The 288,358-nt window shown below is 38.9% G+C and overlaps 18 protein-coding genes across 28 annotated transcripts; 9 read left to right on the forward strand and 9 right to left on the reverse strand.

The window, feature by feature from the left end:
* Positions 1-1,533: 1,533 nt before the first annotated feature.
* On the reverse strand, positions 1,534-23,311 carry LOC139949627 (uncharacterized). Its single transcript, XM_071948066.1, has 11 exons — positions 23,163-23,311; positions 22,088-22,188; positions 20,404-20,577; positions 18,884-19,056; positions 17,557-17,629; positions 16,787-16,925; positions 15,777-15,933; positions 15,197-15,327; positions 10,875-11,059; positions 9,808-9,924; positions 1,534-9,271 (listed from the first exon to the last, which is right to left on the reverse strand). Exons 1-11 carry the CDS (start codon positions 23,188-23,190, stop codon positions 8,645-8,647), a joined length of 1,905 nt encoding a protein of 634 aa, XP_071804167.1. The 5' UTR covers positions 23,191-23,311; the 3' UTR covers positions 1,534-8,644.
* A 339-nt stretch (positions 23,312-23,650) lies between these two features.
* Positions 23,651-29,434, reverse strand: LOC139949744 (uncharacterized). Its single transcript, XM_071948271.1, has 4 exons — positions 29,204-29,434; positions 27,879-28,032; positions 26,529-26,671; positions 23,651-25,647 (listed from the first exon to the last, which is right to left on the reverse strand). Exons 1-4 carry the CDS (start codon positions 29,262-29,264, stop codon positions 25,472-25,474), a joined length of 534 nt encoding a protein of 177 aa, XP_071804372.1. The 5' UTR covers positions 29,265-29,434; the 3' UTR covers positions 23,651-25,471.
* A 1,401-nt stretch (positions 29,435-30,835) lies between these two features.
* On the forward strand, positions 30,836-35,785 carry LOC139949679 (uncharacterized). Its single transcript, XM_071948150.1, has 4 exons — positions 30,836-30,989; positions 32,323-32,494; positions 32,946-33,058; positions 33,997-35,785. Exons 1-4 carry the CDS (start codon positions 30,929-30,931, stop codon positions 34,113-34,115), a joined length of 465 nt encoding a protein of 154 aa, XP_071804251.1. The 5' UTR covers positions 30,836-30,928; the 3' UTR covers positions 34,116-35,785.
* Positions 35,786-36,446: 661 nt separating this feature from the next.
* On the forward strand, positions 36,447-50,263 carry LOC139949677 (cysteine-rich motor neuron 1 protein-like). 2 transcript variants are annotated; one of them, XM_071948145.1, is made up of 11 exons: positions 36,447-37,388; positions 37,681-37,711; positions 42,614-42,814; positions 43,920-44,114; positions 45,003-45,197; positions 46,842-47,036; positions 47,765-47,959; positions 48,805-48,996; positions 49,134-49,358; positions 49,631-49,813; positions 50,061-50,263. In XM_071948145.1, the coding sequence occupies exons 1-11, from the start codon at positions 37,323-37,325 to the stop codon at positions 50,063-50,065; spliced, it is 1,683 nt and encodes a 560-aa protein (XP_071804246.1). In that variant the 5' UTR covers positions 36,447-37,322; the 3' UTR covers positions 50,066-50,263. The 2 variants fall into 2 exon arrangements, with proteins under 2 accessions (XP_071804246.1, XP_071804248.1); XM_071948147.1 differs by lacking the exons at positions 45,003-45,197; positions 46,842-47,036.
* On the reverse strand, positions 42,923-97,596 carry LOC139949680 (putative peptidyl-tRNA hydrolase PTRHD1). 3 transcript variants are annotated; one of them, XR_011787564.1, is made up of 5 exons: positions 97,462-97,596; positions 94,961-95,062; positions 90,879-91,066; positions 59,251-59,288; positions 42,923-42,946 (listed from the first exon to the last, which is right to left on the reverse strand). XR_011787564.1 is itself a non-coding variant. In XM_071948152.1 (4 exons), the coding sequence occupies exons 1-3, from the start codon at positions 97,558-97,560 to the stop codon at positions 90,896-90,898; spliced, it is 372 nt and encodes a 123-aa protein (XP_071804253.1). In that variant the 5' UTR covers positions 97,561-97,596; the 3' UTR covers positions 58,783-59,288; positions 90,879-90,895. The 3 variants fall into 3 exon arrangements, 2 of the variants coding, with proteins under 2 accessions (XP_071804253.1, XP_071804252.1); XM_071948152.1 differs by lacking the exon at positions 42,923-42,946 and having other exon boundaries at positions 58,783-59,288; XM_071948151.1 differs by lacking the exons at positions 42,923-42,946; positions 59,251-59,288 and adding an exon at positions 86,901-87,028.
* On the forward strand, positions 53,680-67,083 carry LOC139949678 (carbohydrate sulfotransferase 8-like). Of its 2 annotated transcripts, none has more exons than XM_071948148.1 (5): positions 53,680-53,766; positions 56,052-56,196; positions 57,480-57,556; positions 59,562-59,768; positions 61,929-67,083. In XM_071948148.1, exons 2-5 carry the CDS (start codon positions 56,085-56,087, stop codon positions 62,601-62,603), a joined length of 1,071 nt encoding a protein of 356 aa, XP_071804249.1. In that variant the 5' UTR covers positions 53,680-53,766; positions 56,052-56,084; the 3' UTR covers positions 62,604-67,083. The 2 variants fall into 2 exon arrangements, with proteins under 2 accessions (XP_071804249.1, XP_071804250.1); XM_071948149.1 differs by lacking the exon at positions 53,680-53,766 and adding an exon at positions 53,850-54,086.
* LOC139949676 (uncharacterized) lies at positions 67,237-90,895 on the forward strand. Its single transcript, XM_071948144.1, has 3 exons — positions 67,237-67,815; positions 84,695-87,072; positions 89,518-90,895. The coding sequence occupies exons 1-3, from the start codon at positions 67,731-67,733 to the stop codon at positions 89,854-89,856; spliced, it is 2,802 nt and encodes a 933-aa protein (XP_071804245.1). The 5' UTR covers positions 67,237-67,730; the 3' UTR covers positions 89,857-90,895.
* A 21-nt stretch (positions 97,597-97,617) lies between the features above and the next one.
* LOC139949682 (centromere protein O-like) lies at positions 97,618-103,599 on the forward strand. The gene is made up of 7 exons (XM_071948155.1): positions 97,618-97,692; positions 98,050-98,121; positions 98,760-98,929; positions 99,849-99,987; positions 100,631-100,893; positions 101,152-101,317; positions 101,797-103,599. The coding sequence occupies exons 2-7, from the start codon at positions 98,085-98,087 to the stop codon at positions 101,895-101,897; spliced, it is 876 nt and encodes a 291-aa protein (XP_071804256.1). The 5' UTR covers positions 97,618-97,692; positions 98,050-98,084; the 3' UTR covers positions 101,898-103,599.
* A 134-nt stretch (positions 103,600-103,733) lies between these two features.
* On the reverse strand, positions 103,734-121,334 carry LOC139949681 (double-strand-break repair protein rad21 homolog). The gene is made up of 11 exons (XM_071948153.1): positions 121,157-121,334; positions 118,065-118,246; positions 117,420-117,649; positions 116,856-116,962; positions 115,736-115,960; positions 114,290-114,421; positions 112,598-112,714; positions 112,029-112,258; positions 111,014-111,125; positions 109,864-110,123; positions 103,734-109,148 (listed from the first exon to the last, which is right to left on the reverse strand). The coding sequence occupies exons 2-11, from the start codon at positions 118,206-118,208 to the stop codon at positions 108,873-108,875; spliced, it is 1,833 nt and encodes a 610-aa protein (XP_071804254.1). The 5' UTR covers positions 118,209-118,246; positions 121,157-121,334; the 3' UTR covers positions 103,734-108,872.
* Positions 121,335-143,209: 21,875 nt separating this feature from the next.
* On the forward strand, positions 143,210-152,759 carry LOC139949631 (U5 small nuclear ribonucleoprotein 40 kDa protein-like). Its single transcript, XM_071948071.1, has 9 exons — positions 143,210-143,398; positions 144,018-144,147; positions 144,797-144,887; positions 145,517-145,682; positions 146,610-146,732; positions 147,855-147,975; positions 148,599-148,681; positions 148,877-149,042; positions 150,357-152,759. Exons 1-9 carry the CDS (start codon positions 143,285-143,287, stop codon positions 150,404-150,406), a joined length of 1,044 nt encoding a protein of 347 aa, XP_071804172.1. The 5' UTR covers positions 143,210-143,284; the 3' UTR covers positions 150,407-152,759.
* Positions 152,760-152,887: 128 nt separating this feature from the next.
* LOC139949630 (uncharacterized) lies at positions 152,888-166,822 on the reverse strand. The gene is made up of 6 exons (XM_071948070.1): positions 166,564-166,822; positions 161,788-162,020; positions 161,260-161,383; positions 160,834-161,025; positions 158,794-158,961; positions 152,888-157,931 (listed from the first exon to the last, which is right to left on the reverse strand). The coding sequence occupies exons 2-6, from the start codon at positions 161,932-161,934 to the stop codon at positions 156,115-156,117; spliced, it is 2,448 nt and encodes an 815-aa protein (XP_071804171.1). The 5' UTR covers positions 161,935-162,020; positions 166,564-166,822; the 3' UTR covers positions 152,888-156,114.
* A 1,543-nt stretch (positions 166,823-168,365) lies between these two features.
* On the reverse strand, positions 168,366-176,379 carry LOC139949840 (uncharacterized). The gene is made up of 6 exons (XM_071948383.1): positions 176,211-176,379; positions 174,735-174,898; positions 172,250-172,376; positions 171,466-171,660; positions 171,132-171,293; positions 168,366-170,703 (listed from the first exon to the last, which is right to left on the reverse strand). Exons 2-6 carry the CDS (start codon positions 174,882-174,884, stop codon positions 169,919-169,921), a joined length of 1,419 nt encoding a protein of 472 aa, XP_071804484.1. The 5' UTR covers positions 174,885-174,898; positions 176,211-176,379; the 3' UTR covers positions 168,366-169,918.
* Positions 176,380-177,737: 1,358 nt separating this feature from the next.
* On the forward strand, positions 177,738-184,118 carry LOC139949791 (uncharacterized). The gene is made up of 2 exons (XM_071948333.1): positions 177,738-177,800; positions 179,368-184,118. Exon 2 carries the CDS (start codon positions 179,399-179,401, stop codon positions 180,254-180,256), a length of 858 nt encoding a protein of 285 aa, XP_071804434.1. The 5' UTR covers positions 177,738-177,800; positions 179,368-179,398; the 3' UTR covers positions 180,257-184,118.
* A 305-nt stretch (positions 184,119-184,423) lies between these two features.
* On the reverse strand, positions 184,424-192,075 carry LOC139949790 (26S proteasome non-ATPase regulatory subunit 14). Its single transcript, XM_071948332.1, has 7 exons — positions 191,910-192,075; positions 188,589-188,720; positions 187,987-188,106; positions 187,728-187,798; positions 187,023-187,356; positions 186,267-186,392; positions 184,424-185,551 (listed from the first exon to the last, which is right to left on the reverse strand). The coding sequence occupies exons 2-7, from the start codon at positions 188,709-188,711 to the stop codon at positions 185,390-185,392; spliced, it is 936 nt and encodes a 311-aa protein (XP_071804433.1). The 5' UTR covers positions 188,712-188,720; positions 191,910-192,075; the 3' UTR covers positions 184,424-185,389.
* A 628-nt stretch (positions 192,076-192,703) lies between these two features.
* On the forward strand, positions 192,704-199,413 carry LOC139949736 (exonuclease 3'-5' domain-containing protein 2-like). Its single transcript, XM_071948254.1, has 5 exons — positions 192,704-192,752; positions 193,684-193,918; positions 194,577-194,743; positions 195,358-196,116; positions 196,453-199,413. Exons 2-5 carry the CDS (start codon positions 193,715-193,717, stop codon positions 197,003-197,005), a joined length of 1,683 nt encoding a protein of 560 aa, XP_071804355.1. The 5' UTR covers positions 192,704-192,752; positions 193,684-193,714; the 3' UTR covers positions 197,006-199,413.
* Positions 199,414-199,529: 116 nt separating this feature from the next.
* Positions 199,530-219,028, reverse strand: LOC139949734 (replication factor C subunit 1-like). Of its 2 annotated transcripts, none has more exons than XM_071948249.1 (21): positions 218,989-219,028; positions 217,676-217,889; positions 216,986-217,021; positions 215,874-216,115; positions 215,290-215,389; positions 214,277-214,449; positions 213,099-213,485; positions 212,398-212,577; positions 211,374-211,463; positions 210,566-210,863; positions 209,722-209,819; positions 208,742-208,963; positions 207,456-207,593; positions 207,081-207,176; positions 205,917-206,015; positions 204,416-204,570; positions 203,029-203,146; positions 202,242-202,387; positions 201,477-201,690; positions 200,727-200,924; positions 199,530-200,418 (listed from the first exon to the last, which is right to left on the reverse strand). In XM_071948249.1, exons 1-21 carry the CDS (start codon positions 218,989-218,991, stop codon positions 200,299-200,301), a joined length of 3,327 nt encoding a protein of 1,108 aa, XP_071804350.1. In that variant the 5' UTR covers positions 218,992-219,028; the 3' UTR covers positions 199,530-200,298. The 2 variants fall into 2 exon arrangements, with proteins under 2 accessions (XP_071804350.1, XP_071804349.1); XM_071948248.1 differs by having other exon boundaries at positions 210,563-210,863.
* On the forward strand, positions 214,456-280,567 carry LOC139949732 (PAS domain-containing serine/threonine-protein kinase-like). Of its 6 annotated transcripts, none has more exons than XM_071948244.1 (23): positions 219,729-219,739; positions 221,430-221,688; positions 242,927-243,048; positions 244,453-244,598; positions 246,541-246,746; positions 252,645-252,815; positions 253,460-253,600; positions 254,493-254,627; positions 255,364-255,505; positions 256,159-256,319; positions 256,878-257,070; positions 257,374-257,566; positions 258,378-258,539; positions 259,047-260,056; positions 260,419-260,597; positions 262,075-262,242; positions 262,800-262,925; positions 264,240-264,374; positions 265,123-265,322; positions 265,745-265,878; positions 266,785-266,925; positions 268,445-268,595; positions 273,130-273,267. In XM_071948244.1, the coding sequence occupies exons 2-22, from the start codon at positions 221,503-221,505 to the stop codon at positions 268,573-268,575; spliced, it is 4,182 nt and encodes a 1,393-aa protein (XP_071804345.1). In that variant the 5' UTR covers positions 219,729-219,739; positions 221,430-221,502; the 3' UTR covers positions 268,576-268,595; positions 273,130-273,267. The 6 variants fall into 6 exon arrangements, with proteins under 6 accessions (XP_071804344.1, XP_071804345.1, XP_071804346.1 ...); XM_071948245.1 differs by having other exon boundaries at positions 268,445-268,586; positions 273,130-273,227; XM_071948243.1 differs by lacking the exons at positions 219,729-219,739; positions 268,445-268,595 and adding an exon at positions 214,456-214,494 and having other exon boundaries at positions 273,130-276,653.
* Positions 276,791-286,552, reverse strand: LOC139949737 (programmed cell death protein 2-like). The gene is made up of 6 exons (XM_071948255.1): positions 286,442-286,552; positions 285,341-285,504; positions 284,082-284,744; positions 283,205-283,315; positions 282,054-282,202; positions 276,791-279,461 (listed from the first exon to the last, which is right to left on the reverse strand). Exons 1-6 carry the CDS (start codon positions 286,550-286,552, stop codon positions 279,304-279,306), a joined length of 1,356 nt encoding a protein of 451 aa, XP_071804356.1. The 3' UTR covers positions 276,791-279,303.
* Between the last annotated feature and the right edge of the window lie 1,806 nt (positions 286,553-288,358).

The raw sequence follows: 288,358 nt of genomic DNA on the forward strand, positions 1-288,358 counted from the left end.
ATACCAACATGTAGTAATAAAATTTAATACTTTCTGATGGAAATCAAGTTTTCTTCTATAGAATCCTTCATTATATTTTCCCTGCATTTGTTGTTGTTGTTGTAGTTGTTGTTGTTGTTGTTGTTGTTGTTGTTGTTGTTGTTGTTGTTAATGTTGTTGTTGTTGTTGTGGTGGTAGACTTGTGGACAAGACGTTAATGGTCTGTCGCGGTGAGATATATGTGGTCGAGTCGTGGTGGCGGCGTAATGATTCAGGTTTCTGCGTTCGAATACTGCTCTCTTGAGATCACTGCTGTCGTGCGAAGCTGCTGGCTGCGACTACTACTCCCCAATTAACTGGGACTGTAGTCGTGAGAAAAGTCATCTCGCATGGGCCTGCGTCTCATGAAAATATCGCATGTGTCGCGAGATTCGCAGAGAGAATCTGAATCTTGGAAAGTGTCGGAATTAGGGAGAGCCTCGAGTCGGAACGCTATCCTTGCGACAGATATTTAAAGACTTGTCATAATAGTCGTGGTGGCATTTTGTGTTGACATTGGCGTTTAAGGGTTGGCAGGGCACTGGCTGCTTGTGGTACTATTGTTGTTGTGGATGGTGGTGCTAAGCTACCTTTGGTGCTGCTGCAGTTGCTGCTGCTGCTTCTGCTGTTGTTGCTTGCGGTAGTGGTGGTCCTGTTGTTGTTCTGGTGGTGGTGCTAAGCTAGCTTTGGTGCTTCTGCAGTTGCTGCTGCTGTTGTTGCTAGTGATGATGGTGGTACTCGTTTTTTTCTATGTGTTGAACTGCTGCTGCTGCTGTTGCTTGTGGCAGTGCTGATGCAGTTGCTGGCACCATGGTGCTAGTGCTACTGCTTGCATGCTGGCACTGATCCTGGTCAGATACTTTTGACGGGCTTCTGATGTACTCTTAATAAAGCATTTTGGTAATTTATTTGTGGTGACAAAAGGGGGTGGGGGATAGAAAGAGGAGGGAAGGGCTCTGAGGTGGGGGATTGGATCCCCCATCCTGCTTTCCGCATTCCATTGTGAACTATGGGTTGGAGGAAACAAAATCATGCCAATGAACATGAATGGCGGAGATTTGCACAGTCTGTGATGTAGTCACAAAAACAAGTCACTGTATGCACATAACATGATTTGGGTAAATACCCTCCCATAGACCTTTATCACGCTGTCACCATATTGGTCATGTTCCCTGTTTCCAGTAACAGCAATGAATGCTGACATTCATTGCGCAAACACGACACGAGACTATTAGCTTGTCCAGCCTCAGTTTGGTTACAATAAGTTGGAATGTAGTAAAATCAAGATGGCCACACCATGATAAAGGTCTATATATGTAGAGGTCAAAAGGTGGTTGATCATTAAGCCTATTGTTCATTTGCAAATCCTGTGCCCAGCGTGTACAAATCTGTGCATTTCCATTGTCTCATCTTTGAGTACATCTAAGATGGTGGCTGGATGACGTCAAATGCCGTCAAAACAATAATCCCAAATTGACTTGTCAACAGAAGCAACATTCTGACTTGCACTCTTCCTTTATTAATAATAAAATTATTTAATGCATACTTTTAAAAATTTAACGTCATACGTTAAACACACACTGCAGAGCTACCATTACCTGCAGCCATAAAATTGCCATTGTATATAATGAACAGAACATGAATACAGGGTGAGTCAAAATAAAGTCGACCGAGATTTTTGATTTACAAACAAACCAATAACTGACAATCAAAACCCCAGTGAAGCACACTATTAAACAAGCATTCTTTCCTGCTTATCTGAAGAAGACTGAAACAAATTGATCATTTCTGAGAGAAGATGCCTGTTTTAGTGAAAGCACCCAAGTTTGTCATGTTTGTAGCTGTCCATTGATTGTCCATGCTCGACCCCTTTGACTGCATCTAGCTACCGGGCAATCTCGGTGGTCTAGTTGGTATGACACTGCTCTAGAATTGCAAAGTTCCTGGGTTCGAATCCCACCCAAGTAATATGCCTGTGATTTTGTTCACAGAACTCCGGTAAGTACTGAGTATACAGTGCTAACAGACAAGGGTAAAGACCAAAAATACCCTATTGACTACGTAATGGGTACCTTTATTAAAATAGGCATAACTCCTCTAAGCAATGATCAATTTCTTTCATTCTTTTTTTTTCCCCCACTAAGCAGGAGAGAGTTGTTTGTTAAACAGCTACCTGAGGGGAATGATTTTAACGGAAATGGTATTTTAACTTGTTTATAATGCACTTGTTCATCATTTTAATGTTATTTTGATATGTGTACACTTCTGAAGTTTTCGTAATTATCGATTGAAAAATCAGGCCCCAACATAAAGGTTTTGAAAAACTAAAAACAGTTCTGCCCTTGAAGGCGTGCGTCACAGGACAATGCCGCTGAGGGTTTGCTTTTGTGGAAGTTTGCTTTGTTATACCTTCACGCTGCAACAAAGCGGCTTTACAAATTGGAGCTCCCAAATCTCTCAGAAAAACGCTGGATAAGGGTATCCGAAATGATTGTTTTTTTTACACAATTAAAATCTATTTATAAACATATGGCTCCATTTCCTTATTCATTGAAAACCTTTCAAATGAAATTCAGCAACGTTCACGACTTGACATTTTCGTTCAAGCAGGTCTTTAAATAATGCTTTTTTACTGAACTTTCGAGTGTCATTTGTTTGTTTTGAAAACATCACCCATCCCGATCAACTTCTCTTTGACTCACCCTGTTTGAATAAGTTACACACGCTTCATCCTTTACAGTAAATAAATATTTGATCAGCCCTGACCTTGTCTGATCTTTCAATACTGATTGATGCATCAGTTTTCTCTCCACTCAAATATGAAAATAATACATTGCATTGTCTGGTTCCATTCATGTTGCTATGAATAAACAGATGATAAAAGTTATCATAGTGGCTGATTTTTAAAGGCACTGGGCAAGTTTGGTAACTACTCGAAATATAGAAAAAATCATGGAAACTTACTTGGTAATAAGCAATGGAGAGCTGTTGGTAGTATAAAATATTGTGAGATTCGACTCCCTCTGAAGTGACATTATACATAGTTTTTGAGAAACAGATAATTTCTCACTTGGCCTATATATTTGAAAATGAGAAAGACTTCAGGAGTGCAGCCTTTCTCATGCATCTAAAATCACACAAATGTTTGCAACAAGGGCGTTTGTCTTTCATTACTTTCTTGCAACCTCGACACCTAGTTGAGTCCAGAGTTTCTCTGGTTTATTATTTTATGCACATACGTGTGGATAAACCAAGTGAGAATACTGGTCTTTGACATTCCAAACGTACGTATATATCCAGTGCCTTCAAGTACATGTAGATAGTGCAAGGTGTTTTAAACTTTTAACAGCTCTCTGTTGATCATTACCAAGTAAGTGTTTATGCTTAACCACAGTACAAGTTTAACCACAGTACATGTACATGCCTGATACTTCACAGAGGCAATGAAGGTTAATTGCCTCAATGCCCCCTAGTCATTGCCTTGGTGCCCTTGAATTACTCCAGTATGAATTTGCAATGTCCTCATACATGTAGGTGACCATGGCCTTTCCCGAGCAGAAAATGTTCTAGAGGGCCCTTGCGCTTTCAAAAACGAAGCATACATACCTGATTATACTTTGAGTCCAAAAGTGTCCAGTGCCTTTTAAGACACTGGACACTTTTGGTAATTGTCAATGACCAGTCTTCTCACTTGATGTATCTCAACATATGCATAAAATAACAAACCTGTGAAAATATGAGCTCAATCGGTCGTCGAAGTTGCGAGATAATAATGAAAGAAAAAAACACCCTTGTAACACGAAGTTGTGTGCTTTCAGATGCTTGACTTCGAGACCTCAAATTCTAAATCTGAGATCTCGAAATCAAATTCGAGGAAAATTACTTCTTTCTCGAAAACTACATTACTTCAGAGGGAGCCGTTTCTCACAATGTTTTATACTATCAACAGCTCCCCATTACTCGTTACCAAGTAAGGTTTTATGATAATAATTATTTTGAGTAATTACCAATAGTGTCCACTGCCTTTAAACACATTGACTGACAATATTGAAGCTACATTATATTAGACACTCACAATGGCCCCCTATTCCACTCATGTTAAGAACAGCCTGTCTATAATCCCAGATGCTTCTATTGAAACTGAGTGTTTCCTGGCTCCATGTTTTTACTGAAGTATCTAGGGACTTAGTGGGTAAAATGCAGTCAATATCAGGGCCCAATTTCACTCAGAAAACATTGTTAAAATATTTCAACTCTCAATTAAAAGATGAAGTTCCAGTCCTGTATACCTGTACATTTACTATTTGTTTTATCGATTGTGACTTTATGAAACTATTTTTTGATAATGCTAAAACAAAATTTTCACAAAGTTGTACTTTTTATCCTAAAATGTTTGATCTAAAATTCTGAGTGGTTCATTAAAAACGAAGCCGTGTCATTTGTAGTGAGTTGCCTCCCCTGCCTATGTGTAGTCTCAGGCCAGCAGACAATTAACGAAACGCTAGGATTAATTCTTTTTCAAGTTAAAACTTGTCCTAACTTAGGATGGGTTCAATGCATCCTAACATCATGGATTTGGAACTTAACTGTCCTAAGTTTTAAGATTAATCCCAAGTTAGGAAAAGTTTGGTGAAATTGACGGCTGATTACACACTTAATCTAGCTAAAGTGGATTAATGATTTGTTTCACCCCCAGTCCCCTCCAAATAGAAAAACAAACTATATCAGTATTAAGTCAACACCTTGTCACCTTCCATTTCATATACAACAATCAATTCACATAAAAAGCTAAACTGTCTCTAAAAAATATCACTCATTAAGATTATCAAATATAATTCAATTTTCAATTAAAAATGAAGGTTTTTACTACTGTACACTAATAAGATTATTGACTTTCTACATAAATAAGAATGTTTGAAGAAGTTTTATGAATCAATTTCTCTTACACAAAAATTTACAAATCACTGACCAAAAATGAACATCAACAAGCTCTCACTTCTAATAAATCTTTATATGAGATTGCAAAATGATGATAACCTCTTCCAATGAAAATTTACACTCAATAAAGCATATAGACACAATGGGAGACTTTTGAACACTAGGTGACAGCAGACTTACTAGGTAAATTTCCATCGCTTAAGTAGTTAAGCACGCACACATTACCAAGAACAATGGATTTTACCTGGTAAGTCTGCTGACACCAAGCGTCCCAAAAGTCTCCCATTGGTGGGCAAAATGCCATACATGTATAAGCCATTATTAGATGGTGGACACAATTCTATGACACTATTTGGTCTCGGGTAAATTTGTCTGTATAAACCCAAATTACAGAGTGCAAACCAATATTGCCATTATTTGTCAAAAAAGGGTTTAATAGAATTATGAAGACACACAATGCATTAAACCGCCATCAGTCCCATACCAAATGGTTCAATATTCCTGCAATATTTGCCAACCAGTGGTGTCAGTGTGCACATGGGATGTGCAATTTACAGGCAGGGCCCAATTTCATGGCTCTGCTGACCATTTTAAGGAAAAGTCTGGGCTTACGGAAGCAGGGAATTCTGCGCTTATGTCAAGTGGCATTTCACAGGTAAGCAGGGAATTTTGCTTGTGCTCGTACATATTCCTGGTTACTAGTCTTTCTTCACTTACACAGCTAGCGCAGACATTTGGCACTTGCTCAGTAAGCTGAGAATAGTGAACATAAGCGCAGAATTCAGTGGTAAGCAGAGCGATGAAATTGGGCCTAGATCTCATGAGAAGAGTCTCTTTGCATGCAATATGACCTGGGCCAAAATCTCATTATGCTCTTAAGCACTCACACACACAATTTGCTAAGCAAAAACAATCTTGCTTACCACAATTTTCTGCTCAACAGCTTAACAGGTTAAGTCATTGCTAAACCATTTCTAAGAGATCCCTGCACAACAATGGAAGAGTCCTATACTACAAGCCATACAACAATGAATACAAAGTAAAAAAAGACACCATTTCCAAAGTGGGATGGTGTACACAGAACTTGTAGGGTGAATACAATGTATTAGGTGTGCTCTATGAAATTGAGCCCAGTTCACAGATGGCCACCATGCATAATCCCTGTAGTTGAATGGTTTCAAACGGTTGATCAGCTCACTGGAAGATGGCACCAATAGTAGCAAGGGTTAACATAAGATGTGACCCAATCTGTCCAGGGGGAGGTACGGGTGTGTAGGTAGCCTGGACATCTGACATCTTCTAGGCTTGCACATGTAGAGCACGCTGACTGCCAGTACTTCATTGCTCCTCGTTGATGTAACTTCATGATCTTGATGTTGATGCTGGCCTGGAATTCCAAAGAGGCCATGGCCTTGGTGTCCCTTCTGAATTTCCCCATACATGTAGACCATAAGATTTTCCAATGAAAAAAAGGAAAATGGCCTTGCCCTCTCAAAGATGAAATTCCAGGCTTGCAATGGACGATGAGGTTTACACTCTTCAACATACATGTAAACCTGAGTAATAATGTCCCATGTGTGTGTCTGTCAGACCACTCATACATGTAGCTTTAAAACCCCTACAATTTAAAGGTAGGGTCATCATTTGGTTTTGGTCAACATAATGTTGATTTACCAGCACAATAAGCCATTTGCGTACTAGATTTGTATACTGTCTGGTAGGCTACATGTACAATGACCTGCTTAAAGTTCACACTTTAATTGAAATTGGTGAACACTGCACACAATTCTGAATGGATAGACATCATACATGGTGTAGGCCTGTAGCACAATGGTACAATTACCAGGGTTTGCTCATACATATGGAGGTTGCTATGCAAAAGCTTGCCCTGAACCATTTGACATACGTTTAGCAACCCAGGTCTTAAATTTAACGAAGGCCACCGTTGCCCTTGTCTCGACCTTGGTGCCCCTTCAAAAGTTTCCCAAAGACTTTTAAGATTTTTCAATGGAAGTGCCCTTTTAAAACAAAAAATGGCCTTGCCCTCTAAAGATTAAATTCCAGACCTGGCCAACTGTCTCTACAGTCTGTGGAATTCAAATATTAGCGGTACGTTGTGACTACACAGGTCATTGTACCAGACATTATTCAAATCCAACTGGCAAATGGCTTATTATCAAGAAAGATACAATGAAAGTCACCTGTGAAAGTTTCAGTTGAATACTGTGTCTTCGTATTGAAGAGGAAAACAACCCAGACAAATTTGAATTAAGAACGTCGTATAACTCTGGCTGTATTGAGGGCAGTATTCAAATTGAAACAAAAGAAATTTCCAAAAGTCACCTGCAGGCAATCTTTGAAAGTTCAATTTTTTTGAGATACTTTTATTGTGTTTCAACAGAGGCACTTCAGAAAAAAAAATCAGCAGTTCTAATGCTTTCTCATAATAACAAGTAGGCTTTCTGATAAAACATTTCACATGTCCTTTCATACCAAAGTATGACCCTATCTTTACACTATTGAACAATAATATTTGTTTTAGTATAAACTGAATTTTTTTCGTATATTTCACAAAATTACATATTTGTAATAAATAGTATACGCACATACATGTACCATGCATGTTAATAACATGACATCACTTCAAAAACAAGATAAAAACTAGAGTAATGTAGAGTATACAGACTGCATAATCAACAATTAAAAACAGTTTAAAATATATTCACAATTATAACTTCAATGCCCCAGTTCTAAAATGCTGTGTTTTAGTTGGTAGAGATGCCTTGTGCAAAGTCGTTATACCTCCATACCATTTGGTTTTGTGTCTACAATGTTCATACAGGGTAGTTTTCACCCAGATACAACAAAACTGCAGAACTTGCGTTGTATAAATTGTCGAGACGGTGCAGTACGGTTGTAACTAAATTCTGCAAAGAAGTCGTACCTTGCCTGCACTCAACTGACTTTGTGTGTAAATCCGGGTAACATGTATATTAAGGGGATTTGAGGCATTGCATTGGGAAGTATTAATGTACATGTATATTTGGTTTGCGACAACACCATGTGTATTTACTTGCTGAGTACATGCAGATTATGTTCTTTGGAGAACTTGTCTTGCTGTATATTCCATTGCCGCGGAGTTTATTTTCTTGGAAGTCGGGAGACTACTGCATTGGTGCAATTTCTGAAAATCGCACTTCACGAAAAGGTTATTTTAGGAGATACGACCAGGGCTCAATTTCATAAAGCTGTTGGGGCACCAGTCAATAAAATGTAACCTTCATGTAATTTTTTGATTGTAACAGTTTCTAGCTACCAATCTCTATGGTCTATTTGGTAAGACACTGCTCTAAAATTGGAAGGTCGTATGTTCGATCCCACCTGAAGTGTGATTTCCTTCACAGAGCTTGGGATAAGTACTTAATATTCTTTATCCTCGATGCAAATTTTGATCTATTAACCTGTTTATGTTAAGCAATACTTTTTTGTGCTTAGCAAATATTTTTGTGCTTACAGGCTTTAGGAAATTGGGTCCTTGTTGCAGTGACATTGATCCAATGTTCTTCTTTGTGTTTAAGTACATTTTTGCAATAATAAACAGACCGGTCCTACATAGCCCTAACTGCTGTCAGTAGAATGTCATAAGGCAATGGTATTCTTTCTGTATTGATTTATTAACAGTTTACCTTCATAAAGATTCCTGACTCTCTATTAGATCAGCATTGCTCATCTCCGCGTCGTTTCCAAACTGTCCTCCCCGATCCAATGGTACACTATCTAGCTGAATGAATGCATCCCGACCAGTAGAAGTCAGTGGTACTAGACTAGTCTCGTGAGTTCCGTCACTGGTTGTGTTCTCCTCTCGGCATTTGATGTCAGTATTCGGAGACGCGGATGTAGGAACTGATGAAGTGCTTTTCAAGCGGTTTATCCCGATACCAGAGTCAATTGATTCCACATCCTTCAAATCCTGGTCTCCGTCGTTGCTTTTTGCGATACTACAACTACTATTAGGGGTCTCTGGAGCGGACTCATTCCCAGGGGTGCTGTTGGTCTGGCGTTGAATACTGTGAGCTTGTGCACTTTCAATGTCTATACGTGGCAGAGCGTTTGTTGATTTCGTTACGATATGATTAAGTTTTTTATCGCTTTGTGATACACTTAGTTCTGTCACGGAGGATATGATTTGATCCAAGGCACTGGATGTGGTATGAGTTTCTTGATGAGTTTGATTTGATAAGGAATAAGAGCTTTCTCCTGATGGGATGTCGCTCGGGATGCTGGAATTAATCTTTACCATCTCGTCATACTCATTCTGCGAAAAACAAAACAAAAATACAGTCATAATATTTCATTATAAAAACTGCAAACCTCAGGCCTGGGACTTCGTGAAGGAAACACTCAGAATCCCATGTACAATTTGTGAGACTAGCATCCTGCTAAGCAATATTTTCTGCTAAAAGGGGCAAGGTACTTTTTGTGGGACAGAAAACACAATGTCCGGCTACAACGTGTTCGAGAAGCAGGCATGCAAGGGCGCCTTTGGCAGCCGTCCACATCATTCCAATACAACCACGCAGCACAGCCAGCGATCCAAAGTGCTTGATTTTTCCCGGGTGAGGAAAACCGGATGGTCTGGAAAACCCTCGAGGCACAGCAGAGAATCAACGCACAACTCAACTCATATATGGCCCTAGCCGGGTATCGAACCAGAGTCACCTTGGTGAGAGGCAAGCGCTTTACGCACAAGCCACCCATGAGTACCACATCGCTTCAAGAAAAGGGCACCATGCCAGTGGTCCAGTGTAAAATCCAAGTGCTGAAATGCCATTATTTGGTTTAAATACATACCTTTTTGACAGTAAGTTGAGAGATGGAAGATGGGACTTCCCCAATGGTAGATGGAGCTTGAAGACCAAGGGTATCAAACTGACTGAATATCGGCGCTGTGTGTCGAATTGGTTTACTCTGAAATGCAAATATGTGGTGCAATATAAATAGCAACATTAAAGGGTCTGTATACCTTTGGTAATGACTATAAAACTTAACGGCAATCAAAACTTACATGGTAAGAGGTATGCAGCAGCTTTGGCTATTATAGATGGGTTGCAATACGCACCATTGACCGCCATCTTTGATGTAAAACAATGGAAAAGTGCACACGTGTAGGCGCTACGCATGACTCTCAGCCAATGATAACCTTTCACGCGTGCACAATTCATCAAAGATGTCGTGTGTTGCAATCCATCTATTGACCCCTTTCACGTACGTCACACGCAGCGCCTGTGCCTCGCTCATCATTTGACGGATCTAGGCCCAATTTTATGAAGCTGTTTTAGCAGAAAATACTGCTTAGCAGATTTCGTTGCTAAGCAAATAAATTAGCTGGGTACCAGTTGCAACATGTCAACTTTAAGAATTTGGGCTGGTAACCATTTTTTTATAAGATTTCTTTCTGTGCTTAGCAAATTTGTATGCTTACAGGCTTTAAGAAAGTGGGCCAAGAGTAAATCACTCAAGAGGGTTAAGGTTTTGTGAGGTGTCATGGCCTAGCGATTAAGAGCACCGGATTCAAGCTCTGATCTTTGATCAGCAGAGTGTGGGTTCGAGTCCGAGTCGTGACACTTGGTGTCCTTAGGCAAGCTCTTAACCATGATTGCTTTGTCAAAGTTTGGGAGGTACATGTAGTGTTTTCTGCTCTACCAGCCAGGCTTCTGATGGGATAACCAAGTCTACATCCATGTGGACTGTAAAAGGGAGTACCTAATCATGTTTCAGCCCTAAAAGTAGGTGGCAACTGCCCCTGGAAAAGCAGATTGTAGCCCACACCTTGAAGTGGCCTTCAGGCCTTGTGTGTCAGGCAACTTGCATAAAAAAAAAAAAATAAATAAATAAAAAAAAAAAAGTGTTAAACTTACCAGCCATGATGATTTGCGATTGTGCTTCCTAATGGCACGTTTCTTCTTGGCAGATGTTGTTGGTAAGAATACATCCTCGCTATCGTTAATCTTCTTCTTAAGGATGACAAACTCTACTCCATCCGATGTCATCATGTCATCTCTGCATCCAGTTGGTGTTGATACAGAGGAGGCTGGAGATTGCCCTATCAATAATACAACAAAGGACTACGTTAGTATATTCATTTTGGTTTTAGCCATTTAGACTGTTCCAGGTGCGCAAGTGCTGCTGCACGCTGCCTACAGCTCTTGCTTGGAAGGGTTAGATTGCCCTATCAATAATACAACAAAGGACTACGTTAGTATATTCATTTTGGTTTTAGCCATTTAGACTGTTCCAGGTGCACAAGTGCTGCTGCACGCTGCCTACAGCTCTTGCTTGGAAGGGTTAGATTGCCCTATCAATAATACAACAAAGGACTACGTTAGTATATTCATTTTGGTTTTGGCCATGTAGACTGTTCCAGGTGTGCAAGTGCTGCTGCACGCTGCCTACAGCTCTTGCTTGGAAGGGTTAGATTGCCCTATCAATAATACAACAAAGGACTACGTTAGTATATTCATTTTGGTTTTGGCCATGTAGACTGTTCCAGGTGTGCAAGTGCTGCTGCACGCTGCCTACAGCTCTTGCTTGGAAGGGTTAGATTGCCCTATCAATAATACAACAAAGGACTACGTTAGTATAATCATTTTGGTTTTGGCCATGTAGACTGTTCCAGGTGCACAAGTGCTGCTGCACGCTGCCTACAGTTCTTGCTTGGAAGGGTTAGATTGCCCTATCAATAATACAACAAAGGACTACGTTAGTATATTCATTTTGGTTTTGGCCATGTAGACTGTTCCAGGTGCGCAAGTGCTGCTGCACGCTGCCTACAGTTCTTGCTTGGAAGGGTTAGATTGCCCTATCAATAATACAACAAAGGACTACGTTAGTATAATCATTTTGGTTTTGGCCATGTAGACTGTTCCAGGTGCACAAGTGCTGCTGCACGCTGCCTACAGCTCTTGCTTGGAAGGGTTAGATTGCCCTATCAATAATACAACAAAGGACTACGTTAGTATATTCATTTTGGTTTTGGCCATGTAGACTGTTCCAGGTGTGCAAGTGCTGCTGCACGCTGCCAGCGACAGCATACAGCTCTTGCTTGCCAGGGCTTGATTGCCCTATGAATAACTCAACAAAGGACTACGTTAGTATATTCATTTTGGTTTTGGCCATTTAGACTGTTCCAGGTGCGCAAGTGCTGCTGCACGCTGCCAGCGACAGCATACAGCTCTTGCTTGCCAGGGCTAGATTGCCCTATGAATAACTCAACAAAGGACTACGTTAGTATATTCATTTTGGTTTTGGCCATTTAGACTGTTCCAGGTGCGCAAGTGCTGCTGCACGCTGCCAGCGACAGCATACAGCTCTTGCTTGCCAGGGCTAGATTGCCCTATGAATAACTCAACAAAGGACTACGTTAGTATATTCATTTTGGTTTTGGCCATTTAGACTGTTCCAGGTGTGCAAGTGCTGCTGCACGCTGCCAGCGACAGCATACAGCTCTTGCTTGCCAGGGCTAGATTGCCCTATGAATAACTCAACAAAGGACTACGTTAGTATATTCATTTTGGTTTTACCCATATGGACTGTTCCAGGTGTGCAAGTGCTGCTGCACGCTGCCTACAGCTCTTGCTTGGAAGGGTTAGATTGCCCTATCAATAATACAACAAAGGACTACGTTAGTATATTCATTTTGGTTTTGGCCATGTAGACTGTTCCAGGTGCGCAAGTGCTGCTGCACGCTGCCTACAGCTCTTGCTTGGAAGGGTTAGATTGCCCTATCAATAATACAACAAAGGACTACGTTAGTATATTCATTTTGGTTTTGGCCATTTAGACTGTTCCAGGTGTGCAAGTGCTGCTGCACGCTGCCAGCGACAGCATACAGCTCTTGCTTGCCAGGGCTAGATTGCCCTATGAATAACTCAACAAAGGACTACGTTAGTATATTCATTTTGGTTTTACCCATATGGACTGTTCCAGGTGTGCAAGTGCTGCTGCACGCTGCCTACAGCTCTTGCTTGGAAGGGTTAGATTGCCCTATCAATAATACAACAAAGGACTACGTTAGTATATTCATTTTGGTTTTGGCCATGTAGACTGTTCCAGGTGCGCAAGTGCTGCTGCACGCTGCCTACAGTTCTTGCTTGGAAGGGTTAGATTGCCCTATCAATAATACAACAAAGGACTACGTTAGTATAATCATTTTGGTTTTGGCCATGTAGACTGTTCCAGGTGCACAAGTGCTGCTGCACGCTGCCTACAGCTCTTGCTTGGAAGGGTTAGATTGCCCTATCAATAATACAACAAAGGACTACGTTAGTATATTCATTTTGGTTTTGGCCATGTAGACTGTTCCAGGTGCACAAGTGCTGCTGCACGCTGCCTACAGTTCTTGCTTGGAAGGGTTAGATTGCCCTATCAATAATACAACAAAGGACTACGTTAGTATATTCATTTTGGTTTTGGCCATGTAGACTGTTCCAGGTGCGCAAGTGCTGCTGCACGCTGCCTACAGCTCTTGCTTGGAAGGGTTAGATTGCCCTATCAATAATACAACAAAGGACTACGTTAGTATATTCATTTTGGTTTTGGCCATGTAGACTGTTCCAGGTGCACAAGTGCTGCTGCACGCTGCCTACAGTTCTTGCTTGGAAGGGTTAGATTGCCCTATCAATAATACAACAAAGGACTACGTTAGTATATTCATTTTGGTTTTGGCCATGTAGACTGTTCCAGGTGCCCAAGTGCTGCTGCACGCTGCCAGCGACAGCGTAGAGCTCTTGCTTGCAAGGGCTAGATTGCCCTATGAATAACTCAACAAAGGACTACGTTCGTATTTTGGTTTTACCCATTTATAGACCATTCCAAGTGTCAAGTGCTGCCTGCTGCCTGTGGCTGTGCCGCCATTGCTGGGTCCCAGCAGCGCAATGTTTCGTACACGAGGGCATGGCAACATCGTCATCTTTTTAGCCTTTTATGAGAATAAAGTGTCTTCCTCAATGATTTCCACACTTTCCTTTGCAGGACAATTTAACCAAATTATGAAGAATTTTCTCATGAAATAATTTGAAACTAAATCAGAAGTGAAGACTAAAAAATTTGTCTGAAAACCTAGTTTCTGCGTCTATCGCACTTAACTCACGTACTATCTGCTAAGTATTCAGGGTTAAATTTACTTTTAGTAGTAAACATTTAGGGTTAGTGTTCTTCTACATCCTTACAGTCATGCTGTCCTGTCATGGAAATTGTGTTAATCATTGAGAAAGACACCCTCATCAGTAAAAAAATACAATGATTTTCCCTTGTATTTGTGTGTAAAAAATTGCCAGCAGTAGTGGCGCAGCCAGCGGCAGCATACTGCTCTTGCGTGTGAGGGCAAAAATAGATTGTTGAATAACCACGACTGCTGAATAGAGTTTACTTAATAATTATTGTCGGCCGTAAGTAGTCAGCCAAAAACAAATATTTGTCTCAATTAATAAAACATTTAACTTGGGTTAAAAAAGGGCACGACAGCCAATGGGGAGAAAGGGCACATCACTTTTGGCCGAGAAAAGGGTATTTTTTCGAGGGGCACCAGTTGGAAGGGCATTGACTGCCACAGCCGTCGTGGCCGCCATGTAATTCCAGGCCTGCTTTGTGAAAGACTCAAGCCCATGACCGTTGCAATTTTTGAGCAGTGTCTTCCAACTAGACCACCGAGATTGCCCGGTAGCTAGAGGCATTTCTATAAAAGGTCTCAGACTGTGGTTATTCATAATCTGGAGTGAGGTATCGTTGGAGGTATTTGAGGTACACCTTGGAGGTACATGTGAGGCTGATTTAACCTTGTGATTATGCTCAAGTACCTATAGGAGGTATTATATTGTGAGGCAATCTTACCTGGTGATAAAGCTGATGCACTTTAGGGTAATTCATGATCTGGAGTGAGGTATCTCTGGAGGTATTTGAGGCTGATATTGGCGTATGTACACCTTGGAGGTACATGTGAGGCTGATTTAACCTTGTGATTAGGCTGCAGTACCTATAGGAGGTATTGGACTATGAGGCAATCTTACCTGGTGATAGAGCTGATGCACCTAAGGGTAATTCGTGATCTGGAGTGAGGTATCTCTGGAGGTATTTGAGGCTGATATTGCCGTATGTACACCTTGGAGGTACATGTGAGGCTGATTTAACCTTGTGATTAGGCTGAATTACCTATAGGAGGTATTGGACTGTGAGGAAATCTTACCTGGTGATAGAGCTGATGCACCTAAGGGTAATTCATGATCTGGAGTGAGGTATCGATGGAGGTATTTGATTAGAGTTGAGCAGAGTTGTCTCTCATCTTCATAAGGCTCCCTGGAAGCCTCGTACACAGCCCTGTATTATACCAAAAAGAAAACCAATTACAACATTTCAAGAGTGCTAAATATGCCATTTTCACAGGCTGGTCCAGATTTTTAAAACTGCCTAGATCATATTTTTGTAATTGCCTTGTTAAATTGTAATGTTATAATTTGTTAATTCCTTTTTTACATTTGTATTCAGCGCTTGGAGGCCAGTATGGCGATTTGGCCCTTTATAAATTTCCTTTTTTATTATTATTATTAAGTTTCTAAGCGCCAGCCGTCCACAAGCAGATTGACAAAACATATTGGTTATAAGTAATGATTTAAAAAATAATTTTGTAGAATATTTCTATCTTGTGTTCTATTTTGGTTTATCTTATTTCATTGTCTTTCCTCCTGTTGTTGTGTATGTATTTTTGGCATGTTCTTGCTGTATTTATATCCAAAATCAATCAATCAATCTAGAAGTTAGAAACTTACCATTCTCTCTGCCGAGCTTCCTCAATGGCCCTCTTCTCTTCCTCCTTGCGTTTGAAGCTATGAGCTCGTTGCTGTTTCTGCTGCATGTGATATTTACTGTTTTGCAGCCTGAACTCTACCGTGAGCTGACGACGACGTTCGTGCAGCTCACCAATTTCTGTTCAACAAACGGAGACAGAAAATTTTAGCAACATTTTTAAATCTTACTCTTTTCGCCATCTATAAAGTGTTTAATGCTCGCACTTTATACCATAAAATGTTTGCGCAACCAAGAAAGCACCCATGATATAGTGCACTAACTTGCTGGCTAGTGTATTGTTTCTCCTTGCTATGGCCCAAAAGAAGGAGCGTGGTTTAAAAAATAAAGTTTCTGGAAACTGTTGGTAATTAGTCAAAATACTTGTTAGCACAAAAATTTAGTTGGTAACAAGCAACGGTGAGCTGTTGATAGTATAAAACATTGTGAGAAACAGCTCACTCGGAAGTATGAGAGTTTTTGAAAAAGAAGTAATTTCTCACTAAAATGTTTGAATTGATTAGAGACCTCAGCTGAGGTCTCGAACTCAAGGCATCCGAAAGCACACAACGTAAGCGACAAGGGTGTTTTTTCTTCCATTATTCTCTCGCAACTTCGACGACCAATTGAGTAAAAAATTTCGCAGGTTTGTTATTTTATGCATATGTTGAGACACACCAAGTGAGAAGACTGGTCTTTGACAATTACTAATAGTGCCCAGTGTCCTTAAGCAGCTCTATGATATTTGGCCCAGATCATGGAAGCATAGTGTTAGCCAGAGGGGTGTCTCGGTGTCTTTTGGACACCCTGTTTTCAATTTGGACACCCTGTTTCATCTGTCATTTACATGCAAACTTATTGTAAGTGAACAATTTGGACACCGAGTTTTAAAATTTCCAGCAAATTTGGACACCCTTTTACCAAATTCTGGCTAAAACCTTGGTGAGGCATGGAAGGAACAAAATAAATGAAATTCACATTTGGGGTCACTGACCTTTCTTCAGAGTTTCCCTCTCTGGTCCCGCTTCCCTGTAACGACTCCAAGCTTCGTCCGTCTTGCTCTTAAACGTCATCAGTTTTTGCTTCACTTCATCTTCCTTGGATTTTGACAGCGAAACCTGGCGGAAATATTTCTGAAGGGGAGAAAGAGGGGTTCGATTACAAACTAGAAGGTTGTGGGTTCGAATCCCGACCAAGTAATATGACTGATTTTTTTTTCCACAGAACTTGAGAAAGTACCGAGTATACAGTGCTAACACACATCCGTGAATATGGGTATAAAAACCAAAATGAATGGACTATAAACAGTTGGAGAACTGTTTGTGGGGTGAAACGTTCTTCAGTCCCAATACAAATTTAACATCTATTAAATTGCTGCAATACTCACTTCTAAAACATAGGGTTCGAACCGCCTCTAGCTACCATGTCATCTCGGTGGTATAGTGGGTAAGACATTTGCTGTATTGGCAAAGGTTGTGGGTTTGCATTCCACCCGAGTATGCCTGTGATTTTTTTCACAGAACTCGGGGAAAAGTACTGATATACAATGCTAACACACATCAGTGTATAATGGGTATAAAAAAAATGAATTAACTATAAACGAGTTAGGACAAGCTAGGACGAGTTACAAGTTACTCGTCCTATTTCAAGATAGGATTAATCCTAATGTTTCAGAAAATCGGTTGAAGGTCAGACGCTTATTGGGGATGAAATAAAAAGAACCGATTTAAAATATAAGTAGACGGGAAATTATGTTATGCTTACGTCTCTTTCATCTTTCAGACACTTCTTCCGATCTCTCTGAATCTTAATTTGCTCCTTTTGTTGAAGATATTCTCTGTAAAAATAAAAAAATTATAAATTAATATCGTTTTGAAAGATGTTCAATTTACATCAGAGACAAAGAATTTTATTTAGCACATTGTCAACAGCAGAAGTGTAGTTACATATTACAAATTTGATGTTGGGGTCTAATTGTTTTATTAATACCCAACTACAAACAATCTAGAAGTGTAAAAACATCAAAATTAAATTTAAAATAAATTAAACATAAAAATCAAGATAAAAATAGTGTTCCCCTTAAAGGCACAGAACACCTTATGCAATTGCCAAAGACCAGTATTCTCACTTGGTGTATGCCAACATATTATGCTTTAAAAATAACAAATCTGTGAAAATTTTGACTCAATTGGTCATCAAAGTTGCACGAGAATATGTGTGCAATTTTGTGTGCTTTCAGATGCCTTAAAATTTTGTTTAGTTTTATTTTGACTTAATTGGTAATAAAAGTTTGACTCAATTGGTCATCAAAGTTGCACGAGAATATGTGTGCCATTTTTGGGGGTGTGCTTTCAGATGCCTTAAACTTTAGTTTGAGAGCTGGTTTAGACAGTTAGCAGTACAGTGTATTTCATGAAAAATACGGTTCAATTTTATGGCTTTCCTTATCATAAGCAAATAATCAGCGCTTTACCGAAGCATGTAGTTACATACCGACATCAAGCACATTTTTTTATGACTCAAATATTTTGGCAGAATGATTTGGGGAACCCTGCTTGGCATAAAGTGGTCACACTTCATCACAAATGAAAGGCTGGCTGGACTGATCGGTGAACGGTGGTGTCTCACGAGTGATGAGGTCTTAGAGCAAAAGGCGAAATGGTGCGCTCATGTGATGAGACAGGGAGGCCTACCCAGCGCAGCTATAGATGGTCTGCCTACAGGTACAATTCGAGGCAGCGGCCGCCCTAAGCTGAGCTGGATAGACAACGTCACAAAGTGGAGTAGAAGAGGGGTTGAAGAACTGAAAAGAGCAGCGATTGAAAGACGCCAGGTGATGGCGGCAACGACCGCAATTACAATGTGAGGACAAGGCAGCCACGGGCGCAAGTCTATGCCGAATGATGATGATGAAATATTTGAGTGAGAAATGACCACTTTCTCAAAAACTACATGAACGTGTACATGTACAGTACTTGAGAGGGAGCCAGTTCTCACAATGTTTTATTCTATCAACAGCTCTCCATTACTTGTTACCAAGTAAGTTGTTATGCTAACATTTATTGTGAGTAAGTATCCTTTTTGAACTTACTTGACTTTCTTCTTAGATCGTCTGTAGGTGTCGATTTCCTTGACGATGCGATTCTCTTCGCTGAGTTTAAAGTGTCTTGTTCGAAGTTGGTATTGGAGTTTCTGTATTGCATCATCTACTGCTGCCTCTGTCTTATAAGCAAGACCAGCTTCTAGTTTGGATAGCGAATCACTCTGCAAGGCAAAAGAAAAGATTAATACAGGAGTTTGGCACAGTTAAAGGTACTGGACACTACTGGTAGTTACTCAAAATATTTGTTAGCAGTAAAACGTACTTGGTAACAAGCAATGGAGAGCTGTCGATAGTAAAAGACATTGTGAGAAACGGCTCCCTCTGAAGTAACAAAGGTTGAGAAAGAAGTAATTTCTCACTCAAATATTTGAAATGATTTTGAGACCTCATCTGAGTTCCTGAATTCAAGCATCTGTTAGCACACAGCTTGTGCAACAAGGCTTTTTTTTCTTCCAATATTATGTCCCAACTTCGATGACCAATTGAGTTCAAATTTTCACAGGTTTGTTATTTTGTGCATATGTTGATATACATAAGACTGGTCTTTGACAATTACTAAAGGTGTCCAGTGTCTTTAAATTGTTTAAACGAGAAAGTAAAATTAGCTGTTGCAAACAACTTACATTGTGTACCAACCAAAAGGACCGATGGTATAAGTGCAAAAAATAGTTAATGGCCTGCGATTCGACCCTAGCAGAGTCTTTCTCTTTAGCCTCTGCTAGGGTCAAAACGTCAGGCATTTACTATTTTTGGCAATTTTTTAATTCTACATAGGCCTAAATGTAGAAAAACCCAATAAAAATAACATCTGAAAATTTTATTTCAAGTCACGTTTTTTAGAAATCTGGAGCGAATATATCACCGCAGGAAGAATAAACCCTACTATGAATACACAATCTAAGTAATACATGGTAACACTTAAATGATTCTAAATTTGGAGTCAGAGAAACTTTTATATTTTTTACAGAACCACTTTATTTTGAGGTGGTAAAGTGTTTCTCAAAATGCTTTCTACTACCAAACACTGCTAAAGGCTTCTGTCCAAAGGTTTCCATTGCTGCTAATGATTACCAAACGTCACATACATGTACATGTACCTTTCCTTAAAAAGAGTTTGGCTACTTTTTGTACGACATCACACATAAAGGTCCACATATTTTCATTGACTTACACAGTGTTAAATAATGAATGTAGAAAGCTTCCCTTAAAATATTACTTGCTGAGGTGCGACTAATGTCCAAGCCATGACTATTGATAGCTTTGTCGAGTCGTGACTACCGTTATTCACAAAACTTACTTTACGAAACACAATCAGACATCAGTGACACAATCCTTCCACCATTTCAGTACAAATTTTAATATATTGGCTCGCGGCAAACAATATGCCGCAATGCAGCTCAAAAATAAAAAAAGAAAATCTGGACTATTTGAGGCGCGACTAGTCAAATTGTAAATTTCACTAGTCACCAAGGCGTAGCAGATATGAGGGGAAAAAAACAGAAACTTACTTGTTTGGTGATGGATTCATTAATAAGCTTTAACTGTTCATCTAGAGCTTTCCTCTTAGCAATATTGACTTCCTTCTGCTCTCTGCATTCCTTCTGTTCCTTTAGTAAAGCTTCTCTGAGATCCAACTGCTCTGAAGATGTGTCTGTCTGCGTTTGAGGTCTTCCAAGAGATTTCTAATAATAATCATGAGAAGGAATATAATATAATAATTTTTTTGGGGGGCTAATCATCCTTACTCGCGAAGGACGCGGCTACAACGTGTTCGAGAAGCAGGTATGCAAGGGCGCCTCTGACCCAGAGCACAGCCAAGATTGAAAGTGTTTGATTTTTCCTGAAGGAAAACCTAATAGTCTGGAAAACCCTTGTGGCACAGCAGAGAACCAAAGCACAACTCAACTCACATATATGGCCCCGACCGGGAATCGAACCGGGGTCACCTTGGTGAGAGGCAAGCGCTTTACGCACACGCCAACCATATATCAGTATGAGATTTGAGGCACTGCATGGTGAGGTACCAATAAATATTAGGTTTGCGGTAAGGCCATGTGTATCTACTTGCAGGTACATGTAGATTATGTTCTTTTGAGAACTAGTTGTGCTTTATAAATTATATTCGACTACCTTTTTTTATTTTTTTAAAAATTTTTATGCAAGTTGGCGGACACACAAGGCCTGAAGGCCAATTCAAGGTGTGGGCTACAATTGTCAAGAGGCGGTTGCCACCTACATGTACTCCTAGGGCTCAAACACGGTTACCCGCTTTACAGTCCATACGGATGTAGGCTTGGGTATCATCAGTCCAAAGCCTGGCCAGTAGAGCAGAAAGCACTACCTCCCCGATTTTACGTAGCAAGTGTCACGACCGGAATTCAAACTCACACTCTGCTGATCAAACACCAGAGCTTGAATCCGGTGCTCTTAACTGCTCGGCCATGACACGCTATCGCAGATTAGATAGCAGTCCCATCCAATTTCCTACCTTCTGCCCAGATAGTAGTTTATCTTCTCTATTTTTGGAGGTTTTGATTTGAGGGAAATAAAGAATAGCACATTTGTGACAAGACCCACCAAAAGAAGGCTTAATGGTTTGAGAATATCTAAGGCATACGTTTTAAACTGTTTAGAAAGTTCTTGTATTTAATAAATAACTTGTCCAGTAAAACTATTATCGTAACCTACAATGTACAAGCACTCTTTGGTCTTGTGGTGGATTTTCCCCCTAAACTCAAGCTTGTTACGTAGGTAGTTAAAGGGTGTATAGTAACTTTTGTAGGACAAAAAACACAATGTCCACAGATTTACACTAAACTTACACAGTTTGAAGATAATGATAGTAGAAAGCTTCCCTGAAAATATTCCTTGCTGAGGTGCTGTAGTTTTGGGGAAATGAGTAAAACAATGTCATGAAAATAATTTTCGTCTCATGAGAAGAAAATTATTTTAAGCATTTACAAACTAATTTTCATGACATGGTTTTTCTAATTTCTCAAAAACTACAGCACCTCAGTAAGTAGTATTTGAAGGGAAGCTTTCCACTATCATTATCTTCAAACCCTGTAAGTTTAATGTAAATCTATGGACATTTTGAAAAGGTACCCAAATCCTTTAAGGCTAAATGGTTTATGAAACAATAGGAATATAAACAACTATTTTTTAAAATCCCAAAAGGAGTTGAAAACCAACCAGTTCAGCTTCCCGGGTGCGGATATCCAGCGCAACTTGCTCCAGCTGATCATCAAAGCGACGTCGGTTAGGTGGACGCAACATCACTTTTTTCTTGACATCTACAACAAAACCATATAATTACATGAATTAAATCAATTATGCTGGAAATAAAGTAAGAACGTTTATTACTGTTTTAAAAAAAGACTTGCTTGTACGAAAAAGGCAAGTCGTGATCTTTGCCGAGTCTCCTTTAAAATGCATTCAATCAATAGGGAAATTGAGTTATGAGTATAATACATTGTAATTGTGTAAAAAAAAAATCATCTCCAACACCCTTAAAGCCATTATACATTTTCGGCACAGACAAAAAAACAAAAAAAAGTTCACAGATTTACAAATAACTTACAGGGTTGACAGAAGGTAATGGTGAAAGACTTCTCTTGAAATATTATTATTCCATGAAAAGTTTTACTTTTTGAGAAAACATTAAAACAATTATCGATTCTCGTTGTTCCTAGAATTTGCGTCATGATTTTCAAAAGTGGTAAAAATGGAGCAAATCTGCTGACTAGCTGTCGAAATTGTACGTTTTTAACCATTTCGCCCTCCACACATTGCGTCTGCTTCGTAACCCTCCGGCTACACTGTCGGCAGGAGTGTTACGTTATCGCAACTACTCGTACACATACATACATACGTACAAACAATGTACTTGCTATTAATATTATTATATGACTGAGTGACCTACATTTTTGTACACATGCAATATGCATGACATTATGACATGCATGCAGACATTTCTTCCTTGATATATCAAATTCAAATAAGAAAAAGGTGCCAACTGATTCCTGAACCATAGGCATAGGTGCTGCTTCAGCACACAGTAAAATTATTGTGTTTTGATCGTGTGTTCTGTGGCAGTATGTGCCGACTATAATACTCAGTAATTGTACTGGAAATACGCTGAATGCGCCCGGCCACCATAGCCGCAGCACAGTGACACAACAGTGCATGCACTGCCGCACTTGATTTTTGTGTGGTTTTTTTTTTGACACCCGAAAACTGACAGTTAATATTACAAATAATCACTCACCGTCTTCTATTGGGGTTTCTTGCTCCATTTCTAAGCTTGCCGAAGAAATATTGCCGGTTGATTCTGAAAAGGCCGAAAAGTATGTTATTTACCCCCCGTCCAGCTGAAAAACGGAAAAACGTACCCCAAAACAACCACGTAAAGGTCAGTTTGTCTGCTGCCACCACACGTCAGACTCACGACCAGGTCATCGCTAAATTTAGATTTCACCCAATTTGAAATAAGCCCAACTTCGAATATTTATACCAACAAAGAAAATCAGTGTAACAAATTCATTCAGTATCAAGAAATGGATGATCATAATAATATTTTTTCTCTTTAAAGAGAGTTTAAGTTTAACCATTGACCAACGGCTAGGGCCTTATTTTCAATTGGGCATAAAACGGCGCCTTTGTAGTGACGTGTTGTTAAAGGTAGCAGGATCGTCCATTGTCGCGAAGGGGGTTTACAGAAGGGGTAAATAAAACAATCGAATCGGATGGGTAGAAGTTTGGTTGGTAAGTATAGCATTTTATAACATTTTAGTCTCAACTTTACACAATCCCTTCTTAAAAGTATGCGTTTTTTTTAGCATTGTAGACTGAGGTATAATAACCCCAACATGCTTGCCTTTTATGAAATTAAACCACACACACCTCTTCATGATCGTGGATGGTTCAACCCATTTGCGTCAATTGCTACCTCATCAGTATGACTACCACTCTACGTACTTGTATGACACCAAGGGCCTAGTAATAACAAAAAAACATTACTCAGACAAATAATCAAATCAGCAACTATGCAAACTTTTCGAATTTAGGAGATGAAGTACTAAGCGAGCGAAATATGACGGATGCTACAGCCTTGAAAAACACAAACAGAATTGCCTCCCCCCCCCCCCGACTCACAAGCTAGGCCTACCCAAAGTTGTAAAAATAAATGTTACGTTGAAATGCGTAACAGTGGGATTTTTCATGAAACAAAAATGGCCGAATAATGATTAGGCCTACTCACAACCTAACCAGCCACAAGATGCAACAAATCATTCACAAACAACCCCCTCCCACACAGTTCCACGCCCCCTGTTTTTTCTGTCAAATTAATTAATTAATTAATTAAATGCCCAGACGTCATGCTCTGTCATTATACCTAAAAGCCATGGACTATAAATATCTCTTACACAAGCTCTTATCAAGAGCCCTCTCCCATTCCGTCCAAACCCAACCCTCCCCTATTCACAGGTCTTACAACATAAACAGAAACCTTAAACAGAGTTATAGAAACACACTTTTCATCTGAAAATCAATAAAAAATCGTTGGAAAACAAAACAAATAAACCACAAAGTGCCATTAGATTTCTAAAAGTACAGTTGGCTTTATCTCAAAGTCAATAATATCGATGGAAAACCAAACAATACTGTGGACTACATTGGGTATTAAAATAAGTAAAGAGTTCGTCGTCAGTCAATCACTAATACGTCTTCATCACTGCTTTAATTATAAAGTTGTGGTAAAAATCTTACAAAATGATAAATAGAAAACACCATGTTAAAAAAGTTAGCAAAATATTCTCATCCTTGAAGTTACTGATTTGTAAACTAATCCCGTGATTTAAATTGCGTGAATAAACGATCAACGGTACAAACTTTAACAAAACAGTTATAATCTAAAGCAAGTTAGTTAAGTCTAATCAAATTAACGTTGACAAATTAGTCAATTTATAATAATTACTTTTGGGTGCTTTCCCGAGTTCTGTGACAAAATAAATACACATGGCTTCATAACTATATTACCCAATAATGGGATATTAATCTCTGTCCAAACAAACAAACAAACTGTGACTAACTCTGACAGTACGAATCTACACGGAACAGTCGGTTTGTACCAACCCAAAGTGATTGTTCGACTAGAAAATTACTGTCTTTCCAAATTGAAAGACAACATGAAATGCTGGAAACATGTTTTATTAAAACTTCCTAAACAATTAATGGTAAACTGATATGAAAACATTGTACTCGATTGTTTCAAACACCGTAAAAATTGTTATTAATGTGACCAAACGTAATTTTCTTTTTCTGACAATTTGACAATGTTGGGGGAATAGTTTAAAGGCCCTGTCACACAGGAATAACGACAACGAAAACGAGAAAGATAAAAATGCACGCCCTCGACTGGTTGAATAAACGTGGGCATATTCTGGGTGGAGCAATTTAACCAACAGAATGCGTTTTTGTTGCGTAGTTATCGTTATCGTTTTCGTTATTGCTGCAGTGTGACTTGGCCTTAAGTCAGAGAATAGACTCTACAGAATAGATTCGTGACTATTCTCCTTAAATGGGTTCATTTTGGAACTGTTGGTACTGTCCTGGTTTGGCATGTTTGGGGGTTTTGAAGGCTTCTGGCATGCCTGGTAGGGGTGGGGGTGGTGCTGGTTGGGCTGAAGCGGTGTAGTAACCCGGTGTGGCATTAACGGTCATGATGGGTGCTGGGCGTTCACAAGGGTGTGCTGAGGTGGGAAAGACATTATGAAAAAATGTTAGTCCAACACCTACAAGTTAAAAAAAGAAATTATGCAAGTCGCCAGACACACAAGGCCTGAAGGCCACTTCAAGGTGTAGGCTTCAATCAACTATTGTTTCAGGGGTCGTTGCCAACTCCGATCCTCCTTCGGCTGGAACATGGTTACCCCCTATACAGCATATGCTTGAAGACATTGAACACTATTGGTAATTACTCAAAAATACAGTAAGTGAACAACTTACTTGGGAACGAGCAATGGGGAGCTTTTAATAGTATCATTGTGAGGAATGGCTCCCTCTGAAGTAATAACGTTTTTGAGAAAGAGGTAATTTCTCAAAATATTAAAAGACTTCAGGCCTGAAGTCTTTTATTATGCAATGTGCAATAGGGGTGTTTTTTCTTTTACATGCTCTTGCAACTTTGATGACCAATTGAAGTTTGTTTGTTATTATACTGAGTGAGAAATACTGGTCTATTACAATTACCGAAGATGTCCAGTGCCTTAAAATGGTTTGATAATTTTTTTTTTTGAGGAAGGATTCCCTTTGAAGTGATACGGTTCGGATCATTTTTCACCCCACAACATTTGAGTCTAAGAGGCGATTCATGCTTGAATCGCTTCTCAGATTTCTGAGAAAAATAACAAAAGTTGCAGATGACAGCAGTTAAAGAATAGACTTTTAATTATGAATTACACCAGAGATCGGCTGTGAGCCCACGTACATAATCACCTTTGACCTCGTCTAATTTGACATGGCCTTTAGGGTACTGGAGATTCACAGTTAAATCTGCAGTGAGATTCACAGTGTATACATCTAAAGCCAATACCTGTCCCAGGGGACCAGTCTATGTTCCATTGAGTCTTACCGATAGTCGTAGTGTGGACACGAGTGCTGACTGGGTAGCGAGGGGGCGCCCTTGCACAGCAGACACAACAAGCTATGATCGATGAAATGATGAGTATAAGCAATATAAGGCTTCCACCTATCACACCAATAATGGCTGCAGTACTGTGGAGAAATAAAACCAAATGAAATATAGGTTTAAAACAAGATATTTGGTTTGCGGTAGCACCATGTGTGTGTCTACTTGCCAAGTAGATTTTGTCATCAGTGAACTATTTTGCTATTATGATGTTCTACTACAGCGGAGGATATTTCGGATTTCTTGAGACTTCTCAGTTGTGAAAAGAACTGTCATGTCTAAATGTATACTTCGCGGTAGTAGAATAATTTAGCAAGACAGTTCTCTAAAAAAAATCTACTTGGCAAGTAAACACACACGGTGTAACCGCAAACAAAATTTGATACCTTATGCATGCAATGTCTCAAATCCCATATAATGTACATTTCCTTGTTTTAACATGTACACTTTGTAACACATTAGCTCCAGTGTAATAGGGAAATCTGTCCCAAAGATTCTGTCCCCCATGGTAAAATTAACACGGGCTGAGGATGATTCAATAGAGGGCGCTATCAGAAGAAGTTTGTACACAGCTCCACCGCATGGGGTGACAGAATCTCCTGCCATCACACCGGGCAACAAATACACTGCTTTAACAAACTTTAGACACACACATTCCATTCTATGCAGTGACAACAACATCAAGCTAAAGTCCCCGTAATTGTTTTGTCCAACTTTTAGATATAAGTTTGACACAAACTTTGAACCGCAGTCGTTATCTTCTATAAACTCTATAAACAGAAATTATTATCTTAAAGGGGTCGATCTATTCAATTATATGGAATAGCAAAGTATCCCTTTAGAAGGATGAAGCGGATATAGTATAGTATTCCTGCGATATTCATTATTTGTAGTGTTTTTTTTTTTATTTTATAGAAAAGTATAATATACCTGAGATAAACATACTGCAGGTGTCATATTATAAATCAACACACATGAAACATGCATCTGTCTTTAATAGTAGTCGTATAGAATAATAATATACCTGAGATATCCATGGGTGTAGCCCAGTTCTATAGAATAATACCTGAGATAATTATGTATATAAATTGTAGCAGACTTCACTTCAGATATCAATAATTGTAGAAGTCGTATAGAATAATAATACCAGAGATATCCATACGTGTATAGTAGTCGTAAATAATAGTATAACTTCCGATATCAATTGTAGTATGCAGTCGTATATAATATATAATAAATAGTATCCATGCGATATTAATACTTGTAGTAGTATAGTAGTCATCAATAGTATACCTGAGATAGCCATAACTATAGTATTCGTAGTAGTCACAACAAAATTGGAATTCTTTTCCCGCACTACAGCAGTAAAAATCATCATAGGCGTCAAAGTCCTTCGGGCAGACGAATCCAGAACTATCACCCACAGCAGGGCATGAATCACCATGCACTAAAGATAGAATGGGGAAAACAGTGTATTGGAGGGGTGAGAGTCATTGCAGAAATGTCTGAAACTATTAGGAACCAAATTTATGAGGTATTTTGAAACGATGGTATTCCCACATTTTGGTAAGCCCTGTGGTTTAGATTTCACAGAGTTTTAAGGAACAGTGTCCTCAGCACTAGGAAAGTATATCACTGAGCTAGCTTTCTTTACAAAAAAAAAACAGGTAAAGAAAATAACAGCTGATTTCCTTCACCAGGCTGATTTACAAGTCTGGAGTTTCCTATCCTGGGCCCAATTTCATAGAGCTGCTTAAGCACAAAATTTTGCTTAAGCAAAAAAATCCGTGCCTAGTAAAATCAGATTACCGGCCAAGACTCCACTCAATTGTTATGCTAAGTAAACAACAGCTAGATATCAGTCACAAGCAATGTATATGGCATAAAATGTTGGCCAGTAACATGTGTGAAATAAGCAAGCTATTTTCGTGCTTAAGCAATTTCTTTGCTAAAGCAGCTCTATGAAATTGGCCCCTGAATGCAACCATCTTGTTTAGCTCACGTTCAAAACAACGTAACCCCAAAACGAGGTATGAAGGGGTAAATTTGAATCTGAGAAGCGTTACCGCGTAACGATTCTCAGATTGTATACATTCATGTAGGATTATTCCTCTTCCTGCATGAACATTTCTGCTCCGGATTTTCGGCAATATTATCTCAAAAACGAAACCACCTGTTTGAATGTCATTTTCACAGGTTATAGTTCTATGGTAGGCCTCTATCTCTACAACAAGGATAAAACAAGCAATAGGTTCCAACACTGTAAAAAAAAAAAAAAATTAAATCCGTAAAATTGACGGTGCTTTACCTGGCAGCATAGGGTGCCAGGTAAAGTGCAGTAAATTTCACAGTGGGTGTTTTGCAAACGACCCCTTCAAGGCCCAATTTACCAAATTTCCTTAGTAAAGTTTACGGTGATTTAACAGGCACCCTCTCCCAGGAAAAGAATCGTAAATTTTACGGGATTTTTTTTTTTTTAAGTGAATTACTCAACGTATCCAACCTTGTATTACAAGTTTAGCATTAACTTCAAAGGCAACGAAGGTGTATATAGGCCTACCACATATACATTTGCAAATCACCAATGACATGAGTTGATCAACAAATTTTACAATTACCTGGAGAGAAGCAGATGCCACTAATCACCAGAAGCACCAACACACCAATTGAGAATGCCATTTCAAAATGAAAGCTCGGTTAGATTTGGGTCTCAAAAGTAGAAAACCACAAAACAAACCGTTCAAATCTCACCAACTAAGTTATTATGAACGGAAAGCTACTTCGCACTTGAATTTTACCAAAAGATTGCGTTTCAGAGTATATGGCGTTTCGATGACGCAAAGGTTTCTATACCTCGGACTTTGCTCTTCCTTGTTTACTATTGCATTGAGTTCGAGGTTAGAGATAACATCACCTTTATTTTGGCAGATTTATGTTCGAAAAAACTTTGCTTGTATAGAAACAGAAATGTATAAGTGACAGAATCAAAATGGAAACTGACTAGTTTACTTTATCAGTCTGCCAATACCGTCAGTTATCAGAGAGTCCCAAACCTTGATTTTGCTCTACTGGAAAAAAAAATACTTATATCACGAGCGTTGAGTAATAGGGGCCTTGGTATTAGTAATTCTAACAAATCAACACAGATTTCCGTTCAGAATCCAACCAAAATAAACACTGAAACGAAACTAAAATAATGTATTTAGTTTCAACCACGTATACCAGTGAGCTTTGACCTTTGACAACTTGCTAAGCACACGGAAATCTTGTTTAGAAAAAACAGCTACCAGCCAAGATTCCATACAGTTTACATTGTTGCGACTGGTTGCCCACTTATGTTTTTGCTTAGCAAAGAAATTTGTTAAGCAGTATTTTCTGCCAAACAGATTTATGACATTGGGCCCGATGGTGACTAACAAAGTAGTTTGTGCTTATCTTTTAGTTTCAATTATGTTATCGTATACATTGTGTTGAATTAAAGTGTTTATGTTTCATTTATGAAGAAATTTTGGGTCAGGCGTGAGCATTATAAAACTTGATTTTTTGATCTCGTTTAGGTAGCCTATCTTTTGATACCTTTTGTAGATCAGGTTTTTTTAGCCATGAAATGAATCCCTATTCACAGTGAAAGAAAAGATGTATGTAATGTAATTTACCTGTAAAATTTTCAGCTTCATTATTCGTCAAGTTTATGAGAAAAAAAGTGAACACCACAGAGCGATGTTTTCAGAAGAGTCGCGTTAATCCGTTGTACATGCTTAAATAATTTCTCAAAAACTACAGGGTATCATCAAGTAACATTTTAATGGAAGCTTTCTACCACCATTGTCTTTAAACCAAAGTTGAATGTAAATCTGTGTACGAACAAAAAGTACTTGGATCGGTCGAGTTGGTCTCTGAAAAGCGTTTGTAACAAATTGTTACAAAATGCAAATGGTTAGAAAGATGTTTGAAAAGTAGAATATAATGATCCACACAAACATGCCTCAAAGTTGCACGGTTTTCCATTTACTCTGTTAATTAACACCTTCGGCTATTTCATGGAGGAAAAAACTTGACTCCACACAATGGCGTGCCGTGTTAGTTCACGACCGTGTCCCTGTATCAGTTTTCCCCTTTGGCTGATAATCGTTTAAAGTACATCATGTTGTTTTTCAAGTTAACAATCATGTCTGGTCGAAGTCTGTTATCTGAATTTGTTATGAGCCAATTTGACATGAAATACCGAACAATATCGCTTGTCATCATTTCAAGCTGATAATCATTTAAAATATTGGTTCACATAGCATGGGCCGGTGGAGTTGAAAGTATTTCTTGTTACACAACTGAAGGCCTATATAGAAATGGGATCGACAACTTGTGTTTGCTTATTTCTGGCTCTTGGCAGCGCACACATTTCACCAGGTAAATCATTCCTTCGATACAATACGAATCTCGAATCATTCGCAGCCTGGTATTAGGTTATAGTATATAAAACAACAGGCTCTTGTTTGCTTTATGAATCGGTACATAATGCCAAACAAACAGGGCCCAATTTCATAGAGCTTCTTTAGCAGAAACTATTGCTTAACAATTTTCTGCAAAGTAGAAAGCAGCAGGATACCACAAACAATTTATACATGTGACATGGCAGTTTGGCTCGTAACCTTATTCCAGTAAGCAACATTATATTGTGCTTAAAGGCAGTGGACACTATTGGTAATTACTCAAAATAATTATTAGCATAAAACCTTTCTTGGTAACGAGTAATGGGGAGAGGTTGGTTATAGTATAAAACATTGCGAGAAACAGCTCCCGCTGAAGTGACGTAGTTTTCGAGAAAGAAGTAATTTTCCACGAATTTAATTTCGAGACCTCAAGTTTAGATTTGAGGTCTCGAAATCAAGCATCTGAAAGCACACAACTTCGTGTGACAAGGGTGTTTTTCCTTTCATAGTTATCTCACAACTCAGACGACCAATCGAGCTCAAATTTTCACAGGTTTGTTATTTTATGCATATGTTGAGATACACTAAGTGAGAAGACTGGTCATTGACAATTACCAATAGTGTGCATTGTCTTTAAGTAAGCAACTCTATGAAACTTTGGCCTGTTGTGTGCTACTAATTAATGATTGATTTCTGATACATAAATTAACAGGAGGGTGCACGTTTACAATCAACATAAACACTTCATATAATTGAAAGCGAGGTAGGTTGGCCTCAACAGACACACAGAAATAGTCTGGTACCCGATTACTAAGCAACCGGCCTTTCATCAACTGAAACCATTGTAAACGCTAAGTCCTAAACACATTCTAAACACAATGCAAACGACTGACGTGTCAAAACTAATCGCGTGAAGAAGTATATAGTTTTAACAGTGAAGAGAAATTTTTTTTTACAAATAATCATTTTTCCTATAAATTAGGTCAGACTATTCAGTCCCTCCAGACTCGCTTTGGCTACATTTAATATCAATGAACTCATCTGCTGATAAAGCCTTCTCTATTTCTGGCCTTAAACTCTGGAACAATATTCCTCTGCAGCTAGCTCAGATCACTTGACACGGTTTCGCCATTCAAAAAACTTATTAAGACTCACTTGTTTCCAGTAGTTCTGTAATATCATTATCCTCTTTGTTTCTATATTACAGCGCCATGATATATCCAGATGGAATGGCGCTTTATAAGTCTCATTCTTAATGTTATATTAATACTTAATACTTCAGCGTTGATAATTATATTCTTTATCTGAAGTATATGGAACTATATGGACGTCCTGCCCAGATGTTTGGGATGTGAGAGATGTTCCTGGATTCGACTGCCCTCAGTCCTCCGATGCCTCGGATGATTATTTCTGCTGTGATGCGGGACAAGTTTCACAATATTGCTGTGACTACTACGACTACTACAATTATGGATATCTCAGGTATATTATTCTATACGACTAATCTCAGGTATACTATTCTGTACGACTATATTCTGGGTATCTGAAGTATACTATATTCTATACGACTACAAAATTATGGATACCTCAGGTATACTTTTCTATACGACTACTATACTAATACTACTATTATGGATATCTCAAGGATTATTATTATACGACTAATTATGGATATATCAGGTATACTATTCAATACGACTACTACTACTTTTCTCCCGACTCGCAAAACGGATTAAGCAAAAATTCCATAATATATAATTATTTCATGTATATTATTTTGACCTCACATTCGAGATCAAATTTACATGAAATAATAATTATATGCAAACATGAACACTGTCTACGATTATTTTGTCAGCTCTATACCAATCCTGTATAACACCTTTACGTCCAAAACTGCTATCCTACCTCTGATTTATTCTTTGGTCCCCAGCACTGAAGCAGTTATTGGCATCGTGATAGGCTGCATCTTTCTGGCATTGCTGTTCATCACATTGGTCATAGTTTGTGTCATCTGCAGCTTATGGGTCTGGAATCAAATAGCCGGTAAGATTTAGGACCAAAAGTAGCTTTCTGTTGAAAGTTTTTATGGAAAAGAACCTTTGCCATTTATATTTATTTCATTTCTCGGGCAATAATGCACATTAATAAGGTATAAAACATTTAGGTATATATACACAGCCATGAGCAATTAAAATACAGGAAGGAAATAAACAGCTGGAGTCCGAAGGGTTGCCTAAAAGAAACATAGTCCTGTCTAGAGGCTCTCATCACCAGGTGATCCTAAAGAACATAATATAAAAATGACACAAACAGCAATATTGTTTACAATGCACATTTTGATAATAAATCCACAACATAATATTTCGTTATTAACAATACTAATAATGTGGTCTTATATAGCGCACGCATCTACCAAGGTAAACCTATATTCTCAATGCCCTTGAAGAAAGAATATGTTTATTTGTATACAATATTTTTTAAAGACCAAGTTTAAAACGGTACAGCGGTGCCAAAAATACAAGGGAAAACCCCTTCTCTTTATAGTCTAAGTACCTTTAACAACACAATGGACCAACCGCTTTACGTCCCTTACGAAGGACGAAGCAATAATGGAATCTCCTTGCTTAAGGACACAAGTGTTAAGGCCGGGACTCAAACCCGCACTCTGCTTAGTAGAATTAGGCCTATATATACCAGAGGTTTTGAAGCAAAAATTAAGGGCTGGACAACTTATAAATATAGATTAATTATTTGTTTAAAGTTTTTACGATGTATTTTGTAACTTTTAATGTGTTTTTTATAATGAATCCAACCCGAATATGGTTGCCATATGGATCCTTACCTTACCTTACCTATGTGCTTTGGTAATAAAACAAAACATAACACAAGCTTAAGAAAATAATGATAATCGAAAAATTCCAAGATTAGCAAGTAGTTTGTAATATTCATATTTAATTATTGTACGCACCTGTTTTTCCTAGATCGCAAAACGTCAACGAGGAATCCGACAGCAACGTCTGATGTTCCATCTTATACCACTCCGGGTAGACCGCAACATAGACCAAGAAACTACAGATCACTCCGTAATGATCCCGTGTAAAACAAGAATTACTCTAGCTCGCGTAATAATATAAAGTTGTTTTGGGGGTTTCTTTTTCAGAAGATGGTAAGATCATTGATCGAAACGTCGAGTTGAAATCACCCCAACTCATTGCGAGAAGGTCATTACATGGTGTTACCGCAAACCTTTCCATATCGTATTTCCACCATGCAAAGTTTCAAATCCTACTGCAAGCATTATAAAATGCACTGCAGCCGATTTCACGATCTCGAGTTAGGACGAGTTACTACTCCTAACTTAGAATTAATCTTAAGGTTTACATGTTACAGTGCAAGGCTGTGACTCGTCCTAAGATTAACCCTAAGTTTTTTTGCACAAATGATATTTGCAGATTGTGTCACACCCGTCCTATAAATCACTGACCTGTTTTGATTTATACCCCCCTCTCTGATGTGTGACATGAGCCGACCAGTATGTACAATGTGAAGACAATGGATGTATTAAAATGTATCAGCATGTGGCCCTCACTGCAGGAATAACAACAAAAACAACAACAACAACATTATTTAGAAAACAACAGGGGTACAGGGGTGCTTAATCTCTGGTGGGACTTTCCAGTTTCCCCCTTTGATTACGTCATTGACAATGATGTAATTTACATATGTTTCTGATTATTGAGCCAATTGGTTAACACTTTTAATTTAAAACAACCTTTCTCAAAATATTGGTTGCTTTAACACGTGCAAAACTGCAAAGCATTTATACAATCTATCTTTAACAAGTAACGTTTAAAGGCACCGGACAACAAATTACTCAAACAATCTATTTAGTGAACGGAACTTTCTTGGTAACGAGCAATGGGGGAGTTCTCGATCTAAAACATGGTGTGAAACGACTCCCTCTCAAACGTATAGTTTTCGAGAAAGAGGTATTTTTTCACTGGACACATTTTGAAAAAAAAACTTGCATCTAGGAAAGACTTCAGACCTGAAAACCTTTCTCATGCATCTGAAAGCACACAAATTTGTGCAACAATGGTGTTTTGTCTTTCAAAATTTTCCTCCAACTTCGATGACCAATTGAGCCCTAATTTCGAAGGTTTGTTATTTTATGCATAAGATGGGAAACACCAAGTGAAAATAATGGTCTTCGATAATTAACAAACGTGTCCAGTGCGTTTTCGCAAGATTATGGTTGCGTCAATCATAATAGCCAAAATCTATCTCGTTAAAAAAAAAAACCAAAGGCCCAGCAAAGTATTAATAATGTATACAAAATATTACGATGAACCATCACGTGACCGGATTATTAATATAGATTTTTCAAAAAAATGATCCTGAGTGAAAGGCATTGAACTTCATCTTGGTAACAATCGAGTTGAATAAAATGAAATCAATACAGCTGGCCTTATAAAGTTTACATAAGTCGATACTCAAGCTATAAATAACGGGGACAAATAGCTAAGGTAATTGGTAATCGAATAAGTTCCAATGAAACCTGAGACAATCCGACATTCAAGGCATTTTGCCTGGTTTAACAAAAAAAAAATAATATTGCAGTTATAATGTTTTGCTTAAATGGTATATGCAAGCAACGTGTATCGAACAAAATAATCCATTATATTGTATTACCTAAAGGAACACGTTGCCTTGGATGGGACGAGTTGGTCTATAAAGAAGCGTTTGTAACCGTTTGTTATAAAATGCATATGGTTGGAGAGATAATTTAAAAGTAGAATACAATGATCCACACAAGTTTGCCTCGACATTACGTGGTTTTCCTTTTACTGTGCGAACTAACACGGTCGGCCATTTATGGGAGTCAAAAATTTGACTCCCATAAATGGCCGACCGTGTTAGTTGACGAGGTAAAAAGAAAACCGTGCAATTTCGAGGCATGTTTGTGTGGATCATTGTATTCTACTTTTACAGCATCTTTCTACCCATATGCATATTATAACAAACGTTTTTCAAAGACCAACTCGACTGATCCAAGGCAAAGTGTTCCTTTAATGATGCAAAGCAACATTTGTTTTTGAGTATCATTTCCAAATGAATTAAACAAACAGTTATCCTAATTATTTGTGTTAAATAAATTATTTTAATGACACAGAACATTGATTTCTAATCGACGCTCAATGAATTCTCTCTTGTCGACCATTATTATTTAAATATCAAATATGTATGCAAAACTAATGTGTAAAACATCCGAGTGCTTGTTTTTGATAGTGGGCTGGGTTGGAGGGGTTTCCAAAGGAGGGTTTTGTAGTTGGGGTTCTGCCGTACATCTCTTGCTTCATGTTGTTTTATTTATTTATTTATCTATTTATTTATTTATTTATTTATTTTAAATCTTTAGACATACACAATAGTTACAAGTTGTACAGTGGCTGTCAAGGTTAAAACAAAAGTATAAAAACTGTCATCAAAAGATGTGTAAAGCCAGACCCCTCTAAACGATAAAAATATAATTATACAATATAAAAATGTTTTGCTCAAATGGTACTCCATATCACTAGTTGGTAAACCGCCTTACAGCCCAAAAGTTCCCAACCGTCTTTTCATTAATAGGAACTCGTCTAAAAACTCTCGGGTGAGATTTGACCCAGACTCAAACAACAAAAATAGCAACAAAAACCACAAAAACAACGACATCAGCAACATCAGCATCAACAGCAGCAGCAGAAGCAGCAACGGCATTAAACAGCAACAGCAAAGAAAAACAACATCAACAACAACAACGACAACGACAACAAAAACAGCTGAAACAACAGCAAAAAAAAATTTAAAAAAAATAACAGCCACAGCAACAATAATAACATCAACGATAATGACAACGTTAGCAACAGCGACAGCGACAGCGACAGCAACAGCCACAACAACAGCCACAGCGACAGTCACAGCGACCACGACAGTGCCGGTGACAACGACAACAACACGACAACACGATTATAACAAGGAATGCATCCAACAGCAACGTTGTGTAACCTTTAAAAAACCAATGCCACGGGGTATATTTTTAGAAGCAAACAAAACCACAGCATTGACGTAATTGATTTCAGGATACAAGCCAAAACAAACTTATTAGCGGAATTAACCTACATACTGTCCCAACAACAGAATACTATTTGAAAAGGAAAATGGGAACAAAGAATTCGATATAACACTTTAAATAGAGAGCTATCTATTATTAAGTCATTTGTTCACAGAGTTGTTGGTAAAGGGAGATTGATACCATAATATCAAGATGTGGAAGATTTTGTGTCTATTAGTGATCGCACAGGGCCTGAAACAGTCCAGCCAACAAGCTACGGTAAGATTCAATCAATTATGACAATTAAAGGCACTGTGTGCAGGTTTGGTATTGTCAAATGCATCAAATAACAAACGAATGATGAAATTCATTTTACTGGAAATGGTCTTGAGTTTTGACATTTTAGAACAAGCGTCTCCTTTTTTTCAGAGATGTTAATTATGACAAGTTTATCCTTCAATTATAGGTCAATTTTGTTTTCAAATTTTTCAAACATTCAACATTGTTCAACTTTCAATAATAATTTAACTTATCAATATGTCCTGCAGTATTTTATAACTTTGTTTTTCAGACGGAGTACCCAGCAAAAATCCCTTATGGTGGTAAGTCAACTTTATAGCATTATTTTCAGTGCATTTGATTTCTAGTTTGAAGTTCTGTTTTGTTTTTACTATTTTTGTATAAACTAATTGTAAGTAAATGTGTTTTATATTTTAAGCCACGTCGAAAGTATTTATTGTTTCTCCTGAAGAAAAGAACCGGTTACCGACTGAACGTTTCGATCAGTATGCTATAATGGTCTTCATAGGTTAAGACACAAAAGCCTCTGCTTCACCTTATACCCATTACTGGCATTGTTCAGCCATCGGTAAAGTCTCATGTGACAAACTCAGGAATATTTTTCAGTGATTTCGTGAATTAAGTCTTTTTTTTTTAGCCAATAATTGCAACAGTATAAATCATGTCTTTTTAACGCACGTTTATGCAGTAAGCCGTGTTTGTTTACCCAATACCCACTATAGGTCACGTGACGCACGGAGCGCAATCGGTCTATTAGAGCCTCCCCTATAGTACCCACAGTGCAGCTCAGCCCTACCACCCATCCCCAGGAATTAAAGCCTCCCCTATACCCACAGTGCAGCTCAGCCATACCACCCATCCCCAGGAAATAGAGCCTCCCCTATACCCACAGTGCAGCTCAGCCCTACCACCCATCCCCAGGAAATAGAGCCTCTCCTATACCCACAGTGCAGCTCAGCCCTACCACCCATCCCCAGGAAATAGAGCCTCCCCTATACCCACAGTGCAGCTCAGCCCTACCATCCATCCCCAGGAATTAGAGCCTCCCCTATACCCACAAAATGCAGCACAGCCCTACCACCCATCCCCAGGAATTAGAGCCTCCCCTATACCCACAGTGCAGCTCAGCCCTACCACCCATCCCCAGGAAATAGAGCCTCCCCTATACCCACAGTGCAGCTCAGCCCTACCACCCATCCCCAGGAATTAGAGCCTCCCCTATACCCACAAAATGCAGCACAGCCCTACCACCCATCCCCAGGAATTAGAGCCTCCCCTATACCCACAGTGCAGCTCAGCCCTACCACCCATCCCCAGGAATTAGAGCCTCCCCTATACCCACAGTGCAGAACAGCCCTACCACCCATCCCCAGGAATTAGAGCCTCCTCTATACCCACGGTGCAGCACAGCCCTACCACCCGTCCCCAGGAATTAGAGCCTCCCCTATACCCACAGTGCAGCTCAGCCCTACCACCCATCCCCGGGAATTAGAGCCTCCCCTATACCCACAGTGCAGCTCAGCCCTACCACCCATCCCCAGGAATTAGAGCCTCCCCTATACCCACAGTGCAGCTCAGCCCTACCGCCCATCCCCGGGAATTAGAGCCTCCCCTATACCCACAGTGCAGCACAGCCCTACCACCCGTCCCCAGGAATTAGAGCCTCCCCTATACCCACAGTGCAGCTCAGCCCTACCACCCATCCCCAGGAATTCGAGCCTCCCCTATACCCACAGTGCAGCTCAGCCCTACCACCCATCCCCAGGAATTAGAGCCTCCTCTATACCCACAGTGCAGCTCAGCCCTACCACCAATCCCCAGGAATTAGAGCCTCCCCTATACCCACAGTGCAGCTCAGCCCTACCACCCATCCCCAGGAATTCGAGCCTCCCCTATACCCACAGTGCAGCTCAGCCCTACCACCCATCCCCAGGAATTAGAGCCTCCCCTATACCCCCAGTGCAGCACAGCCCTACCACCCATCCCCAGGAATTAGAGCCTCCCCTATACCCACAGTGCAGCTCAGCCCTACCACCCACCCCAGGAATTAGAGCCTCCCCTATACCCACAGTGCAGCTCAGCCCTACCACCAATCCCCAGGAATTAGAGCCTCCCCTATACCCCCAGTGCAGCTCAGCCCTACCACCCATCCCCGGGAATTAGAGCCTCCCCTATACCCACAGTGCAGCACAGCCCTACCACCCGTCCCCAGGAATTAGAGCCTCCCCTATACCCACAGTGCAGCTCAGCCCTACCACCCATCCCCAGGAATTCGAGCCTCCCCTATACCCACAGTGCAGCTCAGCCCTACCACCCATCCCCAGGAATTAGAGCCTCCCCTATACCCCCAGTGCAGCACAGCCCTACCACCCGTCCCCAGGAATTAGAGCCTCCCCTATACCCACAGTGCAGCTCAGCCCTACCACCCATCCCCGGGAATTAGAGCCTCCCCTATACCCACAGTGCAGCTCAGCCCTACCACCCATCCCCAGGAATTAGAGCCTCCTCTATACCCACAGTGCAGCTCAGCCCTACCACCCATCCCCAGGAATTAGAGCCTCCTCTATACCCACAGTGCAGCTCAGCCCTACCACCCGTCCCCAGGAATTAGAGCCTCCCCTATACCCACAGTGCAGCTCAGCCCTACCACCTACCCCAGGAATTAGAGCCTCCTCTATACCCACAGTGCAGCTCAGCCCTACCACCCGTCCCCAGGAATTAGAGCCTCCCCTATACCCCCAGTGCAGCACAGCCCTACCACCCGTCCCCAGGAATTAGAGCCTCCCCTATACCCACAGTGCAGCTCAGCCCTACCACCTACCCCAGGAATTAGAGCCTCCCCTATACCCACAGTGCAGCTCAGCCCTACCACCCGTCCCCAGGAATTAGAGCCTCCCCTATACCCCCAGTGCAGCACAGCCCTACCACCCGTCCCCAGGAATTAGAGCCTCCCCTATACCCACAGTGCAGCTCAGCCCTACCACCTACCCCAGGAATTAGAGCCTCCTCTATACCCCCAGAGCAGCTCAGCCCTACCACCCATCCCCGGGAATTAGAGCCTCCCCTATACCCACAGTGCAGCTCAGCCCTACCACCTACCCCAGGAATTAGAGCCTCCCCTATACCCACAGTGCAGCTCAGCCCTACCACCCATCCCCAGGAATTAGAGCCTCCTCTATACCCACAGTGCAGCTCAGCCCTACCGCCCATCCCCGGGAATTAGAGCCTCCCCTATACCCACAGTGCAGCTCAGCCCTACCACCTACCCCAGGAATTAGAGCCTCCCCTATACCCACAGTGCAGCTCAGCCCTACCATCCATCCCCAGGAATTAGAGCCTCCCCTATACCCACAGTGCAGCTCAGCCCTACCATCCATCCCCAGGAATTAGAGCCTCCCCTATACCCACAGTGCAGCTCAGCCCTACCATCCATCCCCAGGAATTAGAACCTCCCCTATACCCACAGTGCAGCTCAGCCCTACCACCCATCCCCAGGAATTAGAGCCTCCCCTATACCCACAGTGCAGCTCAGCCCTACCACCAATCCCCAGGAATTAGAGCCTCCCCTATACCCCCAGTGCAGCACAGCCCTACCACCCATCCCCAGGAATTAGAGCCTCCCCTATACCCACAGTGCAGCTCAGCCCTACCACCCACCCCAGGAATTAGAGCCTCCTCTATACCCACAGTGCAGCTCAGCCCTACCACCAATCCCCAGGAATTAGAGCCTCCCCTATACCCACAGTGCAGCTCAGCCCTACCACCCATCCCCAGGAATTAGAGCCTCCTCTATACCCACAGTGCAGCTCAGCCCTACCACCCATCCCCAGGAATTCGAGCCTCCCCTATACCCACAGTGCAGCTCAGCCCTACCACCCATCCCCAGGAATTAGAGCCTCCCCTATACCCACAGTGCAGCTCAGCCCTACCACCCACCCCAGGAATTAGAGCCTCCTCTATACCCACAGTGCAGCTCAGCCCTACCACCCATCCCCAGGAATTAGAGCCTCCCCTATACCCACAGTGCAGCTCAGCCCTACCACCCATCCCCAGGAATTAGATCCTCCCCTATACCCACAGTGCAGGACAGCCCTACCACCCATCCCCAGGAATTCGAGCCTCCCCTATACCCACAGTGCAGCTCAGCCCTACCACCCATCCCCAGGAATTAGAGCCTCCCCTATATCCACAGTGCAGCTCAGCCCTACCCATCCCCCAGTAATAGACCGATTGAACTGCCAATGTTTACATTATGATCATGTGACCTATAGTGGGTATAGAAAAACACAGCTACACAGTAAAGACATGGGAAGACTCGTATACACCATTATTGGCTGTTTTTTCAATTAATCACACTTTTAACTAAAAACGGAGCCCTTTTTATTAAGTTGAATATTGTGACATTTGCTTAAATCACATTTGCTGTTTGATGTTCCCATCCAGTATTCTACTGCAAAAGAGATAATAGTTCTTTTGAGAGTATGGTTAAACCACGTAATTTATTGAGGTTTGAGCGAGCTCACGCGCCGTGGATTTTGCGTTGTGCCCGGCGTGAAGTTGGGCTGTGATAAGGGAGATCGCGAAGTTGTCCGGCCGACTCATAGCTGACAGCTATACCCCTTCCAATCAACTATTTTGAGGGTGAAAATAAAGGGATTTGCAGCTCCATAATGATAGCTGTATTGTAAATATTGGCAGGAAAATCATTACAATGAGGGCAATGTAAAACTACACTTTCCGTGCACAAACACATGACATCGTGTGAACATTCTCTTGGAATTTCCTATTTGGTGGAACAAAACCTAATTGTTGTCCTACTTAAAGCGTCCTAATATTTATAACTATCTAAATCATTGTGAACTTTCATTTGTTTTCATATCTTTCTAGGTTACTATGTATTCAGTAAACTACTAATAATTTGAATATACTTAACAAACTTTGTAAAATGCGGTGTGAAAAAATTTACATGTTTTTTAACAGGACTCGGGAAAGTACTGAGTATACAGTGCTAACACACATTTGTGTATAACCAAAATCAATAAACATTTGGATAGCTCAATTGGTAGAGAAAGTCACAGTTTCAAGTCCCGCTCTGGTTAGTTAATTCTTTGTTCACTATGATCCCATTTTAATTGCATATTGTTTAAGTTTACCCAACCAGTTTCCCTTGTGGATAATCATAATGTGATGTTTTTACTTTGGAGATTTCTTCCCATGCGTTAATAATTTGGAGGAAAGAATCTTACACGATCATGGAGACGAGTGGCAAGAGAACAAGTGTAAAAAATGTGCTTGCCAAAATGGAACCACAACATGTGACGTCACAGTGTGTGGAGGTATACCACATGAGAGCTGCGTAGAAAAATACACTTCGGTAGACCAATGCTGTCCAGAATATGAATGTGGTAAGAAAAGTCTTTAAGGATTTGTGTACTTTTTTAAGACAAATCATAATGTCCACAGATTTACATTAAACTTACTCTGTTTGAAGATAATGATGGTAGAAAACTTACCTTTAAGTATAACTTGCTGGGGTGCTGTAGTTTTGAGAAATGAGAAGGGGGGAAAAAGTAACAAAATAAATTTCGTCTGTAAAAACGGATTAACCAGTTTATGGTTTGTTAAAGACGCTATGTCAGATTTTCGGCCCCAAACATAAGAATTGGTCACGTGATATATTGTTGGGATCGCGACAAAAACTAATTTTGAGCACTTTATTTCACTGCTACTAAGAATTGGCGCACTTTTTCGAGCAATGACTCAAATGAAAGCTTGTAACTTTCTCGACCCCAATCAAAATACCTATTGATATTTACATCAAAATTTTTGGGCCAAATCGGCCAAAAATCTGACATAGCATCTTTAACCATAACTGGTTAATATGTTTCTACATGCTAAACCTGAGATTAAAATGATTTTTTCGTGGCATGTTTTACTCATTTCTTAAAAAACTACAGCACCTCAGCAAGTAATATTTTAAGGGAAGCTTTCTACCATCATTATCTTCAGACTGTTTAAGTTTAATGTAAATCTGTGGACATTGTGTAGAAAGTACCCAGACCCTTTAAAGTATTCAAGGAACTGGGCTTTTGTTTTGGCGGGGGCGGGGGGGGGGGCGGGTAAAAGATGATTTTTGTTTTCATAAAATGGAGTACTTCGAAGTGAAAAGTTTCTCAAAATGCATTATACTATTTATCCCAAAGCTGCTGTACTTCTTACCACGTAGGTTTCTGTTGACAATAGCGAGGTTTAGCTGCACGTTACGTGATCAAACACGTGAACGTCAGAAAATTGTGTTGTTTTTGGCAACGTGAAGTTACCATTTATCACGTCAGGTGCGTACGTGCAGACGTCATACGTGACCATGAAATAGGCCAAAGTGGTAACGTCACCAAGACACAACACAACTATGTGACGTTCACGTGTTTGCTCGCATAACGCGCAGTTAATCTTCTTATTAATTTCCAGAGTCATTACCAAACACTGCGTTTAAAATGTTTTGTTTTTAAGATTCTTTGCCTTGCATTGACGAACAAGGATTGTCACATAATGATGGAGAAGCCTGGGAACCAGACAACTGTCAACAGTGTAACTGTGTTAATGGCAAACTGAGTTGTAACCACACTATTTGTTCAGCTAAACCCCATGAGAGCTGTGTTGAAAAGCCCACTTCGGAAGACCAATGCTGCCCAGTATACCAATGTAGTAAGATGATTTCACTTTTTATTTCATTAAAAAACTGGACACTATTGGTAATTGTCAAAGACCAGTCTCCTCACTTGGTGTATCTCAACATATGCATGAAATAACAAACCTGTGAAAATTTCAGCTCAATTGGTCGTCAAAGTTGCGAGATAACTATGAAAGAAAAAACACCATTGTCACACGACAATTCAAGACCTCAAAATTTAATTCTGAGGTCTCGAAATCAACTTCTTGGAAAATGTCTTCTTTCTCGAAAACTACGTCACTTCAGAGGGAGCCGTTTCTCACATTTTTTTTTGTATATATAACACCCCTTACAAATATTCTGCCTTTTCATTGGTTTAGAGCGCGTCACATGATATGTCTTAGTTTTACTAAGATAGTGCGTCGTTTGCCGTGTGATAGTGCATCGTTTGCCGTGTGATAGTCCGACGACTATCACACGGCGTGAAGTACCCAGACGTCTTTATTCCCACCTCGAACTCAATCAGTTGTGCAGTGTATCTGAAACGCGCGTACAAGAACGTTACGTGTACGAAGATGATAAATAGTCTGTTGGGGTGTTATATAACAAATACTGCCCGCTTTCTCGTGCTATGGTTAAAATATACGACTCCCTCGGTGATCCCGGACCAATCCAGTCCCTCGGCTGCGCCTCGGGAAAATAGAACGCCCAGAGGATCACCTTGGTAGTCGTAGTTTTAACCATAGCACTCGAAGCAGTCAAAAAAATATTTGTATACTATCAACCTCTCCCCATTACTCGTTACCAAGTAAGGTTTTATGCTAATAACTATGTCGAGTAATTACCAATAGTGTCCACTGCTTTTAAAAGGTTACCCAACCAGTTTCTATTGTTGCTAACTATTTGATGTTTTTATTTCGAAGATTCTTTGCCATGCAAAGATGATGCAGGAATCTCACACAAACATGCAGAAGTGTGGAGCACATTGTGCACAATGTGTTATTGTCTGAATGGTATCCAGACGTGTCGCAAGGAAGTTTGTGCAGGTAAACCACACGAGAGCTGCGTCATAAAACAGTCTTCGGGAAGTCCCAAATGCTGTCCCGAGTACGAATGTGGTAAGATGTTGTAACATGTGTATAATTGGTTGTATAGCATTCAACTGAAAGGCAGTTGACACTATTGGTAGTTGCTCAAAATAATGTTTACCTTAAAAACTGTTTTGTTAATGATCAATAGAGAGCTGTTGATGTATAACACATTTTGAGAAACGGCTCACTCTGAAGTAACGTATTTTTTGAGAAAGAAGTAATTTTCCACGAATTTGATTTCGAGACCTCAGGTAGATTTTGAAATCTCGAGATCAAGCACACAACACAAGGGTGTTTTTCTTCCATTGGTATCTCGCAACTTCGACGACCAATTAAGTTCAAATTTTAACAGGTTTGTTATTTTGTGACTATGTTGAGATACACCAAGTGAGGAGACTGATCTGTGACAATTACCCAAGTGTCCAGTGTCTTTAAAGGCGATTTCTCAAAACATTTATTAGCATACTTGGTAACGAGAAAAGGAGAGCTGCTGATAGTATAAAACATTGTGAGCAACGGCTCCTTCTTAAGTAAAACGCAGTTTTTGAGAAAGATTGCAGACATTAAGCCTGTTTCGTGCATCTAAAATGCAACAGGGGTGTTTTTACTTTCGCTTTTTCAACAAAAGATCGTGGCAAGTGAAAGCAATTTACAAACGACATATATTATAAGAACCCCGTATTAAAACCATTAAGGCCTACTCATTGTAAAATTCGAGCAGAATCACAAACCAGACGAGATAAAGTGGGGGGAAGGAATAGTAAATAATAAACACAATTGTAGAATTTTTATTGTATTATATAGAGTGTTCCCGTTTTACATCACGTAAATGGGCTTTGTTATGACATCATTTAAAGGAACATTACAGAATTGGTTTTGCTAATAAAACAGTTGCTGGCAGTGTGAACACTTTATGTCATTCATCATAATACATAAACTGACAAACCTGTGGAAGTTTGGGATCGATCGGCCATCTGGGTCACGAGAGAATAGTGAAAAACCGATTACAAGTTTTGCATTGCATCGATGCCAAAATAAAATAAAAAAATGAATGAAACGCTCACTGAGCGATAAACTCCAAACGCAAAGTTAGATTATTTATTTCTCATCAAATATGACATTTCAGACAGAAATATTTTAAGGAATGTTTTTTACTATCATCATCCTTAGACCGTGTAGTTTTATGTAAATCTGTGATCTTCACGATTTTTGTTTCTTACCAATTCTGTAACGTTCCTTTAAGGGTCTGCATACGTTTGGTTTATAAATGTAGCAGACCTTGAATTTCATTTTTAAAAGGGCAAGACCATTTTCATTTTGCAAAGGGCACTTCCATAGGAAAATCATAAAGTCTATGGGAAACTGTTGTAGGGGCACCAAGGCCAAGACTAGGGGCAACGGAGGTCATGGCCTCCGTAACCTGCACGTAATTCCAGGCCTGATGTAGATACATACGATACAAATAACCCATGGACATTTCATTTTGAAAGGTGGTCGCTTTGTCTGAGATAGAAAAACACACAATCATGGAAGCGTATATTCAAATACTGAGGGATAGTTTGTATATGCAGTACTTCGAGTTTGAACGTTACCCAACGCTGCTCTACTTCTTACCGCGCACGTTTTTATTGACATTAATTTTTACCCAACGTTGCGTTTTCTTTTTTAAAGATTCTCTGCCATGCATTGACCAACAAGGATTGTCACATAACGATGGAGAAGCATGGGAACCAGACAACTGTCAACAGTGTTACTGTGTTAATGGCAAACTGAGTTGTAACCACACTATTTGTTCAGCTAAACCGCACGAGAGCTGTGTGGAAATACCCGCTTCGGAAGACCAATGCTGCCCAGTATACCAATGTAGTAAGATGATTTTATTCCTGTCAAATTAACGAATACGAATTGTACTATGATTAATAATATATAGACTTTGGGACTCTTGGTGGCAGCAGACCTATATTGTGTACCAGGTAAATTTCCATTGTTAACGTAGTTCTGAGCATGCGCACATTACCGAGAACAATGGATTTTACCTGATGCCACAAGTCTGCTGCCACCAAGCGTCCCAAAAGTTTCCCATTGTCAAACCAAGGAGAAAAACTCACTTTTCCTATTAAAAATGAACGACAAACATCTCAAAAACAATAGGGTTGTAGGAACTGAAGATACATTTTGCACTAAGAGTAATTAAACCAAGCCGCCTTATTGCTTATTTCGCTGTATTATAAGCCATTTTACTTGTGCCTGTGGATCTAGAGTCCTGAAGACGATCAGAGCATACTGATCGAAACGTTGTGCCGTTAATCACAACTTTTCAGAACTGAAACACTACTCAAACAGAGATAACTTTTCACATGGTGTTTACCACAATTCCTACAAACCTCTTCAATAGTTCCCACCATGCATAGTTTCAAATCATACTTCTGTATAAGACGTTACAGTATGACCAGTTCAAAGGTTTTAAGAAATACACAATATTTCCTTATTTTTGTTTTGCAAAAATTTTCACAGATTGGCTATTTTATACTTCTTACGGCGCACGTTTTTATTGACATTAATTTTTACCCAACGTTGCGTTCTGTTTTTTAAAGATTCTTTGCCATGCATTGACCAACAAGGATTGTCACATAACGATGGAGAAGCCTGGGAACCAGACAACTGTCAACAGTGTAACTGTGTTAATGGCAAACAGAGATGTAACCACACTATTTGTTCAGCTAAACCGCATGAGAGCTGTGTGGAAATACCCGCTTCGGAAGACCAGTGCTGCCCAGTATACCAATGTAGTAAGATGATTTTATTCCTGTCAAATTACCGAACTTACGAATTGTACTATGATTAATAATATATCCTTAAAAAATACTACACGCAATGGGAGACTTTGAGACGCTTGGTGGCAGCAGACCTACCAGGTAAATTTCCATAGTTTACGTAGTTCTGAGCATGCGCACATTACCGAGAACAATGGATTTCACCTGGTAAGTTTGCTGCTACAAAGCCTCCCCAAAAAACCCAATGACAAACTAGGCAGAAAAACGAATGTTTCCTAGTCATAAATGAACAACAAAAACCCTCAAAAACACAAGGATTGTAGGAACTGAAGATACATGTTGCGCTATGAGTAAGCCAAGTCCGCTTTGCCGCTTATTTCGCTGTATTATAAGCCATTATACTTGTGTCTGTGGATCTAGAGTCCTGAAGACGATCAGAGCATACTGATCGAAACGTTGAGTCGTTAATCACAACTTTTCAGAACTTAAACACTACTCAAAATAAGATAATTTTTCGCATGGTGTTTACCGCAAACCATCTCTAATAGTTCCCACCATGCAAAGTTTCAAATCCTACTTATGTATAAGACATCACAGTATGACCAGTAGCTAATGAGCATTGTAGACAACAACAATCTAAAGTTTTAAGAAATACACAGAATTTCCTCATTTTTGTTTTGCATCTACGAAGGCCTTTTGAGACCAAATTTTCACAGATTGGATATTTTATGCATATTTTGGGTTACACCAAGTGAGAATCTGGTATTTGACTCTTACCAAAATGTGTCAAGTGTGTTTAATGTACTATTAATAATTCAATCTGAACTAATATATAAAACAACTGCTCTCCCTATCTACAGCCTCCATCCCATGCCGTGCTGACGATGGAACTGAACATGAACATGGAAGTACGTGGGACGTTGATGATTGCAAGAGTTGCAAGTGCCAGAATGGTGAAGTGATTTGTATGGTCATTACGTGCCCGAAACCTCTGGGCAAATACCTGGCTGTAGCCGCCCCAGGACACTGCTGCCCACACTATGAACTGGAAGGTGAGTAACACAATGTTCTCAAAATTGATTGTCTCAAATGAATAGATGTTTCATGATTTTAAATTGAATCCTCCCTGGCAACGACTCTTGAAAACAAGACTAAACCTAATGTTGAACTTGTCATTGGTTTTGTCAAGGTTGCATGCAGGATGGGAAACACTATGCCCACAATGAGAAAACAAGTGATGATCCATGTACGTGGTGTCAATGCGTGAATGGCCAACTCTTCTGTAACGTGTGGTTCTGTCCTGACGCTGGTAACCCGCACAAGCTGCACGCTGTGAAACAGTCACATTCACCATGTCGACATCTAATACCACCAGGATCATGCTGCCCGGGCAAGAAGATTGTATGTGAACAACGTAAGTACTTGGACTGGTCTTGATAAAAACAGGCACTGACCTTGCATACACTGTGATTTCATTGGATGAACGTGATGTGACGTAAGCTTGTGAGACAGTCACAATCACGATCACCATGTCATGCTGCCCAGGCAAGAAGATCGTATGTGAACAACAGGTATTTGACTGGCCCTGATAAAAACAGGCACTGGTCCTAAATACACTGAGTAGTAATATTATACGGAGTTATGCGAAAAATTTCAAAAGTTATCTTTGTTATAAAAACCCCACAGCAATCTCAGAGTGTCTACCTAATGCACCAGCCGTACAGACACCATGCAATGACAACATGTGTTGGAATGCCTCGTGTAAGAATCACCCTAGCGCTAAGTGCACCATCAGCCGATGTGGCCAGTGTCACGTCATCTTCACTGACGATGCGGGAGAGGAAGTGGATTGCGGGAACAGCCAAAATGGTGAGTGCAACAGCGCCCTCTGTTGACGGTTACTGGAAACACTGAGCAAATTCGAGTGTGCACCATGGTTAACTAAAAGTTGACTAGAAGTTTTTACTAGGTGAAAGGTGAAGATCGGGACCAAAAAACTCATGATATTTTATCAGGATATGATTAAAAAATTACTTCCACAAATCGCTTTATATGTTCTAGTCTAGTCTAGTGACTCAAACTAATATTTTGTTGTTTCTCCTTTTGATTATTTCAGAGTGATCCGCACAGATAAACAACTTCCGGAGTACACCAAAAAGGCACAATACAGCGATTAAATATTCGGCAATAATGTCAAAAATAAACAGCATATAATATTATAATGGACCCGACTATTTATTTCTTTTTCTTGGGCAAAGTTTGTAGCGGTTATATTTTCCGTAGGTTGTTGTTAGCAACTGAAAAAGTAAATCAGATGAAAGTAGTTAATGCCCTGACGTTTATGGCAAGCCATATGCCCAATAATTCGATAAACACTGTTTATAACCGATTAACACTGTTTATCGCCGATAAACACTGTTTTTCGACCGATAAACACTGTTTTTCGAGATAAACGTTGTTTAACAATTGATAAACACTGTTTATCAACTGATAAACACTGTTTATCGAAAAACTATGTTTGTCGGTCGTAAAACTGTGTTTATCTGCGATAAACAGTGTTTATCGGTGATAAACAGTGTTTATCGAATTATTGGGCATATGGCTTGCCATAGACGTTTCGAACCTTGCAGAAACTTTCTCGAAGGCTAAATCACAACACAACAAACATGAACAGGTATAACTACATAAGCAGTGAAGCGGAACGACTTGAGAGAGAGAGGGCACAAAAAAAAAGCAATGGGTAAACAATGAATAGGCATATGTTACACTTGGGCCTACCTGTTCATGTTTGTGGTGTTGTTATTTTAGCCTTCGAGAAACACTCTACAATAGGGTTGAAACGTCAGGCCATGAACTATTCTTATTTTGCATTTATACCATTAGGTCATTTTCCCTTTGGTTGGTAAATTGTTTACAACAGCTTACTATATTTTCTCAGATTAAAGAAGGAAAACTATCATTTCCTAAAATAGTTTAGCAAACTCGTAATTTGTAAAAGGTTTCTCGGTATTTTTTTCTTCTTCGAAAAAGCAGCCACATTTTAAATTAAAGGAACGTTACAGAATTGGTAAGAAACAAAAATCGTGACGACCACATTCTGAGAAACGTTACTGACAGGAACGTTTCTAAGATTCAAATTGTTGGGGCATACAAATTGATATCTTGGTTAACATAACCACATTACTTCGAAGTGAAATGTGTACTACAGTTTTTCATACAAATATCAAGCGCGTTATGGTGCCACTTGCGGTTGACCCGGAAGTAGAGGTCGACATGGGGTCATGGTAACCTAAGGCTAATCTCCAATGCCCAAGGAGTCCCCAAAAATGTTAAAAATCGTAATTAATTAACCACGTGACCCATATTTGCATATTTAATTGTACAAGGGGACAAAGTTGTTGGAACTTCCTGTTGATGCTGACATCATGAGAACATCAGCATAACTATTGGAAATGTACTACCTATTGAACCACTTGGAGTGTTCAAGGAGTCCAACACGTCAGTCTAGAGTCCAACTCTGATTGTAAATATCAATTCAGGCATCATCTTCAATTTAATTTTATGCAACAAGCAAACTTATAAATTTTCTGATTTTATTTCAAAGGGTAACATAAATGGCTGTTAGCAAACGGTTTCCAACAAAAACTACATGGTGTACGTGCACAATATTCTTACTGGCCTCAAGCATTTACCTCTAGATAATAAATCAAGCATTCAGTTCAAAATGATAAAAGTTTGTTATCGCCACCAGCGAACCATGAATCATACACAGCTACTATTCACAAGAAAATCTATGTGTGGAGGGTAACAGACAGCACACAATGGAACCGGAGTTTAACAATGACAATGACAATACCAAATGTGCAATCTTTGGTATTTATTTTTATCACACAACTAGTGTTCCCTTTTATGTTTTATTATGATGTTGGGTATTTTGTTTATCTGTTTCATTTAAATATATGGTTAAGTTTTATTTTACGCTAACTGTTTTTGTGTTTGTTCTTCTTGTAATTTGGAGTTGTTTTGCCGCTACATAAGATTACACCCACTAAATAGAATTGCTTACATTGCTTTCTTCGTTAGAAAAAAAGGGGGTCCGTACTCGTTAAGGTTTGCATTTGCGATTGCATTTGCTTGTAATAAATTATTTATTGCCTTCTGTGTAGACTAAGCAATTCTCGCGCGTATTTGAACTTGCGGGACCATTATGTTCCAAATCTTATGGAGTTTTACGTGGGACATTTTGTTTCGTCCATCATTTTAGTTTAAAGTCACCTGGAAATATAATTTTTTTTTCTTTCAAACATAAGAGTATATGCTTACGAACAATAAAACAATTTTTTAAGTAATTGTTTGTCACGATTTATATGTTTAAAAAATATATAAAGTTGTTTGGGGGGCTGACTCCGCCTACCCCTTTTGTGACGTCAATCGAGGCAGACTTTGCCTGCAATGCGTATAGTAAACACACGTGCAAAGTACATGTACGTCCAAGTCGTGAGTTTGTACGTTTCAAAAAGTGTTTTTCTGCATTCAGCAGCAATACACCTGGTCGGCATTGCCGGAAAAAAAAACCAATCTTTTTTTGAAACGTACAAACTCACGACTTGGTCCGTACATGTACTTTGCAATTGTGTTTACTCTACGCATTACAGGCAAAGTCTGCCTCGATTGACGTCACGAACAGCGCCCTCTCGGGTCGGGGTCTACTCTTAAATTTGTAAATAACATAAGAACTGATTTTTTAAAACCTTAGTTAACTGTTTATTCACATTCCACAAATCAAAACACATATATTAGTGACAAAAGCTTTATTTTGAAAAAATACCACTTCCAGGTGACTTTAAAGTGGATGGCACTGTTTGTGACGTCAATCGAGGGAGAATTTGCCTGTTATGCGTAGAGTAAACACAATTGCAAAGTACATGTACGGACCAAGTCGTGAGTTTGTACGTTTCAAAAGAGTTTTTTTTTTTTTTTTTTTTTCCGGCAATGCCGACCAGGTGTATTGCTGTTGAATGCAGATAAACACTGTTTATCGAATTATTGGGCATCTGGCGTCGGCGTAAAACTGTGTTTATTAGTCGATAAACATAGTTTTTCGATAAACAAAGTTTATCAGTCGATAAACAGTGTTTATCACTTGATAAACAATGTTTATCAGTCGATAACAGTGTTTATCACTTGATAAACAGTGTTTATCACTTGATAAGCAGTGTTTATCGAATTATTGGGCATCTGGCGTCGGCGTAAAACTGTGTTTATCAGTCGATAAACATAGTTTTTCGATAAGCAGTGTTTATCACTTGATAAACACTGTTTATCACTTGATAAACACTGTTTATCGAATTATTTTATCAGTTGATAAACACAGTTTTTCTCGATAAACAGTGTTTATCAACCGATAAACACTGTTTATCGAATTATTGGGCATCTGGCGTCGGCGTAAAACTGTGTTTATCGACCGATAAACACTGTTTTTCGATAAACGATGTTTATCAGTTGATAAACAGAGTTTATCGAAAAACTCTGTTTATCACCTCGAAAAACTCTGTTTATCGCTCGATAAACATAGTTTTTCGACTGTTTATCATTGATAAACAATGTTTATCTCAAAAACAGTGTTTATCGGTCGAAAAACAGTGTTTATCGGCGATAAACACCGTTTATCGATGATAAACGGTGTTTATCGAATTATTGGGCACATGGCTTGCCATAAACGTGGCCTTGTTCGAAACAGCCTCATATAACGTGGAAGAAAACAAATGTTTCAGTCGGCGTTACCAGTAACGAGTGCAAGGGGCGCTTAGAACCGGACTTTGGTAAGACTTTTTCGTAATTTGTTGTTGGCCCATGAACTGTTGGTTGTAATATTAACTTAGAAACCATCAGAAAACCCACAAGTTTTGAATGTTCTGTGTTATGAGGTTTGGGGTGTCAGTTCACTTCGTACATCCAGTTCGTACCTGGACACTTTGTACCTTTAGCAAGGTACGAAGTGACCTTGGACACTTCGTATAACCATGGAGTAGTCTATTGCTTCATGGTATAGTAGCTTCGAAGGAGAAGGGTAGCTTCGAAGGAGATGGAAAAGATCGAGAAGTACCAGGACCTGGCTAGGGAACTTCGTAAGATTTGGCAGGTAAAGGTAAAAGTAGTCCCCGTGGTGGTTGGAGCACTTGGCACCATTCCCAAAGCACTGGGGAAACATCTAGATGAAATAGGGACAAATGTGAGGGTAGATCTGTTACAGAAGGCAGCGCTTTTGGGAACAGCGAGGATCCTGAGAAAGACTCTTGAGATCTAAGGCTACGGGACGTAGCCCGACTCGAGGAGTTACCGGCACAAAGGAAAATGACATCTTTCTTTTGCATGCTGTGATAAAATGAAATAATAATAATAATAATAATAATAATAATAATAATAATAATAATAATAATAATAATAATAATAATAATAATAATAATAATAATAATAATAATAATAATAATAATAATAATAATAATAATAATAATAATAATAATAATAATAATAATAATAATAATAATAATAATAATAATAATAATAATAATAATAATAATAATAATAATAATAATAATAATAATAATAATAATAACAATAACTGTCGGTCTCATCACTGTCACCGACAGTGATGAGACCGATGTTAAAAGCGGAGCCATTAACAGCTCAATAAGGTGGGCTAATATCCACCCTGCTGGGTGTTCAAGGCGCAGTAAAACCAAAAACAAAACAAAACACAACACAAAGAAAAACAGACACAACAAAATTGCTTTCGTTGGGCAGAAATCGACCAATACTTGTGGATATAAGTTTACCCAACAAAATTTGTCTACTGATTTGACAATATTGAGCAACGTTTTTGCATGTTGTTTTTATCTACTACCATACAAGCCATGTAAGTCTGTCAGCCTTGCTATGCCAGTCTGTCGCTGCTTTGTTATGGTTATCGACTGGGCTGCCACGGGTCAATAGTTCTTCTTTACATCACAGCGAATATATTAAACATACAAAGGGCCTACATAAAAGATCCAATTGCCTTCTTTGTCAGCTCGCGTTTTGCCTGGAAAGCAGGTCGTTACACCTATTTTCTTCCTCCATGGTTACAAGGGCACCTAGGCATTTCTTTTTTCCGAGCCAACATCCACTCAACACAGATTTACAAATACCCACAGGTTTATTTATAATTTCTTCTTAAAGGCAGTGGACACTATTGGTAATTACTCAAAATAATTATTAACATAAACCTTAATTGGTAACAAGTAATGGGGAGAGATTGATGGTATAAAACATTGTGAGAAACAGCTCCCTCTGAAGTAACGTAGTTTTCGAGAAAGAAGTAATTTTCCACAAATTTGATTTCGAGACCTCAAGTTTAGAATTTGAGGTCTCGAAATCAAGCATCTAAACGTACACAACTTCGTGTGACAAGGGTGCTTTTTCTTTCATTAATATCTCGCAACTTCAATGACCGATTGAGCTCAAATTTTCACAAGTTTGTTATTTTATGCACATGTCGAGATACACCAACTGTGAAGACTAGTCTTTGACAATTACCAATAGTGTCCACTGCCTTTAAAGCCATTATACACTTTCGGAACAGAAAAAAAGTTCACAGATTCACAAAAAATCTTACAGGGTTTACAAAAGGTAATGGTAAAATACTTCTCTTGAAATATTATTCCATGAAATGCTTTACTTTTTGAGAAAACATTTATCAATTCTCGACATCGAGAATTACGGATTTATAGTAAACACATGTCATGACACGGCGAAACGTGCGGAAACAAGGGTGGGTTTTCCCGTTATTTTCTCCCGACTCCGATGACCGATTGAGCCTAAATTTTCACAGGTTTGTTATTTTATATATAAGTTGTGATACACGAAGTGTGGGCCTTGGACAATACTGTTTACCGAAAGGGTCCAATGGCTTTAACACAAATTGACACTTGAATTCATGATGAACATATTGGCGAGAGTTACTCCCTACATATAAATCTATTTATATATAATTGTGCACTTTAAATGATTGGGCAATAATCATACGCTGTCCTGAATTTAACGTTGCTTGTTTTCAATTTTTACACAGTGACCAAAACTTCAAAAGATTAATTACTTCAAGATGTTTCTAAGAACGAGAAATCCAAGATGCCAGTTCCACCACATTCTTTTGATTCTCTGCTCCGTACTATTTGTTGTCGTGGTCTACAAATACAAGGAACAGTCAACGCAAGGTAAGTTTGCAATTCTGTAGTTGTGAGTTATCACGGTTGCTTGGACACAAATAAAGGATTGGATCCAGAAAACCAATTATGTAAACGCTTTCCTGGACCACGAGGAAGTGTTATTAGGTAAATAGACCGTTTTTATACAGCGCTGTTCACTCCCGAGGGGTGTCTCAAAGCGCTTCCGACATTATTACCCCTGGTCTCTGGGCCTTAAATCATTCCTTAAACCATCGAACCATCTCTGCCCTCACAGGTACCCATTTACTCCTGGGTGGAGAGAAGAAATTATAGTTAAGTGTCTTGCTCAGGGACACAAGAGTCACGACCGAGATTCGAACCCACACTCTTCTGAACAGAATCATCGGAGCTTGAGTTTGGTGCTCTTATCCACTCGGCCACGACACCCCTTATAATGTTCTTAATAAATCATGGACTGCCTTGAGCTTAATTTTCCTACTACGCCGCTACCATATTATTACCAAAACGAAGATGAATGGTAAAAGTAAAGCATCCTTTATTTTATTCAAAAAGAAGTTAAAATTGTACTTTGAAATAGAAACATTTATTTGAATTAATGGAATCAATTCAGACGTATACAAAATCTTTGTATGGATATTCTTGTGAATAGTTTATTTTGTGCCGAAATTCATGGTTCGTTGAACGTAAGTGGGTGGTTTTGGTGACGACCAACTGATTGTGATTCTTTTGATCAGCGTATCGATGGCCGGAGACAGTATTGTGTACCCCGCTTAACCTTCCACCGATGGTTGCACTTTCGGTATTTTCACTATACATGTACATGTGGCTGAATTTTGTGGCGACAAGAAACCTTGAACCTTTTGAACTGAATGCATAATTTATTATATCAGGGGTCGATTTCACCATGGATCCATGATTTCACAAACCTCTCCCAACTTAGGACTAGTCCTAGGCAATGCTAACAGATAGGACTAGTCTTATAAGCTAAGACCAGTTACTGGTCCTAACTTCAGATAAGCCTAGTCTCATCTCTTTGTGAAATCGGCCCCAGTTCTTCTCAAGTAGGATCAAAACGCGAGGTCAGTAACAATATTTTGCACATGTAGTGATACCATGTAGTTTTGGTTGGGAGCAGTTTGTAAACAGCTATTTCGATTATCTTTTGAAATGAAGTCACAAATGAATAAATTTGTTAAATAAAATAAAATTGGAATTGATGCCTGAGATGATTTATACATTGACGAGATATTTAGGATATTGACGAGAATACCATGAACCGATCATAATTTCCACTTTTACCCTATATTTAGTGACTGCAATAATTTCGAACGAAAACAAAGAAGATCATGAAAGCGTGTACAACCGAAAAGAAGAAGGCACACAATTGGTAAGTGGAATCATATAGGAAGGAAGAGAAGGAGCTCGAACGACCCTAGCCTTGCTCAAGGCAGTCGCATTATTCGCTCCGAAAAGACGCCGCTGTAAACTCACCCGTATACCCTGTGCGTGGTGCGTGCGATCACACCGCATGACCCACCCGTATACACACTGTCACATCGTACGACTTCTGTGCACATAAGTCATCCGCACTCGTACCACTAACCGCATGCGGAGACCGTCAGGCCGACAGCCTTGTCGGGTCTGTAACTTCCGGGTTTAATGTGTTGTATTGAAAAATTTCCACAAGTGGAAAAAAATGGGGGGGGGGGCCTCTGGGATATGCTAGTATGCAGTTCGTGAATATGTATATCTTTCGTCAGACCTATCAGACAACACAGGATGTGAGGCAAATTAATTATTAATTTTGACGTCCAATCACGCACTTCCCTTATCATGACCTTTTGACCCTACATGCTCGCTGAGCGTCCGTGGTGGTGGTGTGTGATGTAAACATGTCTCGTCTTTCGCGGGCATTATGGTAATGAGCTGACCGTGTGAACTCTTCGCTTATTATAGTAATGAGGTCAGTGGCTTCAACACAGACCCTACAAGGCTGCTGGCCTGACGGCCTCCGCATGCGGATAGTGTACGAGGGCATCGTGTCGTGCGATGTTACGCACAATGAATACGGGTGGGTTTTTATACAGCGGCGGTCTTTTTTTCGGAGTGAATAATTCGACTGCCTTGAGCAAGGCTAGAACGACCCGCAAAACCGCAGAGTAACAAAAGAATACTCTGACAACACGCCTGTCTGGTCAGTGGAAAAAGATAGGAGACCTCCAGCTGGACGGCCGATTAACTAGCAGGATTAGATCTCTTTGTACAGAACCGTGGTACCGCCGCTCTGCACCGTTGCCTTCGTGTAAAGTTGAATCATTGGGGACAAGAATTGTGAATATACAAGTTTTCATTTACCGTTTGTGGTGTTTCACTGAAACATCATGGCATATTTTTACATTTTTTTTGTGACTTTCCGATCACTAGCGGTGGTTCAAAATTTGGGTATTAGCACACGAGGGTGGTTGGTATCCAATTGTGTTTTTCGATTTGGTTGGGCACAAGTGTACACAATTTTTATCAGGTCTCAAAAAAGTTGTTTTTTCTGTATTATATCCATACGACATGCGACACCTAAGTTGAGTGAAGAACCAAGTGCGCACGCGCAAACTCAACTACGCCAGGTCGCCCATTGTATGTATAAGGTATGTGGTTGATTACGAGGTGTCGTTAAACGACCGCGGTACCACGGGTTCGACTTTTGAAGTCCCTTCGTTCGAGCTCCTTCTCTTCCTTCCTCCATGGTGGAATATAGTGTGCTATACAATGTATAATGGTGCCTTGTTAGGACTATAGACCTTTCATTTGAAACACGCCACATGGCCAAATTTCATGAAGCTGTTAAACAGAAATACTGCTTGACAAATTTCTTTGCTACGTAAATATTGATTGGCCCGGGGCAGTAGCCACAATATTGAAGCTTAATGTAATTTTGACAGGTAACCTGTGCAATACCATCCTGTGTTGTTTGTATTTCTTGCTTTGTATTTTGATCCGCATAACTTCAATCAACTAATCAAACTACTAAAATACAGCAGCAACATTACTGACTGTGTAAAAAAAGTAAGGGAAGATTCCACTTACATTCTCTGTTACAGTGTATCGTCCGATCCGTTAGCCACCTGAAATTGAAGAGAATTTATTCAAGTTTTTATTTTGGACAAACTTCAGCTGGGATTAATCCAGAAAACTATCACAAGTTTTGAATGGGGAACAAAGTTGTTCTACCCCCATGGCAGTGGTTATAATTGTGTATGTGCATCACACTAATAAACTCCCACATCAACATGGCACTAATGGGTTAACTGTGTACATTAAAGATATTTGTGTCACCTGTTTAAATGTTAATGTGTTGATGTTTGATAATATTTCAACCTCTCTCTCTCTTTTCTTAGACCATGGAGGTAGCGAAATCCACCGAGTATTCGGCAAAGGAGGCCTTTGTGGAAAAACAATCCCAAGTGCAGCTCCAACGTCACAAATACATACAAGAGTCATGTGCGAAACATCCAAAACTAACCATGGGCGGTATTAGCTCCACAACACAAAGACAGTTACTTGTGATCGACAAGCATAAACTCCTCTACTGCTTCATACAAAAGGTGCGTGGAATATTAAAGACACTGGGGTAGATTTCACAAAGGTAGTCCTAACTTAGGACTGGTCCTATAGGCAATGCTAAGAGATAGGACCAGTCCTAAGTTAGGACTAGAGGCCAATTTCATAGAGCTGCTTAAGCAAAAAAATTGCTTAAGCACGAAATTAGCTCGCTTATTTTACACGTGTTACTGGCCAAAATTTCATGCCATATACATTGCTTATGACTAGTATTTAGCTGTTGTTTACTTAACATAACAATTGAGTGGAGTCTTGGCCGTTAATCTGATTTTACTAAGCAATGAATTTTTTGCTTAAGCAATTTTTTGTGCTTAAGCAGCTCTATGAAATTGGGACCAGTAACTCATCCTAACTTAAGACTGGTCCTATCTCTTAGCATTGCCTAGGGCTAGTCCTAAGTTAGGACTGCCTTTGTGAAATCCACCCCTGAACCCTGTTGGTAATTGTCAAAGACCAGTCATCTCACTTGGTGTATCTCAACATATGCATAAAATAACAAACCTGTGAAAATTTGAGCTCGATTGGTCGGCGGAGTTGCGAGATAACTATGAAGGGAAAAAACACCCTTGTCACACTAAGTCGTGTGCTTTCAGATGCTTGATTTCGAGACCTCAAATTCTAAACTTGAAGTCTCGAAATCAATTTCGTGGAAAATTACTTCTTTCTCGAAAACTATGTTACTTCAGAGGGAGTCTTCTCACAATGTTTTATACTATCAACCTCTCCCCAGTGTCCACTGCATTTAAGGGTCTCAGGGTTTTGATACCTTTTTGAAGATCAACGTTTTGGCCATGACATGAATTCTTTTCTGTTTACTCACTGTGTATGCAGATGTATATCAACTTTACCTGTAGAAGTTTCAGCCTCATTAGTCATCAGGTTTTTGAGAAATAAAGTGAAAATCACAGAGCAATGTTTTTTAGGAGAGCCGCGTAAATCCGTTATCTACCGAGACGAAAAACCTTTTGTGAAATTTGTTTTGATCATTATTTCTTATAAACCACAGCACCTCAGCGAGTATCATTTTAAGGGAAGCTACTACCATCATTATCTTTAAAGGCAGTGGACACTATTGGTAATTGTCAAAGACTAGCCTTTACAGTTGGTGTATCTCAACATATGCATAAAATAACAAACCTGTGAAAATTTGAGCTCAATCAGTCATCGAACTTGCGAGATAGTAAATAATGAAAGAAAAAACACCCTTGTCACACGAAGTTGTGTGCGTTTAGACCTCAAGTTCTAAATCTGAGGTCTCGAAATCAAACTCGTGGAAAATTACTCTGTCTCGAAAACTATAGCACTTCAGATGTTTTATACCATCAACCTCTCCCCATTACTCGTCACCAAGAAAGGTTTTATGCTAATAATTATTTTGAATAATTACCAATAGTGTCCACTGCCTTTATACCAAAATTTAATGTAAATCTGTGGACGTTTGTGTTTTGTGTCATACAAAAAATAGCCAAACCCTTTAAGGTGTTTGTTACTGTAACTATAGACCTTTCTATAGTAAAATCACAGCCTGAGTTTTTGCCAACCTAGGTTCGAAAAACTAATGAAAGCCATAAATGTAAAAACAAAAACAGACAATGTAACAATGTCAAACAAACAAAAATTGTTGAAAACAAAGCAACCGATCATGAGAGATACATAAATATTTGAAAGCTTGCATAAAATGTTGAATTTGGTCAGAACATCTGTTAACACGATTGGGATTTTTACTTAACAACCAGCCGTCCATGCCAACCAGCGCGGTTTGTTTATGAAAAATGGAAAGGTTTAATATGAATTGGTTGTACAAAATGGCGACCATTTTTCCCCCCAGTCAAACGCTCTTATAGCACAAAGCGGTAAATCTAAAACCTATAAATTAGATAGCGAAATAATATAGGGGCATTGCTTGGCAACAGAAAGCTCAGTTGGGGAAGCTCTGAAAAGAACCGTTGGTTTCAACTCAGAACGACGTATAAACAATATACCTTTTCGCAAATACCCATTGCGCAAAGGCAACCTTAAATTTTCAGAACTACACCCCAACTAATTTAGAGATAGTCATTACATGGTGTTACCGCAAACCTTTCCATATCGTATTTCCACCATGCAAAGTTTCAAATTCTACTTGTCATTGTGTTTGCTAACAGGCTGGGTGCACCAACTGGAAGAGATTGCTAATGGTGATGGATGGTAATCAGAATCGAACGGAAGATATCACAACAGGAATGGCCCACGCGTACTTTGGCAAAAGCAAAAGGAAACTCAGCTCGTTCAACACACAAGAACAAAAACACCGTCTGGAAACCTATACCAAGTTCATCTTCACACGACATCCATTTGAGCGTGTTCTATCATCGTACGGAAATAAGTTCGCAAACATGGATGTTTACAGAAAGTCTCCGCTCTACCAACAAATTGGCAGGTACATCATGAAGAACTTCAGGAAGAATGCAACGATGAGGGAGCTTCAGACTGGCGAGACTATCACGTGGAGTGAGTGGGCTTCTTACCTCGCCAAAGCTAACCAAGCTTTGTTTGACTTACACTGGAAAGAGTTCTATCAGCTTTGTTCTCCGTGTAAAATAAACTACGACTATATTGGCACGTTAGACACCGTCTATGACGATTCCGAATACATCATGTCGAAGTTGGATGTGCAGACAAAGGTTTCGTATCCGCCCAAAAGTGTAAGTGTTCCGTCGAATAGCTCGGAGAACATTGACCACTACATGAGTCAGTTGAGCAAAGAACAAATTAAAAATCTTTGGGAGGTTTACCAGTTGGACTTTGAGCTCTTTGGGTACCCGAAACCTTCATTCTAATGAATACAGCGTTATAGCATTTTTGACGTATGGTGGACACTATGCGAGTGCACTGTTTGGTTTGGGTACATCATGACAAATTTACCCCAAACCAATCAGTGTCCCAGTACTGTGTCCACTGTACTCAAAATGGCCTATTGACAGCACAAAGTCTTTGTAATATTTTGTTTATTATGTGATATCTTGCGAAGGGTAGTATGACAACAATATTTATTTTGTTATACATGCAACAAGGGACCTCCTATTGTCCCTCTATTGTTTGTACCCAAACTGTTTAGCAACGACTGTCATGGTATTGTGCACACTGTCCAACGGGGACCTTTACCCAATTAGGAATCCTATTGTCCCTCTTTTAGTTGTACCCTAACTTTTGGCAAAGGTTGTCATTGGTATTGTGCATACTTTCCAACTGGGGACATTTACCCAATTAGGAATCCTATTGTCCCTCTTTTAGTTGTACCCTAACTTTTGGCAAAGGTTGTCATTGGTATTGTGCATACGTCCAACTGGGGACCTTAACCCAACTATAGGAACCCTATTGTCCCTCTTTTAGTTGTACCCTAACTTTTGGCAAAGGCTGTCATCGTGTGCACACTGTGCAACGGGGGACCTTTACCCAATTAGGAATCCTATTGTCCCTCTTTTAGTTGTACCCTAACTTTTGGCAAAGGTTGTCATTGGTATTGTGCATACGTCCAACTGGGGACCTTAACCCAACTATAGGAACCCTATTGTCCCTCTTGTATAGTTGTACCCTAACTTTTGGCAAAGGCTGTCATCGTGTGCACACTGTCCAACGGGGGACCTTTACCCAATTAGGAATCCTATTGTCCCTCTTTTAGTTGTACCCTAACTTTTGGCAAAGGTTGTCATTGGTATTGTGCATACGTCCAACTGGGGACCTTAACCCAACTATAGGAACCCTATTGTCCCGCTTTTAGTTGTACCCTAACTTTTGGCAAAGGCTGTCATCGTGTGCACACTGTCCAACGGGGGACCTTTACCCAATTAGGAATCCTATTGTCCCTCTTTTAGTTGTACCCTAACTTTTGGCAAAGGTTGTCATTGGTATTGTGCATACTTTCCAACTGGGGACCTTTACCCAATTAGGAATCCTATTGTCCCTCTTTTAGTTGTACCCTAACTTTTGGCAAAGGCTGTCATTGGTATTGTGCATGCGTCCAACTGGGGACCTTAACCCAACTATAGGAACCCTATTGTCCCTCTTTTAGTTGTACCCTAACTTTTGGCAAAGGTTGTCATTGGTATTGTGCATACGTCCAACTGGGGACCTTAACCCAACTATATGAACCTATTGTCTCTTATTCTTTACATGCGTCCGGTTTGAACATGTACCCCAATCCCGCCGAACCCTACGCATGCACATAGGATTTGTGGGGTCCTGCCTTTGGTGTTCTATACTTCCTTTTCTAATAAATTCCTCGGTGGGGTCCAAGTTGATAAGAAGTTCTCCTTCTAAATCATGTGAACTGGACCCCATACCTACTGATCTTTTAAAAAAGTGTATTGATGTTGCAGCACCTCTTATTACTACTATTGTGAACAAGTCTTTTGAGCAGGGTAGTTTCCCAGACAGTCTTAAGACACCTTACATTCGTCCCCTTATCAAGAAGCCAGGTTTAGATGTTGAGACTTTGTCTAACTACCGACCGGTGTCTAATTTGAAGTTTATTGGCAAGACCATCGAGCGCATTGTTGCATCCAGATTGAATACTGTTGTCTCTGACTCTGGCCTTGCTGATAAATTTCAGACAGCATACAGGAGCAAGCATAGCACTGAATCGGCACTCTTGCGAGTGCTAAATGACATTTTATGTGCTATGGATAACGGCCATGTGACTGCCCTGATTCTGCTTGATTTGAGTGCGGCTTTTGACACTGTGGATCACACTATTTTGCTCAAGAGACTTCGTGATATTATTGGTTTACAAGGTAATGCCCTTTAATGGTGCCAATCCTATTTGCAAAACAGACCACAACATGTTCGCATTGGCAATTCCACATCGGATCCAGTTGTTCATGATTTTTCGGTCCCTCAGGGGTCAGTTCTTGGACCGCTGTGGTTTACAGTTTACACCTACCCAGTTCATAGCATCATCATGAAACACAATCTAAATTATCATGTATATGCTGATGACACTCAGTTATATTTCTCTTTTAAACCATCACAAATTTCTGCTGATGAGAGCATTAATCGTATTGAAACATGTGTTTCTGAAATTCGTGTTTGGATGCAGGACAACTTCCTTAAACTAAATGATCACAAGACAGAATTTCTTATACTCGGTTCACGGCAACAACTTTCTAAAATTACTATTCCCCACATTAACATTGGTGACTCCGAAGTCACCGCTGTTGCAAAAGCTCGCAATCTTGGTGTTATATTCGACTCTTCCATGACACTTAGTTCACATATTTCTAGTATTTCACGCTCTACAACATTTCATATCCGTAATATAGGCAAAGTAAGGAAATATTTGACACAAAATGCAACTGAGCAGATAGTCCACTCTGTTGTAGTTTCTAGACTAGATATGTGCAATTCACTTCTATATGGCCTTCCTTGTACTCAAATTGAACGTCTTCGACGTATTCAAAACTATGCTGCTCGTGTTATTACCTTAACTAAAAAGTCCTGCCATATAACGCCGATTTTAAAAGAATTACACTGGTTACCAGTAAGCAGTAGGATCAAGTATAAACTTTTGCTTTTCGTGTATAAATCGCTCACCAGTAATGCCCCTGCATATATTGATGATCTTCTCAGCTCGTACAATCCTCCTCGAAAACTCAGGTCTTATAATTCTAGCCTCCTTATTGAGCCCATTTCCAAACATTCATGGGGAGATCGATCTTTTTCACATGCTGCCCCTCGTCTATGGAACAAACTGCCTGCACTAATAAAATCATCCGTTTCTTTGACCCAATTTAAAAAACAACTGAAAACACATCTCTTCAAACAGGCATTTGATTCAATGGTTTAATTATTGTTATTTTTGTTACCTTTTTAGGGTGTTTTTTCTTAAATATTGCATTTGTATTATTGTATTCTATACCACATGTTCTAGATTTCTCTCAACTTAGGTTTACATTTTAATTTTTGTTGTTGTTATTGTTTACTAATTAATGCTATTGTTTGTATTTTAGGGGGAAATTCAATGAAAGGTCTAGCTATAGTGAAGTTGGCAGCACCCAGTAACGCCCATTGCGTTACTGTGCCCTACAGAACCAGGATATCAGTGTTATAGAGTGGGTTGCCCAGTCGCCAGGTTCCCTCTTTTGCTAGTGTAAATCCGTAGGACAGTATTTAAGAGAAAGGACCATGGAAGGACCAAAATCATTCGGTGCTAGGTTGCGGGCGTTGCCGGTGTGGCAGGAGATAAAAGGGACTATTCGTTTTCGACGACGGATGGTTCTGCGACGGTTGTTCAGCTAAACGTTGTCGTTTTCAGCACAACGAAGATTCATCCCAAGTACTGTCGTAGAAATTGAGGGACGACCGTCCTCAAAGCCGAAGCATGCGCAGATGACGCCAAATGTCATATTTACCGTCGCAGAACCATCCGTCGTCGAAAACGAAAAGTCCCTACTGTCTCGCCAAGGGCGAACTGTGTACAAACTTCTGAATATGCGCCCTCTGTTGAATTCTCCTCCTCCAACCCATGTAAATTTCCCATAAGGGGAACAGAATTTCCACAGGGGACAGAATTCCCTGGAACACCGGAGCACTGTTCCTTTCACCCGGGCTGTATTCAAGACCTGGAATTCATTCTAACTAATGTTTCTTGGTGACCAATGTTTCTTTGTAATTTTTAAATGCTCTCAATTGCCAACGTGTCAAATGGTTCAATTTCTAAAATGTTCCCCCTTTTTAAAGATGCTATGTCAGATTTTTGGCCCAAACATTAAAAAATTACTTTTAATGGTCAGGAACCATGACAAAAATTTAAAACGTTTCTTATAAAACACATGAGAATTGGTCACGTGATATATGGTCGGGATCCAGACTAAAACTAATTTTGAGCACTTTATTTCACTGCTACTAATAATTGGCGGACTTTTTCGAGCAATGGCTCAAATGAAAGCTTGTAACTTTCTCAGCCCCCATCAAAAAACCTAATGAATTTTAAATCAAAATTTTCGGGTCAAATCGGCCAAAAATCTTACATAGCTAAATAATTAATAGTAACAGGTATTTATATTGCGCTTTTCCACAAAATGATCAAAGCGCTTTTTGATTGCTTGTTTTTATGTTCATACTTAATGCTGTTTTGGATAGTGGTTAGGTTCGCTTTTGGGCAATCCCTAGATTCCTGTTTGCTCTTTGTCTTTTGGTACGTTCCTAATATTTTCGTCGTGTTTTATACATTTCTAGTATTTTGCTGCTGTATGTTTTCGATGATTTTTAAAACCCGAATGAATAAACGAATACATAAATACCACAAGAACTGTCACCATGCACAGCGAGATATTAATGTGACGTCACCTCTGTATTAAATGAAACATGATCGCTACAATAGAGGTAGGTCTAAGTAGGTCACGTGCACCCAAAGCCCTTATATAAATAGAAAGACCGACTGCAGGATACTGTCTTACGTGTTATTATCGAAACAATACAGCGCCCCATCCGGTACGTGTGTTTAAAACGTTATGTTGAACTTTCTATTTTGCGTTAGTTTAACACGTGATGCTGACAATATTATAGTTTGAAACCAAAACCAAAGAAAAAATCTACAATATTTTACGCTGCTATACCGAATGCACGCTAGCAAAAACAGCGCCCCAACTCCGGAGCAAGGTCTAATACGTGTGTTCTGTCAGTGATAGTTTCATGATCACCAATTCCTGTTGAATGTTCCTTTGCATCGGGTTAACACTACGTGCAGATGCAAAGTACGTTGGGCAGAACTGAAACACAGAGTTGTGTTCATCAAGACGCACACGGTGTACCATTATTGTGAATGTATGCCTTTTGTGGTCAATCTTTTTCAAAAGTTTAGCACGTGAAGTTGAAATCACTGCCAGTATATCCAAGCTTGTTTATTACAGTCGGTTCAAGTTCAAGTGCAAGTTCTGAGTTGAGACCGTGAGGAGTAGAAGATCACGATGCCGTGGTGCAACGTCCTAGCTGTGACAATTGTCATCGTCGCGACAACATTTGCATCATCGAAGGTTTTGTCATCAACAGATGGTAAGAAAAAGTATAGAACAGTTCTTTTCCTTTTCAAATTTCAACGCATCAGATGAATAAATATATTTGTGCAAATATTTGTCATTTGTGCAAATATTTGTCATTGTACTGTAATATTTGTATTGTACTGTAATATTTGTCATAATGTATTGTACTGTAAGGGCAATTCTAGTTGGTTCTAGTCGATAAAACCCATGATTGAATTAGTTGTATATTCATCGGGTATACATTTTAAACTGGTGTACCATTTGGAGGGTATATATACCCACATCAACATACCGATATTAACGCATGGAGGGTATACCCAGCCAGAGGTCCATGATATACCAGTTTAATACATGGAGGTTTATCCATTATACCCATAATACCCATACCCAGATTTACACATGGAGGGTAAACCCACATCAGCACACACAGCTGTGTGTTTCAGTCACTGTGTGGGCATTCCTTTGTTTTACACTTAAGGAAAGTCCTATTCATCAACACTGAATATCACTGTGTGAACGTCGAAGTCCACATAGTGTTTCAAGTCCCTTCAATTTGTGGACCTCTACTGTTCTCAGGTCCACACACACACATGTAGCTTTTAATGGAGGGTACGGAGCCCCCCCCCCCCCCACAGTGTCAAGTTGTAGTATTATAGCCTCAGCATTCTTACCATTCTAATCCAAAACCCTCATCGACTCACAGCAACCTTTTGGGTGTTTATATAACCATAGCAATTCCTTCGTGATAACAACTCCATCATTCTCCGGGGGCAAGGTAAAGAAACCTTTTTACTTGTGATCCCACACAAATATTTGACAAAGCTGGGCAATTACAACCACACTGACACAACAAACGCCTGTAGCTTTACAAAACATGTCTGAGTAAAGTGGAAGACAATCCTCGAATTAACCCTTTGCGAGGTTTCAATACAGATTTACGTTTTCCTCGTGTAGACGTGTCCCCCCTTAATTTTGTTCTATTAAAGAAGAAAATTGCTGTGCACTTCCAAAATGAGAAATTCAGGCCCTGTTAATTAGCTGTTGCAAACCGGGGAACGATTTCATCCAGCAAATTGGCATAGCAAAATATTTCAACTTGACAGATTTTGTGCACACAGAATGCTTAATATTGAGTAGCAAATGAGGATTTATAAAAGGCAACCGACACATTTTTGCGTAGCATTTTTGCTCTGCTATACAAGGCAATCGTTCACTGCACACTGCTTACCAACCAAAAGGACATATAGTTTCAATGAAGCAACAACAGCAAAATGTTTTGTGGCCTGACGTTTCGTCTTTCTCTGATTTAACCTTCGAGAAAGACTCTGTGGTGAAAATGTCAAGCTATCAAATACTGTTTTAAATAAAGCAGAGTAGAGTTCCGAAGTACTTCCTGCTTATTTTGTTTGTGGTTAAATCGGTGTCTGTATAAGGGTCATTTATTGTGTGTTTCCTCAAACTGCCTTTATCACTCAGGAATAAAAACAACTCATCTACAACGCCATGACGTCACCACACGCAGATACAGGGTGCGTTCGTTTAGCTCCCCTGGGTCGACCCCGGTGTGTGGCGTGGTTTTTTTCCAGGACAAACGTGTGCAGATAATTACCCACGTTCGTCCTGGAAAAAAAACCCGCCACACACCGGGGTTGACCCAGGGAAGCTAAACGAACGCACCCACAGACTGCCACTGGTTTGCTGCCATTTAAGGCATAACAAATCTAGAGTTTCTCCAACACAATATGCCATGTTCAACCAAACACTTCATATCTTGAACAGCAAATTTATAACAACGTCTAACATAGTCTAATGATATTGGTTTCTTCTAAATAGCCTGTTATACTGAATATTTAGTGTACCTTTTGTTTTACTATTGTATATTTCTAGCTTTAATTTTCCCGTTTGCTTACTTATCATTTATATTTGTTTTTTGTGAAGCGCTTAGAAACTTATTTTTAGTATAAAGCGCTATATAAATGTAATCATTATTATTATCATTATCATTATCATTATCATTATCATTATCATTATCATTATCATTATCATTATCATTATCATTATCATTATCATTATCATTATCATTATCATTATCATTATCATTATCATTATCATTATCATTATCATTATCATTATCATTATCATTATCATTATCATTATCATTATCATTATCATTATCATTATCATTATCATTATCATTATCATTATCATTATCATTATCATTATCATTATCATTATCATTATCATTATCATTATCATTATCATTATCATTATCATTATCATTATCATTATCATTATCATTATCATTATCATTATCATTATCATTATCATTATCATTATCATTATCATTATCATTATCATTATTATTATTATTATTATTATTATTATTATTATTATTATTATTATTATTATTATTATTATTATTATTATTATTATTATTATTATTATTATTATTATTATTGTTCTCAATGACATGAAATAATGACCATGCCTACATGTAGGCCTAATGTCAATACCACTTATAACATGTAAACCTGCTAGTGGGCCTATAAATATAATGGCACAGCATGTCAATGCCACCAACCGTCAAGACACTATATAAAGGAAAGGTATGCATACCATTGGAAACGAAGGAAAACAAACGTCCATGTACATGGTCTAAAGACGGTCATGCGGGAAATCTTCCCTTGAAATACTCTTGCCTAAAATGGTAATAGTTTTTTTTTTTTTTAATAAGCAAAAGAATTTAGTTTTGGTTTCGCGACAACAAAACTCGAAGGTCTAAAGGTGATTTATTATTTGATATATATATATATTATATATATCAAATAATAAACCACAAGGGAAACTGACTGGGTACATTTTTAAAATGATTTTGGGATGAACAAAGACAAATTTACTAGAGCGGGAATTGAACCAACGACCTCCGGTTTAACGTGCCGGCGCTCTACCAACTGAGCTATCTAGCCCTATGTGGTGGTCTCCCTAATTAGTCAATATCTTTGTTCGGGGAAAATGAATGAAAGTACTCTTCAACGCCGGAGGATTTGACTGTGGCTCACTCTATACGATACATTTCTTCAGTCAGCATGGATGTTTATATCACACAATTAAGTTGTTATTCAAGAAATATTTGGAATGCCAAGTTGCCCCCGTGGAATATGAAACGATGTGCCATTCTGGAGTTCAACTTAATTACGTCAAATGCGCTTTGAATATTATGACACGTGAACCGAACGATCCAGGAAAAATACAAATGCGCTAAATATATGCTAACAAACGGTTGCTGGCAGTATAAGCACTTTGTATAATCCATCAACATAAACTAACAAACCTGCCCCCGATTTCACGAAGTGCAAGTTGCGACCGGTTACACGTCGTAAGTTGCGAACTCGTCGCAGCCGCGACGTGTCTTATAGGTCTGCGACGCATCGCAAACCCTACGATGCGTCGCTACTTGCGATGAGTTTCGTGAAATCGGGGGCTGTAGAAGTTTGAGATTGATCGGCCATTTGGGTCCCGAGAATATAGTGAAAACCATTTACATATTTTGCATGGCATCGTTGAAAAAAAAAGGAAAAAATGAATAAAACGCTCACTGGGCGATAAAACTCCAAACGGGAAATTAGTTTTATTTTCAGACATAAATATTTCAAGGGATGTTTTCTATCATCATAGACCGTGTAAAGTTTAATGTAAATCTTATTCACGATTTTGTTTCTTATAAATTCTGTAATGTTCCTTTAAAACGTGAAACCCAGTGCCAATATTTGATTTCTATTTTCGTAGTCTGCTCGTCAACATTGTTAATTTAGCCGTGCACATAATCCCTGCCCATTTGAAAACTAGAGGGTTGGAATGAATATACTCTTAAAAAAACAAAACAATGAATGATGTACCATCCCTTTATGATAATTATGTTCTTGTAAACTAAACAGGATTGGAATGAGTATACTCTTCAAATAAACAATGATGTACCATCCCTTTAAGATATGTTTCTTGAAAATAGAAGATTTTGTTCCAAAAACCAATAATGTACCATCCTTTTATGATATGTTTCTTGAAAATAGAAGATTGAAATTAATGTACTCTTCCAATAACCAATGATGTACCATCCTTTTATGATTATGTTACTTTGATAACTGTAGACGATTTGAATGAATGTACTCTTCCAATAACCAATGATGTACCATCCCTTTATGATTATGTTACTTTGATAACTGTAGACGATTTGAATGAATGTACTCTTCAAATAACCAATGATGTACCATCCTTTTATGATATGTTTCTTGAAAACTAGAGGATTGGAATGAATGTACTCTTCCAAAACCCAATGACGTACCATCCCTTTATGATACGTTTCTTGAAAACTAGAGGATTGGAATGAATGTACTCTTCCAATAACCAATGATGTACCATCCCTTTATGATATGTTTCTTGAAAACTAGAGGATTGGAATGAATGTACTCTTCCAAAAACCAATGATGTACCATCCCTTTATGATGTTTCCTGAACACTAGAGGATTGGAATGAATGTACTCTTCCAATAACCAATGATGTACCATCCCTTTATGATATGTTTCTTGAAAACTATAGAGGATTGGAATTAATGTACTCATCCAATAACCAATGATGTATCATCCCTTCAAGATTTGTGACATGAAAACTAGATAATTGGAATAACTAATCAAGTAGCCAATGATGTACCATTTTTTTTATATGTTTCTTGAAAACTAGAAGAGGTGGACAAATGGCTTAATGGTCATTAGAAAATACAATTAGACAAAATATGCATTACGATAATTACTTTTTGTTATGCAGCAGGAGTAACAAATTAGTCTCTCAATGATAGTATTAGTCAGATTGCCAGCGTTTCCCACTTAGACTTATTACAATTTCTAATCAGACGATCTAATGACCAATGGACCAGAGTATCAAACAGTACGGCTAGTCAGGTTGGCAAACAGTAAACGGGCTTAAACGGTGACGCCATCAATTTCAGAAAGCTTATAAAAAACGTAAGAAGAAAAAAATCGCTTAACACAGAATAGTATTACTTTGCAGAATTCTTTTACCAGCCCAAATTACATAAGATGTCATTGTTGTGGCTGGTGCCCGACTCATTATTTTGCTTTGCAAAGAAATTTGTCAAGCAGTATTTTCTGCTTATGAAATATTTGGCCCTACAGTTTCCGTAATAGCAAGGTCTACTCATAGTTTCGTTACAAAAGGAAGTTTGTTATAATATGAGAGGACAGCAAAACAAACAACCGCAAATCAGAACCGAGATTCAGAGTGTACTCTTTGTAAGCAGAACCCCTTTATAACTGGGCTCTATAACGACGTTATATACTCGTTATAAGAGGAGGGACAGCAAAACAAACAACCACAAGGTAGAAATGAGATTCAGGATTTCAGAATGTACTCTTTATAAGCAGAACCTCTTTATATATAACTGTGCTTTTTATAACGTCGTTATACTCGTTATAACAGGGAAGTTGTTATGCGGACAGCAAAAAACAAAGAAACACAATAGAAAAGATATTCAGGACTTCACAATATATGTACTCCTTATAAGCATGCAGAACCTCCTTCAAAAATATATTTAACTGCTCATTATAACAAAGTTCTTTTTAGGCATCCGTGTACTGTTATATAAACACAAACAAAAACACAAACACAAATAAACAATCAAACAAACAAACAAACACTGAAAAAAAACTCAGACAGACAACATCGTGTAGAGCGACATTTTCGGGATTTCCCCCTATGGTTTCTACTATCTCTTTCCTTGAAACTTTCATTTCAAAAACATTGTTTGGTTCAGTCCATCCCAGTGTAAACAACCCATTTATAGGGCGACAATGTGGGCTTTCCCCTGCGTTGTCTATGAATCTTTCCTTTCCTGTTAAAAACATTTTAGGATGCACCCCATGATGTCAAAACACCCCATAAGTACAGTTCCTATACCTACAAACACACACACACACAAACAAACAAACAAACAAACAAACAAACAAACAAACAAACAAACAAACAAACAAAAAACAAACAAACAGATAATTATCCTTAGTACAAACCATACTGTCTTCAAGGATCAACCACTCAAGCCCTAGGTTTTTTAAGAAAAAAAACTGTAAGCACACAAGTATCAAACAGACAAACACCCAACAACCAAACACCCCAACAAACAAACAATCAGCCAAAACAAACAAACAGGCATGAATTACCATAAATACACACTTCCTAAATAAACCTCAAGAGACAGACATCATTACCAATCATTAAAAACTCATGCTCAGTTTTTTGAAACAAATATTGCCGATCGAAATTGACAATTTCAAGGGTTTAATTGATCATCTAATGACGACGTATAAGTGATCATCTATGAACAACAATTTCGAAGCATGTCAACCACATCTCAGGCTAATGGCTTCCCAGAACAACTTACACGAGTTTAAAAATCCGTTTTATTATTAAAAATCTGCAATTTATATGTTGGATAAGTGGACAATTTGTTTAATGTTTAGGCAGTTTCTAACGCGCACTTAAAAGAATTCCGGCACGTACGTAGCTCACCCGTCCACGACTTATTCGGGGAAATATTAATCAAGTTAAGGCTGAAAGACACGGATGTAAACGACAAGAGAGTTTTTTTTATAAACAATACGATGTTCAAAGTCATTAAAAATGAGTGATGCCATCTATTCGATCATTAATAATGGAAAATGACAAAATTGTTACCACACGGCAGACGGTGAACCTGCAGACAGTAGCTATGCGTAATAAAACATTTACTGGAATTCTCAAGTAATAACTTTGGACAGGGGCTGTGGTGGGTATAAAATATTTACTGGAATTCTCAAGTTGTTTTAGGCTAACATTCCTCCTTGAAATAACCAGGGCCAAGTTGCATAGCGTTGCTTATAGGCATGACAAAAACTAGCTAAGCACAAATCAATAAATAAGTTCATCTAGATTATTGATAATCACGAATTGAAACGTAACTAAGTAAAATTATATGCAAGTAAAAGCCCAACAATCACCTACATTATTTTGGGATTTTGGTTATAGAAGCACAGCACAATTATGATTTGCCCCCAAAAAGGTTACCAGCGCAAACACCATTAGGAGTCATAACAGTGCCTGTTATCTCATGCTTAGTATTGCTTAGCTTATACAATTCCAGCACTATTTACTGTTTACAAAGCTCTTGGAATATGGCCAAGGGCCGGTCGAAATCATCACGGCTCGTCCATTTCTTCACAAAATAGTGACATCCCCACTATCGCCTGAACATCTGACAGCATCACACTTCGAGGCTTGTGAATTATGCCGCAGGACACACACACAATCTCCGGGGGGGAAGGGGGGGGGGGTGCTGGACACACAGATTCTCCAGTCACACATGTATTCTAAGCTTCAATTCGTCGCATTTTTCTCATAGTGGCGAATCGGGAAAAAAGTGCATTCTGAGTAAATCCACTTTGAAGTTTTGACGTATATTCATCCGTTGCTTTCATATCTTTCTACTTTACATTATCACTTGCGAAATGGAAGGTATGTTTCTACGAATGTATTGAAGATATTTGTTTCTTTTATTTAAAATGAAACGATCTAAAACAAGGGAATCAATGTGTGGTGAAGAGGTTCTCAACTACGTGGTTTAATCCCAACGATGCCTGGTTCTTGATAATTTTACCGAGACGAAGTCGAGGTAAATTATAGAACCAGGCCTTGGCGGGTTTAAACCACAAGTTGAAAACCGATTCAACACACTTTGATTCCCATTCATAAATACTTTTTCGGTCAAAAACATCAACACTTTTTGGTCAAAAAGTAAAATAAATGCAAAAATTATAAAAAAATTGTTCAATGATTTCTTTCAACACAACCACCTCACCACCCCTCCAGCTATGAAATGGTAAAGCCCTCCGCCGCCCTCGGGTAAACAACTCCTTATAAGGGAATGCTGTGCGCGTCGCGCGTATAGCGTGATGTGGCACAACTGTTTCAGCCGTTGCTCTCGACCAATAGGAATGAAGAAACTGTCTTATAAGAACAGGTGCAAGGTCCCGTGTCACACCCATGAATTAACACTTTTTACCGGTCATAAACAAAGGTTTATACACACCCACGTGACGCGCTCTCCACCAATAGGAATAGCGAAACTGTCTGAGGTATTTAGGAATAAACAATTATAACATTTTAAACCTATTCGTCAGTATGTAAAAAAAATTGTTCTCGTTTACGCGCTTATTCGCCATGGCTTTTGGTGCCAGATTCCAGCCACACTGTATTCTATAAGCTGCAATGTTGGAGGACAGTATCAAAAGTTCAGATGTACACCAAAACATTATGAAGCACTCTATAGCTCCCGAAACAAAAATAAACAGTGAAAGTTGTCCAATACTCAACTCCACATCCTGAGCGTGCAACTTTTGTTATCTTACACTTTCCTTAACTTGTATTTTTTGTTCCTTATAAACAAAACTTAATGGATGGTTGACATTTTTAGATAGGATTATTCATCGATAGAAGCAAATTACATCCACAATATCTGTCAAATACTTCATGGCAACGAAAATAAACAACTGTGATTTAGGAGTCAGTCTTTAAGTTGTAATATTCAAACGTTGGATTCATAGAGGTCAACAAACTTTTTCACTGAATGAAAAATGCTTTAAAGGCAGTGGACACTATTGGTAATTACTCAAAATAATTATTAGCATAAAACCTTACATGATAACGAGTAATGGGGAGAGGTTGATATTATCAACATTATGAAAACAGATCCCTCTGAAGTAACGTAGTTTTCGAGAAAGAATAATTTTTCACGAATTTGATTTCGAGACCTCAGATTTAGAATTTGAGGTCTCAAAATCAAGCATCTGAACGCACACAACTTCGTGTGAAAAAGGTGTTTTTTCTTCTTTCATTATCATCTCCCAACTTCGACGACCAATTGAGCTCATTTCCACATGTTTGTTATTTTATGCATATGTTGAGATACTTGTCACAAGTGTGAAGACTGGTCTTTGACACTACCGAACGTGTATGGTGCATTTAAAGGAACATGACAAAGTTGGTTTTGGCTAACAAAACAGTTGGTCAGTGTATTATCTTTATATCCACCATAATACATAAACTGACAAACCTGTAAAAGTTTGAGATCGATCGGCCATCTGGGTCCCGAGAAAATCCGATTACACTGATTATTTTTGAATGCATGACATCGATTTAAAAACAAATGAATAAAACGTTCACTAATGCGCGATCAAATCCAAACGGGAAATGGGTTTTATTTATTTCTCATCAAAAATGACATTTCAGACAGAAATATTTCAAGGGATGTTTTCTATTATCATCATCATCATTAGACCGTGTAAGTTTTATGTAAATCTGTGATTTTTTTCTTACCATTTCCGTAACGTTAACGTCTTTATAAATGTCTTGCGTAATGTAACCAGTTTTACTTTGATTGCAAGGTAAATCTATCACGCAAGTCTCGCGTGTTTTATGACAATTTGAGACGTTAAAGTGCGTGACTTTGTTTCTCGCGCCAGCCCGACCATTTATAACCGAAGCAATTTGGAACACCCTCGAGGTTTGCACATTAATTGGAAATTCACGAGAACCGTAATTATCACTTTCATTTAGTTTATAATTGATTCCCAATTGAATAACAAATATTTGGTAAAAGCTCGTGCGGGTCATAAAAGGTAATTTAATGGCAAAGACAAACACCCCCTTTTGTGTGTTAGCCAGCATTGTAACTACTCAAAATAATTATAAGCATAAAAACTTACTTGGTAACGAGCAATGGAGAGCTGTTGATAGTATAAAACATTGTGAGAAACGGCTCCCTCTGAAGTAACGTAGTTTTTGAGTAAGAAGTAATTCCTCACTCAAATATTTGAATTGATTTCGAGACCTCAGCTGAGGTCTCGAAATCAATCATCTGAAAGCACACAACTTGTGCGTCAAGGATGTTTGTTCTTCCATTATTCTCTCGCAACTTGGACGACCAATTGAGTTCAAATGTTCACAGGCTTGTTATTTTATGAATATAGACCTATATTGAGATACAAGTGAGAAGACTGGTCTTTTACATTATTTAAATGCAGTGGACACGTTTGGTAATTGTCAAAGATCAGTATTTTCACTTGGTGTATCCCAATTTAATGCATACCTTTTTTTCTGAGCAAATTTGGGCTCAATTGGTCTTCTACCAAGTTGAAAAAGAAAAACGCAGCTAATATATTCAAAGTGAGGTATTTTCCTATAACCGCAATGCGGTACTTCGAAGTGAAAAGTTTCTCAAAATGCACTGTACTATCCCAAGTTACTGTACTTATCCAAGTAATAGGTTTTTATAGGAATTAACTTTCAGAGTCATTACCAACAGTTACTGTACAGGGCCCAATTTCATAGAGCTGCTTGAGCAAAAAAAATTGCTCATGCAGAAACATCCTTGCTTAGTAAATTCAGAGTAACGGCCAAGACTCAACCCAATTGTTATGCTAAGTAAACAACAGCTAAATACCAGTCAAAAGCAATATATATGGCATGAAATTTTGGCCAGTAACATGTGTAAAAGCAAGCTATTTCTTTCGTGCTTAAGCAAATTTTTTGCTTAAGCAGCTCTATGAAATTAGCCCCAGATCCCAAGTCATACACAAAAAATGTTAAGTTGACGAGTGACAGTCTGGATATTGCTGAAGTGAGATGTTTATTTCCAATGCTGCAGTGCATACTTCTTAATTACGTTTTTATCAAAACGTGACACAGACCCCTTTATAACAAAAAGTGAGAGCGTGCCAGCAACTGATAACGTGCCAGGGACAAAGTGGTACATCACTGACTGTGTTTCATTTTAATAATTCTAACCACAATATGCAAAGGTTTGCGGTAACACTATGTAATCTATACTATTAAAAGCGTAACCTGCGCCATCTTGGATTGAAAATTAGAAGGTCCAGTGGTATGGCATCCTTGAGGAATCCAACACGGTTGTTTGTGTGGAGTTCAATACGTTTGTGTGGTTTCAGACGTCGGGTTGCAAGTCTGCAAAACCCGGATCCAAACTCGCACTTACAAGTCATGTGATTGGAGGAAGTTTGGGCGGCGACCGTGCGTCAACCAATGGTCGATGTTGTTACCAGACTTCCTAGAAATCTTTCTGACAGGCGACTCATTGGACAGTGTTTCGCAGATGGTGCTCCGGATTGGTTCATTCATTGCCCCTTGCACACCCACCCACCATTCGATCCGCCCTTTTTGGTCAGGTTACTTTCGTGTTGTACTAAGCATGGTTCTCCGGATTGGTTCATTCATTGCCGCGCAGGGTCGAAAGGGTCGAAGAGCAGGACAAAACCGAAACCAATCTCACGAATTTGCATTGAATGGATGAAGTACCGTAGATTGATGTTTCGCAGGCGACCATGTGTCAACCACTGGTCGACGTTGTTGTCAGACTTCCTAGAAATCCTTCTGCGGGTGACTCATTTGTTGAAAAGATTAAATGGAGAATATTTGTAAAAAAAACATTCTCTTCCAAACGGCATGAGAATTATCATGATGGACAAGGATTGGATCAAACGGAAGCTTAATAATTTGGAAACGTTGGGTAGGGCCGGCTATAGGTTGGAAGGTGTCTAAGGGAACTTTACAATTAATCACATTTTGGGGTGGGGGGGGGGCCTTACACAAAGAGCCATTCTGGTCAGTGTATTGTGAGCGGTGTGTTGTCTGGTTTGAGACAGGCCACCTGTTGCTTGGTGAAGAAGGTCGCCGTGGGACCACTTTAGGTTGACAGTGGGTGGCGACCTTGGACCTTTTGCCAGTAAACTCAAATGCGTACATAACTACCGTTTTAGAATACGGTCTGTTCATGGAGGTATAATGTTGCAGTTTCAGAGTTTAACCATGGAGGTAGAATTGTGAAACCACTTCTTACTCTATGGTGAAACTATACACGTACGTCAAAGGCTGTTTTGAAGCTGTAAAAAAAGAACTTTGCTTTGCATTTGGTCAAAGTTGTTAAGCAAAAGGACATTAAGTTTTCTTTTGAATAAGTCCATTCACAAAATTGGTTAGAGCAGTGTGTCGGTCAGGTCTCAGAATGTACATTTTGCCAAATCCATGTTGAATTGAAGCCTAATTTAGCCATCGGCCCGTCGGGTTGGTTACTGATGGAGATAATATTAACAAAAGAGACCTCGTGCGGCTGAATGGGGTACATTTTTAGGAGTTTGTCTATTGACCCAAACTGGACGTAACAAACCCTAAACATGACTTGACATGCTTTCTGAAAGTGAAATAAGTTAGAGAAAATTAAGGAGTGGGGACGAGTTTATCGTTTTTATTTAGTTTGTACGATATAGGGTTCCAGAGATATGGGATGTATGGAGGTTTGTTCCTAGAGCAGCGTGAACATGAACGCGGTCAGAAATTGTGTCGTTTGTCGTTCAAATTTCGCGAGATGCAAGAAGCCCAAAGTGACAATAAAACAAAACCAGACCAGCCAAGTCTCACGCATTAGGCGTGAGACTCACGCATTTGGGCTCTGTCTCACGCTCACACGCACATCAACCATTATTGGGGCGATATCGGGGGAAAAAAAGTAACGACATTTTTTGTACAAAATTTGTACAAACAGAGCGCAAATTTGCAGATTGCGCACGCTTTTGCTCATCCAGTAGGTTCAGCTCATATTCGGCAGAGCGCAAAACACTTATTGCGCACAAGTAGGTTCCGACTCTTTTAGCAAATTCGTTGAAATGCGCTCCACTAGCGAAGACACAACAGGCAGAAGAAGTGAGCTATTGATTTTGGACATCATTTTTAGTCTATTTTTTTCAAGTTTGGAAGGAACTAATCTGACACAATCGAACCTCCACATTAACCATCAACATCTCATGTGTACCTCAAGTGAATTTTAATTATTCTGAGGAGGTTTTTGATGCATTTTGAAACACCTTTTGTCCACAATTAAATTTCACATTTTTTTATTTATTTATAAAAAAAAAAAAAATAAAAAAAAATAAAAAGGTTGGGCGGCGATTTAAAAAGGCCTTCTTAAACTGGAATTTTTTTTCCGGGGGAATGGGGGTTGAGCTTTGAAAAATCTCACACATAGCTGGCCTCTGGACTTGGCATCTCTGCCTGCAAAACACTTTTTTGACGTTCACGTTAAGTGCTCCCGTTATACATGCAGCCTATTGACCAGAAAGTTTACAAGACCAATTTAGATGAGAATAAACTAAAAAGAGGCCTACGCTCTTACCGCCCCCGCCCCCCCCCCCCCGAAAAAAAACACAACAAAAAACAGTAGATAAATTAGATTTGTGGCACACAGCATGTTCCAAAAATTCGCTTTATTTATAGGGCTGTAGCAACGCTATGTATCGTGGGACGTAAAATGTCATTTTCGGCGATGTTTTTTAACAAGGAAATGCAAGCATTATGAATGTATATCGAGTGTGTGGAGAAAGTTTAGTGTGGTACAAAAGAAACTTTAGTTATTGCTGGCTAACGGTCAGTTTCACCTATCAACGCTGATTTGAAAAACGTGTAACGTTAGGGAGGCCCAACATATTAGACCCCTATAAGGATCACGGGGGAGCCTTATAGTTTCTAGATGCATAAGGTACGTCGTCTAACCCAAAACGAGGTGGGTACAGCCACTGCAAGTAGTGGTGGACGTGCGAAATAGCTTCATTTTGGGTTTGAATTATGACGCCATGCATAAATATTGAGAGAGGCGTATAACACCCTCACCCATATTTCGAAATATTTGTGTAAAGGATTATTATATCCTAGCGGGGTGCCGCGCGAAGCGCGGCATCCCGCTAGTGACTATTAAAGTCACTGGACACTATCGGTAATTGTCAAAGACCAGTTTTCAAACTTGATGTATCTCAACATATGCATAAAGTAACAAACCTGTGAAAATTTGAGCTCAATCGGTCGTTGAAGTTCAAGGAGATAATAATGAAAGAAAAAACACCCTTGTCACACGGAGTTATGCGCTTTCATTGCTCGATTTCGAGACCTAAAATTCTAAATCTGAGGTCTCGAAATCAAAATCGATGAAGATTCTTCTTTCTCGAAAACTATGTCACTTCGGAGGGAGCCGTTTCTCACAATTTTTTATACTAGCAACCTCTCCCCATAACTCGTTACCAGGTTAGGTTTTGTGCTAATTATAAGTAATAGTTATTTTGAGTGATTACCAATAGTGCCCACTACCTTTAAAGAATTGGGTGGTTCTGAAAAGAACTGTGGGTTCAACTCGACATTTCGATCAGTATGCTCCGATCGTCTTCTTCTGATCATTTTCTCCAGAAGACGATCAGAGCATACTGACCGAAACGTCGAGTTGAAACCAATGGTTCTTTTCAGAACCACCACAACTCATTAGAGATAGTCATTACATGGTGTTACCGCAAACCTTTCCATATCGTATTTCCACTAAGCAAAGTTTCAAATCCTACTTTAATTCTAACCACAAAAATTCCTGTCAGTTTACTCAGAATTATCAGAGGATGTTTACTGGAAAAGCAACAGCGCGACTCTTTCACATCTGTCCCGGTTATCACTGACATGCCCACCAAATGAATTAATAAATCCCATTAAAAAAACAGACACATTTCGAAACCAAAAACCATATCTCATAAATTTAACGAACCTGTCTGAAACCATAAATTCTTTAAGTTCCATATATTCTTTGTTAAGAACCTGAAACCATAATTTGGCAACATCTAATCCATATGGCAACATCTAATCCATATGGACTTAATGTGTATTGGAAACGACAGGAGTGATCGTGTTATGGGTGTGGAAGCGGGGATAGTTTACCAAGTTTTCATTGAGCAATTGCCAAAAATAAAATCATAATAATGATAAATAAAGAATAAATTAAAAAAGCTCATTAATATAAAAATATAAAAATAAATAAATAACAAATTTAAGAATAGCCTGCAGGGTTTACTTGGTCTTTTTGTTATTATTTCATTTGTTCATATTTATATTTGTTTATATTCTTTAATTTATGTATTTGTGTTGATTTTACTTAGTTAATCTTTAATCAATATTATCAGGACTTCCTCTGTGGTAATTGCTCACTGACAAGTGTCTGTACCACATGAAGAAATTCCCCGCAATCTTAATAACCAAAAGTTACCCAAAAACTCAAGAAGAATATTTTATATATTTTTTATTGGATAAGAAAGTACTACAGCTACTGACATAACAAAATGGTTAGTTACTATTACACTTAATATTCAACATGTTGAGTTTCTGTAGTTCTTTCATTCTAAACACACCCCCCCCCCCCACCCCCATTTGCGTCCAAGCGATCTAGGGCATGTAGGGCAACAAGTTTTGTGCGGCCGAGTCAAATGAAAGTAGGTTTGAACCCCAGTTGTGGAACTGTGTCCAGTTACTATTACACCTAATATTCAACATGGTAAATTTCTGTACTTCTTTCATTCTATACCCCCCTACCCCCCCCCCCCCCCCCCCCCCCCCCCCACCCCCCCCCCCCCCCCCCCCCCCCCCCCCCCCGCCCTCCATTTGCATCCAATCGATATAGGGCAACAAGTTTTGTGCGGCTGAGTCAAACGAAACTAGGTTCGAATCCCAGTTGTGAAACTGTGTCCATGCTTTACATGAAATGCTTCTCCTCACCCAGGAGTAAAGCAGTGTGCAAAATTTAATAGGTACCTGCGAGGGGCTATAAGGTTGGTAGGTGTGAATGATTAGCAACACTTCGTTACCGGTGCTGCATATTCCAAAGGAGTTGAGATGGTTTTCAGGTATGATTAAGGACCAATGAACAAGGGTAGTACAACATTGTAAGACGCTTTGAGTAGCATTGAAAAAGCAGATAAAAAAAGCACACAGCACCGTTACCCAGTGATTACCTAGGACTTTACTCCCCCAAAATCCAACACCATAAATACCACCAAAACTGTTGGAATCTGATTGTGGTACACCTCATTTCATGTAAAGCAAATGTGACCTTTGGAATGAGTACGGGCAGAACATAGAGTTATATATAAGAACTAGAGGGCGCACGAGTGATGCTTCGTGCACAAACGCCACCGGACTGCAAGATGACAAGCGCGTCATTCTGCACGCGCGTTGAATATGAAATACACGTTTGAGGTTTTTTTTATTGAACGCTCACGCGATGCTGTTTGTTCAACTTTACAAAATGGACACACAAACACACACTGTGAGATGCCAGTTTTGTCAACTTAGAAAATGGCCACCTGGGCGCATGCCGGGGCGCGTATATAGGCAAGTGCGCTCTCTAGTTCTTATATATAACTCTATGGGGCAGAACAGCTTTCAATGTGACTCAGCTATAGTAGCTCTTAGTTTTATTGCAATCAGTTTACTAGTGCCTCAGTAAACCTCAGTCCAACACCATACAGTAACTCAGCACCCAAACTGTTGGACACTGATTATGGTGGTATGCCTGATTCTTATGTAAAACATAGTCAGTTACTAGTGCAGTACTCGGTCAAACACCTTACGGTACCTCAAAACCCAAACTGTTGGACTCTGATTATGGTGGTATGCTTGATACCATCATTTAATTGTAAAAACAGTTTACTTGTTCAGTAGTCAACACCCAAACTGTTGGACGCTTATAATGGTAGTATGCATGATCCCTTGTAAAGCAAACCACTTTACTAGTGTCGTTCTCGGTCCAACAAAAACATACCGTTGGATTTTGGATGGTTGGATTTGTTTGAGGTTAAAGTTGTTTGACAATAGTTTGAAATTGTTGGCTCTAATTTTGCCAAACCTGTGACAATTTATACCAGAATTGTAGATAAAAGTTTATTTATTTGTTTGTTTGTTCTTCTCCTTTCTTCCAGTTACTTTGACGACAGTTGGGAATGAAACTACTGCGGTTTGCGACCAGAAACATTCTTGTGATAGAATGGGATGTACAGCTGGATCAAAACGCCTCTGCCAATGTGATAATCTGTGTCCATTCTTCGACGACTGTTGCCATGACTACAACAGATCCTGTACACAAGAACCTTTAGACAACTTTAGTGGTTTTGCAAAAAGCAACTTGAGCTGTGTAGGAGAGACTATTGGTGATATATTGTCATGGCAACTCGGATATTGGATGGTAGCATCTTGTCCAGATACATTCGACAATCTTGACGTCGTCACGCAATGCCAGACGCTCATCAGTGACAGCATGGTGTCTAGGATACCAGTTACCGACACAGCAAGTGGTACTCTGTATCGCAACGTGCACTGTGGCATCTGTAACGGCATCAACCTAACAATGCTTACCGCTTGGACGGTACAAATAGTGCAATGCAAGCCACGTATAAACATTTCAAATTTGATTCTAAAAGGCACATCCACAGAAGAAAAGCTCTTAATTTTAGACACATATTGCCAGTCGAAAGTGCATCCACCACGCTTGTCCAACCAGTTCCCTGCTCCGAGACCTTGCTTTCCAAATCTGCAAGCATCATGTAGCACACCAGAGCTCCAGATAGAATTCGGAGCAGGCTGCGCCTCCTACACAGCAGTTGTCCAAAATAGGAATCTGTTTTACAAGAATCCACACTGCTTCAAGTGTAGCTTGGACACTAACAAAGAAGACAGCATCAATTGTTCCCAAGATATTCCATTCTACATCAAGACCTATCAAAGGGGAACACGAATAGGCGGTAACTTGGTTCCTTTATCAATAATCATGGATTTTGGTTCGGAGAACACCATGAAGATTATGACACGGAGAACAATCTTACAAGAGGAGAAAATGACTTGTCCGCCGCGTCAGGTATACAACCCTGATACTGTCTTATGTCAGCCGTTGATTTGCCATGCTGGATTCAAACTTGAGGATCGTGGATGCGTAGTGGATATCGATAATAAATCAGCTACGTGGTGTAACAACACCATGCAAGAAGTCACGCTCACTATAACGACTGCTGACTGTGTGGATGGTGTAGAGATGGCCAAGACAGCGCAGTGTGTGCGGGAACGTCTTGCAGAGGTAGTTAATGATACTGAGAACTGGATGGTTGATGGGTACGATGTTGACTGCCTTGATCACACAATACAACTGTTATCATTCTGTAGCAGCGATGACGCAACCCTGCTTAAACTCACACAGATCCATTCACTACAGCATCCAATCCTTAATGACATCATGGTTGACTGTGATGTGAGGAAGCTTACATTCACACAAAACCACGCAGGGACCATTAACTGTCACACGCAACAATTCAAGCAGTTCTCGATCAAGGATGGTTTGGTGGAGATACATCTTGGGAACTCAAGCAGTCACTACAACCTGCGAGATGCTAACATCATAACAGAGTACACACTGATGAGTAGAGCATCCAATAAACTGACGACCCTTGAAGTCTGCGTGAATGCATCAGCATTAGCGTCTTGCTCAATGGTGAAACTCAACGCGTCTTCATTCACATTGCACAGTGATAACAGCATTGTCTACCTGCCGACGGGCAAGCAGTATGGTCCAAACGACTATCTGAATCATAGCAATGGGATCCTAGTTTGTTCAACGTTTGAATCAAACTATACTCTCTTCAACAATGTAACTTTCTTCTCCTACTCCAATACGCAAGTTATCCTTAGCACCACTGGGTCCATCTTGTCGTTGGTAGCCTGTGCATTAACATTCTTCACATACTGTGTGTTTCCAACGCTGCGCAATCGCACGAGTAAAGCCATCATGAGTCTTGTTGTAGCCCTTTTTATCTCACAGACATTGCTGTTGTTCAGTGGATTAGCGACCAGCCTCTCCGAGCTATGCGGAGTTCTTGCTGTCATGGCACATTACTTCTGGTTGACGGCATTTTGCTGGATGAACGTTCTTTCCTTGGATCTATTCCAAACATTTGGCTCGAGAGCTAGACTACAACGACTCCACAGCGACGCAACAACAGTCCTTCTGTATATGCTGTACGCATGGGGATCACCACTGCTAGTGGTCATCCCATGCATTGCTGTGCATTTCTGTCGGTGTACAAGTTTCCAATACGGAAATAAAGATGCATGTTGGATCAAAGATGGGCTAACAAACTTGTTAGCCTTTGGTCTGCCTGTAGCAATATTGTTAATCATTAACATCATTCTGTATTGTAAGACAGTAGCTGGGATTCGAACCACCAAAAAGGATGCAGCTGGAATGCAGGTTACAACCAAAGAGATATCTGAGACAAAGAAGAAAGTTCAAGAGTTACTCATTTACATCAAGGTGAGTATAAGAAATTTCATTTTAGGTGAGGCTGAGAGTGACTCAATTGCAAGTGACCAAGCGGATAAGAGCACCGGACTCAAGCTTGGGTGTTTCTGTTTGGCAGAGTGAGAGTTCAAATCCTGGTCATGGCACTTGTGTCCTTTAGCAAGACACTTCTAACTCTCTCACTAACTCTGCCCTATTCCTACTATTACAGTATCATTAGTGTATTCTGTACTAATGTAAATCATCATTTTATACTATACCGGCACAGATGAGGTGAGGAAAGACTTAGGAGAGGCAAAGAAATACTAATTTAAGGGGGAGGCAAAGAGTTGCTCATTTTAGGAGAGGCAAAGAGTTACTCATTAGGTGAGGCTGAGAGATACTCATTTTAGGAAAGGCAAAGAAATACTAATTTAAAGGAACACATTGCCTTGGATCGGTCGAGTTGGTCTTTGAAAAGCGTTCTATAACCGTTTGTTATAAAATCGGTATGGTTAGAAAGATGTTGTAAAAGTAGAATACAATGATCTACACAAATATGCCACGAAATTGCGTGGTTTTCGTTTAACCTTGTCGACAAACACGGTCGGCCATTTATGGGAGTCCAAAATTTGACTCCTGTAAATGGCCGACCATGTTACTGTTAGTTCGCGACGTAAAATGAAAACCGTGCAATTTTGAGTGATACTTGTGTAGATCACTATATTCTACTTTTAAAACATCGTACTGACCATATGCATTTCATAACAAACGGTTTCAAACGTTTATCATAGACCAACTCGTCCGATCCAAGGCAAGGTGTTCCTTTAAGAAGAGGCAAAGAGTTACTCATTTTAGGAGAGGCAAAGAGTTACTCATTAGGTGACGCAAAGAGTAACTCATTTTAGGAGAGACACAGAGTTACTCATTTAAGGAGAGGCTAAATAGGTAATTTTAGGAGAGGCTAAGAGTTACTCAATAGGTGAGGCTGAGAGTTACTAATTTTAGGTGAGACAAAGAGTTACTCATTTAAGGAGAGGCGAAGAGATAATTTTAGGAGAGGCAAAGAGTTACTCATTAGGTGAGGCTGAGAGTTTTTAATTTAAGGTGAGACAAAGAGTTACTCATTTAAGGAGAGGCGAAGAGGTAATTTTAGGAGAGGCTAAGAGTTACTCATTAGGTGAGGCTGAGAGTTACTAATTTTAGGTGAGACAAAGAGTTACTCATTTAAGGAGAGGCTAAGAGGTAATTTTAAGAGAGGCAAAGAAGTACACATTAGGCGAGGCTGAGAGTTACATGTACTCATTTTAGGTAAGACAAAAAGTTACTCATTTAAGGAAAGGCGAAGAGGTAATTTTAGGTGAGACAAAGACTGACTCATTTTAAGAGAGGTTAAGACCTACTCATTTTAGGAGAGGCAAAGTGATACTCATTTAAAGAGAGGTAAAGAGTTACTTATAATGCTCATGAAAATGACATTTTGAGAATTTCTCCGACTTTTTATAGTGAATGTAGGAAATTGATTATAAGAAGAAATAAGTTGAGAAGCATAAATGGAACTTAATTCCAGTAATAATGCAATGATATGTAGCTTGTGCTCTCAATCTTTCAACCTATGAGTGTTTAATATCCCCTGGGCTGTGTCACCATAAAACCACAAGCTCAGTTACACAGAGATGCACACAAGTATTATTATCATTTTTTATTATAGTACCTAGTTATATACTCATTTTTTATTTATTGTGATCACTCTGTTAAATAATTTAAGTAACGTGATGGTCGTTAATGGTCGGATAGTGTCAGACAGAGGGTGAGAGACAATACATCAATCCAGAGTGGACTGACTTGCAAATTACCCTTAATGTTTAACTAGTGGGTTTATTTCACTTATTTATTTTATATCACCCATCTGTGTACAAGTAAGTGAATAAAGCCTAGTATTAACGTTTAAAATCCTTGCTAACCTGTGAAATACGCTTGACGTAAGTACAGAATTCCCTGCTTCTGCTTAAAAACACTGGACACTATTGGTAATCGTCAAAAACAAGCCTTCGCAGTTGGTGTATCCTAACATATCCATAAAATAACAAACCAGTGAACATTTGAGCTCAATCGGTCGTCGAAGTTGCGAGATAATAATAAAAGAAAAAACACCCCTGTCACACGAAGTTGTGTGCTTTCCGATGCTTGATTTCGAGACCTCAAATTCTAAATCTGAGGTCTGAAATTCAAATTTGTGGAAAATTACTTCTTTCTCAAAAAACTACATTACTTCAGAGGGAGCCGTTTCTCACAACGTTTTAGACTATCAACCTCTCCCCATTCCTCGTCACCAAGAAAGGTTTTGTGCTAATAATTATTTTGAGTACCATGAAATTGAGCCTAGGTCCGGTGCTGGTCTGAGATTTTGTGTAATTTCTGAGTCTTTTTTTATGTTGTTAATAATGTCCTTTGTTGTTGTGCCATTGTTTATAACAGATTGGTAGTTTGATGGGCTTCACATGGGTCTTCTCATTCGCAGCAGCCTTCAGTCATCTTGAGGCTCTATGGTACTTTGTTATCATCTTAAACTCCTTACAAGGCGTCTTCATCTTCTTCTCATTCATGTGTAATGAGCGCGTCTACAAGCTCTGGTGTAAGAAACTGAGCCGAGAGGGAGGCAGAGATGAGCGGGGCAAACTGAAAAGGGGGCAGAGTGATGAAGCAGGCACACAATCTACATCACTGATACTCAAGAAGACAAATACTATTAAGGAAAGGTTGGGTAGTAAAAGCTTGCTGGAGACAAAAAAAGTTCACGAAAAAAGTTCAGAATAAATTTCTTGCTACCCCAAATTGCTGTACAAAATTGTCCCTTAAAGAACCTACAACACTCAACTGACTGTCACAAGATTCAAAATTTACAACCTTTAGTGATATACTTCTTTTCAACAAGAAAAATACTTTCGGCCAAAGAACCTAAATATTCCACGGTAGTAAGAACCTAAATACTCCATGGTAGTAAGAACCTAACCAGGATAGTATGAACCTAAATACTCGACGGTAGTAAGAACCCAACCACGGTAGTAAGAACTTAAATGTTCCATGGTATTAAGAACCTTACCAAGTAATAAGAACTTAAATATTCCATGGCATGCATGGTAGTAAGAACCTAACCACAGTAGAAAGAACCTTAACATTCCATGGTAGAAAGAACCTACATGTAACCAAGTAGTAAGAACCTAAATATTCCACGGTAGTAAGAACCTAACCACCACAGGTACATGTAGTAAGAACCTAACCACGGTAGTAAGAACCTTAATATTCCTCGGAGGTAAGAACCTAACCAGGATAGAAAGAACCTTAATATTCCACTGTAGTGAGAACCTAACCACTGTAGTGAGAATCTAACCACGGTAGTAAGAACCTACATGTAAATGCAACCACAGTAGTATGAACCTAACCACGGTATGTATGTACCCACGGTAGTAAGAACTTTAATATTCCCAATAGAAAGAACCTAAATACTTTGTATTTAATTGGCCAGCGAAGTGTCAAGAAAATAATGAAAGAAAGAAAAAACCTTGTTGCGCAAATTTGTAAGCTTTCAGTGCAACATAAAAGACCTCAGTTGAAGTCTTTTATTATTTACCTCTTTCTCAAAAACTGTCACTTCAGAGGGAGCTGCTTCTCACAATGTGTTATACTAAATCTACAGCTCTCCATTGCTTGTTACCAAGTAACTTTATATACTAACAAATATTTTGAGTAATTACCAAACCTGTCCAGTGCCTTCAAGATGGGTGATCAATTTCACCAACACGTTGATATGATGTGACAAAATAAGAATGAAAACATACCTGGTTTTGTTGTACAATCATTTGTAGAGTTTCAGCTTCTTGAAGTATTTCTGAATCTGCTCTTTAGGATACGGCTTGACTGCTAGGCACGTTGCATAATTCTCTGGTTGCTCTATCCATAGTTTGTGATCAATCTCGGAAGATGTCAATTCAGCTGACAGTTTCCTTAAAGTCTCCTCATTCTTTGCCTACAATAAAAATGTAAATCATCAACAAACTGTACATAACAACAATTATTTTAAAAATATTTAAAAATTGACCAAGTCAGTTTCCCTTTTGTTAGCCAATCAGCGTTGATTTTTAGTGTTTCCCTCCCAGGGACGCGAGGTATTGTACATGCAGTGGCTGTGCCGATTGACTAGTAGGGGGCGCCAGCACGACTCCCCATCGGAGCACTGCTGGCGGCCCTTGCAGGCCGAGTGGGGAATGCGCTTGCCAGAGAGGGCGGTCTCTGCTAGGGAGTTTTCGCCTTGTGTAAAAAGCAGGTTTTTGTCAGATAGAACAAAGCTCCAGGACAAGGACAGAAAACCAGTGAATTGCTTGCTTGAGTCTTTACAACTGTGTGTATCGCAACCCCCGGTCAACGCTGCAGTATCGATACAGCACGCTGACCATTGTAGCGAGGCTGAAACGAACCAAATATGACCAAGCAACGCTATGTAGTCTGACAATATCAAATATCAAATTGAGCATTTACTAACATGACTAAAGACTGAGCAAGGTGTCAGACTCCATTCAAGTCTAACTTGTAAATGGCTTATTGCTATGCATGTCTGTGCAGTGATCAATCCTGCGTTTATTCATCTTTATTACCATAATTTTTAAATAGGTTTCTTGCCATGTATAGATGTAAGTTTTCTCTTAGTTTGATGTTGTGTTGCAAAGCTCCTGTGAGCATTTTTGCAATGAATTTGGCGCTATATAAATATGTTTTATTATTTATTTATTACTATTATTGTTCTTCCTATTATTGCTGGTTGCACTGTTGAATGTTTAATAAGCTATATAAAAATAAATTCATAAAGTTATGCAAATAAAGGTTTATTTACATAATGGTAAGATCATATTAGGGATGGCACTTGACAGTGGGTAATTCCTGGATTCTGAGTTCCTCTTGGTTGGATACAGAACCTCCAAGATCTTATATTCCAAGAGGTTAAAGGGATGCTGCAGTGAATTCAAATAAAACAGTTAATTTTGCTGTCATTTATTTCTGATAATATGTATTGAATATCAATAAAATGTGTTTTGTTTATTCCCGACATATCTGACTTGCGTAATTAGCGAATAAGTCATGCCCCCCCCCTTTTGTGGATTGTTACCACTCCTACCATCGACGTCACGTCGGGAATTCAAACATATCGTCGGCAAAAAGAGTCTGGTCCCTAACCACACAGTGCACACGTCTTTATATGCACACAGCCAGGGGGCCCGACGGCTCGGGTTACCGACATGACGTCACGTTTAGGCTCCCTTTTAGGGGCGGGGTGGGTTCCCCTAATCTCTTGAAAACCATTTTTAAAATACTTGCGCATTTAATAAAAAATTCAGGTTTAAAAAGTCATGTTTAATCGTTTAAATGAATAAAAAAACACTGCAGCCACCCTTTAAAGGCAGAGTCACACTGCAGCGATAACGAAAACGATAACGATCAAACGCAAAGAGAACGCATTCTACTGGCTAAAATGCTCCACGCAGAATACGCCCACGCTTATTCAACCAATCGAGGGCATGCATTGTTAACATACTCGTTTTCGTTCTCGTTATCGAGGGCCTGTGTGACCGGGCCTTTACAGACTCAGTGCATTAATAGAAAAACAGAACTACAGGCTGGGACAGGCACATGTATAATAGAAAGAGTGGTTTGTATAGAAATCTTTGCAAGGGTTTCAAGGTGTTGTGCTGCCATCTCCAGCCAACCATGCCAGAAAACACCAGGGCAATCCCGTTCTTTTGATAAAAGTGTAAGCTGTTTTTTTTAATGAGTTTTGCACAACACACGGGACCTTCAGCTTTAAGTCCAACCCAAAGGAGGGTGAAATAAAGTGACCGGGACTCGAACCCACACTCTGACAATACCTGATTGTCCCACAGTCTCAGATCCTTCTATCCAACTGTCAAAATCTAGCCTGTGTGGGCATGATTTAGGGTTGAACAAAGAAAAGGTTGCCAAGTGTGAAACTTGAACCAAGGACCTCCGGATTAACGTGTCGGTGCTCTAGCAATTGAGCTGTCTACATGTAGCCCTTTTTGGCAATCACACTATTTTGGGGACATGATCAGAAAAATATTGTCCAAATGAAGGATTCAGAAGGACTGTGACTGCTAGGTCCACATATAAAAATTTGGCTGAATCACTGGTCTAATCTTATCTTCATATCAAAGTTCAAACCATTTGTTGTGTGGAGTGACACAGAAGGGGAAGAATGATGAATGAGTGGATTGGGGCCACACTATAAGTTGTAAAAATTAATCGTGTAATGTAAAACCTATTTATACTTTTAACATTACGCATTTCCCCTGTTTGAGACTACTTTCATCTGTAGCTTTGTTGTTATTATATTTTATATAGAACTTTCAAGAACCATTTCAATTCTGCAACTTTAAACATTCAACTTAATCAAAAAGGCAAAAATAATTTGTGGATTCAAAGAGGTTACTTATTTTGAAAGGCACTGGACACTACTATTGGTAATTACTCAAAATAATTGTTGACATAAAAACTTGCTTGGTAACGAGCAATGGAGAGCGTTTGATAGTATAACAAATTGTGAGAAATGGCTCCCTCTGAAGTAACGTAGTTTTTGAGGAAGAATTAATTTCTCACTAAAATATTTGAATTTGAATTCTAGACCTCAGCTGAGGTCTCCAATTCAAACTTGAGCGACAAGGGTGTTTTTCTTCCAATATACTCCTACATATACAACTTCGAGGACCGATTGAGTTCAAATTTTCACAGGTTTGTTATTTTTATGCGTAGGCCTACACGTTGAGATACACCCAGTGAGAAGACTGGTCATTGACATACCAAAGGTGTCATTCAAGCAGCCGATTTCACAAAACGCTAGGATTAATCCTATCTCGAGTTATGACGAGTAACTAGCCCTAACTTAGGATTAATCTCAGGGTTTGCAAGTTAAAGTGCAAGGCTGGGACTTGTCCTAAGTCCTAAGATTAATCTGAAGTTAGAAAGAATTTGGTGAAATCAACGGCAGTGTCTTTAAATATGGCAATACTCAAATTTTGTATTATAAGTGGCATGTTAAAAGTAACTAGGCCTAAGTGTTTATGAATAGTTTTGGTCAAAAAGGAAATGTTTTAAGCTTTGTTGTTGTTATCATTCTGTATTAATTTTTAATTGATGTTGTAGAGATTTTGTAAAAAGATGGAAAGCTAAAGGATTATTACAGAAATGGTAAGAAAACAAATTATGAAGGTCACAGATCTTCACGGTCTAATGATGATGGAATATTTCTGTCTGAAATGTCATGCTGAGAAATAAGTAAAATGAATTTCCTGATTGAAGTTTATCACTCGATTTTTTTAATTGATGTCATTCAAAATGTGAAATCTGTTTTTCACTATTTTCTCACGAGCCAGATGGCCGATCGGTCTCAAACTTCTACAGGTTTGTCAGTTTATGTTAAAGTGCTTACACTTACCATTAATTAAAAGCAAAAACCAATTCTGTAATAAAATGTTCCTTTGATTAAGACTGATGAACAATATACATGTAGAACCAATATCTTATATTCAATAGCAGTCTAAATGCCGTAGAGTTATATATAAGAACTAGAGGGCGCACTGGTAATGCTATGCTGCTTGCACAAACACGACGGAACCGATAGATGACAAGCGCGCCATTCTGTACGCTCGTTGAATATGAAATACACTATTGAGTTTTTTTTATTGAACGCTCACGCGATGCTGTTTGTTCAACTTACAAAATGGCAGCACAAACACACGCTGTGAGATGGCTGTTTTGTCAACTTAGAAAATGGCCGTCAGCGTGCATGCCGGGGCGCGTATATAGGCCAGTGCGCCCTCTAGTTCTTATATATAACTCTATGCTAAATGCTTACCTCTAATACCACTTTGTGCATGTTGTCCAAGTCTGCTGTATACTGAATCACATTCTCATCATTACGGAATAAATGTAAGGCCGCCGTACAAGCATGACATGCCTAGAAATCAAAAGTAAATATCAAAGGATTGTTATTGAACTGCCAAGTTTATTTGTGGTGACTAATGTTAGCATAGCCCAATTTCATGAAGCCTATCAGCAAAAAAACCTTTCTAAGCACAAAACTCGAGAAAGTAATGAGTGGTAGCACACATCAATGTTTATGGGTAAAACCAAAATGAATAGTCTTATTCTTATCTTGATGCAAATTTAATATCGTTGCAGTACACACTGCTGAAACATAGGATTCGAACTGACTCTAAACAATATGTTTTTGTTCTTGCAATAAAAGCAAACTTTGCTGATCAGTTGGGGCAAAGAGAAATGGGTTCTGTCCTTGCTCTGAGGTTGGGTTGGTCATTTAAAAATAAAAATGACTATGCCACATTTTCCCCAATTGCTAAAAATAACTTAAAACGTTTAGACCTTACAGATGCCAAGTTCAGAGACCAGCTAGGCGTGAGTGTTTTCAGAATCCACACCCCTCCCTTAAAACAAAATAACTCATTTTGATTAGGCAATTTTTTTATTTTGGATGTAACAGAATCGCTGCCCGATTTTTTTATTATTAATTATAACAATTTGTAGAAATGTATTTATGGAAGATTTTTTTTTCCAAAATGCATCGAAGACCTCTTCAGTAATTTTCAAACTCACAAGAGGTACACAGGAGATTTTGCTGATTAATATGTAGGTAAGATTGTGTCAGATGTAGGTTTCCAAAAAAAGTTTAAATTAAGGCTAAAATGATGAAAATCCTGTTGAGTCTACGCTCGTGGAGCGCATTCAACAAATTTGTTAAACGAATTGGGACAAACCTGTGCGCAATCTACGTTTTTCGCTCTGCCTAATTGTCTAATGAGAGAGCAAAAGGTGCACAATGATTCTGAAAAACTTGAGCTATGAGATTTTAAACGTAACGCTTTGCAGAACCAATGCTTGCTCAGACTGTGTAAGAATTGCCGACTTCAAGTTCCCGTCGTTACCAACATTTCTAACACAAATTTTTTAACTTTAAAGAAGAAAACTTTTCGCAGAAATGAGTGCTCACTGTCCATAAAATGAAAAAGACAAACATCTATAAAAGTGCTTTCTAACCACTTAATATAAATAACCCACCCAATCTGTAGTCTTCGTGTACTACAAGTAAACGAGTGACAAGTTAGATCTTGGGAACAAAATAACACGTTTTTTAAAGATAAAAGCCAAAAAACTGACATAAACAAGCCACTTAAATTTTAATTCTGACTTCAACCAAACTATAAAATAAGAAATTACAAACATCGTTATTTTAAAGCCAGTGGACATTACTGGTATTCCGGTAATTACTCAAAATAACTATTTGCATAAAACCTTTGGTATCGAGTAATGGGAAGCTGTTGATATGATAAAACATTGTGAGAAAAGGCTCCTTCTGAAGTAACGTAGTTTTCAAGAAAAGTCATTTTCAACTAATTTTATTTTGAGACCTCAGAATTAGATTTAGAGGTCTTGAAATCAAGCATCTGAAAGCGCACAGCTTCGAGTGACAAGGATGTGTTTTCTTTCATTATTATCTTGCAACTTCGACCACCAATTGAACTCAAATTTTCACAGGTTTGTTATTTTATGCATGTTGAGATACACCAAGTGAAAAGACTGGTCTTTGACAATATTACCAATAGTGTCTTTAAACAAAAAACATATTTGTCTCTACTTTATCAAAATTTTATTAAGTAATCATTGCTCTCACAAAAAAAAACCAACTTATATAGGTTTGACAGCATGCCTGCCTTCGCTGTATTCGAAAATAATGTTCTCATTTCCCCCCCCCCCAAAAAAAAAACCCCCCACAAAAACAAACTTTCCAAACCTTGATTACAGGTCAAGAGAGGGCGGTATTCATTAACAACGGTGAGCCCATTTTTGTTTTAAAAAACAAAAGTGGGTGGATGACTCTTGACTCTTTTTGGTGTGTGAAAAAGTAAAATAAAAGTATGCCTTTTTCAAAAGGGTAATGAAAGAAGAAATTTGAATTGACCAACAAGAGTGATTTGAAGCTCAGACAGCATGTAGGGTCGAAGTAGGCTAACATTAATTTGAAAAACCTCTTTGTTGCGTGCCGCTGATGTCATGAATGAGATAGGTCTAGTCTAGCCCCACTTGTGTGGCCAAGGCTATTAGCTGAATCCTGCTAGCCTTGGCTCAGCCATTGAGCTAGGAGTTCTAGTCTATGGCTCAGCTAGCCTTGGCCACACACAAGTGGGGGGCTAGGTCTAGTCTGTCTACACAAAAGTATTTCGAGTTCGACTGCTGCCGTGCATAGGATAGTCACACACACACGTTGTCAGTCACTAAATAAACTAGCTTTGAACTTGGAAAACTCCGAAAACTTTGTCTATATTATTTATAGAATATTACCTGTGCAATTACAGCTCCAGTAGGCCACTTTAATGTTTGTAAAAGATCTCCTCGAACAACAACATACTGCACGTGCGGACGAACTGTCAGAGCGGCCATTGTAAAGTGCGCCCTCCATAGTTATCACAATTTTACTCACTTCTACTGCGCATGATCAATAGATTCGTAATGTCGTCTGCTGACAAAACTGCTTTTTCCGGTGTTAAAGTCAAAATATAGCCCATAAAAAGGGTAAGTGATGTTTTATAGAGATGTGATGATACTCCTAAAACCACATTATTATAATTTCTTCTAAAAAATGTTGGTTTATAATGCTGGATTATTGATATTTTTACCATTTTGTTTACAAATCTTCCACCAGAGTGCAAACGCCAACGGTTGTATTGTTTGTGCGCAAAATAAATGTGCGCAAATTTGAAATATGTCCGCGCAAGTCATTTGGTTATGCATTACTTTGTGGTGCAAGATTCAAACTTGCCTGTGCAAGTTTCGAAATCCCGCAGGTTTTAATTTCGCGCTCAATATAGTGTTTTACAATAACAATCATAAAACTTTATTTGTTTTTACTTTTTTAACAACTTCTCATAGAAATTCTTCGATAGATTGCGATATTTGTGGCTGAAATGAATGACCTGAAATCTCTGAATCGACTTACCAAAGGTAAGAACAAACTAGTTTGTATGGGAATGACGGATGTAGTACTAGTAGTAGTGCTTGTTTTTATAAATATATTAAACAAATGTTTGTTACTTTTTATTTACAAATTTTAGTCTTTAAACTTTTATTAACTTCGAAAACTTATAATTTACGTGAACTGAAGTTTTGCAAAACAATGTATTGTTTTACAACTTGTATTTCGCTATTTGTTTTGATCTTTGGGTAAAATGAGATTAATTAACTTGAACATATAAAACAAAAGAAACAATCTGACAAATTGATCACACAATCCATCCTTGATCAAGATTTTTTCTTCTTTTTCTTTTATAATAAGTTAATACTAATAATAATATAGCTCTAGCTGTGTGTGTTCCCTAAGTAGTGTTCCATCACAAGTTGCTTTGAGTTTATACGTTTACGTTTGTATCAGCAGTGATTGCATTAGGGTGATAACATACATGTAACTCTCCTCTGCTGGCTGGCCGTCGGGAGGAGGGTTACGTTATCGTAACTAATGAACTATGATTGCATGACTTGCAATCACAAGATGATTGATACTTAATTGTCTGTTTCAATATTGAGTCATAACTTGTATGTCATTAATTTTATTCACTGATACATGTATGGTGTTTTATTATAAGGCACTTTGCACAGCCTGCAGCAACTGGAAAACATTACCCACGATACATTGGATGAGAGAGAGATTGTAGCTAAGCAGCAACGACAGCTTGATGCGTTACATAAAACGCTACAGCAGCTGGTACAGCAGCATGATAGGTTGACATACAAACTCAAGCATGGCCCATGCCAGGTAATGTAGCAGCTGCAATTGACATCAACAATAATGTTGTGTGTTGTTGCTGAGCGGATCAGAACATCGGACTCTGATGTTTCTGATCAGCGGAGTGTGGGTTCGAGGTCCCGGTCTTGACACTTGTTTCCTTAATCAAGCAATTAACCATGATGCTTCGGCCTTCAGATTGGGCCTTTGGATTGGACTTGTGTGTTATGCACTTTCTGAAAAGAGAAGGGGTTCGCCCCGGTGTTCCTGGTTTGATTGGCTGCAGATTGCGCCACAGCACCTTCCATACTGCTATTGCAACAGAATCGGTTTCATACTTCAAGCTCCACAATACCTTGCAGGAAAATGTTGAAGCGCCTTGAGTGTCACTGAGTGATGGGTGTGACTCATGAGCGCTATATAAAAAGCAAAATTATTAATATTTTCAACCTAATACAAGTCTTGGCTGCACAATCGAAAAGCCTCTACATGTAGCTTTGTTTTAAAGAACTAACAGGTTACCTTTTAAAATTATTATGGACAACTTCTACCACCAGTGTGGTTGTGTTTCGGCCGAGCGGCTAAGCACACTGGACTCAAGCTCCGGGGCCAATTTCATAGAGCCGCTTAAGCGAATAATTTGCTTTAAAAGCACGAAAATAGCTTGCTTGTTTTACATGTAACTGGCCCAAATTTAATGCCATATATACCATGTATACATTGCTTGTATTTAACTGTTGTTTACTTACATGCAGTATAACATTTGAGTGGAGTCTGCCGATAATCTGATTTTACTAAGCATGGATTTTTGTGCTTAAGCAGCTCTATGAAATTGGCCCCTGGTGTTTCTGATCAAGCCGATTCTCTGCTTACACTAAGCAGAGCCATGAAATTTTGCCTAGATGTCAAACAGTTATTTTTAATCATTTTGTGTGATTATTGCTTTAAGGTGTTGAATGAACTACTCTCTAATGAAGATGGTACTATCGAGGTGACGACAGAAGCCCAACAGGCTGCTGCTACTAGCTCAGTGGCTTTTGCTAAGAGACTAAAAGCGCTGGAGTTTGTTCAAGCATATAGACTGTCAGGTAACTATCAATGATTTAATTTACAATCAATTGATAGAGCTGCAATTCTTTATTTTTATGCCAGGAATGAAGTGCTTTGTCAATGTTCCCCGATGCTTGCAGTCAGCTAGAAAATACAAGGCCCACCGACTAACATACATTATAATAATTAAGGTTTGCACCGACACCATGTAAAAATCTCTTTTGTGCACAGTGGTGGCTCTGTATGCTTCGTTTTCGAAAGGGCAAGGGCACCAAGGCATTTACCCTTGGTAAAGGGCACCCTATCCCCCATGAGGAAATTGTAAATTTCAACGGTAACATTTCAAAGGCACCAAGGCAATGACCAGGGCCCAATTTCATAGAGCTGCTAAGCACAAAAATTTGCTTAGTATAAAATTCCTTCCAATCAAATTTTCAAATGGAAATTTGGTTGGTAATCCTGTTTTTATCAAGGCAAAAATTGTCATGCTAAACAAATTTTTGTGCTTAGCAGCTCCATGAAATTGGGCCCTGGAGGCACCGTGGCAATCACCTTCATTGCCTCCATGAAGTATCAGGCCTGGGAAAGTATAGAAAGATGAAGCCAACCCAACCTCATGTTCACTGAGGGATTGTTTTATTAAAAAGGCGCCTATAATATTTGTTTTTTGTACCTTTACAGGTGTGACAGTTACAACCATAAGTGACAGACGAATTCGTCTGAGATGGGATACATTCTACTCGGCTGAATATTACGAACCTTACTACATGGAACTAGAGTTCAAAGGTCAATTACAAGTCTATCGCCATACCTTACCTTACTTCATGCCGGTAGCGGACATTGCAGAGCGATGGTTGAACGATGATATGAGACACTTTGTTGACGAGATTGGAGACATGCTGAATGCCTTTGTTTCTAGAAGACAACAAGTCAATAAACTAAAGGTAAACATTATTTGTTGTTGGGGCTCGATTTCAGAAAGCTATTGAGCAGAAAATACTGCTTGACAGTTTCTTTGTTAAGCAAAAATTTAGTGGGGGACCAGTCACAACAATGTAATCTTAACATAAGTTTGGCTGGTAACCTGTTTCTGTTTTAAGCAATAATTGTCTGTGCTCAGCCAGGTTTTTTTACCAACTTTCGATACGAAGAAGAACTTGATGTTAAAATGAAATTTTCTTTTTTTCCTTTCTTGATTTCAGCGAGACCATAAAAAATGCATCCACGAGGACATGACCCACAACCGATCATTTAACTGCGTTCAGCTGACATTGTTACCTAGCAACAAACGCACAAGCTCTGTGTACATGGAGATATTCTACGATGACCTTAAAACTGCATTACCAACAAGAGTTCAACTGAAAGATGGTAAGTCGGAACCAAATCTTGAACTGTTCACTACTTATGATATTTAAATTATTGCTTGTGGGAAAGGCATTAAGCAGGTCAGAACAACAATTTGCAAAGCATGGATTTAATAAACAAGATAAAGCATATTTTTGGTATACCCCTTTACACCGATGTGTGTTAGCACTGTATACTCAGTACTTTCCCGAGCTCTGTGAACAAAAAAACACAGTTATATTACTTGGGTGGGATTTGAACTGATGACCTTTGCAAATTCTTGAGCAGTGTCTTACCAAGTGTGAACACCACACTGTAAAAAAAGGAATTCACAGAACAGAAAGTACTGAATACACAGTGCTTACACACATCGGTGTAATGGCAAAACAAAATAATATTCTTTATCCCGGTGCAAATCTAACATCCATTACTTTGTTTAAAAAAAACAATTCTATAAATCTTCATCACGCATTGAAATGTTTTAAAAATATTTTTTGTTTCAGATGGTGGAAAGCGTACTGCATCAGAAATGAGACAAATTGAATCGTCATTTCAGAAACATGAGCTCTCCTTGGCATTATCATCAACACTGTGTAGACATTAACGATGTTGGCCTGGTAATTTATCATCAAGAAGGGACAAACAATTTCATATTGCAAGGATACTTCCATTAATAATAAATACTAATCATAGTGGCTTCTGTAGCACTCACATATGATCTGTGCAACTGTGTGACGTTCAAGGCGCTTCCACATTCACTTTAACCCCTGTAAGGTATTGTGAAGCTTGAAGTATGAGACCAATAGACCACTCCATTAGGCTCTGCCCAAGACGTACATGTGAGCAAGAACACAAGAGCCTCTCCAATGCCATTCTCATAACTCTGTCGCACGCGCCAAGCATACGCGCACGCATGTCGGACTTTATTTTGTCGGACTTTTGGCTGGGAAATGGGTTGTGATTGGTCAATACGCAATGGAGCGGAGCTTAATGGATTGGTCTATTCCTTTACATCGCACCTTGTAATGGTTTACAAGGTGCTGTGACTCAACATGCTGCCAATCAAACCAGGAACACCATGGTGAACCCTTTCTCTTTACGATAAGTGCAACAGGTTCTTGTACGTGCATTACACAACACACGGGACCAACGGCTTTACGTCCCATCTGAAAGAAATGGCAATAATGGTCAAGTGTCTTGCTTAAGGACACGGGTATCACACACAGGACTCGAACCCACACTCTGCTGAACGAAACATCAAAGCTTGAGTCCAGTAAACTTAGGCCTGCAAATAGTCAATGTGTATTTTCTGGTTACTATTACATGTATTCGGTTTTACCCTTAAACACTGATGTGTGTAAGCACTGTGTACTCGATACTTTCCAGAGTTCTGTGAAACGGTTCTCGGTACACAGTGCTTACACCAGAGCTGCCAACTGTCCCTGATTCTACAGAAAGTTCCCTGAAAGTCAACCAACCTGTCCATATTCTGATGAACAAATTTGGAAATCTCCCTGAATATGGAAATGGAAACCTTTGCCCCATTACTTTAAATGGAATTCAAAATACCTCCGTGATTGTTGGACACTATCTCCCTGATTGCAAGATGCAAATGTTGGTAGCTCTGCTTACACACATTGGTGTTGGTGTGAATTGCAATAAATAATCTTTATCCCTGATACATGACGATTTTTCAAAGAGCAACATGTCAGTGTGAGCGTGATCGCATGAAATGTGTGTCCCTTTCCAATGTAAAAACAAGTGTTTCAGATGTGTGTATTTATAAGCAGGTCATTTCATATAACTTAAAGGCTCTGGACACTATTGGTAATTACTCAAAATAAATGTTGTCATAAAACCTTACTTGGTACTGTACTGGAAATGGAGAGCTGTTGATTGTATAAAACATTGTGAGAAACAGCTCCTTCTATAGTAATAAAGTTTTTGAGAAAGAAATAATTTCTCTTGAATTCAGGGCACAACTTGTTCGACATAGGCGTTTTTTCTTCTATAATATTCTTTCGCAACTTCGACGACCAATGGAGTCAGAACTTTCACAGATTTGTTATTTTATGCATAGGTTGAGATACAAGTGAGAATACTGGTCTTTGACAATTACCAATAGTGTCCTTCAAGAGGTTTCACATCTTTGACTAACTACTAACTAGTATGAGCCAATATTTAACATAAAAAAAGTCAAGCCCGGTTCATATTTCCCGTGAGTGCGATGCAAATTTTTACATCACAGGGCTGTTTTCACAGCGAATGTTTTGCAGGAGTTAAAAAGCTCAACTGTTGCAAATAAAGTATGAACCAGGCTTTAGTCAATTAAAAGGGTTGCACATTTAAAAAATCATATGAGGTCTTAAGTATTGCAGGTTCGACGTTTTAAGCTAAGCACAGTATATAATGTAAATCAGGGTCATGAAAACGGTGAATATTGGTTAATAAAATTAAATCACATAAAAACAATTTTATTACACAGAAAATTTATTCTTATTTAATCTTTACTAATCAGCTTTGATAAATCATGGGAACTGTATAAAAAAACAACTTATCTTAGAATAATGTACAGCAGTCTTCTGAGTTGGCATTAATTCAAGACAATCAAAGAAAACTTTACAAACAAACGTTTAAGAAATACAAGTCTTTTTAAAGAGGGGCTCCATGGTCAAACTCAGTTTTGTGACGTACTCAACTTCAAATAGATACAGAGTCCTTAAGAAAGTTGGAGAAATAATGACAAGTTTCAAACGAGCACGCCAGAGTCGCCGTGAACCAAATACATGAAATAGATTAGGAGTGATTCTAGGTCCACCCAAATAAATTTTGGTTTCAGACAGGCAAAATTAACATAACATTTACATTGGCTTGGCTCATGAAAAGATCGATGTCTGAAACCAAGACACTCCACAGTCATTCCGAACGACTGCAACAGTCAATCTTTTTACTTTAATAGCGCAATCAGTCGCTCCTCAAACTGTTTCAGACATCGGACTTGTCATGTACTTAATTCAGAATTTTGTTCGCCACAACTGTGGAAAGCTGTCTGAAATGTGTGTTATTCTCTTTCAGAGCAAAACTTAACACATAAGGAAATTGGATATTAACAAATTGGTCCATACATTAAATGTCTGAATACCATCCTAATTCAGGATTGAACTAAAACTTTCCCAAACAAAAATGCACTGTCTTTGGATGTTGACAAAATTTCACTAGAAGGGTATTCATGCGGTTGGAGACTTGTTAATTACAATCCCACTTTCAAAGTGACTCCATCTATTGAAAATGAGTGCATCGTGAAACTGGATTTGACTTTGGAGCCCGCCTTAAATGGACAAAGTAAGAGTGAATCAATGCAAGCCTGTCTATTTTGACATATATAGCACAACGAAAGACCATTAAAAAACAAAACAATGGTGAAAACTACAAACAACTTTGCTTAATATTTCAAAATGAGAAAATAGAATTAGCTGTTGCAAACTGCTAACCAACAAAAAGGATATTATGGTATAAATGCACAAAATAGTTAATGGCCTAGACTCTGCTAGGGTAGAAACATCAGACTCTGTCTTGCAGTATATCAAAATTTAACATCCTTTCATTTATGACCCAACTGTTATAGTTTGACTCACTATCGGAGTTCAAAGTCATTGCTGATAAAAATATCCGATACTAAGTAGAAAATTCATGTTAAAACAATGGTACTCCACCAAAGCCCAATTCATACCTGCTTAAGCAGACAACACTTCTGCTAAGCAACAATAAGCAGCCAGCCAAAAATGATACATGTACATGGTACCTGGTTGGTAACCTTTATCTGGTAAGCATCATTTAGTTGTGCTGAGCTACTTTTTCAATTTCAGCACTCCGAAAATGGAGCTTTCAAGACGCTTTTAGGAATACATGAAATATCCCAAGTACTAGAGGAATAAAAATAGTGCTATTGTTTCCACAGATAAGTACACAACATATCTGAATGCAGAGAACACTGAAATTTCTTTTAAATGCAGTTTGACTTAAAACTGGTCGAGTGTTCAAGATATATTGATAAAAGTTTTGAATAAATTTCAAGACCATTTGGTTTGATATTTACAAATTTAAAAGACAGCTTTTTAAAAACTTGTTCCTTAGGACTACAAAGTTGGTGGAGATATCGATGAAATATACTTTACATGCTCAACAAATAAATATGGCAGCAGTTCATTTTCTGATGGTTGCTTACATTTGACTTTAGATCTAGATGCTTTTATTGTGAAGTCTAGAGTTATTTTAATACTTGTTTAGATTGCTTATGCAACTGCAATGTAAAAAGTGATTCATAAAAAATAAGTTTGTACCATTGTTGCTAAAGCTTTGGAAAGGTTCATTGTCTGATATGTACAGGGCAGGTTAGCATGTGGTTTGGTAAAATCCATGCATGAATTTTGTCAGTTCAGTCTATAAACATGTGTAGCATTTCAGGTCCAGAATTTCTATGTTGAAAAATAATGACCCAAATAAATACAGCAATTCTATGCTCTTCAACAAAAAATGATGAAGCCTGGTTGCGAATGCGAAGTGAATGTTGTCATCACACACTGTCACAGGGCTGTTTTCACAGCGAATGTTTCGCAGGAGTTGAATTTGTTGATGTCAAAGTTTGTATCGCATTCGCAGGAAGTATAGAGCTACGGCTAGATGCTAGAGCTACGGCTAGATTTCTGCATCATCGTGCGTTGATGAAAAATTCCTCCTTAACAACAACCTTAGCCAGTGGTAGCTTTGGCTGCAAATTCTGACACGACCATTCTGACATGACCCAGCCTCGCTACTATGGGCAGCACGCCATATTGATACCTCTCGTCACTAACCCCTGGGAGGCATGTACTAGGAAACAACGCTGATTGGCAAAAGAAATTGGTAGGGCGTTAGATGTCAAGTGCGTGTCAAGACTGTTATTTGCGTGTTGATCACGCCCGCTTTTTTTATGACACGAACACGTTTTTTAGAAACAAAAACATTCTTTAAGACGAAATACGTGCGTGCGTGCGTGCGTACAAAATATTGAATAATGAATATGTACGCTCATTAATGGCTCATTTAAATGTGCTAGCATATAGCACATGTAAATTGGACCATTCCAGGGGTTATGATCGAGCAAGGCATGCTGGGAAAAAGATGGCGCAGTGAGATTGATCACCCCTGGGAACGAGGTTGGACACGACCATAAATGTATACAGTGTAAGCTACATGTAATGATAAATAAACATCACTTGGGGATTTAGGATTCACTTATCCACTACTTAGAGTTGCAGATGCTCCTTGCGGCATCGTTTCAAATATCCAGCAATATTTAAAAATGTCTAAAACACAAATTAAAATATTTACACGTTTTGGGAGGATCTACTGAAAATATATTGATCCACCTGCTACAAACCTATGTGATTTAAGAAAACTTAAAAATGTCTACTGCCGTTTAGAATATTCCCAGCGACTTACTATCTACTAATTCGTTTAAATACATTATGTACAAATAGTAACATTTAATACAATGAAAAGCAATACAAGTCTAGTTCCTAAACCTACTTCCGTTTTATTTACGACAGATATCATTGGTCTTTGAATGATTGTCCCTGACATGAAATCAGGACCCAATTTCATGGCTCTACTTACCGTAGGCAAAGAATCAGCGCTTACGGAAGCAGAGAATGTCGCGCTTACATCAAGCATATTTCATTTGTTAGTAGGGAATTTTCGCTTGTGCATACTCCACGTTACCAGGCATTCTCTTACACAGCTAGCACAGAAGTTCAGCGCTTGAACAGTAAGTGGAGAATGGTGATTGTAAGCGTAGAAGTTGGTGGTAAGCAGAGCCATGAAATGGCCGCAGTTATGATCAATGACATATTGAGCACTAGCAATGTTCCGGCTGGACATGTTGAACCAAAGTATGGACCGTAAATTGACAACCATCCCTCTTTCTAAAGGAACACGTTGCTTTGGATCGGCCGAGTTGGTCTATAAAAAGCGTTTGTAACTGTTGGTTAGGAAAGGCATATGGTTAGAAAGATGTTTTCAAAGTAGAATACAATGATCCACACAGATTTGCCTCGAAATTGCGTGGTTTTCCTTTTACTGTGCGAACTAACATGGTCAGCCATTTATGGGAGTCAAAAGTTTGACTCCAATAAATGGCCGACCGTGTTAGTCGTCGAGGTAGAAGGAAAACCGTGCAATTTCAAGGCATGTTTGTGTTGATCACTGTATTCTAATTTTAAAACATCTTTCTACCCATATGCATTTTATAACAAGCGGTTACAAACGCTTTTCAAAGACCAACTCGGCCGATCCAAGGCAACGTGTTCCTTCAACAACACATATAAGTATCCAAGCTACAGTTATACACTAATGGCAGGAGTCTCAGCTATGTACTTCTTATGTAGTGGAATAAAAACTAACAATCTGACTTAATTTTTCCTCAATTAATAATTTTGATCACTACAAAAATATTTCTTTTTTAGTTTAAGACAAATTATTTGAAATTTCTGTACCTAACACCAGTAACATACTGTACTCAAGTTGAACAAATAACCAAAACATCACAAGTAAAAGTTCTTAAAAAGGCAAGCTAGGAGATTGAAAACATTATAACCCAACGCTAAAACTGTAGTAAAATGACAAAACTTCTATCACATAACACTGTGGTCGAATCTGCACCCAGTTTAGTTCACAAATATCGAAAATGAAATTGTAAAAAGCATTAAGGAAAAAAAAGGAACAAGTTTTCATTATCAGTCGCATAACAGTTCTTCAAAAGAACTTTGATCACGATGATGTACAAAACTGAAATCATGGTTTAAATTAAAAACTACAATAGTATAAAAGTATTCAATAAATAATGGAGATCATGTCTTCCTGGCTGATATTTTCAAAAGTCTGGAGAACAGTTAAAGGGGGAAGTCTTTTCTCAGTTCAGAAAATTGTTGAAATTCAGCAACGCTTTCTATTTCTGTATAAGAATTATTTTCTTCTCAACAAAATACCAAAGGATTCTGAAAGAAAACACCTTTTTGGAATGGCTGTCATTTAACAAATATTCTTAGCCATTTGTGAAGGCAGTGCCAACCCTGTGAAGTTGCTTGGAAGTCCTGCACATTTCCTATAATTGCAAATTGGACCCAAATTGGAGCAGACGTAGGTAACAAATGGCTTCAGCGCGATTTCATAAAGCTGGTAGGCAGAAAAATATCGTTGAGTTAACGAGCCAAACCAGGTAGATCACCACAGCTGGTTTAGCACAGCAGCTTTCATTTTATGCTAATCAGCCTTAATACAATAGCCCCCAATTTCATACAATCTGTAAGCACTAAAACTTACTAAGCACGAAACAGTATTGCTTAGCAGAAACAGGTTACCAGTCCAAATTACATTAGGTTTGCATTGTTGTGGCTGGTGCCCAACTCAATTTTTTGCTGATCAAGAAATTTGTTTTTTGCTGAACAGCTTTATGAAATTGGCCCAAAGTCCAATTAGTACAATCTTGGACAGACTCATATTTTGGACAGACTGTATTTTTTTGATGTTTACTTCATTCAAATTAGTAGATTGTGTTAAATGCCGGTCCAGGGATGATGCTAATATCTGCAAACGTGCTTTGCTGTTGAACCTCAATAGCTTGTTGTTTCTTGAGAACGAGTAGAGTATAGAACTTGGCGGCGACTTGTTTGCGATTCTGCTTCCTGGTGAGCTCGAAGAAGGTTAACGTGTCTTCTTTCATGAAGCGGCTACGGAGTGTTGTCAGCATTTGATGAGCTCGCTTGTTTAAGATCCTCTCTTCTCTCTCTTCAGTGTTCTCACCCTCGCGCTCCTCGATCTGAGACAACACAAAACAGACACCTTTATACTATTGTCGCATTCATGAAACAAAAGCACAGTGGCTTAATCTAGAAACCCCAAATAATAAATCACCAGAGAAAATTTTGGGCAACTACGTTTGAGACTTGTATGGTCTTGTTCTGTTTAATATCTTTGTTTTTCTTAAAGGGAATGTATATCACTCTCAAAATGAATGGCAATAAAATCTTTTGGTTAGAAGCACACATCAGTGTTTGATTGTATGAAGTATTTTGAGAAACCTTCCACTTTGAAGTAATGTGGTTATAGATAAAGTGATCAGTTTTTAAACCCCCACAATTTGAATCTGAGAAGCATTACTGGAATAACGTTTCTCAGATCGTGTATTCCTAGTCGCGGTTTTTGTCCCTGTGCGGACATATTTGCTCCCGATTTTCGGTGACCACCTTTTGAAGTGAAATTTTCACTTTGAATGTGTGTACATGTATTTTATCGTATACATCTACTTTAAATAGGATTAAAACAGTCAAACGATTCAAAAATTAAACGTATACTTTGCCTTTAAAGAGGCTGTTTACAATTTGCAAACAGCTGAAAATGTCATCTGTCTGTTCTTTTCAGTGGCAACATTTTACCTGTTTTGGGTCAATTCCCCTCATATTAACTTTGGGTAAAACAAACAATAATAACAAGAGCGGGACTTGAGTCTTCAACCTCCGAATTAAGACCCTTACCTCTTCTTCTTCTTCCTCTTCTTCTTGGGATTGTTGAGGTCCGACAGACTGAGGCATGACTGATGGAATATCATAATCATCATCGTACTCCGGACCGAAGAGATCATCCCCAGCATCGTAATCATCCTCACCGCTGGATACAGAGGCTCTTCTGACTGACATCAATGATAGATCAGGAAGCTTAGATGTACTGGCCTCACGTTGGGCTCGTGCTTGTTGGTCCTCTACTAGGGTGGAATCTTGCTCTGGTACTGCAACACCTTGGAGTTAGAAGAAAAAAAAATTATAAGCGTATGATTAATTTTTTGTTTTTGAGAAAGAGAGATCGCCTAATACCCGTTTCACACAGACGCTCCAGAGTCAAGCCGAACCAAATTCTGATTTACGTACATGCTGGACCCACAATCTGGAATGATATGCCTCTTCAAATTCGCAACATTTCTAGTCTCAATACTTTCAAGATTAAGTTAAAAACCACATTGTTTAATGTCGCTTGTATGTAATTGCTCTTTGTCTTATTTTCCTTGCTGTGTGTGGTTTCCCCTCTTGCATGTCTTGTGCGCCTTGAGCAACTCATTTGGTAGATTTTGGCGCCTTATAAATATTCTTTATTATTATTATTTATGAAAAGTTTGACGTATCGATCTTGTCATGAGCCTAGCCAATGTAAATCTTGTGTTAAGTTCGCCTGTCTGAAACAAAAATTTATTTGGGTCAACCTAGAGTTGCTCCTAATCTTTTTGGTTCGGCGCGGCTTTGGCGTGCCTGTCTAAAATGGGTGTAACATCACAAGGCCACGGTCGGCCACTTCAAGGTGAGGGCTACACTTAACTGTCACCAAGAGCACGTTTCCACCTACTCCTAGGGCTAAAAAAGGGTTATCCCCTTCACATTCCGTAAGTATGTAGGCATGGGTATCATCCACTAGGAGCCTGGCTGCTAGAGCAGAATGCACTACTTTCACAACTTTTTACGAATCAATTGAGGTTAAGTGCCTTGCTAAAGGACACAAGTATCACAACCGGGAGTCGAACCCACACTCTGGTAAACAGAAACGCCAGAGCTTGAGTTCAGCGCTTTTATCCGCTCTGCCACGAACTTGAATTTCAGAAATCAATAAAGGAATTATTTAATTTATTAAATTCCTTACTTTGTGAAAGAGGGTCATCTCTCATTCTCTCTGGTTCCTCCAAGTCTAAGAAATCTTCTTGGTGAGTACGTAGATCCTTAGGGATGTCAGGCGTCAGGTTCTTGGTGAAGATCTGAAATGTACAACAACAATTATATTAAATTTAAAAGTTGGTTATGTCTAAAAAAGTATGTTTCTCATAATATACATCCATATATTATATTTGGTTTGCTGTAACATCATGTATAAATCTACGTGCAGGGTAGATTATGTTTTTATTTAGAACTCAGCGCTTCTGCGTACCATATCCACCAAGGTCATATGCAGAGTTGGATGTGGGACGCAGACAAGCGTGCGTGTGATAACAGATTTATCTTCAAGCAAACTTAGACAGCAGTCAGAACACACAAGACACAGGGTGCGATGTGGGCCGTGCAATATAGGTTTATATCAAACTCTTGGATCGATCAATCAGAATCAAGGACTTGAAGATTAAAAGCAAGACAAGTTCTCATAAGAACATGATCTACCCAGCAAGTAGATGTACACATGGTGTTACCGCAAACCAAATATATCTTGATACTTCACTATGCAATCCCTCAAATCCCATCATCCAGGGTTGATACTTTAGTGATGTGACGCAGGAAGTAGGCCCCATGCTCCTGGGCCAAATTTCATGGAGCTGCTTAAGCACAAAATTGTGCTTAAGCAAACAAAATCCTTGCTTAGTAAAATAAGATTAACGGCCAAGACTCCACTCAATTGTTATGCTAAGTAAACAACAGCTTAGTACCAGTTACAAGCAATGTATATGGCATGAATTTTTGGGCAGTAACATGTGTAAAATGAGAAAGCTATTTTCTTAAGCAGCTCCTTGAAATTGGGCCCTGGTCGCTAAAAAAGTTCAGGGCAAACCTTGTGCTCTGCCAAAGGTAGCAGGGCTGTAATGGACTTAACTACTCAAGAACGTGTGTGTAAAAATAAAACAAATGCGCAATCAAACAGCTAATAAACAACATAGGAGTCCGAATCTCACCTTGATAATGTGATCCGCATTAGAATGCCTGCCAGGTAGACCAAACAACTTCTCTGCCCCACCGGTCTCTTTCCATAACATCAACTTCTTGGTCGGCGGAGCAAGGTCAAGGGTCGATACGATGTCCGATGTGTCTTTCAATTGGGATTTGATTAGATCGCCAGCAAGCTCTTTGATTTCATCAACGACGAGCTTACGTTTGCGCCGTTGCCTTGTTTCTTTGACACCAGCTGTAAACACAATTACCAAAACAAAGGATATGTTAACATATAACAGAGATTTTTCAATGGATTTTAAATTTGCATCGGGATAAAGAATAATCATTTTGGTTTCACCCATAAAGACAGATGTGTGTTAGCACTTGGTACTTGCCCGAGTTCCGTGAAAAAAAGTCACAGGCAAATCTAGAGCAGTGTCTTACCAACTAGACCAGCCTGATTGCTCGGCGGATTCGAACCCACGACCTTTGCAATTCTAGAGCAGTGTCTTATCAACTAGACCATCGAGATTGCTCAGTAGCTAGAGGCAGTTTGAATCCTATATAGCACCCATCAAGCAACAAGACTTACCAGTAATATCAATAGGTTCCAATGCAAAAGCTTCTTCTTCATTAGGTACAAGTGTGGTTTGATCAGCTGGTGCTTGATGCTCTGTCATCTCAGCTGGCTGTGGTTCTTGCTCTGTAACTAAACACACACAAAAGCACACCAATAGAAATTCCATCAATGAGTATGAATACATGTACAATTAATAGCAATAGTTTCAAAATCCAATACTAAATGCATTTCCCTATCACAACTGGAACTAGATGCTCAGCCCTGGCTACATGCCGTATCCATACCTCTCGTCATAGGCCTGGAATTACACGCAGGCACAGAGACCATGGCCTCTGATGCCCCTGGGCTTGGCTTTGGTGCCCCTTACAAAGTTTCCCATTGACTTTAAGATTTTCAAATGGAACTACCCATTGCAAAATGAAAATGGCCTTGCCCTGTCAAAGCTAAAACTCAGGCCTGTCGTCACAAACATCTGGTAGTGATGTATTTAGAACAACACTGATTGGCTCCCAAGGGCAACTTCTTTGTGTGCACGCTTGTTGAAAACGTTTGAGCGTTTGTTTGGTGCTTGTTTGTAGGAGGCTTCGTACGCGTGTTTAAAAATCGAGGTATTTTGGCATGATTCCTTTTAAAATGAATCATGGTTTTTTTACACGGTCACCGGAAACTGCATACAGTTAGACATATCACAAGATCAAAGAAGAATGAGAGGGGACCAGTTGCTCTTTGACTTTATGCCTCTTTTGCGCGTAAGCATACTTAAGAATATGCTTAGAGTGGATCGTCCACAGGCCTAGTTAAATGTTCTAGATTCTAAAAGAGTAAAACACATTGCTGCAATGCGCATTTGGAGTGCGGTGCATTGCGTTGGTTCACACAGCAGTGATGCAAGTTTGTTGCGTTATTCATGTAGGTATTGTTGCTAGCAAGGCCCAATTTCATTAAAGGAACACGTTGCCTTGGATCGGACGAGTTGGTCAAAACAAAAGTGTTTGTAACCGTTTTTTATAAAATGCATATGGTTGGAAAGATGTTTTAAAAGTAGAATACAATGATCCACACAAGTTTGCCTCAAAATTGCGTGGTTTTCCTTCTACTGTGCGAACTAACATGGTCGGCCATTTATGGGGGTCAAAATTTTGACCCTCATAAATGGCCGACGTGTTAGTCGACGAGGTAAAAGGAAAACCACGCAATTTCGAGGCATGTTTGTGTGGATCATTGTATTCTACTTTTACAACATCTTTCTACCCATATGCATTTTATAAAAAACGGTTACAAACGCTTTTCAAAGACCAACTCGACCGATCCAAGGCAACGTGTTCCTTTAAGCTGTTAAGCTAAAAAAAAAAAACGCTGAGCAAATTTCTATGCAAAAAAAGAGCTGGGCACCAGTTGCAACAATGTAAACTCTATGGGTTTTTGGCTGGGAGCCAGTTTCTGATAAGCAAGATTTTACTGTGGTTCTAAACAAATTTGTATGCCTACATGCTACATGAAAATGGGCCCAGTTCCTAGTGTCTTTAGCTTGAGACCTTCCAATGTCCTCCTCTAGTTTAGTTATCTGTGAAATTGCATAATGTTGGTAGGATAGTTCCAATGAATAAGGGGATCGATCTTGTCTCAGGTTTGATCTTTCTCGGGATCCTACTGATGATTTGATTTGATTCAACTGATTACACGTTAAGTGATTTTTAATCTCACCTTTATCAGGATGAAGCTGCACTGGTGTTTGTTTATCTCTTGCATCACTATCTGTTCCCATGGAAACCTCAGCAGCTTGTAGCTCCGGATGCTCATCGAATAAACCTCCTCCAGTCTCCATGAACCCACCACCTAAACATCACACAACATCAGTTTATCATTCACACTCAACAGTCTCAACAGTTGGCACAACTAGATTACCTCTACCCAGGCATGATAATTAGTCTTTGAAAAAAAGTAGGAATATTTTATTGAGTACAAGCGCTTACCCAGGGCTGTATGCTTCGTTTTTGAAAGGGCAAGGGCACCAAGGCAGTTTTTTTCTTGGTAAAGGGCACCCTATGATGAAATTGCAAATTTGTACTGGAGCATTTCAAGGGCACCAAGGCAATGACCAGGTGACATGGAGGCAATCGCCTTTGTTGCCTCCGTGAAGTATCAGGCCTGCTTACCTATAGACCTTTATCATGCTGCCTCCACCTTAGTCATGTTCCTCGTATCGAATAACATTAATGCATGCAAATAATCTTCTTGCAATTAGGAACCAGACTAGTTTGTTCTTCCAGCCGCGGTTTGGTAACATTGATATCAATGGGAGAAATTCACGATGGCTGCACCATGATAAAAGTCTATAGACTGATCCCAGGCACGCAAGTACAACAAACTGGGATGCTAACATGGTTCTGTACACAAAGACATGGACAAGCTGTCGTTTTAACTTTGTATCTGAATAAGGTGTCTTTCTCATTGAACACACAACTCAGTGCAAAACATTGTACCACCTAAAACAACAGTAACAATATGCCTGATTTTGAAAGGGTCACCAGTAGGTGGCAAGATACAATGCTGCTGCAAAATATTGACAACATTGTAACAGTTAAAACATAACTCTGAAAAGCTTTCTTTAAATTAATGTTTCATTCAAGTGAACAAACAGGCTTATCTCAACCATCTTTGGAAAAATTATTTTTACATCAAAAGTAGAACACATTGACCTTGTGATGAATCTTGAGAGAAACTAAATACTAGTTTCATTGTATGTCAAAAACAGGCCTTGAACTTCCTTCTTGAAGGGAACAGCAACTTTCCTCCTATAAGGGGAACTTCTATGAGGGAAGTGTCAAACTTTGCATCTTAGGGAACCGATGCAAAAGCACAGGGCACTGCTGCAATAGAATTATATGATGCCGGCTCCATCTTGGTCATGTTCCCTGTTTCCAATAACAGTAAATGAATGCTAACATTCATTGCGCATGGCACCAGACTATTATTTCGTCCAGCCTCAGTTTGGTTACAATGAGTTGGAATGGAGTAAAATCAAGATGACCACACCGTGGCAAAGGTCTATTGCTGTGGGTGCCATGAGTAATTTTGAGGCATGCTAATCACTCTGTACATTTCCAGGTTCTGAAGAGAAAAAACAAAACAGAATAAGAGATGACTCACCTAACAGTCCTTCTCCCATGACCATATCACCACCAAACCCATCGTCTTTCATTGGTTCATCCAGACCCAAGTCCATAGGTTTCTCTAATGATGTATCCAGCGATGTGTCTTTCCTTTTCTCTACATCACTAAGGAGATGGGATTCATCCCTAGATGCTTTGTACATAGACTCCTCTTGCTGCTGAGCATCTCGCATTATCTCACGCTCATCAAAACCAAGATCACCTGTTAAGTCATAGAGTAAACTCAATGAGCATACACTTTTTTAAAGAGTGATGACAGAAAAGCAGTTTGTCTAGTTTAATTTTATGCAATATAAATATTTATTGTGTTCCAGAGCTTTGTAGTGTCCTTTTTAATATTTGGCATCAGACCAAAACAATGTCTCTTGAAAACAACATTACCAATAAACTTATTTGTACTCTCAAAATGAATGTCGGCATGTCAAATGCACTGATGACTAGCTTGGATTCATCAAAAGGAAGACATAACAAAATAATAATGCATCTTTAATATTAACGAAAAACCTGGGCCCATTTTCACAAAGCTGTTTAGCAGAAAATACGTACTGCTTAAAGACACTGGACACTATTGGTAATTGTCAAAATCCAGTCTTTTCATTTGGCGTATCTCAACATATGCATAAAACAACAAACCTGTGAAAATTTAAGCTTAATTGGTCGTTAGAGTTGCGAGATACATATGAAAGAACAAAACACCCTTGTCACACGAAGTTGTGTGCTTTCAGATGCTTGATTTCGAGACCTCAAATTCTAAACTTGAGGTCTCAAAATCAAATTCATGGAAACATACTTCTTTCTTGAAAACTGTCACTTCAGAGGGAGCCGTTTCTCACAATGTTTTATACCATCAACCTCTCCCCATTACTTGTTACCAAGTGAGGTTTTATGCTGATAAATATTTTGAGTAACTACCAATAGTGTCCGCTGCCTTTAACAAAGTTATTTGTCAAGCAAAAAATGAGTGGGACACCAGTAGCAACAATGTAAACTTTACAGAATGTTGGCTGGTTACCTGTTTTTGCTAAGCAAGAGTTCCCTTGGCTTAGCAGGTTTTTGTGCTAAGCAGGCATTATGAAATTGGGGGGTGGTGTACTTACCAAAGCCATCATCCTGTGCTAGCGTAATAGATCCGAGATCTTCCTTCATTGTTATCTCTTCCACTCGGCTCTGATTCAATGTGAATTGCTTCTGCACCTCTGCATCACTGTCAAAGATAATCATTGGGTAAAGGGTTAATAATGGTTTTTACATGACAAATGTATAGACCCCCTTGCATATGATGTCACGCTCTCTAAACAGCGGCCCTCACTGCGACGCAATGACTCATGAGTCAGATCAAATGACGATAGAGCTGCTCTTGGCGCGTACAAACATGTGCGTGACTAAACGCAACTTGCAAGTAGCTTTACGCCTAATGTAAGGGGTCTATAACAGTACCCTTTGGACACCCTTTTAAAAATATGGACACCCTGTTGTATGTATGTCATTTAAATGTAGAAGTTTATAAGTGAACAACTTTGAAACCAAGTTTTTAAATTTCCTACAAATTTGAACATTCTTTTACCAAATCCTGGCTAAAACCTTGCAAGAGAGACTTGTGGTGACGCCATGTAAATAATAATTTGATATTCCAGTTTTTAGAAGGAAGTATTTAATCTTACTTGAGGTCAGGCACCGATGTGTCAAAGTCGTGGAAGACCTCTGGCAATGTGATAGCAGTAAACGCAGCCTCACGGTTCTCCTCTGGCAGATCGACCACTCCAGGCCTGAAGGCCATCTTGATTTTAACGAAGGCTTCATTACAGTCTGCTAGTAGATACTTGGCTTTACGGCTGTGGATACGTACCACACCGAGCAGCAGATGACCGGATGTTCTTAAAGCCATTTTCACCTTTATACATAACGCAACAAAGTATTATCAGCAGGGTTCAGTTTCATTGACCTAAGAAGCAGAAAATTCTGCTTGAAAATCGCTTTATGAAATTGGGCCAAGGGCTAAAAATACCCATTTGGCAAAAGGACGGATTCAAAAGGACTGAGGGATGTAGGCACAACAAAAATTGTTTTTAACTGGGTCAGGCAGTGCAATCATATATAGGTGACATAGAGGGAGCCATTTCTCACAATACTATCAACAGCTCTCCGCTGCTCACTGCCAAGTAAGGTTGTATGTAAACAATTATTTTGAGCAGTTACAGATAGTGTCCAGTGCCTGTTAAAGCCTGGACAAAGGATTCAAACAAACACAGCACAGATAAAAGAAATTCTAGATCAACAATCCATCGGTAAATTGATAAATTTAGTACCTTTGGGTGAATAATGCTGTCCACACATGACGGCACGTTGGTCTCAAATACATGAGCCTTGGTTAACTTCTTGTCCCAATGAGCAGCCAGCCATATCCTGGCTAATGGGCCTTTCTTGCTTAGCACAAAATGTGCATAAAACATTGTGCACGGGTGAGGTACCTACTGCTTGTCCACCAGTCCTGTTAGTTAATAAAAAATAATTAAAATATTGTTATAAATCCAGACAATTGGTTTAGTCATACTTGGCCGCGGCTCGGCAGGTCGTCAATTCAATTGGCTGATACCTACAGTTCAGCGCTTGGCGACCAAAAAATAAAGCGTTGAACATATCGGGAAGTCACAAAATGGCGATGTGACAGGTTCTAAATAGAACCTGGGAAATTTGTGACTGTTTCGCTCCGGGATCTGGTAAGTTTTTGTCCTTTTTTTCAAAATATTTTCTCAAACTGTGCTCTTAAGTGTTATTCATTAGACATTGAGGATTAAGGTCGTGTTCATAGATTTTGTGTCATGATTTTCGCAAAAGTGGTAGAAATTGAGCAAATATGTGGACTAGCTGTCAAAATTGTACCTGTTTGACCATTTCGCCTGCACAGGTTGCGCATGCTTCGTAACCCTCCGGCTCTGCCGTCAGCAGGAGGGTTACGTTATCGCAATCCAACACATACAATTTGGACAGCTAGTCACCAGATTTGCCCAATTTTTACCCCATTGTTGGTCAAGTTTTTGTCCTTTTTCTTAAAAATATTTCCTCAATGGTGTTTTGAATTGAGTGTAATGAAAGGATGCATTTTAATTTAGACATTGTAACTGAGGATCAAGCTTGTGCCCTTAGAATTTGTGTCATTGTTTTTGAAAGCGGTAAAAATGGGGCAAATCTTGTGACTAGCTTAGTTGCGATATCGTAACCCTCCTCCCGACGGCCGCATAGGCCGGAGGGTTACGAAGCTCCCGCAATGTCATGTGTGCAGGGCGAAATGGTTAAAAACGTACAATTTCGACAGCTAGTCAGCAGATTTGCTCCATTTTTACCACTTTTCAAAAATCATGACACAAATTCTAGGAACACGAACTTGATCCTCAATGTCTAATGAATCCTACTATATCACTCAAAACACCATTGAGGAAATAATTTGACGAAAAAGGACAAAAACTTACCAGATCCCCGAGCGAAAGAGTAACAAATTTCCCAGGTTGAAAATTCGAATCTGAGGGGGGCGGAGCTTCGGCTGTGTGTGCACGTCACCGGGGTCAACGACTCAGCGCTGCGTGTGGTGCATTGTGTATCCCGGTAACTATGCAGTTTTAGTCTTGGTTCCAAGACCATTGGTGTTGCGCGGTCACACACGACCAACGTTCCGATCTATGCACACGGCAAAAAGTGTACACGCTTGTAATAATCGAATGTTAGCGGGCGCTCTGTTTCTCTGATTTTCGCATCTCACCGCGTGTACAAGACTACGGCTGCACACAGTTGCAGGGATACAGAATGCACCACACGCAGCGCTGAGTCCGTGACGTGCACAAACAGCCGAAGCTTCGCCCCCCTCGATTCAAATTTTCAACCTGGGACATTTTTACTCTTTCGCTCGGGGATCTGGTATGTATTGGTCATTCTCTTCAAATTATTTCCTCAATGGTGTTTTGAGTGATATGGTAGGATTCATTAGACATTGAGGATCAAGTTCGTGTTCCTAGAATTTGTGTCATGATTTTCAAAAGTGGTAAAAATGGAGCAAATCTGCTGACTAGCTGTCGAAATTGTGTTTTTAACCATTTCGCCCTGCACACATGACATTGCGGGAGCTTTGTAACCCTCCGGCCTGGCGGCCGTCGGGAGGAGGGTTACGTTATCGCAACTAGTGACTAGCTCAGCTGTCGAAATTGTACACGTGTTGGCAGGTTGGACCAAGTTCCTGTTGCCGTTCGGGGTGTCAGGACACTTCGTACCTTTGCCACTTCGTACCCTGGACACTTCGTACCTTTTCAAGGTGCGAAGTGACTTTGGACACTTCGTACCTTGGACACTTCGTACCTTCTTACAAGACACTTCGTACCTTCTCACGAGTCACTTCGTACCTTCTCACGAGACACTTCCTACCTTCGTACTAATTTGGGATTACTGCATCGTTTATGATTTTTTTTTGTGCTTTGTGATCGGATGATTATGAAATAAAAGCAAAACAAACCAACTGTTACTATTTTGTTGGGACACCAAGGAGCCATTTTGACGATTGCATGATTGTTTGACTTTAAAATATTTGTAAAAAATATTGGCGGAAGATGTCCTTGGCGGTAATTAACTTATACAAAATATTAGTTTCACATTAAAAATGACATTCACATACTCAAACAAAAATTATAATTCATTAAGTAGCCTATTATTAATTTTTTATCTCAACGAACATTAAATTATTGAGGAATACACATTTTAATGGAGGTACGAAGTGACTCAGCTGATAGTCACTTCGTACCCCGCCCACGGTACGAAGTGACCAATTTGGTTACGGTACGAAGTGTCCCGAAGGTACGAAGTGTCCAGGGTACGAAGTGGCAAAGGTACGAAGTGTCCGACATCCGCCGTTCGGAAGTACCTCGTATCGTAATAACAAATGGTTACGTTATCGCAACTACGCCCTACGGAAAGTTATCATTTACACCTGGATTGACAAACAAAAATAATGAATAATGAAAAATAGATAACCATAATAATAAATAAAATCATGAAAATTGAAAAACCAAAAATTAAATAACAAACATTTAATTTTTAAATTTAATATTTTTCGATAGGCCTATCTATTATGTATTATAAACTATAAAAAAAAAAAAAACTATAGGCTAGGGCCTAGGCCTATTTCTGGCTAATAATTGTGACACTTTTCAGCCAAAAAAGAAGGTTGTACACACTTTTACTTACAGGCACGGAAGTGTCTCCAAAAACCTACTCCCACCAGCAAAACGGTGAGTTTACACACAATTTGAGCGCGGGTATAAATTTATTTTAAACAAGTAAAATTGGTTTCCTCCAAAAAAACAGCTGTATCGTCCTATTTTCTATTTAATTTAGATTCAAGATAATCCATACTTACCTAATAAACGATGAAATAAACCTCCCGTTGGTACAAGTAATTTCAAATTCAACCAACAAACCAAATTCATTTAATTAAAATGTAACATTCGTGCAGAAAAATTGCTTCTTGGCCGTACACATTCGTCTAGTACACACGTAAATTTAGCAGCAATTTACGTGTAGTTCATGTATGTCATGTATTTTGTGCTTTCGAAGTCAAGTCGCCGATCCGACGCTACGCACACATTTGGACGATAGTTACAAGGAGTAAGAAAAAAACACTTGGAGAAAAAAAAATTGTGAGCAAAATAACACTTAAATTTAAATTAAATAGATGAAGCAGTATCCAAAAATTGTTTTTCAATAATTTTTTCAAAAATTTATGTGATTGTTCTTGAGAATTAAACAATTTCCATACCTCCTTCCAGGTATCGTCTTCTGATACTATTACCAAACGTTTTGGACTGGTAATAAAAAAATTGACCGCCTAAATAAGGCGTCGTCAAATTCCCGCCTGAAACATCTAACTACGCTATTTGAAGACATAAAAAGTAGTTCCCCGTCTCTGGAGGCGGTGCGCTAATCATGTTTGATTGATTGATTGATTGATTGGGTGAATGGTTGTTTTTAAAACTGGATGACAAGCTCCCTGGAAAAGATGATTGAACCACTGCCTTATAGCCAATGTCCTTGGGTCCTGTCGAATCCACGACTTCGGCTGAGGCTCTGGCTACGGCTATGGTTTTGAAATAGCTTTATAAAGTGTTGCACAAATTTAGTGGAGACTAAAAAAACTGATCAGAAGGATCTCAAAGGATTTTACATCTGATCGAGTTGGTCTAGTGGAATTGTTTGCTTCTAGACACGGAGGTCCGTGGTTCAAATCCCAGGCGGGGTCTACAACTGGTTACAACTAAGATTTTCAAAATTTGATAGGGGACGAAAATTCATCAGAGGGATTTTTCCAGGATTTTGGTCTAGTGGTAGAACTAATTGCCTCCAGAGTCGGAGGTCCTTGGTTCAAATCCCAGGTGGGGTCTATAAAGTTTTTGTTACAACTTCAAAGTTTGATGGGGGACGGAAATTTATCAATAGAATTTTTCCATTACATTACAACTGATCAGGTTGGTCTAGTGGTAGAACTAATTGCCTCCGGAGTCGGAGGTCCTTGGTTCAAATCCCAGGTGGGGTCTACAAAGTTTTTGTTACAACTTCAAAGTTTGATGGGATACGGAAATTTATCAGTAGGATTTTTCCAGTATTTTACAACTGATCAACTTGGTCGAGTGGTAGAACTAATTGCCTCCGGAGTCGGAGGTCATTGGTTCAAATCCCAGGTGGGGTCTACAAAGTTTTTGTTACAACTTCAAAGTTTGATGGGGGACGGAAATTTATTAGTAGGATTTTTCCAGTATTTTTCAACTGATCAAGTTGCTCTAGTGGTAGAACTAATTGCCTCCGCAGTCGGAGGTCCTTGGTTCAAATCCCACGTGGGGTCTACAAAGTTTTTGTTACAACTTCAAAATTTAATGGGACACGGAAATTTATCAGTAGGATTTTTCCAGTATTTTACAACTGATCAAGTTGGTGTAGTGGTAGAACTAAATGCCTCCAGAGTCGGAGGTCCTTGGTTCAAATCCCAGGTGGGGTCTACAAAGTTTTTGTTACAACTTCAAAGTTTGATGGGGGACGGTAATTTATCAGTAGGATTTTTCCAGTATTTTACAACTGATCAAGTTGGTCTAGTGGTAGAACTAATTGCCTCCAGAGTCGGAGGTCCTTGGTTCAAATCCCAGGTGGGGTCTCCAAAGTTTTTGTTACAACTTCAAAGTTTGATGGGCTACGGAATATTATCAGTAGGATTTTTCCAGTAATTTACAACTGATCAAGTTGGTCTAGTGGTAGAACTAATTACCTCCGGAGTCGGAGGTCCTTGGTTCAAATCCCAGATGGGGTCTACAGAGTTTTTGTTACAACTTCAAAGTTTGATGGGGGACGGCAATTTATCAGTAGGATTTTACTATTATTTTTTAACTGATCAAGTTGGTCTAGTGGTAGAACTAATTGCCTCCGGAGTCGGAGGTCCCTGGTTCAAATCCCAGGTGGGGTCTACAAAGTTTTTGTTACAACTTCAAAGTTTGAACGGATACGGAAATTTATCAGTAGGATTTTTCCAGTATTTTACAACTGATCAAGTTGGTCTTGTGGTAGAACTAATTGCCTCCGGAGTCGGAGGTCCTTGGTTCAAATCCCAGGTGGGGTCTACAAAGTTTTTGTTACAACTTCAAAATTTAATGGGACACGGAAATTTATCAGTAGGATTTTTCCAGTATTTTACAACTGATCAAGTTGGTCTAGTGGTAGAACTAATTGCCTCCGGAGTTGGAGGTCCTTGGTTCAAATCCCAGGTGGTGTCTACAAACTTTTTGTTACAATTTCAAAGTTTGATGGGATACGGAAATTTATCAGTAGGATTTTCAGTATTTTACAACTGATCAAGTTGGTCTAGTGGTAGAACTAAATGCCTCCGGAGTCGGAGGTCCTTGGTTCAAATTCCAGGTGGGATCTACAAAGTTTTTGTTACAACTTCAAAGTTTGATGGGATACGGAAATTTATCAGTAGGATTTTCCCATTATTTTACAACTGATCAAGTTGGTCTAGTGGTAGAACTAATTGCCTTCGGAGTCGGAGGTCCTTGGTTCAAATCCCAGGTGGGGTCTACAAACTTTTTGTTACAACTTCAAAGTTTGATGGGATACGGAAATTTATCAGTAGGATTTTGCTATTATTTTTCAACTGATCAAGTTGGTCTAGTGGTAGAACTAATTGCCTCCAGAGTCGGAGGTCCTTGGTTCAAATTCCAGGTGGGGTCTGCAAAGTTTTTGTTACAACTTCAAAGTTTGATTGGATACGGAAATTTATCAGTAGGACTTTCCCATTATTCTTCAACTGATCAAGTTGGTCTAGTGGTAGAACTAATTGCCCTCGGAGTCGGAGGTCCTTGGTTCAAATCCCAGGTGGGGTCAACAAGGTTTTTGTTACAACTTCAAAGTTTGATGGGGGATGGAAATTTATCAGTAGGATTTTTCTATTATTTTTTAACTGATCAAGTTGGTCTAGTGGTAGAACTAATTGCCTCCGGAATCGGAGGTCCTTGGTTCAAATCCTAGGTGGGGTCTACAAAGTTTTTGTTACAACTTCAAAGTTTGATGGGGGATGGAAATTTATCAGTAGGATTTTTCTATTATTTTTTAACTGATCAAGTTGGTCTAGTGGTAGAACTAATTGCCCCCGGAGTCGGAGGTCCTTGGTTCAAATCCCAGGTGGGGTCTACAAAGTTTTTGTTACAACTTCAAAATTTGATGGGGGACGGTAATTTATCAGTAGGTATTTTCCAGTATATTTCAACTGACCAGGTTGGTCTAGTGGTAGAACTAAATGCCTCCAGAGTCGGAGGTGCTTGGTTAAAATTCCAGGTGGGGTCTACAAAGTTTTTGTTACAACTTCAAAGTTTGATGGGATACGGAAATTTATCAGTAGGATTTTTCCGGTATTTTACAACTGATCAAGTTGGTCTAGTGGTAAAACTAAATGCCTCCGGAGTCGGAGGTCCTTGGTTCAAATCCCAGGTGGGGTCTACAAAGTTTTTGTTACAACTTCAAAGTTTGATGGGGGACGGAAATTTATCAGTAGGATTTTACTATTATTTTTTAACTGATCAAGTTGGTCTAGTGGTTGAACTAATTGCCTCCGGAGTCGGAGGTCCTTGGTTCAAATCCCAGGTGGGGTCTACAAAGTTTTTGTTACAACTTCAAAGTTTGATGGGATACGGAAATTTATCAGTAGGATTTTTCCAGTATTTTACAACTGATCAAGTTGGTCTAGTGGTAGAACTAATTGCCTCCGGAGTCGGAGGTCCTTGGTTCAAATCCCAGGTGGGGTCTACATAGTTTTTGTTACAACTTCAAAATTTGATAGGGGACGGTAATTTATCAGTAGGATTTTTCCAGTATATTTCAACTGACCAGGTTGGTCTAGTGGTAGAACTAAATGCCTCCAGAGTCGGAGGTCCTTGGTTCAAATTCCAGTTAGGGTCTACAAAGTTTTTGTTACAACTTCAAAGTTTGATTGGATACGGAAATTTATCAGTAGGATTTTCCCATTATTTTACAACTGATCAAGTTGGTCTAGTGGTAGAACTAATTGCCTTCGGAGTCGGAGGTCCTTGGTTCAAATCCCAGGTGGGGTCTACAAAGTTTTTGTTACAACTTCAAAGTTTGATGGGGGATGGAAATTTATCAGTAGAATTTTTCTATTATTTTTTAACTGATCAAGTTGGTCTAGTGGTAGAACTAATTGCCCCCGGAGTCGGAGGTCCTTGGTTCAAATCCCAGGTGGGGTCTACAAAGTTTTTGTTACAACTTCAAAATTTGATGAGGGACGGTTATTTATCAGTAGGTATTTTCCAGTATATTTCAACTGACCAGGTTGGTCTAGTGGTAGAACTAAATGCCTCCAGAGTCGGAGGTGCTTGGTTCAAATTCCAGGTAGGGTCTACAAAGTTTTTGTTACAACTTCAAAGTTTGATGGGATACGGAAATTTATCAGTAGGATTTTTCCGGTATTTTACAACTGATCAAGTTGGTCTAGTGGTAAAACTAAATGCCTCCGGAGTCGGACGTCCTTGGTTCAAATCCCAGGTGGGGTCTACAAAGTTTTTGTTACAACTTCAAAATTTAATGGGACACGGAAATTTATCAGTAGGTATTTTCCAGTATATTTCAACTGACCAGGTTGGTCTAGTGGTAGAACTAAATGCCTCCAGAGTCGGAGGTGCTTGGTTCAAATTCCAGATGGGGTCTACAAAGTTTTTGTTACAACTTCAAAGTTTGATGGGATACGGAAATTTATCAGTAGGATTTTTCCGGTATTTTACAACTGATCAAGTTGGTCTAGTGGTAAAACTAAATGCCTCCGGAGTCGGAGGTCCTTGGTTCAAATCCCAGGTGGGGTCTACAAAGTTTTTGTTACAACTTCAAAGTTTGATGGGGGACGGAAATTTATCAGTAGGATTTTACTATTATTTTTTAACTGATCAAGTTGGTCTAGTGGTTGAACTAATTGCCTCCGGAGTCGGAGGTCCTTGGTTCAAATCCCAGGTGGGGTCTACAAAGTTTTTGTTACAACTTCAAAGTTTGATGGGATACGGAAATTTATCAGTAGGATTTTTCCAGTATTTTACAACTGATCAAGTTGGTCTAGTGGTAGAACTAATTGCCTCCGGAGTCGGAGGTCCTTGGTTCAAATCCCAGGTGGGGTCTACATAGTTTTTGTTACAACTTCAAAATTTGATAGGGGACGGTAATTTATCAGTAGGATTTTTCCAGTATATTTCAACTGACCAGGTTGGTCTAGTGGTAGAACTAAATGCCTCCAGAGTCGGAGGTCCTTGGTTCAAATTCCAGTTAGGGTCTACAAAGTTTTTGTTACAACTTCAAAGTTTGATTGGATACGGAAATTTATCAGTAGGATTTTCCCATTATTTTACAACTGATCAAGTTGGTCTAGTGGTAGAACTAATTGCCTTCGGAGTCGGAGGTCCTTGGTTCAAATCCCAGGTGGGGTCTACAAAGTTTTTGTTACAACTTCAAAGTTTGATGGGGGATGGAAATTTATCAGTAGAATTTTTCTATTATTTTTTAACTGATCAAGTTGGTCTAGTGGTAGAACTAATTGCCCCCGGAGTCGGAGGTCCTTGGTTCAAATCCCAGGTGGGGTCTACAAAGTTTTTGTTACAACTTCAAAATTTGATGAGGGACGGTTATTTATCAGTAGGTATTTTCCAGTATATTTCAACTGACCAGGTTGGTCTAGTGGTAGAACTAAATGCCTCCAGAGTCGGAGGTGCTTGGTTCAAATTCCAGGTAGGGTCTACAAAGTTTTTGTTACAACTTCAAAGTTTGATGGGATACGGAAATTTATCAGTAGGATTTTTCCGGTATTTTACAACTGATCAAGTTGGTCTAGTGGTAAAACTAAATGCCTCCGGAGTCGGACGTCCTTGGTTCAAATCCCAGGTGGGGTCTACAAAGTTTTTGTTACAACTTCAAAGTTTGATGGGGGACGGAAATTTATCAGTAGGATTTTACTATTATTTTTTAACTGATCAAGTTGGTCTAGTGGTTGACTAATTGCCTCCGGAGTCGGAGGTCCTTGGTTCAAATCCCAGGTGGGCTCTACAAAGTTTTTGTTACAACTTCAAAGTTTGATGGGATACGGAAATTTATCAGTAGGATTTTTCCAGTATTTTACAACTGATCAAGTTGGTCTAGTGGTAGAACTAATTGCCTCCGGAGTCGGAGGTCCTTGGTTCAAATCCCAGGTGGGGTCTACATAGTTTTTGTTACAACTTCAAAATTTGATAGGGGACGGTAATTTATCAGTAGGATTTTTCCAGTATATTTCAACTGACCAGGTTGGTCTAGTGGTAGAACTAAATGCCTCCAGAGTCGGAGGTCCTTGGTTCAAATTCCAGTTAGGGTCTACAAAGTTTTTGTTACAACTTCAAAGTTTGATTGGATACGGAAATTTATCAGTGGTAGAACTAAATGCCTCCAGAGTCGGAGGTCCTTGGTTCAAATTCCAGTTGGGGTCTACAAAGTTTTTGTTACAACTTCAAAGTTTGATTGGATACGGAAATTTATAGTAAGGATTTTCCCATTATTTTACAACTGATCAAGTTGGTCTAGTGGTAGAACTAATTGCCTTCGGAGTCAGAGGTCTTTGGTTCAAATCCCAGGTGGGGTCTGCAAAGTTTTTGTTACAACTTCAAAGTTTGATGGGGGACGGAAATTTATCAGTACATTTTTTCCATTATTTTTCAACTGATCAAGTTGGTCTAGTGGTAAAACTAATTGCCTCCGGAGTCGGAGGTCCTTGGTTCAAATCCCAGGTGGGGTCTACAAACTTTTTGTTACAACTTCAAAGTTTGATGGGATACGGAAATTTATCAGTACATTTTTTCCATTATTTTTCAACTGATCAAGTTGGTCTAGTGGTAAAACTAATTGCCTCCGGAGTCGGAGGTCCTTGGTTCAAATCCCAGGTGGGGTCTACAAACTTTTTGTTACAACTTCAAAGTTTGATGGGATACGGAAATTTATCAGTAGGATTTTTCCAGTATTTTACAACTGATCAAGTTGGTCTAGTGGTAGAACTAAATGCCTCCGAAGTCGGAGGTCCTTGGTTCAAATTCCAGGTGGGGTCTACAAAGTTTTTGTTACAACTTCAAAGTTTGATGGGATACGGAAATTTATCAGTAGGATTTTTCCAGTACTTTACAACTGATCAAGTTGGTCTATTGGTAGAACTAATTGCCTCCGGAGTCGGAGGTCCTTGGTTCAAATCCCACATGGGGTCTACAAAGTTTTTGTTACAACTTCAAAAATTGATGGGGGACGGTAATTTATCAGTAGGATTTTTCCAGTATATTTCAACTGACCAGGTTGGTCTAGTGGTAGAACTAAATGCCTCCAGAGTCGGAGGTCCTTGGTTCAAATTCCAGGTGGGGTCTACAAAGTTTTTGTTACAACTTCAAAGTTTGATTGGATACGGAAATTTATCAGTAGGATTTTCCCATTATTTTACAACTGATCAAGTTGGTCTAGTGGTAGAACTAATTGCCTTCGGAGTCGGAGGTCCTTGGTTCAAATCCCAGGTGGGGTCTACAAACTTTTTGTTACAACTTCAAAGTTTGATGGGATACGGAAATTTATCAGTAGGATTTTGCCATTATTTTTCAACTGATCAAGTTGGTCTAGTGGTAGAACTAATTGCCTCCAGAGTCGGAGGTCCTTGGTTCAAATCCCATGTGGGGTCAACAAAGTTTTTGTTACAACTTCAAAGTTTGATGGGGGATGGAAGTTTATCAGTAGGATTTTTCTATTATTTTTTAACTGATCAAGTTGGTCTAGTGGTAGAACTAATTGCCTCCGGAGTCGGAGGTCCTTGGTTCAAATCCCAGGTGGGGTCTACAAAGTTTTTGTTACAACTTCAAAGTTTGATGGGATACGGAAATTTATCAGTAGGATTTTTCCAGTATTTTACAACTGATCAAGTTGGTCTAGTGGTAGAACTAATTGCCTCCGGAGTCGGAGGTCCTTGGTTCAAATCCCAGGTGGGGTCTACATAGTTTTTGTTACAACTTCAAAATTTGATAGGGGACGGTAATTTATCAGTAGGATTTTTCCAGTATATTTCAACTGACCAGGTTAATCTAGTGGTAGAACTAAATGCCTCCAGAGTCGGAGGTCCTTGGTTCAAATTCCAGTTAGGGTCTACAAAGTTTTTGTTACAACTTCAAAGTTTGATTGGATACGGAAATTTATCAGTAGGATTTTCCCATTATTTTACAACTGATCAAGTTGGTCTAGTGGTAAAACTAAATGCCTCCGGAGTCGGAGGTCCTTGGTTCAAATCCCAGGTGGGGTCTACAAAGTTTTTGTTACAACTTCAAAGTTTGATGGGGGATGGAAATTTATCAGTAGAATTTTTCTATTATTTTTTAACTGATCAAGTTGGTCTAGTGGTAGAACTAATTGCCCCCGGAGTCGGAGGTCCTTGGTTCAAATCCCAGGTGGGGTCTACAAAGTTTTTGTTACAACTTCAAAATTTGATGGGGGACGGTTATTTATCAGTAGGTATTTTCCAGTATATTTCAACTGACCAGGTTGGTCTAGTGGTAGAACTAAATGCCTCCAGAGTCGGAGGTGCTTGGTTCAAATTCCAGGTGGGGTCTACAAAGTTTTTGTTACAACTTCAAAGTTTGATGGGATACGGAAATTTATCAGTAGGATTTTTCCGGTATTTTACAACTGATCAAGTTGGTCTAGTGGTAAAACTAAATGCCTCCGGAGTCGGACGTCCTTGGTTCAAATCCCAGGTGGGGTCTACAAAGTTTTTGTTACAACTTCAAAGTTTGATGGGGGACGGAAATTTATTAGTAGGATTTTACTATTATTTTTTAACTGATCAAGTTGCTCTAGTGGTAGAACTAATTGCCTCCGCAGTCGGAGGTCCTTGGTTCAAATCCCAGGTTGGGTCTACAAAGTTTTTGTTACAACTTCAAAGTTTGATGGGATACGGAAATTTATCAGTAGGATTTTTCCAGTATTTTACAACTGATCAAGTTGGTCTAGTGGTAGAACTAATTGCCTCCGGAGTCGGAGGTCCTTGGTTCAAATCCCAGGTGGGGTCTACATAGTTTTTGTTACAACTTCAAAATTTGATGGGGGACGGTAATTTATCAGTAGGATTTTTCCAGTATATTTCAACTGACCAGGTTGGTCTAGTGGTAGAACTAAATGCCTCCAGAGTCGGAGGTCCTTGGTTCAAATTCCAGTTGGGGTCTACAAAGTTTTTGTTACAACTTCAAAGTTTGATTGGATACGGAAATTTATAGTAAGGATTTTCCCATTATTTTACAACTGATCAAGTTGGTCTAGTGGTAGAACTAATTGCCTTCGGAGTCAGAGGTCCTTGGTTCAAATCCCAGGTGGGGTCTACAAAGTTTTTGTTACAACTTCAAAGTTTGATGGGGGACGGAAATTTATCAGTACATTTTTTCCATTATTTTTCAACTGATCAAGTTGGTCTAGTGGTAAAACTAATTGCCTCCGGAGTCGGAGGTCCTTGGTTCAAATCCCAGGTGGGGTCTACAAACTTTTTGTTACAACTTCAAAGTTTGATGGGATACGGAAATTTATCAGTAGGATTTTTCCAGTATTTTACAACTGATCAAGTTGGTCTAGTGGTAGAACTAAATGCCTCCGAAGTCGGAGGTCCTTGGTTCAAATTCCAGGTGGGGTCTACAAAGTTTTTGTTACAACTTCAAAGTTTGATGGGATACGGAAATTTATCAGTAGGATTTTTCCAGTACTTTACAACTGATCAAGTTGGTCTATTGGTAGAACTAATTGCCTCCGGAGTCGGAGGTCCTTGGTTCAAATCCCACATGGGGTCTACAACGTTTTTGTTACAACTTCAAAAATTGATGGGGGACGGTAATTTATCAGTAGGATTTTTCCAGTATATTTCAACTGACCAGGTTGGTCTAGTGGTAGAACTAAATGCCTCCAGAGTCGGAGGTCCTTGGTTCAAATTCCAGGTGGGGTCTACAAAGTTTTTGTTACAACTTCAAAGTTTGATTGGATACGGAAATTTATCAGTAGGATTTTCCCATTATTTTACAACTGATCAAGTTGGTCTAGTGGTAGAACTAATTGCCTTCGGAGTCGGAGGTCCTTGGTTCAAATCCCAGGTGGGGTCTACAAACTTTTTGTTACAACTTCAAAGTTTGATGGGATACGGAAATTTATCGGTAGGATTTTGCCATTATTTTTCAACTGATCAAGTTGGTCTAGTGGTAGAACTAATTGCCTCCAGAGTCGGAGGTCCTTGGTTCAAATCCCAGGTGGGGTCAACAAAGTTTTTGTTACAACTTCAAAGTTTGATGGGGGATGGAAGTTTATCAGTAGGATTTTTCTATTATTTTTTAACTGATCAAGTTGGTCTAGTGGTAGAACTAATTGCCTCCGGAATCGGAGGTCCTTGGTTCAAATCCTAGGTGGGGTCTACAAAGTTTTTGTTACAACTTCAAAGTTTGATGGGGGACGGAAATTTATCAGTAGGATTTTACTATTATTTATTAACTGATCAAGTTGGTCTAGTGGTAGAACTAATTGCCTCCGGAGTCGGAGGTCCTTGGTTCAAATCTAAGGTGGGGTCAACAAAGTTTTTGTTACAACTTCAAAGTTTGATGGGGGATGGAAATTTATCAGTAGGATTTTTCTATTATTTTTTAACTGATCAAGTTGGTCTAGTGGTAGAACTAATTGCCTCCGGAATCGGAGGTCCTTGGTTCAAATCCTAGGTGGGGTCTACAAAGTTTTTGTTACAACTTCAAAGTTTGATGGGGGACGGAAATTTATCAGTAGGATTTTACTATTATTTTTTAACTGATCAAGTTGGTCTAGTGGTAGAACTAATTGCCTCCGGAGTCGGAGGTCCTTGGTTCAAATCCCAGGTGGGGTCAACAAAGTTTTTGTTACAACTTCAAAGTTTGATGGGGGATGGAAGTTTATCAGTAGGATTTTTCTATTATTTTTTAACTGATCAAGTTGGTCTAGTGGTAGAACTAATTGCCTCCGGAGTCGGAGGTCCTTGGTTTAAATCCCAGGTGGGGTCTACAAAGTTTTTGTTACAACTTCAAAATTTGATGGGGGACGGTAATTTATCAGTAGGTATTTTCCAGTATATTTCAACTGACCAGGTTGGTCTAGTGGTAGAACTAAATGACTCCAGAGTCGGAGGTGCTTGGTTCAAATTCCAGGTGGGGTCTACAAAGTTTTTGTTACAACTTCAAAGTTTGATTGGATACAGAAATTTATCAGTAGGATTTTCCCATTATTTTACAACTGATCAAGTTGGTCTAGTGGTAAAACTAATTGCCTTCGGAGTCGGAGGTCCTTGGTTCAAATCCCAGGTGGGGTCTACAAACTTTTTGTTACAACTTCAAAGTTTGATGGGGGACGGAAATTTATCAGTACATTTTTTCCATTATTTTTCAACTGATCAAGTTGGTCTAGTGGTAGAACTAAATGCCTCCAGAGTCGGAGGTCCTTGGTTCATATCCCAGGTGGGGTCTACAAAGTTTTTGTTACAACTTCAAAGTTTGATAGGGGATGGAAGTTTATCAGTAGGATTTTTCTTCTATTTTTTAACTGATCAAGTTGGTCTAGTGGTAGAACTAATTGCCTCCGGAATCGGAGGTCCTTGGTTCAAATCCTAGGTGGGGTCTACAAAGTTTTTGTTACAACTTCAAAGTTTGATGGGGGACGGAAATTTATCAGTAGGATTTTACTATTATTTATTAACTGATCAAGTTGGTCTAGTGGTAGAACTAATTGCCTCCGGAGTCGGAGGTCCTTGGTTTAAATCCCAGGTGGGGTCAACAAAGTTTTTGTTACAACTTCAAAGTTTGATTGGATACGGAAATTTATCAGTAGGATTTTTCTATTATTTTTTAACTGATCAAGTTGGTCTAGTGGTAGAACTAATTGCCTCCGGAATCGGAGGTCCTTGGTTCAAATCCTAGGTGGGGTCTACAAAGTTTTTGTTACAACTTCAAAGTTTGATGGGGGACGGAAATCTATCAGTAGGATTTTACTATTATTTATTAACTGATCAAGTTGGTCTAGTGGTAGAACTAATTGCCTCCGGAGTCGGAGGTCCTTGGTTCAAATCCCAGGTGGGGTCAACAAAGTTTTTGTTACAACTTCAGAGTTTGATGGGGGACGGAAATTTATCAGTAGGATTTTTCTATTATTTTTTAACTGATCAAGTTGGTCTAGTGGTAGAACTAATTGCCCCCGGAGTCGGAGGTCCTTGGTTCAAATCCCAGGTGGGGTCTACAAAGTTTTTGTTACAACTTCAAAATTTGATGGGGGACGGTAATTTATCAGTAGGTATTTTCCAGTATATTTCAACTGACCAGGTTGGTCTAGTGGTAGAACTAAATGCCTCCAGAGTCGGAGGTGCTTGGTTCAAATTCCAGGTGGGGTCTACAAAGTTTTTGTTACAACTTCAAAGTTTGATTGGATACGGAAATTTATCAGTAGGATTTTCCCATTATTTTACAACTGATCAAGTTGGTCTAGTGGTAGAACTAATTGCCTTCGGAGTCGGAGGTCCTTGGTTCAAATCCCAGGTGGGATTTACAAAGTTTTTGTTACAACTTCAAAGTTTGATTGGATACGGAAATTTATCAGTAGGATTTTCCCATTATTTTACAATTGATCAAGTTGGTCTAGTGGTAGAACTAATTGCCTTCGGAGTCGGAGGTCCTTGGTTCAAATCCCAGGTGGGATCTACAAAGTTTTTGTTACAACTTCAAAGTTTGATCGGGGATGGAAATTTATCAGTAGGATTTTGCCATTATTTTTCAACTGATCAAGTTGGTCTAGTGGTAGAACTAATTGCCTCCGGAGTCGGAGGTCCTTGGTTCAAATCCCAGGTGGGGTCTACAAAGTTTTTGTTACAACTTCAAAGTTTGATGGGATACGGAAATTTATCAGTAGGATTTTTCCAGTATTTTACAACTGATCAAGTTGGTCTAGTGGTAGAACTAATTGCCTCCGGAGTCGGAGGTCCTTGGTTCAAATCCCAGGTGGGGTCTACATAGTTTTTTTTACAACTTCAAAATTTGATGGGGGACGGAAATTTATCAGTAGGATTTTACTATTATTTTTTAACTGATCAAGTTGGTCTAGTGGTAGAACTAATTGCCTCCGGAGTCGGAGGTCCTTGGTTCAAATCCCAGGTGGGGTCTACAAAGTTTTTGTTACAACTTCAAAGTTTGATGGGATACGGAAATTTATCAGTAGGACTTTTCCAGTATTTTACAACTGATCAAGTTGGTCTAGTGGTAGAACTAAATGCCTCCGGAGTCGGAGGTCCTTGGTTCAAATTCCAGGTGGGGTCTACAAAGTTTTTGTTACAACTTCAAAGTTTGATGGGATACGGAAATTTATCAGTAGGATTTTTCCAGTATTTTACAACTGATCAAGTTGGTCTAGTGGTAGAACTAATTGCCTCCGGAGTCGGAGGTCCTTGGTTCAAATCCCAGGTGGGGTCTACAAAGTTTTTGTTACAACTTCAAAATTTGATGGGGGACGGTAATTTATCAGTAGGTATTTTCCAGTATATTACAACTGACCAGGTTGGTCTAGTGGTAGAACTAAGTGCCTCCAGAGTCGGAGGTCCTTGGTTCAAATTCCAGGTGGGGTCTACACAGTTTTTGTTACAACTTCAAAATTTGATTGGATACGGAAGTTTATCAGTAAGATTTTCCCATTATTTTACAACTGATCAAGTTGGTCTAGTGGTAGAACTAATTGCCTTCGGAGTCGGAGGTCCTTGGTTCAAATCCCACGTGGGATCTACAAAGTTTTTGTTACAACTTCAAAGTTTGATTGGGGATGGAAATTTATCAGTAGGATTTTGCCATTATTTTACCACTGATCAAGTTGGTCTAGTGGTAGAACTAATTGCCTCCGGAGTCGGAGGTCCTTGGTTCAAATCCCAGGTGGGGTCTACAAAGTTTTTGTTACAACTTCAAAGTTTGATGGGATACGGAAATTTATCAGTAGGATTTTTCCAGTATTTTACAACTGATCAAGTTGGTCTAGTGGTAGAACTAATTGCCTCCGGAGTCGGAGGTCCTTGGTTCAAATCCCAGGTGGGGTCTACATAGTTTTTGTTACAACTTCAAAATTTGATGGGGGATGGAAATTTATCAGTAGGATTTTGCCATTATTTTACCACTGATCAGGTTGGTCTAGTGGTAGAACTAATTGCCTCCGGAGTCGGAGGTCCTTGGTTCAAATCCCACGTGGGGTCTACAAAGTTTTTGTTACAACTTCAAAAATTGATGGGGGACGGTAATTTATCAGTAGGATTTTTCCAGTATATTTCAACTGACCAGGTTGGTCTAGTGGTAGAACTAAATGCCTCCAGAGTCGGAGGGCCTTGGTTCAAATCCCAGGTGGGGTCTACAAACTTTTTGTTACAACTTCAAAGTTTGATGGGATACGGTAATTTATCAGTACGATTTTTCCAGTATTTTACAACTGATCAAGTTGGTCTAGTGGTAGAACTAATTGCCTCCGGAGTCGGAGGTCCTTGGTTCAAATCCCAGGTGGGGTCTACAAAGTTTTTGTTACAACTTCAAAGTTTGATGGGGGATAGAAGTTTATCAGTAGGATTTTTCTATTATTTTTTAACTGATCAAGTTGGTCTAGTGGTAGAACTAATTGCCTCCGGAATCGGAGGTCCTTGGTTCAAATCCCACGTGGGGTCTACAAAGTTTTTGTTACAACTTCAAAGTTTGATGGGGGACGGAAATTTATCAGTAGGATTTTACTATTATTTATTAACTGATCAAGTTGGTCTAGTGGTAGAACTAATTGCCTCCGGAGTCGGAGGTCCTTGGTTCAAATCCCAGGTGGGGTCAACAAAGTTTTTGTTACAACTTCAAAGTTTGATGGGGTATGGAAATTTATCAGTTTGATTTTTCTATTATTTTTTAACTGATCAAGTTGGTCTAGTGGTAGAACTAATTGCCTCCGGAATCGGAGGTCCTTGGTTCAAATCCTAGGTGGGGTCTACAAAGTTTTTGTTACAACTTCAAAGTTTGATGGGGGACGGAAATTTATCAGTAGGATTTTACTATTATTTATTAACTGATCAAGTTGGTCTAGTGGTAGAACTAATTGCCTCCGGAATCGGAGGTCCTTGGTTCAAATCCTAGGTGGGGTCTACAAAGTTTTTGTTACAACTTCAATGTTTGATGGGGGACGGAAATTTATCAGTAGGATTTTACTATTATTTATTAACTGATCAAGTTGGTCTAGTGGTAGAACTAATTGCCTCCGGAGTCGGAGGTCCTTGGTTCAAATCCCAGGTGGGGTCAACAAAGTTTTTGTTACAACTTCAAAGTTTGATTGGATACAGAAATTTATCAGTAGGATTTTCCCATTATTTTACAACTGATCAAGTTGGTCTAGTGGTAAAACTAATTGCCTTCGGAGTCGGAGGTCCTTGGTTCAAATCCCAGGTGGGGTCTACAAACTTTTTGTTACAACTTCAAAGTTTGATGGGGGACGGAAATTTATCAGTACATTTTTTTCCATTATTTTTCAACTGATCAAGTTGGTCTAGTGGTAGAACTAAATGCCTCCAGAGTCGGAGGTCCTTGGTTCAAATCCCAGGTGGGGTCTACAAAGTTTTTGTTACAACTTCAAAGTTTGATGGGATACGGAAATTTATCAGTAGGATTTTGCCATTATTTTTCAACTGATCAAGTTGGTCTAGTGGTAGAACTAATTGCCTCCAGAGTCGGAGGTCCTTGGTTCAAATCCCAGGTGGGGTCAACAAAGTTTTTGTTACAACTTCAAAGTTTGATGGGGGATGGAAGTTCATCAGTAGGATTTTTCTATTTTTTTTTAACTGATCAAGTTGGTCTAGTGGTAGAACTAATTGCCTCCGGAATCGGAGGTCCTTGGTTCAAATCCTAGGTGGGGTCTACAAAGTTTTTGTTACAACTTCAAAGTTTGATGGGGGACGGAAATTTATCAGTAGGATTTTACTATTATTTATTAACTGATCTAATTGGTCTACTGGTAGAACTAAATGCCTCCAGAGTCGGAGGTCCTTGGTTCAAATTCCAGGTGGGGTCTGCAAAGTTTTTGTTACAACTTCAAAGTTTGATTGGATACGGAAATTTATCAGTAGGACTTTCCCATTATTTTTCAACTGATCAAGTTGGTCTAGTGGTAGAACTAATTGCCCTCGGAGTCGGAGGTCCTTGGTTCAAATCCCAGGTGGGGTCAACAAGGTTTTTGTTACAACTTCAAAGTTTGATGGGGGACGGAAATTTATCAGTAGGATTTTTCCATTATTTTACAACTGATCAAGTTGGTCTAGTGGTAGAACTAATTACCTCCGGAGTCGGAGGTCCTTGGTTCGAATCCCAGGTGGGGGTCTACAAAGTTTTTGTTACAACTTCAAAGTTTAATAGGGACGGAAATTAATTAGGAGGATTTTTCCATTATTTTTCAACTGATCAAGTTGGTCTAATGGTAGAACCGATTGCCACCGGAGTTGGAGGTCCTTGGTTCAAATCCCAGCTGGGTTATACACAGATTTGTTTACAAATATTGCTTTTTTAATCATTGTAATATCTGTATTGAAGATTTTTTTTTGTAATAATTGCATGTTAAAAGAATAATCACATTTTGTACACAATGTGTTTTTTCATACCGTCCTCTTGAAACTAGTTTTAGTTAGCTTTTCAACCACCGCTCAACTCAGTTAACTTTTAGTCTTAGTTTATTCTTACCAAACTAAAGGACAAAACAATTGCCATGGCGGGGTCAAAATAAAGTTGGAAACATCAGAACCAAATTTCAGAATGCTGGTAACAGATCACATTTTTTTGTTTTTGCTAAGCAAAATAGTGGGATGGGACACCAGCCATTTGGCTGATGTTTCTGCTAAGTAATACTATTTCTGTGTTTAGCAAGCTTGTGTGCTTACAAAGTTTTTAAAAATTTGCCCCAGCTCACAAACAAATGTTGGAGTTGTAAACAAAGTTTGAGTTCGCACCTATTGGTAGTTTGTTGCAAAAATTCGAAGAGAATAATACTTGACTCTGAGATTCAATATTTAATGCAGACTTAAAGATAACGGGTTTCCACCTGTAAAATACGGAAGGCACTAAATACTAAACTCGGTGAATGTCGGTTATTTTTCTGAATACTAAAATTTGAGGAATTACTCCATACCCGGTCCATCGGGCAGGACCTCGCGCCTTGGGTGCTGCTTGCCCATGGACCGCCGTTGCTCCTCGGCCGACACCCTGCTCTCCGGTGCCCGGACTCCGCACCCTTCTACTCCTGCCAGTTCGTCGGTAACGTAGCTCTGCCGGACCCCACGGGGTATACCGGGGTTCATTACGATTTAACATACTAGAAGTTTAATAGCTTGAAAGTTAACTTTAAAAAATAAACAATGGTTTTCTGTAATGGTCCCCACCCTTAAAAATAGCACAAACCCATGTCCCCCCCCACAAATACAAGTTGCAACAATATGAATCAAACTTCGCCGCAACATAAATCTCAAAGGGGGGTGGTACCACAACCTTTTGAGATGTATGTGGCGGCAAAGATTTTGGTCATTTTATCGTGCTGCAAACTGACGTTTTTTATTAGGGGGCTGCAAAATGTGTTTCTGTTATTTTTAGAGGTTGGGATCGATACAAAAACCCCCCTTTTTTCCTTTTTTCTTTTTTAATTGATTTTTAAGATTACCATCTTACACTAGAATCTTAAACCTCATAATGAACCCCGGTATACCCTTGTGGGGTCAGAAGGAGCTCCGTTATCGACGAACTGGCTGGAGAAGAAGGGTCCGGAGTCCAGGCACCGGAGTCCGGGATTTTCGGCCATGGGGCAAGGGGTCCAGGGCCCAGCAGAACCCAAGGCCTGAGGCCCGATGGACCGGGTATGGATTGATATTCGTCAGATGTTAGACAGAAATGACTGACACTCATCACGTTTACAATATTAATGTGGAAGAAAATGAAACTGGAGGTGACTTTTTTTTACTTGGGGGGGTGGGGTTAGGCGTTAAACTTTCTTTTCTCTGGGCGACTTATGGAGGCAACATTATTTGTTGATAAACGTTCAAGGCTCTTGTAATTTGTTTTATAATTAAGGATGGAGTTCTTGTTACAATGCAAGACTTATGTATTTTCATTTTATTTAGCCCATGATAGTTGCTGAACATGGGAATTGTTTTAACGACGTATACAACATGTACACAAGGCTTCAAATAATGTATAGGGTCAAGTGGAAACAAAGCGTAAGTAATAAAACCTGAATTAATTTACACTACTAAATGTAAACTCATTGGATGGGCCAAAATGAGCTCCGTCCCTCATATGGGGGCCCTGGCGGAGCTCCGTCCCTCATGGGGCCCTGGCGTCGCTCCGTCCCTCATGGAACCCTGGCGGAGGTCCGTCCCTCATGGAACCCTGGCGGAGCTCCGTCCCTCATGGGGGCCCTGGCAGAGCTCCTTCCCTCATGGGGGCCCTGGCAGAGCTCAGTCCCTCATGTGGGCCCTGGCGGAGCTCAGTCCCTCATGGGGGCCCTGGCAGAGCTCAGTCCCTCATGTGGGCCCTGGCGGAGCTCAGTCCCTCATGTGGGCCCTGGCGGAGCTCCGTCCCTCATGGGGGCCCTGGCGGAGCTACTTCCCTCATGGGGGCCCTGGCGGAGCTCAGTCCCTCATGTGGGCCCTGGCGGAGCTCAGTCCCTCATGTGGGCCCTGGCGGAGCTCCTTCCCTCATGGGGGCCCTGGCGGAGCTCAGTCCCTCATGTGGGCCCTGGCGGAGCTCAGTCCCTCATGTGGGCCCTGGCGGAGCTACTTCCCTCATGGGGGCCCTGGCGGAGCTCCGTCCCTCATGGGGGCCCTGGCAGAGCTCAGTCCCTCATGGGGGCCCTGGCGGAGCTACTTCCCTCATGGGGGCCCTGGCGGAGCTCAGTCCCTCATGTGGGCCCTGGCGGAGCTCAGTCCCTCATGTGGGCCCTGGCGGAGCTCAGTCCCTCATGTGGGCCCTGGCGGAGCTCCGTCCCTCATGGGGGCCCTGGCGGAGCTCAGTTCCTCATGGGGGCCCTGGCGGAGCTCAGTCCCTCATGGGGGCCCTGGCGGAGCTCCTTCCCTCATGGGGGCCCTGGCGGAGCTCAGTCCCTCATGTGGGCCCTGGCGGAGCTCCGTCCCTCATGGGGGCCCTGGCGGAGCTCCGTCCCTCATGGGGGCCCTGGCAGAGCTCAGTCCCTCATGTGTGCCCTGGCAGAGCTCCGTCCCTCATGGGGGCCCTGGCGGAGCTCAGTCCCTCATGGGGACCCTGGCAGAGCTCAGTCCCTCATGTGGGCCCTGGCGGAGCTCCGTCCCTCATGGGGGCCCCCTGGCGGAGCTCAGTCCCTCATGTGGGCCCTGGCGGAGCTCCGTCTCCTGCGAACAGGTAGAGTGGAAGGGTTGGGAGTTCGGGCACTGGGAAGCAGGGAGTAGGTCGAGAACAATACGGGTCCAGCTAGCGGGCTAAATTCTATGATTCCATTTGCCTTTAGTTTTGTAGAAAACATTTTGAACTATGTTGCTCCCCCGTGACTGGATGCACAACGCTTCAGTTATGTAATCATTACCGCTGTTCGAAATTTTGCAACGTGCATCTGTCTTTAGCTTGTTTAGAGAGCCATTTTTTCTTCGTGGCTCCCGGTGGTGAATGTTTTTTATCATTCTTGTAAATTTATTTGACATGATTTGAAATTTGGCGAGGGGGTAATTTGGGGACATACTTGAAGTCATGGTGTGACAGTAGTTTCCAAAGTAGGGAGTCGGGCGTACAACAAACGTTTGAAAATAATTATTCACTTTATGCAGATCTTTAGTGTAGCGTAACCAATGATTTGCATGATGTGAATAATTAGTCTAAAACGTTTACTTCTTGTTTTCTGCAAACAATCTCCACACCATGACTTCAACTACGTCCCCAAATGACCCCCTTGCCAAATTTCAAGACTGGTCTAAAGAGCGATGAAAACTTTCACCCCGGGGGCCATGAAGCACAAAGTGGCTCCCTAAAGAAGCTAAAGACAGATTAAAGAATAAAACGCTGAAGGAAACTGTTACTATAGTTGACAAGCGAAAGAGAAAACGAGTTTTTCAAAACAATTATTATATAACTCTACACTGAATTTCCGTTCAGAAAACGAACCGAGTAATTTTCCACTTCGTTCGGTGGTAGGTTTTATGTAGGTGCCATAAAGATCATTTTGTATATCAACGGTATGAGGACATCGAACACTAACTAGAAAAATGAAGTCTAGTCGATATGAAAATAATACTCAAATACAGTTTTGGAGCATCTCAGTCAAATGCGTGAGCGCCGCTGGCCACACGAGGCATCTAGCCCACCATATCTCCTTGAGGACTTTTTGCCTCTGAACTCTACCCGAATTTCAGAACCTCGGAGAACTCTTCCTTATTTGTCTGCATAATTTTTGTTCATACTACAACAAGGTTCACACATTCAAAGATCACCAATGAGCAATTAAAACACAGAGGAATAAGGAAAAGGAAACATCGGAAGGATTGCCTTAAAGTAAACAATTAGTTCCCTGGTCTTGACCCTAACATTCAAAAAATTTGGGGAAAAAATATTTCCATCCCATTATTATTACTCTTTCGTTTATTTAATTTGAAAAAGACACAGAAAAGTTCGAATAGTGATGAGAGGCCATATAGTCTTGTACATCTCGTCGCCCCGCGTTTGGTGCCAATTTTCTCGAATGAAATAGCGCGCAGGTCAAACTGAACTCTAGAGGGCGCTGGTAGAAGTTAACGGTGCAATATTTCTTGAAATTCGCGCAAGCCGATCCAAAAGTTTGCCCGCGCGCAGTTTTTAAATGTAGTTTGTCGATACAAACTTAAGAATTGCGCGGTTTGGATACACAGTTGGCAGGAACTTCACGGTTTCCGTTTAAAGAAGTTACTTGGGTGTGAGTGTATTATATATTGGCGGGTTCAGAATTTAGGAAGGATCAAGGTGAATACCGATTTTGCACCGAGGCCCCCCAATCCACGACCGAATTGAGAGTCCAATTAATTTTAAATGCCTACAAATAAAAAATTGCCAAACTGTGACACGGCTTCATTGACAGTGAATTCCAACTTGACTATGTTTTAGATAATGCAAATAAGTAGAAAATTAATTTGCTGAGAGATTAAAAGGCCTCCTAAATCCTAATCCTAGACTATAGAAATATTTTTCTTTCAAGAAACTTTTGGAATTATTAAACCAGGGTTTGTGAATGTATACCTTGTGAAATTATATAAATCGATGGCCCAGTGACTGTGACTCGAATAATCACCTCAGCAGAGAACATAAGTTCAAGCGGAAACAAATTTTCCATTCACAATAAAAATCTGTGAGACCTCTGAAGTATTTTTTCTGTGTTACAAATGATTTTGTGTCTAGGGTGGGACTCATTTAGTGGGATAGGGGCGGTACAAACCATACAGCGCGTACAAACCAGCCGCTCCCTTACAGTTCATGAGAAACCCTGTTTTTACAACATTCATTGTAACAAAAGCAACTAAAACAAAAGTTAAAAACCAGCAGTTTAATACAACAGAATGAACTTACCTTTTAAAACTGTTCTGGTAATTGTTCTTCATAAAGCTCTCAATTCACTTCACACAAAGTGGTGAAGTTTTCAGCTCCATTTTAAACGGCAAGAATTGCGTGGTCTACAAAGTTTGCGCCAAGGGTACCTCCTGCGCAAATCACGTAAGGAAACTATACTAAATTTGCGCAGTTAAAATATGGCAGCTTGCGCGAATTAATTTTAGAAATTAATAACGCCCTCAAGAGTTCAGTTTGACCATCTTTGGCGTTTGTTGCACGTTTGAGAAAAAAAGGTTGCAATTTTGTGATTGTTTTTCTTCCGATTTTACACACATAAATAAATGCCGATGTTGGAAGGAAAGCGGAAAGCTGAGGAGGGGGCATTGGTCCACCTAAAGAGACCCAGGAATGAGTTGGTCTCATCGGCCGTAGGAGGTGGAACGATGGTCCAAGCGGTAAGTTTTTTTGGAACGATAGTGTATTATTACTTTTGCCCAGTATCCGGACAATAGAAAGAGTTTTCTTCAACACAAAAAAAAAACATAAACTTAAGTAGTTATTTTCATCATTAACAAACCAACTTGTAGGTATTGCGATTGTCTTTATATGCGCACGTTTAACGTATTTAACGGACTTGCACAATCTCAATCTGCAGGTTTCACCACTTGATCATGATGATTCATGTTGATTGTTATTTTAATAACAATATAATTATTAAATTAATAATAAAATATGGGAGAAACAATCCATCCTACTTAATTTACTCTTTGTTTAAAATTAACTAATACATTTTTGTTAAAGCTAAAGCCACTTCGTGCGCGCCCTAGGCCGGCTATAAATTATTTAACTAGATTCAAATCATAAAAACAACAAGGAGTGACAATTAGCTCACCTGATCGACTTGACTGACTGCTGGGCTGAGAGCGAGAGGTTGAAGATATTGCTGAGTTTTAGATATCTTTTAGAGTGGTAGGATTGTGTTAATAAATTTCTTTAAAACAAGAACAAACAGGTTAAAAAACCTAAATTCTGAAATATGATTGATTGTTTTTTTTTTTTTGTATTTGTAAACAGGGACCACCGCGAACATCGAGCCTTCTTGCTCCGATCATGCTGCTGTCTGGTCATGGAGCAGAAATCTTCTCCGCTAAATTCCATCCCGATGGAAATACTCTAGCATCAGGATCATTTGACAGGAATATCTGTAAGTATAATTAGGGAATAATAGTTTGGGGGCTAGTCTTCACTCCGCATATGGATGCGTTCGATTAGCTTCCCTGGGTCGACCCCCGGTACTCATTCGAGTGAGCCCCTGACAAGGTCTAATCGAAAGATCACTCGCCCTCTAGCGGTGACGTCATGCACCTGGGGCTGACCCAGGTGAGACCCTGGAATGACGTCAATGAATCAAACAAAGCTATTCAAAAATACTGAGGGCAGACCTGGGTCGACCCGGGGAAGCTAATCGAACACACCCTATACTCACCACTCTAATTAGAGCCAAACGAGAAGAAAGACAATGAAGACATTTTAGTTTTAAATGTGTGAAAACAACCCTAGAAAGCAAACCCATCAGTCAAGTACGCACTTATTAAAACCCAATCTACATTAGGTGCCCCGGTGGGATTCGAACCTAGTCCCATAGGTGGAAGGCGTGGCAAGACACCACTGACTGCTGATTGCTTATCACAAATACTTGATACGTGCACGTTAGGCAGGGGAATGAGGTGCATGCTGGTCAAGCTACAGGTATCAAGTGCCTTTATTTATCACAATTATAACACTGTTTTTATTATTTAAAGCGCTCGATCCTAATTAGTAACCTTTTCTTTCTTTGTGATTTTGTTGGTTAGTTTTATGGAGTGTGTACGGTGAGTGCGCCAACTATGCAGTGCTTTCTGGGCATCAAGGAGCAATTATGGAACTACAGTATACCACTGACGGGTAAATTCTACAATCTGTTTTTTTTCGTAAACAGCGCTCTCCCTTAGCCGAAGTCATCTGGCCAAATGCCAACTAAAACACAAGTTAAAATATACTCCAAGTGGTCCGGCATGCTGGTTCAATGTGGAAAAGTATTATATTTTAGATGAACTTTGGGCTAGTTAAAAAGCTGACGAACTTGTGAAATAACGAGCTGGTCCTGCTGGCCAGTCACTAAACTAGTACTTTTTTCTAACACAATGTTCACAGATTTACATTAAACTTACACAGTTTGAAGTAAAGATAATGATAGTAGAAAGCTTCCCTTAAAATGTTACTTTACTGAGGTGCTGTAGTTTTTGAAAAAACAATAAGATGGTGTGTTGTTTCTATTAGGATGCTTTGCCGACAATTTAATTCAGATTCAGCAAAATATTTTTATTTAATAGATGTTAAATTTGCATCGGGGTAAAGAACATTCATTTTGTTTTTTTACCCAATATACATTGATGTCTCTAGGCACTGTTTTCTCAGTACTTACCTGAGTTCTGTGAAAAGAAAAGAACTCGGGTAAGTACTGAGTTAGGGTGCTAACACACATAAATGTATGAGTGAAAGTTTATTTTGACTTGATGTATTTTTCTCCACAGTCAGCTTGTGTCATGCAGCACAGATAAACTGCTATGTCTCTGGGACACTGAGACAGGGACTAGAATCAAGAAGATGAGAGGTCACACAGCGTTTGTTAATTCAGTTTATCCAGCAAGACGAGGACCTTCATTGATAGTCAGTGGTGGGGATGATGGAACTATAAAGGTATTAGAAGGAAATATGTGATGCTAGAAGCTTTGTTAAAAAACACAGTGCACTTATCGTAAAGAGAAGGGGTTCGCCCTGGTGTCCCTTGCATTGGTCGCTGAATGCACCATAGCACCCTCCATAGCCTATCTTTCCCGGAAGTTTGTATATACTAAGCGCCTTGAGTACCTTGTTTGGAAGATATGTGCGCTAAACAAGACTTTGATATTGCTATTATTATTATTAGTATTATTTGCATGCACTAAATGGTATTATAAAATGAGGAAACAAATCTTATATTATAAAGACACAACTCTACCCCGCCGACGGAAATTACAGATTAAGGCTGCTTGTATTGTGTTCATGAAGCGTCAAAGTGATAGTGTTAGCCCTCTCTTGAAGAAACACCACTGGTTACCTGTCACTAAGCGAGTTCACCTAAAAATATTTCTACATATCTTCAGGGCACTCGTGCTGAATTATCCAGTTCGCAACGAAGTTGCAACCTACATACGCTCATATTTTAATTATTATTTAATATGTGCGTTATTCTCAAAAAATTTGCGTTTTAGGGATACTTTAACTGACTTTGTTATTTCTTGAACCAGTGCGGCATTTTACAGCCATTTTGGGTGCTCCAATACAGGAGGGTTACCTCCTCTGGTTGCTACCCCCATTTGTACTTACTTAGTGTTTATAACTTCATTTATTTACTTGTAACCACTAATATTCGTGTAATTTTGTTGTTGTACAAATGTAAATAAAACCAACAAACAAACGCTCTTCCTCACGCAACCTTCTCTTCTAGCATCGAACAAATACTAAAGCAGGAGACCGAGCCTTCTCCAATGCAGTTCCCTAGGAATAGAGTAGTAGTATGAAAAGGGCTGGAAAGATTCCGGTGATGTTAACAATTCACTTATTATTTTCTGTTTTCCTTGACAGCTTTGGGACAGTAGAAAGAGAGGAGTGGTGCAAACTTTCCAGAATACTTACCAAGTTCTCTCTGTTACCTTCAATGATACCAGCGATCAAATTGTCTCAGCAGGAATCGATAACGATATCAAGGTAAGTAGAGCCATGAATTTGGTCCAAGCTTGTCAGGACTAGTCTGTCTTTCCCCCACTTATCACGGCTTTTGAAAACATTAATTGCACAAGCTTTAATCGCTGAGATGTTAGACTAAATCTGGCGTGCCGTGGCCAAGCGGTTCAGTGCACTTGACTCAAGCTCTGGTGTTTCTGATGAGCAGAGTGTAAGTCTGAATCCAAGTCATGACACTTGTGTCCTTAAGCAAGACTCTTAACCATTATGCTTCATAATTTGGATGGGACTTAAAACCGTTGGTCCTGTGTGTTGTGTAATGAACATAAAAGAACCCAGTGCACTTATCAAACAGAAATGGGGTTCATCCCGGTGTTCCTGGTTTGATTGGCAGCGTATTGCATCATTACATGGTGCTATGTCTCATACATGTACTTCAGGCTCCAAAATACCTTGTACGAAAAAATTGAATATTGAAGCGCCTTGAGCGTCACTGAGAGACAGATAAGAGCCCTATATAAAAAGCCACTTTTTATCTTATAACATCATGCCTTGAATTAACCCACGGTACCCACGGCAATTGTTGTGGTTAGTCCTAGTTGTGGTGCCCTGTGCTTTTGCTGCGGTGCCCTTTGCAAAGTCCCATGACAAGCTTACAAGTGCCCCTTACCAGAGGAAAAATTGCTGTGCCCCTTCAAGAGCGACGTTCAAGATCAGTAACCAGTGACACTGTAGAGTGTCATGGCCGAGTGGTTAAGAGCATCGAATTCAAGTTCTGGTGCGTTTTCACCGGAGTGTGGGTTCGAATCCCGGTCGTGACACTTGTGTTCTTGAGCAAGATGCTTTAATACTATAATTGCTTCTCTTCACCCAGGGGAATAAATGGGTACCTGCGAGGGTAGAGGTTGATATTGTGAATAAAAAAAGCCTTTGGAGCGATATAAACTGTTGCCCAGGTTGTATACTCACAAGGGAGCTGAGAAACATTTTAAAAAAGGGATGTTATTGGCCCTATGACCAGGGCACTAATGTAAAGCGCTTAGAGAATTAAGTGTTAGTTATTAGGCGCTATATAAATCGAAAGTTATTATTATTATAACATGAGGAGTGTTCAAGTGTTGATATTGATTTCTTGTTCTCTTTAAGGTTTGGGACTTGAGGAAGAATGGGATGTTATATAAGATGCCTGGACACACAGACTCAGTGACTGGTTTATCGTTGAGTGGTGATGGGTCGTATCTACTCTCCAACTCTATGGACAATACATGTAAGTCATCCAACAGCTTTTTGAATTAAGCTACAGGCAAATTTGACGCTCAGCTTTAGAAAAAAGTGTTTCAATCAGTATGTGGGAGAGGTTTGCGATGATAACACCTTGTGAGAATCTCTTTGGGTAGTGTTGGTTTTGAAAAGAACTGGAGGTTGACTTAATGTTTCAATCAGTATGTGATGGTTTTTAGGAAAAGTTTTATTATCTCAAGTTTCAACCCTAGCAAAGGCTAAATTACAGCAAATACAGAGAGGTACGCGTGAAAATCTCTTTTCAGTGGTGTTAGTTCTGAAAGAATCGGTACTTGACAACTCAACGTTTCGATCAGCATGCTCTGATCATCCCTAGTTGATAACCACCGGTTCTTTTTAGAACCAATACTACTCAAAGAGATTTTCACAAGGTGTTACCACAAACCTAGACGAAACTTTAGATGATTTGTGCAAGAAACGTTTACTAAATGTACCTAACGACTATTGGTTATAATACGACTCAAAGTTTTGATCAGTAAGCTATGATGATCTTCACATGGTGTTACCCCAAACCTCTCTAAGTTATTCTTCCACCATGCAAAGTTTCAAATCCTACCTAATTATTTATGTTGTGTTTTTGCTTTACAGTACGAATCTGGGACATTCGACCTTTTGCACCTCAAGAAAGATGTGTAAAGCTCTTCCAAGGCGCACAACATAATTTTGAACAGGTAACATTTACTTTTCATAAATGTTTATTCACTGTACATTTATATTTTACATGTGACAATAAAACATGATTCGTTAACAAGGATTGGATTAATGACTATAGACAAGAATTCATAAATACCCTGAAAATGAATGTACATTTCCCATGTGTTTATCATTCCAAATCTACATTGATAAGTGACATTTCTTATTTCTAGAACCTGTTAAGATGTGCTTGGTCACCCGATGGTAGTAAGATAGCAGCTGGTTCTGCTGATAGATTCGTCTACGTATGGGACACAACATCAAGACGTATTCTCTATAAACTACCAGGACATTCTGGATCTGTTAATGACATTGCATTCCATCCAAATGAACCAATAAGTAAGTACCTCATTTAATATTTATTTGGTTTGCGGTAACACCAAGTGTGTATCTACGTGCCAGGCAGATTTTGTTCTTAAGAGAACTGTCTTGCTATATATTCTACTACCGCGGAAGTGGTCTAGGTCACCATCCCAAGCTCAGGGCCCAATTTCATGGCTCTGATTACCGTAAGCACAGAATCGGCGCTTACGGAAGCAGGGAATTTTGTGCTTACGGCAAGCGTATTTCACGGGTTAGCGGCGAATTTTGGCTTCTGCGCATGCGTACTCCACGTTACTAGGCATTCTACGCTTACAAGGCTAGCGCAGAAATTCGTCGCTTGCAAGTAAGCGGAGAATCGTGATCGTAAGCGCAAAATTCGGAGGTAAGCAGAGCCATGAAATTGGGCCCAGGTGTTGTCAGCAGCAGAGTGTGGGTTTGCCTTCCGGCCTTGACACTTGTGCCCTTGAAGCACTTAATCATAATTGATTCTTCAAAAGGTAGTGCAATCTGCTCGACCAGCCAGGCTCCTATCGTGGATGATACCCAAGCCTACATCCTTACGGACTGTGAAGGGGGTAACCCTGTTTCAGCCCCATGAGTAGGTAGCTCCTAGTGGATGATACCCAAGCCTACATCCTTAGGGACTGTGAAGGGGGTAACCCTGTTTCAACCCCGGGACTAGGTGGCAATGTGCTCCTGGTGGCAGTAGATTTCAGTCCAAATTACATTAATACCTTGAGGTGGCCATCTGGCATTGTGATGTTAAACAAAAAAAGTAACTATGAAACAAATGAATGTGTTTTCCGTTATTGGCAAATCTTGTACTTGTCTGAAAAGATAAACGTTGGAGCTAGGAAAAACAGTTGTTTTTAACGATTTACCTGAGATTAAAATCACTCCATCACCTTTATAAGTGGTGTTTGAAGAACGAGCATATCTCATACATAGACCCATCCAAGTCACTGTCAATTGGGTTTTATTATGATGTAGATGGAATTCCCTTGCATGACTGGATACATTTCGTTTGTTTCTAATCCACTCCGCTAAGCAAAACTCCGTTCGGAAATGGTTGGCTCGTCCTTAGACATTGAGAGCCTGCTTTAGGCCAAATCCGAATTGCCGGCTACGGCTATGACTGTTGCTAAGGTTGTTGCTAAGGAAGTCCTATACCTCAACGCATAGTGACGCGGAAATCTAGCCATAGCCGTAGCTGTAGCCGCTAATTCTGACATGGCCTTACTCATCTATGATCAGCCAGTTTCTGTTGGCAATACATTTTTAAGTTTCCTTGTTCTGATAAAATGGGTTTTTCTTTTCTTTTTTTTTCAGTTCTCTCATGCTCAAGTGATAAACAGATGTACCTTGGAGAAATCATGTGATTTGCCATTCCGACCAATCGCAGAGAAGGATGTTTATCATGTGATGTATATTAACCAATGAAAGACTTTTTGTATAACATGGAAAGTGCCTGAGAGTGTTACTTTCTAAGACTTTCAATCCTTGGTCTTTGGGAAAAATGAAAAGCTGAACAAAACTTGTTTTTCAGTGGATGGTCAGCAGGACCAGTTAGCTTGTCCGTCAGCCTTTTTATCAGTGCATAATTCATATTAAATAAGGATGCTTTTAAACACTGACCTAGCCAGCCAGACTACTTGGATAGAACATTTGGCCAGCGGACCACTGTTAAGGAGAACGCAGCTGAAACATTTCAGAAATCCTCAGTTCAATGTCATATTGGCATATGAAAGCTGTCGGCTTTTATGCTGCAGTGAATGTACATAACATGTATGTGCCTAAAACGGGGTACAATGTGGACCATATATAAGGCATGCCAGAGACATTTTAGACAACGCATTTAGAACTAAATATGAAAGCTGTCGGATTTATGCTGCATTGAATGATACATGTATGTGTTTATAAAGGCAAACCTTAAACTTCACTTTTGAAGGGGCACAGAAATTTTCTTCTGGTTAGGGGCACTTTATTGGGAAAATGTAAGTTTGTATTTTAGCCTTGCAAAGGGCACCGCAGCAAAAAGCAAAAGCACAGGGCACCACTGCAATTGTTGTGGGTGCCATGGGTCATTTTAAACCTATAAAGGGGTTATACTTTTGGCCACAATAAGCCATGCCATGAAGTCACAGAGGCATTTCGGACACCCCCTTCAAAAAAAATGAATCCCCTTCTTTTTTGCAAGGCATATAGACGAAGTGACTTGTGACGTCACTCGAAAACCATAACATGATTTGCGCGCATACCACCGGGCAAAACCTTTGTGTTTTGGCAGCCAGCTAGAAAGTGCACTCAATCTTACCGTGACTGTGTGTCTTTTTGCCCGGCGTGTGAACAGTGTTTTGTCCACAGAGGATGGTTTGAATGTAGACATATGTAGGTCACAACGTCTATAAAGTGACATGCCTGCAAATAAACATTTTTGGGCCAGAAGCAGGGTTGCATACATGATGGCTGAAATGTTAGCCATGTAAGAGTGCTCGGCCAAAATGTTTTAAATGACATTGTGTTGTTATTTTTTTTCTTTGATTTCTTTTATTCTGATGATAGAATGCGCAAACGGTATGTTCAAGAAGTAATTACTTCCAATTGTTTTGATGGACCTTGGCGGGCTAACAGAGCATCATGATCTTTGTTAAAATCCACACTTTTTGTCAAGTATTATTTTGTCTTTGTTACTGACTGCTCTTTGATGGCTGCTTTATGTTCCGACAGCCCCTTATGATCTATATGCAAGGGCAAGTGTCAAGCTCTGTTAGTACTTCCTATGAATGCGGAGCGAATTTTGACCTCGAAGCTCCATTTTTAGCTGTGACCATTTCGCAAAAAGTTGAGCACATTGACTGACGTAAATCATTCCAGCGAATTTATGACTTTGGCAGGATTTTATGACTTTCACATTTGCAGGATGTATGAACCAGGGTTTTACATTTCAGAAAATAAATGTGTTTCATATTTTTATACTTGACTGAAAGTAAAGGGATGATTTGCCAAAACATACAGTTAGTTTAAGTGTCGGGTACATTGTCAACATATTTTAAATACGTTTGAATTCTTGGATTTCAGGTTAAGACTTCACTGTACTTCATATTCATTTTTTTTTTGTCTTTGTCTCAAATTTGATCCAACCTTTTATGATGTACTTTTGTTAATACTTTGTGTAGTTTTACTTTCAATAAAACATTTTGTACAGAATATTTATTTCATCTCTGATAATCTTTTGAAATTGCAGTGAACTAGTCAAGGAAACTGTACAGGTTTATGAGGGTGTGCGTGTATGTGGAATCATAATGGAGAAAGATTTAGTTGTTGGCAACAAATGAAGGATCTAGAGGAGAGAAACCAGGGTGTGGCCTTGAGCAGGACCCCTCCCTTCAGTTCCACCCAAGGCTTACGAAAATATATCCTTGGTTCAAGGCTGTTGGCGTAGTGTGCCCCGGCCCGGTGCGCGGCACGATTAAGAAATTACTCATGTACCGTACGTGTACCGTGTGCTATTCTAACATGTGTTAAGCGCAGAGGGGAACCAGTGACACTTTAGCAAAAAGGTGGAAGGTTGACTAGACTACCAAACGAGTTATTCGGGTGAGTACGTCACTGCGCATGTGCGTTGCTAGTCTGTGGTCGACCACTGGTGGACTAAATGTGCGCACTCGAACTTGCTCCTAGTCGTCCATGCTATGTGTTTGTGGTTCTTAAATGTGCACTACCAATCTTGTACATGACTGGGACTCGAACCCACACTCTGCTGATCAGAAACACCAGAGCTCGAGTCTGGTGTGCTTGACCAATTGCTGCAACATGTCCTATCAAATGTCAGTATAAAAATGTCCAAATATACCACAGTGTTATATTTATGCCTTTTATTCATTGGAAATCAACCAGAGAATGTCGGAAGCTAACAATAATTAATTGCTGGCATACTCTTTCACTACTTCCATATTATGGTTATTGCTGTGTCAAGAAGTACAAAAGATTGCTATTTCATTTTCTCACATTACATACATACATATACAGATAGTTTTAATTATGTGTTTTTTAAAAAACAGCACTTGAAATTTGCGTCTATCGTTGTTGAGTATCCTGTTTATAAGTGTGACCTAATTCCAGTGTAAGCCACCCCAACTTCATACAAATTGGCTCCACTGATTACAAAGGCCCAATTTCATAAATCCTGTCAGCATAAAAACTTGCTAAGCACAGGAAAACCTTGCTAAACAGAAACTTGTAAGCAGCCAAAACTCCATAAAGTTTACATTGCCATGCTAATGTTTTGCTTAGCAAAGAGATTTGCTAAGCAGTATTCAGCTTTGGAGCGGGAAGTATAAACAAACTTTGGACATGCAGCAGATGCACTCGTGTGGCTCAGTGTTTTAGCAAAGTGATACTCTTGCAGTCAACTTAATATGTACAGATAGTAAACTAGCTGATTATATAGTTTCAAGTTATTTATTTTGTGTTTCATTTACAGGAAGTTATTTTGTCACAGTTGAACTTTCTTTCACAGGAAAAGCATGTTAAAGGCACTGAACACGTTTTGTTTTTACTCACAATATTAGCTAAAAACTTACTTGGTAACGAGCAATAGAGAGCTGTTGAAAGTATACAACATCGGCTGCAGGCCTGAAGTCTTTCTCAGACACAAACATTTTAGTGAGAAATTACCTCCTTCTAAAGACTACATTACTTCAGAGAGAGTCATTTCTCACGATGTTGTATACTTCCAACGGCTCTCCATTGCTTGTTACCAAGTAAATTTTATGGGGTGGATTTCACAAAGAGTTAAGACTAGTCTCGAGTTAGGACAAGTTACTCTTTCTAACTTTGTATGTATTCCTTCCTCCTTGGTACTAGCCATATGTTTTTAGTATCTCCAAGGACTAGTCCTAACTCTTTGTGAAATTGACCCCAGTACCTTTAAAGACACTCGACACAATTGATAATTGTCAAAGACCAGTCTTCTCACTTGGTGTGTATCTCAACATATGCATAAAATAACAAACCTGTGAAAATTTGAGCTTGATTGGTCGTCGGAGTTGCGAGATAACTATGAAAGAGAAAAACACCCTGGTCACACGAAGTTGTGTGCTTTCAGATGCTTAATTTCGTGACCTCAAATTCTAAACTTGAGGTCTCCAAATCAAATTCGTGGAAAATTACTTTTTTCTCAAAAACTACATCACCTCAGAGGGAGCCGTTTCTCATAGTGTTTTATACTATCAACAGCTCCTCATTACTCATTACCAAGTGAGGTTTTATGATAATAATGATTTTGAGTAATTACCAATAGTGTCCACTGCCTTTAAGTATGGGAGCTTTTTTGGGGAGGTTGACACCCTCTTCTACATGTTCAGCATGGTATAGACTAACGTCTGAATAAATTTGTTTGCTTAACAGAACGCCTGTACACAAGTTGCTCATTGCATAATGCCAATACATCTTACTCATTATATTCTCCCATCGTAACCTAGAATCAATATTTACACATAGACATTAAAGGTATTACACATGATTGGTAGAGCTGCACAGCAAGGAAGGTAGGGGTAGCACTTAAAGACTAAATAACTATACATGTATACAAAACTGCATGAGTTTTTGTAGTAACAAATACTTCATCGTGGGATGCAAGGATGTAGTTGTTGCTACAAAAGCTCTTGAAGGTTTTTATATAATTAGTTTAACTGCAAGTGCTACCACTACCCTTTCTTGTTTTATCTACTAAATTAAAAAAGTTTTTTTTTTTTTAATAGTCACAGACTATGTATGTTCTGTGATCAACCATATACATTAAGTAACAAACAAGTGAAAATTTGGGCTTGATCCTTTGTGCGAGTCAAGAGAAAACAGTGACAAGCATGCACAATGTTACAGCATGTACACATTGTTCTTAATTTTGGTTGTAACAACCAAAATCAGCTATTGTATTTTTGTAAGGGTTTCAATGAGCCAGAAACAGTTTTCTTGATCAAATCATTTCAGTGGGAAAAATTTCCAAACAAAAATGGTTCTAGTCTGAACTTCATAATCAGTAAACTTTGAAACTAAATATTAGACAATGTTTTCTATCCGTATCAATCCTGTATTATACCTTTATAAAGAAACCTATAGACCCTTCCTATTTGCATTCTACATAATTATTTGCGTAATATATGTCTTTAGAAAATATTCACTATAAAATATGTAAGTCTACTGATGGGGCTAATGATTTGCTTGCGACAGTCGTCAAAGCTTTTATCTTTCAATTTACACATCTTGATTTTGATATAACTAAGAGAGGTTTCCAGTGTGAATATCTCGTGAGTAACGTTGGTTCGGAAAAGAACCGGCGGTTAACAACTAAATGTTGCAAACAGTTTGCTCTGATCGTCTTCAGGAGTCAAAGGAGATATTCACATGGTGTTAACTCAAACCTCTTTTAGACATCATGATATTGATTTGATCAAGAAGCATCACATGATAAAATCAAAATCATGGCCTTATCAATAAGAAACTTTTTTTTTGTGCCCTTAATTTCTGCCCTTAATTTCTGACTCGGAAATCATTTTTACAAATCTGCCTACATTTACTGAAAATGAACTTGTACAATCTAGTTCAATTTAAATATACCTTTATAACAGTACTTTACAGTAAAGATGATGTGATCGTACGTTAATGTTTGAGCAGCCATTTTGTATTTTCGTTCATTGTAAACCACTCGAGTCAAGGTGAGGCTGTAATGAAATAGTCTGACAGTACTTGGAGGAATGTCAGTCAACCATTTGGTAATTTCATGTTGATGGTAAAAATATCACTATCATTATAGTTTTCCAAATGTTTGACCGATTAGAAAGATCTATAAGGCACTAAAAGGTTTTAAATGACGAATGAAATTTACAGCTTATAATATAGAAGCTTAACTAGTCTTTATCTTAGAAATATACATAAGTTTTAAGTTTATTATAAAAAAATTTAAATCATAAACTCCACGGTCTAATTTAGCAATTGTATTTTGTAAAATAGGTTTTCCTCTTGTATTTATAAGCAAGTATGAGCTGCATCATAAATTTACATTGCGTTTAACAGCCAAAAGGAAGTGTTATTTAGGTCGCCACCCTCCAAGGAATTTCATGATTTTTTGGCTGTCAAACTCGGAGACTTTAAACTCAGTGCGAAGAATGTCCTTGCTTAATGTTATCATCATTTCACCATCAACCTGGTTATTCTTGAAGACCTCGGCGTACTTATCCAGATTAAGAAGACGCAAACACTGCGTGACTTGAGCCACTGTTAGTCCCTTCAGATTAGTTGGGATATCCTCGACTTTGCTGAAAGTATCGCTGCTTGAAGAAGCTTTGTTGCCAACTTTGAAGCGACCTGGAGTCGGCCTTGGAGCTACAGGAGGAACGTTACCAGGATCAAGAATTCCGTCGTTCGAAGTCTTCCTTAGTCTTGAACTCAGGATAGATTGCAGCTCATTAGTGCCAGATGGAGCTTGCGTCTTAAGAGCACCTGCGGATCTTGGGCTTTGTTTTGAGGGACCAAATGTCACTTTGCCGCTATCCACGGCATCTTCTAGAATGATCCCAGTAGACATCCTGCGTTGCTGTGCCTTTTTTAACTCCATCATCATTGTGTTCATAGATGGTTCATTGTTCCTAACTGGTTTGGGTTGCGGTTTAGCAATGGGTGTGTGAGATACTTGTTGTGATGGAGCCTTCCAATCTAATCCAGGAGGAGGGGGTGGTGGTGGAGGGGCTGGTAAACCTGGGGCTGGGGCTGGGGCTGGGGGAGGTGGAGGAGGGGGGCCTGGAGGGGGAGGAGGAGCGAGTGCTAATGCTCCAGGAATAGACGACAAAGAGGAGGCAGGGGAAGACAGTGTTGAAGATGACCCGGCTTGACCCTCTTGGGATATTTGAGGTGAGAAAGTCGGCGCTGGGGCTTTTGGCTTGACAGGTATTGAGGAGATGGGTGGAGGCGTGGGAGGAGGGCCTTGCTTAGCCTCCACAGCTCCTGGGTATTGGAATACAGTTTCATTTGGGTCATAATCTGGAGCTGGTATGTCGACAGGTAATGTTTTAAGATGCGTGTAATCATTGGAGTCAGTTGAGCTGGTTGAACTGACGCTTCTTGCACCGAACGTCTCGGTGATTGTTGGTGAATTACTTGAGATGGGACTTTTTCGGACTCGTCCGGCCGATGAGACAAGAATTTGATCTGGTCTTGCTCCTACTGATAGTGATGTATTCTTTTGGTAGCTCGGTACATTTGATGGTGTGGAGTCAACAGACGGGGATCTTTTACGGGAATAATGTGCAGGAGTTGTCGTTATGGGCGGGGGCTTTTGGACACGCCCTCTAGTCGCTGTTCCATCTTGACGTGAGTTGGTTGCTGATGTGTGATTGTGAGTTACTACAGGTCTTTGATCCTGTGTAGGGCTTCCTTTTGTTGGTCTTGCTGATGTCGGCAAAGGAGGAGGTTGTACATTGTTCTTTAAAGCTTCCTGGCTTGGACCTCTCTGTAGGATGGATCTTGGCATGGTTGCACTGGATACAGGTAAAGGTCTGGTAACCGGAGGCGACCCTTTGCTTACCACTTTAGCAACAGGCCGAGAATTCCTGGGTACTGTGTCTGTCGACATCATAATGGAAGCTGAAGCAGATTTAGTCATTTGTCGTCCCCGTCCAGCATCTCCGTTCTTGGTGACCTGTGGGCTCGGAGAGGCTACTCTTCGGACAGCTGTGGCCGAAGCAGCGGTGTGGCCCACTGTCCGAGAGACGCCTGCACCAGTTGTTGTCTTACTGCGTAACCTCTCGTTAGCTGAGGTGACGTAGAGGGTTCCGATTGGCCAGATCTTCTCGTAGTCTTCTTGACTCTCGGCTTTTTCAAGACGTTTGTCGGAGAAGAAGGTGATTTCTAGAAAAGAGAAAAATCAAACATAAAATTATTTAGTAGAAGCAATTAGCAATGTTTATATCCAGCCAAAGTCTTTATTGGTTTAGCGATTTGTATTAGCTTTTGCATTGAAAAATGAGATGGAAAATGCACTTATAACTGAAAATGAAATAATAAGTGTTTTCAAGTACATGTGCACTGCATAAGGCGTAGTTCAGTCTTTATGCATTATCATTTTAGTATTTGCTTATTTCTTTATTTTATTTAATCACATATTTATTAATTTATAAATAATTGTTGGGGTGTTCATTAATGCCCTCTTATAATTGGTAAAAAAACAATCTCTTTCAAAATATGCCAGCAATTTTAATTGCGAAGATACAGCTCAAGTTTTTGCCAACCGATGTTGGAAATCTATGGAAATATATAAATGCAAAACGAAAACAGATGGCTACTATTTGTAACAATGTCAATCAGATAATTTAAAAAACAGTGTTGAGTTTATTGGAAGGTGTCAACCAATTGGAGGTAATTCAGTTTGCAGAGACTGTTGCATTCGGTAAATTACTCCAAATAATTGTTATTGTGTGTTAGCATAAAAACAGTGTGAGAAACAGCCCCCCTCAGTCAGTAGTTTTACAGGAAGAGGTAAAGCTTTTTATTTTACATCTGAAGAAAGCACACAAAACGTTGCTCACAACTGATGCAACAAGGGTCAGTTTTCTTTCGTTCTCGTACAATCGATGGGCCCATTTCAAGCTTTTGTTTTTTTTCCCCTGAATAATATTGGGATACACCAAGTGAGAATACTGGTTTCTGACAATTACCAAAATGTCCAGTCCCTTCAGTTTGTTTATCATCAATTTAAAGACCAATTACTTACTCTGGTTGCCAGGGAAGAGCTCAAAGGTCACGTGTTTGGAGACTAGCTTCTCAAGAAGTGATTGATAGCGCCCCCATTGTTCAACCGAGTGCTTCGTGAAACCTTCGGCTAGATTGACTTCAATTGGAAGATGTAGTGGAATATTTATCACTTGAGTATCAAGATGATCTGGAAGAAAGAAGAAAAAACAATTGAAAATTATTAATAATACACCGAATATAATTTCAGATTTGTGTTTTGTTTACGTTTTTCTTAACCAAGAATCATTTTAGAAATCTGTTAAGCAGAAATACTGGCTTAGCAAATTTCTTTGAGTGTAGCACCAGTTGCAACAATGCAAAACTTAATTTAATTTTAACTGGTTAAACCTGTTTCTCTGTACATCAGCAACACTTGTCTCATTATGTGTTTAGCAAGTTTGATTGTGCTAACAGGATTTATAAAATTTGTCACAATTTGTATCAGTGATAATTTGTTGTTTTGTTTGATAATTATTTTCTTTGCAATGAAGGCAGCTCGTACTTTTTTGACCCGTAGCTTGTATAGAATTTATCAATAACTATTAACTTTACAGACTTGAGAAAGCTGTTATATTTAATTTAAGGTATTTTTGCGCTATATAACAAAAATCGTAATTTAGTTAATTTAAAACTAAAAATCTAAATTTAAAATTTCGGCATTAGCTCGCGTCAATCACCAAAGAATAAACATTTAACATGTTACAAGCAAAGTTTAAATAGTATAATCTTTCAAAATAAGAAATATAAAATAAACAAACAATATTAGTTTTCTATATCCCCGAAGCAAATTTACCAATAAATTTCTGTTGTTATGCTGTCACAGTTTTATTTCACAGAGCAAGGTTTAATTCAAGTATACCGCGTGATAGCTTTTTCGAAACCAGGCTAAATCATCTATTTCAATGCTTTATGAGTGCATTGACTCTTTGGCATTTAAGCTCAAAGCCTGAAGAAGTCAGACGGTTCGCGAAAACACCTGGTGACGTCACGTTCCAGATTTGGGGGCGGCAGCCATATAGGAACTCGTTTTGTGTGGCGTACACGTGTGTTTGTTTCAACAACAAAAACTGACGGTTTTTATCATTTTGGAGTCGTAAAACGACACTTGTGCGCCCAAAACAGCCCTAATGGATAGAGTGCAAGGTACTGACTTCTTACAAAGGTAAGCTCTTGAATGAAATGTTTTATTTGACCTCATAAACATTGGTTTGTGATTTGAATTTTGGCGGCAAGAAGTCGTGTTGCATCTATTTCGTGAAAAAAATAAGTCCGATAATTATTTTGGTTGTTGATAACTTCTATTGAATTTGAGAAAGATGTGTAGATAATTCCTGCTTGTGCATCACCTTTACGGTATTTTGGAAAGGTTTTGGGGATGTAAAGAGCTTGAAAATTTTTATAATTGCGCTTACACGTTTTACTTTGTGCCCGTTCCTTTTTTTAGTATGAAACGAAATAAGTGCCGAACTGTGAATTACTAAAAAATAAAAACAAAGCATTTCCCAAGCATTGTCTTTGTACAACAACAAATATATTTGCCTCCATACCTCACCCAAATGCACAACCAATAAAAATGGCCGCTTGTGCCATTGCCTACCCCCCCCCCACCCAATATTAAAGGTCACTCTGGATCGAAATAATGTAAGCAGACAATATTGCATAACTACTTTGTTAAGCAGACTAAATAACATTGAATCGAGCTGCTTTATATAATGTACATACATTTGCAGAAACCTGTCAGCTAAAATTGTGTTTTGTTTTGCTCCACACAAATATAAATATCTTTTATTGGGATGTATATTTGACAGGTAAGCAGTCAGTGTTGCATAACAACTTTGTTAAGCAGATTGATTAAAATTGTGAGCTCATTGAATACGGGTACCGGTACATAAGTTTGTAGACACTTGTTTGTGCTAAGCAAAACGTTTTTGTGCTCAATTTTTGTTGTTGTAATGCTTCACACAAAATATAATATAAACTGACTATAACATCGGGTGTAATGGTAGGATAGGTGACTTACTGTGGTAGATAGCGTTTCCTTGTAGGTAGCTTACTTCATACATATTCCTCAATGAAAGAGGACTCAACTTCTCAGAAACACTCCCCTTAGCAGTTTGAAGGTCAAAGGTTAAATCGTCTCCGAAATGGAAAGTGACTTCTTGCGGCAGGAGGGATCTGTCGATGACGTCACGCATGTACATTGGCTTAGAACCTTAAGTACAAAAATAAATATTGATTCAATGATACAATTTCCATAAGTTGCAAGTGTGTGATGTTGGACATTTATCGGTGGAATGATATAATACAATTATAAAAACTTTTAGCAATCCAGGGCTACTTTGTTTCCTGCAGGATAAGTTATTTTATTTTTTTGAATTTTCTTCTCCGTCGTTTTAAAATTCAAATAAAGGGGAAATTATTGAGTAGAAACACAAAAATAACTCACGTTTTTTGCTGGTCACGACCTCAAATCGTGCGTCTGCATATCGAAGAGGGATACTAAGGAATTTGTTTTTCTTTGTACCGGCCAGGACACGGGTCTGTGTGTGGTTTTGATGAATTCGAAGAATCTGTAATAAAATTAATTATGGTAACATAATCTCAAAGTTTATATTAAGAAATGTGGCACATTTTATACCATTTTGGCGATAGTTTCAGACACTGTTTTTTTTTCTTTGGTAAAAACTGCTTAAGCACAAAAAGTAGCTAAGCACAACATCATTACGATTACATGTTTTGTGATGAATTATTTCATTATTATGGAAGTTTGTTTCTAATGTGGGATTTCTGTACATAGAATAATTGCTCTTTGCATAATTACTTAGTTAGTAGCTTACATTGTAATCAATAATACACAAAATTTGACATCTTTGCTCATGATAAAATAGTTAGCCCGTCCATTTTTCATGATGTCATCCATCAGCCCGTCGCTTTTGCCCTTTTGCATTTGTTTTAGAAAGCTTCCAATCCTTACCTGATCTTTACTAAGTGTCTCATTTTCATCCGAAGACACAAAGCCGATTGACACTTTCATAATCTGTGGGAATGTACATCTCTTGAGAGCTTCACGCAGCGTGTAGGAGCGTTTGGACCACCGTATATCTTCCACTTTAGACCCCATGGCTGCAGTGGCGTGCTACGGTCAGTAGGTCTTGCTCAAGCAGCCTCTCATCAAGGGGAAACAGTTCTCGCATATAATTATTTATTCTGGAATGAAAACTTAAAATAGTTATTTTTAGTTTGTTCTAAAACCAGTAAATGATACAACGGTCATCGTGTTTTACCACTATTGGATCTGATATTGGGAACTATACAAGGAAAAATCAAACATCGATTTTATTCCAAAATGAAGTCACATAATCGTTCATTTTAATTTGATTAATACTTCGTTCTAAAATTGAGCCTCAGTAAACTAAACCACAATCACCCTGTGTTATTGTGTCTGGTCTGGTGTTGGATCATCGGAAGCGACTATGCTGTGTAACTCGGATGGGACTCGGGGTGGGGGGGGGACACCGACCAACACAGGGAATTCACTGAAGTAGGGCAGGGTATGTTCACATTATAGTATACTTAAACAAAAATCTTTGATGAAGGTGTGTGTAATAATTTAAGGCTCAATCTTGCACAGGCCTGAAAACAAGGCTCCTTAGATATTGGTTAATTACACAATATAAGCAGCCATGTGTTGAACTGCAACAATAACAACAAAAATGAACAACAGGTTTTTTGAATTTAGTTTTAAAAACTATATTAAATATTGAACTTCAATTTTGAAAAAACCCCAAAACGTCATAACCATTTCACAAAAATATAAAGTATTACTTGATGAGAAATCGAAAAGGTATAGGAACTGCAGTAATGATCGGGTAATACGAAACCATCATGCTTGTGATATCATGCAATGCCATTATTAGCAACCGAAGGTTTTCAACTCTACAGAACGCTTATTGTTTAGTGAACTATTCATATATGACGTCGCTGTAGACGTTTACGGCGAAGTGAAGGCCTAACTAGTCGTTTGATCATTGAATATAGGGAACTGATAATGGTAGGCCGTGTGAATTTGTCCTGTATTATAACAAGCAACAATAAACCAGCCTTGAACTTTTCACTTCATTTAACCTTCCCTTTACCAGAGCTTTGACAAAAATGTGACATCTATTCGAGATCGCGACACAAATCAATATTAATTTACTTCATTGTTTGTTTTAGGTTCAATAAATGCAGATCACTATGAAAACTAGTGCAATGATTAACCACTAAATAATGAAAGAGATATTTAAAAGTTGCCAAAAGTTTGTGTCATGGAAACTGTTCCATTTAATAAAGTCATGAAAGTCTAACGGCGATTCAAAACATTTCTTTTTTATAAAGAAATGCAGACATTAATTAAAATGTTTGTATTTCCTGTTCGCGGTCTATGCATAAATAATTGTTGTATTATGAAAAAGAACAGAATATGACAACCAATGTAAATACCATTAAAAACACAGGGTAAGTTTACTTTGCCACAATATTATGTTTGGAAGAAGAAGTTACATTATCAACTTGTTATTTTGTTGTTCAAAATTATGCCCGAATTTTCTTAACATCATGCTGGAACTTTAAAAACAACGGACCCTATAATGTTAAAATAATAAACTAGGTCAACCATTTCTTCCAAGCAACGTAGATGTTCGTTACATCCCGTTCTTAACGAGAACACAATTGGTTATTAATTGGTTTCAGTTCTGGCTGGAAAGGGTGCAACAACCATACAAACGCATTGTGCTTTATTTTTCTTATTTAAATACATAACTGAAATGTGCGACACAATGTCTGTCGTAGAAATTATCATTCCATTTTTATAGGAGCAGTATACACGCGTAATATTAATAAATGCATTTGGGTCAAGGTTTACTATACTGCATTAAAATATTATTCAGATATGCCATGGGACATCTGCAGAAGATTTCACATTGTTGTGATGGAATATGTGAGCGTTTGAAAAATATATTGAAAATTAATTTAAATGGGTATCTTGTCCGGTCGCAACGCTCTTTCTTTAAAGAAAGTATTAAATTTAACATGTATACCTGTTGCATGACAGGCTATTTTGTACCTTGTGACAAATATTAATAATCAGTTTTAGATTTATTGCCTATAAGCGTTGAACCATGAAATTGCAATAATGTCTTAATTGATATCAACTCAATAATAAAATATCAAAACCCTTTCGTGGAAGGGGACACAGAAGCACTTAATTATTTTGAGTTGTTGATGAGCTGCACGCAAGCTCATCACAACCTGTTATTCTAATGCAATACTTGATATGCAAATGATATGCAAATGAGGGTAGATGTCAGCAGCTGTAATAATTTGAAATCCATCATGATATATTATTAGATAAAAATTATGACTAGACGCTCTTCAACACGCTCATGCATTATTCATGAGAAACACCTGTTTGTATCGAGTATACAAGGTTTATGCACACTTCAGTTTTCCACTGTATATCATACCAGATCAAAATGGCGGTTCTCATATTATAAAATTAAATGGAATTCTTTGGCACTAAGTCATTATCACTGTGTGGGTGGGAAGCAATGCCTGCCTTTCATATTGTGAACGGTGTTGCCAAGTTATTTTACAGCTTAGATTAACAGATGACCTTCATATTAGACGTGTTTTATGTTCACTGAAACAAAATCTCTTTATATCTTATTAATTGCAATGTAAACAAAGCAACATACAGGTTGGCATTGTCGCCTAAGTCCATTACCACGTCATACAATTGTATTGTTTTATGAAGAACTGCAATTACAACTGCCCTGATAATTACTAATGTGGACATTGACTTCCACCGGTATGGTCTTTAGGCCCAGTTATCATTCAAGACAACATGTAAATCATTTAATTGATGTAGATTCAAATAATAATTGTTGCCAATTATTATAATCATCAATGATTGTCATTTTGTATAGCCCAAATAATTGTTAATGATAATCATAAGTTTTAGTGCTAATGAAAACAAGATCATTCTCATTAAAATCATCACCAATCCCATCATTTAATATTTCCAGAATCAAAATCACAGGAAAACACTATAATAATAAAAGCAGCCCTGATACTTCGGCTTTTAAGGGGCACGGCAGTTTTGCCTTGACTTTTTGTAAAAATTTGGGGCACCAAGGCAATTTTCAAAAATTTGGAAGGGCATCACGGCAATCATAAAAAGTTGCGATGGGCACGACGGCAGTTTGAAAAAAAAACTCTGAGTTGCCTGTAAAAAATAGTTCTTCAAATTTTTCCATTTTCTAACTGTTACCCAATGAAAAAAGAAAGCATTCATCTAACTCAACCAAATAAAGAACAACTACTTACAATACACAATAAATAATTTTTGTTCATACGTAATCCTACTACTGGTCATGCACGTTGTGTAGTTTTTCGTAGAGACTCTAAAATTCCCACGTAACTGCTCCATTTTGACACGATGTTGACAGAATAAATGCATGCGGTGCGCTACGACTATGCTATACATGATGGTACATCATATGTACCAAGCATGGGGGAAACCAATATCCCAGCATGCGCAGCACGTCGAGTCTTTGTCTCAAGGCGCTTAGCGTTGGTTTGCGTAATTTTACCACTAGAGGGCGTTTAATCTCACGCTATCTCTTTGTTCGGAAACGCCCTCTAGCGTTCGATGTTGCGAGTATTTTTTTGTCGCACGCAAAGAACAACAACTAACCGGCCTGAAATCTACTGCTGTGCCTTACGTGCGTGAAATTGGGGCCTATTTCGCTGCGTGAAATTTACACAGACATCGGGACTTTTTAGCTTATTTTCGAACTTTGACAACGTTGAATATAATTTGTTTTTGGGACGAAGGGCACGGCGGCAATGATGAGAAAAGGGCACGGCAATCATTGCCGTGAAAAATTGGGTTTTTGAAGGGCATTGCGGCAATCGGTAGGGGCAACGACGGCAATTGCCGTCGTTGCCGTCGTGAAGTATCAGGGCTGTAAAAGAATATAGAAAACATCAAATTGGCAATTGCCAATAAGGGGTATACCCTTAAAATTACCTTTGTGTCAATTTGTTAAATCTAACTAACTAAGTTTCAATATTTAAATCATATTTTTAGTTTTAAAGACTGTTATTAAATCCAGTCATTATTAATTATCAATTTTACTATCATGAACATTTCACAGACAAACCGCATCCAATAAATATCTTAAGGAAGTGGTCTCACTAAAATTAAAGGTTGATACACATCACTTGTTTCAAAAAAATCATGTAATTACCCAAATAACAGTTAAAAACAAAGCCCCTGTAGTTTAACTTAGTATTCTTTGTACAAAATAACTGTTGAATTTAATTGAATTTACTCGGAAATTATAGATTTGTAGGTGGCAATGTGGAGTGAAAAATGACAGTACAGATGGGAATGTATGTGGGCGTTACGCAGATGGGTTAACCATAGAGTAAAAGGGTTCATTACAAGACACGTATTAATAAACTTCAAGTTCGGATTCCAAACTTATCTTGAGTTTATAACACCATTTATGAGTAACTTCATCGCGCTTTGCAATTGAGATTTTGTTTGGCTTTGCAATTTTATCGAGATTAAATATATATCACGTAGTCCCTATGTGGGTTTGGCATTCAGTACATGCAGGAATTGGGAAAAAAAGATCTTGGAACAGGAAACGGGAGACGTTTTTATACCAAAAGTTGGAAATGTCAAAAATTAGGAACTTACCAACTAGTCAAGACGTTACTCCTAAGACATCTCCGCTATATCATCTTACATCTTATCAATCATAACTCCTTAAAAACAGCTGGAAATGTAAGGTAGTTTGAGATCGCCTTGGTTAACATCATTCCATTAGTCGATAGGATCCGATTGGGGCTGGTCCCATACAATATGGCTCCTTCTAAACCTTAAACCCATTCAGATGGTAATAAGGTACCCTCCTGTGGACAATAGAGGTACGGTGTGTACGGGACGTGGGTACAGGGTGAAGGAATGTCAGCTAGGGTGCATTCAACCATGGAGGAAGCCGACCACTTTCACATCAGTTCCCTCACTGGTACCCGTTGTCTACGTACCATTCTATTATGATCCATAACACCCTAAGAATAGAATGCCCATAGCTAACGATGACTGGGTAAATACAAGTTCGTTGATATGGTTCATATGAAAGCAACAACAGATGACTGATGTATAGAGAAAGTTCTTGCTCTATGATATGATATCTACCATTTTGTGCTGTTTGGCAAAGCAGAATTAGTATGGCACAATTGTGTGGATTTTAAGTGTAGTCTATAGGCCCCATTTCACAGAGCTGCCCATTACTAAAGCACACACACATAGATGTGCACAACCAAAGACAAAATACCATTCCATCATCAACCATTAATTGTATGATTGGTATAATCTTTTTGCTTAGCAGAGATTTGTTGTAAAGCACTATTAAAATACCATTCCATCGGTGCACCAATTTTCATTGGTACCCTAATCATTTTGCTTAGCAGACATGTTTTTGTGTTAAGCACTATTAAAGTACCACTCCATCATGCACCAATTGTAACTGGTATAATCTTGTAACTGGTATAATCTTTTTGCTTAACAGAAATTCGTTCAGCAGCTCTGTAATTTGGCCCGGATTTGAGCACGCGATATCCACGGTTTGAACTTGGGTCTTGTTGGTCTCTGATGACACCCCTTTCAACAGTAAACTGTTTCGGGCAAAGTTGTCTTCCTTTTTTTTTAAATATTGATTCATACATTCACATAACAAACATGGGTGTTCCAGAGCTTTAACAATAATCCCACCCAGGGTAGGCTAGTAGTAGGGCGGTGCTTAACTCTATGTTCAAACAAAGAGGGGGTACGCCCTCAACGTTTGTGTAGGATGACTCATCGTGATACAGGATTACAATACAGACCAAGGTGGTTCGGGTCGTCCTTGAAAATACCTGAAAAGAGACTACTACCTTCACCTGTCGTGACGTGAAAGTCAATACTAGACTAATGGAATAGTGAAACGTTTCACAACAATTGAAACTTACCTGAATCGAAGTCTCCAGTAATAGCTTTAACAAAAGTTCAGATTTGTCGCAATTTAGTGAATGGTTTCCAGAGTCTGGCTTTCCACAAACTTTTTTCCTGAAGACGAGCACAGTATACTGTCCGAAACGTCGAGACCACACTGGCTCTTTTCAGAGGCAAGCCTCCCACATAAGAGATTTACTTATGGTTGTACCTGCAAGTTTACGATTTATTAATAGCTTCCTCCGACTTTCCACTATTCCAAACCAACAAATTTTCTTTTCTGTCTGTTCTTGAACTTATTTGGGGACTTTGAGACTCTGTACATTTGTGTTTTTATGCGATTGGTGCTTAGTCAGATTAACACTGTTCACCATAATAAAAAATAATTTAACAAAAATAAACAAAAACAAGCAAACAAACAACGTAACACCCCAACAAACAACAACAAGTTGACACAGAGAGACAGGCTAATAATATGAAGAAGTATTTATATAATCCAGGTCCATTGTACTTTCATCTTTTCATCAAATTTACACAATGTTTCACCAATAAATCACACTAAAATATAATGACAATAATCGTATGGAAATATACTACACATTTGTTTGTGAAATTAGAAGGAAAAGCCAAACGGGTTGGCAAAATATATAAAAGTAGACATTGTACATAATTCCACTACATTTTGTTTGGATTATATTTGATATGGTCGAAATGTATCGACATATTGGTTCGAGACAATGCTTATGCATGACATGTGCCTAGAATGTCAGAGGTTATTGTTAATTACCAAATAACACATATTCTGTAATGACTTTATAAAATAATAGGAATAAAAAACTTTGATAATAATTTGTCATATTTTGGCAGCGAGGGAATGCTATAAATTCCCTGTAAAATAATAATAAATAATTTTATTATTCATGACAATATTGGTAATTCCTCAAAAAAGTTCTTGACTCGGGAGAGCACTTACTGTACAGTGATTTACACACATCGGCTTATTGTGAAATAAGTTACATTGTTGATAATAGTCACGAAATGGTTACAGTATAAAAGAAAGAGTTATATTAGAAGTTAATAATTTACATTAAATACAAGTTGCTTTGGTAGATTTTTGTATTTTTGCTTTAATTTAAGGCTAATCAAAATCAGAATCTTTTTATGTTATATATTTTTTTGGGGGGGCAACTTATAACATTCCCAATTAGATTTACTATTTTGGCATCGATGTACATGTAAATTTGTATAATTCATCTTAATGTACACAGCAATTGTGGACTATATTATAACTACCAATTAAAAATACTTGTTATAAAATATGTCAACACAACTTTTATAGCACTTGTTCAGCCGCTATAGGCTTCTTATACATGTAAATATATGAAGATATAGAAGTAGATATATTATGATTTGTCCACGTCATAAACATAGAAATTTGGTTTTCATTGGCCAATAATAACATAAGAAGTAAAAAAGTTAGCTTTAGGTGATTGTCTTACTTTTAAAATATTAGTGGTATTGGGTGCATTGTTTTATGACCATCCCCTATGTGGACCATATAGTGGGACATATTGGTTACGTTTCCGGGGATGTATGCACTATAGCATTTTGGCAACCAGTCTGGGTATCTAACGCAAAATATAATTAGCAATAGGGCCAGTGCAGATTTAAACAAAAATATTAAAATATGGTTAGAACAGTCAACTTTTCAAAATTTCCTAGATGGCTGTCTTTACTATGTACGCATGCATGAATATAATTAGCATACTATGGCAAGGTATAATTGGGATCCCATCAAATGTATACTAAGCTCGTGGCTTTAATTAGTTTAAACTGGTAAACTCTCGTAAGCGATGGAAAGGGCCTTGCAAACAAATCTCTCTCTTTGAACTATCAGATAGTAAAAATGAAACATATGACATGTAATGTACCATTAGTTGAGGATCAGCTTATAGTCCATTATTTCAGATGGAGTTGTGGACACACGCAGCATTGTATTGACATTCCACTCTTTAAACTATCATTTGAATGACATTGGAGTTGTGCGGCCTCTAGAGGGCTATAAGTCAGTTGACTCTTCTACGTCATCGTCACTGACGACCGACCGCCCATCCGGACGTCCCCGTCGCTGAACAACAGGCCCACTATTTCTCTTCGTCCTACCCAGACTATTTAAATCCCCCATGCTTACACTAGTCCCCATACTAAGACTACCAATACTTCCCCTTCGTTTACGTGCATTATGTTTATCCTTCATGGCTTTCCATCCTTTAGGCTGGTGGCTGCCTATCCCAGCATCATTGCTTGTGCCTCCTGCGCTCCAGTTTGCTGGACGAAATAATGAGAGTCTGGACACCGAACCGAACAATGAGCGTGGCGTGAAGTCCTCAGTGACGTCGTCATCATCTTGGGTGATTTCACTCTTGTCGTCATCATCGTCGTCATCACCATGGAAACCATTTGACCAGAATTGTTCACTGTCTTCTGTTGTTGTCTCAGATACATTTGTTGATGTACCGGACACACTGTCTGTATTTGTTCGAGTTAGCTTTGGGTCTTTCCGCTTAGCAAATCGCTGTCTGATGTTGAACTTGGTCAGAGACATTGTCTGCGCATGCCCATCACTTGAGTCCTGATTGGTCGCTCGGTCTAAAACTCCCAGATCCACAGAATGACTGATTGGTCGTGCTTTCTCTTTAGCTTTTATTCTTTGTAATGTGCCGTAATAGAATGCACGGCCTAGGGATTGTTGCCGTTTCTGCACCACGGGCGTCTCTATTGATTTCCTTGTCTCTTTTTTGATAATATTTGCATCTTCCGACTTGGAATAAAACATTGTGATTTCTGAAAAGAAAAGAAAAAAAAAAAGTTTTTTGTGAGGTTGCAACGATTTTATTGTACTTCAAAACAATGGCATACTAAATTCTATTAAGATTCAGAGCAACATGAAAATGATGTGCGTATTAATTATTACAATTTCTGCCACAAAACTCTTAATAACTTAAGACTAATCTTAGGATTTAGGACGAGTCCCAACTCTGCACTGTAGCATGCAGACCTTAAGATTAATCCTAAGTTAGCACGAGTTATTCGTCCTAACTCGAGATAAGACGAGTCCTAACTCTTTGTGAAATCGACGGCTTAGCATTTATCTTCTCGTTTCTGTTCATCATTTCATCGGTGCTAATTTTGCTGTTGGATGTGTAATCAAATAAAAAAAAAAAAAAAAAAACATATTATTTCAAATACCTGAAAACAGTTAAATTACTTACTTTTGTTTCCATGTACAGTGAACCGTACCCTCGTAGCCACCACATTATCAAGACCTCTCATGAGTCGATGCCAGTTTCTATCCCCACTAGATAGACCCATTGCTACAGACATCTCGAGCTCGTGGTGGATAGGGATGCTTAGTATAGCCGCATCTAATTCACCTGTTATCAATCAGAAATACATGTATTGATAAAACACTTAACCCAGCCTTCAACTTGATGTCCGTGTTTTAACATCTCTTTCCAATAACTCTTAGAGGAGCTATATAAAAAGCCCTGTGACGCCATCCTCAAAAACTCGCACGACGTAAAAACAAACTGTGTTAAAACTCACCAAAATTGACTGCATTTCCATTCAGGTAAACTTCTTGCTGTAACCGTAGGAGGTCAATGGGCTCCAATGGAAGACGGATACCGAATTGGCCAACGTCTTTGAGAGACTTGACATGACTGAGTGAGAATCGAACCTTCTTAGGGAGTGGGAATTGACGGATGATACCAGCTATGGGCATTGTCTTTAACTTGGATACTGAAAGGAAAGAGGTAAGCGCATTTATTTTGCTCTTTGGTACCAATTGATAAAATAACCTAAACTTTGTATACAAGACTATAGCATCGTTCGAATTTACTAATAAGCGATGTTTATAAACAGGGATGGATAACACAAAGAGTAAGTCTTATCTTGAGTTAGGACGAGTTACTCTCCCTAACTTAGGACTAGCCATACATTTTTAATGTCTTATAGGACTAGTCCCAACTCTTCGTGAAATCAACCCCAGGAAAGATACTTGTTTGCCCGACCGATTCCGTTTTACTTGAAGTTCACGACTCAATTATTATGTCATGTGAGCCACAGTCCTTGATTTCCTAGACTAATGAACCATTCCACATATCTAAGAGGTGGTCTGGTCCCATAATGTTTCTACACAAATCTTGAAATGGGTGGGAATACAGCTAACATGACAAATCTGCAAACACATACATCGCAATCTTGAGTTTTTGATTTATTATTTTGTAAACAATGCTGTGATTTTGTTTAAACCCAGATATCCCCAACCTATGTGGTTTTTTTCTTAGTGAAAAAAGGTTTCCCATATAAGAATAAATTTAATTCTTACAAGTTCTTCTCTTGTCTGGAACTACCTCAAATGGTATCTCAAAGTCAAGAGGAATACTTAAATAGCGCCCTCTTGCATCCATAGCAATCACTCTTTGCTGTTTTAGCCATCGATGGATACGGATCACCTGGTTTGAAAATAGAACGACAAAACTTGGATTATATTCGAGAAAGCAATTAAATCAGTTGACCTCAAGTTTACTGCTCTGAATATTCATCCTATAGTCCTTCATGGGTAATTTCTTTCTGGAAGTCGAGAAGGGCAAAAGGCAGTTGACGATCCCCAAATCACCATTAGCACCATTGTCCTCGGTTGCCGCAAGTGAAATAAGAATATTATGACACGTCTATTATAAAGGACGTGCCAATGAACAGCTAAACTCAGTCCCTTTTCAATGTCCCCCACTTCAACTGCATACCAGTTAGTTTGAAATAATTGTCACATGATGGCATTGTTACCTGAAAACTGAAGGATATAAAACTCCTCAAAAGACAAGTGAATTGAAAACTTATGCAGATGTTGCGATATTGTGCGTCGAATTGTTACAAATATATTTATTATCATGTGTACAAAAATATCATAAATATATCGCTTGATCAAGCACACATAAAAACTTATTAAAGTAAACAGGATGTCAACAGTGTTTCATGTTAACCATCCGTGTGTAACCATCCGTCAAACTGTCAAACTGTCGAAAATGTGGACTTTCGATGTGTGAGTCATACAGGATCAAATCGTGAACAACAGTAGTCTTCATTCCAGCCAGTTTTGGCATAATTCCGGCTTGTTATATACATCTATAATTTACACGGTTACTTTTAACTACTTAAAGACACTGGACACTATTGGTAAAATTGTCAAATACCAGTCTCCTCACTTGGTGTATCTCAACATATGCAATCCTGTGAAAGATTTTGAGCTCAATTGGTCGTCGAAATTGCGAGATAATCATGAAAGAAAAAACACCCATGTCTCACGAAGTTGTGTGCTTTTATAAATGCTTGATTTCGCATCCTCAAATTCTAATTCTGAGGTCTAGAAATCAAATTCGTGGAAAACTACTTGTTTCTCGAAAATTACGTTACTTCAGAGGGAGCCGTTATTCACAGTGTTTTATACTATCAACCTCTCCCCATTACTCGTTACCAAGTAGGGTTTTATGCTAATAATTATTTTGAGTAACTACCAATAGTGTCAACTGCCTTTAAGCATGAATAAAGTTAAACTCAATGTGTGTGGACCCAAAGCCCTTTAGGTGTGCCAACGTGTAAAGAAAAGTATAACTTATCGGTCGGTTGAATCGCAGGCATCCAGCATTGAGGGCAGTATATCCCATAATAGTTATGCTCTATGCGTGAACTCAAAGGGATATAAATATCATTGTTGGATTTTAGTCTGAAAGCTTCTGCCGAAGTTCATACTATAGAAGAAAATTCTGGATAGTGAGTGCATTTTGAGAAACATTTCACTTCGAAGCACTATGGTTGTGGAAAGGTATATCACTTTCTATGCCCCCACCCCCCCCCCCCCCCAAACACCCCCCCCCCCCAAAAAAAAAAAAAAACCCACAAAAAAACAACAACAAAACAACAACAACAACAACAACAAAACAACAAGAATGTTGAGTAAAAGAAGCGTTACCGCGGAAACGCGTCTCAGATTGTGTATTCCTACAGGGATTATTCTTCCTGCGTGGACATTATTCGCTACAGAGTTTCGGTGATCGTAACTTAATTTTATTGTATTCTACTGTAATCGAATGGTTCAAAAAACAAAATTTACACTGCCTTTTTACATGCGATTTTTTTTTGTATCCCATCCTGAAATATTACTCCATTTGTTTTGTTTACAAATTTCACTTTCTGAGTTCAGAATCAACACAAATAAAGCAAAGTGATAAAAAAAGTAACCACACAACAACAAAGAAATAATGCCAATCCGCATTGTATAATGATACACACAGGAATTTTAATAGACCATCAAAAGCCTAAGTGAACGGCAACCCAGGCCACTTTTTGACTTGTTTACCTCTGCTTCATTTTCATGGAAACGATAAAATCGTCATGATTCCTAATTGTATTACAAGGAAAATTGTGCATTTGCTCAAGTCTGTAAAAGTCAATACTGTGGTGTTTTAGAAAAACAACGAAGGGGTAAATTTCCTTCATAGTGTAATTGTTTGTGGGGTGGTTTTCCCAACCATCCAAGAAACATAAATTTGCCGCTGGAAATAATTATTTTTACATGCAATTTGCGGAACATACGGTCGACCGCATTTTTTTGGGATAAACTAGCAAGTTTTTTCTGTTGTAAAATTTAACAACAAACACAAAATTTCAAGGGATACTAATATTTGAATCAAATTTATTATATTACAATAAGTGTATCTTTCCAACAATATCCATTATATAAAAAAAAAACTTATTTTTTAAATTATAGCCCAATCTGAATGTGCCCCCTTTATGCTAAACCAATAATTTCTTACCTGCCCCTGCCCTAGTGAGTCCGAATCCTGAAGTCCACAATGGCCGTGGGTTACCCGGACGAGCAATGGAGCCGGGTACCTGGACATGAGTTCTCTTGTATTATAAGACTCATTAGACCACGTGATGTCACTGACTGGACGAGCAAACATGGCCGCTTAGGAGTCTGTTAAATAATCGCAATAATTAGAGATGTCGTATTAGAGATTTCCAACAATGATCATCGCCCATTACAACAAGAAGTACTAAAAACATTAGATAATTATTCTTTGTTCAACCCCCCAAAAAAAACATTTTAAAAATTTACCCGGTCAGTTTCCCTTGTGGTTTATATTGATAGATACAAAGTATACTGACAAATTATTTTTTTTGTTACATACAAGCAACTATTTTAAAGAAAGGTCTTCTCTTTTCGCTAAAAAAAATCAATGGATTGAGAATTGAATGTCATATGACAGTTCAACTGTTTGTGGGCAGCGATGAAAGTGTTCTGTAGAAACAATTAGGGGTTGTGATCACTCAAAAACATGTCAACAAAAATGGTGAGCAATGGAGGCAATTTTACACTTAGGCAACCATTCAGAGCAAATTTGTTTTAACAAATACTGCTAAACAATTTCCTGCTGAGCAGGGATACCTTACAAGTCATAGTCATAGTCATGAGGTATTAGAACAGAAGTATATAGTCAGTAGAAGGTATTTGGGCTATAGCGATAATAAATGCAATCTTTCAAAAGAAAAACCATGTTGACTAATGGGTCACACAAGATAGAATAAGGTTACTAGAGAGTTATCAAAATTGTATCCAAAAAGAATTCAATTTTTTTTTACCATAAATAGTCTAGTAATTCTCTAATTTTGAGGCATATAAACTCATAATTATTAAAAAAGACTTCCATTGTAGAAAACTTGTGTTTTATAGGGCTGAACCCATTAAAAATAAATAAGCACTACCCAATAAACACATCAACCAATTGAAAATACTCAGTTCAAAAACACACTACACGAAGAGAAACTTGACAAACGTTTTACCATCACTTATTGTTGAACACAACTTATTAATAAATTTAAATATGAAACTGAAATTCCAGAATTTCACTTCTTGATTCCGCACCCAAGGACACATGAGTGTACTCCAGACGTTGTACAAACACTTGGCTAACCTGGTAACAACATCTAAGTGCTTAAGAAAAAAATAATTGGTGGTGTTTTCAGTAACTTTTATGCAAAGTCACACTATGAAAATATCTATGTTCATGCGTAAAAGAAAAAGAAAAAACAGAAAAAAACGAAAGCAGTCACTTTTTACCCTGAAGCTTCCATTAACTTCTTCCTACCGAAGTATTCAACAAATTAATAAGCAAAAACATTTGATGTATAGCTTCCTGTTTTTATAACTAACAGTTCAGTAAATATAAATATAAATCTGTCTGAAATTGAAAACCTTGCTTTTTGAAGTCAAATAAGGACAAACTTACCTGATGTTTGTTTCTAGACACTGCTCTCTGTTCAACTTTTCAAAACCATCAAGGGCATTTAAAAGCTGATGTACACATGGGATAAGTCAGTTGATATTTCGTCTCTCCGGTGTTCTACATTTGCCGAGAGTTTATTTTGAATGTCATTACTCATAGTCATAGCACAATATTGAAATATAGGCCTAACTGTTTTTCATAACTTGCACATGTACACATGATTGCTTGAAATGCATTGAGTTGGGTTTACTGCCATAATTCACAGTTCAATGATCTTTGATAATAAACGCCTTTCTACAAACAAAATAACTCGGCTCCCTATACAAGAATAAAGGCCATGTATGCACACACACCCCAGTGTGTAGTCTCAACAAAAGTTTGGGTAACCACTGGTACCCTTGTTGTGTTTGCTTGTACTGCAATGAGACTATGGGAATCATGTGAACCAGCCAAAGACTTTCACAATATTAATGCATGCAGTGCGTAAGACCAGTAGCTTGGACTAGTCCATTATGTTAAAGGTAAATCAAGCACAGTGGGTGAAAATTTGTAATCTACAAATTGCAGTTGACGTTGATGGCGCTAAGGCATGAACGGTCTTGGACTTGCACACAATTTTACACGGTTGACTATGTAGATCTGGAGTGATCACTAAGGGCAGGTGCCTCTACTCCCGACCCCACCCATAGTGTAACTTTTTTAACTCTCGGAGATTATTGATGATTTTGGGTCGCAAATGATGACGTGAGCTTTTGGTTAAAACTTAAGAATTCCCAGTCACTAAAAGCCACATTTCTCCGAACACTATAGGCGGTTACATCTCAATGAGATGAGATTCTCATAACATCACCCATAATAATCATTAAAGGAACACGTTGCCTTGGATCGGTCGAGTTGGTCTTTGAAAAGCGTTTGTTATAATATGCATATGGGTAGAAAGATGCTGTAAAAGTAGAATACAATGATCCACACAAACATGCCTCGAAATTGCACGGTTTTCCTTTTACCTCGTCAACTAACACGGTCGGCCATTAATGGGAGTCAAATTTTTGACTCCCATAAATTGCCGACCGTGTTTGTTCGCACAGTAAAAGGAAAAACACGCAATTTCGAGGCAAACTTGTGTGGATTATTGTATTCTACTTTTAAATTATCTTTTTAACCATATGCATTTTATAACAAACGGTTACAAACGCTTTTTTATAGACCAACTCGTCCGATCCAAGGCAACGTGTTCCTTTAACTTGAAATCTGTAAAACCCTTAGAGCTATAGCTCTATGGTAAAACCCCTTTATTCTCGGAGATAACGCTCTGAGTGCAACAATGGCATATTTCCGTTGTATGAGGGCGGTATACCAATCTAACGGAGGGAAAACAAACTTTTTGCGGGCGCAAAGATCGTATAGCGCTATAAAAGTACCCTGTCCCTCGATCCTGCTGCCTGCCTGTGCGCGCTGCGCCTAGCCTGCCTCTACAACAAGTACAAACCCCATTATTATGTATGACGTCATAGTAGTACTACACAACTAGCGGAGGAATTTTTGAGGAAGAAGTAGAGTGACACCAATTCGTCGTAAACAGTGAATAACTTGGTAAGTTTGCTTCCTTAAATGATGGCGTTTGTAACATTTGTGACAACTAGTGTAATGAACAATATGAATATTAAAATTAAATTTCTGATATCTTAAGATTAAAGTTAAAGACCACTAGTAAGAGTATAAGTCTATATTGGTAATTGTCAAAGACTAGCCTTCACAGTTGGTGTATCTCAACATATGCATAAAAATAAAATAACACACCTGTGAAAATTTGAGCTCAATCGGTCGTCGCACTTGCGAGATAATAATGAAAGAAAAACACCCTTGTCACACAGAGTTGTGTGCAATTAGTCTATTAAGATGGTTGATTTCGAGACCTCAAGTTCTAAACCTGACTGATGAGGTCTCGAAATCAAATTCCTGGAAAATTACTTCTTTCTCAAAAACTATGGCACTTCACAGGGAGCCGTTTTTCACAATGTTTTATACCATCAACCTGTCCCCAATACTCGTCACCAAGAAAGGTTTTATGCTAATAAATATTTTGAGTAATTACCAATAGTGTCCACTGCCTTTAAACTGTAGCTAGACCCAGTAACTGGGGCGCTGTATTCCTTTTTCGAAATTTTGACATTTTGTTACAGAAACGTCCAAATTTCGAAAAAGGAATACACAGAAAATGTCAAAATTTTGAAAAAGGAATACAGCGCCCCAGTTACTGGGTCTAAACTGTTCTCAGATACTGAGATAGTATACAACCATGGAGGTAGAACATAACGTAACCCTCCTCCGACGGCCGCTAGGCCGGAGGATTACGAGATTCTCTCGAGCGGCAAACGACATTCTGGTCCAACAAGAATTTCGACAACTAGACTAGTCACCAGATTTGTCCCATTTTTACCACTTATAGCGTTAGCGTATAGCGTTAAATAAGGAGGCCCAAAGTATTAGAGTTAGTACCCCATAATAGTAAGGCTCACAACCACGGAAGAAGTATTGATCGATTTATAAGCATGACAACAAAACTTGCTAAGCACAGAATGGTAGAATTGCTTAGCAGAAACAGTTGGATTTAAAGTTTGCTGTGTCTTTGGAATGTAAACTATTAAGTTAGTTAGGCTCATCATTTCCAGACTATTTTTGTAATTGGCCAAGGAGTTTGTTATGGTTAGCTGTTGTGTAAAAACATTTTTGCAGTGATAGGCCAACCGCGTACACCACACCGCGTCCACGGGACCACAGGTTTACTTTAGTACAACTTAGTGAAGTTAGTCACTGCATGGGCCTATAACTTAAGTCTTTTTAAGTGGTAGCACATAACTAAAAGCTTACTCAGTTCAGTATAAGCCTACATCAGATAATAGAGTGTTCGTGTACATTACATAGGCCTATAAGATTTAACTTTTAAGGAGAGGCTTGCACTATTGTGGTGTAGAGTTAATTTTTTATATTTTTTATTGCTTGTATTGTAATCAAAGCGTTGTGGTACCTCTTTTTTGTGTAAGAACGCTATATAAATGCTTAGATTATTGTTATAACTGGGTGAGAGTTCACAATTCCATAGTACAGCTACATGCCTGCTTGGTCAAGACTATGACCCTTTATTTACTTTTTTTTCCAGGCAACCTTTGACCCCCAAGAGCTCCATTGTAATGTCATTGAGACATCTTCCCCTGGCTGCAGCGTCTCTAGTTGGGACAGCCTTAGTCGGCTTCCTGATCTATAAGTTGCTCAAACCCCAACAAAGATCAAGAATGGATTATTCCGAAGATGCAGTTGTCGTTGAAACCATTGACGCAAGTGAAACTAGCAGGTTTTCATACCTATCTGAGATGGATGCTGAAGTTCAAGCAGTTCCCTTTGATGATGATGACGATCAGAAAGCATCGACACACCAAGAATCACTGCCTCCCACCACCAAACCTAAAGTCACTGATGCTACATCTCAGGCGCTTCAACAAGACCAAGTGCCTCACACTCCGTCACCAATCCAGGAGACGGCAGCTCAACCACTGCTAAAACCAATCGCCCAGAAACCTCCAGAAGAAGATGATGAACATTATGACGTTTTGCTGCTGTACAGTGAGCACGACCAGAGTGCAGCCAAGCAGTTCCTTGGTGTTGCCAAGAAAGCAAAGTGGAAAGTTGCCACATCTAATGATTTCCTCGGAAATCGACCCAAAATAAAAACCTTTGAAGATGTGTACCAGAATTGTTCTTTTACTGCTCTTCTTCTTACTTCTAAGTTCTTTGCAGATGTTTGGTGTGATAGTCGCTATCAAGGAGCACTTACACGGGCAATAGAAGACCCTGCAAAGAAATACACAGTGATCCCAATTATTTGTCAGGATCAAGGCCTTGACATGCCAGTAATGCTGAGTTCTTACAATGGGGTCAATCAAAACAGTCCTTTCTTTGCAGACAGATTGAAAAAAATTATCAAAGTAGAAAAGAGATTGGAAAGAGAAAAACAAACAGAAATGGGCACCAATTGTTTCGTACATTCTTAAGCACTAAGTCTTTCTTTTAAAGCCATTAGACACTTTCGGTAAACACTATTGTCCAAAGGCCCAAACTTTGTATTGTATTTACACACATTTATTTCATTGCTGCCCTACATGTACACTTACACATTTTACAAAGTTTTATAATTATATTCAAATTATGAGTAGTTTACAGTGTTACTTAGTATCTTAGGATATGAAAGCTTACAATGATTTAGATAGTTGTATCACAACTTGTATATAAAATAACAAACCTGTAAAAATTTAGGCTCAATCGGTCAGCGGAGTCGGTAGAAAATAACAAGAAAACCCACACCCTTGTTTTCGCGCGTTTCGCTGTGTCATGACATGTGTTTAAAATAAATCTGTAATTCTCGATGTCGATGTCGAGAATTGATAATTGTTTATAATGTTTTCTCAAAAAGTAAAGCATTTCATGGAATAATATTTCAAGAGAAGTCTTTCACCATTACCTTCTGTAAACCCTGTAAGTTATTTGTAAATCTGTGAACTTTTTTTGTTTTCTGTTCCAAAAGTGTATAATGGCTTTAAGCACTTGTGTACATGTAAGTCTTTCAGTTTGAGTATAGGCCTGTGTACATAGTATGCTTTGTTTTTAAAAGGGCAAGGGCACCATGGCATTTGTCCCCGGTAAAGAGCACCCTATGAGGAAATTGTAAATTTCCTATGGGAGAGCATTTCAAGGGCACCAAGGCGATGACCATGGGGCATGGAGGCAATCGCCTTTGTTGCCTCTGTGAAGTATCGGGCCTGTGGGTCCATTAAAAAACTAAGGTAATACACAAAGTTCATGGAGATCATCCTCAAGAAACTGCTATGAAATGTTTGTAAATGTAAACTATTGAAACATGTTTAGGTTAATTTTAAGTCGAGTGCCTTCTAAAGAAACTTGCAGAAGTATTCAGTGTATTACTTTTATTTGTACATATACATGTATTGGTTATTTTGCTTAAGAAGCTTTAGTTAATTTAATCTGTAGATGCTTGTTGAATTGATTAGTTCTAAATGCATTGATTAATGTTTTTAAACGACAAGCCAAATTAGCAGCTGACTTTGTTCAAACATTTCAGCCATACACTGACAGAGAAAACTCATAAGAAACAATAAGAATGCAATGTTGACTACATTATATTTACATCTCATAATGACTGTAGATGTCAGTAAAGGGAAAGTCAAACTCATTCATGTAGTAGCCCTGTGCAAACAGATCATGAGCTGAGAACATTGTGACCACAAAAAAATTGGTGATGGTAATATATAATTAATTATGAAATAATGTGCATCATGAGGATATTTTCTTTTTGAGGACAAGCACAAACAATTAGTAGGACCCAAACGCACTCAATCTAAAATATTATAAATTAAAAAGCTTCCCTTGTACATTGAGAAACATGTATTGGAATTCAAGGCTTTAAAGAGTGTATGAGGAGTTTAATATGTGTTTAGTTGTAATAAGTTGTAAATGTTAAATTTACATCGAGGATAAAGAATAGTCATTTTTGTTTTACCCATAAACACCAATGTGTGTTAGCACTGTATACTCGGTACTTAGCCGAGTTCTGTGAAAAAATCACAGGCATATTACTCAGGTGAGATTCAGACCCACAACCTAGTGGCACGGTTGGCTTGTGCGTAAAGCGTTTGCCTCTCACCAAGGTGAACCCGGTTCGATTCCCAGCCAAGGCCATTTGTGAGGCGCCCTTGCATGCATGCTTCTCGAACACGTTGTAGCAGCGTCCTTCGCAATTCAGCTCTTGGCTGTGAGTAAGGATGATTAGCTCCCGATCTTGGCTGTGCTCCGTGGTCATAATGGGTTGATATGGCGGGCGGCCAGAGGCGCCCTTGCATGCCTGCTTCTCGAACACGTTGTAGCCGCGTCTTTCGCAATTCAGCTCTTAGCTGCGAGTAAGGATGATAAGCCCCCCAATTTAATATTATTAATATTATTTATTATAATTCTAGAGCAGTGTCATACCAACTATAGACCATCAAGATTGCCCGGTGGCTTTTTAATCCTTTGTTTTTAAAAGCATTGTGTATAGTTCTTAATTACGGAGGGGGTGGGAGAAGGGCAAAGAAGAACAGGTGTTGGTAGGGGTGGGTCTTGGATAGGAGGGAGGGTGAACTCTGGACAAGCAAGTTCTATTCACTGGGACAGTATCACAACCCTTACAGTCTTTCCTACATTTCTACTACCTTTTGATGAAGCATGTTTCTCTCAAATAGAATGCAAACTTTCCAAAAATGAATGTAAATTTTCTTAAATAGAAAACCATTGGCTCAAACTCAAGAAACGGGTTGTACTCAACTCTGGAATGTCAAAAAGCATAAACTTCTCGCTCAAGAAGTCAAGTTTTCTACAAAAATGAAGAAAGAAAAAAAGTTTTTAATTAAATTAATTATCAGTTATCATTTTAAAAATAATATTAAATATTTAATTTTTTCAACTCTATTTTCACAACTATATTTGTCATTAAAATGCTGTATAAAGTAGCTTGAATGAAGATCACTTTCTGAAATAAATTGTTGTTTAAAACATTAGCAAAATTGGTGTAAAATTGATTTTAATAAAACATTTACATAATACATTACCTACAACTGTCTGATGGGTCTCAAGTTCTCTAGTATTTGATGTCAAAAGCTCAGATGCATTTCTTGGCAATACTATACCTTGCAGGAAAAACTGTATGTTAAAGCACCTTGTGTGTCACTGAATGATGTATACTTGCGCTATAAGAAGCCACTATTATTATTAGCAGCTATTTGACCCATAAAATGGCACAAAATGTAATTATTAATCCAATTCTAAACTTGCATCATCACCCATGATAAATTTGACCAATCTTGGTGGGGCTTTTAAGCTTCTCAGTGTGTTACTGTGCACAAATTCTATACAGCATGTGCATTAAAGGCAACTCTACACAATCTATGAAGCATTATGCAAGACTGATCTCAGATTCAAATTGTGGGCCATAAAAACACATTACTGCGAAGTAGATTGTTCAATAAAACTAACATCTAAACATTTCATTTCAAAAGGTGGTTGCGATTTTGAGACTGACAAAAATCTATCCCTATAGGAATACACAATCTGAGAAGCATTATGCGGTGACAATTCTCACATTCAATTTTTTTTTAATAATTTGTTTATTTTTTTTGCATAACTTCGAAGTGAAATGTTTCTAAAAAATGCTTCATACTATCAAACATTGCTGTGGGCTTCAGTAATAACCAACCATATAGACGATGTGACCTGTGACATCACATGTTTACAAAAGAGCCATCAAGCCCGGACTTCCTGCAGGCACACAGCCTAATCTTGCCTGCCAGACTAGCCAAAGAATGTGCAAGGTCATATATAGTTTTTGTAAACAAAGTTCACATGGTCTATACCCTTCCAGTTACAGGAAAACTGTAGGAAGAACAAACGAACAGACAGATCAGAAACAAATTATTACAAGTTCACAAATGATTTATTTTACAGGATTTAATGGTAACCCACTCGTTACTACATCCAGTTCATTAATTAATATTCAAGACAAAACTTCCTAAGCTGAGTCAGAGAAACTTTGTGAAAACCTTTTTACGTTTCTTTTCCATCATAATGTGAACAGATGCATTGTTTATTGTTTTACATAACAATAACAACTGTTTCCTTCAGAACAGCTGCAACTTTTCAGATTGTTTGTTCTGTTACTGGGATATTTTCTCCCATAACTTCACACAAAATCCACTTTCCGTGTAAGGGTTGGGGCAATTTGTTCAAAAAACAAATTGGGAAAAAAAGGCCCCAAAACAACGTCAAACTTTACATTTTTAAATACGTTTATAAAATCTTGTTAGTATACAAATTGATGTATTCTTACCTTAGGGGATTTTGTGTCTAATCTCCAATGAAAAACAATTTTCATTGACAGTGACTATTGGTTTGAGAAACATAAAGAGTTAAAACTAGTCTTATCTTGAGTTAGGACAAGTTAGTTAGGACGAGTTGCTCGTCCTAACTTAGGACAAGCCTTTGTTTTCAATAACCCCTACCCTAGGACCCCGATGACTACATGTAGTCCAAAGTTAGGACTATCTTTGTAAAATCCAACCAAGCAACTGTTTTTAGGTAAAGACTTGACACTTGCTTCCTTATTAGCCTTTTGGCAAGTTGATGTTATTCCAAAGTTAAACTGTCTCAACACCCATGTCCTCTGTGTTGATCAGAAGTGAATAAGGAATGTTCAATAAACTGTTTTGAGATTTCCATATTTATCCAAGAAAGTACGCAGATTTGCTTTCAACTTTATGAAGCCATGGAATAAATGTAAAACTAAACCCTGCTGTATGCTTAGTTTGCATTATTGTACCAAGTCCAGCAGCCGATTTCACGAAACGCTAGGATTAATCCTAACTTGAGTCAGGACGAGTAACCTGTCCTAACTTGGGATGGGTTCAATTCGTCCAACATCTTCAAATAGGGAACTTAACTCGTCCTAAGCCTAAAGATTAATCCTAAGTTAGGAAGAGTTTGGTGAAATTGATGGCTGGTTGCCTAAAGCCCTTTTCACACTGTATCTCTTTCTCCGTGGAATACAGCCTCGGGGAGGCCCCAGGACTCTTTCCTCCAAAAGTAACCATGGCGCACTTCCACACTGCATTCCTATTCCACGAGGTTCAGGTTGCACATCCAAGGGTTAAACCGCTGTAAATACCAGCTAACCGCTGTTGGATATCAATAATAAATAAAACATACTCCATAGAAGGGGTAGCTATTCCCGCATCATTCCCATTTGCCGGGGCAGACAGAAGTAGAGATCATAGTGTGAAAGGTTGCCCCCAGGAAATAGAGAAGTGTGAAAAAGGCTTTTGGTGTACAGCTTCCATATTTCTTCTTTTAGCACATTATTCGTACTGATGCACGAATGCAATGTTTATTTACAGCACTATCACCCTTTTCAAAACCCCAGCTTCGGCTCAAGATTCGGCTCAGGCTAACTTGGCCCGGCCGTTGTTTTTATTGTGCGCGCTTTGCATATGTGCTAAGGGCTTCAGACCAAAGGACGGAGTCTGAAGCCGAATCCAAAGCAGGGGATTTGAAAAGGGCCTTTGAGCGACTCGATCCAATATGAGTTATTTAAAGACCACTGTATCCATCATAGCACCGACACACTGTACAATATTAGCCGTCATCAATACCTCCACATGCTCCTCTAAATGTCTCTTAGGGTCGAGTTTGCCGACGTTCTTCACCACTAACTGCTCTTTAGTCATGGTGTCTTCCTCTTCAACAGCCTAAACACGAAAAGAATAATACAATCCAGAATGAATCTTTGCAAATATGAGAAGTTTGTATGATGAAAAAAGTAAACAGCTGTATTGAACTTCTTAACGATCCAACCGGTATGAATTTGAAATGTGAGATTGATCTCACTTTTCAAACCGTAGAAATGGTCTGTATCAAAGGCTACAAACTTGGAACCAACAAATAAAAAACTAGGCTTTGTTTTTTGTTGTTGTGTTATAGTGCATTAGGACTAATTCAGGACCATTGTTGCTATCTTGGCTGAGCGGTGGCCCAAGCTCTGGTGTTGTCGGCAGCAGAGTGTGGGTTCAAATCTAGGTCATGACACTTGTTCCCATAATTTCTTTGTACAGTTGGGAAGGTATTGCATTCTGCTCTACCAGCCATGCTCTTAGTGGATGATCCCTCTGCCCTGCCTCCTTACGGACTGTGAAGGGGGCTAACCTTATTTCAGCCCCAGGAGTAGTGCCCCTGGTGACAGCTGATTTGCGTTGACGGCCCAAATCAGTAAAGTGCAAGCCGCTAGATTACAGGATTGTCATTGGCCGAGTAATCAGGCGCCAATGTAAAGCGCATCGATACGTTACTGTAAAATGTGCTATAAAAAAAATTGTTAGTATTACTTGCCAGCATTTGTTTAAGACTTGCATAAAATGCTTTGGCAAGGCTGTTCTGGGAGAGGGGTGTATTTAGTTGTTGACCTACCTTATTATAAGACTTAGCAAGATCCAGCATCTCTTTGACTGTCGTCTCGTTCAGCTTACAATGTTCATTGTAGTCTCGCAACATCAGACCATCCATCCAGCTCTTCTTGTGTAGATTCAATAACATCTATACCAAGCAAACAAACATCAACAATAGTAAACAACAACAACAATGAGGATAGTCTAATAAGACATTTCTGCGTATATTTGGTTTGCGGTCACATCATGTGTGTATCTACTTGCTGGGTAGATTATGTTCTTCTGAGAACTTGTCTTGCTTTATTTTCTACTACTGCCGAGTAGATTTACAACAGTAAACAACAACAACAACAACAACAACAACAACAGTAAACTATCAAGAACCCCGAGGCAACAGGAGTGCTACAACAAGGATAGTCTGAGAAGACACTTCTGTGTACATTTGGTTTTCACTAACACCATGTGTATATCTACTTGCTGGGTAGATTATTTTCTTCTGAGAACTTGTCTTGCTTTATATTCCACTACCTTAGTAAAGACATTGGTAATTAAGGAGAGTTCTCAGTTCTGATAAGAACTGTTCCGCTCTTTCACCTGGGCGAAAGGTAAAAAAAAATCGGCCCGTACTACTACGTTCACTGGATCGAGGGGACTTCTCGCAATTGCTGTGGTGTCCTTTGCAAAGTTCCAATTCAAACTAAAATTTTCCTCAAACAAGTGCCCCTTAATAAAGAAAGTCAAGACTTGACTCTGTATTGTTGTACAAGTTAACCTTTACCTTTTGTTCAAGTTCATTCTTTCTGTAGTTGATGGCAATGGAATAATAATGCCGATTTAATCCATGTATAAGAGCCTGAATCGATGGCTTCTGAAGATGACCAAGATTAGACGTCGTCTGTCTAGGCTCCTGACCAAGCACCATCATGTTAGGGTTGATCAGACGGAAAGCGTCGATAACAACTTTGCCTTTGACGCTCTGGATGGGGTCAACGACCACGGCAACGGCTCGGTCTGAGAGGGCCTCAAAGCTCTGTTGGGTGTTGATGTCGACGCCCGACAACCAGCAGCCGAACCCAGGATGGGAATGGTACCATCCCACTACCATCTCTGGTCTGTTGAGTAAAGACAAGTCTTGCAATTTATTTATTTGTCTTGTTTAACCAGGGTAGCCCCATCAGTTATCAAAGAACTGTTCTCCCTGGGGCTCTAAAACTTTCAGTATTCCACCATGGCGAAATCCGGCTTGACAGATTTTACAAACACATCACTCTCAGATTGCGTAAAAAATAAGTTTCATTTTAGATTTGGTTTTGCCCATACACTGATATCCGTAAAGCTATGCATCCTCATTACTTTCCAAAGTACCTTGAACAAATCCACATATAACTGGGGTGTCATTCAAACCCAGGACCTTTGCCATAACCAAATAATAGTCTTAACTTCTATGAACATTTAACATTGTGTATAGTTGTAGTGTACATACCTCCCTGTTTGTCTCAACATATCCAACATTTTGGCCTGGAATACTGGATCAACAGCCTCTACGCTCACCCCCTGGAATAAGAATGGCAAAGTTAGTCACAATACGCTGAGGGCCCTGATCATTAGGCCTGTATACATTTGTAAACAACAAGTGATTACAGACTGCAGTTCTTTCGCTCATCTGAATCATCAATTTATTATTAGGAAGATGAAATAAGGACTTTTTCTAGTAAGGAAGATGTTTCTAGTTGTAATCTTACCGTTCCTGATTGTGGCATTGCAAATACATCAATAACTCGGACCGTGTAGTCGTCTACAAACTCTCCTAACATTAAACCCATCACTTCCATCGGAACACCAGCTCGACCATGTTTCAGCATCTGTAAGAAAAATCAGCAATGTTCAAAACTGTTAACAACTTGGACCCCTAGCTTACTGCATTTTACAGGTCCTGGGGAAGATTTAACAAAGATTTAAGAACCGCTGGTTTCAATCAGTATGCTCTGATCATCTTCAAGAGAAAGATGATCTTGCTCCTGAAGTCGAACAGAGCAAACTGATCGAAACGTTGAGTCATTCAACAATTGTTCTTTTCAAAACCAACACTACTCAAAGAGAGATATTCACATAGTGTTACCGCAAACCTTTCTTTGTAAAGGCCCACTCACAAAGGCCTCGATAATGAGAACAAATATGAGAACGTTTAAAATGCACCCCCTCGATTGGTTGAATAAGCGCGGGTGTATTCTGCGTGGAGCAATTCAACCAATAGAATGCGTTCTCTTTGTGTCGTTATCGTTATTGTTGCAGTGTGACTCAGCCTTTAAGCTGCTGTTTTGATGTTGATGCATTTTAGTTTTACCTTCAATAATGCCAATGATGAGATGTAAACTTGTTCCGCTGTGTCAACCACTGGTGCATCACTAGCTCCACCAGCCTGCCCCAACCCTGGCATTCCATTTCCTAATCTCAACAGGCGATCCATTCTAGAATGCTGAGGATATAAAAAAACAATAAAGTCAGTTTATTTTATTATATATTTCAGGTTATGAACCAAGGATGCCTCATAAAAAAGCTAATCACTGCAGCACAAAAAAAAAACCTGAGAAAACCTGTCTTGCCAGGAACCAGAAACACCAGATTTAACTCACTATTCAATGGTAAGTTTTCTACATTCTCTAAGTTGACGTGTGCTAGCGTTATCCTCATTTATGTATGCATAATTCCTGGCTTAATGTCCAGTCCAAAGGACAAAGCAAACTATAGGACAGCATCTTGCTCAACGTCAAAAGTGCCATGACCGAGACTCTGCGGACTCAAACTCACACTCTGCTGATTAGAAACAGCAGAGCTCAAGTCTGTTACTCTTAGTCTTAAAACTGCTCGACCTTGGCACGCCACAACGACTAATGACTAGTTCAATGTTATGACTGACTTTTGTCCAATTTGATGGTACTGCTAGTATCATCAGTGTAAGATGTTACACTTCTACTTCTAGTCTACAGTACTTGGCTTGCAGTAATTTTAAAGGTCTGTTTTCCCTGGTTAAGACGTGGCCTATACTATAGGCCTATCTATGTTACGTTACACAAGTTGGTTGATTCCTTAATTTAAATTGAGACCAATATATTAAATGTTATATTAATTACGGTTCATAACAGTAATTAATATTACATTTTAGACCCAGTGACTGGGGCGCTGTACTCCTTTTTTTTAATTTGTCATTATAATTAAAGGTTGTGCTGAAACTTTAGAAGTGCAACCGATAATGACAAATTAAAAAGAAAAACTGAATTTGTCCGAAAAAGGAGTACAGCGCCCCAGTTACTGGGCAAAATTTAAATACTCCTTCAAATTCAATAAAAAAAAAATTAAAAAAAGTAAAGTTCAAAATCAAATAACTTAAAAAGGGAAGAAAAGGAAGAAAAAAATAATATGTACACTACTATGACTACAGTCGACATCATTCCATTATGCAAAGACTAGTATTATTAAATTTAAGTAAAACTAAAAAGTATTTATAGAGGAGTTTGCGGTAACACCATACCTTGTTCAAAATAATTGCGTGAACAATATTTTGTTTAAAAATAATTGCGTGAACAAAATAACGGAACAACCTGAACAAGCATATTATTATTTAACGTGTAGGTAGTGTAGTAGTAGTAGTAGGCAGTTTCAGTCAAATTTAATGCAGGTGATTTTTTCTCTGACAAGATGTGGTCTGTTAAGGTGTATTCTTAGAAGTAAAAATCAATTTAAAATTTTGAAATCGGATGTTTGGTTGCAGAGATATACCGTTTTTAATGAGCGTGGATCGTGAAAAAAACGTACCCGTGTTCAAGTTCAATTCTTATGTTTTTCTTCATATCGGCCACGGCCAAGTTTAGTGCACAGCCTATGGCAATAGAGGGCGCACACTAGGCGAGCGCCCTCTATCTCTTACAAACTGTGCTTTGAGGCGCTAGTATGATTTTTTATGAACGGCAAAAAGTGATATTTTGTGAATCAAACTGAGGAGCGGCATCGTGGGGGAAATTGTTAACTATAAAAATTAAATATGTGTTAAGTTTTGCAGGTGTTTGTGTGAATATTCTTTATTAATTATGTCAACAAATAGCATTATTAAATTAACCAGAATGGAATAAAATTAAAGAGTTTATGACTGGTGTTTCCTTTAATTTAAGATCAGTTGATCCTTTGATTTAAAATTGTAGCATTAACACAGTAAAAATTTAGAACAATCTTTAAAAAACTTGAGGATGAAGGCATTGGTATACATCGATTATTTTTGTTATATTTACAAAGACAATGTCTAAAAACCAATGGCTATAATTATACAATCAATTTTTTTGTTCAACTTTCGTTTCAATTAGTATAGGCCTTTAAAAGTATATAACAATACTAGTTTCTTTTGACTCAAGATGAGCAGTCTGTTATTATCAATTCAGAACGTAGAAATTATCAAAGAAACAAGATCGGGCAGCTTTCCAGCTTTCTATTATTAGAGCCCCGGCCTATCAAACTTATTGTAACACACGCCCTCTTGTGGTGGCACATCACGGAAACACGAAGATGTACGAGTACGCGTACATGTACAATCGTGCGTATTTAGGACAACTTTGCATGAAATGGTCTAACAAAACCTTTCTGCGGGAGAAGAAAACATAATCAAATTACACCAAATTTTCACAAGTTAAACTTAAAAGTATGGGAATTAGCACTGACAAAGTCGCATTCAATTTTGATGATTGTCTCTGGAAGAAATCTTGATTCAAAAAATGGAAAACGCCGACAAAAATAGGTTTTTATGGTAAAAGCTATGCGACTAGCTGTACGATGTGCGGAATTTTATCGGCTACACGATGATGTAATCGTTATCTCATTTTGTGTAAACATGTGCTCCCGCATCGCAAAAAACCGTCTTCGGGCTTCTTCGGCGCTTTCCGAAGATTTCCGAAATCTGTTGTCCACGGGGTTCAAAGTTGACGTCATGCACAAACGAATGGGCGCTGCACGCCAGGCCAAGCTTCTGTTTTTTTGTCGTTGCTCTCTTTTTTTTACAATATCTCCGAAACTATTCATCCGATTTCGAATATTTTTAAAATGTAAGCACGGGGAGAGAATGCTCCTGCCTGCTGTCAAGTCTCATAGTTGTGAGTTGTACAAAATGTGAGTTATGATTTAATATATTTCGTTCTTTTTTTTCGGGGCTGTGTGTGTGTGTGTTTTGGTACACGTAAAATCAACTTGATGAAACTGCCTAGTAGTAGGCTATCATCCGCTTTGGATGGTCTTATTTTAATATGGATTGTTGAATTCAAGACTCTGGCCTGGGTTATTGAATTCTAATTGCTCTAGTATATATACTTCTACTTCTACGTGATATAGTTTCTTACTCAATAGTCATACACAAATCAAAACATTAAACAATAAAACCTACAAAAAGAACAAACTCAAACTGATTTTGAAACAAAAGATCAGAGCAACCTGTCGGAAATAAACGACTTTGGCAATCCATCACCATTTTCAATGCACAAAACCCACAACACAATCCTATCTTTTACAAGATAACTAGAAAATAAATACATAGTATGATGGTAACATTAAACCACTTAACAAACAAATATGGTTATAATCTAGTGAAATATAATCGTGAATGGTTAGAAAAAGCCTTAAAACTTACAATATTTGTGGGGAAATTTATTTAGCGTCAAAACTTCGGTGAAAACTGCTCGCTCACTATTTGCCTGGCTCCTAGACGTGACTGATGTAAATACCTTTACATGTTCATTATATCAAGGAGCCCGACTGTCAAATTATCAACCTCGTGTTCAGTACAACCTCTAGTTAAATTTTGCTCGCCTCCATGCATAAAGCACCACTGCCCGTAATCTGTGCACAAAGTAATGGGTAAAGGAATATTGCCATATCATGGGTCCACGGCCAGTAAATGTAACGGTCTGCCTTCTCATAAACTGTGTACAAGCGTAGGGTACAGGAATATTGTCATATCACGGGTTCACCATGGCCCGTATCCTGTGCACAAAGCGTTGGGCATAGGAATATTGCCATACCACGGGTTCACTATTGCCCGCACTGTGCACAAGCAATGGGATCAGGAATATTGTCATATCACGGGTTCACAAAGTGACCAAGGCCCGCACATTGTGCACAAGCAATGGGATCAGGAATATTTCCATATCACGGGTTCACCAAGGCCCGCACACTGTGCACAAAGTAATGGGTACAATCTGAAGACGGACCGTTACAATTTACGTGCTGTGAACCCGGGATATTGGCAATATTCATTCCATTGCTTTGTGCACGGGCGTTCACGAAGCGTGCACCAAGCAATGGGCATAGGAATATAGCCGTATCATTGGTCTAACATACACACTGTCGCACTTGTTGGTCACCGTTAATTGATTGCATAGCGCCCTCTATCGTGCGATAATTGCCAGGTCCTTCCAAAACATCACAGTAAATTGTATGCTGAATCCGGTAAAAAGTATCTACTCGTAAATAGGTAGGTAAGAATGAGTGTTTTGACATATTATTTCTGCCCCAGAAACAGACCCTCATATATATATGACTATAAAAAGGGCCAGATTAAAATGTGTATTTTGTTTGTAGTAATGGAGGAACGTTCCTTAGAATCAGGGCCCAATTATTCATTGAAAAATTAAAGCCTGTTGTACTGTTGTGTTGTTGTACTGTACTATTTGATATAAGCATCAAGCATGGAGGAAGGAATTCCTTCCTCCATGATATAATGATAAGCATGACAACCAAACTTGCTAAGCACAGAATGGTAGAATTGCTAAGCAGAAACAGTTGGTTTTAAAGTTTGCTGTGTCTTTGGAATGTAAATTATTAAGTTAGTGAGGCTCATCATTTTCAGACTATTTTGTAATAAATTTGGCCAAGGAACTTGTTTGTTATGGTTAACTGTGAAGTGTCATGCCTAAATAAAAACATTTTTGCAGTGATCTGATGATAGGCCTACCGCATTACCACTACGTCCACAGGTTTACTTAGTAACTTAGTGAAGTTAGCTACACTGGGCCTATAGTCTATTTAAGTGGTAGCACATAACTAAAAGTCTATTTAAGTGGTAGCACATAACTAAAGGCTTACTTAGTTCAGTAACAACTTTAAGCCTACATCAGATAGTGTTTGTGTACATTTACATTACGTATTCAGATTTAACTTTAAGGAGTGAGGCTTGCACTGTTGTGGTGTAGAGTATAGGCCTAACTGTTAATTTTTTTAATTTCTTTTTGATTGCTTGTAATTTGTATTGTAATTAAAGCGTTGTGGTACCTCTTTTTTGTGTAAGAACGCTACAAAAATGCTAAGATTATTATTATAACTGGGTTCATAATCATATTTCCATAGTACAGCTACATGCCTGCTTGGTCAAGGTGATGACCCTTTAATTATACTTTTTTTTCCAGGCAACCTTTGACCCCCAAGAGCTCCATTGTAATGTCATTGAGACATCTACATCTTCCCCTGGCTGCAGCGTCTCTAGTCGGGACAGCCTTAGTCAGCTTCCTGATCTATAAGTTGCTCAAACCCCCAAAAAGAAGATCAAGAATGGATTATTCCAAAGATGCAGTTGTCGTGGAAACCATTGATGTCTTAGAAACAGCGATGACGAGAATTATTGAAGACACATCAAGTTTTAAGGTATGAGTCAAAGACTGAATGTTCAAGAACTCACTCAGCCAGCAATAGTGAAGTTAACAGTATAAGAAGTCCCCTTGATCACCGGCTGATTTTCTTCCTTCCATAGTTTAAAAGCAGAACAGTGCTTTTCAAAATTGAGAAGTCTTTGGAGTTCTTCAAAAAATCTACTGTACAGTAGTAGAATTATAGCAAGAAAAGTTTTCAAAAGAACATTCTACCCCAGCAAGTACTCCTAGAACATTGAGGTTCGTTTCACTATCGTCTCCCATGTTCTATGAGTACCTAGTAGATTAAGACTGAGTCTGCTTCATCTGAAAAAAAAACTTTAAAAATACACAAGATTAGAGGGTCACTGCTTACCCAAAAATAAAGTTCTAACTGTGACCATCGCTATGGCAACACATTTTAGATACCAACTATTATTGTAATAACCAGCTGTTGTGTAATAAACAAAATTGGTCCAAATATCGTGCAGACCTGCTGACTCTCCCCGATTCAGCAGAAAGTTGCCAGAAAATAAATATCCCCTCTATTTTTGTACCTCTCCTTGATTGCAACTTGCAAGATGCATATGGGGGGGGGGGGGCTCTAATCCAAAGAAGGACAATTCTGTTGAATAATACAAAACATGCGTGTGATTTTGCCTTTGTTTGTATAGGTGATTGGTTTAGATTGTGAATGGTGCAGTGAGAGATCTGGTAAACGTCGCCCCATTGCCTTGCTACAACTAGCAACAATCAGTGGGTATTCTGTTCTGATACGTCTCTGTAAATTAGACCACAGGAGTCTTCCACAAAGCTTAAGAGATCTACTTGCAAATAGAAGGTTGGTTGCTCAAAGATGTGCCAAACATGGTCTGAAATAAAACATTTAAAGGCACTGGATATATTTGGTAATTGTCAAAGACCAGTATTCTCCCAACATGTGCATAAATTAACAAATCTGTGAAAAATTTGGGCTCAATCGAAGTTGTTCAAAAGAAGAGAATGAAAGAAAATTGACCTTTATCACGCTGTCACCATCTTGGTCATGTTCCCTGTTTCCAATAAAGGTAATGAATGCTAACATTCATTGCGCATGGAACCAGTCTCAGTTTGGTTACAATGAGTTGGAATGGAGTAAAATCAAGATGACCACACACACTTGCTGCACAAATTTGTGTGCTTCAGGTCTGAAGTCTTTCTCAGACTCAAATGTTTTAGTGAGAAATTCCTTCTTTCTCAAAAACTACGTTACTTCAGAGTGAGTCATTTCTCATAATGTTGTGTACTATCAACAGCTCTCCATTGCTCATTACCAAGTAATTTTTTATGCTTTTACCAATAGTGTCCAGTGCCTTTAAACAAACAGCAATTATTAGGCCTACATGAATACTCAAAGCCACTCCCTCCAAAGGAGAAAGGATTCTCGTTTTGATTGTTGATCATTTTTTCTTACAGTATTTTGAAAGTGGGCGTCGCCGTTCTTGACGATGCAAACCATCTTCTTACAGATCATCACCTCCCAACAAGAGGCTGTCTTGACCTCAGATATGTTGCCTCACGGCACATGCCCCGTGACCTCAGGTCAAAGTTCACTGGTAGCCTCAAGAACCTCGCGGATATTTTTCTCAACAAGACGTTGGATAAATCAGAGGGTGTTCGCTGCGGCGACTGGGAAGCTGACGTGATGTCTACTCATCAGATTCGATACGGAGCGCAAGACGTCTTGGTAGCTGTAGACATCTTCCTTTCGATTCTGCAAGGAAAGTTTGGCGCTCTCCCCGACCGAGCCGATGACAATCTCTGGAGTCAAGTCGCCTCAATGTGCCAAGGACTTTTAGATGTCAAATATAAAACCAAAGCAACGGAACGGAAAACCAACACCAATGTATTGACTGAACCGATCAAGACAACAACTAAAACAAGCAATGCTTATAAACCCCGCCAAACTCAGATGTATCACAATTGCCGATTAATCGCCCCTAGTGGTGAGCTTCTATGTACGTGTCACAAACAGAAAGCTGAATGGTATATTAAGAAGGGTATTGGAGAGTTGGAATGTGAAGAACCATTTACAGTAAGATTAAAGTTTGAGCCGTCAGGAATGCCTGGGTTAGATCGTGCTTACTATCTACAGGATAAAGCTAATATGTGCGTCGTGTGTGGAAGTGAAGACTCCTACATCAGGAAGAATATCGTCCCTCATGAATATCGAAGGTAAGTGACTGTAAGGCACTGGACACTATTGGTTATTACTCAAAAAAAATATTAGCATAAAAATTATTTGGAAATGAGCAATGGAGAGCTGTTGATAGTATAAAACATTGTGAGCAACGGCTCCCTGTGATGAAATAAAATAGTTTTTGAGAAGGAGGTAATTTATCACTCAAATATTAAAAAGACTTTAGGCCTGAAACCGTTACTAGGCATCTGAGAGCAAATACATTTGTGCAACCATGGTTTTTTCCTTTCGCAATTCTCTTGAAACTTTGATGGCCAATTTAGTCCAAATTTGTAACTAACATTTTATTCATGCAATGTTTTATGTTTCAGACACTTTCCTGAGGTGAACAAGAAACACACATCCCATGATGTTGTGTTACTCTGCCTTGCTTGTCATCAACTAAGCTCAAGCTACGATCGGATCATACGTAGCCAACTCACTGTGGAGTACAATGCACCGATCACAAACTCAACTAATGCTCGTTATCGTGAGGATCCACAGAGACTGAAAGCTCGCTCTGCTGCAAAGGCACTCAAGCGTAACATCAAGGTTGGAAAACTTCCCGAGCAACGGGTCGACGAATTGAAGAGAATATTGTCTGAGTTTTGGAATGTTGAAGAAGTGAGTGTTGATATAATTGATGAAACGCTCACCCTTGATGTGAAATGTGAGAATGAGGAGTTTCAAGGCTCACATGGGGAGAAGGTTGTGAACTTGGTGATGAAAGAACAAAACGGAATTGAGAAGTTTGAGAAAAGATGGCGTCAGCAGTTCCTTGAGACGATGAAGCCCAAGTTCATGCCGGCGTTATGGTCGGTACACCATAGACACACCAGTGTGGATTCTAATGAAGATAATCAGGGGTCCATACCGCCACGGTAGCAGGCCACAGAGGCCTTGGCCTTTGTTGCCCTGGGCCCATTTTCATAGAGCTGCTAAGCACAAAAATTTGCTTAGCATGAAATTTCTTCCTTGATAAAAACAGGATTACCAACCAAATTTCCATTTGTTACATATTGATTGCTACTGGTATTCAGCTGTTGTTTGCTTATCCTGAAAATCACGTAGAAATTTGGTTGGTAATCCTGTTTTTATCAAGGAAGAAGTTTCATGCTAAGCAAATTTGTGTGCTTAGCAGCTCTATGAAATTGGGCCCTGGTTTTGGCCTTGGTGCCCCTTTAGAAGTTTTCCCATGTGATTTTCCAGTGGAAGTGCTCTTGCTAAATGAAAATGGTCTAGCCTTCCTAAAGATGAAATTCCAGGACTGTGTTGGTTATTTTCTGCAACTCAGGACAGGCAAATTTGGAACTGAAACCATTCAATGTTTATTGTCCAATACTTCATCTCAATTTTGTTTTAGGTATTATTTTTGGCTGCCTGAATATTTTTCGAACTTTTTTGCATGTTGTTGGAACAGACTCAGTGTGTTGGAACATGTCTCTCCAAACATCGGTTCTAAGAAAAACATTTGTGGATATTTTTCAACTTAATTTGAATTTTTTACTTCTAGAACACCCATTTTAATTGCCTTGGATACAAAATAACAAAGACCTGTGCCTAGAGCCGATGGTTTTATTTGTTTTAAAAGTTTTTTTATGGTCTTCCATGACGGGGGCCTCCCCCTTTTTAAGGTTTTATTTAAAAGTACAGGTCTGTGTTAACAAAACAAATTTAAAAACAAAACGCCCGCTCAGCCCAAAAGTGATATATCCATGTAACATAAATAGCGCCCTCTGTTGTCATACCTCTACGCTTTCTCTATTGTTATTAAGATTCAGTTCAGGTAAATATTTGACATCTGCTCACTATCAAAAAATATATTTTGTTATACTTAGTGGGTGGAAGGGCCTTGGGGTGCAAGTAACAAAAATGCATGTTCAATTCAAAATATAGTCCGTTGCCACATTGTGAGAAACGGCTCCCTCTGAAGTGGAGTAGTTTTCGAGAAAGAAGTAATTTCCCACGAATTTGATTTTGAAACCTAAGATTTAGAACTTGAGATCTCGAAATCAAGCATCTGAAAGCACACAACTTCGTGCGACAAGGGTGTTTTTTCTTTCACTATTATCTCGCAACTTCGATGACGCATTGAGCTCAAGTTTTCACAGGTTTGTTATTTTATGCATAATATGTTGAGATACACCAAGTGAGAAGACTGGTCTTTGACAATTACCAATAGTGTCCAGTGTCTTTAAGGACACTATAGGCTCCCTAGGGTTAACCAGAAAAAGACCAAAGAGCCATACAATTCCTTTCAACTTACATTTATTTCAATGTAAAAATGTCGGACCTCTACAAAAATATAAAAGATAATATTTCTGTTCAAGATTTGTAAATGATTAAGTATGGAAATAAAGAAAGTAAAATAAATGGAGGAGCAGAAAAAGCAAAGCCTTGAGAATGAAGGTAGGGTCATTTGGTAGTAACCCCAAAAAGGAAATTGTGCAATTTTTATCCGAAAGCGGGTACTTGGTAACTGTAGTAATCATCCTTCAAAATTATTCTGTCTGAAGTGATTAGAAACCAACAAAAATACGATGACTTGAATACGATGACTTGAATACGTTGAATCGTCAGAGGCCCTTTTTCGAAACCACAGCTTCGGCTTTGGATTCGGCTTGAGGATCCATTCTCCCGTCTGAAGCCATGAGCGCATACCCAAAGCATGCGCAATTGTCAAATCAATGGCACAAGCCTGAGCCGAATACAAAGCCGACATCGTCATTTCAAAAAGGGCCAAAGATTGCCTGCAGGCGATTTTCTGAAATGTCTATGGTGTCCATTTGCATGCTGCCCTCAATGCATCAGCGAGAAATGGGATTGGTACCCACTGTCACCGCACTAAACTGAAAATACTGGAACAGATTTTGCTGTTCAAAAGGTACACACTGAAACTTTCACATGTGACTTTTATTGTATCCCTTATATAAATACGCGTATACATACATTAGCATCACGTTAAGAACAATCAAATGATAGCCCAACCTTAATAATTGTATGCATGTCTAATTTCAAAATTGGTTTGTTTGTTGGCAATTGTTATAATAGTGCTTTGATTGTATTCTGTTATTTCCATGATTGCCCAAAACATGTATAGATTTGTTTCTTCCTCTTGAGCTTTGAGACCTTGAAGGCGCCGTAAGTCCAAGCTTTGCACAAGGCCCAACTTCATAGAACTAATTAAGCAGAAAGAACTGTTAAAAGAATTCTGCTAAGCAGAAATGAGCAGGATACCAGTCAAAAATTGTATGTGAAATGATCATTTGACTGGTAACTGTATTCTAATAAGTGAATTATTTGGTGCTAAGCCGCTTTTTTTGTATGATTTGAAACTTTGCATGGTGGAGATAAGATATAGAAGAGTTTGTGGTAACACCATGTAATAACAATCTCTAAATGAGTTGGGGTGGTTCTGAAAAGAACCGTTGGATTAACTCGACGTTTCGATCAGTATGCTCTGATCGTCTTCTGGAGAAGACGCTTTTTTGTGCTAAAGTAGCTCTATGAAGTTGGGCCCAATTTCATAGGGCTGCTTAAAGCTAAGCGTATTTGCATGCTTACTGTAATAGACAAAATTTGCTAAGGTGTAACATATTACGTTAGCAAGAAAATTAGGTGGCCATTTTGCACATTCACCATGGATTTGTATTTACAAGTCATTCATTTTCATACGGTAGGGAAGATTAGCATGTCTTTTCATGTGCTTACGCTTAGCAGCGCTATGAAATGGAATTCACACAGTAAGCATACAATTGGCAGTATAGCAGCTCTATGAAATTGGGCCCTAGGGATGTCGTAAGTGACATGGTATATAATGGGTGCGTTCTATTAGCTACCCTGGGTCGACCCTGCGGTGCTCACTCGGGTGAGCCCCTGACAAGAGCTAATCGAACGATCACACTCGCCCTCTAGGCTCTCGCGATGTTGTCATGCACATCAGGTCACCCCCAAGTGACCCACTCAACAAGCAAGGCACTGGGGGCTGACCCGGGTGAGCCCCTGAAATGATGTCCAAGCTATTCGAAAGTACCGGGGCAGACCGGGGTCGACCCAGGGAAGCTAAATGAACGCACCAAATGTTTAAAAACATCATCACTGGAGCAGCTTCCCAGTTTTGCTATCAAAACTTCCTCCTTCTTAAGCCCGACAGAGTCTTGTTTCTAGATTGACTTCAACTATTTGGCTTTTGATTTTCCCTTAGCAGTCCCTCGTCCTTTGGCTGCTGCTTTGCCCTTTGAACCTTTACCTTTGACCCCACTGGTTGTACTGGTTGATTCACCTTTGGTTTTCTTAACCTGTCAAAGAAACACAAACACATTTAGGATTGAACAAAATTTACAAATAATTTTGGTGCATGGTTAAAAGTAATCAATATTTATCTCGATGCTAATTCAATATCTGGGCTTATTTTCATAGAGCTGCTAAAGCACAAAAAGCAGCTAAGCATAACAAAATAACGCTTACCAGAATAAGGTTACCAGGTACAATTTATGACTGGTAACCTACTAATTTCTGCTTTTAGCTAAGCATTATTCTGTGCTTAAATGCAGCTCTATGAAATTGGGACCATGTTAAACACTCATCATATTACAAATGACGTTACCTTGATCATAGCATTCTTACTGATGTCATCATCACTATCCTCTTCCTCCCCCACAGCAGGCTCCGCCCCCTCCTCATCACCGTAGCCATCCCCATCCTCCATAGCAACAGCACCTTTACGTTTCTTGCCGACATCACCAAATGCATAAGGCATCATGTGTCCTTCTTTGTTGAATGCTCTTGTGAAAGCCGCTTTGACCTGGGGTAGGTACGAAGGCAAGAACCATACTTTGATTAAAGGAGCATTACAGACTTGGTAAGAAAACAGATTTAAATAAAACTTACACCGTCTAATGATGATGATAGTAGAAAACTTACCACGAAATATTTCTGTCTGAAATTTCATATTTGATGAAAAATTAAAAAAGCAAATTCTTTTCCCGTTCGGAGTTTTTCGCTCAGTGAGTGTTTTATTCATTTTTGGTTTGCATCGATGCCATGCAACATGTGTAATCACTTCTCACTATTTTCTCATGACCAAGATGGCCGACCGATCTCAAACTTCTACAGGTTTGTCAGTTTCCGATATGGCGGCTTACACTGCCTGCAACTGTTTTGTTGGCCAAAAACAACTTTGTCATGGTCCTTTAAAAGTTTTTTCATCCACACAGCACCTTGTAAACCATAGAATGGTGCTATCGTAAAGGAATCTGTCTCATACTTCCAGCTCCATAATACTTTGCAGGAAAATACAGAATGTTTAATGAGAGACGGTTATAAGCGCTGTATAAGAAGCCACATTTATTTTTACCTTTGGTGGTACAGCTGCCATTGGTTTCGTCCTTCCTTCAAACTGACTCACTTCCAGCACAGTATCAAAATCCTCTCTTGTAAGATCGTAGCTATTGAGCAACTCAACGACCTCTGACACGCCTTCGGATTCCCGGGTCAACAGAGGTTGCGTTAGAAAATCCCGTAAGCGTGGGATGTAGTCAAAGTTGACATCTTTGATGCTGGCTGCTGCACTGTAACACATAATAATACTTGAGGTTAGAAATTTATTTGAAATGTGGCAGAGAAAGTAACACCAAACTACCCAAGACATTTTGAACACTAGGTGGCAGCAGACTTACCAGGTAAGTTTCTATACAAATAAAACTTACTTGGGCTCAATTTCATAAAGCCAGTAAGCACCAAACTTGCTAAGCACAGAATAGTATTGCTTAACAGAAATGTGTTACCAGCAAAAAAAGTTTACATTGTTGTGACTAGTGCCCAACTCAATGTTTGCTTAGCAGAGAAAATTGCTTAGCATTTAAAATTGCTTAGCAGTATTTTCTGCTTAACAACTTTAACTTCATGAAATTGGCCCTGAGATAATGATGCCACCTTGCTTTAGTGACGAGACTGTCCCTTTGTAAAGAACGCTTTGTAGAAGCTAACATTTATCGGTTTAAGGTGGTTTACCATTCCTGATGTCTTTCTTACTAGTTTGCTTGTTAGAGCATGTATAGGAGTATACTATCATGAATTACTAACATTGGATTTTACCCTGTCACAATTGATATACACTTACGACAGTCTCATATGTTGCTGGATTTCTTGCAGTAATCTTTGGTTCTTGTTTCTTGTTGAATTCTTTCCCAACCAGCTTGGGAATGTAATCATCTCCTTCAAGTAGCCTTTCATAGTCTCACCAGGAACTACGCTGGCAAAGATCGCCTGGATGGGCGAGAAAATAAAGGAACATTATGGAATTGTTAAGACAAAAACTTGTCCAAGATCACTTATTTACATCAAACTTACACTGTCTTTTGATGATAGTAAAAAACATCACTTAAAATATTTTCGTTTGAAACGTCATATTCGATGAGAAATAAAACTACTGGAGTTATCGCTCAGAATGCATTTATTTTTTTTGCATCAATGTTATGCAAAAGGTAATCGGTTTGTCACTATTTTCTTATGACCCAGACGGCCGATCGATTTCAAACTTCTACAGGTTTGTCAGTTTACGGGAATGATTGATTACATGAAGTGCTTACACTGCCAGCAACTGTTTCGTTCCTTCAAAACAAACTCTGTCATGTTACAATATTATATCAACACCTTCGGATGTGACGTAAAGCTGTTGGTCCCGTGTGGTGTGTAACAGAAGGGGTTCGCCCCGGAGTTCCTGGTTTTGGCTGCATATTGTGCCACAGCACCTTGTGAAGCATTAAGTGGTGCTTTTGTGTTGTGTACTGCACAGAAAAAGAACCCAATGCAATTGTCACTAACAGGTTTGCCCAGGGCCTAGTTTCATAGAGTCTCTAAGTACACAAACTTGCTAAGCACAAACAACTTTTGCTTGTGTGACAAACCTGTGTTGGTAACAGACTCCATCGTTGGGTAGTACGGATTGCTCTATCCACAAGATCCCCTTGACACAAACTGTCTGCAGCTTTGCTTATCAGATCAAGATGCTTCTTGAGATCTCCTCTGTAATTAGCAAAATATAATTACTCATACTGAGTATTATTCCTATAGTTTTAGTTGGTCAGGTTTTTAGCTCTTTGTTTCTATTGTTAGGCACATTAAAGGGTCCTTGTAACTTTTGTAGGACAAAAAACACAATGTCCACAGATTTACACCAAACTTACACATTCTGAAGATAATGATAGTAGAAAGCTTCTCTGAAAATATTACGTGCTGAGGTGCTGTAGTTTTTGGGAAATGAGTAAACAATGTCATGAAAATAATTTTCATCTCATGAGACGAAAATTATTTTAATCATTTACAAATGTATTTTCATGACATTGTTTTACTCAATTCTCAAAAACTACAGCACCTCTCAGTAAGTAATATTTGAAGGGAAGATTTCCACTATCATTATCTTCAAACCCTGTAAGTTTAATGTAAATCTTTGGACATTTTGAAAAAGTACCCAAATCCTTTAAGGAATCTGTGATTCAATATGACCCTTATAAATGCTGTTCATTATTACTATTATTATTAGGTGGTCGTCATTTACCAAAATAGTATTATGCTCGAGTGGTTAAGAGCACAGAATTCAAGTTCTGATGGTTCAGTCATCAGAGTGTGGGTTCAGGTCCCTGTTATGACACTTGTGTTCTTAAGCAAGCTCCTTTACTATAACTGCTTTTCTTCACCCAGGGGTATAAATGGGTGACTGCGAAGGTAGAGGTTGATATTGTGTAAGAAAAACCTTTTGAGCGCTATGGTTGGCAGGCTGTATACTCCCCAGAGAGCCACGAAAGATTAAAGAAATGTTAATGGTCCATTGACCAGGGCACTAATGTCAAGCGCATTGCTAAGACAGTTATTGTGCTATAAAAACTTGTTATTACTATATTTTGCAGGAATAAACATTACAGGCCGAGCGGACACATTGGCACCCTCAAATGCACAAGTGAAGAAAGAGAGCTGTGGTGATCCAATCAGGACTGCATTCAAGGGATGAATGAATGTTTTATTTGAAAAAAGGCTATAAAAGACATCTGGCGACAGCAAACTTTCCAGGTAAACTTCTATTGTTACCTACGCTTGTTTTTTTAAATTTGCATGTGTGTTTAAATGCTGCCCTCAACACAGCCAGAGATAATCTTTCAAACTCAGCTCAAAGAATTCCCTTGAACAAATAAAATTGCTGTGCTAAGTACCCCGGCCATTTCTTGCTTAGCCAAGAAATCTGCCACGCAGAATTTTCTGTATAATAACATTTTTATGAAATTGGGCCTTGATACTTACTTGGCTTTCTTGGGTCGGACAGACAAGTAGTTTTCTTGGACAAAGAGAGGCGCAATGGAATAATCGTGGAAGAATAATCCCATCTTATCGATCAGAGACATCTTCTCCGCTTCCTCACCGCAAGCAAATACTTGACGCAATACATCCCATGGACCCTGTCAACAATTCACATTAAAACCAACTTATCTTTTCTGGTTATGAAACTAAGGCTGCTTATAAGTGAAGTTAAAGGAACATTACAGAATTGGTTTTGCTAACAAAACAGTTGATGGCAGTGTAAGCACTCTATGTAATCTGCCATATACTTAAACTGACAAACCTGTAGAAGTTTGAGATCGATCGGCCACCTGGGTCACGAGAAAATAGTTTAAAACCGCTAACACATTTTGCATGACATCGATGGAAGAAAAAAATGAATAAAATGCTCACTGAGCGATAAACTCCAAATGCGAAATTAGATTACTTATTTCTCATCAACTATGAAATTTCAGACAGAAATATTTCAACTATCATCATCATTAGACCGTGTAAGTTTGATGTAAATCTGTGTTCTTCACGGTTTTGTTTCTTACCAATTCTGTAACGTTCCATTAATCACTGTCAATTAAACCTGTTAACAAGGGTACTTGCTATGTGAACCAGAAACACAGGGGTTAACCCCTACTCTTCCATAAAAAGTGTTCTGTGTTCTTTTATGTGCACTACCAATCCTAATCCACAGAACCTATGGCTTAAAGACAGTGGACACTATTGGTAATTGTCAAAGACCAGTCTTCTCACTTGGTGTATCTCAACATATTCATACAATAACAAACCTGTGAAAATTTGGGCTCAATTGGTCATTGAAGTTGCGAGATAACAATGAAAGAAAAAAACACCCTTGTACCACGAAGTTGTGTGCATTTAGATAGTTGACTTCGAGACCTCAAATTCTAAATCTGAGGTCTCGAAATCAAATTCGTGGAAAATTACTTCTTTCTCAAAAACTAATGTATGTCACTTCAGAGGGAGCCGTTTCTCACAATTTATACCATCAACCTTACTCCATTACTCGTCACTAAGTAAGGTTTTATGCTAATAACTATTTTGAGTAATTACCAATAGTGTCCACTGCCTTTAAAGTCCCATGCCGCATGTAATTTTTTGCCTTGTGCGTTATTAGCGCCTGCGTAAGCCTGGGTGTCAAGTTGCATGTAGCTATACACGCTGAATGTGCTACTAGTCTTGAACAGCTCTAGCTATGTCTTTATTAGCCATTCAATACCAGATAAATATGGTCATGTGACAACCTTTTAACCAATAGGATTGCCTACAGTGTCTAGGGCATTTTTTAAATAATGGTTTATTAGTTAGTTTAACCAGTTTAATCAAATTGATTTAACATTGAACTAACCAATTTTATCAATTTGGTTTAGTCTCGCCCTTACCATTTACAAGTTATGGTTTTAACTTGAAGTAACCAGTTCTACAAACTAAGTTGTGATAATAAACTGATACTAACCAGTTTGAGATCTTTCTTGGCCTTCTGAGCATCAGAATCCACCTGGTCTTGGCTGAGTTTCTTCATTCCTGCACTCCACATACTCATATTATGAAGAACCTAAAAGTACAATCCATGCCAGAAATAAAACAAAATCATAAAAGAGATAAATAGTCAAACTGTACTGACTTGAGAAGTTCATCATCATGATTGTGCAAACAGCGTTTTCTCTTAACTGTGGTTCGTTGACCAAAAGCTACTCAAATACCAGGGCCAAGTTTCATGAAGCTGTTCAGCGGAAAATTCTGTTTAGCAAATTTCTTGGCTAAGCAAGAGATAGCCCGAGGTACAAGTCGAAGCAATAGTAACTGTGTGGTGTATGAGTGCTAAGCAAGTTTTTGTGCTTACAGGCTTTATGAAATTGGGCCAAGTCCATATATGATGTCAACAAATTGCTAAAACAACAGTAGATATAATTTGACGATTAATCCCTATTTTTAGTACAAGGCTAAGAATGACAATAACTACTAACAATGGTTTCAAACAATAGAGCTACATTATTATTGGTAGTGAAATTTTTCCTAATTAGGAAGAAATGACTGAGGGAATGTTCAATATTGTTTCATTTTATGATGCACGCTAGAAGGCCTGGCTGGTAGAGCAGAATGCACGACCTTCCCAACTTTTTATGGGCAAATATGGTTAAGTGCCTTGCTTAAGGGCACAAGTGTCATGACCGGGATTCGAACCCACACTCTGCTGCTGACAACACCAGAGCTTTGGTTTCGGTGAACTAGACCGCTCAGCCATGACAAGCCAATGCACATGTGTATACAACAGCGCATTCCAGCGCCTTTTGATGAGGGACTGAGTGTCATGACTGGGATTCGAACCCACACTCTGCTGCTGACAACACCAGAGCTTTGGTTTCGGTGAACTAGACCGCTCAGCCATGACAAGCCAATGCACATGTGTATACAACAGCGCATTCCAGCGCCTTTTGATGAGGGACTGAGTGTCATGACTGGGATTCGAACCCACACTCTGCTGCTGACAACACCAGAACTTGGGTTCGGTGAACTAGACCGCTTGGCCATGACAAGCCAATGCACATATGTGTATACAACAGCGCACTCCAGCGCCTTTTGATGAGGGACTGAGACTAAGAGTGTCATTTCTACAAACCTGTCTGATATCTTGATTTGATGCTGTGATGATATGCTCCATGGCTAACGGTGGGATGGTTACACCTTCCTTGAATGCAATGGATAACATCGCACCCTGAAATAATAAAAATAATAATAATAACCAGTTTTTATAAAGCACTTTTCACACCCGAGGGCTTCTCAAAGCCCTTCCAACATTATTAGCATTCAAACGCACTTGCAATCACTCAATATGCATTGTGTGTTTAATAATAATAATAATACTTAGCTTTAACTAAATTTGTTTTTTGTTCGACCCCAAATCATATAATATCTTCATCTACAAATTGTTAGAAAAACAATAGAATACATTATCAAATAAAAGTCTGATTGATTGATTGATTTTTTTGTTTACCTTAATCTGTTTGACCTGAGGTCGATAGAATCGAAGATCAAAGCAATGATTCGCTAATGATCTAATCTTAGGATGATTACGATCATTGCACATACAGATCACAGGGATGTGAGATTTCTTGATCATCTGGATAAACTCCTATCAAAGTAAAAATACAAACAGAAATGTTATTATACAACACGATAATACTAGATGAACATCTAAAGAAAACAGCAACAGACTCCAGCATTCTTCTGAAGCAGACCAGAGCATACTGATCGAAACGCTAAGTCGTTAATATACAATATACAATACAATGCAATGGGTTTTTATATAGCGCCATTTCATTTAGACCACAGCGCTTTAAACGAACAATAGCAATGCAGATAATACAACAAATGAACAATAAAGCAATAAACAGACACTAAGGAAAAAGATGTTTTTTAAGTGCTTTCTTGAAAATAGGCAGTGAAATTGGGGTGCGTGTTGTGATGGGAAGATGGTTCCACAGTCCTGGAGCGGCTAAGGAAAATGATTTAGATGCAGCAGATTGAAGAGATTTGCTGCTCGGTTTATTTTCAGCAAGACGGGTTTTGTCTGATGCTGGGCGAAGCCCAGCCCTAGTTTGAATGTGAAAAGAAAAACAAGATGAAAGATATGCTGGTGCAAGTCCATCTAAGCATTTATACACATGCACCAATATTTTGAATTGAATGCGCTCTTTCACCGGGAGCCAATGTAGCTTTTTGAGAAAAGGTTCTTTTCAGTTCAGAGGCAATGCTACTCCAAAGAGACTTTACAGCAAACCTCACTAGGTAAAGAAAGCTGATAATGTTGTAAAGATGTGTAACTATTTTCGCTGAAATTACACCAATAACTTGATACTATAAAAGTATTCTTCATTTTTACTTGCAGAACGCCTACACCGCAAAACATACAGATGCCCATCAAGTCAGAGAGACAATATAACTGAGTATGACGTTGAAATGCTTCATGCTGTTGGACTGATTAAGGTACATTTAACTCCAAGAGCAAATACTGGGTCAAACCCCTTTTCTTAGCGATAAGTGTAACTGGGTTAATTTATGTACATTACACAACACATGTGACCAATGGCTTTACATCCCACCCGACAGACTAAGCAATCATGGTTAAGTGTCTTGCTTAAGGACACAAGTGTCAAGACCAGGACTCGAACCCACACTTTGCTGAACAGAAACAACAGAGCTTGAGTCAGGTGCACTTGACTGCTCGGGTACGCCACGCCATAATTAAAACCAAAATGATCAATAGAGAAACATTTTTACCTGAACTCCGCCCCGGTCCTCATTCCCAGACATCCCATCGACCTCGTCCATCAAAAGGCACTGACGATGAACTTTAACCTCTGACCCTTTGCTCGTATCACCTTTGACCTTTAAGTAGCCTTGGATGGAGTCAGTGTGTAAGAACTCCTTCATGATGACATCTAGTGTTTTCTTACTTCGTGACGAGCTGGCGTTGAGTTCTAATGTCTCATAACCCAACTCCTGTAAATAAGAAAAAATAACAAATCATTCTAAATGGATCTGGGCCCAATTTCATGGCTCTGCTTTAGTAAGCAAAGAATCGGCACTTAAACAAGTGTACTTCTAGCAGGCTAGCAGGGAATTCTGCTGTGTGTACTCCACATTACAAGCCATTCTTCGCTTACACAGCTAGTGTAGTGAAGAAATTCGGTGCTTTCACAGTAAGCGGGGAATTGTGATCAGAGACAGACCGTGCAAATATCACTTCTATTCAAACAATTTGGGACCACTTTGGACATCGAAGTTGCAAGAAAACAGTGAAAGAAAAACACAAATTTGTGTGCTCTCAGATGCCTGAGAAGGTCTTCAGGCCTGAAGTCTTTCTCAGATTCAAATATTTTAGTGAGAAATTACGTCTTTCTCAAAAACTACATTACATCAGAGGGAGTTCCAAGTAATTTGGTATACTAATATATTTTGAGTATATTTACCAATAGTGTCCAGTGCCTGTAATAAGTCCTAATGATCGAATACAAGCAAGACTTGCACAGTCCAAGATCTACTGGGGTGGATTTCACAAAGAGTTAGGACTAGTCTTATCTCGAGTTAGGATGAGTTACTAGTCCTAACTTAGAACTAGCTGTACATTTTTTATATCTCTTAGGACTAGTCCTAAGTTAGGACTAGTCCTAACTCTTTGTGAAATTGACCCCTGGCCCTTTTGTTACTTGTCACTTGTCACTGCACGTATTGGCCCTTTTGAATGATTGATTTCTTACCTTGCATACTAACTCAGCTGTTGTTGTTTTACCAATACCAGGAGGTCCAGAAAGCAAGGCAGCCTTAAAGCAGAAACCATCGTCTTTATTGAATCGAGCTGAAACAGAGAGGTAATGAGTTTGTCGTAATAATATTAATAATAAAACCAGGGTCTCATATAGCGCTTAGTGCTTTGTCTTGTAAGGTAAGTGGAGCTAGGAAAACCCCTTCTCTTTACGACAGATTGAATTGAATTGAATTGAATGGTTTATTCGTCAAGTATATAAAAATACGCTAAATTTAAATCCTATTGTACAGCAACATATAAAATATTAAAATGTAAAATTGCACAAGTTATACCACAAACCACAAAAAACAATAACATTAATGTAAGAAAAATCATTAAAATTTATATAAAAAACATACATACAAACAAACAAACAAACAAACAAACAAACAAACAAACAAACAAACAAACAAACACTAAAACATGAAACAGTAGTGGACCCCTTCCCCAAACTAAAAGGCCAAATTGCACACGAGATGCCAAAAAATCAAATGCACTGGGTTCTTTTACATGCAGTACCAAAATACAAGGTATCTACGGGACAAAGCATCATGGTCAAGTGTCTTACTTAAAAAAAAAACATGTGTGTCACGATTTGGACTCGAACCCACACTCTGCTGATCAGAAACACAAGAGCTTGATTTCAGTGCTATAAATCGCTTGGCCATGTCACGCCACAAATAAATGTACAAAATAGTTAAATGCCTGACGTTTCGACCCTAGCAGAGTCTTTCTCGAAAGCTATATGACAACCAACCCAACATAAAGAAGAAATACTCAAATTCATAGACTACTACCTCTCTCTTTGTTGGGTCCAGCGTTGTTGTCATGCCAGCGTTTAAGCCACTTCAAGAGTTTATTTGCACAACTCCGATCTCCTTGCTGGCCAATCAACTGCTTCATAGTATGTGGTTTATATTTGTCGACCCACAGTAAGCTCTCTCCTGATTGGTCAGCTGCTTGAGTAGGTTGCTTCTTAGGTTGGGATGATGTACTGGGTAGCTGGTGCGATGTTGATGGTTTGGGAGACTGGGTTGGCACTGGAGAAGGTGGCTTTACTGCTCGAGGCATCTCTTTTGGAGCAGTTTCTTCCTTCTAGTTGAACAATGATAATAGTATTTGTAAGATAAGGCATTGGAAAACACTACGATAGGGCGATTAACTCCCTGGTATTGCCTTGGTGCCCTTGAAATGCTCCAGTAGAAACTACAATTTCCTCCTAGCAAGCCATTGTCCAAGGAGAAAATGTCTTGGTGTCTTTGCCTCTCCAAAAACGAAGCATACAGGCCTGGTAAGGTTTGCGGTTTTCTCAGAGCCACTACTACTCACAAAAGAGATTTTTACACGACTAGATTCCTTTGAGGTGAAATGTTTCTCAAAATATTTTGTGCTAACGAAACTTGCTCCAAGCTTGTAACCAAAGTTTTTATTGCAATTATTTTTTAAAGTGATTACGAAAAATGTATGCTTTCCCTTTAATAAAAATATTAATAACACATTCTAACATATCATTGAACATAGACCTATAAGCAGGGAACGAAAAAGCATTCATGAAAAACAACTATCACGTAAAAAAACAGGAAAACTGTCAAGTTGGAAATATACCTTGATTGTTGATGATTTCTTTCCTGGTCTTGATCGTATGAAATCAAAAAGTTCATCTTCTGTGAGAATCTTAGTGCCGTGTGATTCAGCCTGTATACAACACAAATAAACTTATCATTGGTACAGGTCAAAGGTCATGAATGTTGAGATAGGCAAGATGGTGCACAGGAACTGTTTGTTGGAGGATTCAATAATGGACTTCAGGTATACCCTGTGGAGGAGGGAAAAAGAACACTGGACTCAAGCTCTCGTGTTTCTGATCAGCAGAGTGTGGGTTCAGATCCTGGTTGTCAGTTGTGTCCATAAAGGCAGTGGTAATTACTAAAACAAAATTAATGGCATAAAACCTTACTTGGTGACGAGTAATGGGGAGAGGTCGATGGTATAAAACATTGTGAGAAACGGCTCCCTCTGAAGTGCCATAGTTTTAGAGAAAGATGTAATTTTCCACGAATTTGATTTCGAGACCTCAGATTTAGAACTTGAGGTCTCGAAATCAACCATCTAAACGCACACAACTTCGTGTGACAAGGGTGTTTTTTTCTTTCATTATTATCCCGCAAGTTCGATGACCGATTGAGCTAAAATGTTCACAGGTTTGTTATTTTATGCTTATGTTGAGATACACCAACTGCAAAGGCTAGTCTTTGACAATTACCAATAGTGTCCACTGCCTTTAAGCAAGACACTTCACCATTGCTTCGTCCTTCGGATCGGACGTAAAGCCGTCGGACGTAAAGGCTTGTGTGATGAAATGCACGTAAAATAACCCAGTGCACTTTGCGAATAGAGAAGGGGTTTGCCCCGTATGATTGGCAGCATACTGCAATACAGCACATTGTAAACCATTGTATGCTATGTTAAAGGAGTAGGTATCATACTTCAATTGTAGCCTCACATTATACCTTTACAGGAAAACACCGAATGTTGAAGCACCTAGAGCGTCACTGAGTGACGATATAAGCGCTATATAAGATGCCTCTATTATTAATACCCAAATAGACAGACAGACCGGCCAACAAACCTTTTGTATCTTTGCAGGTCCAGGATCGCGTCCAGTAATGAGATAAGACGTTTTCTTTGACACTGTTGTGGTAACTTTACCTCCCATTCGTTCTATCCCTTCTTTGGCTTCATCTTTCTCTACATAGTCCAGAACTCCAGTGATAACGAATGTCAATCCTGCTAAGCAGCTATCCTCGCCCTGTGACAGTCAAAACAACGGACCGCAATGGTGAGAATATTTTCATTCATTGAAAGATTGAATTTTGCAATACAACAAGGCCAAGCCAAATTTAATTGAATGTTTAATCTTTTTCAATGAATGGAAATTAATATTCTCTCCATTGCACGAATGCAAAACATTCATTTTTCGTTAAATTTAACCTTCACGTCAAGTAAACTGCAGGAAAACAATGTACATTAATGTTTTCTGGCATCCACTATGGAGGTTTTGTTCTGTGCGTATGAATGGTCCATCCCATGGAAACTTCACCATGCATTCATCTTTCATCAAATTGATCAAGTGCAAACCTAATACACTTTTATCATGGTGCGACCATTTTGATTTTCTGTCATTCAGATCAATGTAACCAAACTGAGGCCGCAAGGAGAAATAGTCTGGTTCCTTTTTGTGCAATGAATATTAGCATCATTTGCTGTTATTTGATGCAGGGAACATGACCAAGATGGCAACAGCATGGTAATATTCCTAATTACATGTACCTCAGGCATTTCCTTAGCACCAAGTGATCTTGGTCCATCACGGCTTAAATATCTCCTGTAATTTGCCCCGCCTCCTTTCTTCTTTGATGCTGAGTCTTGTTCAGGTGTCTCGACTTTGCTGCCCGTCACACTTGGTGTCTTAGTAGGTGTGGCCCTTGAAGACCTGGCATCTGTAGGCGTGGCATTTGTACGAACTCCTTTTGTAGCCGTGGCCTTTGTTGGTGTAGCTTTAGTTGGTGTTTTTGCAGATACTGCTGCTTCAATTTGTGAAGCTTTTAAAGGCATTTCTTTTGAAGGTGTGACCTTTATAGCAGTGGCTATTGTAGGCGTGGCTTTTGTAGGCGTGGCTTTTGTAGGCGTGGCTTTCTCCTTTGTAGGTGTTGCATCCTGGAAGAAATTCAAAAATAATATTAAAGTTTGCTGAAAGTGGGTCTGCAAAAAAATATATATACTATTCACCTCTACTTCAAGCAGACTTTTAGGATGTGTTGAAGTTATAGACCATATGATTTTGTTTACAAAAAGAGTCACCTTCTACTTTCCAGAGACTTTCTGGCAGGCAAGATACTACACTTTTATTTATACATTCAACAAGAGTTATGAAATAAACAGCTGACTAAGCTTGATATGTGCTCCTTTTCTTCATACCAAATGTTTATCAAATCAGACAATGTAATCTCTATAAACTCAAAGATTGAATGCCTCCTTTCATTAGTTTTGATGTGTATAAAACGTGCCTGAAGGATGTCTAGGCTCTGCGGCTCTTTTGTAAACATGTGATGATTGTGGAGTGGCATGGCCTAGCGGTAAAGAGCACCGTTTTCAAACTCTGGTCTTTCTGATCCTCAGAGTGTGGTTCTCTCATTATTCAAATGTAGTCCCATACCTTGCAGGAAAAAAAATGTATATTTGAGGGCCTTGAGCATCACTGAGTGATGGATATTTTTTTTATTGTTTTTTTAAAATGTTTTTTATGCAAGTCGCCCAAAACATGGCTACAAGCCACTCTAGGTTAAGGGTTACAAGGAAAAAACATAGACATGCAGAAACTCAGTGGAGCTGAAGGTAGGAATTGATGCACTATATAAGAAGTAACTATTATTATTGCATTATTATTATTATTATTATTATGTCTCAAGGTACATATATCTATAATTGTGCATTAAAACTTTACTTACAGATGATTTGCGATGTTTTGATGTTTGTCTTACACTTACAGGTGTTTCTTCCACCACAGTGACCTTTGACCTGGAACTTGACCTTTCACCTTGACCTCTTTCTGGAGTATTTTCTACTAGGATTGTGGAATTAGCTCGTACTTTCTCTGCAACTTTACTCGCCAAACCTTTACCTTCAACAATGGAAGAGAGTCTGCGTTAATCTCAGAGTTCAAAACGTGGGTATGAGAGTTCACTAAAAACTTTTATCATGCTGCCACCATTTTGGTCATGTTCCCGGTATCCCATTACAAAGATCAATGTTAAAATTAATTGTACGAAAAGAAACCAGACTATTCCTTCTTCCAGCCTAGGTTTGGTTACATTCATTTGAATTGGAGAAAAATCAAGATGGCCACACCCTGATAAAGGTCTATAGCCCCTTTCACACAAAAGCCAAAAACTAACAACCCTTGTTTTTGGCGCCAGTTGTCTGTCCCAAAGGTTGCATACAATCATGACAAACATTCACACGGTCACACACATCGTCCCCGCATCGCTCGTTTATGCGAGATCACACGGTTGTCAGTTCGGTGATGCTCTGTCAGTGTCCCGTTTTGTGTAATGTCATTACGTTAAGTAACCACCAATTGCTTTCTCGGCATGCCATATGTGTTTTTTGAATGCGACTTATCAGCGTCCTGACTCCAAAGATGAATGTCTCCATGAGAATTTTACTGTAGCGAACGAACATCGTTTTGAGATCTCGTGTGAAATGGGCTCATGTTCATGACTTTTAAACAAACTAACCTATTGAATGTCCTAAGCTGAGGAAACATGAAACAATGAATGACCTCTTTCTAAACTTCAGGTGAGGTTGGCAGTAACAGCATCTCTGATTCACTTTTTGGAGTAGTGGTGATTCTCAGAAGACCTGGTGGTTGACAACTCAACGCTTCAATCAGTATGCTCTCGAGCATCTTCATTATTGAGAAAATCAAATTAACCGAGAAATCAAATCGTTTAAGACTCACCTTTTTTCATTGCCGGGCTGACGTCCATTTTATAGATTCTTGGGCTTCTTCGAGATGGTGAGGAATTATCAGTTGATTTAATACTATCGGTCCGCAGAGACTGTTAAGAGAAAATATAAAAGAAATGAAAAATAGACACCCCAAAGATTAAGCTCCTGTGGAGAAGATACATAGGACTCATAACAAATATTTTAGGAATAAAATCAGACAAGGAAGGTGAGGTAAGCTAATTTCATTGATCTGCTTGCCGTAAGCAAAGAATCGGTGCTTACGTCAATTAGGGGATTCTGAGCTTATGTCAAGCATATTTCATAGGTTAGCAGAGGGTTTTTACTTGTGCATGTGTGTAGACCACAATACTTGGCACTCATTGTTTACACAGATGGTGCAGAAATTCAACACTTGCACACTAAGCGGAGAATGGTGATCCTAATCGTAGAAATCGACAGTTAGCAGAGCCATGAAAATGGGCCCAGTTATGGATGTTTTTTCCTTTTTTTGTAGGCGCCTTATTCCGTTTTTTGGTGCAGTGCACATTATAAATCCATATTAGTATTATTATTATCTGAGAAGAGGATATCTGCCTTGGTAGGTGTTTTATGTTCCTGATCCAACTGTTCCAGAGTTTGTTTGAAGTCCACATCTTCATGTTGCTCCGAGCCCAGACGTGGTTTCTTAGGAGTGACTTTGGAAGATCTCTGGATGGGACTGGCGCCAAAAAAGTCTGATACAGTTGTGACCTTTTTCTTGACGGGGGAGGGGCTCAAGACTTTCTTGGTTGATGATGACTTCGTGGAAACACTGATGGGTGATTTAGAGGCTGGGACTTGAGAAAAGATTGACAAACTATTAACTGATAAAATAGAACTAGCTGTTTACCAATCAAAAGGACCGATGGTATAAATGCAAAAAAATATTAATGGCCTGACGTTTCGACCCGAGCAGAGTCTTTCTTTTATTAAGGCCGGGGACACTATTGGTAATTGCCAAAGTGTAGCTTTCACAGTTGGCGTATCTCAACATATGCATAAAATAACAAGCCTGTGAAAATTTGAGCTCAATCGGTCATCGAACTTGCGAGATAATAATGAAAGAAAAAACACCCTTGTCACACGAAGTTGTGTGCGTTTAGATGGTTGATTTCGAGACCTCAAGTCAAATTCATGGAAAAGTACTTCTGTCTCAAAAACTATGGCACTTCAGAGGGTGCTGTTTCTCACAATGTTTTATACCATCAACCTCTCCCCATTACTCTTTACCAAGTAAGGTTTTATGCCAATAATTATTCACTAGGGTTCCGGATGCAGGTTTCAATAATACCCCAGGGTTTTACCGCTTACCCCTACTCCGGAGCTGGGTTGGCTATTTTTATTCCCCAGGGTATGCCCATATGCTGAGGTAGACTGGGGGGGAGCTATCATAATGTGAAAGGGCAGGCCTTTATTCCCCCTTGGGGCAACTCAGAGGCATCTCGGATCAGAACATTGTCAATCAGGGCCAGATTCATAGAGCTTCCTAAGCCACAAATATTGCTTAGAAATTTTCTGCTAAACAAAAACAAGCAGGTTACAAATAACAAGTTGTACATGTGGAATGCTAGCTAACTGGTAATCTTACTGTAGTAAGCATATTTTTATTGGGCTTATCTTTTATCTTTGCTTTTAAGCTGCTCTATTAAATTAGGCACAGGAGTTACCTTTTCTCTTCTTCGGCAAAGTCTCCTCATCTGACTCTAAAAAACAAAACAAAATAAAAAACATTAATACCAAATTAATATGAATGGTTTGTTTATTTGTTTGTTTGTTTGTTTGTTTTTGTGTTTTTGTGTTTGTTTGGATGATCTGCCTAACAAGGCAACTCGGCAAAGCTCCCACTAGGGGATATCAACACCAAGCTCGCAACAGCCAATCTCTCTTATGAAGATTGGTTTTAGTAAAACAATCGTCATTCAGTAACTACTCAACAAAACTTGTTTAAGTCATTTGCAATCGAGTTACTCAACCCAATACAATTCATTTCCACATGTGTTTCCATATAACAGGTGGAAAGGAAAGAAAAAGAAAATAAATACAGGAAATGTATGAGATTGAAAACCAGTCAAGACTAACTTAAAACAAAATTGAAATGGGAGCAAGCAAAGGAGGGAACATTTGCAACATTGTCATATATTTCAAAACTGCTTAATATTTGATCACCCTGTTTTATCTACCATCTAAATCTATTGCGCAAAACAATTAAGACACAGTTTTTTTCTCCAATAGTTTGGAAACCCTTTCACCAAATCCTGGCTAAAACCATGGCAACATCTCGTTATCAAATGAATTTTTCCAGTCAACAAGTCTGGAATAAATCATTTAATATTTGAATGGAATAACGAGGCACAAACCTGAATCATAAATGACGGCAGTTTTCTTCATCTTCGGCGGTTTACTGGAAGTCTTTCCTCTCTTTCCTCCATCACAGAAATCTTCCTCGTCATCATCTAAACGTCTCTTTCTTTTCCCTCCGGTTCCATTTGGCCGTTTCTTATTGGATGAACTGCTTGGTTTAGACTTAGTGGATGAACTTGAAGGAACAGCTCCAAAATACTTACGAATATCCTTAGTTAAATTAATCAGAGAAAACGTAGAAATAAAGTTATTATTTTTTTTTCATGCTTTGACACGCTTGAGAAGGGGGTTTCCTTGAAGCACATTTACTGAGTTTAAACATTTTCATAAATTATATACATTTTTAAAAGTAAGTTAATAATGTTTCGATTGATTTTAAGTGTCACTGACTGGCTTTCATTTTTAGGAAACTATAAAGCCGGCAGGGAAAAGTTTCCGTATGGCCCCACCACTTTTTCATTCGATATGAAATAATATAGTATCTAATTTACCTCAATGAGATATCACTTTTTGTAAAAAAGAGTGAAAAAGTGGTGGCGCCATACGGAAAGTTATCCGCCGGCAGATCCGATGGCGAATACAAACACAAACAGCCTGTTTTGTATAACTTTGCAAAACAGTTAAATCAAGTTGAATCAGGTTAAGTCAAGTCAGTTAAATTTGACACATTCTGATCAAATCGATTTATCAATGGCCTTCTTTTTTCTTAAAAAAAAATCGAACCCTTGCTGCCCCCCCCAAAAAAAAAAATCAATAAATAAAAAAAAAATAATAATAAAATAAAAAAAGGGGGGAAAACGGAAAGAATATTCTTATTTTTATTTTGTTTAAAATAAAAACTTTATAATTTAAAATAAATTATTTATTGTAAATTTTCCTTTGATTGAGTCTTGACTTGATCATTAAATTATTACTGTTGTTTTGGAAAACTTCAGCAAATTTTTGAGAAGCTGTGGGCCTGTGTTGATGTTGACAGTGTATTTTGAATTGAATATTGCCTTTTTGGGAACAGTAACAGTGAGTGACAGGGACATGAGTAAGCTCTGCCTTGCTCTATCATTGCTCTATCATGCTATGGAGTGAGGTACACAAACACAAGCTCACGATCACTCACACAACAACAGCCATGTGACAGCAGACGGTGACGGTCAAAAATAACCGATCTACACTGATTGCAGGATTGGACCATGGTCCCCCGATCTCATAATCCCATAAACCTATTTATGCCACTACTTATTATGAACCCCTTGGCAGCTTAAAAGTACAATTTTACAAGCACACATAACATAAAAACGTAAAATACAATTACCATTTTGATCAGAGTTTGTCATGTCTTTGCCCATTCGCGCCATATGTATACTTCGTCCCAATTGACAATCGGCCCAACTGTAGTTGGGACTGGTCCCAGCTTGAGTGTTCAAGTTGGGCATCCCAACTATAGTTGGGACTAGTCCCAAGTTGAGCGTTCAAAGCATGTAGGTAGAAAGGTCCTATTATTTTTAATATTAAGGATAAATAATTTGTTTGTTTTGTTATGTCGTCTACAAGAGTTCTTTCTTTATCTCAAAAATGATTGTTGTTTTGAGGTTTTTTTTTCAAAATGAATAATATTCACTCTGAAAAAATATAAAAACAATAATTGGGCAATCCCAGTTGGGACACACCAACTTGAACACTCAAGTTGGGATCTGTACCAACTACAGTTTGGACGATTGTCAAGTTGGGACAAAACGTGTACATTGTGCGCATGTGTTTGTCAGATTGGGTCACTGGGTCAGCTGGGTTAAAGTAAACTTTAACTAAATTAAACCGGGTTATAGTCGACATTTTACTACATTTTACCCGGTACTAAAGACAAATCAATGTTGATTTCCACAACAAAGTATTCTTTAAATTTAATTGAGACATTTTTGGAGACGAAAGTAGCACGATGAGGTTAAACAAAGCTACTTAAAAACTAGTTAAAACTTCATTAACTAGTTGAATATATGCTAATATTGACCTTTGGTTGCGATATGCGCGGAGGTCATTCAAACAAAAATGGCGGACAGCTCAAACAGGTAAATTTTTAATGTTTACATTTTGACAATTAATAACGTGCCTTTTCGTGGTTTTAGTCACCAAATGACTCATCAATTGTAAGATATTCTTAAAGTGCTATTTTTTGTATTAGCCTGAGTTCGTGCTTTTGTGTGTGCGATGAAGAAATCAAGGTGTTTTGCGATTTTTGCTCGAGCAGTGGGTGAGCAGACAACATTTTTACCAGTGTTTAAATTTTTTCAAAAACGTCTGAACTGCTAACGACGTCCAGCAGTCTGTGCTATGCCCAAATTCATATTTGCAGTTGAAAATATTCTGCTTACCATGCTTACCCCAGCTTACTAATTGCCTTTCCATATCCTGCCACCACTTGTGCACTTTTTTTAAACAAAATTTTGAAGAGATAATCATAATGGGTGCATTCGTTCAGCTTCCCTGGGTCGACCCCGGTGTGTGGTGGGGTTTTTTTCCAGGACGAACGTGGGTAATTAACTGCACACGTTCGTCCTGGGAAAAGAAAAACGCCACACACCAGGGTCGACCCAGGGAAGCTAAACGAACGCACCCAACATATTTGTTGTCCTCCTCTTTTCCTTTTGACTTTTTTGAGTTAAAAAATAGATCAACCATGTTAACATTTCTCGACTCACAACAAGTCAACGAATGAAAAAGTGGTGGCAGGACACACAAATTTGTTTCCCAATAACTACCCACACTTTATGAATTTGGACCCTCCCCTGGGGCCCTGGATACAAATCTTTGCTATTTTTGAAAACATGTAATAATACTCGAGTCGTAGTCGTACTGTTTTGTTGAAAAAAAAAGGAATTTTATATATAAAAAATAGGTTTAGTTTTAAATTCTAATATTTTTAAAGTAAATTTGTAATGTTTTTTCGGCAATATATCTGAAGTGAAGTAGGTATGTGAAAATTGCATTCTAATTTGTAACAGGTACAAAAATACATTTTTTAGCAAAAACAAAAGAAGGACATGAAGGAGACAAACCAAAGACATGGAATAAAGATTTAACAATTTGTTAATTTTGTTAAGACTAAACTTTAACTATTTTGGGTTGACATGGTAATTGTTGAGCAAAGCCGAAGACAAATTGAGAGAAACATGTATCCATTTCTGCAACCACTTTAACATTTCATTCATTTTTACACAAGGGAAATGAAGGAATATCTCATTTGGGTAAATTAAATACTCTTTTATGTCATATTAAAGAATGAAAAGTTGTGGGCAGGATGCAGAAAATTATCAAAAATTGTACTAGAGCAAAACTTTTATTACGTGCGACCACGTCCAGCTTAATGTGATGGCACTCTACCATATCAACTATATCTAGCCGTTTGTTGGCAGCGGTCTCCCTATTCTGGCAATATCTTGTTTTGGGTGCTAGTCAGTAGCCATTAAACCTGGGCCCAATTTCGTGAACTGTTAAGCAGAAAATACTGCTTGGCAAACTTATTTGACAAGCAAATATTAATTAAAGGGGCACGTCACAACAATATGAAACCTCAAGTAAGTTTGACTAGTAACCGTTTCTGTTAAGCAATACTTTTTTGTGCTTAGCAAGTTGTTTTGCTATAGGTTTTATGAAATTGGGCACTTAAACATACAGGTTTTATGAAATTGGGCCCTGTAAAATGTAACTGTTGTGTCAGTATTATTTTTCTAATAATTTTGTGTGATTTTTTATTCTTAGTCCAGAGATTGTCGGTGGTGTCGTCCAGCCATCATTCTCAGACCTCGAACCTTCAAGCCCATACAAGAGGTTTATGTCGTTACCTGAGGGTAGCGATGCCTCACCTAGGAGGTCTCCTCTAGTACCTCAGATCTCCTCCCCAGTGCGGTCGGACTCACCATGGCGTGCAGGGTCTCCAGGTCGAGCTGAATCACCATGGCGTGCTGGGTCACCATCAAGATACAGGCAAGGAGCTTACACAGGATTCGCATCGCCACTAGTAAGTAGTCTTTTTTATTGTTAATGGTAAACTTGGACACTAGGTGGCAGCAGACTCACCAGGTACTCTTCTATTGTTTAGGTTGTTCTGAGCATGCTCACATTACCGAGAACAATGGATTTTATCTGGTAAGTCTGCTGCCACCTAGCATCTCAAGAGTCCCCTATTGTTATGTCATAGAACGGAATGTGTTGTCAGGAGTTCGTCTGCGGGAGATGCAACTTGAGAGTTAGAAATGAGCAAACAAGGACAGAATCTGTGTGGATCAACTATTTATTTTCAACAATCGACTGCTAGGTCCGACCATTTCGGAATCGGAGCAAGAGCTGCAATTTACTATGTTCCACAGCTTTTTATACTAACACAACATGTTTTTACTAAGAATACTGAACATGTAACATTCGATCAAACATTTACAATAAAATCCATTAACTAGTAAGGTAGCGTTTTAGCAGGTAGCGTGGCAGACAACTTCACACACTCTGCCAAAGAGGGCACTAGCGTAGACAGTGCAGGTGCGCAATGTAAACACAATTTTCTTTATGATACATCACGCACACATCAATATTATGACATAGTACTAGCAGGTGTGGCGTGCTGCACTAACCAGCCTATCGTTGAATCGGCCTACCTAAGCTGAGTTATTATTATAATTTTTTATTTGTAGATTATACTGTACAGCGCTTTGTAACTTTTGTAAAATACGCTTTATAAATATTATTTATTATTATTATGATACCTAATGCCAAACACTGATGATCAATAGCCGATAAAGCCATAATCAATTCCTATTGATCTATGTGTAATGTCAAAGCACTACTGTACATGTATGTTGTGTGTTCGAAGATTGAATACAAAGGAGAAGAGTTTCTGGTTTTGTTTTGATTTCTGTAGTGAAGATGTGTAACGTAGAGACAGTTACCAGCTCAAGCATTTTGAAGTTACTTTAAATATGTAGTTAGTGCAGCAGAGAAGAGTCTATCTTTTACTGCCAATTAAAAAGTACACTCTTCACAGTTGAATTTTAACAACTGTTTCCTTATTTCTCGTGGCATTTTGTTAAAACAAATCCACATTTTACTAGGGTGGAAATTGAACCCATGACCTTTGTTATTCTACTACTGGCCAGTATGCTTCATTTTCGAAGGCTCCAAGGCTCCAAGGCATTTTCTTCTTTGTAAATGGCACCCTATGAGGAAATTGTAAACGTTACTTGAGCATTTCAAGGGCACCAAGGCAATGACCATGGAGAACGGAGGCAATCGCCTTTGTTGACTTCGTGAAGCATCAGGTCTGCTACTACCAAGGTTGGTCAGTAGCTACAAGTAGAGGCAGTTCAAATGTTAATCTTTACGTAGCAGGCATTACATACTTGTAGCATACATTAGGCCTATAGAACTACTGAGTACTTTACAGCAGAACACAAACGTGCAGTTGCCTCGACCCTTCATATAAACCACTAACAAAAAGGAGAAACATTATGTCCAAACCTGTAGTTTTGCCAGTTAAAACACCTGAGGACAAGTCAACATTCACTCCAAGTGGTCCGGCTGGCTAGTTCAGTGATTGAAAAGCATCCATATTTAGTATGAGTTATGGACCAGTGAAAAGCTGACTGACAAGTGAATTGAAAAGCTAACTGGTCCTGCTGGCCATTTACTGAAAACGTTAAGGGCAAACCCTGCTGTACTCTTACTCTAAAACTGGAAAGCAGATAAATGGGTGCTATACAAGGCTATTAAGAACAGCTCTTAATATCCACTGGAACCAACATATGATTAACAAAGTCCTATATGGGAACCTACCCAAGCTATCAACAAAAGTCAGACTTACAAGGATGTGTTTTGCTAGCCACTGCTACAGGAGCAAAGACGAACCAGTGTCCAATATTGTTCTGTGGACCCCTAAGCATGGGAGGAGGAAACCTGGTAGACCGGCACTAACTTACACTGACATTCTTAAAATGGACACGGGACTTGAATTGATTCATACTTCAAGTCGGCAATGGGGGGCAGAAAGGCTTGGGGAACCATCATGATTCAAGGACATCACTCTAATTAAGCAAGTAAGCTGCTGTACACTTCTGAAGTGTGTAGAATAATAGGAGCCCATTCCCCAGTCCCAAAAGCCATTTTACATGATTTTTCAAAATGTCAAAATCTAATCTGAGCTACAGGTGAAGGGACTGCACAGGTTTCTTACATACTGCAGCAAATTGCTGTGAAACGCAGTTAAAATCATGCCATTGACCATCAACAGTCGGATTGGTCGAATCCTTCCTCATGATTGCGCAACATTCATCATTACGCTGGGGTTGATTATCAGCCCAATTGGTATACTCAACTTTCTTTACTCCATCAAAGCACTGCCAAATATAATCTCCAGCATCAATACAATTGATCCAAGCAATGCCGTATTGAGGAAACTCATGATTTCCGAAAGGAATTAAATCCACAAGGAAATCTGTCTCTTGGTCGGAGCCGGGAGCTGCTAAATAACTTCCAAGTCTCTGACACTTGTCTTTAGCGTCACTGAAGGTGAAGCGTTGAGTCGTGATGTTGTAGCAGTTGTCTCCCCAACGTTTCCAGAAGGGTGGGCAGTTACCTGTGATTTTACTGTAACAGATATCATCAAGTTGCATTAATGGACAAAGAGTTGTCAAAATGAGAAGTTGTGCAAGTTTCATCTTCAATAGTTTTAGGAGTAACACTGGCTTAGAACTCATTCAATAACATTGACATCCTTTTTTGAGGTTGAAAAAGGTCGACTGAAGAATTTTCACAGAAAGCACACTGCCTGCCTTGCTTTGATGAAATGCTTAGATCTCAAAAGTTTACTGACATATGAAAGTATTCTGTATGCCAGTAAAGAACTTTCAATCCCAGTTTGTTGTGTAGCTCTGATCTAGTACATGTACATAAAGACACACTTGATGCTAGACTATGGTAGAAGGTATTTTGCAATGGTGATCTGTGTGGCAATTTAATGATACTGAAGGCTTCATATTACCAGTACAAGCAAATTTACCTTCCATGCGCAGTATGCAAAGTCACAGGCAGTTTTAACAATCAAATTGTTGTTCAAGGAACTGTAGTCAAATTGGCTGCAACCAAGCGTTTCCTTTGAAAAATGACCTTCATTAAAATGAAGGCAGTCTAATTAAAGGAGCACGTTGCCTTGGATCGGACGAGTTGGTCTATACAAAAGCGTTTGTAACTGTTTGTTATAAAATGCATATGGTTAGAAAGATAATTTAAAAGTAGAATACAATGATCCACACAAGTTTGCCTCGAAATTGCATAGTTTTCTTTTTACTGTGTGAACTAACACGGTCGGCCATTTATGGGAGTCAAAAATTTGACTCCCATAAATGGCCGACCGTGTTAGTCGACGAGGTAAAAGGAAAACCGTGCAATTTCGAGGCATGTTTGTGTGGATCATTGTATTCTACTTTTACAGCATCTTTCTACCCATATGCATATTATAACAAACGCTTTTCAAAGACCAACTCGACCGATCCAAGGCCGCATGTTCCTTTAAGGCAAGTTAAAGTATGTGTATTGTACTGTAGTTTGAACCAAAGGTTTGGGAACTTTTGACAGTCTAGAAATACTAAATGGGAACTGTCTTGCGATTTGGCACTTCCAATTGTGTGAATGATTACCATACAGGTTCATTAGTGAGGGACACAAAGAAAGAAATTAGTTTCAATGTCAGGACTCCAAATTGCAGGGAAACATCACGTGACATTGCAGGGTTTGGACACAGTTTAAAGTCACCTGGAAATATATATTTTTTTTCAAACATTAGAGCATAATTATGTTTATGAACAATAAAAATATATTTTTAGTAGTTGTTTGTAATGATTTATATGTTTGTAACGAAATTGCTTAACGAAAAATAGATAAAGTTTTTTGGGGGTGAATCCGCCTACCCCTTTTGTGATGTCAATCGAAGCTGACTTTGCCTTCATTGCGCAGTATGCAAAGTCACAGGCAGTTTTAACAATCAAATTGTTGTTCAAGGAACTGTAGTCAAATTGGCTGCAACCAAGCGTTTCCTTTGAAAAATGGCCTTCATTAAAATGAAGGCAGTCTAATTAAAGGAGCACGTTGCCTTGGATCGGACGAGTTGGTCTATACAAAAGCGTTTGTAACTGTTTGTTATAAAATGCATATGGTTAGAAAGATAATTTAAAAGTAGAATACAATGATCCACACAAGTTTGCCTCGAAATTGCATAGTTTTCTTTTTACTGTGTGAACTAACACGGTCGGCCATTTATGGGAGTCAAAAATTTGACTCCCATAAATGGCCGACCGTGTTAGTCGACGAGGTAAAAGGAAAACCGTGCAATTTCGAGGCATGTTTGTGTGGATCATTGTATTCTACTTTTACAGCATCTTTCTACCCATATGCATATTATAACAAACGCTTTTCAAAGACCAACTCGACCGATCCAAGGCCACGTGTTCCTTTAAGGCAAGTTAAAGTATGTGTATTGTACTGTAGTTTGAACCAAAGGTTTGGGAACTTTTGACAGTCTAGAAATACTAAATGGGAACTGTCTTGCGATTTGGCACTTCCAATTGTGTGAATGATTACCATACAGGTTCATTAGTGAGGGACACAAAGAAAGAAATTAGTTTCAATGTCAGGACTCCAAATTGCAGGGAAACATCACGTGACATTGCAGGGTTTGGACACAGTTTAAAGTCACCTGGAAATATATATTTTTTTTCAAACATTAGAGCATAATTATGTTTATGAACAATAAAAATATATTTTTAGTAGTTGTTTGTAATGATTTATATGTTTGTAACGAAATTGCTTAACGAAAAATAGATAAAGTTTTTTGGGGGTGAATCCGCCTACCCCTTTTGTGATGTCAATCGAAGCTGACTTTGCCTCAATCGAACATCAAACACATGTACATGTACGTGCAAGTACATGCATGTCCTAGTCATGAGTTTGTATGTTTTGAAAAAAGGTTTATTTCTTGCATTTTTCCGGCAATGTCGACCACGTGTATTGCTGCTGGATGCAGCAAAACAACTTAAGATGGGGTCAGTTTGCAAAGTGGTACGCTCCGATGTCTGTGCGGCCCCTAACCAGCGCTGTGCAGCATACACTTTGATCAACACAGTAATCAACACCCTCTCTGTGGGTTTCTACAGTGTAACTGGTTGGAGAAAGACCACTCCATGCTCCTTCTGTTCCTTTCTTGAGATACCCAACACAGTAATCAAGCCCTTCTCTGTGGGTTAAACTGCTTGAAAAAAGACTATTCTATGCCCCTTCTTCCCACACTAATAGGAAATCTTCTTTCTTTTTTGTATCATGACTGAGTGGAATTTGAAGATCACTGCCCCAGATTGCAGGAAAGCACGGATTATTTGCTCAACTCTCTGGGTGATAAAACAAATCGTGTCCAAATTTAAATTTCATGGGTATCCTCGGGAATTCTAGTTGCCATGGTAATCTCTTGAAAAGGACTTGATCATGAAATTGTTGTTGATTCGCTGGGAGTTCTGTTGGTACTACAGTGATAAAAGCAAAACTGTGCTAAGCTTTAGCTCGTAGCATTGTTTTTTAGCATTCTAATTTAATAAACAAATTCCCTACAAACAGTACTTAGCCTATTAAATGGATCTGCCGTCGATTTCACAAAGAGTTAGGACTCGTCTTATCTCGAGTTAGGACGAGTAACTCGTCTTAACTTAGGATTAATCTTAAGGTCTGCATGCTACAGTGCAGGGTTGGGACTCGTCCTAAGTCCTAAGATTAGTCTTAAGTTAGGAAGAGTATTTTTGAAATCGACGGCTGTACTCCTAAATCGTAGACTCATTTAACAGGCAACTGCCTCAATTGCACAGTGTTATGGAAGGTACGCAATTGCAAGTGTTCAAGTTAAAGTTTATAAACAGTTCTGTTTAACCTTAGAAAAATCCTGTTTAAAGGTAAACAATAGATCTTGGTAACTTCTTGGAAAAAATATTGACCTTAAAAAACCTTACACTACTTGGTACAGTTGGTACTATCACCACAGTTGATAGTTAAACTATTTTTAGAAAGTATTTCAAAGTGTTTTCACCCCAAAACATATGAATCTAAGAAATGCTTCATTGCTAAATTTTCTGAGGGTTGGTGTCTATTCATGACTTCTGCGGCCAGAGATGGGGTTGGCACCCGCATTTCTACAAACCAGCAAATTTCAACTACATGTATGTGCAAGGAATTGTACAAAGTGTTCGCTCTACATGAATATTTCTTCTTTTCAATTGCAGAAACTGGTGAACGTGTTTAGGAATTAATCATTAATTGAAATATTTGCACTATTGAAAACATATTGACAGCTCCATATATGATTAAGGACAAAGCAATAATGGCAAAAGTATATTGCTCAAGGACACTAAGTGTCACGACTGGAACTCAAACCCACACTCTGCTGTTCAGAAACACCAGAGCTTGAGTCCAATGCTCTTAACCGCTCAGCCACAACATCCCCCAAGGAAATTAGGTTCTAACAGGCTCTACTTACTCCCAATCCTGTCTAAACCTGGATGCATTGTCAATGGCATTCCAATCTGCAGGCCTGATACTTCACAGAGTCAACCAAGGCGATTGCCTCCATGCCTTCGTGCCTTGTTTACAATTTCCCCATGAAGTGCCCTTTTCCAAGGAGAAAATGCCTTGGTGCCCTTGCCCCTTCAAAAACGAAGCATACAATACAGGCCTGAATCTGAAACACCAGAACTATGGATTCAGCTGGGTTCTTTATCATACAGCCACGTCCATACCGATTTAAAAAAAAACATGACCTCATACCACTCTATTGTTAAAATGGTGTAATGCTTTAAACCTTTCATTTTTCTCAGGAAAGAAATATTCAGACAATTTCTTTAATTCATACCTTTGTCTGCCTTGTGAAACAAATTATTTTAATTTTCTCAAGATAAAAAAAATATCATTCCCTTTGATCAACTTTAGCACATGGGGAAACTGTTCCTAATTGCCTATCACTCAAAAAGGTGGAACTGCTCAAAAATATAGGGTGGCTCTACATTTGTAAAATATATGCATCAAAGATGTTATCAGCATTGACCTTGCCTAGGGCTGTAGTTTTATTGTATTAAAAAACCCTGAATTTACAATGCCTTCTAGAATGTCTGACGAATTCATCCCATTATTAATTTATGAAATATTTATGAGAAATACTAGAAGCTCTTGTGTAGCAGTGCATGTTTTGTGTCTGAGCCTTTGATCAGTATGCCTTGTTTAGATCCAGTGCATGTATCCACTCACTGTTATAACAAGCTAGATGAGGAAATGCACAAAACGTGACCCATTAAGAAAAAAAATGCACTGCACATAAGGTTTGTGTGTGTGGGAGTGTGTTTTTGTGGCTAGCGTATCGGCACGTGGCGTATCATTTCTAAGAGGATGTTTGATCCAGTGTTTTGTTTTCATCGACTGTGTATGAATGCTTCTCAGTGGTTGGGTACATTTTGTTAGTTGCAGACTTCTTCATCATCTTGTATTTGAGCAGAATAAACCACAATTGTAAATACCAAGGTTTGATAGATTGGAATTGATGGAAAGATGTTACCATAGCAACATGGTGTATTTCAGATGGGATGCATATATTTAGATTGCGACTATAAGTGTCGGTGAGAGTACAACTTTTCCACAGTGGAATAAACTCCCTCTAGGATCAAGTTACCCGACCAGCTTTCAAAAAAGTGTTTACCGGCGTGTCGTATTCGCCAAGTGCGTGTTTGTTTAGACATTTTCTTGAGGACTTTCTCGTTGGATGCTGGCAGTTTGACGGGCAGCTGATGAAATCGTCAATTCTAGCTCAGACCTTGTTTTTGTTTGGAGTTGCTAAACGTGATCTCTGTACTCATCAAAATCTTGCTTGACGTGGTCCTTTTGACGTGGTTAACCTGTCCTTTTGACGTGGTTAACCTGTCCTTTTGACGTGGTTAGCCTGTCCTTTTGGGAGGAGCTTGAGGAGGACTTAAGATATTTGTAGTAATCAGTTGCTGGGATGGAGGTAGAAAAAGCCAGTGAAGGGAGCAGTCAGGGACCTGGAAAACAGCTTACTCATGTAAGTCAATCGTTTGTATCTACATGTAGCGACTCAAATCATAGCTTCCCTTTAAAGAATTTCTACTACTTCATTAGCTTTCAAGACGAAGTATTCTGTAAAATTCTAAAAGTTGCTCAAATAACTTCAGTTTATCTTAAATCCTTCAAAGTTTGACTCTTTGCTTGGAGTAGATTGTTGTCTTCTTCTGTATTGAAGTTTTGAAATGTTGTCCTTAAATTGACAAGACATACTTGGTCATAGTGTTAGACAGAGGGATGTATTGATGTCTTATGGACACCCTGTTGTATCTGTGAATGTGTATTGTATGTGATTAATTTTGACACCTTTTTTCCAGCAAATATAGGACACCCTTTCAACTAATCCTAGCTAAGACTTTGGCCTGGATACATAATGCGTAGGCTGAGATTCGATAAGTTCCTCTTATAAATCTTATAAACAACACATTGCATCCTTTTTCTTTAAGACATCATTTATATTCCCAACGGTTTTGTTGAACCATGTGTCACAGGATATTTTTTACATCCTCCGAGTCCTCAAGGAAACTGTACACCTCTTCTATTGACGCTATTGATGTGACCAAGCGTTTGGCAACAGGATTGAAATCAAAACGCCTCCGGGAAATCCTCTGTAGAAAATGTGCACAAGAGTGTGTTTGGCGTTGAGCATGCCGCGTTGTGTATGTAATGTGATGCATTGGATAGCTTGGAGGCGGAGGTAGTTTATATGCATGGTTTAAATAGGTTGTAATAACAGCGTCTTGACAGTGTCTTGTGGTTGTATGAAGCATGGAGCTCCATGTTTGAAGGAATCTTGAGGCAGTATGTTGTATCCATGTACTGTCATTTAGGCATACTGTTCATATGACATTTTAAAGGCATTGGACAAGTTTGGTAATTACTCAAAATAATAGCATAAAGCGTTGGTGAGTACCAACAGAGAGCTGTTAATAGTATAAAATATTGTGAGATGAATGACTCCCTCTGAAGTACTGTAGTTTTTTAGAAAGAGGTAGTTTCTCACTCAAATATTTGAATCTAAGAAAGACGTAAGGCCTGAAGCCTTTCTCGTGCATTAAAAAGCACTCCTGCCACAAGGGTGTTTTTTCTTTCAATATTTTCTTGCAACTTTGATGACCAGTTGAGTCAAAATGTTCGCAGTTTTGTTATTTTATGCATGTTGGGATGCACACAAAGTGAAAATACTAATCTTTGAGACTTTACCAAACCTGTCCAGGTTCTTTAAGGTTGTTTTGATGATTTGTAAGCAACCTGGAGGAATACACTCTTCTCTGTCTCCAAAACCTAAATTGCTTCTTCAAACTACAAACACGATACTTGCAGGGAGCAATTTCGTCCAGCAATTTTGCATAGCAAAATATTTAGACTAAGCCTCAATTTGTTTTATGCAGCCTGAAAGCTAATGTTAAGAAGCAACTTGGTGATTGAAGCATGTTGCTCTGCTTTACATACAAACATTCATAGACTAAACTCCATGCTATCCACTTGGGAGTTTGCCGAGTTCCCTTGATGGGAAGATCATCTAAACAAACAATCAGTATTGACTCATTTCATTTGGTAACCGTATGCACTGCACCGATGTGTGCATACTTAAAGCAATGTATACTCAATACTTTCCCGATTCCTGAAAACATTTCCATATGTACATTACTTGGGTGGGATTCGAACCCACAGCCTTTGCTATTGGAGAGCAGATGTATTACTTTTCAACCAATGAGATTGCCTGATGGCTACAGTTTGAATCCTATCGGCAGCGGCTACTACATTTACAAAGAAAGAAATCTGGAATATCTAAATGTTTTCTTTCTTATACAGTGTATATTAAACTTTCATCGGGGATAAATTTTAATTTGGGATTTTTTTTTAATTGTATAATGGTCAGTACTTTCCCAAGTTCTGTGAAAAAAATTACAGGCAAATTATTGAGGTGGGATTCAAACGCATAACCTTTGCTTCAAGAGCAGTGTCTCACTAACTAGACCACACAAATTCCCTGATAGCTAGAGGCAGTTCTAGACTTCTATATTTAAGCAGCGAGTACCGCAACGATTGAATAAATTTTAAATAAAATGCTCTCTGATTAACAAATTGAATGAAAATATACAATGTGAGAATATACAATTACTGAGTGTTTACCAAACGACTCCAAAAGAAACCAAAATTGAAAAAGACAATACATACAGGAACCAAATGCAAATCCTGAACGTAGGTAATTGATGTCAAGGTCTCAAACTTATCACGTACGCACGTATGTCGGTCATGGCTAGTCCTTTGATGTTAGAGGAAGTAATTAACACATTTACAGTTGCTACAACAACACTTTGCGTGTATGGTGCTTTTATCAAATGGCATAAGAACACAGGATCGTGTTCCTGGAGGCTGGGTACACACTGACCTTTTATAAAATAAAAAAATAGGTTTAGATGACTCTAGCCTACTGACCATGCCTACATGTACTTCAAAAGCAACCTATCTACTAGTATTTTATCAACAGTTATTTCCTCAAGGCCATTCACCTACTCGTATGCAAACTTCCTCATTAGACATGGAATGCTGTGTTGCCTTTTAAAAAGAAACTTTGAACAAACCAGCTCGAATTGTACTAGTTAAAGGCAAAGTATACCGTCTGATTGTTTTTTCGTAGATTACAATATGCAATAAAACTAACATCTGAATTGTTGTTGACAGGGAGAATTGTTCCTACAGGAATACCCAATCTGAGAAGCGTAATCGTGGTAATGCTTCTCATTATTAAAATTGTGGGGCATAAAACTTACTATCAAATGCTGCTGTAGACTTTTAACCTTTTTATTGCCATTAATTTTCACATTCTACAATGGGTGCGTTCGTTTAGCTCCCCTGGGTCTACCCCGGTGTGTGGCGGTTGTTTTTTTCCAGGAAGAACGTGGGTAATTATCTGCACACGCTCGTCCTGGAAATAAAAAATCCACACACCGGGGTCGACCCAGGGAAGCTAAACGAACGCACCCAATATCTCTTATCACTGGTAAATGCAGCCCAAGGGTTGCCCGGGAGTTCTTTACTCCACGTTACCCCGGCGCACTTTCACACTGTCCCTGCCTAGGTCCCTATTCCATGGGGTTCCGGGTGCAGGTTTCAAGAACACCTCGGAGGGTATTTACCGCTTAACCCTACTCCAGAGCAGGGGTGACTATTCCCTGGGGAATGCTCATCCATTTGCCAGAAGTGGGGGGGGGGGAGGTGGGGGTTGGCAGACAGGGGTAAAGCGATCATCTATAGTTGAAAAAGACCAGCCGTTATACCCCGGGCCCACCCCAGGGGAAAAGAGTAGTGTGATGGGCTTTATGCATCCTTGCCTAAATTATGTTTGATACATGGTGCAATATATTGTCTGGTTAATGTATCCTTCCTTGCTCCTGTAGCTACATTACACAATGTTACTGTCCCCAGTACATGCAATTGCACGAAGTAATGTAATTAGGGCTAGCATGTAAATGACATGCCACTCAAAGGTAGGGTCGTACTAGATTGTTGTTTTTGTCAATGTACAAGGCTGATTATTAGGCGAAATTATGAAGAAAGATAATAAAAGTCTCATTTGAAAATTTCAGCTGAATAAAGTCCTACTATACGAGTCAAGAAAATGCAGTATATTTTAGCTATGTAAGTCTTTGTCAAGCAAACTGGCGCTCAGTATTTAGCAGTGATGTTGTTGTTAGCTACTCATGTGAAAACACCCATAGTTTACTTTAGGCCAAATTTGCTTGAATAATTGCATACAGTACATTAGTTACTTCCTTTGTGCTTAATTTCCACAGTGTGATTATTGAGTGAGTTATTGCATTATTAGTGTCTTCATTTGACTCGTGGTGCAGAACTCTTCAGTATAGAACCTTTCTTATTTTGAGGCGGGGGTTGTACATGTACATTGTAGGCTGTAGAATTTGTAATAAGACATCTTCATGTCAAGTGCGATACTCTGGCATTTTTATGCTTTTATACAACTGTCCCCCCTGAGGGACCAAGATGAAAACTCATTATCATGTTACCATGGTTACCTTCATAAATAACTAAACATGCGAACCGAACCAAAATATCATTGTATCAAAAACTAATTAGTATAGACCCATGGGACTCCATGTACTACATGATGTGTGCAATCTCAGTGGGTAACTACTGTCAAAGGGTGAAACAAAGCTTTGTGTTTTTTTCAGGTACATCATTTACACATGAGAAAATTTAATTAGCTGTTGCAAAATGCAAACAATTTTTAATGGCCTGACGTGTCAAACCTATGTTAGCAGAGTATTTGTCTTTTAGCCTTCCAGAAAGACTGCTAGGATCAAAACATCAGGCCATTAACTGTTCTTTACATCAATTAAATGGGGGGGGGGGGTTACAGGATTAGTAGAGCTGACAAAATCTAGTTGCATTAAGAGAAGGCAAGTTTAAATGATAATTTTCTCTTTTTTAAAGAGTGGAGTGAAATGCTTACAACTTGCAATTTTTTGGATAAAAAGACCTTATTAAATTGTAATCGGGGTGAATGATGGCATACACACATGAAGTGTTTGCTTGGGGGGGGGGGGGGGTCGTCCCTGTTTGAAATTTGAGCACCCTTATCTATTCTAAGTGAATAATTTAAAAGCCCAGTTTTATAATTTCTACCTTTTTACTAAATCCTGTCAAAAACCTTGGATGATGGGACCACACTATTTCAGTTTTGACCCATCCTTTGACATTTTTGCTGATGCACCGTTGTCTTTGAAATTAACTTTTTTGTGCCATCTCGAAAACTCTTTGTGTTGGCCACATGTCAACCTTTAGCCTGGGGGAACTCCAGATAAATTGTAATTTAGCAAAAGGTCTGAAAAAAACTGAATCTGTGCAGTGACATTTTGTTTGATCTCGACCAATTCCATCTGGATTCCAAAGACACTCGCCTGCCTCAGGGAAGAATTGTTAGGAACGCATCTCAGGAATTCAATATATTTCATTCAAGCCTAAAGAGTTAATAAAACTGAAAACCCTTAAGAGTTCACTGTGGGAGGCGTAAGTGCAAAGCTGAAGTTCTGTTTTGGCTTTCGAGGCAGAATGGTTTGTATCGGCAAAGTTGGATTTTATCAGAAATCCAATTCCAACTGGATATTAAAAAAATTGTGCATCAACATGCGTGGACGTGCTTGATGCAATAGGAAATGTGTTGAAACGTGAGTACAACATAACATACAGAAAATGTATCGTAACATGAGTATAGTGAACATGATGATAGCCAATGTTATAATGACGTACAGCTTATTTGATGCAATAGAAAAGGTGTTGTAACGTGAGTACAACATAAGTGATGCTATAGGAAATGTGTTGTAGCGTAAGTACAACATGTGATGCACTAGAAAATTTGTTGCGAGTCTCATACATGATGCAGTGAGAAAGTGTGTTGTAACGTGAGTGTCATACATTATGATGCAGTTAGAATATGTGATGTAACGTGAGTATCAGAAAGGATGCAGTTAGAAATATGTTGTAGCGTGAGTATCATACGTGATGCAGTAATGTGTTGTAGCGTAAGTGCAGCATTTGTGACACAATAGAAAGAAAGTACATTGTAGCGCGAGTACAATAAACGTGACATAATAGAATTATCATTTTCCATTTTTGAAAAGAGGGTTTTTATGCAAAAATTGCCCAGAGGAAGTAAAATGCTACAACTTGCCATCTTTTGGATAAACCATGGAGGAAAATTAGAAGCACGAAGCTTACTGTGAACCATTTTAGGTCACAGTCATTTGTTCCGGTTGGGGGTTGGGATGCTCTGCGTTCTCCTTTTTAAAACATGGTCTAATGTTATATTAATTTCAGGGCAGCTGTGTTTATACAATGTTATTGACAGGCTCCAGTCTGTATTGCATGGTTCGTATTGCCTTGTACTTGCCCATAACTTTCATTACTAGCGCTTGAACAATGGAACCTCATCTCAAAGGTCTAGGACTGCTGTATAAATGGTTGCCTAGCAACCATTCTAAGGCGCTATATAGTGAATTATTCTGTCATATTGTAGGCTATTAATATGAACTGAGGTTTTTTTTTTATAATCAATGACTGATGTCTGGTGACGGGTTCTTTACGCTGAGTATGGATATTACCAATATGGATCGCACATGATAATAACAATAATGGTTCTTAGAGATTTATTGTGCGATTTCCACGAAAATAGCCACCTGTGCATTACAGCAAGAAGTATAAAAACATTAGATAAAAAGTACTGACAAACAACATACTGTTATTAAAAAATCTGAAAACAAGCACAGTAACATGTAAAAGCAAGATAATCCAGAAAAGTCTTCACTTTTTGCTGAAAAATATCAATGGACACAAGCGGTCAATTTGCATTTAACCCACAGTACATTTTTTATTTTGTTAACCGTTAATAATAAATGTTTATTTTATGGGGATTTGAATTTGGTAGAACAGCGTAAATTTAGACAGCTGACTTCATTTTTGTTACAGTTTTAGCAACACCAAATTGATTTGATTCAGTGTAACCACTGCTCCAAATTTTTAACTGTCTAGGTATTTTTTTTATTTTATTTTTTCTTCTCTCATTTTTATTGTGGTCCAGTACACAGTTTTAGCACAAGGCGCACTGTATTGTGGATATCCTCCCCAATTCAAGCCCTGCCCCAACAGGAAGCTATCGTGCCTGGTCTTGAGTAAAGTTCAAGGCCTAAAGTTACCCCCATCAGTTTGCAACCTTACTGATGACTGATTTACTCGTCTACAAATCAATGTGTATTTTTTCTTCAAGAGACTCTTTCACTATCAGATCAAAATGTGCAGCTGGGACGTTTCCTGTCATTTCTAGTCTCCATATTCAGGCACCAGGAAGCAAGCCTGGAATTACATTTACGCAGAGGTCACAAAGGCCATGGCCCCTGTTGCCTCTTGTCTTGGCCTTGGTGCCCCTTCAAAAGTTTCCCATAGACTTAACAAATTTCGGTTGTAGAATTTTTTTGCAAAATGAAAATGGCCTTGCCCTCTCAAACATAAAAATCCAGGGATATCTTACAATCTCGATACAGACCTCATACAAAGTTGTTGCAGCATGCTTCATAAATGTAGAGGATTCAAGCTGCCTCTAGCCTCTGCATACTGGTAGTGCATACAAGTTCAAATGAAAAAAAAACCTAATAAAGCACTCTTGGTTTTTATACACTGATATCCTCAGGCATGCGAGCTACAGTAATTGACCTGGGCCCAATTTCATAGAGCTGCTTAAGCAAAAAATTTGCTTAAGCACGAAAATAGCCTGCTTATTTTACACATGTTACTGGCAAAAATCTCATGCCATGTACATGTACATTGCTAATGACTTATATTAAGCTGTTGTTTACTGAGCATAACAAACAAGTGGAGTCTTAGCCGGTAATCTGATTTTACAAAGCAAAGATTTTTTTGCTTAAGCAAAAATTTTTGCTTAAGCAGCTCTATGAAATTGGGCCCTGCCCTTTAGCCACCAAAATGGCAAATGTTGCAGGTTTGAATCCCACCCGAGCATATCAAGCCCTGATACTTCACGGAGGCAAAAAATGTGAATGATTCCATGCCATCTGGTCATTTTCTTGGTGCCCTTGAAATGCTCTGCCAGTAGAAATTTACAATTTCCTCATAGGTTGTCCTTTGTCAATGAGAAAATGCGTAGGTGCCCTTGCCCTTTCAAAAACGAAGCATGTAATATGCGTAGGATTTTGTAGGTGCTTACATTGTAGCACACATCAATGTAAACACACAAACCATTTTCCCGATGAATGTTTTTAAATATCTACTTATTATTAAGACCTCGTATTGATGCTCTTCAGTGTTTAAAGCCCTTTTCGCATGGACTTAGTTTGGGTAAACTAACCGAGCCAATGGGTAACTTACCCATTTTAAGTCCAATGCGAACAGCCCAGGAAGTTTTCCTCCCAGGTAACTTCCCCGACCCGAATGGGTAGTTTAACCGAGCCAAAGGTGCGCAGGAAGATTGACCAGTTCAGTTTAACCGAACCAGAAAGTCAAGTGCGGACGCAACGACTCGGTTGAATCTCCCATTGTCCATGACCCGAAGAAGCTGACGTGTTTTGTCATGAAAGAATAAGATTTATGTTACGCAGGGGAACAGCGCGGTTAGTTTACCCACGGTCTCGGTAAATCCAAGTGCGGACGGTGGGAAAGTTAACCCGTCGGAATGTTACCCAGCGTCATGGTTAAGTTACCCAAAATATTAATCCAGTGCAAACACAAGTTTTTCATTTCCAGCCTTATTGCTGATCAGATGTTCACTGACCCATGCATTAGCCTTATCACATAACTCATGAATGCATTTTGTTGATTACAAGTAGCATCCCCTGGGATTTAGAGTGCTGCTTAATAACAGAAATTGTTGATGGAAACATTATTCATTCCAGCAATTACAGGAAATTGTTCAGTATAAATTTCTTTTGGCAATCATCTTACAATAAGTTGACATCCATCATGTTTGACCCCAGTGCGTTCCAGTAGCTTTGACATTTTGTTGTGTCTGCATTGGAAAGACACACCTTCAATCAGACTCAAGTTCTCAGGTTTCTGATTAGCAGAGTGTGTTTTTGAATCCCAGTCGTGGCACTTGTGTCCTTGCGAAAGACCATCATTGCATCCTCTGGATGGGACAAAGCCTTAAAGACAACACCAACCTTCCCTGGGTTACTTTCACCTAAAACATTTCTTCTTCAGCCACTTACAAAAAGTGGCTTTTATTAGTTTGAGGCGAACTTGCTTTTTTATACACACGTGATCTAGGGAATCAAAGTTACAAGTTCAATTGTCCAATCTAGTTATTGTACCAGACGTTCAAAATCTACATTGTAACTCCGAAATGGTGAAAGAATATACGCAATACTAAGTAAACATTCTTGTGTGAACTCCACATTCTGCTTTTAAAGTGTGTTCAAACATGGTTCAAACTATCAACACTCTCTCGCAAGCAGCAGTTCGTGTATAATGCATTGCAGCTGTTCATATATTATGAACACCTTCTGACGTGAACCAGATTTGTATCAATTTGCTGAGCTGTCACGCAGAGCATCTCATCTCTATTTCATCCATTATTTGAAAAGAATTGCACCTGCCTGATGTAAGAATGGATTATGGAAATATAGTCAGGAAGCATTGTGGTTATGTTCAAGAATTATGAAGAAGAATTATTGGGATTAATAAAAGGATTTGGCACGGTGTTCCTGGTCTGATTGGCTGCATACAACACCTTGTAGAAGCATTACATGGTAAAAAGGAATACATATAGGTCTACTTCCTTTTAAGGAACATTAAAGAATTGTTTTTTTGCTGACAAAACAGTTGCCGACAGTGTAAGCACTTTATGTAATCCACTATTACATAAACTGACAAACCTGTAGAAGTTTGAGATCGATCGGCCATCTGGGTCACAAGAAAATAGTGAAAAGCCAATTACACATTTTGCATGACAACGATCGGATTACACACAAAAAACGCTCACTGACCGATAAACTCTTGTACTTTTCCTCAAATTTATGACATTACGGACAGAAATATGAGGGATTTTTTCTACTATTATCATATTACTGTAGACCGTGTGAGTTTTAAATGTTAATCTCTGACCTTAGCCGAATTTTGTTATTACCAATCCTGTTGTGTTCCTTTAAACATGAAGCTGCACTTATCTACAACAATGTAACTAATTTGTAGGAAAAACACTGAGTGCTTTGAGATGCCCATTGGGAGTAGAACAAAGCGCTAATAAGAACTACGTATTGTTATTAATATTCAATACGTAGCGGCCTACACAAACAAAAAAATTGATTAAGGAATTTAAACAAATAGCAAAATCTAGGTCAATAAGAAAATCAAGGTTAAATTTTATTGTATTTAAAAACTCATAGTCAAAGAGATGTTTTCACAATGCATTTCCTTTTAACCCAATTCTGCCTATTGTATTAATTCAAAGACTCAGTAGTAATAAATTGTTTCAATATATATATTGTTTGCGGTAAGTAATGTGTGTATCTACTTGCCAGGTAGAGTTTGTGTTCTCTAGACTGTTAGAGAACTGTCTGTCTATATTCTACAACTTATTTTTTGCTCACGATACTGGGAAATAATAAATGGGTAATAATAAATTCACTGTCAGATGGCATTTTATGAAGTCTTCAATGAGTCTTGAGAATGCAGTGAGTTTGATGATGAGTTTGTCTCGGTTGTTCCACTTGAATCCTTCGCTATGTGAAGTTGAAGTGCAGTCCTTATGGATGTGTGGAGTGCATTTAAGTACCTCATAGTGGAGGCTAGTGTGCTGTGTACTTTGGCCCTAGTAACTAGAGTCTCAAGCCCTAGCTATCTAGAGATTCTAGGGATGGTCGCTGTGTGTTTCTGTACTCGGAGTTGATCTTAAGTGTGTTTAATGTCAACACGCTCAAAGAGGTTTGAAGTTTTCATCTACAGTTATAATATAAAGTACATTACTGTCAGGGCTGAATTTCGTAAAGCATGTAAGCACAAAAACTCTTGATTAGTAACAAAAATTAGGTTACCAGCCAAAACACAGTAGATTACGTCATGTACTCCAAGGTGAAGAGAAGCAAGTTATGTGTACATGGTAGAATGCATAGTGCAATAACCATCAGTATGCGCATGCCCCAATCTCATACTGTCATAGAGCTGCTTATAAGCAGGCGAGATTCTAAATTGCAAAATAGCGCAACCATGATTGATGTTGCAATTGGGTCAATTTATATATACATGTAACATTATCAGTTTGATGTGTCATGGAGGTAGGCCTCCACGGATGGTTGCATGGGTTGGTCACCCCGTGAAAGAGCTTCAACTTGAAAGTGTCGATCTGAAAAGGCTCTGAACCATTATCACCTCTACCGCAACACAAAACACATTCATCATTCTCCAATAGCTTACAATAGGTTACTGAAGACGTTTTTTTTTTCAAGAGCACATTAATAAAATCTTTAACCAACTTTTTAGCCCTATCCCTTTACAGATACTACCATTAATTTTAAATCACATAATATAGACCCTTGCATATAACGTTACACGCTCAAAAAGTGCCCTATCTGATGTCAAAGGAGGCAAATCACGACAGCATTTTTTTTTTGTGTAAAACAGTGTCCCTATCATATCTGTTGTCTACCGCTTTATGCAAGGAGCGCAGTGTTTATAGCTCTATGGCTCTGTCCTTCCTCTATGATCTTATCCAAGGTCATCATTCATTACCAATGTGATTTTATTTTGAAAGTCTGTAGTCAGTATTCCACGTACGTACATGTGTAGAATAAAAATTCTCTCATAGAATGTACAGTGTAGTTAATGTAATGATACAGTTACTAGGTTACACGTAATAGCAATGCGTAGAGTGTACGCATTACAGTTCATCCAGGATCCAATACTGTTGACTACAAGTATACATGTCCTTAAAGGCAGTGGATCACTATTGGTAATTGTCAAAGACTAGCCTTCACAGTTGGTGTATCTCAACATATGCATAAAATAACAAACCTGTAAATATTTGAGCTCAATCCGTCATCGAACTTGCGAGATAATAATGAAAGAAAAAACACCCGTGTAACACGAAGTTGTGTGCGTTTAGATGGTTGATTTCGAGACCTCAAGTTCTAAATCTGAGGTCTCAAAATCAAATTTGTGGAAAATTACTTCTTTCTTGAAAACTATGGCACTTCAGAGGGAGCAGTTTCTCACAATGTTTTATACTATCAACGTCTCCCCATTACTTGTTACCAATTAAGGTTTTTTTTCTACTAATTATTTTGAGTAATTACCAATAGTGTCCACTGCCTTTAATGGTTTTATTGATTAGGAAATAGTCTCAAGACAGACTATTTGCTGTTGAACCATGCGCAGTACCAAACCAAGCAATGTGTTTGAGCTTGTAATGGATACAGTGTTTGATCACGTGTTCTCTAGAATGACCTTAAAACCACTCAGTAGATTTAGCGCTAAAGTGAATTAATTGCGGCTGCTTCAACCCACCTTGAAATCGGACACAGAAAAATGATATCTTGTTGACATAGCTGAAACAGTGTAGTATCATGGAGGAAGGTTTAGAATGTACAAGATGTGTTGTTGTTGAGGCATTGATACATGTACTTTAAATATTATTGATGGACAGTAAGATGTACTCAAGTACACTTGAGCTTTTGATCTGATGTCAAACTTGATTATAGCAAGACCGAGTTTCAGCATTAAACGTCAGTGTCATCTGCATTACATACACGTACACCAGTTGGTTATGTAGGTTTGTTGAGGCCATAGACCTCTTCAGTAAGTGTCAACCATACTGTACCTGTCAGGGTTTATCCATATAACCTTTACAGCGACTAGCCAGAAGGACTACATGTAGTTAGCTTGTCATTTCGCTGGTCTGTCAGCTTTATCACTGATCCATACTTTAGGATTTTCCATCACCATACATGCAATGATTATATTATCTTGGGACTATGTGATTTGAAGTAATATAATCAGTGGTTGAAGTGAAACTAACAGTGGAAAGCAATCACCTAGCCAGCCAGACTAGTCGGACAGATATCTGGCTGGTCCTTGGGTGTTTAATTGGCATTCAGCCAGCGGACCACTGTTAAAGGGGAACGCTCCATGTGTGTAGGGAAAACGACAACATTAGTGTTGCACGCTCTATGGCAGGGCAACCTTAAGACAAAGTAGAGGGTGCCATTCGCCCAAAGGCTGTCGTTCTCCCACAAGCGTGCAAATTGTCCTGATTTCAAAATGTTTTACCTATCTCCCTGCACCTTCAGACTTTCTTGAAAGAGACCATTTTACCATCATAGAGATGAAAAGACTTGGCCCCTTTTATGACCAGACCGTCAGATATCTATATGAAATGATACATGTAGAGCCAGTAAATCTCCACACTGTTTTAATTCTATTGGATTTATTTCCACACTAAGAGGGGACTTTTATTCAGACATGTGCATTGTCACACAATCTCACCTCACATAAATTAACCAAGCCCTTGTCCCATCATGAGCTCTACACGTTTACAGGTGCACATTTTATTTAATTTTGTTGTATGTTGTGTGATTTTGCAGGGGCGACTACCATGGGCAAGTCAGAATCTCTCTAAGTCGTTAGGAGGCAGCATGAGGCAAGGCGATCAGTTTGGTACCCCGTCCTACCCATCACCCCTAGATAGGATACGTAGTGGTAAAAGGTAAGTTAGTCAGTAGAGATTGTGGCGAGCCCACAGGCGGGAAAGGAGTCATGTTTTTTTGCCTGTTCTACATCTTCCCATCCTTTGATACACAACGGCAAAAGGATGACGCTAGTTATTGCAGTGTATGTCCTCTTCATCACTCAGTGTATAGGGAATAGAGACACTGACACCATGGCCCAATTTCATAGCTGTTAAAAATACTGCTTCGAGCAAATTTCTTTTCTAAGCAAAAATTGAGTCGGGCATCAGTCACAAATAATGTAAACTTGATGTAATTTTGGCAGGTTTAACCTATTTCTGTTAAGCAATACATTTATAAGCCTAGCAAGTTGTTGTGCTTACAGGCATTATGAAATTGGGTCCTGGGCCCAATTTCATAGAGCTGCTAAGCACGAAAACTTGCTTAGCATGAAATTTTTGCTTTGATATAAACAGGATTACCAACCAAATTTCCGGGTGATTTTCAGGATTTAAGCAAACAACAGCTGAAAACCAGTAACAAGCAAAATTCAAGAAGTGGAAATTTGGTTGGTAATCTTGTTTTAATCAAGGAAGAAATGTCATGCTAAGCAACTTTTTGTGCTTAGCAGCTCTATGAAATTGAGCCCAGGCCTCTACCACTGCCCTCCCTAGGTAGGATATGCAGTCAATAAAGATGTAATACAAACTAATAAGACTTGCAGCCTCTCATCTCATGGGACATCAACAAGATGGAAATCTATATTTATCAAGACTGCCTTGATATTGCTTTGTTGGTTACGTCTTAAGTGAGCTTCTCTCCTCGCTAATGGCTTGTTGCCCTAAGGATGTTAGCTCCAAAGGTTAAACCCAACACTTTTATGGACTAAAAGCCTGATCACTTCACTGTTTTTATAGACATTCCAAAATCCAACACTCTCATTTTTGTGCTGATGGAATCTAAGAAAGTCGGTGTTGCTTTTCTCTGCCGTTTAAAACTGGAGCATACAGCAGTGGATATTGTCTGGCATACTTGTATGTTTTCTATGATATGTTGGATCAGGCCGACTGTCACAAGGGATGGTTTGCGTCAGCATCAATCTTACCTTGAGTAAGTTTTATTCTGTAAAACTTTTTTACAGTGTAGTGTCAAATTTGTGGTGCCTACTTACGAAGCTGGGGAAACAAAATTAGCCGTTGCAAACTGCTTAACAAAAAGACCAACCTGTATGGTACATATACATGTATAAATGCACAAAATAGCTGCCTGACGTTTTGACTCTAGCAGAGTCTTTCTTAAAGCCTATGAGAAAGAATCTGCTTAGGGTCGACGAGAAAGTCTCTGGTAGGGTCAAAAAAAGTCACTACGTGTTTTATGCGTACTTGCTGAACTACAAACAATATTTTCTTCTTTTTGTTTTTCCATTTGTTTGGTGTTTACAGAGAAAAAGCTGCTCAGTTTGGATTAAGCCAATCCTTCAACGCATCTTTAGATCTGAATAAATCGTTTCCAACAACGGCCGATGTTAAGTATAGGAAGGAGGATGAAGCAGCCAAAGAACAAGTCTGTACGCTGGAAAAATTCAAAGGTATATTATAATATACAAATAATGAATGTTTATGAGTGCAATAGTGCGAATATGTTCATGAGTTGAAAGATGGAATGTTCTATTCAACGAGGCGGAGCCGAGTTGAATGGAACATTCCATCTTTCAACGAATGAAAATATTTGCACCATTGCACGAATGAAAACCATTCATTATTTGTTTTATATTACATCCAAGTAGCAAGTAGATCTTTGTCATTTTGATTGGAGGATACAACTTTTTTTTTAAACAAAGCGTAGGCCTACAATTTTTAATTGTGAAATTACACCTGTTTCTTTTGGGTCGGCCTGTTGGATTCAACAGTGATTATGTGCGCTCTGTACAGCTATTTTGAGACACGCAGACGCCGAATGTAGTATGTGCCTTGTTACACTGCTGCATTACCAAAGACTAGACACATGCACGCAGTGATGTTTTTTGCTCAGCGTGCATTAGTACTTTTCAAATGAAACAAAAAATGCACGGTGAGTAGCGTGCAATAGTACTTTTATTTGCTATTACGTGACGGACAATCCTCCAAACGGCAAGGATCTGCTTCGGTGTTTTATAATATTAACTAAGTACTATAACTATAACTAAGTAGGATTTGAAACTTTGCATGGTGGAAATACGATATAGAAAGGTTTGCGGTAACACCTTGTAATGACTATCACAAATGAGTTGGCAGAAGACGATCAGAGCAAACTGTTGAAATGGGAGTTGAAACCAACGGTTCTTTTCAGAACCACCCCAACTCATTAGAGTCATTACATGGTGTTACCACAAACCTTTCTATATTAACTGACTACTTTTCGAACAACAAATTTTACTATAACCATATCAATGCACTTTACCTTAGGGCCCTAGTCATTGGGCCAATAACATTTATGCAGTATACAGCCCTGGGCAGTGTGGCGCTCCAAAGGCTTTTTCATACACAATATAAACCTCTACTCTCGCAGGTACCCATTTATACCCCTGGGTGGAGAGAAGCAATTACTGTATAAGTGACTTGCTCAAGGACACAAGTGCTACGACTGGGATTCGAACCCACACTCTGATGACTTAACCACCATAACTTGAATCCAATGCTCTTAACCACTCCGCCATGACATCCCATTTTTAACTGAGAATTCTCAAAAGGAAAACAAGAATGTTCTGCAATACTTTTTCGACCTTAGATATTTGGTTTGTTATAGATATTGATATAAATTGTGCTCAAATTGAGGTCTCAACAAAGACTTATTCGTTAGTCTACCTCTTGCTTCCTTCTTGTTGTGTCAAGAACTTGCTGTTCAACTTTTGCAGAGAGATCATTCTCTGTATATAGCCCCAAAATGAGGAATAGGCTTCCTGTACAAATTAGAAATGTCAGCTCACTCACCTCATTCAAGACACTTCTTAAACTTAAGCTCATCGGTTCTAGCAGACTTACTAACTATTCATCTATGCCTCAGCGCCCTAGAGCAAACTCTTTAGCGTTGTATAAATTACTTTTGATTGATTGATTGATATGAAACATCAAAATGTTCATTAAAGATGATATGTCAAATTTTTGACCGATTTGACCCCAAAATTTTGATTCAAAATTCAATACGTATTTTGATGGGGGTCGAGAAAGTTAACTCAATTGGTCGTCAAAGTTGCGAGATAATAATGGAAGAAAAAACACCCTTGTCACACGAAGTCGTTTGCTTTCAGATGCTTGATTTCAGGACCTCAAAATCTAACTCTGAGGTCTCGAAATCAAATTCAATTATTTAAGTGGAAATTTGCTTCTTTGTCGAAAACTACGTTGCTTAGAGGGAGCCGTTTCTCACTATGTTTTATACTATCAACAGATCTCCATTGCTTGTTACCAAATGAATTTTTATGCTAATAATTATTTTGAGTAATTACCAATAGTGTCCAGTGCCTTTAATATTTCTTTTCTTGTACATTGTAGGTGACGGTTTGGATACCTTCAGTTTCTCCGCTGGTCTCTCCAAGGGTAGTTTTGCTCCAGCTCCTACCTCTCAGCTCAACGCATCCCTGGGGCAATCCTGGTCCTTCTATAATTTTGTCGGAGGCGGTCAAATGGGGGCGACATTCCCAACTACAGTACGGAATCCCAACAAGGCTATATTGACGATAGAAGCTAGGACTACAAAGGTTGGTATCAGTTCTAGTCTTTTCCATAATCTAAAAAAAGAACCCTTGCATTGACCACCATTGTTTTGATCAAATAACCCAAAATGTAAAGCGCGTACGCTAGATCAAATCTTTTTATAACCAAATTCTTAAAAATAAAAATATTCATCACTAATTCATCACTTTTGTTATGATAACAAATAGTTTGTTTAAATTAACATTAAAGCTATCGCACAACATTGTTAAACAGTATTGTCCAAAGGCCCACACTTCGTGTATCACAACTTATATATAAAATAATAAACCTGTGAAAATTTAGGCTCAATCGGTCATCGGAGTCGGGAGAAAATAACGGGAAAACAACCCTTGTTTCCGCACGTTCGCCGTGTCATGACATGTGTTTAAAATAAATCCGTTATTCCTGATATCGAGAATTGATAATTGTTTTAATGTTTTCTCAAAAAGTAAAGCATTTCATGGAATAATATTTCAAGGGAAGGCTTTCACCATTACCTTCTGTAAACCTGTAAATTATTTGTAAATTTGTGAACTTTTATTTTTTGTTCTGTTCAGAAAGTGTGTCCAATGGCTTTAAGAGTCCCTGCCTGTAAGAATGTACCAAATTAGGGGGGGGTGTGATTCATGGGTTCGCAGATCTTCTTCCAAAAAATTAGAGTGATACACCATCATACCAAACGAATAAATCCAAAATTTTAGTTTGCTGACGCTTTCGGTTTTGGAGTTACCAGTTATCAAAGTTTGGGCCAAAAAGCCCTCAAGAAACGAATAGTACATTCCCTGTAAACACAAAAACGTGCGCCAAGGTCATCCCAGAAAAAGTAAAACATTTTTTGAAACCTCCAGTTGGGCTTATAACAAAAGTAAAAAAAAAAATTTGGGATCTCGTTGGCGCGTCATGTTACGCGCACCTGAACCTTTGACGAACAGTGCCCTCGTGCCATTTTCAACGCCTCATAACTCAACGCGCCTATAGGATCCCATGAATTGAACAAGTTCAAATGAAAGAGCTTGCATCCCTAAAACAATTTTAAGTGCAAAGTGAGTGGGATCTCGTTGGCGCAGAGAGATAATAGAGGTCAAAGTTCAAATTTTACCAATATATTGCGTTTTCGCACCTCCGTAACTTCGCGCGCCAACAACAAAATTTTTTTTTTATGGCAACTGGGTATTGGAACAGTTTTCATCTAATGACAAATGAAAAAAGAATCTTGGGATCTCTGCAACTTGCATGTCAAAAGATTTTTTGAAAATTTTCTAAAGTATTGTCATTCCACACATTTTGGCCTAAATTGGCACAACATTCACTTTTTTCATCACTGTAAGTATCTGTGCCAACAAGATCCCATCAATGTTTTCTTGTATTTGGTTAAGTTGAGTGTTCCTAAACAGATTTCAATTGAAAAATAATTGGGATCATGTTGGCCCACCAATATAACAATGGTCAAAGGTCATATGAAACTACACTACTGCCTATTTCGGGCGATTTTGCGTCGTCTAGAAATCCACGCGCCAATATGATCCCATTAAGTTGTCTGCGTTTTATGATTATATAGATTCTCAGCAACACATAAAAAGCAAAAACCAAGTGGGATTTGAGTGGCGCTAACAAATATTACAGATCAAAAGTTCACAATACATGCCTATACACATTGTACGTATGCATTGCTGTGGCAACCGAAAGTGAGAAATATCCCCCAATTTCAAAATGTTGGCAAACCATGAAGGGGATAGGTCTCCAAAACGAATTTTGGTCAAGAGATACACTGGACTTGTTTTTACAAATGGTGTTAGTTTAATGTTGGTTGGTAACTGTTGCCAAGGTCAAAGGTTACAAAGAATATGGGTGTTTTTTATATTTTCTGTCAAGAGCCAACTTCAGAGCCTTTTCAAGATTTTATTTAACGAACAAGGGCTCTTTCCTTTATGTTGGGGAAAACCACTTATAATATCTAGGCACATGTGATTGTCCCAAATTAATTATAGAGCTCTTGTTCATTTGATAAAATGATGACATGGCTTTGAAGTTGGCTCTCCACAGAAAATATTGGCGTTTTGTAATACATTTTCTGTCAAGAACCAACTTCGAAGCCCTGTCAACATTTTATCAAATAAGGAAGGGCTCTATAATTAATTTGGGACAACCATATGTGCCTAGATATTATAAGTGGCTGTCCCAAACTGAAATGATAGAGCCCTTGTTCTTTAAATAACATGACGCGCCAACGAGATCCCAAATTTTTTTTTTTACTTTTGTTATGAGCCCAACTGGAGGTTTCAAAAAATGTTTTACTTTTGTTGGGATGACCTTGGCGCACATTTTTGTGTTTACAGGGAATGTACTATTCGTTTCTCGAGGGCTTTTAGGCCGAAACTTTGATAACTGGTAACTCCAAAACCGAAAGCGTCAGCAAACTAAAATTTTGGATTTATTCGTTTGGTATGATGATGTATCACTCTAATTTTTTAGAAGAAGATCTGAGAACCTATGAATCACCACTTGGTACACTCTTACAGGCAGGGACTCTTAAAGGGTGGGTGCATTTTTTTTTTTTTTATTCATTTAAACGCTTAAACATGACTTTTTAAACCTGAAATATTGTTATATATTTTTAATTAAATGCGCAAGTATTTTAAAAATGGTTTTCAAGAGATAAGGGGAACCCACCCCGCCCCTAAAAGGGAGCCTTCATTTGCATAAACTTGACGTCATGTCGGTAACCCGAGCCGTCAGGCCCCCTGGCTGTGTGCATGTAGAGACGTGTGCACTGTGTGGCCTGGTACCTAGGCCCGTGTAGTTAGGGACCAGACTCTTTTTGCCGACGATATGTTTGAATTCCCGACGTGACGTCGATGGTAGGGGGCGGTAACAATCCACAAAAGGGGGGGCATGACTTATTCGCTAATTACGCAAGTCAGATATGTCGGGAATAAACAAAACACATTTTATTGATGTTCAATGACAGCAAAATTAACTGTTTTATTTTAATTCACTGAAGCATCCCTTTAAAGCCACTGGACACACTTTCTGAACAGAAAAAAACCAAAAAGTTCACAGATTTACAAATAACTTACAGGGTTTACAGAAGGTACACACATGTAGTGGTGAAAGACTTCCTTTGAAATATTATTCCATGAAATGCTTTACTTTTTGAGAAAATAGTAAAACAATATCAATTCTCATTAGTGAGTATTATGGATTTATTTTAAACACATGTCATGACACGGCGAAACGCGCGGATACACGGGTGGGTTTTCCCTGTTATTTTCTCCAGACTCCAATGACCGATTGAGCCTAAATTTTCACAGGTTTGTTATTTGATATAGAAGTTGTGATACACGAATTGTGGGCCTTGGACAATAGTGTTTACCGAAAGGGTCCAATGGCTTTAAACAAAATTTAAATGCGTTCCAACGACGTAGTGTATGAAAAAACATTGTTTTCATTAGAAACCCCATTATTGCACAATCGTTACACGCCCACATTTGTGCAACATTATTGTAGGTCTAATTTTAGTTTGTCAACCTTCTTATTTGTTTACAATCAATCGGAAGTGGAGATCAAGTCTTATTTGGTTTTGTTTGTTGGCTTGTTAAGTTTAATTTGCTTTCAAATAATTCATACCTTAATTTAACTTTCCCCAACAATATAACATGATACATGTAATTATAACCATACATTTCGTTAAATTTAAGTATTCACGGAGGAACAGCTTAAAGGCAGTGGACACTATTGGTAATTGTCAAAGACTAGCCTTCACAGTTGGTGTATCTCAACATATGCACAAAATAACAAACCAGTAAAAATTTGAGCTCAATCCGTCATTGAACTTGCGAGATAATAATGAAAGAAAAAAAACACCCTTGGCACACGATGTCGTGTGCGTTTAGAGGGTTAATTTTGAGACCTCAAGTTCTAAATCTGAGGTCTCGAAATCAAATTCGTGGAAAATTACTTCTTTCTTGAAAACTATGGCACTTCAGAGTGAGCCGTTTCTCACGATGTTGCATACTATCAATCTCTCCCCATTACTCGTCACCAAGAAAGGTTTTATGCCAATAATTATTTTGAGTAATTACCAATAGTGTCCACTGCCTTTAAAGGAACACGTTGCCTTGGATCGGACGAGTTGGTCAAAACAAAAGCGTTTGTAACCGTTTTTTATAAAATGCATATTGTTGGAAAGATGTTTTAAAAGTAGAATACAATGATCCACACAAGTTTGCCTTGAAATTGCGTGGTTTTCCTGTTACTGTGCGAACTAACATGGTCGGCCATTTATGGGAGTCAAAATTTTGACCCCCATAAATGGCCGACGTGTTAGTCGACGAGGTAAAAGGAAAACCACGCAATTTCGAGGCATGTTTGTGTGGATCATTGTATTCTACTTTTACAACATCTTTCTAACCATATGCATTTTATAAAAAACGGTTACAAACGCTTTTCAAAGACCAACTCGACCGATCCAAGGCAACGTGTTCCTTTAAATCAAGCACACATAAAACTCAATTGTTGGACCAAGCATTACCAAGACGGTTACATTCATGCAAGACTTGCTCAGTTTATTTATTAAAAGGATTGAAATGAAAGGATTTTATCAGGCATTGCATGATGTAGTAGAATTCATTGCACTTTTACAAAGTTGACTGTACTATACATGTAGGTACATTGTTGAAATGCAATCGTATTCACACTACATGTACCTGGCCTGGCCTGGCCAGGCAGTTTATAGACATACATGTAGCAATTTAGATTATTTAAAGTCACTGGACACTATCGCGAATCACTTCAAAACTATTGTGAGCTGTTGATAGTATAAAACATTGTGAGAAACGGCTCCCTCTGAAGTGACGTAGTTTTTGAGAAAGAAGCAAATTCTCACTAAAATGTTTGAATTGTGAGGTCTCGAAATGAAGCATCTTAAAAGCACACAACTTGTGCGACAAGGGCGTTTATTCTTCCATTGTACTCTCGCAACTTCAACGATCAATTGAGCTAAAAAAATTCACAGGTTTGTTGAGATACACCAAGTGAGAAGGCTGGTCTTTGACAATTACCAATAGTGTCCAGTGTCTTTAAAAATCACAAAACTTGTTCATCTATACACTCAGAATTTTGTCTTTCACTTAATCATTTATTTTATCAATACGTTTGAAGGTATTTAAATGAAAGGATGTAATCGGGCATGGCATGAGGTAGTAGAAATAATTGCTCTTTTACAAAGTTGACTACACTATACATGTAGGTTCATTGTACTTGTTGAAATGCAATCGTATTCACACTACATGTACCTGGCCTGGCCAGGCAGTTTATAAACATACATGTAGCAATTTAGATTAATTAAAGGCACTGGACACTATCGCTAATCACTTCAAAATAATTGTTAACATAAAAACTTACTTGTTAACGATCAATGGAGAGCTGTTGATAGTATAAAACATTGTGAGAAACGGCCGCCTCTGAAGTAATGTAGTTTTTGAGAAAGAAGTTTCTCACTAAAATATTTGAATTGGATGTCTCAGATATTGATTTTGAGGTCGTGAAATCAAGCATCTGAAAGCACGCAACTTGTGTGACAAGGGCGTATTTTCTTTCATTATACTCTCGCAACTTCATCAAGAAAAAATGTTAAATAAATAGATAGGCCCTAACTTAACAACATTTTGAATGAGTATCAAATAATTCATATTCTAAAAAAAGAAGCACTATAAACTGGGTGATAAAATATTTGATTGATATAGTAACAAGTTTTGCTCACTAAGCAACCTTAAACGCTATAATAATATAATATATATAGAGTCACAGCACACATTTTAAAAAACATACTCATGGCGCTTCAGCAGTTTTTTTTTAATTATAAAATTGCAATAATTGAATTATTTGTATGATTCTGTTTGCAGATTTTGGTCGCTAACGAGATGGCATGTGAGTTATTCTGTTATAGCACGAATGAACTAGTTGGAATGAAGATGTCAAGTTTGCTATCAGTGAATGATCGTAAGCAACCTGAAGCTTTATGTGAGCAACATCTTGAAGATAACGGGGAAGTCGTTATAGTGTCCGGTAAAGTGGTAAGTATTGTCTACAACCCTTCAACCTTCATTTCGGGAGGAGGCCAAGCAGTTCTTAGAGCACACCAGACTCAAGCTCTATTGTTTCTGTTCAGCAGAGTGTGGGTTCGTGTCCTGGTCTTGACACTTGTGTCCTTTAAAGCAAGGCACTTAACCAAAATAGCTGCGTCCTTCGGATGAGACTTAAAGCCGTTGGCCTCAGGTCTTTTGTAATGCACAAAAAAAACAGGAAAAGAGAAGAGGGTTCACCGCATATTGCACCACAGCACCTTGTAAACCATTACATGGTGCTATTAAGGAATAGGTCTCATAATTCAAAATGTACCTCCACATGTAACTTGCAGGACAACCAGTTATTGGTTACGAAAATGAGTTCATCACAAAACTGAATTTGACTTTAGAGTCCCTCTTCAATCAATGTAGTTTTTTTCACAACGGCGTTTGTGATTTCTATTTTCCATTTTCCATTATTGTATGATGATAATAATAAAAGATAATAGTGGCCTCTTATAGAGCGCACAGGTCCGTCTGGCAAGACGCTCATGGCGATGTACAAGCAAAATACAAATTACAAAAGAAAGTACAATACAACATACTATCAAGGTATTGTTTTTTATGTTGTCCATGTTTTTTCTTCTTGCCAGTTTGATGCAGTAGATGCTAATGGTCTAGTCATACCAATCTCTCTATGGATGAAGAAACTAACCTCAGATGAAAACCCCAGATGTCTAGTGGTCATGGAACCAGTGGAAAGGAGCTCGGCTAAGTTATCGTTCGACAGCAAGGTATGCACTCATAGACCTTTTCTTTTGTTGATAAACAAATTGCCTTGGTTGGCATGGACGAACAAATGTTAGTTAAACACTCAATCATATTAACAGGGCCCAATTTCATGGCTCTGCTTACCGTAAGCACAGAATCGGCGCTTACGGACAGACGGAAGCAAGCATTCTGTGCTTAGGGGTAAGCGGCGAATTCGGGCTGCCTTGGTTGGCATGGAGCAACAAATGTTACTTAAACACACTCAATCGTATTAACAGATGTTTTAACAAAATTTAAAATTTTTCTGCAAACTTTCTGTTTAATAAAATACCTCCCATAGTTAGTTGTTTTGTTTCAACAAAATCAACACAATGTTTGAATATTTGTGTGCATTGTTACAAACAGTGGTTATCCACATGTGTTTTTGATTTGCATCTTTGGCTTTCTATAGTTTTTTAAACTGGGTTGGCAAAAACTTGGCCTGTGACATTGCAAAAGAAATGTCTATTGCTTGATGGATCCCACAAGGTATACTGGTCCCCTATCCTTATCAGCAAGGATACTCCATCTCAAAGTCAGGTTTAAGACTCCGCTCATCAGCTGATCAGACTCGGCTTTCTGTTTCTAGAATTAGACGGAAGGCTGGGGATAGCTCATTCTCCATAGCCCTTGCCTATGGAATGAGTTCCCCGCGGGTCTGAGAGAGGCAATCTCGTTGCCTGTGTTCAAAAGCCGCCTCAAGACATTTCTGTTTTCCCACCTATCCTAGTTTGTTTGTTTCTCTTTTTTGTCATAGTCTCATGTAAAGCGCTCCGTCCTCCTTAGAGCGCTATATAAATGCTTTGTATTATTACGATTATTGTTATTATTATTATTATTAGTATTAAATGCATGTTTTTTGTTTTCATGTTACAGGGCTACATTGTTGAAGCTGATCAACAATTTGCATATCTCCATGGTTTCACATCAAATACGGAAGTAATTGGTATTCCAATCAAGCAGCTGATTCCATCTATCCAACTCCCTCCCTCTGGAGCAAAACTTCCCAAGGTAACTTTTCTTGTCTGTACAATTTGTTTTCCTTTCAGTGTTAATTTCAAGTCAGCAAGGTTTGTTGCTGACTTGGCTCATTTCAAACCTTAGCTGAGCATTTTACATATCAGCATTTGCAGTGCTGAACCATTCTTTGCTTAAAGGCACCGGACACTATTGGTAATTGTCAAAGACTAGCCTTCACAGTTGGTGTATCTCAACATACGCATGAAATAACAAACCTGTGAAAATTTGAGCTCAATCGATCATCAAAGTTGCGAGATAATAATGAAAGAAGAAAACACCCTTGTCACACGAAGTTGTGTGCGTTAAGATGGTTGATTTCAAAACCTCAAGTTCTAAACTTGAGGTCTCGAAATTATATTCGTGGAAAATTACTTCTTTCTCAAAAACTATGGCACTTCTAGAGGGAGCTGTTTCTCACAATGTTTTATACCACCAACCTCTCCCCATTACTTGTAACCATGAAAGGTTTTATGCTAATAATAATTTTGAGTAATTACCAATAGTGTCCACTGCCTTTAACTTTATTTCCAGAGATTAGCAAGCATAATTTTGCTTTTGCCAGTGAAGAGAGCTATCAAACTTTTATTTTTTAGTCCAGGTTTTAAAGGTTTGCATGACCATACCTTTAAACAAGGTAACTCAACGATAGCAGAGTTGTTGACTTTCTTTCACTTCCTAAAAACCTTTTTCAAACAGTACTACTGTACATCTCTGGTTCTGGTTTTAGGAGGTGAAGAAACAGCGAATAACGGGGCGGACCAAAGATGGCGTCAGTTTCCCGATTAGTCTGCTCATTAAGAATCAGACCTCTCCATCAATACCTGAAGATGAAGGGCAGAGAGATAGTAACAGGCTACAAGAAGACCTAGGTAAATCCCCCATCATACCCAACTAGTTCTCACACTACGTTCTGAAGTCCCTGTCATACCAGATTCATTCTCAATTTGTTGAAAAGCCCCATCACTGCAAACTCTTTCTGACTTCGTTCTGAAAAATGTAGCGAATCGTGCTGAAAGCAAGCCGAGTGGATGAAGTAGCAACATTCTACGATCTTTTTCCGAACTTCATGGACAGGCTAGTACGGGTTTGATCGAAATGGTGCTCCAGAACTTTGAGCCTACTCAAAATTATCGGGCGACCATTCCGTCCTGCAAATAGATGGAGGGGCAATGTACTAAAAATGATAAGGACGTACTGGGAACGGAATTGCTGTAGTTTGATCGTACTACAGACATGCTAGACGTGGTGCAGTTGGGCATCATCCGGATGTACATGGGTCAAAGACCGGGTCCGTTCGTAGCACGTTTATCCCGTTTACAGACAGACCAAACTCATTACCAGAATTTACCCGACAAGGGTCACATAATAGACATTGTCCAGCTAAAGCTATACGTTCTACCCAGACCAAACCTGTTTTAAGATTTTGTTAAGGGCGGGTTTGGACATTTTGAGAGCAAGCCATGTTTTGGCTGATATGGTCTTTAAATGGTGAAATCATTCTTGCCTCTTGTTATATTTTCAGATGAGTACCAGTCGTGTGGTGTGGTCTACCAGGCTAGCATGTGGGTCTTTACTAACATCAGTGGCATGGTGTCCTTTAATCAAGATGGTACGATACACAGCGTTAATAATAACTTCTCTCTCATGATGTCTGGCTACTCACACCAAGAACTCGTTGGACAGGTGAGATACATGTAGGCTCAATAAGAATTATGACCGTACAACTTATTCCAGAGAAAATAGTATTAGCTGTTGTAAATTGCGTACCAACCGAAAGGACCTGTGCCTGGAATAAGGGTCCTGTTTAAACTAGAAATGCCAGTTCACTTGCCTCATTCAAGATAATCCTTAAAGCTCACCGGTTCCAGCAGGCTTGCTAACTATTAATCTTTGCCTCAGAGCCTTAGAGCAAACGTTTGATTTTGGCGCTTTATAAATTTGACTTCTGAATGATTGATTGAGTAATTGAAGTTTAATCTTTTGTCTGCTCTTTTTGAATTTCCTATGTGTTTTCATATTTTAAAGATGTTTAATTTGCATTGAGGATGAAGAATATTAAATTTTGGTTTTTACCCATACACCCCGATCTGTGTAAGCACTGTATACTCAGTACCTTACCGAGTCCTCTGAAAAAATCACAGGCATATTACTTTGGTTGGATTGGAACCCACGACCCTTATATCTCCAGAGCAGCGTCATACCAACTGAACTTACCAACTTGTTTTATTTTGTTCCACACAGCATATAACATTCTTAGTGCCAGAGTTCTATGAGCATTTAGATTTGATTGACGATGGCTCAATGCCACTTCCACCATTCGATGACGACGATGATGAGTTTATACCCTACCCAAGTAGACCATCATCGGAACCGTTGATGAGACCAGAGAGCTGGCAGGCTAAACAAGATCACGTCATGCGACAGGTGTCGTTAGGTGAGTTAACAAAGAAAGAGATAAGTAGGGGCGGGTACAGGGGATGGGTCAGATGTCATATAAAATATTGACTGTACTTTTTTTCTTGATGATGATGTTGAAATAAACGTTGCTTTGATGTTCTTTTTCTCCAAAAGACAATCAGAGCATACTAATCGAAATGTCAAGTTAAAACCCATGGTTCTTTTCAGAACCACCCCAACTCATTAGAGAAAGTCATTACATGGTGTTACCGCAAACCTTTCCATATCGTATTTCCACCATGCAAAGTTTCAAACCCTACTTTTGATGTTCTGATTGCAGATCCCAGTGCCTTTACTTCCTCTGCATACAACCCCATTGCTGCACAACTCGCTGACCAGCATCAAGGCAAGACAGACAACCTTCCTAAACAATCGACCTCCTTATCATCAGGAATCTCAGATCCAGGGAAAGGTTCATCCGACGGTAGAGCTGATATCCGAGGGCTGGTCCTTCCTGATCTGGTCTTAGACAGGTACAAGATTCTCTCATCTTTCTATCGAGAAAATAAAATTAGCAGTTGCAAACTGCTTACCAAATGAAAAGGACCTCTGGTATAAATGCAAAAAAAGTTAATGGCCCGACTATTCGACCCTAGAATAGTCTCTGATAAGACCAAAAATTAGACCATAAACTAATTTGTTCCTTTTTCTATCGCGTCTTTCATTTGGTCAATGGCAAATTGTTTACTTTCTGCTTAGATGTTGTTTTCAGTATGATTCCATTGTGGTTTATTATGTAGTTTTCTGATTAATTAATATTATGTATTTCCAGTAGTTTATTTATATGATTGTGCTTTATTAATTTTGTCTGTATTGCATGTATTCAAAATGAATTTCCTCCATGGTAGGACCAATAAAAATTGAATTGAATTGTATTGAATTAAATGGGATACAAGTGGTAGAACCTAATGGTAGATATTTGGGGAACCTTAAGGAGCAGCAGATTTAGGCTATGTTTGAATTAGCGGCTACAGCTACGGATACGGCTATCTTGTTACAAGATACTGCCGTTGATTTCACAAAGAGTTAGGACTCGTCTTATCTCGAGTTAGGACGAGTAACTCTTCCTAACTTAGGATTAATCTTAAGGTCTGCATGCTACAGTGTAGGGTTGGGACTCATCGTAAGTCCTAAGATTAGTGTTAAGTTAGGAAGAAGTTTTGTGAAATCGACCGGCAGGGATGTTACACCTTCACATCAACTTAATTTATATTGCATTTCTGATATATAAGTATTTCAGAATTTTTATTTAAAGATTGATAAAAAATTATTTTCTGACACCAGGCCATCCACTGCTGATCTTCTGAACGAGGCAGAGAGATTATTTGAGACGGTTGATAAAGCTAATCGTGGCAGTCAACGGACATTTAGTTCTAGCACCAATGAGCTTCTGGAGTCTGCTCCGTCATGCGTTGACGATTGTAAATCAGAAGACGGTATTGAAAGGTGAGATCTCTCTCAAATGAATGTTTAATTAAATCTTGGGTTGAACAAAGAAAAGTTTTGCTAGAGCCGGAGAGGAATCTGCAACCTCCGGATCAATGTGCAGACGCTCTACATGTACCAACTGTTACAGCTATGTAGCCTTAATTTTGGTGGTCTTCTAAAACAGATCTCAACAAAATAGATAGACAGTTTAGTGCTTGATAGCACAGTTGGCAAATATTTATAAGGGACTTGTCAAAGGAGGGAACTTTTGCAAGCTACTTGGAGGCAACCAACTGCAGTGCTTGCTACAAGACCACTTTGGTAGCACATGTGTAATTTTTCAAACAATGTATTACAATCCCGATAGTAATAATATGTGACCATTCAAATGTGAATTTTCTTTTTAGATATTGCCTGGAACTGGTTGCCTATAAATTGCCTTGTGTGACACGGCCCTTAGTGTTAACAGATTTGTTAAGACCAATTATAAATACATACAGTCTGATGAATTTCTTATGTCATTAGTCCACGTAGATTTCTTGGAGTGTCCCCCCCTGGGAGCAGTCATGCGAGTATGGAAGTGAACTGTAGTGGTACTCCAGATGGTCTGAGTGATATATCCTCCTTAGGATTTGAGTCCTCGGAGAGAGGCAGCGTGAGTGAAGAGATCGTTCCAGGAGAAGGGCCCTTAGGGGAAGACTTCCTACGTAAGAGGAATTCCAACGCTGACTTGACGACGCAGAAAGGTTGTAATCTTACAGCGCAGAAACTACAGGAGCATGTTCGGCTTGGGGAGAAGCTTAGGGTCATGGACTGGGAGAAAGAGAAAGAAGACGAGGGTGGAGAATCGGGAGTAGCTTCTGAAGGTCAAGGATCATCAGGAGTTGCTTCAGATGGTCTGGCGTCGTCGGGAGAAGCACCAACACCAGATGATGCGACTGAGCCACAAATCATTGACAATAGCTCATCAACTATTGAATCAAAACATGATCAGGATGAGGTGCTTACGTCACCGTGTGTTCCTTCGTTAAAGATTTTAGCCGAGAGGAATGTAGACTCTGAGCCTGTGAGTCCGTTACAGCTACTCGATGATAACTCAGTACATAGTGATGATGAAGAGGCTGTCATCACAGCGCGTAGAGTTAGCTCAGGATCAGGTGGATCCCAACCTAAGCCTGCTTGTAAATTCCTAGAGAAAAGCGTCAGCTTTGAAGAGGGTCATTCTGAGATCCGCACCGAGAAATGGACTGGGGGTAAATTGGACGCCACGCCTCCGAGTGTGCCGAGAGAAGCGTGGGGTTTCAGTGAAGCAGACACCGATAAAGCAGTCAATAACAATGTGAATATTAACAATAGTAATTTATTTGGAGATGTGGTGAAGACTCCGGAAGATAGAATTGAGGGAGAGTTTTTGAACTTGGCGTCGTCTACACCTGCTAGTAAGGTTATGAGGCAGACATCTGTGATGTCGTTGCCTCCAATTCCAGAGGGTAGCTTCATGGGGCAATGCAAGCACAGGGACGGCTCATACCTAGGTAAGTTATTTTATTAATAATAGTCTGAGCCTGAGCCTAATTTCATGGCTCTACTTATGTCCAAATTCTGCGCTTACTATCACAATTCTTCGCTTACTGTGCAAACCACAAATTTCTGCGCTAACTGTGTAAATTAAGAACGCATAGTAACGTGTGGAGTCTGTATGTAGGGATACAAGCAAACATTCTTTGCTAACCCATGAAATACGCTTGGAGTAAGCGCCTAGTGTCCAGTGCCTGTAAACCCGGTCAAATTTTCATAGAAACTACTTTTCTAACAAACTTTGGAGCAAGAATATTGTTTTGTTTTTTGTGGTGGTTTTGTATCCTAATGCCTTTTGAAATCTTTTCCTGCTATCCAGGTATTATATTCCAAATCAAGATAGTTCAGCTGGAAGATGATGCTGTCTTATATTGTATGTGGATGTCACGTGACCCGTCGGATCCTGGGGAGGGTGGTCGATGTACTTCCAATCTCACCTTAGCTTCTAGCTTTAGTAGTACCTTCAATGCATCGGTGACTGGTGTTAGTCTGGGAGAGGTAGGTTTAACTCGGGTAGTTGAAAAGTGGTAGTTGCAATTTGATACCAGCAGATCGAGAGTTGGACACTAGTTGCACTAGTCACACTAGTCGCCCATGCCTATTGACCCAATTCACCTGACATCATCATCGAATAATCTTGGATGCGCCATATTATCGAATAATCTTGGATGCGCCATGTTGGTGGGCAATGTCACTGTGCGTTATTCAGTGAAGTGCGCATTTTAGGCGACGCGACGTTTACACAAAAACCTAAAATTGCCAACCAAAATGGTGAGTGTGGCACAGTCGCTGCATGTGACGTGCGTGCAAGGGTTCATATAATTGGTAAGAATCTTATATACTGCTATTCATTTTAGCTGTAAATTCTCAGCAAGAAGACGCTGTATTCAGCTGAAAATTTCACATGCGACTCTAAAGGAACACTTTGCCTTGGATCGGTCGATTTGGTCTTTGGAAACGTTTGTAACCATTTGTTATAAAACGCATATGGTTGGAAAGATGTTTTAAAAGTAGAATACAATGATCCACACAAATTTGCCTCGAAATTGAGTGGTTTTCCTTTCGCCTCGTCGACTAACACGGTCGGCCATTTATGGGAGTCAAATTTTTGACTCCCATAAGGGGCCGACTGTGTTAGGTAAACCAAGCAATTTCAAGAAAAATTTGTGTGGATCATTGTATTCTACTTTTAAAACATCTTTCCAACCATATACATTTTATAACAAATGTTACAAACACTTTTTATACTGCCAACTCGTCCGATCCGAGGCAATGTGTTCCTTCAATCGTATCTTTCTTTTTAACTTGCCTATAAATCATCATTTTGTTGACAAAAACCAATCTATGACCCCACCTGTAAATCACAAAATTAATTTACTAAAGCCAAGGTTTCACAGTACTCTTTGCGACTGCGAACGCAATACGAATTTTGATGCCACAGGGCTGTTTTCGCAGTGAATGTTTCGCAGGAGTTGAGCACAAGTCAACTCGCGCAAATTATTTGTTGCGAATTTGTGACGCCAAAATTCGTTGCCCGTTCACAGGAAGTATGAACCTGGGGCTTAAAGGTGAGCGCCTGAACTTGCTCTTTGTGTTTGTCTGACAGACATAGTTTTCTTGATTATAAAATGAGTGTTTATTCTATTCCATACGATCTCTCCGATCTTCTAATACTTACATGTTATAGGTTTCTAAGAGTTGTTAATCATGGGGCAATACACTATGTAGGTCACTTTCCCATGCTGGATCCACACTCTGGAATGATTTGCCTCTCCAAATTCGCAACATTTCTAATCTCGATACTTTCAAGATTAAGTTAATAACCACATTGTTTAATGTCGCTTATGTGTAACTGTTCTATGTCTTATTTTACTTGCTGTGTGTGGTTTCCCCTCTTGTGCGCCTTGAGCACCTCATTTTGGGGGATTTTGGCGCCTAATAAATATTCTTTATTATTATTATTATTTTTTATCAGGTGATAGCGGCTAAAGCTAACAATCTAAGCACATCATCATGTCCAGAGGAAGAGGACATTAGTCTAAGCCGTGGAGCCTATGAAGAGAAATACACAACGCTTCAGTCTATCGGTAAAGGAGCTTTTGGATTCGTTAAAATGGCCACTAGGAAACAAGATGGTACTCTGGTAAGTGAACAAGATAAAGACACTGGACACTATTGGTAATTGTCCAAGACCAGTCATCTCACTTGGTGTATCTCAACATGTGCATAACATAACAAACCTGTGAAAATTTGAACTTAATTGGTCGTCAAAGTTCTGAGATAATGGAAGAAAAAGCACGAAGTTGTGTGCTTTCAGATGCTTGATTTCGGGACCTCAAAATTTGATTCTGAAATCTTAAAATCAAATTCAAATGTTTTAGTGGGCAATTACTTCTTTCTCAAAAACTTCGTTACTTCTGAGGGAGCCGTTTTTCACAATGTTTTATACTATCAATAGCTCTCCATTGCTTGTTATACCAAGTAAGTTTGTATGCCAACAATGATTTTGAGTGATTTTCTTCTAAATTGGGGTGGTTCTATGATCGGAGCATAATGATCAAAACTATGAGTCCAAACCAACGGCTCTTTTCAGAACCACCCCAACTCATTTAGAGATAATTATTACATGGTGTTACCTTTCCATCTCGTATTTCCACCATTCAAAGTTTCAAATTGGCACATTTGGTTCTGCCTTCACAGGTTATCGTGAAGTTTATTCGAAAGAAGAAAATATTGAAGGAGAACTGGTTGAATGATGCAGAGTTTGGTCGAGTCCCTTCTGAGATTGTGATGCTGTTAAGATTCTCACATCCTAACATTGTCAAGGTAAGACGCAGTTCTCTGTAAACTGTTTTTCATCACCGACTTGCTCTTTGCTTTTCTTTTTGCGCATCAGGGACCAATTTCATGCAGCCTGTAAGCACAAAAAACTTGCTTAGCACAATAAAATGTTGCTCAGCAAAAACAGGTTACCAGAAAACCATATTGTTACCATTTCTGCAAGTGAACCCCGGTCATTTCTTGCTTAGTCAAGAAATTTGCTAAATAGAATTTCTGCTTAACAGCTTTGTATATGTCTTTGCTATTTATTAATTGATTGATATGGTTTCTGTTTAGAGCCTAAAGCCATTCATAAGGCACTATAAACCTGCTCATATTTTGCTTGTATTTTTCTCTGCTATTTATTGATTGATTGATGTATTTTCTTTGCAATCTTGTAGCCTCTTATATGGTACTATAAACCTACACATATTTTGCTTTTGAAATTACTTTGCTATTTATTTACTGATTGATGCTTTCTTTAGAGCTTGAAGCTTTGCAAAAGATACTATAAACATGCTCATATTTTTCTTGTATACTGTATTTCTGTGCTATTTATTGATCGATCGATATAATTATTTCCTTTCATAAGGCACGATAAACATGCTCATATTTTGCCAAGTATACTTATGTGCAAATCATTTTTTGTACTGTATAATTTCTTGTAGTGCTCTGAAGCCTTGCATAATTCACTATAAAAGCATCCACATATTTTGTAGATTTTTGTTATTGTTGATTTTCATTATTTGTTTTCTTTGGAGCACAGTTAGGACCTTGCCCTCTGCTTTGTCCTTAATCTATAACCTGCCGGTTTGAAACGGCCGTTTAAGATCTTGTTGCCTCTCTGTTATTCCATTCTTTAAACCCAAGATCTGCAGTCATTGTAGCCTTTTGTCAAGGCCTTCGTGGCTTGGACAAGTTTGTAGAGCTGCGATCCCAAGCGACTGGAACGGCGGAAGACCACACACACAAGTGGTGAAGCAATGAGGGCCTTTTTTAACTTGTTTTGTGGTTTTGTTGATGAATTATTCATAGAGTATGAAACATGCATTAATGTATGCTGACCTGCTGACCCCCCATCGCTTCTGATTGGTTTGGACTTTTGCTACCCTTTTGGGTAGCAACAGGCGAGATTTAAAGAAACACATAGGAAACCTCAAACAAGTTGGAAAAGGCCTCAAAGCCACTTACGTGTGTGGTCTCCTCTTCCAGTCGCTTGGGACCGCAGCTCTACGAAGCTCTTCAAGCCACGAAGGCCTTAACAAAAGGCTATTGTCATTGCTGTTCATAATCCTTGATTCTATTGCTTTATCTCCAAAGGTTTACGAATTTACTGAGAATGAGGAGTTCTTTCAGATGATCATGGAGAAACACGGTTCTGGGATTGATCTGTTTGAGTTTATAGACAGACAACCAATTCTAGATGAAGCGTTAGCTAGTTACATGTTCAGACAGGTAAGTGTAACTTCCATCTGTTAAGTTTAGTTTGCAAAACAAAGTTACTGGCATGACGTATCGACCCTGACGTATCACAGAGTCATCCTTGATCGCTAAATCTCAACACAACAAACATGAACAGGTATCAGAATGCAAACAACTATGGGATAAGGGTGTTTTTTCTTTCATTATTTTCTTGCAACTTTGATGACCAATTGATTTGAGCCCAATTTATCACAGATTTGTTGTTTTATGGTTAAATGTTGGGAAACACCAAGTGATTGGTCTTCAATTACCAAACGTTGGTAATTGTCAAAGACCAGTCTTCTCACTTGGTGTGTCTCAACATATGCATAAAATAACAAACCTGTGAGAGTTTGAACTCAATTGGTCATCGAACGTGTGAGAGAATTAATGGAAGAAAAAAACACCCTTGTCGCACAAGTTGTGTGCTTTCATATACGTATGCTTGATTTTGAGACTTCAGAATGAAATTCTGAGGTCTCTTAATCAAATTCAAATATTTTAGTGAGAAATTACTTCTTTCTAAAAAAACTGCATTACTTCAGACCTGGAGTTGTTTCTCACAATGTTTGACACTATCAACAGCTTTCCATTGCTTTTTACCAAGGAAGTTTTTATGCTAACAATTATTTTTAGTTATATCCAAACGTGTCCACTGCCTTTAAGGACATTGCTTTGCATTATGTTGGTTTGATGCCTTGTACCAGCTGCTTCTAACTGATTGGACCACTTCTACCCTCAGGTTGTTGCTGCTGTGTCGTATATCCACGATAAAAACATCCTCCATAGAGACATTAAGGATGAGAACTTGATCTTAGATGAACGGTTCCATATCAAGCTGATTGACTTTGGTTCCGCTGCTCCTATGGAACCAGGAAAACTCTTCTCTACGTTCTGTGGAACTCTGGAATACTGCTCACCAGAAGTACTGCTTGGGAACAAGTAAGTGCAGCTGCACGGGGTGTCGTGGCAGAGCGGTTAAGAGCACCGAATTCAAGCTCTGGTGACTCTGTTCAGCAGAGTGTGGGTTAGAATCCTAGTTGTGACACTTGTGTCTCTGAGCAAGACACTTAACTATTCTCTCCACCCAGGGGTCAATGGGTACCTGTGAGGGCAGAGTTGGTTCTTGTGATTGATTAGCCTAGTGCGCTACATATTTGGCGGCACAGGCTGTATACTCCCCAGGGAGCTGAGATGGTTTAAGGAATGATTTGAGGCCCAGTCACCAGGGGTAATAATGCTGAAGCTAAGAAAAAGCCTAGAAAAAGAAATTGCTATGTTTTATGAATACGGCCCATAGTTCTTTGACTCAGCACATCAATTTTTTTATAATTTAACATTTACCAATCCATTACTTCCTGCAGTTACAAGGGACCTGAGTTGGAGTTATGGGCAATAGGAGTGACTCTATACACACTCATCTTCCAAGAAAACCCATTCTATGATGCCGAAGAAATCATTCAAGCCATTCTTAAACCGCCGTTTCCTGTATCAAATGGTAAGCTCATCGAACAGTGTAGTTTGAAATCATTTGATTAATTTCTAGTATCAAATGGTATAATCAGCAAATAGCCGTTGTGTCAAATAGTTCAATCAGTTCTCAACTTTTCCATGTTTCAAATGGTAAGATCAGCAAATAGTTGTTGTGCGAAATCATTCAATCAATCATGACTGCCGTTTCCGGTATTAAGTGGTATGATCAGCACAAAAATCAGTATAAACAATAACAATACTTCATCCAATAAAACATTCATCCTATACAGTTATACATTCAAAACTCTTTTAAAATCCTGTTACTTTTTCAAAGGAGCAATTAAACTTTGCTTAAGTATTTGCTAGTTCAATTAATAGCTGGTCTTTGCATCACTTGTTAAAACACCCCCAAACGACCAATCTTCAACCAATCAGAATGATCTAGTGAGGTTTGCGGTAACACCATGTAATGATAATCTCTATAAATTGAGTTGAGGTGGTTCTGAATAGAACTGTTGGTTTCAACTCAGAACCACCCCAACTCAATTAGAGGTTTTCATGAAACACATGGCTCCTGCTTACCGTAAGCAAAGAATCGGCGCTTGCGGAAGCAGAGAATTCCACTCTTACAGGTTAGTGCGCGTGTATACTCTGTGTTACTAGGCATTCTTTGGTTACACCATAAGCACAGAAATTTGGCGCTTGCCATGTGATCGGAGAATGGTGGTCGTAAGCACAGAATTGGTCCAAGTCTTTGACCAATCAGAATACATAAACTCTCTTACGAAACTTACTAATGAATTTGAACGATGTTGTTTGTATTAGATTTGATGCAATTGATTGCGTGGTTGCTTCACCCTCCCAATCAGAATGCATAAACTCTCTTATGAAACTTACTAATGAATTTGAACGATGTTGTTGTTTGTGGTAGATTTGATGCAACTGGTTGCGTGGTTGCTACACCCAGAGCCTGAATGGCGTTGTACTCTACGTGATATGCAGAGCCATGCTTGGATTACACAGGCTGTAGATATCACTAAATACTCATGGGAGTCCGTCCTGCCACCTGAAGGTATGTAGAGACAAATCAATCAATCAATTAGACTCGATCAATCAGGGGCTTCCCTATTAGCCTTGTATCTAAATATCAGGGCGCACTTTCATGAAGCCTGTAAGCACAGAACCTGCTTAGCACAGAAAAATCTTGCTTAGCAAAAACAGGTTACAGCCAACACTCCATTAAGTTTACACTGTTGTGACTGGTGCCCCACTCATTTTGTGCTTAGCATAGAAATTTGTCAAGCAGTTTTTCTTATGCTAAACAAGCTGTTAAGCAGAAAATACTGCTTATAACAATGTTATGCTTGGCAGAAAAGAGCAGTATACCAGTCTTACATTGTACATGTGACATGGTATTTTGGTTGGTAACCTTATTCTGGTAAGCATATTTTATTTTGTTCTTAGCTACTTTTTGTGCTTAAGCAACTCTATGAAATTGGGCCCTGTTAGCCTCCTTGTATCTAAATATCAGGGGCCAATTTCATAGAGCTGCTTAAGCACGAAAAGTAGCTAAGCGCAACCAAATTTAGCTCACCAGAATAAAGGTTACCAGCCAAACTACCATGTTACATGTAAAATGTTTGACTGGTATCCTGCTCATTTCTGCTGAGCAGAAAATTGTTGAGCAATATTTGCTGCTTAAGCAGCTCTATGAAATTGGGTCACGGCGGTTGGGTCTTAATAACAATTCATAGTAAAGCATTTACAATAGTAAAGCATTTATATAGCGCCTTATGCAATTCACAAACATACATAAATCATCAACTACATGTTACAGGCTAGATAGACACTTAAAAAAGCTAACAACTCTATAAAAAAAACTAGACTTGTGGACAAGTCGTTAAATGTCTGTCATGGTGAGCGCATTCGGACTCTATTCAGAATCTCCCCACAATTCCTGCTGTATTCTCTCCAGACTGCTGGCCCAGCAAGACTACTGCTCCCATGAATACGGTCCCTGAGTAGTAGAAGTCGGCAACCAGCAGTTCGCGCGAGAGCAGTGATCTCGCGAGAGCAGTATTCAATCGCGGAAACTTGAATCATTACAACAGCGCCCCAACTCGACTATCTCACCGTGACAAACCATTATTGACTTGTCCACAAGTCTACTGAAAAACTGGTTTAGTGGTGTTTGTTTACTTCTTTGTTTTTTGTTGTCTATGTTTTCTAATGGGGGGCGGGGGGCATCGTCAAGGGGTTTGGGGGTAGCTTGGTAGTTGGGGTAGTCGGGGTAGTCTGATAGACCTATCTGTTCCCTTTTAATATTGTTTGTTTTGAGGGTTATTGCGTGTTTGTTTACTTTTGTTGTTTGTTTTTGTTTTTGGAGGGGGAGGGAAAAGGTTGAGTTGGTAGTCTTGGAGTAAGACATACCTGTTTCCGTAATACACAGTACTATGGTAGTTAGGGTGTACTATCATTTTAAGATCCCAGCATAGCATTAAACCAATAACCATTTTCTGATTAACATTTAGCGCTTTTTCTCTCCTTTTCACGCTGCTTCCATTGCATAAAAAAAACTTGTACAAACAAAGGGGAGTCCCGTGAGATTTATGACTCCTCTCCCCCACCATCTGATCGAGAGTGCAGTGACCCCGACGATGAGTCAGCGAATCTAGTGCGACTACGAGACGAATACGAGAGACAACTTTCTCTCTCAATGTGATCCAATACCTTGTTAGTCATGTATGTAGTTGGCGTAGGTACAGCTTTTAAACTCACCAACTTTTAAACTCACCCTAGAGATCATTATCATCCAACAACATTCAATAGTTATCACAATCATACCATTATCACCGAGTGTATAGACGATGTGACCTGTGTTTACATTTAAACCGCCCTCTATTGACAAAACACTGTATATGTCATGTTTCCCCGGGCAAAAACACACATAGTCATGGTAAGATTGCATACCCTTTCTAGCTGGCTGCCAAAACACAAAGGTTTTGCCCCGCGATATGCGCGCGAATCATGTTATGGTTTTCGTGTGACGTCAGTGGTCACATTGTCTATAGACGATGTGACCTGTGACATCACATGTTTACAAAATAGCCACAGAGCCTGGACTTCCTGCAGGCGCGATTTGTACACAGCCGAATGGAAGAAGTCACAAAATCTTATATTTTATGGAGGTTGCACTGTCTAATTCTTATCAACTTTTGATATGACGAAAGGGGGCACATCTCAAAATTTGTCCAGCTTTTACTTTGATGTGGAAATTATGACACAAAATGTCAACTTTCCCATACGACCTGTGCAGTATTGTGCCTGCCAGAATACTCAAAGAATGTACAAGGTGTACATGTAGTTTAGAGCCGAGCCTCATTATGAATCCAAGATGGCTGCTGTGTGATAAAGATCTCATGGAAAGATGTTTGTTTTCACTTCTGGATTTACTAACAGTTTGTGTCTTTCTTCTTGTGTTTACAAATCTCAAACTTTCCTCTTTTAACTTTTCATTCCTCCGCTTTACACTTGCAGTTTCAATTTGAGTCGCACGTTTTGACATAATGCTTGGGTAGTGTTTCGGCTACATCTTTTGTGTGATTCCTTTTTTTGCAATCTGTTCTTCACAGTCACTTTCTCACTTTCAGATTTCTTCCTCTTTGACTATTATACAGTTTTAACATTACTAAGCTGACTATTATACAGTTTTAACATTACTAAGCTGACAGGGTTTGTTTGCATTCTTCTTTCTGGCTTGAAAAATCTCCTTACTCCTTTTTCCAGCCACCACCTAAGCTTATGGGCAAAGGGCTTTTCAGGTTGCATCTCCTGCAGCGATTTCACGAAACTTTACGCAACTGACTTACGCTTATGGAGCAACTTGCGCCATAAATGTTGCGCAATTTGACTTACGCAGTTGCGTGAAGTTTCGTGAAATCGGCTGCAGAACTCTGGAATTCAATCCCAAATAGAATAAAAGAAAACTCCTCTCTAGAACAGTTTAAGTCTATTTTGAAGACACATCTTTTTGTGAAATGACTTATGCACTATGATTTTGCAGTCCTGTCTGTATTTTCTGTAACTTTTGTATTCAATGGTCCTGTTTTTTCTCTAGTGACTTTCCAAAAGCGCTTTGAGACTTCACTGTAATTTTGCGCTGTATAAAAACTGTTTGTTATTATTTGGATTCTGATTTCTTTCACGATGTAGCTTTTCTTGTGTCTATGAGCCATAGAACATGGATAATGCTAAAGCCCATTGTTGTCTGTGTCTGCTCTACATTTGTACACGCCCTCTTTGTCAGCTGTGGACATAGAATATCAATAGCAATTAGCAAATGCAAAGTAACCAGATTAACAAATGGGAAAGCTGAAATTTACCATATAGCTAAAACGGCAGTGTCATGAATTATATGTCACAAAGTAGATATAGCTACAAACACAGTACTAGTTCACCTAGCTTAGCCAACCCATGTTGATGTGTGCTTTATCCTGCCCATCTAGGATTTACTTGCCCGATCTGTAGTTGCATAAGATTGTTAAATTCACAATACTGGGTGCATTCGATTAGCTTTCCTTTGTCGACCCCACAGTGCTCATTCGGGTGAGCCCCTGACAAGAGCTAATCGAACGTTCACTCACGCTCTCGCGGTGGTTATGCAGCTGGGGCCAGCCCCAAGTGACCCGTTCCACAAGCAGGGCACTTGGGCTTACCCGGGTGAGCCCCTGGAATGACGTCAAAGCTATTCGAACGCACCGTGGGCAGACCGGGGTCGACCCAGGGAAGCTAATCAAACGCACCCACTGTTTTCCAACTCTTGACTCAACCAATACACAGTGTGTACACTTGTCTGTACTAGATGGTCCAACCCAATCGTAGTTCCATGTGCCCAAGTTTGGATGGATAGTATCACGGTGCTCCAACCCCTAACCTAGGACCCTAGCAAACTACATACATTCCTTTTGAATCCCTTGGCTGCACTTTCTGCACTCATGTTTATCAACACTAATATTTCAATAATCAAATGGCAAGGATATTAGTTTTACTAGTTTTTACACTGGCATAAAAGTATAGAAATACAAATCGATACGAAAAAAAAGTAAAGAATCGAAATAGCTAAAAAATACCAAGCCAGTGAGTGGCGAGGAGGAACAGGTGACCAGCACCTCTACAAAGCCGTCCTGCCACAAGAAATGTCCCCTGAAACCCACCCCACAGCAAAAAACCACCCAACCCACTACAAGAAAAGAAAAAAAAGAAAAAAAAGATATGCTTCCGTGTTATTGAAATCTGACTATTTTTTTCCTGGTTATAAAAGCGACACTTCTCACAAGCTAACTACACACATTCTATTTAAATCCCACGGCTGCACTTTCTGCACTGACATTTATCAACACTAATATTTTAATATCCCTCCCCCTTTAACTCACTGACTTAATGTCCAAATTTGTTGAGCTGTTAAAAGGCTGTATAGGATTTGAGGCATTGCATGGTGAGGTATCAATGTATATTTGGTTTGCGGTAACACCATGTGTGTATCTACTTGCCAGGTAGAGTTTGTTCTTAGATAACTGTCTTGCTTTATTCTATTACCGCAGAGTAGATGTTCGGGGGTGTGGGGGACTTTTCAGTTCTGAAAAGAACTGTCCTGCTTTTTAACTATTACCGAGCGGACATAGAAAAAAGGCTAGGACTACTACTTTAGCTTGTAGGATCGTGATTAACTGTACTACGGCAGAGTCGGTTCTTAAATTGGTCTCAATGTTTTGAGTAGCTTGCTCTAGTCATCGTCAGGAGATGATAAAAAAGCTTTGTTAAATAGCTGCAATCTTGAATTGTTTGACTTTCTAAATCTTGTGAATGCTTAATTCTGATTAGTTGAGGGCTAGGCTATGTAAGCTGTAGGGCCCCTTGGTTGTTTTTTAAAATGCATGTATTAAAAAGGACCTAGTTACGCTTATTGCTATGAGAATGGTGTTTTGGGGTATTGTTGGCTGCAATTGTTTGGTTAGCAAAAACCAATTCTGTAATGATCCTTTAAACATAGGCTATAATAGAATGTGCTAGCACATATTTTTCGACCAGTCCTTACCTTCCAAGTCCTCTCCTTCCCCCACCCCTTCCCTACTCAAACACTGTAATTATATTCACCTATAATCAAACTCTAGCAGCACATACACATACCTAGGATCCACGTCTTTTATTATATTATACGTCTTTATTTAAACACACCTTAAACCTACCAGATGTCTGAGCTTGACACAAAGCACACCCATACCCAGCCGGCTGCAGGCCCCCCCCCCCCCTCCTAAAGCAATCACTCAATCAATTCCCCTTGATCCTTGAACCAGTCACTCCTCAATTTAAACATTGTACCTATCTGGTACCCATATTTAGCCCACTCTCTAGTACCCATATTTAGCCCACTCTCTGGTACCCAAATTTAGCCCACTCCTTAAACCCTAGTCTCCAATTCAAACCATATACCTCTCTTGTACCTAAAGGTTACCATCTTCTCTTTCCCCCTAAACTATTGGTCAGATTTTACTGTGATTACAAATCACTGGAGTTTGTTGTATTTGAAAATTCCATTTTCCTTCATTTCCCTTCAATTGTTGTGTGATCCTTTGTATAAACTCACATTATTGTTTCATTCGGCATAGTTGTTTGTTGTCAGAATGTGTCACAGAAAAACCCATAGCACTCACAAGGGCTTTTATGTGGATAGCAATGGCAATCACGTAACTTCATCGTTCATTTCCTGATCTATTCTTCACACAAGTGGCACATTGACACTACCCATAATGACTATGTATACAAATAATGAGTTTCTATGAGTGCAATGGTGAAAATATTTTTCAAGAGTAGAAAGTTGGATTTATATTTTCAACGAGCGGAGCCGAGTTGAATGGAACACTCCATCTTTTCAACGAATGAAAATATTCTCACCATTGCACAAATGGAAAAACTCATAATTGTTTGTTTTGTACGACATTCAAGTAGATCTTTGCCATTTTGATTGGAGGATACAACTGTCAAAGTGTATAATATTTAATTGTGACATAATACCCAACTATTACACCAATACACAGTGATGTGGTTTGCACCGTGCAATAGAACAAATTGAAGGGAACCAAAAATTCACGGTGAATGGAACGAAAAAGTGCACAGTGAATGACATTTATTTGCCATCACATGACGGACAATCATCCAATCAAATGGCAAGGACCTGCTTGGGTGTCATATAAAAATCTGACTATTTTTCTCCTTATAGGTTTTAAAAGCGACACTTCTCACTGCTTTGGTGGCAGCGACATCCCTCTGGAACAAGAAGAGCAAGAGCAAGAAGATCTGATGCTGAGTAGTGAGCTGTTGAAATGTCTGGAAATAACGGATGGAGGCGATTGAAATTGCGATTAAATTATCGATATCATGCACCATCGACATCACAGCAGATTACAACAGGTTTTTTTTCTAATGAGTCTCTTTCTGATGGGATTTGGGGCATTGCGTATTGAGGTATCATTGTATATTTGGTTTGCGGTAATACCATGTCTACTTGCTGGGTAGATAATGGTCTTTTGAGAACTTGTCTTGCTTTACATTCCACTGCCGCGGAGTACTTTTGTTTTAATTCGGGAGACCTCTCTACTACCGCGGAGTAGATTTTTCAGAAGTCTCTTTCTGTATGCTGATACGATCTATCTTGAAGCATGATCAGACATGTTTTTATAATGAGGTTAAATTTGCATCGGGATAAAGAATATTAATTTTGGTTTTTACCCATATACGGATGTGTGTGAGCACTGTATACTCAGTACTTTCCAGAGTCCTGTAAACAAATATCACAGGCATGTTATTACTCGGGTGGGATTCGAACCCACGACCCTTGCAATTCTAGAGCAGTGTCTTACCAACATAGACTACCGAGGTTGCCCGGTAGCTAGTGGCAGTTTGAATCCTATGTTTTGGCAGCGGGTACCGCAACGGTATATAATGGATGTTAAAATTGTACCAAACCAAAGAACATTAGACTCTATCTCTGTATGAAAGCAGACATATTGAATCTGTCTGTTGTGTGATGCATTATTGGTCAATCTTGGAACCATCGCTCCGTACATTGTACAAGAATTTTCTTTTTCAATTCTAAAGTCTGACTAGATGTTGGCAAATTTAAAATTTCATATCTTTGTTTATTTCTCAAAGGGTTTGAAGCCTTTTAGTCTGTGTTTTACGATACTAAATCAAAACACATTAAGAACTTGTATGTAGTGCATAACTAACCTGTAGGTTACAGGCCAATTGGTTAGTTTACTCAGCTAACTATCAACTGATATGTTAACAAACCATTAAGTTAACAAAATGGTCAACTCTCGTAACTAACCTGTAGGTTTCCGGCCAATTGGTTAGTCCACTCAGCTTACTATCAACTGATAAAATGGTCAACTTAGCAAGGATAAGTTAACAAAATGGTCAACTTATAGCAAGGATCTCTTGCTAAGTTTCATAACTAACCTGTAGGTTACCGGCCAATTGGTTAGTTCATTCAGCCAACTATCAACTGATAGGTTAACAAACCATTAAGTTAACAAAATGGTCAACTGATATAGCAAGGATCTCTTGCTAAGTTGTAGCAAGGTTGTACAATTTTGACAAAATGTACCTCCTTTTTAAAGACAAAAATTTTTGTAGTGTCCAAGGTCCCTTGTAAAATCTTGTCAAACATTGCTACATTTTGTCGGGGGTCCAGACCTCCGATAACATCTTCTGTAAGTTGGAAGTTTTGACCTAGGACGTTACATGTACGTTCATGAAAATCACCGGGAACCCCTGTCTGATGGGAGTTGTTCAACTGCCAAGACTTTTTTAAAAGATCAAATATAAAGCACAAGACGTATACTTAAATGACACTTTATCAGACACTGTGTTTCCAATGTGCTTAATGCCTACTTATAGAGAAATTCAATTTGTGTGAATTTGGCTCAAAGAGCTGTATGTATTATCATCATTAGTTTTGTTTACCAGAGGTCTTTAAATTAGAACTGTAATGTTGTAGATTTTTATTGAATATATTTAGAGAAATTGGTGTTCCATGTCGTGATGTTTTGAAAACAAAGGTAAATTATAAATACCGTGGGATCAATGTGAATGGTTTGCCGCGTCAAAAGTCATCCAAAATGTCAATTAGATGCGCAAAATACTTTGGAGTTTATTTATTTGGGAGGTGTTCCAAAGAATCATTTGTATTTTGATGTAAACAAAAAACAAGTACTTGAGACCAAAAACTTTAAGACAACGTCTTAGATTTCAATTTGATGAAATATATATATTTTTATTCTCATACAATGTGCTATGTGTGTTTTTCCTTGTGTTATAATTCCATGATTTCAAGTCTATTGTGTGCCAAAAGTTTAAAGTGTTATTTTGTAATCTAGCAGACTTAACTGTTGCATCCATTTTTTGCACAAACGGTTTGTAAATATCTTGAAAACTTTTTGGTTTTTTTAAGCATTCTCATAATATTGAAGTTTGGAAATGATGAATGCGTTTTTTTACGGAGAGAATTTATTGTACAAAGATGGAGAACTTTTGCACAGGATTGGTCCAAATATTAATATTGCATACTGTGTTTGTAAATATTGGAGTATGGTTTTGCAATGCTTGGTATTAGTGTGATACTGTGTGTGCTAACATTTAAACATTTGTTTTAGTGAACTATAAAGGGGGGAGTCAAAAAGAAGTTGACCGAGATTTATGATTTAAAAACAAAAAAACATCGGACACTCAAAACCCCAGTGAAGCACATAATAAAGAAGCATTCTCACCTGCTTATCTGAAAAAAGGGAATAAAACAAATTGATCATTTTTAAACCAAGGTTATGCCTGTTTTACTGAAAGCACTCATGTTTGTAGCTGTCCGTGGAATGTTGATGCTTGGCTGAATCTAATCATCTGAGTAGGTAGCAAAGGGCATAAGGTAATTCATTTGTTTTGTCAAGTATTCCGTAGACAGCTTGCTAAATGAGTACCTTTTTCAAAACAGACGTAACTCCTCTTTGGAATCATCAATTTCTTTCATTCTTTTTTTCTAATAAGCAGGAGAGAGTGCTTGTTAAATATATGCTGTGTCATTTGTTTGTTTTGAAAAACATCACCAATCCTGGTCAACTTCTTGTTGACTCGCCCTGTATTGGACAATAGTTTTGATTGAGTGAATCTTTTCAAACCATTCCTGCACCGACAAACTCGTTAAGTATTACAAGCTGGTTATCTTGTATTTGTTATAGAAAAAGGTGGCAATGCATTTCATTATTGTGTTTGTACTAAGTCAAGGCCCAGTTTCATAAAACTGTTAAAAGCAGAAAATTCTGCTTAGCAAATTTCTTGGCTAAGCAAGAAACGACCGAGTTACCAGTCGCAGTGACGGTAACTGTATGGTTTTCTGGTGGTAACTTAATTTTGCTAAATAACATTTTGTTTGTGCTAAGGACTTTTTGTGCTTACAGGCTTTCTTCTAAAGCCAGCCAAACTCTTCCTAACTTAGGAATCATCTTAGGACTTATGACTGGTTCAGTTCTCTATCCAAGTACGTAGGACGAATTGAACCCATCCTAAGTTAGGACAGGTTACTCGTCCTAACTCGAGTTAGGATTAATCCTATCGTTTCGTGAAATCGGCTGCAGGCACCTTTTCCATGCAGCACATTAATGGTTGTGTGAATTTATATACATTTATCAAGGGGCACCAAGACAAGAGCTGCTTATGCAGAAAATAGTGTTCAAAACTTTTCTGCTGAGCAAAAATAAGCAGGATACCAGTCACAGAATTGTACATGTGACATGCTATTTTGGCTGGTAACCTTATTCTAGTAAGCTTAATTTTGTTATTTCTTAGTTTATTTTTACAGTAACTCACACAACAGGAAACCATCGTAGTTCAATTCCCACTACTTCGCATATTTTATTGGAATTCCTTTGGTTATTTTCACTTTCTGATTGTGAATCACACAAAGCAGTGATTCAAACTACAACATTAAAGGGACACGCTGCCTTAATCGGGCAAGTTGGTCTATGAAAGGCAATTTGAAAACATTTGTGAAAAAAACATGCTTAGAAAGAATGCTTGGAAAGATGTTGTAAAAGTAGAATACGATAATCCACACTAATATGCCTGGAAATTGCACGGTTTTCTTTGTACATCGTGAACTAGCACGGCACGCCATTTTGTGGAGTCAAATTTGTGGGGGAATATTTTGAGGAATGTTTGTGTGGATCATTATTTATTCTACTTTAAAAACATCTTTCTAACCATATGCATTCCATACCAAACGATTTCAAACACTTTCCACAGACCAACACGCCCGATCAAAGGCAATGTGTCCCTTTAATCCCATCATCATACATGACTGAAAAGTTTGACTGAAATTGAAATAGTACAACAAAGGTAACTGAAAATAGTTCACTACAATACAATGTTACATCAGTTTGTGCATAGAGTAAGATGGTTTGTGTAACCAAGTTGACATTGTTAATGTTTTGCAACCATTTACATTTGTTTGTGTTGTTCACCAAAAAAAGTTGCATTCCCTTAAGGTGATCCCTTGGCTGCCGCTTCCCAAGTTGTATTATAAACTTGGGTTTGATCCCTGGCCACCGGCAGTTAAGGGTAACTATAGCTTCTGACTGGCACCCCTAACAAAGATATTGAACAGTTAGGGAGATCGCCTACAAAGGGCTAGATCGCTCAGTTGGTAGAGCGCTGCTACATGATTTAAGAGGTTGAAGGTTCAAGTCACGCTCTAGTCAATTTGTCTCTGTTCAATACATCGATCCAGTAGGCTCCGCCCACGACGCACGTGTGAGCAAGAACACGTGAGCCTCTCCAATGCCTTTCTGCATAATCTGCCGTGCGCGCCAAGCATACGCGCACGCATGTCGGACCTTATTTGTCGACATTCCTTGCGTTGTGATTGGTCAATACGCAATGGGGCGGAGCTAAATGGATCGGTCTTTTCCAAGTTACATTTTTTCTGCTTACGATACTCTGCACAAAATATATGTAAAGAACACAATTATTTGTACATGGCTTATAGCATAGTTTAAAGTCGGATCCCAACACTTTGTTGTTTTTTAATTAACCACCACTAATCATTGGCAGATTGTTTTGTGCAATACCTAAAATTAAATTTTTCTTTGGTCTATTTATTTAGCTTGTTAAAATTTAAATCTAGGGTTCAAGTAAGCAACAAAGTGGACCAACCGTCTTATTGGTATTAAAGGGAAGGTACACGTTTGGTAATTGTCAAAGACCAGTCTTCTCACTTGGTGTATCCCAACTAAGCATAAAAAATAAGCCTGTGAAAATTTGAGCTAAATTGGTCATCGAAGTTGCAAGAAAATGATGAGAGAAAAGAACACCCTTGTCACACGGAGTTGTGTGCTTTTAGATGGTTGATTTCAAGACCTCAAATTCTAAATCTTGAGGTCTCAAAATCAAATTTGTGGAATATTACTTCTTTCTCGAAAACTACGTTACTTCAGAGGGAGCCGTTTCTCACAATGTTTCATACTATCAACCTCTCCCCATGACATGTACTCAAGACAGGTTTTATGATAATAATTATTTGGAGTACATGACATTACCAATAGTGTGCACTGCCTTTAAAGGAAAAAAAGTTCTTGAGTCTATTTATTGGCTTGTTCAAGTAGGCCACAAATTGGACCAACCGTCTTTTGGGTATTAAAGTCATGTTCCTATGCATACTGCCATGTGTGGTTAAATAAAAAGGTCTTCAATTTAAAATCACTGCTTTACAGAAGAAAGTGTTGAAGACATTTCAGAAAAACAATAAATTACTCTATACTTATTATAAATTAATAAAAATCGGTGAAACATGCATCATGATGTTTGACTGACTGTATATATTGTGTTTATCCACTTTTTTTTTAGTGTGAAAATCTTAACATCCCCTGTATACTACTTTTGATAATCTCAGCATTTTCTGATTTATGCTTGTCTTGTATTTTGCCTCTGAATATGTTTGGTCATAAGAAAACTTCATTCGTCATTATTATCAATATGTTCTATTGAATTGAATTTAATTTAATTGCCATGGTGACTCAGTCATTCAGACCGTATTGTGACTTAATAATTTGCTAGCATTTTAAGATTGATAAACAGTTAAGACCAATCCTAACTCTTCGTGAAATTGTCACCAGTTTTGTCAAGATAAATGTGTATGCAAAAACACAGTTTTACCAAATCCTCTTCACAACTACATGTATGGAATTGTTACCCGTTATTTATTGAGAAAGATGATACTTTATGGAAGAATGTACATGTATCTAGGGTTGTACAAATGTAGCCATCTTGTAGGGCAAATATTTGAACGGTGACGCCATATTCAATACGATCTATACCCACTATTTTTTGAAGAATGTTTCTAGGGTCATACAAATGTAGCCTGGTTTATAAGTGAACTATCAGGATCAGCTTGGAGTATTACATGTTCTTCTCTGTAAAGGAATTGACCAGGTTGGCATGGTTCATTCCAACAGCTCCTCTTGCATGTATAAATCATCACAATTCCAAAATCAAGGGAGATATCTAAAAAGATAATCACAGAAAAAAAAGTTTGTTTGAAGTCCAAGGCCTTGAATGCTGTTAAGCAGAAAATACTTCTTGACAAACTTCTTTGCTTAGCAAAAATCGAGTAGGGCACCAGTCACAATAATGTAAACTTTGTAATTTTAGCTGGTAACCCCAAGTTCTGTTAAGGAATACCTTAGATCTGTTCTTAGCAAGTTTTTGTGCTTACAGGCTTTATAACATTGGTCCCTGGACATTTTATTTTAACAGTAAACTACACTTTGAAGTCTAAAAAAGAGAGAGAGAGAGAGAGACTTACAAAAGTAAAGGCAAGAATGAAACATTATTATCAAAGCGTTTTAAAGACACTGGACACTATTGGTAATTGTCAAAGACTAGCCTTCACAGTTGGTGTATCTCAACATATGCATAAAATAACAAACCTGTAAAGGTTTGAGCTCAATTTGTCATCGAAGTTGCGAGATAATAATGAAAGAAAAAACACCCTTGTCACGTGAAGTTATGTGCTTTCAGATGCTTGATTTTGAGACATCAAATTCTAACAACCTCTACCCATTACTTGCTACCAAATAAGGTTTTATGCTAATAATTATTTTGAGTAACTACCAATAGTGTCCACTGCCTTTAAGACTCTTCTAGGGTTGATATGTCAGGCAAGTAACTGCTTTTAGCATTTATAATACACCATAGGTCCTTTTGGTTGGTGAGGAGTTTGCAACAGCTCATTCTATTTTCTCAAAGCATTTTAAGGAACCCATTCTTGAAAACTACTCTGAAATAAAATCAACCTTTGTGAAATTTCCTCTATTTGAGAAACATGACATGATTGGGTTAACTAACAGGCACTTTGCATTCAGATTTGGTGCTGCGGGCTTTAAAAATATCTTTGTTTATAATGAATCTAGCTGGACAGAAATCTCAAAAGAAGAAGTTAATGATTTACAAAAATATCCCATAATTTTCAGGCGTGAATAGCCATGATTGTGAAAGGAGTTGTCGCATTCTGGAAAACTAGGAAAACTACTGAAGTATAACGGTAAGTTCAGGGTTCCGCCTAAAAAAATTCAGCAACTATAGCCAGGAGGCATGTTAGCTTGTCATTTCAATGGCCCTTCAGCTTTTTCAGTAGCCCATATTTCATATTAAATAGGGATGCTTTACATGTATAACACTGAACTTGCCAGCTTGACACTTGGAGAGTATTCTGAACGTCCTTGGGTGATTTAATTGGCATTTGGCCAGCAAACTAGTGTTAAAGGCACTGTACACATTGGGTAATTGTCAAAGACCAGCATAAAATAACAAGCCTGTGAAAATTTTGGCTCAATCGGTCATCAAAGTTGCGAGAATATGATGAAAGAAAAAACACCCTTGTTGGATGAATTTGTGTGTTTTCAGATAGGAATAAAAGACTTCTGGCTAGAAGTTTTTTTAATATTTTAGTGAGAAATTACTTCTTTCTCAAAAACTACGTTACCTCAGATGAAGTCCTTTCCCACAATGTTTTATACTGTCAACAGCTCACCAATGCTTGTTACCAAGTCAGTTTTTAAGTTGATATTTGTTTTGAGTAATTACCAAACGTGTACCTTCCCTTTAATGGAGAACATTGAAGTTTAACTTTCTTGTAGTAGTGGATATGAATAAAAAGTTGATGTCATTAAATGAATATGGCTGGACAGAAATGTTAAAAAAAGAGGAATTTAATGATTCACATAATAATCCCATAAATTTCAGGCGTGAATAGCAAAATGTGAAAGGAGTTGTCGCACTATGGATTTACAAGGGAAATTACTGCAGAGGTAAGTTTTATTTTTCTTGTAGCTGAATATAAATGAGATGTTGGCAGGCCTTTGACTTCCCTGTTGAAGGGGCACTGCAATTTTTCTCTGGTAATGAGTAAGGGTCACCTCTACGAAGAAAAGTTAAATTTGTATTGGAACTTTCGGGACTTGAAATTAACACTGGACCGCAGGCCCAAGGCCTGTGAATTTAGGATTGGGCCAGTAAACTCAACACCCGAAAAACCCTGCTGTCGATTTCACAAAGAGTTGGGACTTGTCGTATCTCGAGTTAGGACGAGTAACTCGTCCTAACTTAGGATGAATCTTAAGGTCTGCATTCTACAGTGCAGGGTTGGGACTCGTCCTAAATCCTAAAATTATTCTTAAGTTAGGAAGAGTTTTGTGAAATCGACGGCAGGTGGTCTTGTTTTTTTTTTATAATAAGGCTTGCACTTCCTCATTGTGTAATATGTTTCATATCTATGAGTATCACAGTATGCTTACACGGAGACAAATGAGATCTGCTTGTTCAACTCATTTTGATGCTATAGTCTTGTAAAATAAATTCTGGTTTATAGTAAACATTTTGATCTACACGCCCTGCAGTGTTGCGGTTTTTACCCCTCCCCCCCCCCATTCAAGCCCTGCGTTTTGCAATGGGCACCACAGCAAGAGCACATGTCGGGGCACCACAACATTTGCTGTGGGTGCCACAGGGAAATTTGAGGCCTGTGTAGACGTGTATCTATTTGTGTGCATTGAGATACATGGTTCACTAGGAGTAGTGTTGAATTTAGGTTTTTACCTGATGAGGTTGTAGTCTTTAATACACTGATAATTGGTGGCATTAGTTGAACCTCAAAGACTCTCTCTCCACTACAGTACGGACAGGCCGGGATTATACTGCCCTCGCTTGGTGATGTTATATAGAGGGGCCGACCATTCCAACTATATCTATTCAACAGACAACGGAAATGTACAGAAATATATAAAAAAGAACTATAGTTATATTACATCAATGCTACTCCAAATTATACACATTTTTAATGCACTTCGCCTACCCAACTTGGTGTCAAACTAATATTAATTTAATTTATTCGGCCGAAGCTTTTATCTGTGACCCTTGTTTGAACAAGTAAAATCATACATGTTTGTCGGGACATTTTAAGATGTATGTCGTTAGTTCAGGCCAATAGCATTTATACATGTTATAAGGTCACGGCTCGTGAATCATAAATTACTGATCTTAATATAATCATAATTTAATATGTATGACATGGCTGTGTGGTCTGTACATCGGACACAACTTCTAGTGGCTGAGTCAACAGGGTGTGGGTTCAATTGCTGATCGTGACACTTGTGTCCTTGAGCTAGACACTAAATTGCTTCCCTTCACTAAGGGGTCAATGGGTACCTGTGAGGGCAGAGACGGTTCTTGTGATTGTTTTAGCTTAGGAGCGCATAATATTTGCTGCACAGGCTGTATACTCCCGAGGGAGCTAAGATGGTTTAAGGAAAGATTTAAGGCCCAGTGACCAGGGGTAATGTTGGAGTGCCATGAGCGTCAATGAGTGTTGGATATTGATAAAAAATGGCACGGTGTTTAAGGGCAACGATTTTGGAGTGCCATTAGCATCACTAAGTGATGATCTAGCGTTACATACAAACATGTAGCAAAATAGTTAGGCCTGTAATATACAGATCCCAATGCAATAGCATGACTTTATCACTCCCAAGTTGGAGTCTCAAAATTCTTGTTTTGTTTTAGGACAAGTATGCCGAGTGCCATGTTTGATACGAGTGACATTTATTTCACACCTTTGTTTACTGAACATCATCAAGTCCCAAGAAAGTGTGGTTTAAATCCTTTTTACATGTTTTATATGGATTGGAAATATGCAATCATTGAAGCAGACCATTTGCCCTTTGACCCTTGCAGTTTTGACCTACCAATACCTTATACACTGCTCAGGACATAGTTGTAGTTTCTTTGAGAATTTCTGGTAGAATCTATCTCCGTGTTTTGCTGTTGTTTTCTCATAGACTTCATCTGATCCAGCCGAAACACTGAAAAATAAGCAAATACAACATTTTTAATATGAAGATATAGGCCTAGCTGAATGAAAAGTGTGGACTGTTATTTTATAGCTTGCTGTTGTAGCATGGATCATGCATTTAAACAATGATGTATTTTTGTTAGGAAATTACAGGGCCCAATTTCATAAAGCCTGTAAGCACAAAAAAATCGCTAAGCATGGAATAGTATTGCTTAACAGAACCAGGTCACCAGCCCAAATTACATTAAGTTTGCATTGTTGTGGCTGGTGCCCGACTCAATTTCTGCTAAGCAAAGTCATTTTTCAAGCAGTATTTTTTGTTTAATTTCTTTTTAAAAAAATGAGCCCAGGTTTCTTCTTGGTGTAATGTGACCGCACAGTTAAAAGCATCGGAGTAAAGCTCTGGTGTTTTTGATTAGCAGAGTGTGGGTTCAAGTCCCGGTCATGTACTAAGATTTGTTGCGCATATTTAAGAACCCCAAACACATATATAAAAGAGTAGGAGTTACAATAATCATGTCTTAAACAAGTGATCAAGCGAACTTGAATTAAGTTCTGGTGTTTCTGATCAGCAGAGTGTGGGTTCGACTCCCAGTCTTGACACTTGACACTTTTGTCCTTAAGCAAGTCACCCCACCATTGGCGTTTTACCCTTTGGATGGAACATAAAGCTGTAGGTTCCGTGTTTTGTGTAAATGCCATAAAAGACTTTAGTTACATGTTATCAAGTATTTTTTAATATAACTTGTCTATTTCTTTAGCCTGTGTTTTTATACCTGCTCAACTGTAAGCTCTGCTCCTGCCAATCCAAGACGTTAACTCCCTCCCTCTGCTGATAATTCAGCATCAATTCTCTTGCATGATTGGTCAGTTCAGGAGCCATTGAGGATGAAGATGGTTCATCAAAAACACTCACATAGAATGGTTTAAAGGACAGTACATCTAAACAGTCTTTTACTGAAGAGCTTTTTTCCGTAGTTTCTGTAGTAATTGACAAGTTTTTCATGACATCATTGATGACATCATCATGTACTGCTTCCATGGCACTATTAGTTTTATCATTGGTTGGCTGTCCTATAGAATGCATATCTACAACTTTGTCATGAGTTGATAACTTGAGGTCGTTCTTTGGTTTCTCTATTCTTTCATTCGTTGACATGTTCGTTGATGGACGTGTTGTCATAGCGACGGAACATCCTTCACTGTCGTCGTGTTTAGTAGTTGCCGATGATGAACTCATGACTTGGTTCTCTGTTAGAGGTGTTGCTAAGCAACTGATTGGATCTGATTCTCCGTCTGACCCGCTTCCCCAATCATCCGCATCATCACACCAATCCTCTGTTGCCATGGCCACCTTTTGCGGAGTTTCTTCCTGTTCTTTTTCTGCATTTTCCTGGAGAAGTTTGGTGACGGGAAGCTGGCAGCGGATTACTCTCCAACTAAAATAGAAATACATTCAGGTTTATATATAAAAAGAAGATTATTCTGGTTGTGTGCTTTTGGGATCTTTTATTTTTATTAAATTTTCAGAAAAAATTATGCACGCTAGCAGTGGCAGGTAAAAAGACCTTGTGCTTAAGCTTTTTGTGAAGTAGCTCGCTGGGCTAGAAACTGTATGTTTAATGTTTTACTTGACACCAGAAGTGTTTAGTAGTCCAAATGTCGCCAATGTATCTTTCTGATGTATTAATGCTAGCGATCACATCAAGTGCAATGGTCAAATGAAGATATTCACACACTCAAAAACAAAATATAAACAACTTTTTAAAATTAATTGTTTGCATCCAAACAGGAAGGAAGTAGTATTTAATACAAGTAGGTTGCACAGTTTTTTATAGAAATTTTGACTGAGGCTTAGACCATGTGTGAAACGGCGACTTCGGCTACAGCTACGGCTAGATTGCGCGCGTTTGCCTATTCTTCAACATTGGCAGACACACTGATCTAGCTGTAGCTGCAGCCACAGTCGCAGTTTTCAGACACAACCTTACTCATTCAACAAAGCTATTTAGATCCAGTTATTTAGAATTGTTACCTTGTTTGCTTGTTCAAACACTCTACTGCAATACATGTGAAGATATACAGAGTTCGGTGATACTGCGAGCCCTCCAGAGGGCAGTATAACTGTGTGACTAGACGCAGAGTATTCCTACATGCAGCACATATTGGTTCCACCTGGCTATTTAGACACATCCAGTCCTGTCAAATTCAATCATCAATTTATATTCAAGTCACTTTGGTAAAAACCTGTATCGATGTGTAAAATGGAAAGCCTGTGACTTTTGTTGGTGCGTCGATGCTTTCTGAACACATTCCCTTCTATTGGAATTGTCACTCCCTATTTCTATTCCCATTTGATTATTTTGTTCACTCAGCATGTTCAGACCCTACACCAATGTACATAGCTGATTTCACAAAGAGCAAGCTAAATTGGGCAGATTGGCCTGCACCTTCTTGTAATAGAGAGACCGGCTTTAGCGGGACTTTCTTTGGCTCAATGCTGCAGGTCTGGTTGTGGTTTCCCTCCTCTGATTTCTTCCCATTGTTGTTGTTTTTAAATGGTTGGTATTATTATTGTTTGTAGCATTCACTGGATATGTACATGTATTGTTGTGTTTGCATTGTCTCTGCTGCGCCTTGAACATCTGTAAAAATGATTTGGCGCATTACAAATACCTACTATTATTGTATTATTAAGATTAATCAAATTGCTGAGCAACTTGTGATATTGTGATGTCAATCAAACAATACAAATCACTACCCAAAACTATATCTGTCTATGGGAATAAATCTATTCTTATTGAAAAAAAGGAATATTGGCATTATTGGCAACTCATCTGATTCTGAAAGATGAATCTTTTCGCTCGGATTGAAATCAAGCCCAGATAGGCCTCATGTCAAAATGGTTAGAAGCGTTGTTTGATACGGCATTCAGCATGTTCTCTAAAGTTTCTTCAAGATAAAGTTGAACAATGAGTTCAATTGAATAAACATGAAATTTAACTTGAACTTTGATTTGAAGTACTATTTTTGTGCGGTGTTGAATAGGGAAAAACGTAAACGAAAATGTGTGACTTTACTTTGCCTGATGGCCAAGCACAACCACATGTATACCAAATTATGACAGTCAACTTACAGGATATCCTCCTAGTTTATTACATTGCCAACTAGTAACGTGAGAAGCTTCTATTTTCTCATCGCAAATTCCGATCAGCGTGTGAGCTTCGGTGCCAACGGGCGCAGCCATTTTAAAGCACGCCCTCTTTTGATTCATTTTTGCCCATCAAGATTAGACTGGTTTCTTCAACTTTTCAATTATTTTTTACTATAAAATCATGATCGATTATCAAAGATTCGATCGTAGGTATTGTACTGTTACTATCTAAACTATGATTATGTGCTTGTTATTGCAGAAACAAACCTACTATATTATCTCCACATAACAGACATGAATGGCACCTAAACTAGAACAGTGAAGCGATTGTCAGGCTAGTCTATGTTTACCGGGCCCGTTAGGGAAAGTCCCTACTTACTCCACATTCAATGGCCTTCACTACTTCAATGCAATTACATGATGGCTGACTAGTCACTTCACTTCAATTATACAGACATTTCATTGAATAATCAACATGAACTTTACACTATCAGCTCAGTCTGGGTAACAAACCGGGTCAAATTGACTGGGATGGTGGAAACCCCCCCCCCCCCCCCGCCACACACACACACACACACCAAAAAAAAAAAAAAACCCAAAACAAAAAAACACAAATCGTGTTTATTTCCTCATCCGGGCTAGATGTCTCATCACGAATGGAGCCAACATTGGGCGGGGAGAAGGGGGTAGGGGGATTGCGAGGTTACCATCATAGACGACAGAGGCAATGATGTTTTTATGCCTACACACAGGTATAAAACTGTCTGGGCATTTTTTCACATAAGCGATGCCACCCTCAAAAATCTTCCTGACTTTTGAATGTTTTTTTTTAAGGATTCCCTTTTTTAATCGATTTAGAAAAACAGATTTCCCCAATTGAAAAGCACTAGGGCAGTGCCAATTGTCATGTGTAGTAGAAATATGCTGTGGACCATACGTATTGATCAGCGAACGAACCAACCGGATACAGTAATTGCAATCAACTCGTGATTGATTGGTTGACGGTCGATGACGTTATGATGGGCGGGTCCTGGGAAACAAGGAATAATGATAAGAGGGCGGGGAACTAGCGGGGAAATCCCCTTGAATCTACCAATGACGTCAGACATCTTAAAGGAACTATTGTTTTTAGTGCACAGCCATAACAAAAAAAATAGGCCCTACTTTGGAATATTGTTCGTCTAAAATATTTTATATTTTTGAATAATTTTAAATTCGGAATTACATAAAAATGGGTTTTTCCTGCTGGCTGCATTTTGTCAGTAAATGTTTGGAATGTGACATGCGTGGATGCCATTTAAACTGAGTAATAATTACATTTTTTTATGGAAAGTACCTAGGATGTCCCAACAACATCTAATCAATCATTTGATTTGTTATTGGCAACAGTTTGACCGCTTCATTGATAGGAATTCAGTTCCAAGCAATACGTGATAGATCCTGGTTGGCAGGCCGAGAAACACGGATTTGGGGAATCAATTTTCTTGACTTAACTGACCGCATCTATGTGCACATCCTGCTGGCAGAGTTGAGCTTCGTTTGTTTAAGACTGACGTTCTTGGTTATTTGTTGAAAAGCTCAAAACAAAGTACATGCCTTATCCATTGACGTCTGTGTGTGTTTCAAGGGTAGAACTTTTGATATTCCAAGACTAGTGAGAATTTAAAGTTCTAGTGAGGGAGTTAACATTATTTTAAATGTCTCAGAAACTTCGCTGTTTGGAACTCATTCTCAGTTGTGGTGTTGGCTGCCCCAACCTAGAGGTTGCTTCAAGCATAAGCAGCAGCCAAGTATTGTTTTTGATAGCAATTTCGTGTCCGATCTGCAACAATCAAGCACCCTTGGCTTAACGTCTTCACTTAAGGATCCTGGCGAGTTACGAAGTACGTAAACGTTAAC

The sequence above is a fragment of the Asterias amurensis genome, chromosome 17 (assembly GCF_032118995.1).
Source record: "Asterias amurensis chromosome 17, ASM3211899v1".
Classification (NCBI taxonomy): Eukaryota; Metazoa; Echinodermata; class Asteroidea; order Forcipulatida; family Asteriidae; genus Asterias; species Asterias amurensis.

Excerpts from the sequence above, each read along its gene's own strand:
- LOC139949744 (XM_071948271.1), bottom strand. The coding sequence starts at position 29,264 with ATGGCATTCTCAATTGGTGTGTTGGTGCTTCTGGTGATTAGTGGCATC. Across the intron at positions 28,033-29,203 it reads TGGCATCTGCTTCTCTCCAG|TGCATGGTGATTCATGCCCT; the intron begins GTAATTGTAAAA and ends TTCTATCTTTAG. Across the intron at positions 25,648-26,528 it reads TGTCCACACTACGACTATCG|CACACCCTTGTGAACGCCCA; the intron begins GTAAGACTCAAT and ends TTCCCACCTCAG.
- LOC139949840 (XM_071948383.1), bottom strand. The coding sequence starts at position 174,884 with ATGTTTGCTCGTCCAGTCAGTGACATCACGTGGTCTAATGAGTCTTAT. Across the intron at positions 172,377-174,734 it reads ACTCACTAGGGCAGGGGCAG|GTGATCCGTATCCATCGATG; the intron begins GTAAGAAATTAT and ends TTTTCAAACCAG. Across the intron at positions 170,704-171,131 it reads CACTGTACATGGAAACAAAA|AAATCACAATGTTTTATTCC; the intron begins GTAAGTAATTTA and ends TTTTCTTTTCAG.
- LOC139949790 (XM_071948332.1), bottom strand. The coding sequence starts at position 188,711 with ATGGATCGCCTGTTGAGATTAGGAAATGGAATGCCAGGGTTGGGGCAG. Across the intron at positions 188,107-188,588 it reads CATCATTGGCATTATTGAAG|ATGCTGAAACATGGTCGAGC; the intron begins GTAAAACTAAAA and ends TTTTTCTTACAG. Across the intron at positions 185,552-186,266 it reads TTGCTAAGTCTTATAATAAG|GCTGTTGAAGAGGAAGACAC; the intron begins GTAGGTCAACAA and ends TTTCGTGTTTAG.
- LOC139949732 (XM_071948243.1), top strand. The coding sequence starts at position 221,503 with ATGTCGTTACCTGAGGGTAGCGATGCCTCACCTAGGAGGTCTCCTCTA. Across the intron at positions 254,628-255,363 it reads CTGGAGCAAAACTTCCCAAG|GAGGTGAAGAAACAGCGAAT; the intron begins GTAACTTTTCTT and ends TTCTGGTTTTAG. Across the intron at positions 260,598-262,074 it reads CTGGTGTTAGTCTGGGAGAG|GTGATAGCGGCTAAAGCTAA; the intron begins GTAGGTTTAACT and ends ATTTTTTATCAG.
- LOC139949679 (XM_071948150.1), top strand. The coding sequence starts at position 30,929 with ATGGGATCGACAACTTGTGTTTGCTTATTTCTGGCTCTTGGCAGCGCA. Across the intron at positions 30,990-32,322 it reads CAGCGCACACATTTCACCAG|TATATGGAACTATATGGACG; the intron begins GTAAATCATTCC and ends CTTTATCTGAAG. Across the intron at positions 33,059-33,996 it reads GGTCTGGAATCAAATAGCCG|ATCGCAAAACGTCAACGAGG; the intron begins GTAAGATTTAGG and ends TGTTTTTCCTAG.
- LOC139949676 (XM_071948144.1), top strand. The coding sequence starts at position 67,731 with ATGCCGTGGTGCAACGTCCTAGCTGTGACAATTGTCATCGTCGCGACA. Across the intron at positions 67,816-84,694 it reads GGTTTTGTCATCAACAGATG|TTACTTTGACGACAGTTGGG; the intron begins GTAAGAAAAAGT and ends CCTTTCTTCCAG. Across the intron at positions 87,073-89,517 it reads AGTTACTCATTTACATCAAG|ATTGGTAGTTTGATGGGCTT; the intron begins GTGAGTATAAGA and ends TGTTTATAACAG.
- LOC139949734 (XM_071948248.1), bottom strand. Across the intron at positions 215,390-215,873 it reads AACATAAAACACCTACCAAG|TCTCTGCGGACCGATAGTAT; the intron begins GCAGATATCCTC and ends TTCTCTTAACAG. Across the intron at positions 207,594-208,741 it reads AGGACCGGGGCGGAGTTCAG|GAGTTTATCCAGATGATCAA; the intron begins GTAAAAATGTTT and ends TTACTTTGATAG.
- LOC139949682 (XM_071948155.1), top strand. The coding sequence starts at position 98,085 with ATGAATGACCTGAAATCTCTGAATCGACTTACCAAAG. Across the intron at positions 98,930-99,848 it reads TCAAGCATGGCCCATGCCAG|GTGTTGAATGAACTACTCTC; the intron begins GTAATGTAGCAG and ends TATTGCTTTAAG. Across the intron at positions 99,988-100,630 it reads TCAAGCATATAGACTGTCAG|GTGTGACAGTTACAACCATA; the intron begins GTAACTATCAAT and ends GTACCTTTACAG.
- LOC139949680 (XM_071948152.1), bottom strand. The coding sequence starts at position 97,560 with ATGGCCGCTCTGACAGTTCGTCCGCACGTGCAGTATGTTGTTGTTCGA. Across the intron at positions 95,063-97,461 it reads CTGGAGCTGTAATTGCACAG|GCATGTCATGCTTGTACGGC; the intron begins GTAATATTCTAT and ends TTTGATTTCTAG. Across the intron at positions 91,067-94,960 it reads TGCACAAAGTGGTATTAGAG|GCAAAGAATGAGGAGACTTT; the intron begins GTAAGCATTTAG and ends TTTTTATTGTAG.
- LOC139949736 (XM_071948254.1), top strand. The coding sequence starts at position 193,715 with ATGTCATTGAGACATCTACATCTTCCCCTGGCTGCAGCGTCTCTAGTC. Across the intron at positions 193,919-194,576 it reads AAGACACATCAAGTTTTAAG|GTGATTGGTTTAGATTGTGA; the intron begins GTATGAGTCAAA and ends TTGTTTGTATAG. Across the intron at positions 196,117-196,452 it reads GTCCCTCATGAATATCGAAG|ACACTTTCCTGAGGTGAACA; the intron begins GTAAGTGACTGT and ends TTTATGTTTCAG.
- LOC139949627 (XM_071948066.1), bottom strand. The coding sequence starts at position 23,190 with ATGGAGCAAGAAACCCCAATAGAAGACG. Across the intron at positions 16,926-17,556 it reads GTCTGAAAGATGAAAGAGAC|AAATATTTCCGCCAGGTTTC; the intron begins GTAAGCATAACA and ends TCTCCCCTTCAG. Across the intron at positions 9,925-10,874 it reads ATCGCAAATCATCATGGCTG|AGTAAACCAATTCGACACAC; the intron begins GTAAGTTTAACA and ends TTTGCATTTCAG.
- LOC139949681 (XM_071948153.1), bottom strand. The coding sequence starts at position 118,208 with ATGTTTTATGCACATTTTGTGCTAAGCAAGAAAGGCCCATTAGCCAGG. Across the intron at positions 115,961-116,855 it reads AGCACAGGATGATGGCTTTG|GTGATCTTGGTTTTGATGAG; the intron begins GTAAGTACACCA and ends ATGACTTAACAG. Across the intron at positions 109,149-109,863 it reads AAGAGGAAGAAGAAGAAGAG|ATCGAGGAGCGCGAGGGTGA; the intron begins GTAAGGGTCTTA and ends GTGTTGTCTCAG.
- LOC139949678 (XM_071948148.1), top strand. The coding sequence starts at position 56,085 with ATGTTTCTAAGAACGAGAAATCCAAGATGCCAGTTCCACCACATTCTT. Across the intron at positions 56,197-57,479 it reads CAAGGAACAGTCAACGCAAG|TGACTGCAATAATTTCGAAC; the intron begins GTAAGTTTGCAA and ends CCCTATATTTAG. Across the intron at positions 59,769-61,928 it reads TCTACTGCTTCATACAAAAG|GCTGGGTGCACCAACTGGAA; the intron begins GTGCGTGGAATA and ends GTTTGCTAACAG.
- LOC139949791 (XM_071948333.1), top strand. The coding sequence starts at position 179,399 with ATGTCATTGAGACATCTTCCCCTGGCTGCAGCGTCTCTAGTTGGGACA.
- LOC139949737 (XM_071948255.1), bottom strand. The coding sequence starts at position 286,552 with ATGGCTGCGCCCGTTGGCACCGAAGCTCACACGCTGATCGGAATTTGC. Across the intron at positions 285,505-286,441 it reads ATAAACTAGGAGGATATCCT|GACTGGATGTGTCTAAATAG; the intron begins GTAAGTTGACTG and ends TGAATTTGACAG. Across the intron at positions 284,745-285,340 it reads TGTTTGAACAAGCAAACAAG|TTGGAGAGTAATCCGCTGCC; the intron begins GTAACAATTCTA and ends TTTCTATTTTAG.
- LOC139949630 (XM_071948070.1), bottom strand. The coding sequence starts at position 161,934 with ATGGGGTCTAAAGTGGAAGATATACGGTGGTCCAAACGCTCCTACACG. Across the intron at positions 161,384-161,787 it reads AGACACTTAGTAAAGATCAG|ATTCTTCGAATTCATCAAAA; the intron begins GTAAGGATTGGA and ends ATTTTATTACAG. Across the intron at positions 158,962-160,833 it reads AGGAAACGCTATCTACCACA|ATCATCTTGATACTCAAGTG; the intron begins GTAAGTCACCTA and ends TCTTTCTTCCAG.
- LOC139949631 (XM_071948071.1), top strand. The coding sequence starts at position 143,285 with ATGCCGATGTTGGAAGGAAAGCGGAAAGCTGAGGAGGGGGCATTGGTC. Across the intron at positions 146,733-147,854 it reads GAATCGATAACGATATCAAG|GTTTGGGACTTGAGGAAGAA; the intron begins GTAAGTAGAGCC and ends GTTCTCTTTAAG. Across the intron at positions 148,682-148,876 it reads CACAACATAATTTTGAACAG|AACCTGTTAAGATGTGCTTG; the intron begins GTAACATTTACT and ends TCTTATTTCTAG.
- LOC139949677 (XM_071948145.1), top strand. The coding sequence starts at position 37,323 with ATGTGGAAGATTTTGTGTCTATTAGTGATCGCACAGGGCCTGAAACAG. Across the intron at positions 47,037-47,764 it reads CTGCCCAGTATACCAATGTA|ATTCTTTGCCATGCATTGAC; the intron begins GTAAGATGATTT and ends TGTTTTTTAAAG. Across the intron at positions 48,997-49,133 it reads CCCACACTATGAACTGGAAG|GTTGCATGCAGGATGGGAAA; the intron begins GTGAGTAACACA and ends GGTTTTGTCAAG.